Source organism: Phyllobates terribilis, unplaced genomic scaffold (genome assembly GCF_046119375.1).
Source record: "Phyllobates terribilis strain yellow unplaced genomic scaffold, ASM4611937v1 Scaffold_3__8_contigs__length_932513732, whole genome shotgun sequence".
In the NCBI taxonomy this organism is placed as follows: domain Eukaryota; kingdom Metazoa; phylum Chordata; class Amphibia; order Anura; family Dendrobatidae; genus Phyllobates; species Phyllobates terribilis.
Window position 1 is genome coordinate 413,447,298 of NW_027362763.1, and position 288,358 is coordinate 413,735,655.

The following is a 288,358-nucleotide window of genomic DNA, read 5'->3' on the forward strand; positions in this document are numbered from 1 at the left end:
TGAGCGCTGCACTTGGCTTTTTCTGAAAGCCCCCAAAGAGAATGAATGGAGCTGCGGTCAGATATCCCACCTGCCAGAGATAAAAGTTCCCCATTCTTCTGATCGTTTCAGTTCCCAATGGTTGGATCCCATCGATCAATAAGATGTCACCTATTCTGTGGATCGGTGATAACTTGTTTTAACCAAAGAACCCCTTTAACGCAAACTACGGTACTTGTACATCATAGTTATGGTGGCGCACAGTAGATGTGCAGGAGCCGCCTGTGCTGCAAGTCGACGCTCCACTATAATGGCTAGCAGATCTGCATATAGCTGTAGGGTGGGCCCCTAGAGTCAATTCCCCCTGTGGGCCCCAGACACCCCAGTCCGACCCTGAATATTACTATTATACCACAATGCTTTTCTAAGGTATGCATGGATTAAAAATAAATGGAGGCATTCTCACCTTCTAATACCCCATGCATCTATCCCAAGCCTATAGGAGGTCTTCCCCGTCCAGACATCACAGCAACGCTGCATCCTGTAATTGGCTGCAGTGGTCAGATGACTTGAAGAGGATGCTTCTCTGATAATGTGCTCTTCTAGTCACCTTACCGCTGCTGGCAATCAAAGAAGACAGCAGTGCTGGGACTTCTGAATGGGAGAGACGCAGCTTTCAGTGCCTTGGGAGACCTCCATGTGGCGCTACACAGGGCGCGGGAAGATGAGAATGCCTCTGCATGTTATTTTTAATCCATCCATGCCTTAAAAGAAAAAAATACATATTATATATATAATATACATATATATTCAGTGAAGGGCTAAAAATACTATAGGTCATACTTCCCTTTAGATGATCTAGCATGTTGCCACCTAGTGGTCAAAGTAAACGTAGACACTGCACGTGACTGGTGTAATTAGCACGTGGTGTTGTGATGGAGCAAGGGGGGCAGGTACCGGCCCAGCCCAGCCCCCTCCTGCCATTCCTGCTTTACTCCCTTCTCACCTTTCAGAGCAGCACAGCCGCCCGGTGTGGTGACGTCACCAGGATGCTAAAGTCGCGCCCCTCGAATACTGGCAGCTAATTGGCTGAACAGATTCCACCTCTTATTTAGTATCCCACACTCCCGCCCAATGGGATCAGTTATCCACTAGCTCCGCTTCCTGCGCCTAGTTCAGTCATTGCAGGCTTTAAACATGGCGGCTCTGAGGACAGTGATCGGGACTGGAAGCCGGGCGGCCATGTGGATTGCGCGATGGAATCGGCACAAACTGCAGTCGCAGACTAGATCGGTTGCACATTTTACCTTCCAGCCCGACCCAGAGCCCACAGGATATGGTGAGGATTCTTACTATGTGTGACATTGTGTGTAATGATGGGTGTCATCGAACAGCCTGTGTGTGACTGTGATGTCATGTTCCTCACATCATCAGATCTGTATGTAATGGAGCGATCTGGCCTCCCTACAAGATCACATACTGATTAGCAATTCCGATGGGGGTTGTTTGCACTATAGACTAATCGGATCTCTGATGTTCCCACCTCCAGGCTGGGGTCACCCATTGTGTATCTTAACTGAAATCTGCATTGTTTCTGAATGTAAATCTGCACTTTATTCATGCATTGAAATGAATGGGTAAAATATACACAATAGAAATTCACATGTGGATTTATAAAAATAAAAAATGCAAAAAAAAATCTGTTTGGATTCCATGCAAAAAAGGCAGGATGTGGATGATATTGTTAAAATATATTAATTTTACTGGTACTGTAAAATGCTGTGGATTTTACATGTGAAAAATGCATAAAATCCACAACTCACCCTTAGGAAATCGCTGTGATTAAAGCACCACACCAGTGTTTTGTTTTTTTTTTTTTTTACTGCAGGAGTGATGTAAGCTAGTATTATTTCTGCCGTCTTTTTCTATTATCGGCGTCGTTCCGGTCGTCTTCTGCAGGTTGTGATCTGCCGGATCGCTCCATTGTTTGCTGGGTGAGCTGGAAGTCACTACTCAGCCAGAACGAGACTCCCATAGACTGACGGTACATTGAGAGCTTGTGACCATTACCTTTGACTTCCGGCCAGTCAGAAGTTACAGTTACAAGATGGTGGCACGGGACCGGAGGGCGGTGGGTAAGTATATTAGTGATACCACTCCGATGATGGAATAAAAAAAAAAAAACACTGAAGTTTTGCTTTAAGGCTTGGGTTACACATTGTGTTTCTGGTGTGGATTTTACGTGCAGATTTTTTTGCTCCTAAAATCCACAGCACTTTACAGTACCAGGAAAATGGACGGGTTTTCATTTAATCTCATCCATGTGCTGTGTTTTTCGGTTTAAATCCGCAGCATGCCAGTTTCTGTTGTTGACATGCAACTTGCTGGAGCGGATTTTAGCCATTCATTTCATGACTTCAAAAATGCAGAAATACACATTAATCAGTGCAGATTTTATATGCAGAAACTGAGCAGATTTAATTTTACAATGTGTGAACCCAGCCTAAGGGGTTTCCCAAGAATATATTAAAAGGGCTAAAATAAGAGCGCACTAGACTAGTGCAAAGAGAGTGTGGCTGCCTAAGACTATGTTCACATGTCCAGTAATCATCAGAATGGATCCAGCAGCAATCTGCTGGCAAAAAGGTTGTGCTGATAACTTTTAAATCTGTTTTTAAATAACTGATCTCTGCTGGATCCGTTTTTTTTACAACATTGAGGTCTATGGAAAATGTATCTGTTAATTAGCTTACTGGGTCTAGTTAATTTGGATCCAGTAAGCAAATATATGGGTCCATTACTGGATCTAGTAAGCAAAAAACTGATCCATTACAAAATGAAAGAAAAAATGGATGACTGATTAACTGATCCGTTTTCCATAGACTTCAATGTTAAAAAAAAGACGATCGGTTATTTAAAAACAGAATCAAAAGTTCTGTCAGCACAACTTTTTTGACAACGGATTGCTGCTGGATCTGTTCTAACTGATCAATACTGGACATGTGAACTTAGAGCTACAATCTGATTTGCTGCTTTAGGCTAATTGTTTAGTGTCATTTTGATAACAAAGACAGAGGTCTGATTATTATAGCGCCATTTATTCCATTGCGCTTTACATGTGAAAAAGGGGTATACGTACAAAGACACAATATTCTAGAATAAAATGTGACGACTAGTACAGGAGGAGAGAGGACCCTGCCCGCGAGGGCTCACAGTCTATAAGGGATGGGTGAGGATACAGTAGGTGAGGGTAGGGCTGGTCGTGCCGCGGTATGGCGGAGCAGTTGTTACTGCAGGTTGTACACTTGTCAGAAGAGGTGGGTCTTCAGGTTCCTTTTGAAGGTTTCCATGGTAGGAGAGAGTCTGATATGTTGGGGTAGAGAGTTCCAGAGAAGGGGGGATGCACGGGAGAAAACTTGTATACAACTGTGGGAAGAGGAGATAAGAGGGGAGTAGAGAAGGAGATCTTGTGAGGATCAGAGGTTGCGTGCAGGTATGTACCGGGAGACTATGTCACAGATATATGGAGGAGACAGGTTGTGGATGGCTTTGTATGTCGTGTTTAGGGTTTTAAACTGGAGTCTCTGGGCAATGGGGAGCCAGTGAGGGGATTGACAGAGAGAAGAGGCCGGGGAATAGCGGAGGGGTTAGATAAATTAGTCTTGCTGCAGAGTTTAGGATAGATTGAAGGGGTGCAAGAGTGTTAGAAGACAGGCCACAGAGCTGGAGGTTGCAGTAGTTGAGGCGGGAGATGACGAGGACATTCTGCAGATTCGTGGTTGAGGAATGTGCTGATCCAGGAAATATTTTTGAGTCGGCAGGAAGTGGAAAGGGCTTGGATGTGTGGTTTGAAGGAGAGATCAGAGTCAAGGGTTACCCCAAGGCAGCGAGCTTGCGGGACTGGGGTGAGTGAACAGCCATTGACGTTGATAGGTCATATGGAGGGGTTTAGTGAGATGGTGGAAAGATGGTGAGTTCTGTTTTATCCATGTTAAGTTTTTGAAATCTGTCAGAGAAGAAGGATGAGATAGCGGACAGGCAGAGTGGGATTTTGGTTAGTAGGGAGGAGATATTGGGTCCAGAGAGGTAGATCTGTGTGGCATCAGCATAGAGTCTCAGGGATTTCAGTATCACCTCTATGAGCTGTCCCAGCCCAAAGGTGTAGATGGAGAAGAGCAGGGGTCCTAGAACTGAACCTTGGGGGACACCAACAGATAGGTGGTGTGGGAGACACTGAATGTCCTGTCTGTTAGGTATGAGGAGATCCAAGATGGGGCCGAGTCTGTAGTAAGAGGGAATGGTCCACTGTGTTGAAGGCAGATGACAGGTCCAGGAGGAGGAGGACAGAGTAGTGTCGCTTGGATTTGGCGGCTAGTAGGTTGTTGGTGACTTTAGTCAGGGCAGTTTCAGTGGATTGGTGCAGTTGGAAGTGAGATTGGAGGCGGTCAAAGAGGGAACATGAGGAGAGGTGGGAGGACAGTTCAGAGTGGACATGTTGTTCCAGTAGTTTTGAGGCATAGGGGAGAAGTGATATGGGGCGGTAGCTAGTCATAGAGGATGAGTCAAGGGAGGGCTCAAACGAGCGTATATCTCGGAGGAGTGCTGACCAATGTTTTATCGGATAGCACTCGGCCGCGACCAATCAGCGATATTGGCGCAGCTACTTTAAATTAATGTATCCCCCCGGGGCCCCTAATGGATTTCGTAAATACCTCATTGGGGGGTTAATTTAAAGTAGTGGACAACCCCTTTAAACCCCTCTTCGCGGATTGGTCGCGCCCGTCCGGCCGCGACCCATATTCTAGAATGCCCGATGCGTTAGAATCAGGCCAACATCTAGTGTTATATAATGGGGCAGTGCTGATCTGCTTTTATTCCGTCTGTGGAAAAAATAACAGCATGCTGCGATTTGCTCTGCAAATCGAATGCCACTCACCCTTCAAGTCTATAAAACATAGGACTGTGCTCGGATGACATCTGAGTGTTGTCCGACATCTATGGACTCAGAAAAATGGAGAAGTTAAAGGGTTATTCTCATCTCTAAGATCCTATCCCCAATATGTAGTAGGTGTAATAATAATAGTATTAGCAGATCTCTCCAATTAGAAATGTAGTATGGTTTTTCTGCTTCGCTATGTCTCTTACCTCATGTGCAGGCACCTGATTAAAGAGACATAGCAAATCAGAAGAACTATACTACATTTCTAATTAGAGGTATTTGCAAATATTATTACACATACTACATACTGGGATAGGATCTTGGAGATGGGAATACCCCTTTAAGTTCTCAATCTCCTTACCTGTGCTACGATTCTCTCATCCCCGAGAATCTGATCAAACTTGGATCAGTTCTTGATCTGCGTGTCATTTGCTTGATTGGCCCGAAAGTCTCGCATGAGAGAATCAATGCAAGTGTGACCCCGGCCTAAAATCCCCAATTGCTGTATGCACATACAAATTAGTCTCGGACCCTGCACTAGGACCATTATGGCATGCTCAGTTGGATGCCTATTTTTCCTCCGGCAATCACATATTTAGGTTGAGAGCCAGAAACTGGAGTGGATACAAAAAGAATAGAAAATACAATGAAAAGACTAAAGGTGCGGTTACGCTATCTGATTTGTCAGTGTTAAACAACCGCCGATCGGTGGTAGTTGCCATATCTCACAGGCAGACCTCTCTTAACAATGGGCAGTTGCTCAGTGCACATAGGCTGCCATTATTTTAGTTATGGTGAGTCCTGATTACACGGGATGATGTGCTGCCGAGAGCGATTTATTTTTTTTGTGAAACCAAATATCACTTCACCCGATGAATGAGCGTTTTGTTCGTTCATTGGGTGATCGTCAGCCTGATTATCTTGAGCGCGTGTTCGGATGATCACTTGTTTCACGATAATGCTGCAGTCTAAACAGGCGGCTGATAAGCGAGCAAAACTCTTGATCGTCGGGTGAAATGGTCTTTTGACAGTTTGGCAGTGTGTCGCCCTGTGTGAGCAGGACTCGCGCTGCTGAGAACAATGGCGGACTATGTGCTCTACTACAGATCACCTCATGCGGTTTGCCTGTGTAAACAGAGTAATAATCGACCGCCAATCATCTAACGCTGCCAAATTGTGTAATATAATCCCACTTTATGTCTTCCATGGTCCATCTGTGAACTGATTTCCAGACCGGCTGTAGGTCTTCAGACCTTTAGGTTGTTGAGTTCAGGGCAGGAGACTTGCGGTTGGTCCTGGAAATCATGGTGTGTACTTGGACTGTGAAACCGAGACGTCTGAATACTGCATAATATGCTCCTTTCCTTTGTATTCAGGATTACCTCCTAAGGGGCAATACACATTGTGCCACATAAAAGCAGAACCCAGTTTCCCCACTGTAGTACAGGAGAATGGAAGAATCTCATGGTTACCCTTTAGAGGATGCTGGGCGTACAAATGGCCATCTATGATTGGGCTCATTAGCCAATTGCGGAGAAGATGGAGCAATGCGTTTTCTTTGCATTTTAAACCATTCCAGAAGGTTATGGCATACCCACACACTGTAGATTTGTTGAAGTAGTTTCTGCATTGTTTCACCTCATCTGATGTGCTTTGCAACAGTCCATATGCATCTTGTATAAATGGCCCTATACAGAAGTAGGGAATGAGTTTTTGGGTTGCAGCAAATCTGCCATGTGTGAACATTCCCTTACCTACAGCAACCTAAAGCATGTGAGTTACCAGCTGCAAGGCTGACTAGCATCAGACTGTGACCTTGTGGCAGCACAACTTGCCCATGTGATTAGATTTTCAAGGTTAAATACTTAGCATACAACTAATACAATTTCTATGTTGCCGTTAATGCAGAGTTTTAAGAAGAGGTCCTCCAAAATCATGGAGAATACAAATGTGTTTAGCCAGACATGTCAGGTGGGATGTTAAGCCCCCATTAAAAGAACCTATTTGTGGGTGTATCAGCTCAAAGACTAAACTGTTGAGATTATCTGATCAGCCGAGTTTGTCAGATCTTATAATGGGTATGGGGGGGCTTCAGGACTTTCCCCTAATAGCAGCAGATTATAAGGATCTCAACTGCTGGGTTCTTCAGGAGCCACTGCCACCGGAGGTAGCACCTTACTCCACTCATCCTACAGTAAAATAAGTGTTCACTCGCTCGGCCGGTATGCAAGGGTAAGGAGGGATGGCCATTGGCCAAGAGTGTTTGTCGGTCAGCTATATAACCCAGCTTAGATCACTATTGGGTGTTTTTTGCCTTAACTATCAGGACAAAAATTTGGAAACTGAAATGGGCAGGTGTATTAAGGAAAAGCCTTCATTATAGTATTCTTTCACCAATTGTCCAGTAAAAACAGCAGCATTAACTAGTATTAGTTAATAGGTCGTCATTCACGCTCTCTATAGGAGAAATCAAGGCGCTCCACGACCTCCTCCATAGGCAACGCTGCCATTTATTAGCGATTTCTCTTCCCTTCTTTTGGATAAAGGTTATCAAAGGAAGACAGACTTATTACCGTGACTCTATAGTGTTTAACATCATGTAGACCTTGGGTTCAGTATTCTGTTCTGATGACTTTTTTTACAGTTAGAACAGCGATTGGAGCTACATTTTTCTTCTACGGAGCCCTAAACCTTCTTTTTTGTTTCTTTTTAATATACCTCATACAGGGGTCTATAGCATTAATGAAAGCGTTATCCTAATAAATAATAATCTTTATTCTTATATAGCGCCATTAATCCCGCAGCGCTTTACATACATTATCATCGCTGTCCCCATTGGGGCTCACAATCTAGGATCCCTATAAGTATGTCTTTGGAGTGTGGGGGTAAACTGGAGAACCCGGAGGAAGCCCACACAAACACAGGGAGAACATACAAACTCCTTGCAGATGTTGTCCTTGGTGGGATTTGAATCCAGGACCCCAGCGCTGCAAGGTTGCAGTGCTAACCACTGAGCCACCATGCTGATCTTAAGCCCCCGTCTCACATAGCGAGATCGCTGCTGTGTCACGGTTTTGGTGACGCAACAGCGACCTCACCAGCGATGTCGCTATGTGTGACACTTTGCAACGATCAGGCCCCTGCTGTGAGGTCGCTGATTGCTGCAAAGTGTCCTGGACCATTTTTTGGTCGTTGCTCTCCCGCTGGTCAGCACACATCGCTGTGTGACCAGCGGGAGCAGCGATCAGGCTGGTAACCATGATAAACATCGGGTTACTAGGGGCACACGTGCACCTAGTAACCCGTTGTTTATCATGGTTACGAGCCTGCTAAAGTGAGCGGTAACCTCCCGCTCACCGTAGCAGAGTGGTAACCATGATAAACAACGGGTTACTAGGTGGGCGTGTGCCCCCAGTAACCCGATGTTTATCATGGTTACCAGCCAGCTCCTGCTTCAGCAGGCTGGTAACCAGGAGCAGGACATCGTGGAAAGATTCTTTCCACGATGTCGCTGCTCCCCTGATCGTTGGTGAGCCTGCCTGTTTGACAGCTCACCAGCGACCACATAGCGACGCAGCAACGACCCCTGACAGGTCGTATCGTTGTCGGGATCGTTGCAGCGTCGCTAAGTGTGACGGGGCCTTTATTTATATAGCACCAACTTATTCAGCAGCACTTTACAATTACAGACAATAAAGACGATACAAAGTAACACATAGTTTAACAGTTAAAGGAGGAGGTGAGGTCCCTGCTGCCAAGCTTACACTCTATAAGGAAATGGGGAGTGGAGGGGGGGACATAATAGGTAGAAAGTGCTTGTCATGTTTGGGCCAGCAATCATTATAATAGGGCATTCCAAATAACGCTGCATGAGCCGGTCATCAACCAATATGCAAGTACAGTTACCAAGTGCTATAGGATGCAAGGAGGAAGTAGACACAGATGAATAGGAGGGACCAGGTTCTGAGTAAAATTTAGAAAGGAGGAGCAGGTGAGAGTTAGGTTAGTGAATTGAGGTGATAGGCTGTCGAAAGAGAAGTGTTTTTAAAGCACGCCTAAAAACGTGGGGGCTAGATATTAGTTGTATCGTCTGGGAGACAGAATTGGGAGGATGTTCATTTTAGATCAGTTGTGAAGCGGAGAGCACGGGTAGGCTGATTAGAGATGAGGGAAGCAATATAAGGGGGTGCAGAACTGCAGAGAGCATTGTGGGAGAGCGAGAGAAGTTTATAGTGAATGGGCAACCAGTGCAATGACGGCAAGTTCAGAATACGGCTAAACAAATACTTTAGTCTATATTCAGAACTCCCATAGCAAAAAAGGGAGAGAGTCGGCTCATGCACTGCCACCTCCATCCCTTGGTGGTTGGACGCTGGCTTGAATGGGAGATCAGGAGACTTCGTTTTCGAGGTAGATGTAGAATATCCTGTATCGACAACTATTTAAGAATTGAATCCAAGCAATGCTTAGCATAACGCAGATTGTCTGTGTGCCAACAGTTTAACGTTTTTTTTTTTACAATTTAAATGTTATTGACATTTAATGTTTCAATCCTTTTTGCAGGACCAACTCAGAAAATGAACCTTTTCCAGGCTGTACAAAGTGCGTTAGATAATACTCTATCAAAGGATCCCACCGCAGGTATAAAACAGATTAAATGGAAATAAATATGTACGGGAAATGTACTTGTGTTTTCCTTGGAGTGTGTGAGATGTATATAATGTGTGTATGTTGAGCTGCATGAATGATGTACAACTGTCCTGCTACACAGTGTAGCCCTGTTCAACTGATATTTTTGCCATCTAATGTTTTATATTTAAGGCTGAGTTCACATGATGTGTTTTTAATGCGTTTCCGCGGCGTTTTTGCAGCTGCGGAAACGCATTAAAAACGCATGGTAGAAGGACAGCAATGTTCCCCAATTGAAATGCGCATGTGCTGTGCCCATGATGCGGATTTTTCCGCAGCGTAAACGCTGCGCTCAAAAATCCGCAGCATGTCCATTAATCTTGCGGAACCGCTGCGTTTTCGCCGCCATTGACTTGCATTAGAACGCGCCAATTCCGTAAGACTGCATCTGTACTTGCGTAATTGGCGCGTTGTAATGTGCGGATGGTACCCGGGTGTAGAGGAGAGGAGAGTCTCATCCACACCCAGGTACCATTAAAAAAGCTATAAAAAATAAATGTATACTTACCTTCTGTCGGCCCGCGCACCGCTCCTGCTTGGTTCCCGGCACTTTGCAGTGAGTTGAAGGACCTGCGCTGACGTCAGAGTCATGTGACGGGTCACGTGACGCTGACGTCGGCAGGTCTTTCAATTCAAAGTTGCCGGGAGAACGGAGTGAGCAGGACAGTGTGGACCATCGGAGGGTAAAGTATACATTTTATTTTTTATTTTTACCACTCTCTCGGGTCACACTATATACATCTATGCCGGTTGCATGGATTTATATAGTGTGACCTAGTTGTCAAGCACTTTCCAAGTGATGCTAAAATCGCCTGGAAAGCGCTTGTCAATCCACATGCGGAAATGCAGGAAAAACGCATGTACAATCCGCATGCGTTTTTTCTGTCAGGGAGATGCAGACATTTTCTGCATCATGTGCACATACCCTAAAGATAATTTTTTTTTTTTATATAACTTAAAGGGAAATATGTCTTGAAAGGCAAACAAATCTGTTAATAATAATTGCATACTCTAACAAAATGTAGACTTGCCATTTATGTGCCAAGGGATCCAATTCTACTAAATTTTTAGCTCTATCCCTTTTTGGTTAGACTCTTTTAACACATTGGGAAGCAAGAACAACTGATAAACATTTCCTGGCATAAAAGAAATGAAGAAAGTAGTGCAAAATAAATGAACCCATTTAATAAAATCTAGTTGGCCAAAGTGAGCCGATAATGGGGAAGGAGACAGTAGGTTGGGGGCGTTGCGGTAGCTCTGGTGGTGGTTAAATGGCAGGGAATCATTGCGGGCTGTAGCGAGGGGCCAGCGGGGGTCGGCGCGGGCTGTAGCGAGGGGGCAGCGGGGGTCGGCGCTGGCTGTAGGTTTTCTGTCTAGAGATACGTTTTTAAGTTCCGTCTGAAGGTTCCAGAACTGGCGGATAATTGGATGATTTGGGGCACAGAATTCCAGAATACGGGGGATGCTCGAGCGAAGTCTTGGAGGTGGTTGGGTGAGGAACCGGAGATTACGTGTTGGGAGATTAGTTTGGAGATATATGGAGGAGACAGATTGTGCCTATGTGCACAGATTTATTAGTAATTGTTCTGTGCACATTGTAAGCTTGGTCTGTCTTTCTACACAGACAATATAGACAAACATGTAGCCTTTCGGCAGCTATTTTATGCCACAATTTGGGTATATGAGCAATACATTGGATACTGATTGTTAGTTGATTTGATGGTGATTTCCATGTGTAATCCATGCTGAAATCCTAAGATGAATATGGAGTTATTGGCAGTGTTTTGCATTAGTTGCTTAATATGCTATGTGAATTGCTCACATATACATGCAAAGTAGGATTGTTAATCTCTTCTCAACAAATAGCCATCACTTGCCAAAATTTGCTATAACAACTTAAGTATGAAGCATCAGACAATGGAGCCTGCTCATCTTGGCATCTGGACAACGCCTAAAGGCCCTGTCACACTTAGCGACGCTGCAACGATCCCGACAACGATACGACCTGTCGGGGATCGTTGCTGCGTCGCTATGTGGTCGCTGGTGAGCTGTCAAACAGGCAGGCTCACCAACGATCAGGGGAGCAGCGACATCGTGGAAAGAATCTTTCCACGATGTCCTGCTCTTGGTTACCAGCCTGCTGAAGCAGGAGCAGGCTGGTAACCATGATAAACATCGGGTTACTAGGGGCACACGCGCACCTAGTAACCCGTTGTTTATCATGGTTACCACTCTGCTACGGTGAGTGGGAGGTTACCGCTCACTTTAGCAGGCTCGTAACCATGATAAACAACGGGTTACTAGGTGCGCGTGTGCCCCTAGTAACCCGATGTTTATCATGGTTACCAGCCTGATCGCTGCTCCCGCTGGTCACACAGCGATGTGTGCTGACCAGCGGGAGAGCAACGACCAAAAAATGGTCCAGGACACTTTGCAGCGATCAGCGACCTCACAGCAGGGGCCTGATCGTTGCAAAGTGTCACACATAGTGACATCGCTGGTGAGGTCGCTGTTGCGTCACCAAAACCGTGACACAGCAGCGATCTCGCTATGTGAGACGGGGGCTTTAGGCAGCTTCTGATTTTCTGCTTTGTTACTTAAATCTGATTGTAAAAGAGGAGTCCTTAGTTTCCATCATTGATGACCTGCTGGAGGTTCCTTGGAGTAGATGTTAAGCAGTCCAGCAGCTTTTTTGAGCAGTTTTCTTCCCTTGTATGTATGTCAGACACCTGCATTGAGTACTACTGATAGCACGTTTATACAAGTAGTTAATAATGACTGTCGCACATGGCAGCATAGAGGATATAGTACATGGGTGAAATACATAACACTTCTGCAGAGATGTCATGTGGAGACTGGACAGGGCCATGGAAGCATTTCAATTTACATTCACCCTAAGGATTTTGCTCCTTATCAAGACTGAAACCCCCCATATGGAGCCGCCATGGCTGCTTGTTGTTGGCACCTTTTCCATCTTCCCATCTTTGTAATCTGGGAAACAATAGGGCACATTACATAGACAGATAAGCGTTTTAGGCTCTATTCATTTCACAAATGTGCATGTGAACAGGAAACAAACATACTGTGATGTAATTATACAGTGTATAAACCTATGTGTCCAACGTCTTAAAGGGACTGTTTTAGGCAGGGAATTTAAACAGGAACATTCAATTGCTGGTGGTTTGGTGGGCATGGAGGGGACCTGTCAGGTTCCCTTTAAAGAGCTTTTTCACTGATTATTTTATTTATTTATTTTTTTTATTATTATTTAAACTGAGTACTCCCACTAGTTCTTGCTGCTCCACAGCAGTTTTACTTTTTCTTCTGTTCCTCTTTATTCCTAAATTATCCCCCCCCCCCATAATAAAGGTGCACATTTTTCCTTCAACTAACTGAACTTCTCTGTGAGTGGGGCTGCATTTTGATTGGCCGGCATAGGTTGAGAAAAAGCAAACGCCCACAAAGAAGTTTGCATCATTATTGCCAGGAGGCAGAACTTTGGAAGGGAGGGGCAGAGAAGAAAAAGAATAGCTGATCCAGAATCCGAGGAGCAGCACCATTTGGATGGGGTACTCAGTTTAACCCCTTAACGACTGCCGATATATGCCTTTTAACAGCGGCCGTTAAGGAGCCTTATTCCTCAGCGCTGCTTTTTAACGGCACTGAGGAGTAAGTGAAAAGTGCCGCCCCACAAGTGCAATTCCCGCAGGTGACAGCTGTATATGACAGCTGACACCTTGCAGCATCTGCCTCGGCCGGTTTTGAAACAGATCGGGGCCGATTATCCCCATTAAATACCGCCGTCAATCGTTGCTGTGCAGTTCACAAGTACTGAAATGCATTAAACCAGAGATCAGAGTAAAAATTGTGGGACTAAGTGTAAAAGTAAAAAAAAAAGCTAAGTAAAATATGTGATTAAAGTAAATAAAACACCAAAAAAGTGCACAATAATCAGTTGTTTCGCCGTGAAAAACATAGCCTGATTAAAAAAAAAAAAAAAATAAATACACACAATTGGAATTGCCGCATCCAGAACAACCCAATCTATAAAACGGTCACGTTATTTATTCCGTACAGCGCACACCATATATATATATTTTTTTTACATTTTTTTTTCTAAAAAAACATACCAAAAATATTGCTTTTTCATCATACTGGCTCGCACAAAAATGAATAAAATGCGATCAAAAAATCATAGGTAGAAAAAAAAAGTGAAAACGCCAAAATGTCCCGCAATAAACAAAGCCTAATATAGCTCATTCAGCAAAAAACTAAAGTTACAGCTCTCAGAATATGACGATGTAAAAACATTCATTTTTGGAAAATATTGGTTTTAGTCTGTAAAAATGGCAAAAGATAAATATGAATCTGATTAGTGCTGTAATCGTACTGACCCAAAGAATAAATTGGTCTTATCACTTTACCGCACAGTGAACCGCGCAAAAAGTAAAAACAATAACTGAATTTTAATTTATTCTCCGTCTGAAAAATGTGATTTAAAAAGTGATAAAAAAAACGTTATGTGCTCCAAAATGGTATCAAAAAAATCTTCAAATCGTCACACAAAAAAGCCCTCATACAGCTTTGTTCGCCAAAAAATAAAAGTTACAGCTCTTAGAATATGGCAACAAAAACCCTTTTTTTCTATATAAAAAAGCATTTTTACTGTGTGATAGCTGCAAAACAAAAAAAAGATACAACTCTGTTATTGCTGTAATTGCACCGACCCAAAGAATAAATCTGCCTGATTACTTGTACCGCATGGTGAACCGCGCAGAATTGATAAGAACTATTCTTGTTCTGCTATTTGTTCATTCTACCTCCCAAAAAATCGGAACAAGGCTCCGCTCACATTTATCCTGCGCTCTCCGCTGAGCACTTACGTCGGGGTTTCCATGTAAATCCCCAAAACCGCGATTCGGACACCTCACCCCTACCCTGATGGGGACTCCTCACTTATGAGGCGCATAAAGTCCCTTTGGACTAATTCTGGTCTCTATTCCGGTGCTGTCAAATTTTTTTTTTTTTTTAGACCTCTTTTTAGCGCACATGTGTGGACTAACACAGTTTTGTGCACGACATCACAGGAACAGAGGTCACACGTACTCCCAAGTGTCTCCATCTGCGACATCATGGTGGGTGATTCTGTCTGGGACTTTGTCTGAATTTCATTTGTCGCATTTACACGGAAACCCCGACAGTGCTCAGTGCAGGCCACAAGAATGCGATCAAAAATTATGTACCCCAAAATGTTACCAATAAAACCCCTAATTTATCCCACACAAAACCAGCCCCCTCTCAGGTCCGTCATCTGCCACTGGGACTATATGGGGTTCCCACGTTACTGATGGAACAAAGACTCTGGAAAAGCGACATGTCTTCCACCCCCTCAAATAAAATCCAATGACCTCTGCGCTCCCAAATCCAAATGCCCCCCTCCCTCTGAGCCCCACTGTGCCTAAATCGCTGTAAGCGGCCACATGTTTGGCATTATTGTAGAAGGGAGCGAGCACTTAACAATTTACATGGTGTGTGTTACCAGGAGAAATGTATGGGGGTGCAATGTATGGGCACTAAACTGGCAGATTTGCAATTCTAAAAAGCCTGGTGTGGATGTTGCATAATAGTCACTGCAGCCGTAGATGAATTCATTGAGAGGTCCAATTTCTACAATGGGGTCACTTTTGGTGTTTTTCTGCTGTTCTGGCACCTCAGGGGCTCTGCAAATGTCGCCCACAAACTAATCTACCAAAATCTGTTATCTAAAAGCCAAATAGCGCTCCTTCCGTCTCAGCCCTGAAGCGTGGCCTAAAAGTAATCTCTGGCGACATATGGTGCATTATTGCGTTCAGGAGAAATTGTGCAATAAATTGTGGGGTCCAGTTTCACCTATTAACCTTTGTACAACTGACAAAATTTCAGCAAATTAAAAAAAAAAAAAAACTTTTATCACTAAAATGTCATATTTCCACGTCCCAGTGTTATAAAATTGTGAGGCTCCTGTTTAAAAAAAACAAAAAACATTTTCAATATGATGACCTAATGTGATCAACACTGTTTAGTACCTGTGGGTTCAAAATGCTCTCTATGCCCTAGGATAAAATCCTTGAGAGGTGTAGTTTACAAAATGGGTTCTGCTGCTTAGTCACATCAGGGGCCGTGTAAATATGACATGGAGACCGCAATCTATTTCAGCAAAATTTATGTTCCAAAATTCAACTGGTGCTTTTTCCCTTTCGAGCCCTGCCGTGTGTCCAAACAGAAATTTCTGACCACATGTGGGGTATCGGCGCACCCAGAAGAACTGGATAACAAACGTTGCGGTCCATTTTGTCATGCTATCACTTGTAAAAATGGAAAAAATTGGGTCTAAAGCAACATTTTAGAGGTAAAATTTTAATTTATTTATTTTTCATTCCACTTTGCATTAATTCCTGTGTTGCACCTGAAGGGTTAACAAATATCCTGACAACAGCTTTGATGTATTTTAGGTGCGTGGTTATTTTAAAATGGCATCACTTTTGGGGAGTTTTCAACATATAGGCCCCTCAAAGTCGATTGAAATCTGAATAGGTCTCTAAAGAAAAAAGTTTTGTAAGTTTTTGGGGAAAAAAGAAAAAAAAAAAAAAAAAAAATTGCTGCGAAACTTTTAACCCCTGTAACATGCTGACAAAATAAAAAAAGACTATTGAAAATGATGCAGATGTAAAGTAGACAGATGGGGAAAAAATAATTTTGTACAGCATGACTAACTTGTTTAAGGATATAAAGTTTGACTCTGGCTCTGTCACTAAGGGGTTAAACTAAACTAAAAATAAATAATAAAATATAAATCCAGCGACTGTTTCACTTTTACTGTATTAATTCAGAAAGGGATTACAAAAGCAAAGTACAGCAGGAAACCATAAAAGCGACTTCTCTGTAAACTTTTTTTTTTTTGTATTTTACCCAGTAAATTGATAGTACCGGTTTTCACTATCTTGACCAATTAGCTAATTCGAGTTGACAGCGTTTTTTATTCCTTTAATCATGTTGACAGCTCTGTGGTAGCGTAAGCGATCTTAGACGGTATAAAATCATGCTGTCAGAAGTTCTTACGATGTAGGGGTGACACGTATCTGAAATGTCACACTTTGCCCTGGTGACAGTCGGTGCAATTTCCAATAAAAGTGGGAAAATGAAATGTTTGAGTTTTCTGTTGTGTGATTTGGCTCGTGCGGGTTTCACTGACATGATCAACATGACGGCTGCATCCACCAGAGCGGTGGACGTGTGGAGCCTCCGCTGTGCTGTGCGTAATGATGTGACAGCCGTTATATGACTCGGAATGTGATGCACATGTACAAAGTCCACCCTGACGCGCACTTGACGCACGGATTAGTCATACGTGTTATTTCTGAATAAAGTACCCTATGGTTTCCAAGATTGCCCAGATCACAGAATACATTTGTCTTCCATGAGTTTTTGTCATCCATTGTGCAATGGCTGCACTTCCATTATATTACTTTAGACTAGTCTCCAATCTGCTAAGAGGGAAGATGTCTTCAGAAAATGACCTGTTGCTTAAATCTAGTTGTGTTAATTGTATTTTTGACACTGTTCTCCACCCTCCATATCATACTTTTTTTTTATTTAAAATATAAATCTTGTAGTTTTCAAACAGGTCACTGGGGATTTTTTAGACTCTTGTCTTTCTGTTTAAGGAACCACATGGACATGGCCAAAATGGTCAGACCCTGGCCTTGTCGATTGTATGGAAGTGTCTAATGTTTCTGTGCAAAGGTCACTGTAAAGGGAAGAGGATCCGGGTTAGATGTGACATCACCTATTGTGATTGGTGGATCCTTTGTGATCAGCTGTGTAGGTGTTACCGGTCATTGCCATTATGCCTCTGCTGATAAGGAAATTCTGTAAAAACTCTTCCCCTACAAGAGGTAGGAGACTAAGGGCTCGCACTCATCTGCGTAAATAAAGTTGCTCCGATGTTGTTCGTGAAAGGTAGGGCGAGTGTCATGCGATTTTTATCAAGTATCATCTGTATGACATCCGTACGCAATGCGTTTTTTACGTACAGTAATTCTGTCATTTAAGCTAGTTTTCTAAGCAATAAAGCTATCTTATCTACAGAACATCTATCCTATTTATTCTATCAACATCTGTATATATTTAATGTCACAAAACCCTGCGTATAATAAACTAGCACCCTTTAGTGCCTTTCATGTGGCACTAAAGGGTGTTTAGCCTTTTTAAACCTATTAAATAATTTAAAAAAAAATGGAGTGGGATCCCCTTATTTTTAATAACCAGCTGAGGGAATGCAGACAGCTGGGGTTTACATTTATTTATTTATTTTAAATTTATATAGCACCAACATATTCCGCAGCGCTTTACAATTCAGACCATTTACAGACCTAATTGGTACTGTCCCCATTGGGGCTCACAATCTACATTCCCTATCAGTATGTCTTTTGGAGTGTGGGAGGAAACTGGAGAAAACCCACGCAATCACGGGGAGAACATACAAACTCCGTGCAGATGTTGTCTTTGGTGGGATTTGAACCCAGGACCCCAGCGCTGCAAGGCTAACCACTGAGCCACCGTGCTGCCCTATCCATGGATCTTCACAGTTTATTAATAGCAGCTCACAGCTGTCTGCGTAGCCTTTTCTGGATATTAAAAAGGGGTGACCCAAAACAAAATGACGTGGGGTCCCCCCTATTTTTAATAACCAGCAAAGGCTAAGCAGACACCTGCGGGCTGATATTAATAGCCTAGAAAGATCCATGTATATTGGCCCATTCCCAGAATAATAACACCAGCTCACAGCTGTCTGCTTTCCCTCACCTGGTTATTTAAAAATAAGGGGGACCCCTTACCATTTTTCCAACTATTTTTATATTCTATACATGTATGGTCAACTACACACACACTGCACTACTTGTATATCTCACTGACCTATTTCTATTTATCTATTCTATCTATTCTACCCTGACGGTTTGGGCTGTGAATTTACTGTACTTGGCTGATGAAATGTTAGGTTTCCTTTTGAGATGGGTGCGTAAAAATCGAACAGTGCATGTGTATGCCGTGCAACTTTTTTTTCTCCCCCCCACCCGGTGGTCACATAGTGGTTTTGATTACGTTAAATGGCTCCGTCAGGGATTACGCAAAACAGGATTCAGCCGTATGCTCCAACGAGGCAAGTGCTGTGTGAACCCAGCCCAAGTACAGCCAAGTTAGCTCCTTAAGTGTGAGAACCTTGGCCATTAACGTTTGAGAGATGTAAGATATTGGATGTAATTACTAACCAAGCTGAAGTTCGCTGTATTTCTAATCATTGTGAGGCTTGATTCACACGTCCGTATTTTATGGTCTGAATACAGACTGGAATTCTCAGCCTGACCTGGACTGAAGGCCTCATAGGCACATATGAGACTGGCTGTCAGGCCTGGAATTGCGGTCTGTGCTCGAACTGTAAGATACAATCATGAGTCGAGATTAAGGTGAACATGTGGTGTGTGTGTGTGGCTGGATTGATTTTGATGGCTGTATTAGGCAGTATACATTCAACATGGCTGGAGTTACAGGATAGCGCTCAATGTACACAATCATGCTGAAGACTCTAGTATGTCACCTGGCACAAAGTTAGGAAATACACCTGTGCTAGAAGGCTTATACAGTATATAAACTTTTTTTTTATCAAAATTTAATTTTTAATGAAGCATTTCAATTTGTTTCACAGTGATCTTTGGAGAGGATGTCGCTTTTGGAGGCGTCTTCAGATGTACCATTGGACTCCGAGACAAATATGGTAAGGTATAGTGCATGTCTTTTTAGATATAAGGTTTACTTACGCAGACATCAAAGGGGTTGTCTTGCCTTAAGCTGTGTGACTGCAGACCTCTGAATCCTCACAGCGCACGCACTTCACGATGAGAGGATTCTCCGGTGCCGAGAGCAGCAGGTTCGTGACTGCAATTATGTGATTAGCATACATACAGTCACATGCTGACTAGACGTGCATGGTCTCACTCAATATAAGTGTATTTACCGAGACACATCTAGTCGAAATATGACCGGAAGTATACAAATCACATACTTGCGGTCACATGACGACCGCCCGCTTCAGGCACCGAAGAATCCTCCCAGCGTGCAGTGCTGGCATTGTTTTTTGTACTTTGTTCTTATGGCATACATTGCGTGGTAAAAAAATGGCCTGACAGTATGATTCTCCTCATCAGTATGATTGACAACTACACTAAGCACAGGTTTTTTTTTTATTATTTTAGTGGTGAAAGAACATAAAATTTGAGAGAGAAATTTTTTTGGCTTCTGTCGCCAGTTTCCAATTTTACGTTTGTCTCACTTTTTTTCCCCTTCTTCTTGATAAATAGGGGGAGACACAGTTCTAAAGACTTTCATCTTTCCTTCTAATCACAGCTCCCCATCCGTGGTTTTTCTCCCCTGTATTTTTGCAGCTATGCTAACCGTACAACTAACCTAAGTTTTTTGCCTGGTTTTAACAAATTCCTAAAATTTTGCCACCAGTTCGATTAGGGGCAAATTGGTTAGCTGATCTCTACTTCTAAAGCATCACCTTACAAACACTATTTCAGATGCTGACGAGTAGGATTATTCATTTATAGAATTTCATATTCACCAGTCTGAAGCCTGATGTGCATGGGAAAAATCCCATTAATAGTTGGGTCAATAATCTGCAATGTAATATATCTGAAGGAGCAAAATGAGCGGACTTGTAACATTCATCTTAATTTGTAGAGGGTTTCCATTCCTCATGTAAGCAGATTAGGTATTTTCAAGTTGTCTTTGAACACCTAAGTTCAATGCATTCTCCCTACAGTTTCCTTACTTCCTGGTTTCTAGCAGGGAGGGGCTCGCATCCTTTAAGTGACAGCTTTGGTGAATAGTAGAATTATAGCATTAGTAGAACAATAAAGCTCAGCACGAGGTCTGCTGTAACACATTCAGCTGTCATTAGTTTGATAGCAGCGTATACTCCAGAATACTATGTTTACACAGAGATAACAGGGTATTTGAACAAGCACACAGCTCTATACAACAGTGCTGCCAAGAGTAGCACACTTGCTGGAAAAGCTGCTGACTAGAGATTTTTAGCTACCTCTTCAAAAGATGGGCGGGAGTGATGTGAGTAGCTAAATGCTGTATAGAAATTAATGCGCTGGAGAGAGCTGACTAATGTTAAGCGTTAACCCCTCTCCTGCAGTGTATCTACTGTGCACTCCTGGCAAGGGTCTGGAGACCAAGCTCCATGGAAACTAGCTGTGCACTATAAAAGATAAAAGCTAAGGAGAATGGCAGCAGATAAGAAAAGCAAGTCAATTGCATACTTTCGTATTTTCATTCCGTCTTATTAAAGCGATTTAAGAACTCGAGAATACCAATTTAAGAAACATAGGTGGGATGTGTGCGATGCTGCCTTTCCACAATTCCACAGCGTCTGCTTAGACTTGATGTATACATCTATACTGCACATGAATTGCCCATTCGCCGCATAGCGTCGGGGAGCTATTAGCTGATGCATGTGCAGAGGCAAGCGCTGTGAGTGAAGAAGACAAAGACAGTAGTGCAAGCATGACAGTCCTTAGGCTCTGATGTCTGGATCGTCTAATGAAGCACTATTTCTCGACATGCACCTTTCATATAAGACAGCAGTCCTCAACCTGTAGCTCCGGAGCCATATATGGCTCGGGGGTCTATGATGTGTGGCTCAAAACTTTGCATTATGCCAGTATTGGGGGCTCTGACTGTCACTACTGTTGGAGGGTGAGGGAGCAGAAGCTGGATATCACTGCTCGGGAGCCTCTGGCTGTGGCTTGATACCCTCTGGCTCTCAAGCTAAGAAGGTTGGGGTCCCCTGATATAAGGTGTGCCCTAGCTCTTATGTGTATCTATGAACTGTATCTGTATCTAACCTATTTACATATCACAAAGATATATTCCTCAGCATTTTGCAATTCAAAGTATAGTCTGTCGATTTGGACAAACCTCATTGAAATAAAAAATTACGGTACTTTATTCTATTAGATATGTAAATATTATGTAACCAGAAGATGCATGACGTCTTTAAAGAGGTTGTCCCATGACTAAATGCGGAAAATTCTTAACAATTTTTGTTTAAATATTTTTTTAAAAGTATGTCTAGTTGTCGATATTTCTGTGAAATGCTCGTTATTGTGACCCCTGGATTCCTTTTATATTATCTGAACATTCACCTATTGTGTCCAGTTTTGACAAAATTAAACCTCTTTTAGTGAACTGCCTGTTATTGGCTGGTGGGTCCAATAGTAGGAATCACTTCTTTGCCCTCTTACAGTCTAGATGGTGGGACTACCGGCACTGGATACATTGGGTGAATCTCTTAAAGCCTTACTTCCCAAGACCTAATTGTGCAGGTATATTGGATGTGCTCAGGAGCTGAGCCAACTGCTACCTATAGCAGCTGTGTTCAACCACTTAAATGGGACTCATCTGCACTCTTGTGATGTGATTATGGGGTAACAATGAGTTGCCATGGCAGCCAGAGGTTTGCTGTAGGTAACTGTAAACATACTTTCTTGAAGGATCATATTGCCAGGTCATTTTTATTGCACAAGGATCACTGTAAGTCTGTAACAATGAAACACAAAACGATGATTTTTATCACTATTTTACCTCCCTTGGAATTTCTTTCCCCTTCTCCCCTTACACAGTAAGATTAAAATGAATTGTCATTCAAAACTAGAACTCCTCCAGTAAAACAACAAGCCCTCATATGGCTATTATAGAGATTCACCCTCTCAGGTAGGCATTAGAGTTCACACAGCCACCGGATTCTTGTGTCTTTTATTTCCTAAGGTTGTACAGCACTGAAAACAAAACCATGAACACAAAATCCCTAGTCTTTTCCAGGCACTAAATTGTCCAATCAAACAAAATTGATATTGTCCATAGCAACCACTGATACTTGCAGTTTGGTGCACATGGCTTGTGCAGTCTCTTCTCAGAGAAGGATTCTAGCCTGTCTGTCTATCTTCAGCTCCAACCCAATTCAGTCTGCTCCGCTTCCCCCAGCTGACTGACTAAGGTGAACACCTAGCCTGGTTATATGCAGAGCCAGCCAGGTGCACATAATCAGAACCTGTAGTGCTAGGTTTTAACCCTAGCCTACGTGGCTTTGCTACACTATATAGACAGAAATATACAGTTTTGGCTACTGTAAGAGCAAAAATAAAAAATTGGTTTCATTATTAAATGGGTTGTCTCATGTTCTTAAATGTTCAATATTGCCAAGTGCTTATCAAAACAAGCAACTTGGCAATTCACCTCTTATTAACAATCCTCTCCGTTCCCAAGAATTGAGGGATTTTTAGTTCTATAGGTTACAGCACCCTGCCTAGGTTATTTATCACGCTGCAGTCTCAGAATGGCCTCTTGCCAAGGTAAGGAGCATGCATTAGAGCCTGCATGTGCCACTCTGAAGCTTGCCTGATCCAACCAGCCTCAGTCCTCCTGCCCTTCTCTCGTGCTGCAGAGGCAAAGCAACTCTGCAGCCAACCCAAGCTACCGATCTTCAGGAGCGCACTGCCCCCTGCAGCGCCAGTACCCTGAGGGGCGGGAGCGCTGCGCTCCTGAGCGCAAAAGACTAGACTACTCCTTTTTAAAAGAACAGTAGGGGAACACACTTAAATATTATTGTTGTTGTTTAGAAATATATATTTTTAGAATTCTATTGTGTTCTAAAAGTTTTGAAAATATGTCTTTTATAAAAAGCATGCCCATTCTTTTGTTCTGCTTTTTTTTTTTTTTTTCAATGTCTTATCTCGCTGCTTTGGCACAGCTGCAAGGATACTTATTAATGTACATTTATTATTATTTATACCATTATACCATTATTAGACCATTAACGTCCCTTTAAAATGCATAGTAGAATTTGAAGTGGTTGTCCACTACTAATCAATTAAGGTCACCAATTAAATGTAAAAACTGTGTATACTCCCCTCCTGGAACGGTCCTGTTCCAGCAACGTCGATGCCGCTTTTCCCACAGAGTGACATGTTGTCACATGCTGGCTGCAGCCAAAGAGTGTCAGCTCCTTGGCTGCAGTTCATCTATACTCATCAGGGTGGACATCCGCTCTGATGAAATGGTGCAGGCTTTATCTGACCAGCGATGACTTATTGGCTGCAGATGACATGTGACAAGTCACCTCACTCTCCGGGAACATGGGTGCCAACCTCACTGGACCGCCGACTCTGCAGGAGGTGAATATACAATTTTTTTATTTTAATTGGTGTCCTGAATTGGTTAAGGTGAGGTCGTCCAGATGTGTACAACCCCTTTAATCAGAAACTCCATGGATATACTTAGTTTTCAGTGCGTATAATGCTGTTTTGTAGGATTTCTCTATTTTACAGATTTGAGCTCTAATAATGGGGGAGGTCAGTGGTGGGGGAATCGGATTCAGCAGCCGCTGCCTTTTCTACATGATAAGCAGTGTTCTGTTTTCGGTCTCGTAGGACAATAATATGGAAATGCTGCTGCCCTGCTCTGTTATAGGATCACTCATAGCCGGAGCAGATCCGAAAATAGAAGTACATTAGAGAAATTGTGTGTGTGTGTGTGTGTGCAGCCCTGTAGTATACAAGCACAGATTCACCTTTCCTCCCTGGCAGTGACCCTAGGCTTTTATATTTTTGCTTGCAGATGGATAAACCTCAGTATGTAGAACACTTGAACGTTTATGATCTGTGGTTCTAGAAAAATCATTTCCATACAAATGAGATTCGTCGCTGCTATTCTTTCATATGACCACCAGGTGGCGGGCTAACTTTAGTTTCCTTTTAATAAATGACTTCCCTGCGGGCTATAAAAATCAACTTTCCGAATACATACTGTTCTGCGAATTTATCTTCTGCTTCAGATGTTTAAAGATCGTGTTGTAATATTACTCCAGTTGAGGCGATCGCGTGAAAGAAATGAAGTTGCCCCGGTTTATTTGGTTCTCTAGATGTGCAGTGTGCTTTAGCTTTATTGCATATGAAGAATATATCTTCTTAGATTTTTTGCATTAGAAGTTCGCCTGCTTCTAGATTATGCCGTAGATGCAGACTTCGGTTAGTGTAGAAAATTAGCAGTACTGTATCATAATATGAAATGCATTGGTGTGTCTTGAGGCTTCTGCGTCCTAATCAGATCCTGCAAAAAGCTCCCCCATCAAAACTTGCCATATATCACTCTGGACCCCTTTGGACCCCCCAGGTAACCGGGTAGGGATGTAGCTGTTTTGGCTGCTCCCCTTGCATTTTCTGTTATTACTTTGCAAACACTTTTTTTTTTTCTCGAGTTTTCCTTTTTGTTTGTATCTATATTCCATTGTTTTCTGACATGAACTGACTAGAGGCTCCCTAGAGAAGAAGCTGGGGGTGGCAGATGCTGCTTTTACAGAACCTACCCAATGCATTTTATTAAGAATGGTGGCAGGTATTGCATATATAAAGGAAAAGATAAAGATCTGTTCCGCCTTTTTGTTTGACAGAAAAATTCTTGCACACATAAGAGAATTAATTTTCTTATTCCCAATAAGGGGTCTGAAAGAGCCACCAGCCAGCAAAGGCTCTTGTCTTGGCAGATTCATGTTTTTAAATTAATTTCATTGTGATGTAATATTACATAAATGTACAATATCAGCTGATTGCTGGGTTTCTGCCTGACATGCATAACTTGCTGATTGGTAGTATGACAGAGGACCTGTCACTTTGTAAAAAAAAAAAAAAAAAGTTAAATACCTAGTAAAAATCCATGAGCTCTGCGGATTCGGTTGTTTTTTCCGTTTTACACTGTTGCTTCATTCCCGAGATATTCACATTTGTTGCTTTTGGAGCTCAGTATGTGAAATCTCTGCTTGCAACTGGGCATTTCTCTAGTCTTCTATAGGAGCGTATGCTTTCACTTCTCTATCCCAGACACTGCCATTGATTGGTGGCATCTGAAAGGGAGGGGTGAAAGTGCACACCCCCAGAGAAGACTGGAGAAATGCCCAGTTGGACTGCAAGCAGAGATTTCACATACTGCTCTCCAAAAGCTACAAATATGAATATCTCGGCAATGTAGTGAAGCAGCACAAAACAAGAGCCACAATAATGGGGAGCTTGTGGATTTTTAGAAGGTATCTAACTCGCAGATCCTCTTCCCCTTTTTTTTTTTTTTTTTTTTTTAAAGAACGGTACAGCCCTTTTTATTGGGGCCGTATCATTGCAGAATGGGATTGTTTTGAGAAGACAAAACATTTGCTGTAAATGGTCACTCTTGATTTGACCAACAAACTTCTTTTGTCAGCAGTTTCCTAATATACTTCAAAATCTGGGTGAAGTTAACTGAAGTTGAGGGTTTTAAGAGATTTTCCAAAATCTAATTTACACTTGCAAATTTTTTTAGACTTTTATCTAAGGCTGAGGAGTGAAAGAAAGGAAATTTAGAGAATTACTTATAAAAGCTAGCAATGAAGAAATATAAGTTGATGTATGTAAAATTACGCTATTTTTGCTTGGTAAACTCAAATTCTAAAGTAGCCGTTGAGTGAAACAGTGGATTACTAGAGATATCAGATCCATACACAGGAAGTTGAATCTTAATTTTGGTTACCACTAGCTAATTTGAGAAAAATCTTTTGTTTTTGGCTACTAGATAAGATTTGTATGCCAAAATAAACCACTATGTTTCTTTTAAACATCTTTCTGATGAGTGACTATTGCAGAAGGCAGATTTATGTAACAAAGACCAAACATTTTTGGCAACAAGGTAATGTGTTCAGTAGAAATATACATTTCCTATGTATTGGGTTTGGTTTATACACCACAATATTTCCTGGTTGGAAAAGGAGTCTCGCACTCCATCCAAAGAGATCTGTAGGTAAGATTTGGTTCATTCACACAGGACTCCCATTCAGACGAAGGTGCTCACCTATGGGAGTCAAGACTGGTATGGATAATATGTTGGTAGTAGGCCTTCACCAAATGGCTAGGAAAGCTGTTCGGTTCAGTTAGTGGCTAGACGCCTTGGGATTTATTTTAGTACAGTTTGTGATTTACTTTCTATGAAATACAATAAAACTGGTTGAGTCCAGTTTAAAATGCGCTTTGGGGAAACCCTTAGTGTGCCCACATGTCTCAGGAGGCAGTGATCCCCGGAGCAAAGTTCCCCTTAAAATGTTAAAAGTGGCACACGTTGGAGCCTTTCACTGAGCGTGTATATCGATGAATTCCTCTTATATGTATGTCTGATTGAAAATTAAAACCTGATGTGAACAGAACCTTTAAGGGGTTTTCCCACAAACAACGTTAATTTTAAAGTTGACTTTAATCAATAGATCTTGGAATGATGATGATTTCCACAATTGGATGTGTCCCTGCTATATATTGTGTAATGGCCGTGTCTGACTGTGCAGAGATATGGTCTGATCATACCACATCTCCTGGGCATGGGAGGACACAAAATTGTACAGACAGGACAGCAGGGGATCACAGCTGATTCTTTTTGTGAGGTGTAAAACATTCAGTGTCTGATTAAAAAGAAATAAAATTGGTTGATGATATCCGCCCTGTGGTTCTTGTGTAATCTTTACTTTCAGTTTGGAGATAATGATATGCTCGTGCTTCAGGGCAGCCTGTGGGGGGCGCTCTATCTGGTGCTCTGCTTTACATATTCATCTGTATGTTCTTATGACAGCTCACTGTGCCTTCACTGACCTGCCTCCTGTTTTACATAATGCATCTAGTAGTGCGGGGCCAGGTAAAATAAGAGGCAGGTCAGTGAACGATCAGTGAGCTGTCATAAGAGCATACAGATGAAAATGTAAGCAGAGCACCAGATAGAGCGCCCCCCACAGGCTGCCCCGGAGCACGAGCATATCATTATCTCCAAGCTGAACATAAAGATTACACAAGAACCACAGGACGGATTTCATCAACCAAGGTATCATTTTAATCAGTGTAGTGTCGCCCTCCAGACAGTGTATGTAGTTTACTGAGCACAGTCCTGCTGACAGGTGCACTTTGAAGGGGTTGTCCATTTAAAAAGAAAAACTTCCTAGAGCCTGGCACTTAAAAAGAAATAGGAAAGTGATGCCCTCCTACCGGCATCCACCTGGATCCATTGCAGGTTGCTCAGCGCAAGAAGAGGAAATGTTACCATTCCACCACCAGTAGGACCATTGTGGGTAATCGCATGCCGCCATGCGCGTTCTGCTCACTACCTGGTGCTAGTAGGTATCAATTTATTTTTTACAGCTCAAAGTCCCTGGGAAACTTATTTCTCTGCCCGGACAATCCCTTTAAGTTTTGTTTGTCCACATACAGGATTTTTTATTTATTTATTTTTTTAATCCAAACCATCTTGTTTAATTGTGTGGAGAATACAGGTTAATTTCCTGCTGGTATCTTGCAATTTTTGGCAATGGAATGGTTGAAGGTAGTTATATAATTATATACAGTGGGTACAGAAAGTATTCAGACCCCTTTAAATTTTTCACTCTTTGTTTCATTGCAGCCATTTGGTAAATTCTAAAAAGTTCATTTTTTTCTCAATAAAGTACACTCTGCACCCCATCTTGACTGAAAAAAACAGAACTGTAGAAATTTTTGCAAATTTATTAAAAAAGAAAAATTGAAATATCACATGATCATAAGTATTCAGACCTTTTGCTCACACTCATATTTGAGTCACATGCTGTCCATTTCTTTGTGATCCTCCTTGAGATGGTTCTACTTCTTCATTGGAGTCCAGCTGTGTTTAATTAAACTGATAGGACTTGATTTGGAAAGGCACACACCTGTCTATATAAGACCTCACAGCTCACAGTGCATGTCAGACCAAATGAGAATCATGAGCTCAAAGGAACTGCCCAAGGAGCTCAGAGACAGAATTGTGGCAAGGCACAGATCTGGTAAAGGTTACAAAACAATTCCTGCAGTACTCAAGGTTCCTAAGAGCACAGTGGCCTCCATAATCCTTAAATGGAAGAAGTTTGGGACCACCAGATGTCTTCCTAGACCTGGCCATCCAGCCAAACTGAGCAATCGTGGGAGAAGAGCCTTGGTGAGAGAGGTAAAGAAGAACCCCAAGATCACTGTGGCTGAGCTCCAGAGTTGCAGTGGGGAGATGGGAGAAAGTTCCACAAAGTCAACTATCACTGCAGCCCTCCACCAGTTGGGCCTTTATGCCAGAGTGGCCGACGGAAGTCTCTCCTCATTGCAAGACATATGAAAGCCCGCATAAAGTTTACTCAAAAACACATGAAGGACTCCCAGACTATGAGAAATAAGATTCTCTGGTCTGATGAGACGAAGATAGAACTTTTTGGTAATAATTCTAAGTGGTATGTGTGGAGAAAACCAGGCACTGCTCATCACCTGCTCAATACAATCCCAACAGTCAAACATGGTGGTGGCAGCATCATGCTATGGGGGGTGTTTTCCAGCTGCAGGGACAGGACGACTGGTTGCACTTGAAGGAAACATGAATGCGGCCAAGTACAGAGATATCCTGGATGAAAACCTCTCCCAGAGTGCTCTGGACCTCAGACTTGGCCGAAGGTTCACCTTCCAACAAGACAATGACCCTAAGCACACATCTAAAATAACAAAGGAGTGGCTTGAGAACAACTCTGTGACCATTCTTGACTGGCCCAGCCAGAGCCCTGACCTTAACCCACTTGAGCATCTCTGGAGAGACCTGAAAATAGCTGTCCACCAACGTTCACCATCCAACCTGACGGAACTGGAGAGGATCTGCAAGGAAGAATGGCAGAGGATCCCCAAATCCAGGAGTGATAAACTTGTTGCATCATTCCCAAGAAGACTCATGGCTGTACTATCTCAAAACAGTGCTTCTACTCAATACTGCGCAAAGGGTCTGAATACTTATAACCATGCGATATTTCAGTTTTTCTTTTTTAATAAATTTGCAAAAATTTCTACATTTCTGTTTTTTTTCAGTCAAGATGGGGTGCAGAGTGTGCTTTAATGAGAAAAAAATGAACTTTTTAGAATTTACCAAATGACTGCAATGAAACAAAGAGTGAAAAATTTAAAGGGGTCTGAATACTTTCTGTACCCACTGTATTTACTGTATGCAGCCTGTATTGAATGATTTATTTTTCATTTGCTCTAAAAAGAATAATAAAATCATTGAAATACAGAGCTGCCTTCATTTCATGTTTAGACCTATTGTTCAACCGTATCCTACCCTGTAATGTGTCACACCATTCACTAAGTTGTTTTACCAGTATTTAGACTTGGTAATGTATTGCGTGTGCAGTGGTTTCACATAAGATGATTAAAATGGCAACATAATGTAATAAGGGTCATAATGACCTTTCCACAAGTAGGACACTTTTGCTGCGTGAATTCATTACCTATTGTTATTAATAGACTTATTGGAAAATAAATGTTTATATGGAAATGTGATTAAAAAGTTGAGTGAAAGCTGTAGCCGGTTTCCAATTTAATATAATTCACATTTCATACTGATGTTAAGGTTTTAATTAAAAAGAATTCTCTGTAATTCTTTGTTTGAAAACGTGTTTTTTTTTTTTTCCCATCTAATTTTGTAGTTTTATTCCTAGATCTACACTTAATTACGGATTACAAAATGATTTTTAGGGAAAAAGTGACATTTAAAAGGGTTGCCTGGTCTAAAAATGAAAAGTCTGCAATCACTGTATGACTGCAGACTTATCAGTCATCCCGGCGCACGCACTGTTAGGATTCACCACTAAGTTGGTTCTGCCTAGGAGTATGCATATCATATACTTGACCGCCGTTCCTGGGTCAGACAACGGTGAATCCCCGCAGCCCAGCATCCACCGTGTGCTTTCCCTCTCCTCTGCTTTCATTGGGAAAGCACACGGTGGATGCTGGGCTGTGACGTGCGGTGAAACCCTGCCCACAGCCCATCAATCAGGGAGGCGCACGGCATTGGGTCATGCCCGACTGCAGCCGGAACTTGACGTGACATCTAGTGAGTGGTCAGCGATGGCACTGCTCACACGCAAGAATGACCACAGAACAGAACTTGTATACAAAAGCACTTGTTCCCACAGTTTAAATCGATGGGGGCATTGCTTAAACTTAGAGGTTGTCCACTACTATTAACATGTTTCTATCAAGTACGCTTGCTCTTATTTTTCTCTTTCTTTTTGATATTGGAGTTCTTTCTTCTATTGGACACATTTTCAGAGCATCTCTATAGCCGGTAGATTTTATACATTTGCCCTTGAACAGAATTTTACAAAATACCATTGATTGTCGGTCAGTTGTCAGTTCCAGTTGAAACAATGTTACCAAAACTGATGGCTTGGTTTAAATGTGCAGTATTAAAATAACTTGTAGTATGAGTTCAAAATGCCCCTTACTACATCTATACAAATTCTTGCATACTTGTGCACCTCAAAAACCTATCCCGAATCTGTCCTTTTTCTTTGTGGAAAACTCCTCTTTCTGTCCATCTCGTACACTAATGTATCTAACGGCACTGATAAGCAGATAGTTTGAGACTCACCCACAAAGGCTCTCTACAATGCAGTGACTCCCTCTTTACTCATCTCTCTACTTTTTTTGCAAATATTCCAAGATTTTTTTTTTCTTTCTGCTGCACCTTTTCCCTTGAATGCGCTACCATGAGCAAACAAATGTGTCATTAGAAAGTGACCATAGTTTTAAATCAAGTTTTTAACCAACAAATAAAGTTGCACTCTGTAGTGCTATAATATGCAAACATGAAATATGTTACTGCTAGAAAATAGAAATAAATGAAAATTCTTAGTGCATAAATTGACCAATTGACACTATGTAGGTTCCCAGCAACGAGAGTCGCCTTACCGTGGCTGCTGGGTACACATGAATTGGCCATTTTATGCGCTTAGAATTTTCATTTGTTTCTATTTTCTAGAGCAGTAATGCAATTCAAATTTCATATATTTCATGTTTGCACCAGTCGTTTGATATTAGTATTAAATCAAGTTTTTGTTACTTTTTTTTCATATGAAAATTTAGTAATCTTGAAAATTTAACACTACCCACTGAGGTTATTTTAGGCTTTGTTCACATGTATAGTTATCATCCGTTTGGAATGAATTTGGTAATTAAAAAAACTGGATCTCTAAGGCAACGTTTGCATGACTGTATTTTCCGTTCAATTGCTGTCCGCAGAGAGGAAACGGACATCACTGGGACTGTTGTTCAATTGGACTGCTCAGTAAACGGGTGTTTTTTTTTTTTTTTTTTGTTTAGCACAGACCAAATATCTGTGTGCGAAAAAAATTGCAGCATGCACTAGTCTTTTGCGATGAGACTCCTGTGTGGCAAAAAAAAATAAAAAAATACATTGAATACATAAACCTGATGTTAAACAATAAGTCATTTTCCGTGACATTCCCATTTTAAAAAAACAAGTGGTGTTTCCCTAAATCAAAATGTATCAATCCTCTGTGGTTTCAAAAGCACAAACGCAGTACCCTTAATCACCTAATATAATTCTAGTTTTACCATCTGAAGTTACAGAGCTGCTATGAAGGGTACATTTACGTCCGGTGCACACCTAAAATAAGAGCTAGGCATGAAGGTCTGATATATGATGGACCATTATGATAAAATGAAATGTAGAAAAATGGAAATGTACACATCCCAGCTTCTCATGAAAAGAACCTATTCAGATTTGTGTTGCCCTCATGAAAGACTAATTATGTAACTGGAAGTAGTAAGGGTTCGTATGTGTACCGCATCCATTTGACACTAGCAATGGAAGGCTAAAGGTGATTTTTAGGCTGTCTGGAGTAGACGTGTTACAATCACAACCTGGTGTGAATGTCTGTCTGCTCTGCTGAGATTTGTTTCCCATCATTTATAACTGGTAGCAATGTCTTTTCTAGCTGAAATATAGATTTTGAGTGAGACATATGGAGAAAGAAAATCAGGCAATGCTGTATATTTCCCCAAGAAACCATGATGTGTAAAAACCAATCTGTGCTCAAGTAGGAATAAGAAAATGGAGCCTAGAATGAACCTAAGGACCAAAGTTTGCCTGACTTGTTAATTACTAATCTAGACCATTCTAAATTCTTGGTTGGAAATTCTTTCAAAGCCTCTAACACAGGGATGTCAAATTCAAACACACCGTGCGCACGGTCCTCCATGCAGAATAATGGGCCCCGCACGGTCCTCCATACAGAATAATGGGCCCCGCACGGTCCTCCATACAGAATAATGGGCCCCGCACGGTCCTCCATACAGAATAATGGGCCCCGCACGGTCCTCCATACAGAATAATGGGCCCCGCACGGTCCTCCATACAGAATAATGGGCCCCGCACGGTCCTCCATACAGAATAATGGGCCCCGCACGGTCCTCCATACAGAATAATGGGCCCCGCACGGTCCTCCATACAGAATAATGGGCCCCGCACGGTCCTCCATACAGAATAATGGGCCCCGCACGGTCCTCCATACAGAATAATGGACCCCACACGCCCCGCACGGTGCTCCATACAGAATAATGGGCCCCGCACGGTCCTCCATACAGAATAATGGACCCCACATTCCCCGCACAGTGCTCCATACAGAATAATGGACCCCACATTCCCCGCACGGTCCTCCATGCAGAATAATGGGCCCCGCATGGTCCTCCATACAGAATGGGCCCCGCACGGTCCTCCATACAGAATAATGGACCCCGCACGGTCCTCCATACAGAATAATGGACCCCGCACGGTCCTCCATACAGAATAATGGACCCCGCACGGTCCTCCATACAGAATAATGGACCCCGCACGGTCCTCCATACAGAATAATGGACCCCGCACGGTCCTCCATACAGAATAATGGACCCCGCACGGTCCTCCATACAGAATAATGGACCCCGCACGGTCCTCCATACAGAATAATGGACCCCGCACGGTCCTCCATACAGAATAATGGACCCCGCACGGTCCTCCATACAGAATAATGGACCCCGCACGGTCCTCCATACAGAATAATGGACCCCGCACGGTCCTCCATACAGAATAATGGACCCCGCACGGTCCTCCATACAGAATAATGGACCCCGCACGGTCCTCCATACAGAATAATGGACCCCGCACGGTCCTCCATACAGAATAATGGACCCCGCACGGTCCTCCATACAGAATAATGGACCCCGCACGGTCCTCCATACAGAATAATGGACCCCGCACGGTCCTCCATACAGAATAATGGACCCCGCACGGTCCTCCATACAGAATAATGGACCCCGCACGGTCCTCCATACAGAATAATGGACCCCGCACGGTCCTCCATACAGAATAATGGACCCCGCACGGTCCTCCATACAGAATAATGGACCCCGCACGGTCCTCCATACAGAATAATGGACCCCGCACGGTCCTCCATACAGAATAATGGACCCCGCACGGTCCTCCATACAGAATAATGGACCCCGCACGGTCCTCCATACAGAATAATGGACCCCGCACGGTCCTCCATACAGAATAATGGACCCCGCACGGTCCTCCATACAGAATAATGGACCCCGCACGGTCCTCCATACAGAATAATGGACCCCGCACGGTCCTCCATACAGAATAATGGACCCCGCACGGTCCTCCATACAAAATAATGGACCCCGCACGGTGCTCCATACAGAATAATGGACCCCGCACGGTGCTCCATACAGAATAATGGACCCCGCACGGTGCTCCATACAGAATAATGGGCCCCCGCATAGTCCTCCATACAGAATAATGGCCCCCGCATAGTCCTCCATACAGAATAATGGACCCCGCACGGTCCTCCATACAGAATAATGGACCCCGCACGGTGCTCCATACAGAATAATGGGCCCCGCACGGTGCTCCATACAGAATGATGGGCCCCGCACGGTGCTCCATACAGAATGATGGGCCCCGCACGGTGCTCCATACAGAATGATGGGCCCCACATAGTCCTCCATACAGAATAATGGGCCCCGCACGGTGCTCCATACAGAATAATGGGCCCACATAGGGGTGGTGGTTCTTGTGTCACGAGCCAAATAAAACCACCAGAGTTTGACATGTGTGATCTAACAGGTAGTTACATAATTTTCTCCCAGTGTTTCATACCGCCAGAGAAATTTTAGATGAGCTTGACTCAGATGCATGTAGGTTTTTGTCTCTAGTGTTGTCACTGTGTATTTTGGATTGAAGTCAGGATATTTACTAAGCTAAGACAATATTTTTATTCTCCTGAAACGTAGATTCTATTTTTGTATTTTTATATTTTCTTGCTACACATCCAAGTTTGCAACAGTGTAAAGTACTTGTCAGAAAAAAAAAATCTTGCAATTTTCACTTTCAGCAGCAGATGGAAGGAAGGGAGACACAGTCATTACTAGTGGGTAGGCGGAGCCCACATAGGATAGAACACCTCAGATTAAAAAAGAGTGTTGTCCGGCCCCTCCAGCTTGGGCTCCTCCTACTCCAGCTCTCCAGTCTAAAATTTGAGGTCACAGAGGATGGTCGCTGCTGGAAGCAGCTCCTCAGAAAATTTTTTTATTTTTATCGGACAGAGACTTGGACCCCCGTGGTCTTGAGGTCTCAGGGGTCTCAGCGCTGCTGGACCCCCACCCCTCCCTTGGCGGATCTGCATTACCCTTTGAGAGAGGTCCCTGCAGAACCCTGCCGGCCCCGGGGGATGAGGGATGCTTCCCTGGCGGGGACGCAAACCGCGCATCTGGGGTCACTGCGTTCTCCACCCTGGGGGGAAGCTTGGGCACAGCGCCACAAATCCCTGGGGGTCCCTGTGGCGCTCAGCTGGGTGAGTACTCAGCATGTTAATGTGTTTTGAGTGCTTCAGCGGCTGCTGCGGCAGCCGCTGCTACATGTATTCAGGTGGTGACTTGTGTTTTTTTGTCCGCAGGTGGATGCCTGCAGGACATGGAAGCGGGGCAGGAGCGGAGAGCGGAGGAGTCGCGCGTGCTTTTTTGAAGCCGGCGGGGGGCGTGGCTTCGCGCCTTCCCGGTCTTTCGTGGGCAGGAAGTGCTCTGAGCGCGCGTTTTCTCCTGCCCCTCCTCTTCCGGCTTCTCTCTCCTCACAGCGCGGCGGCCATTACTGAACGGCTTCCATCGGGCTCCTCACTCTCCTCTCCTCCCGACAGACCGAAGGAACACTGCACCGCGGCCAGCTGGGTGAGTCGCTTCTGCCTGTCAGGGCAGAAGCTTAACCCCTCACCCCCTCAGCGCAGGGCACCTTTCTGAGGCACAATAAGGTGGCAGACTGTGCTGTCCTGCAGCTATTACCTCATATAGAGGTTCCTTTTTTTGTCTGGGGCTCGCACATCCTTTTCATTTCACAGAGGTTGTGGGGAGTCTGCGACATTAACCCCTTATTAGGCGGTTATCCCTTAATTGGGGGTCAGCTGGGGTAGCTCTCTCTTTAAGAGCTTTAACCCTTCAGCTTTCTTTTAAGAAACCACACTGTCCTACTTACTGACAGGTTTAACCTGCCATATACTGTGTGAGGGCATGTCAGATCAGGGTCCAGGAGGTGCGGACCGTCTCCCAGGTCCGCTACAGGATCAGTCTCGCGTGTCTGACACGCAGGAGTCCTCGACGGCGTCAAGCGCAGCGGTCGGGGGTTTCGGTGATGGGGCAGTGGTCAAAATGGAGGCCCTCACTCGTTCTATTGATGGCCTGTCTGACCTTCTAGGTTATTGGGTGTCAGCTAGATCCTCTCATGGCAGGAAGCGCCACAGGCCGGTACTGCCCTCCCCGCACAGCGACTTGGAGATCTCTGTTATGGAGGGTTCCCCTTCAAGCTCAGATGGGGAGATGTCCGATTCGGATAAGGAGGATCGGCAGGGGCACTCTGCCTCTTTTTTGGGCCGTGCAGAGGCTTTTATTGGAGCCATGAGGGAGGCGTTACAGTTTCCGGAGGAGGTAACTAGACGTCCTGGTAAGTCGGCCCGGATGTTTCAGGAGTCGCATAGGTCGCGCTTGGCATTACCATCTCTGGATGAGCTTAATGGGGCAGTGGAGAAGGAACGCCTGTGTCCAGATAAACGTTTTCAGGGGACACGGCTTTTTTGAGGCACTGTATCCGTATTCCACGGAGTTGATTGATGATTGGATTCCTTCTCCTGAAGTGGATGTCCCTTTATCCCAGCTTAGCAAATCCTCATTACTGCCTGTTAAAGGGAAGGCGAGTCTGTAGGATCTGCTGGACAGAAAAACGGAGATGGCGGCGAAATCCATCTACGAGGCCGCGGGTCATGGATTCAGAGCTGTGCTAGGATCCATGTGTGCTTGTAAAGCTTCCCTAAGCTGGTTGGACCGTCTACGGACGGCGTGGCATAGATGGGCTTTTCAAGTTGTTGGAGGATGCGGCCCGATATGGCAGTGATGCAGGTTTGGATACCGCGTCACTGCTGTCCAGGGCGCAATCCTCGGCGGTCACAGTCAGAAGAGCACTGTGGCTCAGACAGTGGACCGGGGACGCGGTTTCCAAGCAAGGTTTGCTATCTTTAGCTTACAAGGGTGGTCAGTTATTTGGATCTGACCTCACGGAGCTGATTGTCAAGGCAAAGGCAAAAGAAGCGGCCTTACCACAGCGAAGAACTGTGGCTTCTGCGTCGGGCAGGCCTAGTGCCGGTAGTAGTCGGCGGCCCTTTCAGTCCGGGGAGCCCTCTTAGGGATCGGGTCGTCCCTCTTTTTCAGGAAAAAAGGCTTCTCAGAAATCCCGCACTCCCTGGAAACAGAGCTTCCGTCAAGACAAGCGGGAAGCTGACAAAAAGCCCGCTAAGGCGGACTGACGCCAGGTTTTCACTCGAGGGCTCTCGAGTGGGGGGTCGCCTGCTCCAATTCGAACCGACTTGGGCGTCCCGCGTTTCGGACGCCTGGGTGACGCGGCTTTTTTGAAGCAGGCTACTTCATAGAGTTTCTTTCTCGACCCCCGGACAGGTTTTGCCGATCTCGCATTCCGTCAGAGCCCGAGCTAGTTGCCGCTCTACGGCAGGAGGTCGATTCCCTTCTACAGAAGGGTGTGGTGGTACCGGTTCCGCCGGAGGACCGGGGAAGAGGGTTTTATTCAAACCTCTTTGTGGTCCCCAAAAAGGAGGACAAATTTCGCCCCATTCTGGATCTCAAAAGATTGAATCGGCATGTCCGCACCCGGAAATTCCGCATGGAGTCGCTTCGCTCGGTTGTGGCGGCCCTGTCGCAGAACGACTTTTTGGTGTCAATCGACATTCGCGACGCTTATTTGCATGTTCTCGTCGGAAGGGCCCACCAACGCTTCCTTCGTTTTGCCATAGGTCAGGACCTTTTCCAGTTTGTGGCCCTACCATTCGGGTTGGCCTCGGCGCCCAGAGTTTTTACAAAAATTCTGGCACCTCTCATGGCGATCCTTCGAAGACAGGGGGTTACGGTTCTTCCCTACCTGGACGACCTTTTGATTGTGGCGTCCTCAAAGGAGGAGGCGGTGACGGCTCGCAATCTATCCCTTCAGCTCCTGGAGGACTTCGGGTGGCTGGTCAATTGGAAGAAGTCGTCTCTGGAACCGTCGCAGTCAAACCTCTTTTTGGGGATGCATTTCGACACGGTACGAGCAGTGGTGTCCCTGCCTCCAGACAAGCAAGCAAGTCTTCTTCGACATGTACAGGTTATGATGTCTTCGATAGCAATGTCCCTTCGAAGGTGTATGCGCCTTTTGGGTTTGATGGTGGCGTCAATGGAGGCACTTCCGTTTGCCCAATTTCATTCCAGGACTCTCCAAATGCTCATTCTGAACCGTTGGGATCGATCACAGGCTTCGCTGGATCGCAGTATCATCATCTCCCACAGGGTGCGAGAGTCTCTAGAATGGTGGTTACGTCCGGAAGCGTTATCCCTGGGGAAGTCCTTCCTCCTTCCGAGGTGGTCGGTCATAACCACCGATGCCAGCCTGTCAGGCTGGGGGGGTGTCTGGAACGATCTCTGGATTCAGGGAGTATGGTCGTCGGAAGAGTCTGTCCCGCCGATCAACATCCTGGAATTGAGGGCGTTTTTCCTTTGCCTCCAACACTGGATGGTCCCTTTAAACGGTCTGCCAGTCCGAGTGCAGACAGACAACGCGACGGCAGTCGCGTATATCAACCATCAAGGTGGAACAAGGAGCTCCAGGCTCATGATGGAAGTGTCTCGGATCCTGGTATGGGCCGAGGCCAAGGTGCCAGCCATCTCTGCGATTCACATTCCGGGAGTTCAGAATATCACGGCGGACTTCCTCAGTCGCGAGAAGGTGGATCCCGGAGAATGGAGTCTTCACCCAGAAATTTTTGCACAGCTGTGCTCCCGTTGGGGAACTCCTCAAGTGGATTTGATGGCATCAAGGTTCAACACCAAGTTACCGACGTTCATGTCCAGGTACAAGGACCCGAAGGCTGTGGCGGTGGATGCTCTGGTGGCTCCGTGGGACCAATTCGAGCTAATCTATGTGTTCCCGCCGATATCCTTACTTCCTCTGGTGTTGCGTCGGATCAGACTGGAAAGAGTCCCGGCTATGTTAGTAGCCCCAGACTGGCCAAGGAGGACGTGGTTCTCGACGCTGGTGTCGCTTCTGGCTGCGCCTCCACTTCCTCTCCCTCTTCGCCCGGACCTGTTAACCCAAGGGCCCGTTCGTCATCCGGACCTGAAGTCTCTGCGTTTGACGGCGTGGCTCTTGAGACCGAAATCTTGACTCGTCAAGGTTTTTCAGCCGAAGTCATTGCCACTCTGCGAGCTGCCAGGGGTCCTGCCACTACTAGGATCTATCACAAGACTTGGGAGGCCTTCTTTTCATGGTGTTCGGGTTCTTCAAGGAACCCGAGGATTTTTTCCATTCCCAAATTGTTGGCCTTTTTGCAGTATGGCCTGGACAAGGGTTTGGCAGTTAGCACTCTGAGGGGTCAGGTTTCTGCTTTGTCCTTGCTGTTTCGGAAGGCTATCGCCTCGCGTAGGGACATTCGTTCCTTTTTTCGCGGGGTAACCCGTCAGTTTCCGCCGCGGAAGGCGCTTGTGTCCCCTTGGCGGCTCAATCTGGTCTTAGAGGCTCTTCAACATGGGCCTTTTGAGCCTATGGACTCCGTTAGCCTTTCTTTGCTTTCTTGGAAGGTTGCCTTTTTAGTGGCAGTCACCTTGAGAAGGGTTTCTGAACTGGCGGGTCTTTCTTGCTCGCCTCCTTTTTCTGGAGTTTCTCCCGGATCGCGTTTTGCTTCGCACACGGGGCGACTTTCTACCTAAGGTGGTGTCACAATTTCATGTTAACCAGGATATTGTGTTCCCCTCGCTCTGTCCGGAACCGAGGAATGCGAAGGAACGGGCCTTGCACTCATTGGATTTAGTGCGGGCTTTGAAGTTCTATTTGTCTATTACTCAAGGTTTTCGGAAATCGGACTCTCTGTTTGTGATTCCAGCAGGTCGTCGGCGTGGTCAACGAGCTTCCAAGGACACTATAGCTCGATGGATTCGGTCGGCCATTTTAGAGGCTTACCAACTCAAGGGCGAATCTTGTCCAATTAAGATTCGAGCTCACTCCACGAGAGCTGTGGGTTCATCGTGGGCTTTTCATCAAGGGGCCTCGGCAGCTCAACTCTGCCGGGCGGCTACCTGGCGCTCCGTCCACACTTTTGCAAAGTTTTATAAGGTGGACGTCAGTGCTTCCGCTGATGCAGCCTTAGGACGTAGGGTCCTGCAGGCGGCTGTAGTTTAATTATCGTTAACTTGTATTTAGCGCTAGTTGCGCATTTTTCTAGGTTGTTGGGATTCTGCCTCTGTTGGTTTTTTCCCACCCTTAATTTTTGGACTGCTTTGGGACGTCCCACTAGTAATGACTGTGTCTCCCTTCCTTCCATCTGCTGCTGAAAGACGGATTTTGGTAAGACCTTACCTGTAAAATCCTTTTCAGCGAGGGAAGGAAGGGAGACACAGCTCCCTCCCATGGCAGAAGTGTGTTGTTGTGTTTTCAGATGCAGCGTGACCCTTCTCTGATAGCGATTATCTGGGCTGAGGTCGGCGCGCTAAGGCTCTGTTCCAGCATTGCCAGCTCATCGCAGTGGTCAGGTCCAGTGAGTAGTACCTGGGACTGTGTGGTTTTTCTGTTATATGCATAACCTGTCTCTTGTTTTTTCTCTGAAGTTCTTCAGAAGGGGTTATGTTGCTCCGCTGGTGATATTTGCTCTTCCTTAGCTTGTGTACGGACTGGAGAGCTGGAGTAGGAGGAGCCCAAGCTGGAGGGGCCGGACAACACTCTTTTTTAATCTGAGGTGTTCTATCCTATGTGGGCTCCGCCTACCCACTAGTAATGACTGTGTCTCCCTTCCTTCCCTCGCTGAAAAGGATTTTACAGGTAAGGTCTTACCAAAATCCGTCTTTTTTACTCCTTGTGTAGAGCAGTTTTCAAAATATTACAATAGGATTACAATGACTGCTAACGTCTATATGTGAACAACACCTGATCATGCCACAATAGGTGATGGTCACAGCTTTCCTCCTCCTCCCCCTTTGCAAACTGACCTCTAGGTAGGTCGTAGAGCATGTCTAGAAAAATCTACCATAAGTAGGGGAACATCTCCTGTGTGTTGTTTCTGTGATGCCCTGCTGCGCATTGGTGCCACTGATCCTGGAGGGGTGCATGGACGGATTCCTCCACAAGAGGCCCTCATAGCATACACACACCTCCACCTTCCACCTCAGACCAGCAGAGGGAGCCCGGATAGGGATATAAAAAGGGATGGTGGAGCTAGGCCGTTCAGTCTAGTCTGTGAGGAGGTCAGTCTGCTGCAGCCAGAGAAGTTGCCAGTCCAGCCTAGACTCAGGGAGCTCAGGTTAGTGAGCCTAAGGCGTGCCAACGCCATAAGAGCGGTGAAGAGTAGCGAGGCCTACTTGCCAGTGTGAAGCCTAGTGAGGGCCCCGAGCGAGGCCGAAGGCAAGTGGAGTAAGCGAGCTACATAGGGGGTAGAGGAGCTTTACCAGCTCACCCCACACCCATTTACCGGACACCGGGTCCGTGTCTGCAAGGATCTCTAGGACCAGCAGAAACAACCGGAACCCCTGGCGAACTATATGTCCCAGGAACACCAAAAGCTGACTGATATACCAGGGTCAGGAGTCACTGAGGCCCAAGAGACCAGGGAGTGTGATCTCCAACAGAAGGCCCTACCACCAGGTCAGCCGGTGCAAGACGGAGACTAAGTTAGGCCTAGCTCCAGGCAGGTCATAAACTTATCAGGAAAAGGCAAGAAACGGGAGGCCCCACACCCGCTCACTGGGGAGAGTCCCGATATGCACCCTTCACCCTACAGTGCTGTGGATCGTGCCTGAAACACCACCAGTAAAGGTACTGAAGTGAACTGTTGTGAGTGTGCCTATTCTTCTCCTGACCTGGCTGGGTCCCCTCTGTCCAGCATCCCCTCTCCTACGCAGCCCTGAGGCCCCGCTCCACCTGTGGGGAGCCGCACCAACTAAGCTGCCTGACCACCGACCTCAGAGGACTGTAGCAGCGCTGGTGATCCTCACCAGACACCACGGGTGGCGTCACAAACTTTCCCCTTTCCCATACACCTTTTCCCCCATTATTTCTTGCTTTTAAGAGTGACCCCAGGGTACGGCCCCAGGAGCCGGCCACCGCGGCATCCCCCAAAACAAAACAGCAAGGCCCGGGCGCCGAGTCCCAATCCCTTGGGCGCGTCATTTCCCAGGGTCCATGTGACTTCTATTAAAGGGGTGGTCCACAACTTGAACAACTCCTGCCTGGTCCTAGCAGCAGGGCTGTGGAGTCGGTAAGCCAAACCTGCAACTCCGACTCCTCAATTTCCCTTACTCCGACTCCCACATATATTGCTTATATTTAAGTGAAAAATTTATTGTAGTACAATGTGAACATTAGACATTTAATCATTTTTATGATACAATAATCAAGATGTTTAGATAGAATATAATGATGGATAGATGAATGGATGGAGGGAGGGATAGAGTGTGATAGACAGATGACAGCTACAGACAGCAAATAGTACATTGCACATATCGCACATATAGTTCACACACATTGTACAGAGAGCACATAATAATCACCTACAATATTAGCATTAGTTACCTTCCTGTGACAGAGATGAGCAGTAGTACTTTCACTTTCTCCAGTTCGGGGCCCAGGAATCGGATCCTGTGCAGGGCAGGCACCCCTCCTCTCTCTGGTGAAGACGGCAGAAGACAGGACAGAGGAGGCGAGATTGCCCCCTGCAGTCTGGAGCCAGTGCAGGACGGGATCACTGCAGCATACAAGTGAGTTTTGATAGGTGCGTGCCCCTGCTTCTAGGGGGGGGGGGCAGCTGCCCCTCGCTGGCTACGGCCATGATTCACACACAGCATTTTTGCAAATCCGTTTTTTGCAGTAAAATGCATTCTCTGGGCATCCCAGCAAAGTCGATGGGTTTCAAGATATGACATTCAGACACATCGTTTTGTGAGGATCCGATTTTTTGCTCAAAAACGGATCCTCACAAAGAATGAGCATGTCAGTTTGTGCGGCGTTTTTCTAATCTGCTTTTGTTATTGAAAACATTATCTATGAGCTAAAAACCTTTCAGGTGATTCTTTTTTTAAAAAGCTGATCTGCTTTTGCAGCTGAAAAACGTATCCTCAATAAACGCAGCAAAAATGCTGTGTGTGAATGTAGCCTTAGAACAGCCATTTATAGGACATTTCATAACTTTCCCAAATTCCTATGAAAAAATATTCCCCACAAACTGCATTGATCTACTGTACCCAATTTATTATATATTTTAGGAGTCGGTCCATTTTATACCGACTCCGACTCCACAGCCCTGCCTAGCTGACTCAAACCAGCTCTGCCAGGGACTTGTCACTGTAGTGGGCTAGTGGTCTGTTTTCTCCTGCAACAGTAGCTCCTGTGGATAACCCTATTACAATGGGATAAAAATGCACACTTTTTTTTTTTTTTTTTACTGGGTTAACTACGCAACCGTGATAACCTGCGGCATTCAGTTGACTATTTTTTTTTTTTTTGTAGTGTGAAATGTGAACAGAAAAAAAAGAAATTCCAAAAATAGAAAAAATGCAATTTTTGCATCACAAAATATAATTCTATACTTTTATTTTGTATTTATATATAAATTACCACGAAAACAAGATAAAACTATTTATTTCTTCTGCTTAAAGCAAAACCTGGTACAACTACATCAGAAGAAAAAAAAAACCCTGGTTATTGCGTTCCCTCAAGGCCTAGTCATTAAAAAGAAAAACCCCTTAAATACAAGCATATACAAGTGCTTGTCACTAAATTAGAATATCATCAAAAAGTTAATTTATTTCAGTTCTTCAATCCAAAATGTGAAACTCATGTTATATAGAGTCATTACTAACAGAGTGATCTATTTCAAGTGTTTATTTCTGTTAATGTTGATGATTAACACAAGTCCTCTCGGTAAATTAGAATACTTTATAACAGCTTGAAAAATGTTTTTAAAATCCGAAATGTTGGCCTACTGAAATGTGTGTTCAGTAAATGCATTCAATACTTGGTCGGGGCTCCTTTTGCATCAATTACTGCATCAATGTGGCGTGGCATGGAGGAGATCAGCCTGTGGCACTGCTGAGGTGTTATGGAAGCCCAGGTTATTTTGATAGTAATGATTTTGATGATCTAATTTAGTGAGAAGCACGTGTGTGTGTGTGTGTGTGTGTGTGTGTGTGTGTGTGTGTGTGTGTGTATATAATGATGGATAATGTATAAAAATCAGCTGGATTGTGCTCAGTAAACTACATACACTGTCAGGTGGGCGACATTACACTGATTAACATGATACCTTGGTTGATGAAATCCGTCCTGTGGTTCTTGTGTAATCTTTACTTTCAGTTTGGAGATAATGATATGCCTGTGCTTATGACAGCACAGTGAGCTGTCATAAGAGCATACAGATGAATATGTAAGCAGAGCACCAGATAGAGCGCCCCCCACAGGCCGCCCCGAAGCACAGGCATATCATTATCTCCAAACTGAAAGTAAAGATTACACTAGAACCACAGGACGGATTTAATCAACCAAGGTATCATTTTAATCAGTGTAATGTCGCCCACCTAACAGTGTATGTAGGTTACGGAGCACAATCCTCCTGACAGGTGCGCTTGAAAACTTGCATGTCAAATTCAGTTTCCTACATTAGCAATTGTATCCTTATAAATTGGATGTCATATGGTTGATCTGTATAGTGTGGGTTTTTTTGTGTGCATCCACAGACTTGAATAGACAAGGCCCAAATGGTCTGTTAAAGAAAAAGAAAACAAAAACTAATCTGAACAGCCCTATCCAATAACATTTGTTCTATTGCTGTCAGCTTTTTTCATGGACTGTACTTGGACTGAAAATACAGTTGTGTGAACTTGGCCATACAGGCAGCATCAGATCCCATGTCTGTACAGGGAGATAGATTACTCCAGATCTGTATCAGAGGAGAAAAGCAGTTGGAGATGTCACCGATGAAAGAAATTGGCGAAGGAGCAATATCTTAACTCCTCTTGGTTTTTTTTTCCGTAAAATGTTGAGTTGCTATATTACCACGTCCTAAATCTATTCTTTAATTAGTACAAGTTTCACAAAAGCCTCTCCTGACCTGATGGTTTCCTGTTGAACCTGGTAGCGGATGTTTTGCTGGATTGACTGTTAGCATTGGCCCATAGAAGGTATGGACAGACCTGGCAGTAAGGGGTCCTGTTATTTTCTGTAGATAAATATTGTGTAAGCTTAAGTCCAGAACGTTGTATGGTAGATCGCAGTGGTTTAGCCATGCACAGTGCCAGATAAAACAACGTTGTCTCATACACAGTCTTTAATAAAGTATGAAGTTTTCCTGTTACAACAAAGAAAATCCGTTCAGTACACAGATTTCAGTAAAGCAAAAATTAGTATTGGATGGCGCTGCGTCTATTCATACATTGTTACTGTAGATTCCGTGTGAGTTAATTACTTTCACCCTATTTAGTCTAATAGTTCTTCTACTAGTTAAACGCTATAAATACCCCTGAGCTTTGATTTTTTTTTTCCCATTGGTTCTTATTAAATGCAGAATCAAAATCCTATAGTTTACCTGGTATTTTACTGCGCCACCTGTTTTCTAGAGGTGGCCGTGGTGTTTTCTTATGGCTGCTCTTAGCTCAGGGATGATCTGCACTCTGCTTTTCTTCTTCATCCTCAGCTTTAGTCCTCATTCACATGTCTGTGTTTAAAAGGTGTTGGTCCAGTGTGATTGCAGACTTATGAATCCCCCCAGCGCATGCACTGTGTGCTGCAGGGATTCATCGGTTTCAGACCCGATAACGGGGGGTATGTACTGTATGTGTTATACATACCTCGGCCACTGGGCGCCGCTTCGCTGCATACACTTGTATTGAGCGAGGCCACACCCTCTAGTCACACGCCCACTGGCCGTCCACGTCACTAGATGGGGCGTGGCCTCGGTGCTACATATGTCCAAAAATGGTATTGGTGTCATCCTTAGGTCCAATTTTACAATCAGTGTTTTTCCCGGATGTATAAATAAATGTATAAATAATTCTAGTGACTGTTGTGAAAACTAGAATTTTAACTTCATTTGGCAATAAAAATCCATATAAAGAAAAGTTTTCAATGACAACAAATTTTATAGTCATTGTGACGATACAGCTTCTAATCTTAAAGGGAATCTGTCACCCCCTGGGCGATATCAGACCTCTATTATGGCCATACAGGGAAACAAACCGCGCTCCATGGGAGCGGCGCTTTGCGCATGTGCGGGAGGGGAGGCAAAGCAGAGTACGTCACAGAGCCCTGTGACGTGCAGGGGAGGGCGGGAATATGGTAATTTAGCACAGAGGCGGCGATTTAGGGGAATAGTAAGCCGGTAGGAGGGGTTTGCTTAGCTTCCCCCGGACACCAAGCCTCTGGAAAACAGACTTTATAAAACCAGATTTCTCTGCAATCAGACCTCTACTATGGGCCATACAGGTAAGTATAGATTTACTTTTCTATACCCTGTATGGCCATATTAGAGGTCTGATATCACCCAGGGGGGTGACAGATTCCCTTTAATCAGCCAGACAATTAGATTTGTTACTTCATTTGAAACCGATTTATACATTAGAAAATGACTAACAGCATGGCCAGTACAATGGAAAGGAACTTTTAGTGTTACATGTGCACATTTTCATTGTTTAGTTTTGAAATAATGGATAATTTGTGCTTCCTGCTGGCGGTATGGGTGCACTAGCTATTTCTGTTGCTCCATTTGAGGTAATTTGTAAACGTAGGTTAATTGAAATTGACAGCATGACAACGTTTTCTTCCGTCGGTGACGCACATTGTTTTTCTTAACCTGAATACTGCTTTCACCTGCAGTCAGTGGTGGGGCTAGAATACGTGAACCATTGACATTGCCTCTGCCTTTGACGCAAGCATGGAGCTGATATCCTTTAGCTCAATAGATCCCATTAATATTCATTGGCAGAGGAATTTAAACTTGAACAATCACATTTCCTAAATAATGTTTGTGCAAATTCATTTATCCCCCTTCATCTAACACAAATTACTGTCTTACGTTTAATAGTTATATACAAATATAATTTAATCAGTCTGTTTGCTGCTTTACTTTCCAATCAAATTTGGTCCAATATAAAAAGAAAAAAATATAATATATTTTTTTTAATTTTGTAACGGTTTCATTTTTACACTGACATACCTGTGTGCAGCCTTTTTTATGTATCCACAAAATAAATCCTAAATATATGATTTTAAATCACTCTCAAAGAAGACCTGTCGCTTGATCAAAATAATTTTTTTTTCCTTTTAGTTTTGCGCTGCATTGCTCTGTTGCAGAGATATTCACAGGTGTTGTGCTACGGAAAATGTAGCTACTATTTTAGATTTATTGTACAGACATGATCTAATAAATGACAGCAATGCAAAATTCCCCAGGGACCCAGTTTAGTTTTCTTTTTTGTTCACTTAGAATTTTTGAACATTTGGACGATCATATTGTTTTGTGTGAAAAATGATCGCAATGACACTACATCCTGAAGAACAGAGTACTTGGGGATGCTTTGATTTGTGATATACTTCTGAAACGTTCAAATGTTAATTTCCTGTTGGAGACATGCTGCGCTGTTGGATCAAAAAAGCGGAGATATGTTTTAACATGTTGGGTTTGAGTGAAATTAATAATAATAAAATTTTAAGCCTTGTTGAAGATGTTTTTCCAGCTCTGTTTCAGTGCTTTTGAAAAATTTTCAGAATATGCTGTCATGTTTATTTACTTATTACTATTTTATGGTTCCATGTTATGATGTAACAAGTCTACTACTTGTACTTGTAATCCGTCATGACCAAACGTTTTGAGACCGAAACAAATTTTGATTTTCACAAAATTTTCTGCTTTGTTTTTAGTTATTTCTTTTTCAGTCTGAACTTTACCCCAGTCCCCTGCAGTCCAATCCCTGTACTTCCTGCAAAATGTCAGTCTGTTCTTGATATTTTTTCTTGAACAGAAATGGCGTCTTTGGTGCCCTTCTTGAGACCAGACAAGCCACACGAGCGCCTTTGCCTCAGTGTGTGTACATTTTCCTGCTGCCATTCCTCTACAAGCTCTGTACTGGTGCTGAACTTATCCTGCAGCTGAATCCTATTTAGGACATTGTCCTGGCACTTGCTGGGCTTTCTTGAGCACTCTGAAGCCCCCTTCACAGCATTTAAATCTCTCTTTTGAAGTTTTCTATGATTTGATTAATGGTTGATTCAGGGGCAATCTTACAAGCAGAAATGTCCTTGCCTGTAAAGGCTTTTTGATGCAAAGCAATGATGGCTGCACTTGTTTGTAACTTGAAAGTAACCATGGTTAACAGAAGAAAGCAATGATTTCAAGCGCCAGCTCCCATTTAAAGCAACAAGTCTGCTTTTATAATTAAACTAGCTATTGAGCCCGTTCTACACCCGGGTGGCGAGCATTTTTATTGGTATATGGTCTCCCATCCTGGTATTTGTACTCCCCAATCCTGTTCCCCCATCCTGTTATGTGCTGCCCTCATCCCTATCCTGGCATGCATGGCGCGCCTCATCCCTATCCTGGCATGCATGGCGCGCCTCATCCCTATCCTGGCATGCATCCCCCCCCCCAGATCCCTATCCTGGTATGCATGGTAGCCCTCGTCCCCCAATTCTCCAAACTTATGACCACAACTGTATGTGGCAAATACACACATTCTTGGTTAAAATATTTAAATATTTTTGTAGGTTTCATTGATGTATATGTTCTTGCTACAACACTTTATTATCTAGGGAACATCTCCATCCATCCTCAAATATACAAGAAAGTCCCTCTATTTATATAGCTCAGCTTTACATTATAGCATCAGTATTACGGCAGTAGAGGTTTTTTTTTTCTTCAAGTTAAAGGGGTACTCCGGAGAGATAAAAAAATTTTCATTGACATAACTTCAAATGTTATAAAAACTCACAGCAGTGTTTTCCATTGTCACAGTATGTGCTATTTAGAGCTATTCGCTGTGATTTGAGACACAGATCCTGAGTGCTCTCTCTCTCCTGCATTGGTATGTAACATATCAGAGTACGGCCTTCTACTTTTAATACAGGACAGCCCACTGATAACACCTCCTTCCATGTAGTACAGATTAGGTGGGTGTGATTTGTTACTGGCTTGTTATACAAGCCAGCTTTCTGACCAAAACTACATTGTGTTCCAAATTATTATGCAAATAATATTTTCTCAGATTTTCCCAAATTACCTATATGAATTGCAGTCATTGTAATTTTCCAGTCAAATAACTATTAGAGTACAATTGAAAGGTTTTCGTACAAACTGCCTATGATAACAGTATATTTAAAAAAAAATAAAATACTCAAACTGCACTCAAAATGCATGTTCCAAATTATTATGCACAGCAGAGTTTTCAACCTTTTCATTTTAATAAAGAACAAAAAAATTGTCATTTTTGAAATTATAAGCATTAGCAGGTTATTAGAAACTGAAATCAAGCAGTTTTCAACTCAAAACTTTATTCTAGGTGATGTTACATTTGCACATAGGACCCCTTGTTCGATAGGAGCTTCTGAACTCTCTCGTCCATTGAATTTGTCAGGTTTTGGATGGTTTCTGCTTCAATTGTTTTGCATGAGGACAGAATACCCTCCCAGAGCTGTTGCTTAGATGTGAACTGCCTCCCTCCATCATAGACACTCCTTTTGATGATGCTCCAGAGGTTCTCAATGGGGTTGAGGTCAGGGGAGCATGGGGGCCACACCATAAGTTTGTTCCCTTTTATGCCCATAGCAGCCAGAGATGCAGATGTGTTATGTGCAGCATGAGATGGTGCATTATCATGCATGAAAATGATCTTGCTGCAGAATACACGGTTCTTCTTCTTGAACCATGGCAGGAAGTGCTGTTTGAGAAACTCCACATACATTATGGAGTTCATCTTTACCCCTTCAGGGATCCTAAAGGGGCCGACAATCTCTCTCCCCATGATTCCAACCCAAAACATTACTCCACCTCCTCCTTGTTGGCGCCGTAGCCGTGTTTGCATGGGGTGTCCATCAACCAGACATCCTCCACTCCATCCATCTGGACCATCGAGCGTTGCACGGCACTCATCGGTGAACAAAACAGTTTTGAAGTCAGTCTTAATGTATTGTTTGGCCCACTGGAGCCTTTTCTGCTTGTGTGCAGTGGATAGAGGAGGTCGACAGGATGGCTTGCGCACAGCTGCAAACCTCTGAAGGACCCTGCATCTTGTTGTTCGGGGGACGTTGGAGGCACCAGCAGCTTCAAAAACTTGTCTGCTGCTATGACCAGGCTTTTTTGCCGCTGCTCTTTTTTAACCTGACATCATTGCCTGTAGGAAAGAGTCCTCAATTTTCCCTTATCAGCACGCACACGTGTGTACTGTGAATTGGCTACATACTTCTTGATTGTGCGATGATCACGATGAAGTGTCTTGGCAATGTTGATTGTAGTCATACCTCGACCTAAACACTCCACAATTTGTTGCTTCTCGGCAGCCGACACATCGTTTTTCTTTCCTATTTTGCCAGAAAATATAGGCTGCTTAATAATGTGGGACAGCCTTCTTAAGTAGTCTTGCCTTTCATTGGACACACCTGCCAAACTAATTAGCACAGGTGTCTGCAATTGCTTACAGTGATATAAAGAGCCCTGACACACATCACCATCAATGAGTTTAACTGACAAACAAACAAATTCTTACCTTATCACTCCTAAACACTTTTTGCATAATAATTTGGAACACAGTGTAGAATCATAGAATCATAGAATGGTAGAGTTGGAAGGGACCTCCTGGGTCATCTGGTCCAACCCCCTGCTCAAAGCAGGATTCACTAAATCATCTCAGACAGATGTCTGTCCAGCCTCTGTTTGAAGACGTCCATTGAAGGGGAACTCACCACCTCTCGTGGCAGCCTGTTCCACTCATTAATCACCCTAACTGTCAAAAAGTTTTTTCTAATATCTAATCTGTGTCTCCTCCCATTTAGTTTCATCCCATTGCTTCTAGTCTTTCCTTGTGCAAATGAGAATAAAGATGATCCTTCTACAATGTGACAGCCCTTGACATATTTGTAGACAGCTATTAAGTCTCCTCTCAGTCTTCTTTTTTGCAAGCTAAACATTCCCAAATCCTGCAACCGTTCCTCATAGGACATGGTTTGCAGACCAGTCACCATTCTGGTCGCTCTTCTCTGAACTTGCTCCAGTTTGTCTATGTCTTTTTTAAAATGTGGTGCCCAAAACTGTACACAGTATTCCAGATGAGGTCTGACCAAAGAGGAGTAAAGACCGATAATGACTTCACGTGATCTAGACTGTATGCTTCTGTTAATACATCCCAGAATTGTATTTGCCTTTTTTGCTGCTGCATCACACTGTTGACTCATGTTCAGTCTATGATCTATTAGTATACCTAAGTCTTTTTCACATGTACTGTTGCTTAGCTCTATTCCTCCCATTCTGTATATGCTTTTTTCATTTTTATTGCCCAGATGTAGTACTTTGCATTTTTCCCTGTTAAAAACCATTCTGTTGGTTGCTGCCCACTGCTCCAGTTTATTTAGGTCTTTTTGAATCCTCTCTCTCTCTTCTCTAGTATTAGCTATCCCTCCTAGCTTTGTGTCATCAGCAAATTTAATCAGTTTACCCTCAATTCCTTCATCTAAATCATTGATAAAGATGTTGAACAATACAGGTCCCAGGACGGAGCCCTGTGGTACCCCACTTGAGACATTCATCCAGCTGGATGTGAAGCCATTTACAACCACCCTTTGAGTCCGATCACTAAGCCAGTTATGAATCCACCTAACAGTGTAAAGCCATATGTTCCTGTTTGTAATATCATTATGTACTTTGTGCTTTGCCTGACCCTCTGACTCCCTTCTCCATGATTTATGCTTGCTTCTTCACTGCTTATCTGTGACAGGCATGGCTTCCTTCCACACGTCTTGATATTTCACAGATGAGCTATGCAGTTGCAGGCTGTGTCCCTCTTATAGTCTCATCTCCCCTCTCCCACCAGTGCTGCTCTTCCTCCCCCCATACTCCCTTTTACAGTTTCCCCATCTCCTGCATTTTATTGTGCTGCTGTTATCACCCCTGCTTCATAGGTTCCTCCCCAGTCTGAGGAAATCATCAGAATGTCTGCTGCAACATTTATCAGCCTTATAACCCCACCAGTTCCTCTGAGGCATACATGTCAAGTTCTGACCCTTGGGCCAAATCTGGCCCACAGGGTGATTTATATTTGGCGACACTAGAACCACCACGCCTATGTGGGGCCTTTATGCCGTATGGAGGACTATATTGGGCCCATTATGCTGTATGGGGGAACTATGTGGGGCCCATTATACTGTATGGGGGAACTATGTGGGGCCCATTATACTGTATGGGGGAACTATGTGGGGCCCATTATACTGTATGGGGGAACTATGTGGGGCCCATTATACTGTATGGGGGAACTATGTGGGGCCCATTATACTGTATGGGGGAACTATGTGGGGCCCATTGTACTGTATGGGGAAACTATGTGGGGCCCATTGTACTGTATGGGGGAACTATGTGGGGCCCATTGTACTGTATACTGGTTGGCCTGCGACTTTGTCCAAGTTTTTCATTTTAGCCTTCTGCGTGTTTGCGTTTGACATCCCTGCTTTAAGGCTAAGTTCACATGTCCAGTAGTGATCAGTTAGAACAGATCCAGCAGCAATCCATCAGCAAAAAAGTTGTCCAGACACAAATTTAGTCCGTTTTTAAATAACTGATCTCTGCTGGATCCGTTTTTTTATTTTTTTTCAGACGTTAAAGTCTATGGAAAACCAATTTGTTAATTAGCCATCCGTTTTTCTTTGTTTTTTGCTTACTGGATCCATGGATCAGCTTTCCATGGAAGCTGATTGTTTCTTATGCAAGCCAGCCCCCTGATCATACCTGATGTTGAATGAATGTGCAGGTTTATAATGTGTTAGAAGCTTATTCTCGCCTTACAAATGATGTTGGGAGAGCTAAGAATCGGGTTGTTGAGCCTTAAATGCTCTAACCTTTTGTTTTCAGGGGAGATAAGTTTTCACCAGAGATGTCTGGCAGCAGCTTTCACATTTTGTCTATTAAAAAACATGAGTGCTTGGCTGCGTCTGAAGAGATAGGTGTTGTCTAACAAGCTGAAATACACGAGATGACTAGTTCACACTTTGCTTTAAAGGCTTTATTTTGATGCCTTTGTTGCAAATTTGAGGAAAACAGTAGCACTAGGTGAGGTGGTAGGACTGTCTGAACACTACAAACCTACTGATGAAGCCCATTAGTCAGTGGGGTCCGTCAGGTGCCTTGGGTATCTATTTGTACGACAGATTCACCACTGTGCATATACTGTTACTGTCACTTTAAGAGGATTTTATTCATCTGAGTAATGTGCCATATATCCTTTCAGTCTAAGAATTATTTTGTAATCGAACACTGAATGGGACACTTATATACTATGCGTTAATGTTCTTAAAATAAAAAGCCAGTGTCCTTTACAGTGGAGAAAATGAACTCCTTAATTTTAAAATGTTGAAACCACAATTTTCAAATTTAGAAAAATCTCTTATTGACTCGTCTCTTACCCTTTGGCATGTTTTCATTTCTAATTAAACCCATGTGTTGTCTTTGGCAATTTTAAGCTTCTTTACAGAATCAAAGTACAATAGGAAACCAGTATGGTAAGTTGAAATTTCCATTATTATGATGGATAAAAACAGTATTTGCTGTTGGAAGGAAGCACGCATTACAGTATTCAGGACTATAAAAATAAGAAGCACAACAGTCTATTTATTTATTTATTTTTGTTAAATTGTTTCTTTATTCCTTAAAATATCTATAGAAGTGTAGGCCTTCTAACAAATCTATAGAATGGGTGATAAATATATAATCGCTAAGAGTCCCCTTACTCATGCATGACCACTACTCCATTCCAGTGACTGGGCTAAAGCCTGTTCTCCTGAGTGTTTAGAGGTCCCAAAGATCATACAATTACCTCCTATCCTGTGCATAACTTTTACTGTTAGTGATCCAGCCTCTTCCATATGTGGAAACCTTCCTGTGACACTGCTCTTAATCCGCGGCTTCACTTTACCAGTTAGAGTTAAAATGGTTGTCCAATGCTAGAACTGTTTGTTCTGAGGTGTGCAAAAGTAGAATAAAGGAACATATCATTTTACTCTAATTTTTCACTCTTCATGGATGGTGTAATTATTTTTTTGTTTTAAATCGCCATTGGGGTTTTTTTTTTTCTGATCCAATCACAAATGACAAAACCACGTTCTATTTAGCAGTTGTCTGGGAAATAAAATGAGTAAATAAAAACACATCTTAAGTAAATTGCTAAATACTTTTAATTATTTATATGCTCATCTTGTGTAAGGGTCAACTTATGTTTTTTTCTCAAAATGGCTGCCTTCACATTACTAAACCTCAAACCCATCCTGCGGGTTATGTGAGTAGATAAAGCTCTACTTTCTCTGGTCATTATCTATGAGGAGTGAATGCATATGTCAGAACTGAGCTAACCTCTCAGCTGAAGCGCAGACAGCTAGGTCTGAAGTTGTGAAGAGAAAGGAGTGATGGGATAAGACTCGGGCTGTGGGAGATGTCATTTTCTAACATGTTGTAAGTGCTGGTGCTCATATACATTCAGTTAAAAAACATCCTTCCCCCACAACTTTCGTCTTGTCCCGTCCACCCTCCTCACGCCTTACAACTTCCAACCTAGCTGCCTGTGCTAAAGCTGAGATATTCTTTCAGTTTTTATATACACGCATTCCCTCCGGTCTCTCCTAGCTAAAGGCAGGAGAGCGTTCTCTCTTCACAAAACTCTTCCTACCGTGTGTGTCAGGGGTTTTGTCTTCAGTCATGTGACGACAGCCATTTTTAAAAAACCTTTATAATTATCACCAGACGAGTGTAAATAACAAAGTTGAACGCATTTATCAGCTTATTATTTTTTTTTTCTTTAATTCTATTTACTTCCCAGCAAACTCCTTTTAAGTGAACATCTGCATAGATTTTGGTAAAGTAAAAACACCATGAAGTACACTACCGTTCAAAAGTTTGGGGTCATTTAGAAATTTCATTACTTTTGAAAGAAAAGCACTTTTTTTTTTCTATGAATAAATGAATCAGAAATGCACTCTATACATTGTTAATGTTGTAAATGACTATTCTAGCTGCAAACGTCTTGTTTTTATTGCAATATCTACATAGGTGTATAGAGGCCCATTTCCAACAACCACCACTCCAGTGTTTTAATGGTACATTGTGTTTGCAAAATGTGTAAGAAGGTTAATGGATGTTTAGAAAACCCTTGCACAAGTATGTTAGGTCAGCTGAAAACGGTTTGGCGGATTTGAGGAGCTATAAAATTGACCTCCCTTTGAGCTAGTTGAGAATCTGGAGCATTACATTTGTTTGTTCTATGAAACTATCAAAATGGCCAGAAAAAGAGAACTTTCGTGTGAAACTCGACAGTCTATTCTTGTTCTTAGAAATGAAGGCTATTCCATGCGAGAGGTTGCCAAGAAACTGAAGATTTCCTACAATGGTGTGTACTACTCCCTTCAGAGGAGAGCACAAACGGGCTCTAACCAGAGTAGAAAGAGAAGTGGGAGACCCCGCTGCACAACTGAACAACAAGACAAGTACATTGGAGTCTCTAGTTTTGAGAAATCGACGCCTCACAGCTCCTCAACTAGCAGCTTCATTAAATAGTACACGCAAAACGCCAGTGTCATCGTCTTCAGTGAAGAGGTGACTCCAGGATGCTGGCCTTCAGGGCAAAGTGGCAAAGAAAAATCCATATCTGAGACTGGCAATAAAAGTAAAAGATTAATATGGGCAAAAGAACACAGACATTGGACAGAGGAAGATTGGAAAAAAGTTTTATGGACAGACGAATCAAAGTTTGAGGTGTTTGGATCACACAGAAGAACATTTGTGAGACGCAGAACGATTGAAAAGATGCTGGAAGAGTGCCTGACGCCATCTGTCAAGCATGGTGGAGGTAATGTGATGGTCTGGGGTTGCTTTGGTGCTGGTAAAGTGGGAGATTTGTACAAGGTAAATGGGATTTTAAATAAGGAAGGCTATCACTCCATTTTGCAACACCATATCCTGTGGACAGTGCTTGATTGGAGCCAATTTCATCCTGCAACAGGACAATGACCCAAAGCACACCTCCGAATTATGCATGAACTATTTAGGGAAGAAGCAGGCAGCGGGTATTCGATCTGTAATGGAGTGGCCAGCGCAGTCACCAGATCTCAACCCCATTGAGCAGTTGTAGGAGCAGCTTGACCGTATGGTACGCAAAAAGTGCCCATCAAGCCAATCCAACTTGTGGGGGGGAACTTCAGGAAGCATGGGGTGAAATTTCTCAAGATTACCTCAGCAAATTAACAGCTAGAATGCCAAAGGTCTGCAATGCTGTAATTGCTGCAAAGGGAGCATTCTTTGACGAAAGAAAAGTTTGAAGGAGAAAATTTATTCTTTTCAAATAAAAATCATTATTTCTAACCTTGTCAATGTCTGAATTATATTTTCTAATCATTTTTCAAATCATTTGATAAATAAAAGTATGAGTTTTCATGGAAAACACAAAATTGTCTGGGTGACCCCAAACTTTTGAACGGTAGTGTATATGATAAAATGTGGCAGATGTTTAGTACAGATTCTACACTGAAATTCTGTACCAAATATTACCAGTGCAGCGTTAAAAATTAGAGTAATTTCTTTTATTAATGACAATTTCTTATTTTCTTTTTTTAATAGGTTTGGCTAAGCATATTTTAGACCATTTGTTGACTACTCATGAATTTGAGTATCATAGAATCCTAGAATGTTAGAGTTGGAAGGGACCTCCGGGGTCATCGTGTCCAACCCCCCTGCTCAATGCAGGATGCACTAAACCATCATAGACAGATGTCTGTCCAGCCATCCTACAACACTATTCATTAATCTTCTCCTGTAATGCTCTAGATACTCATTGCCCATGTATGTGAGGCTGTGGTGGAGAGGTAGTGTTTATGGGCGACATGGCAGCCTGAAGATTGTTTTATTCTGTAAAAACCTTGACTCCTGCTTGGTACTGTTGCGGTGTTTGCATCATATTTTTGCTAAGGTGGTAGATAATTGAATGTATAAGACTGTGAAAAGGATATTTTACAGAGCTGGTGACTGTTCTTCCAGCCAATAAACTGCGCTCATCAGTTATTAGTTGTAAATTCGCAGTGGCCAGCTTTTACATGAGATGCACAGATGTTCTTTTGCTATAGCATGCCACAAAACATATAAAAATCTTTTATATTCCCGAAACAACACCTTTTACAGTGTATAAAGTTTACATATAAAATTTGCAGAAATGGTTGTAAATGCATCGTATTTTTCAAACTTCTCCTGAATTACAGCCTGCAGTCACCGATGTTAGCACTTGCTGTGTAGACTCTGCAGTCCCTTCCACACATTGCATTGGGTTTTGAGACAGTCCTGCAGGACCCAATATTATACCAGAGAAAAGGTGTATCTGCTGTGGCTCGATGGACATGAGAAGCCGACCACAAAGCCCAACCTCAAGGGTTCGAACCCAGACGCATAACAGGTGCATGCACAGGAATAATTAATGGGAAGATATAAAGTACAATCAAACATATAGTATCACACAGTGATATCTCAATGTGTAAATACTAAGGTACACACATTGTCATTTTTTTCTCAATGTATTGAATGCAATAATATACAATCAAAATAGTCAAATGTCCGTAGTCAATCATAACCTTATATTGTAGATGATCAAAGAGTTGTGAGCTATTTAATGTGTAATTGCAAAGTTAACACAAGAATAGATAGTAACAATGTACTATATATGATTACATATTAAAATGTCACTGTGTGTGTAAGCCTGGTGTCACAAAGTTGCATAATATCTGCTACACCAATTATCATGAGTACCGGCAAATAGAAAAAATGCAAATGTGCATAATTACCACCTGCAGGTTGTGGTGCCAGACCCCAACGTGCTTTTCGGCGTGTAGCCGCCTTCTGGAGGTAACATCACACCTCCAAGATTACCTCCTTTATATTAGTGCACCGCCAATTATATCCCTAGATTTTGTGGATAGGTTGAGAAGAGAGTCAAAAGTAGTTAGGGGTGGAGACACTTGTCCATAAGATGTCCTCCCCATTACATTCATGGCCAATGACTCTGGACCTTACAATACATTGTATTTGGATCATCCCACAGTTTTGATCGGCGCACAACACGCTGACAAAACGGGGGCGGGGTCATCCCCCAAGCGCGTCATCGGTGACTGTCCGGCCACGGGACCCAGATCACCACCCACTTCATCACGTGAGTGTGAGCTGGGTCACATAACCTGAGCGCCAGCCATAGAGACACACCAGAGAAAGCGCCTGCCCATACTGGCAGATGTGCGAGCGTGCAGTTACTGGGATTACTACTATCAAACATTTTATTGCTAATTCAATTAAACTTTCTTTGTACAGTATCAACGGAAATGTGTGTACAATACTTCATTAATTCATGTATTCAAAATATTTAGTATCACTTACGGGATTTAAACGTTGAACTCGCGTACGGTTGATATTACCTGTCTGTGGGATGACCGTGCAAAATGATCACTATTCAACCATTTCATTGACCATTCTCCTCCTACATAAACACTTGTCTGACATCATTTGTTCGTCATGAGTTACAATCGCATCATTTAAACGATTATTTGCTCGTGTAAACGCAACCTTGGTGACCGATTTCCCCTCATGATTGTCGGGTCCCAGCAGGGGAAAATGTTGAGCTGAAAACTCCTTTAAAACATTTCAACAAAAGCTAAAATGTAGTTTGAAAAACACAAAAAATGTTCTAAATAGTAATGAGAAATGATGGCTTGATTATTGGGTCCCAATATTCATTTTCCTGTCCCGTGAGTTTTCAGGTTGTCAAGCAGTTATGCACCCGGCCCTGGATTACTATAATAAAGCGATTGTAATGTATTGTGAGAATATTAAAGAGTCTTCCATTTTAAGTGTGACTGGTTTGGTTAGTAATAATTTTTTATTTTTTTTTGTTATACACAGAATTCTTCACCTAACTAGTATGCTTTATAAATATAAATGGTAGTATACTTTGAAATCTAGATTGAACTGCAAAGGTGTAAAAAAAAAAAAAAAAACTGGATTGAAAAGTAGAAATCAAAATGGCCTAAGTCTTCACACCACTACTCTGCCAATTTGACACTTTGTGATTATTTTCACATTTATCTTATCTTTTAGAGAATAAGCCTTTTATTTGCGGCGTCTTGAGGGACATTTACATTGCAAGATAATGGTTTACAAGCGTTGTTAAAACTACCCGTTTCACGATTATCTTGCCATGAATAAAACAGGTTGCCGATTACCCATCGAAGGAGCAAAATGCTTGTTCATCGGGATTAAATGATCTTTTATGCATTCCAAAAAAAAACCTTGTTCTCTGTGGTGCATGGTCCTTTGTAATCAGGACTCGCACTGCTGAGCTAGTATAGATCGCTCAGTGTGCATTATCTACTTTGGTCTGGCTATGTAAACAGTCATTGAAATAATCACTGATCAGTAAACATTTACAGATTGGCAGTTGTATTGTGCTGAGGGTCTGTCTAATTCAGGGATGTCAAAACACACACGGGGCCAAAATGAAAAACTTGGACAAAGCCGCGTGCCAACAGTATACAGTATAATGGGCCCCACACAGTCCTCCATACAGTGTAATGGCCCCCACATAGTCCTCCATACAGTATAACGGGCTCCACACAGTCCTCCATACAAAATAATGGGTCCCACATAGTCCTCCATACAGTATAATGGGCACCACATAGTCCTCGATACAGTATAATGGGCACGACATGGTCCTCCATACAGAACAATGGCCCCACAAAGGGGTGGTGGTTCTGGTGTCCCCGGCCAAGTGCAATCACCCTGTTTTGGCCCAAAGGCCAGAGTTTGACACGTGTGGTCTAAATGGACCCTTAGTAGCGGCCCTGATACTGTTAGTCAGTGCATCAATACAAAACCAGCCCTGACCAACAGCCGGTTCTGTACTGACGCACTGCTGAGCCAACTGTCAGTCAGTGCCCTGGGAAGTGGTTACAGCCGCCGCTCATTATGTATTGAGCTGCTCTTCTAAGACTGAAAGCCCAACGCTGCCGGGAAGAATAAAGTTACTGCAGGAAATTAACGGGGCTTTCAGTGAGGAGGCCGCACAACGTCAGCACGCTATTAACCTGCAGATTAACCCCATATTTGTTAGTTTTTAGCCTTTTTTTTTCACACGCCATGTTCTCTTTTAAGGTACGTTCAAACAAACTTATGTTTGGCCTGTGTACTGTCAAATGTCAGTCTGTGTTGTGAAAAAATCCCAGCATGCTGTAGTCTGCTCCGTTTTACAGTCCAGACTAGTGCATATAAATAGCAGAGAGTACCTGCTGCACACAGAGCTAGTCAGTTTCTAAATCTGTGGACGTGACTGGCACAGGTTTTACAAGGGTTACATAAATATAGCATAAGGCTGAGTTCACACGATGCGTATTTAATGCGTTTCCGCTGCGTTGTTGCGGAAACGCATGAAAAACGCATGGTAGAAGGGCAGCAATGTTCCCCAATTGAAATCCGCATGTGCTTTGCCCATGATGCGGATTTTTCCGCAGCGTAAACGCTGCACTCAAAAATCCGCAGCATGTCAATTAATTTTGTGTAAACGTGGCGTTTTTGCCGCCATTGACTTGCATTAGAACGCGCCAATTCCGCAAGACTGCATTTGTACTTGCGTAATTGGTGCGTTCTAATGTGCGGATGGTACCCGGGTGTGGAGGAGAGGAGAGTCTCATCAACACCCAGGTACCATTAAAAAAGCTGTAAAACAAGAATAAAATAAAAAATATATATATACTTACCATCTGTCGGCCCGCGCAGCGCTCCTGCTTGGTTCCCGGCACTTGCAGTGAGTTGAAGGACCTGCGCTGACGTCAGTCATGTGACGGGTCACGTGACGCTGACGTCGGCAGGTCTTTCAATTCAAAGTTGCCGGCAGCCGGGAGAATGGAGTGAGCAGGACAGCGCGGGCCATCAGAAGGTAAAGTATACATGTATTTTTTATTTTTACCATTCTCTCGGGTCACACTATATAAATACATGCCGGTTGCATGGATTTATATAGTGTGACCTAGTTGTCACAAGCACTTTACAAGTGATGCTAAAATCTCCTGGAAAGCGCTTGTCAATCCACATGCGGAAACGCATGTGAATCCGCATGTATTCCGCAGGAAAAATGCATGCACAATCTGCATGCGTTTTTTCTGCCAGGGAGATGCAGAAATGTTGTAGATATACTCGCCCTCTGACAATAACTAGAACATCCCCCTGATGACGCTTTAAGAACTAGTCATCTGTTATTGGTCGCAATATGGCTTCTATAATTTCTTTGCACAAATTGTGGCTTGCGACGATCTCTCAGAGCGCAATGTGGCTCTCAAGGTGAAAAAAGAGGTTGGGGACCACTGATATATATATATATATATATATATATATATATATATATATATATATTATATATATATATATATATATATATATATATATATATATATTATATATATTTTTTTTGTTTTGCTAATGCTTAATTAAAACTAGGCAATCATTATAATAATCCATACTGCTGTTTAGAATGTAATTACAAAGACTGCACCACGTATTTTAGTTTCCAGGTTGCATACACTGACGTATACTCTCGCTCATCATGTGCCATGGAATGAATGATCTGATTCCCTTTCCTAGTGGGCTGCTAAGTGCCACATAAGAGAAGTGGCAGTCCTTACCGGCACTGTGCTATTTACTAGCCCCGCCGATAATAGCCGCTGTGTTTGTCACTTGATTTGTGTAGGACTCGTCGGCTTTGGTTTTCCTCCTGCCGGCAGTGATTCATATTAATTTAATTTACAACTTAACAAATCACTTCAATAGGTAACTTGCCAATTGTTGAATTTGTTTTCCAGGTAATGACAGAGTTTTCAACACCCCCTTGTGTGAACAGGGAATTGTTGGATTTGGCATTGGAGTTGCAGTTGCTGGCTCTACTTCTATTGCTGAGATCCAGTTTGCAGACTACATATATCCAGCATTTGATCAGGTTTGTACACCCACTGTATGGATTACATAGGACACATACATTACACAGCTTGGTAGACAAATAAAGATAAGTGCACATCTTTTTGTTTTTAGCTTTTTGTGGCAATTCGACTTATGTTTTATATATGATTTGTTTAAAATGAAGCTGTATGTAGCAATGCATGTTAATGGAGTTGCAAGAAAAATCTACAGGAGTGCACCAATCTGTCGTTTTTTTTCCTGCTTTGACCCGTGCAGTGTAAAATCTACAATAGCATACTGCTCCTGTCCTTAGGCTTCCTGCTTTTGCTCTGGGTGGTGTAGAATCTTCAGGAGTGCACCACTCTCGGCCCCTGGCTTCCGGTTTTGACCTGGGCAGTTCAATGTTATAAATATAATTGCAAATATATTAGCCATCTCATAGTTATCATAGTGAATACTGAAAAACACGGTTAGCAATCTATTAAACTTTACATGACCCTTAGCTGTGGCTGGAACCCCATAGCCCCCATCTCTGCAAACAGGTAATTAAAGAAGATTAGCTAATGGATAGCTCATGTGAGTTCCATTTCCAGCATGCTTAGGAATTTGGAGGGTGACCGCTTTAGGACCCTGGCCTGCATGTGTATCAGAACTGCAAATAGACTGATGTGAGCGTCTTTGTTCCATTCAAATTATTATGCATATTGAGGTCTTTATGAACGGCCTAGATATGATAGATCTGAAATTCATATTTTCAGCGTTGTGGCAAACAGAATGTATTGTCTTGCGTCACTGGACGGTGACAATAACGGGCAGATGGATGATGCTATCCATGCCATGTTTCCTATCTATATAAAGTTAAAATAATGGTAGGAAACATGACAGTGATATTCCCCACCTGACCTTCAGGAGCTAAGATATTGTAGAATCTAGGAGTCACTGGAGGGGAGATACAAATGCGTCTCAAAAAATTAAAATATTATCAAAAAGTTAATTTATTTCAGTTCTTCAATTCAAAAAGTGAAACTCCTATATTATATAGTCATTACAAATAGAGTGATCTATTTCAACTGTTCATTTCTGTTAATGATGATGATTATGGCTTACAGCCAATGAAAACAGAAAAGTCATTATCTCAGTAAGTTAGAATAATTAACAAAAAACACTTGCAAAGGCTTCCGAAGCGTTTAAAAAGGTCCCTTAGTCTGTTTCAGTAGGCTCCACAATCATGGGGAAGACCTCTGACTTGACAATGTCCAGAAGGCAGTCATTGACACACTCCACAAGGAGGGTAAGCCACAAATTGTCATTGATAAAGAAGCTGGCTGTTCAGAGTGCTGTATCCAAGCATATCAATAGTAAGTTGAGTGGAAGGAAAAAGTGTGGTAGTAAAGGGTGCACAAGCAACTGGGATAACCACAGCCTTGAAAGGATTGTTAATAAAAGACCATTCAAAAATTTGGGGTGATTCCCAAAGAGTGGACTGCTGCTGGAGTCATTGCTTCAAGAGCCACCACACACAGACATATCCAGGACATGGGCTACAAGTGTCACATTCCTTGTGTCAAGCAACTCATGACCAATAGACAACACCAGAAGCGTCTTACCTGGGTCAAGGAGAAAAAGACCTGGACTGTTACTCAGTGGTCCAAGGTGTTGTTTTCAGATGAAAATACATTTTGCATTTCATTTGGAAATTAAGGTCCCAGAGTCTGGAGGAAGAGTGGAGAGGCACAAAATCCAAGCTGCTTGAGGTCTAGTGTGAAGTTTCCACAATCAGTGATGGTTTGGGGAGCCATGTCATCTGCTGGTGTAGGTCCACTGTGTTTTATCAAGACCAAAGTCAGTGCAGCCGTCTACCAGGAAATTTTAGAGCACTTCATGCTTCCCTCTGCGGACAAGCTTTTTGGAGATGGAAATGTCATTCTCCAGCAGGACTTGGCACCTGTCCACACTGCCAAAAGTACAAATATCTTGTTTACAAACAACGGTATCACTGTGCTTGATTGGCCAGCAAACTCGCCTGACCTTAACCCCATAGAGAATCTATATGGTATTGTCCAGATGAAGATGAGACACCAGACCCAACAATGCAGATGAGCTGAAAACTGCTATCAAAGCAACCTGGGCTTCCATAACACCTCAGCAGTGCCACAGGCTGATCTCCTCCATGCCACATTGCCGCATTGATGCAGTAATTGATGAAAAGGAGCTCCGACCAAGTGCTGAGTGCATTTACTGAACATACATTTCAGTAGGCCAACATTTCGGATTTTAAAAAACATTTTTCAAGCTGTTATAAAGTATTCTAATTTACTGAGATAATAACTTTTGTGTTTTCATTGGCTGTAAGCCATAATCATCAACATTAACAGAAATAAACACTTGAAATAGATCACTCTGTAATGACTCTATATAATATGAGTTTCACTTTTTGTATTGAAGAACTGAAATAAATTAACTTTTTGATGATATTCTAATTTTGTGAGATGCACCTGTATGTGGGCGTAACTTGTGTCAATAAAGGCACATGCCAAATCATACTCTGTCAGTCCTGGGAGATGCAGCTTACTGTAGGTTCTGTTCATTGCCTCTCCAAAAACGAAGAGTTCCCCTTTATAAAAAACAGAGCCAACCCTGTGACATCAGGTTCAGTACATTTCTTCTGTTTATCCTTTTTATTTTATGTAATTGTTTATACTGTACTGTTTTGTCCATTTTGTAACCTCTTTGTATATTTTTATAAACACTGCCTACTTTTTAGGATTAGATATATAAAATTTAAGAACTCTGTTTTTCCTGCTCTGTAAACCATAACCCTGAAGCAATATACTACCTCAACGGGTGTCCAATCTGCCGGTATAATCTATTGGTGGTGGCACCTAGTTCCTTTTCAAAGAGATAAAATCTGAAAGCGGACCAGCACTGCAATAATATTAAACGTTATGTGCCATACACCAATAAACTAGTCAAAATGGAGAATGAGGAGAATAGGTGTATATACGGCACCAGTAACCCATCAAAGAAAATAAGTCCGTATTGCAAAATTTATGGAATACTGTTTATTCAGTGCTTTTTTGTATGTACCAATAATCTAAAAACATTTAAAAACCAAAAAGTAGGGGGTATACTTTTTGGGAAAATGACACACAACAATCTCCAAGACAAAATAGAAAAGACAGTTACTATCTCCCTGCTGATACAATGCAAAATGAAGCACAGAGAATTACTTTTACTAGGGTTGCTAAAGATAGGCTGCATTTTTCTCTATGTATGTATGTATAGGGTCCAATACTAGTCAGTACTAGAATAAGCAACCATACATAGAGATGACAAAATACAATTAGAAGGTAAACCTGGTAAGGTAATAAAGCAATATGTAAACAATGTGTGAATAAATAGAAAGGAAAAATACCGCACAATAGAAACAGATCTCTCCCTTTCTCTCCCTTTTTTTCTATGTTTCTTGTTCCAGTATACGCAAAAGAAATAAACGTGTGTAACAAAACCTGTAATTCCAATACATTATATATATATATATATATATATATATATATATATATATATATATATATATATATATATATATATATATATATATATATATATATATATATATATATATATACACAGTGCCTACAAGTAGTATTCAACCCCCTGCAGATTTAGCTGGTTGACACATGCGGAATTAACTTGGCATTGTGACATTTGTACTGTAGATCAGCCTGGAAGTGGGAAATGCACTGCAGCAAATTTTTTTTTTTTTTAAAAGTTAATTCAGAGTGTCATTTATTATTCAACCCCTCAAACCACAAGAATTCTGTTTGGTCCCCCTAAAGTATTAAGAAGTAGTTCAGGCACCAAGAATGATGAGCTTCACATGTGTGGATTAAAGATCTCTTTTGCCAGCCTTTTCTGACTATTTAAGACCCTCCCCAAACTTGTGAACAGCACTCAGACATGGTCAACATGGGAAAGACAAAGGAGCATTCCAAGGCCATCAGAGACAAGATCGTGGAGGGTCACAAGGCTGGCAAGGGGTACAAAACCCTTTCCAAGGAGTTGGGCCTACCTGTCTCCACTGTTGGGTGCATCATCCGTAAGTGGAAGGCTTATGGAACTACTGTAAGCCTTCCACGGCCTGGACAGCCTTTGAAAGTGTCCTCCCGTGCCGAGGCCAGGCTTGTCCGAAGAGTCGAGGCTAACCCAAGGACAACAAGGAAGGAGCTCCGGGAAGATCTCATGGCAGTGGGGACATTGGTTTCAGTCAATACCATAAGTAACGTACTCCACCCCAATGGTCTCCGTTCCAGACGAGCCTGTATGGTACCTTTACTTTCAAAGCGTCATGTCAAGGCTCGTCTACAGTTTGCTCATGATCACTTGGAGGACTCTGAGACAGACTGGTTCAAGGTTCTATGGTCTGATGAGACCAAGATCGAGATCTTTGGTGCCAACCACACACGTGACGTTTGGAGACTGGATGGCACTGCATACGACCCCAAGAATACCATCCCTACAGTCAAGCATGGTGGTGGCAGCATCATGCTGTGGGGCTGTTTCTCAGCCAAGGGGCCTGGCCATCTGGTCCGCATCCATGGGAAGATGGATAGCACGGCCTACCTGGAGATTTTGGCCAAGAACCTCCGCTCCTCCATCAAGGATCTTAAGATGGGTCGTAATTTCATCTTCCAACAAGACAACGACCCAAAGCACACAGCCAAGAAAACCAAGGCCTGGTTCAAGAGGGAAAAAGTCAAGGTGTTGGAGTGGCCTAGTCGGTCTCCTGACCTTAACCCAATTGAAAATTGTGGAAGGAGCTCAAGAATAAAGTCCACATGAGACACCCAAAGAACCTAGATAACTTGGAGAAGATCTGCATGGAGGAGTGGGCCAAGATAACTCCACAGACCTGTGTCGGCCTGATCAGGTCTTATAAAAGACGATTATTAGCTGTAATTGCAAACAAGGGTTATTCCACAAAATATTAAACATAGGGGTTGTATAATAATTGACCCACACTTTTATGTTTCAAATTTAATAAAATTCTACTGAGCAACATAACTTTTTGGTTTGTAAGATTTATGCTTCTGTTCATAAAACCTACTCTCGTTTGCAGTTTGAAGGCTCTAACTTATTTGCATCTTATCAAACTAGCTAAATCTGCAGGGGGTTGAATACTACTTGTAGGCACTATGTGTGTGTATATATATATATATATATATATATATATATATATATATATATATATATATATATATATATATATATATATATATATATATATATATATATATATATATATATATATATATATATATATATATAAAAATTTTATTTTTCATATGTTGGAATTGGAGATGTATATACTATACACTCACGGAGTTCCCCAATAACTGGCCTAGTAGTGAAGACTGCTGCGGCCTCGTCCATCACTCGACTCTCAATTGCGTAATTGTCCTGACTGTTGGAGGCAGCGGAGTGTCGTCCCTGACAAGCAACATTTTCAAAAGCGCTCCACTCCCAGCCTTTGGCTTCCTGCTTTGCAAGTGGCAATGCGCTCCTGAAGATATAATAATAATAATAATAATAATAATCTTTATTTTTATATAGCGCTAACATATTCCGCAGCGCTTTACATACATTATCATCGCTGTCCCCATGGGGGCTCACAATCTAGATTCCCTATCAGTATGTCTTTGGAGTGTGGGAGGAAACAGGAGAACCCGGAGGAAACCCACGCAAACACGGGGAGAACATACAAACTCCTTGCAGATGTTGTCCTTGGTGGGATTTGTACCCAGGACCCCAGCGCTGCAAGGCTGCAGTGCTAACCAGTTCAGATATAGTTCAGACCAGCGGTATGATCTTTTTCGGTGGTTTGAACTGTGCTCACTCCCATGTGGCTAGCAGAGACCACTTTGCCTCAGCAGGGTGGGAGAAGCGCAGAGGGACTGCAGCTAGTCGGATCCAGCAATATGGTCAGCTTCAGATTGGCGCGAACAGGCTGTAAAGCGTAAATCCTGCTCGTTCTGCCTTCTCCTTCCTTAGCCAATCAGTCATGCTGGGACTGCACTGTAAGATGCCCAGTAGTCCAAGCCTGTGTATCATAAAATTGAAAAGTTCTTTGTTTTTAAAAATCCTCTATATTATCAATAAGGATATATTTTGAAGTTACCTTTTTTTTTTTTTACCCATTTATGAACTTGCAACAACCCATTTAAGAGACAGAGTTTACAATGAAAATAAGCATGCCTCGGCATTGGTATACAAAGATGACTGTTCTAATATGTTCTTGAAAACTAGGTACGTTTCTGCAAACTAGATGCGATATGAGCAGCAAAACGACAGTGACTTCTTTATACTTTCTATACTCCTATGTTCCTGTCTTGTTAGTTATCATCCACTAGTGGTTTTCTAACTTAAAGGGAACCGGTCACGTGAAAAAAAACGCTATCAACCTGCAGATATGGGGTTAGTCTGCAGGTTAATAGTGTTCTGAACCTGCCCGGCTTCGTCACGTAGAGCCCCGCTGTCGTGAGAAAATTAACTTTATTCCTCCCAGCAGCCTTCAGCTTTCAGTCATATTGGTGGCGCCGGCACTGTTTCAGTCACCGCCCTGTGTATAGAGAGAGGCGTCTATAACAGCTCCCCCCCTGGCACTGACTGACAGCCGGTTCACACCCCATTATCATGTCACGGGTTCATCCATGGGTGCATAGAACGACGCGCCCCCATGCCGGCACGTTTTTTAATGTTGCTGTCAGTTTGACATGCATTTGACCTGCATTTAACAAGTTCACAATCACGGGTCGCGCTTTTTGCCATCCATGATTGTTAGAGGCAGGTCCTGACTGTAACATACAGCCATTACCTGCCAGGTATGGGCGAGCTGCCCTCCTGAACCCGCTCCATACAAACGCTCCCGACTTGCGCCGTACATGTTTGGCACATGTTGTGAAGGGAGTAAAAAAAAAAAAAAAAAAAAAGTTAGCAACTATCCACCGTGTAGGTGATAACTTGCTGATTAGTTGGTGCCCCACCACTGGGACGCCCACTGATTTGAAGATTGTGGATCTTTTAGCCCCATAACAAAATGGCATTTCGGGTCCGTTACTCCATTTTTTTCTTTGGGGCTGCCAGAAAAAAAGCAGAGTGAAGCTCTTGGCCACCCCACAGGGAATCGAGGGAGCGCAGGTTGCACTTGTGTACTGTTGCTCCTCTCCTATAGATGGGTGATAACTTGTTTTAACCGGACAACACTTTTAATGATATGGTCTGATATTTACAATTTGTTAAATTCTGTGTGCTTTATACTTTAATAGATTTTTTTTTGTTGAATTTGGGGATTACTATATGAAATTGGTGAAATTTATTTTTTCTTTAATTTTTTAGAGTAGGTACCATGTAGTCTGTAATGATGGACATGAGGTTTCTTAATTACAGTAGCAAAGTTTTACAGAAAATTGATATCTGATTATAACTTTGTGGTTAGTTGTATAGTTAATATAAAACAGATGCAAAAGTACATTAGAGGATTTATGTTGTATTTTATTACAGTTTTCAGCTGTAATTAACATTTTACTAGCAAATTTGCTACAGTTTTTTGTGTTTGATGCATGTTGATGATTAAAAGGTTTTAGGAATTTGAGCCTGTTTTTGTGTGGGACTTACATGCTCTTTCAGTTGCTTATAAAGGAACTGCACTATAAACTTTTTCATAAATCAATAGTATTGGTGAATATAAGATATCTTGTAATATATCTCATCAGGGAAATCTGCCTCCTTCCCCTCCCCCCCCCCCCCCCCTCAACCTCCTGAACTTGTCATCCACTCTGAAAAAACAGTCCAAACCCATCTTTCTCAAACAAGAGAGACTGCAGATATCATGTGGCACAGACCATTCTGCTCTATGGCAGGCCTGCACAACATGTGGCCCGCCAAAGGATGCTGTGAGGCTTGCAGAGCTGTTCAGGAGACGCCGCTCCCTTCTTCCAATATTCCAACGTATTCGCGTCTTCACGATGCGAATACATTTGAACACTGTGCCGCAGAGGTAGAGGCGCGCTCGTAAGTCCCGACCCCGATGTGCAGCAGCATGATGAGGACAGCATGCTGCTGACATCACACTGCTGCCAGAGCAGCAGAAGCATTGGAGCCATTGGCCCCGGTAAGCGTTCCATGGAGGAGCCGAAGATTAAACGTGTAATCATTTTAGATGTGCGGGTGGGGGGAGGGGAGTGTTGTTCGGTTTACATCCAAGGCACATTATGTGGGGGGGGGGGGATTTTGAAAGTGGGCACAGAATAGTGGGGTGGAAGGACTTGATGCAGAGAGCCAGTGTGGAGGGAATATTGTGGAAAGAGGCAGTTTGGGGGGGATATTATGGAGAGGGGCAATGTGTGGGGGAGGTGGGGTATTGAGAGGCTCTGTTTGGGGGAGAAAGGGAGATATTCTGGAGAGGGACAGTGTGAGAGGGGTATGTTATGGAATAGGGCACTTTGAGGGGAGGGGGATATTATGGAAAGGCGCAGCATGGGTTATTATATTATGGAGAAGGGCAGTGTGGGGGGAATATTATGGAAAAGGGCTGTTGGGAACTTTACAGAGAGGGATTGTGTTGGGGGATATTTTGTGCAGGTAGTACAGTGAGGGGCAATTATTCGGGGGCAGTATTAACTTGCATATATGGGGCAGTATAATGATACTTTAGCTTTCAAAAGTACGATCACTCTTTTTACATGTATGTTCCTTTTAAAACAAATTGGAGATTTTGTACTTATAAAAAGACATAGTCAATATATTAAAGCGCACGTGTTATCAAGATTGTGTGAAGTAACTACATACACTGTCAGGTTGGCGCCGTTACACTGATTAAAATGATACCTTGGTTGATGAAATCCGTCCTGTGGTTCTTTTAGTCATCTTTATTCGCAGTTTGGAGATAATGATATGCCCGTGGTTCAGGGTGGCCTGTGCGGTGGGCTTTGTGGTGCTCTGCTTACTTATTCAGCTATATGCTCTTATGACAGGTCACTGATCGTTCACTGACCTGCCTCCTATTTTACATAATGCATCTAGCAGTGTGGGGTTAGGTAAAAAAAATTTAATCAAGCAAAATGGCGCCTTCGCATGGGCGGTAGCAGCTATCGCTTGCCGATAGATACTACTGTGCATGCGCCACAACTATTTTGTTGGAGCTAAAATAAATGTTTTTTTGCTCCAGCAAAATGGCCGCTGCACGTGCGCAGTAGCATCTATCAGCAAGCGATAGCTGCTACTGCGCATGTGCGGGCACCTTTTTGCTTGATTTTTAAATTTTTTTTCACCTAACCCCACACTACTAGATGCATTATGTAAAATAGGAGGCAGGTCAGTGAAGGCACAGTGAGCTGTCATAAGAGCATATAGCTGAGTATATAAGCAGAGCACCTGATAAAGCCCACCTCACAGGCCGCCTCGGAGCGTGGACATATCATTATCTCCAAACTGAAAATAAAGATGACTAAAGAACTGCAGGACGGATTTCATCAACCAAGGTATCATTTTAATCAGTGCAACAGTGCCAACCTGACAGTGTATGTAGTTTACTTAGCATAATCCTGGTGACAGGTTCGCTTTAAATAAAATAATTTTTTTTTTTTCTGCAGCTATTGAACCTGATCAGCTTAGAGCCCACTTGGCACCTTATATAGAATCATACTTGCCAACTTCTAGGCGCAAGCATTATTCAGATGTCTAAGGGTATGTGCCCATGATCAGGAAATAGCAGCGCTTTGGAAGCTGCCTATGTTCACTGCGTTCTAATCAGTCAGTTAAATAGGCATTTGTGTTCCGTGAACCATGAGGATTTACTGCACCCTATACATTCTATTGTAGAAATTTCTGTTGTGGAGACTGTCTCGACAACAGAAATTGACATGCTGTGGCTCATAAACCCACACCGCCGGTGAGTTTACGCAGCGTCAAATAGAAGCACAGTGTGCATGGGATTTCTATAAATGCCATCCACTGTGCTTCTAATGTAGAACGCAGCGTTTTGGATGCAGTTCACGTGAGCTGCGTCCAAAGTGTTGCTATTCCTGACCGTGGGCACATACCCTAATTCTCAGCATTTTTAGCGTTTCCCACTTTTATTGTTTTCACAATGGGTCTCTGTCTAAAGGCTAAGTATCCCTGCATGATACACAAGAAAACTTTCAAAGAACTTTTTCTAGGGAGGTTTAGGCAACTATGGGAGATTTGCTGTAGAAATTCACTTACTAGTCTTGTCATGCTATCATTGAGTTTATTAATGATTGTATGAGGAATGTACTGCCATGCTGAATAAGCTTGGGCACATCATCAAGATCCGCTGCTGACAGCTCCTTTTGCAATTGCCGATCAATGACGTAGCAGATTTTTACAATGGGAGACAAGTCAGGCTATGATACCATGTTTAGGCCACGCCGACTGCTCAGAGAAGCACGATCAACACGTGGCTTGGCTTTGTTGTATTGAAAAACAGCTCCTGGAACACTTTCACGTTGCCTTGTGAAGGCCTTTTCATGGTGGTGCCCACGTGTTCTCCAGACCAATCTGTCTATCATTGCATCAAAGACAAAACCAGGATTCATTGCTGAAGAGGATAGACCTCCATTCTAGCCTCCGTTTCCATCTTGCTCTGCATCATGATGGCTTTTGAGAGTGGTAGCCTGAGGTTAATGGACACCTGTAGGTGGATGTTTGGTTCGTAGCCCAGTGGATCGTGCAAACACCTTCTAATGGTTTGTGTAGACACTGTTTAATGCCTCAGCCTTGGTATGTCATGTCCAATATCACTTGCAGTACAGAATGGATCAAACATGTAGACAGTGGTACACCACTTTCTCCAGCCTGATCAGCCTGCAGGGGCCTAAATGTGCTACCATGGCCTACAGCGTCGACTTGTCTTCCATTGTATCTGCGACATCATTGGCTGGCAATTACAAAGGGAGCTGCCAGCAGTGGATCTTGATGATTTGTGTACCCAAGTGATACAGCGTGGCACAATATTAGTCATACTATCTTTCATACATGCCTTGACATGCTATTAATGGGGTTAAGTGCGTGTACAGTCATGGCCAAAAGTTTTGAGAATGACACCAAAATTATATTTTCACATGATCTGCTGGCCTCTGGTTTTTAGTAGTGTTTGTCTGATGTTTATATCACATACAGAAATATAATTGCAATCATATTATGAGTACCAATAGGTTATATTGACAGTTAGAATGAGTTAATGCAGCAAGTCAATATTTGCAGTGTTGCCCCTTCTTCTTCAAGACCTCTGTAATTCTCCCTGGCATGCTCTCAATCAACTTTTGGACCAAATCCTGACTGATAGCAGTCCATTCTTGCATAATCAATGCTTGCATTTCGCCAGAATTTGTTGGTTTTTGTTTGTCCACCCGTCTCTTGATGATTGACCACAAGTTCTCAATGGGATTAAGATCTGGGGAGTTTCCAGGCCATGGACCCAAAATCTCTATGTTTTGTTCCATGAGCCATTTAGTTATCACCTTTGCTTTATGGCAAGGTGCTCCATCATGCTGGAAAAGGCATTGTTGGGCACCAAACTGCTCTTGGACGGTTGGGAGAAGTTGCTCTTGAAGGACATTCTGGTACCATTCTTTATTCATGGCTGTGTTTTTAGGCAAGACTGTGAGTGAGCCGATTCCCTTGGCTGAGAAGCAACCCCACACATGAATGGTTTCAGGATGCTTTACAGTTGGCATGAGACAAGACTGTGGTAGCGCTCACCTCTTCTTCTCCGAATAAGCTGTTTTCCAGATGTCCCAAACAATTGAAAAGGGGATTCATCAGAGAAAATGACTTTGCCCCAGTCCTCAGCAGTCCACTCCCTGTACCTTTTGCAGAATATCAGTCGGTCCCTGATGTTTTTTCTGGAGAGAAGTGGCTTCCTTGCTGCCCTCCTTGAAACCAGCCCTTGCTCAAAGAGTCTCCGCCTCACAGTGCGTGCAGAAGCACTCACACCAGCCTGCTGCCATTCCTGAGCAAGCTCGGCACTGCTGGTAGTCCGATCCCGCAGGTGAAACAGTTTTAAGATACGGTCCTGGCGCTTGCTGGTCTTTCTTGGGCGCCCTGGAGCCTTTTTGACAACAATGGAAGCTCTCTCCTTGAAGTTCTTGATGATGCGATAGATTGTTGACTGAGGTGCAATCTTTGTAGTTGCGATACTCCTCCCTGTTAGGCCATTTTTGTGCAGTGCAATGATGGCTGCACGTGTTTCTTTAGAGATAACCATGGTTAACTGATGAGAAACAATGATACCAAGAACCAGCCTCCTTTTATAGTGTCCAGTGATGTCATTCTTACTTAATCATGACTGATTGATCGCCAGCCCTGTCCTCATCAACACCCACACCTGTGTTAATGGATCAATCACTAAAACAATGTTAGCTGCTCCTTTTAAGGCAGGACTGCAATGATGTTGAAATGTGTTTTGGGGGTTAAAGTTCATTTTCTGGGCAAATATTGACTTTGCAAGTTCAGTAATTGCTGCTAAGCTGATCACTCTTTGACATTCAGGAGTATATGCAAATTGCCATTACAAAAAATGAAGCAGTAAACTTTGAAAAATTACTATTTGTCTCATTCTCAATACTTTTGGCCATGACTGTATTTCTGCGAGTGGTGCTCATTATCGTTGCTGAATAAATTTGAGATGTTTTTAAAAATTTTGTTTCCTCGTCATTTACATAACAGTAACATGTCTAAAGATTCTGTAATTTAATTTCAATGTTGAGGAGTGTAGCTTAATGCAACATGTAAGCTGACATTGTACAATTTATTTCAATAGATCTATAGATGATTTTATAAAACATCTAAGGTGCTAATACTTCTGCACGGGACATAATTTGTGTACGTGGGCACACGTGCATGTAACTTCATGGTAAGAGGGGAAACAATCATTCTGTAGTGAGGTAGTTATTGATATCTTTTGGATGATTGATTGTAAGGGATACTAGAAAAAAGTGATGCAACTTATAAATTGACCACAGAAAGACAAAAACACAAAAAATTGGGATAAAATTGTAAGCTTGATCATATTCTGATTACAATTGTTGCTCTTAATAGGAATTAAGTACACAGCTTGACAGTATAAAATTGCTAAATTACTCCCTACATACCTGGACATCTTTCTAGCCATATTGTAATGTATTATGGGATGTCATTGTGTCAAACTTGTGACCACTTATTTTTTGTGGTCGTAATGGTGTGAGATAATCTCTACATTTGTTTAAATGTTTAGGATTAATTATCATTTATTTCAATTCTGCAGATTGTTAATGAAGCAGCAAAATATCGATATCGATCCGGTGACCTTTTCAATTGTGGGAGCCTGACCATTAGAGCACCTTGGGGTTGTGTTGGCCATGGTGCACTTTATCATTCCCAAAGTCCTGAGGCCTATTTTGCTCACACTCCTGGTATAAAGGTACAATCTATATATCTATGTATTGTTACTGTGACATTATGCTGGTAAAAATTCTGTGACCAATAACTATCAATTTAAAAACTGGACTTAACACAGAGTATAGGCGTGTTTTCTATAAGCATGCAACCAGTAATGTGAGGGTCCCTACTCTTACTGAAATAAGAGCAAGTTCAAGCACCAGGCAAACCGCAATGTTAGGCCAGCTTCACACATCGTGTTCACAGACCGGACTTGGATCAGAATAACTGATTGGATTTCTTGACCTGAGCTAACTACTTCATATATGCCAATCTGGCTATTAGCTCAGGAAAGGAAACCAGGCGGTCAATCATGTGCTATTGATTTTAGTTGTTCTGCTCCTATAACTGAGCAGAACATTGGAATTAAACACTGATCTACACAGAGCATTATTTTGCGGTGTTTGTGAAGCCAGTGATAAAGAAGTCAGGGTACCCAGCTCTGACTTTGAATAGAGCATTTGAGCATTATTCTCATCAGACAACTCCAATTTTTCCAACTTTCTAATCTATTAAAAAACTTTAGACTCCCCAATGATTTTAGGCCTTTTTTAAAATATTGCGTAGTATTTTGCATGTACAAATCAATACGTAGCCATTAAAACCATATTTTAATGTATAGTTACATAGATGGTTACATAGTTTATAAGGCCGAAAAAAGACAAGCGTCCATCCAGTTCAGCCTATTTCTTGTGCACTGCAGCTATTCCGCAGCGTTGATCCAGGGGAACGCAAAAAAAAACAAAACAAAACAAAAAAAAACATGCGGTATAGGCCAATTGACATCATTGAGGAAAAAATTCACTTCCCGACACCAATCTGGATTAATTAACTATCACTAAGTATAAGATGTAATTTTATTGTTCTCAAGAAAGGCGTCCAGGCCTCTCTTGAACTTATTAAGTGAGTTGGACATCACCACTTCCTCTCCCAGAGAGTTCCAGAGTCTCACGGCTCTGACCGTAAAGAATCCCCTTCTATGCTGGTGCAGGAACCTCCTTTCCTCCAGACGCATAGTGTGCCCCCTCGTCTTAGTCACCATCCTTGGTATAAACAGGTCATGGGAGAGATCTCTGTACTGCCCCCTGATGTATTTATACATGTTTATGAGGTCTCCCCTAAGCCTTCTCTTTTCCAACGTAAATAGGCCTAATTTTGACAACCTCTCTGGGTATTCTAGTCCCTCCATTCCCTTTATTACCTTAGTCGCCCTCCTTTGTACCCTCTCTAGCTCCAATATGTCTTTCCTGAGCACCGGAGCCCAGAACTGTGCACAATATTCTAAGTGCGGCCTTACCAGCGCTTTATACAGAGGAAGAACAATGTTCTCATCATATGCCCCTATTCCTCTTCTGATGCATGCCATGACTCTATTTGCCTTCGCAGCTGCTGCCTGACACTGGGCACTCCAATTTAATTTGCTATTAACCAAGACGCCCAGGTCCTTCTCCATGTCAGATTTCCCCAACGTTTTCCCATTTAATATGTATGGGTGACTGCTGTTTTTCTTTCCCATGTGCATGACCTTACATTTATTGGCATTGAACCCCATTTGCCATTTTTTGGCCCAACTCCCCAATTTATCTAAATCCTCCTGTAGCTGTGCCCTATCCTCATCTGTATTAACTACTTTACAAAGTTTAGTATCATCTGCAAATATTGCTATTTTACTATGCAACCCTTCCACTAGATCATTAATAAATATATTAAATAATATAGGGCCCAAGACAGACCCTTGAGGCACCCCGCTAGTAACCCTGACACACCCTGAGCTTACTCCATTGATAACCACCCTCTGCTTTCTATCACTCAGCCAGCAATTTACCCACTTGCAGACATTATCCCCCAGACCAAGCATTCTCATTTTATATACCAACCTTTTGTGTGGCACGGTATCAAACGCTTTGGAGAAGTCAAGGTATACAACATCCACTGACTCTCCCCGGTCCAGCTGTGAGCTCACCTCCTCGTAGAAGGCAATCAGGATTGTTTGGCAGGAGCGATCCCTCATGAATCCATGTTGATATGGAGTTAGACAGTTATTATCATTAAGATATTCTACAATAGCATCTCTAAGAAATCCACCTCTAAGAAATCTAAGAAATGTAGGGGATGGGAACGTTGCCCAAGCCCCTTGAGAAGTCTTCATGTAATGTTGTTCAGTGTAGTGTGTACTGTGTGATACTTATTGTTATGTGATGTTAAGTATAATGGCCACAAGATGGCAATAACGTTGTTCTAGTCTGCCTAGCACCAGACAGTGAGTAGGGCAAGTTAATTCCAGAGTTTAGACCAGAGAGGAAGGAGCTATGCAGCAGAATCAGAAAGGACTTCCTGGTAGTCAGAAAGAGCCCAGAGTGTGCAGAGTAAAGACCTGAGGGTCTAGTGTGAGTAGTGCTGCATGCAGTGGGTGTCCCTGTGGCAAGGAAGGAACTACCGGAGCAAATGGTAAGAGCCTGTAAGAGAAGAGAAACGAGTAAGAGTCTGGAATCAGGAGTGAGAGAATAATGGGGTCTGGGGCAGAAGCCTAGCAGGATGGTACAGAATCTTCATCAGAGAGGTAAAGGGAAACAAAAGGAAGACAATACGTATATGATTGTAGCTACTGAGCGTCTACGTAAAGAAAGTAAAGTGTCGCCATATTAAGACTCATCCTCTCCTACAGAGAAATTACAGGACTCTTTGCTACAGGATAGTCTATGACTCTTGTGGACTGGAAACTGAGAGTAGCTGTGAAGGGCCGTAGCTTAATACCGCAACCCGTCCGGTCCCCACAGAGGAAAAGGGGCAGTAGCGTTATATCTCGACTTGTGTGGGCCCCAGAGAGGAAAACGGAAGCTCCCAAGATAGTGTGCTAGGCTATGTAAGCAAAGAAGATAGTGTTTTCAGAGAAGGAGATGTGTGTGTTCATGTCGCTTGTGGTTAAAGAAATGTCCTTGAAGATAAATGCCGACTATCTGCTGTATATATGTTAGGAACTAACTTGGGTTGGAGTAGTGGTATTGCAACTACTAAGGGCAGCACCGGCAGGTAGCGTAGTCACGGATAGCCAGAGGTCAGTACACAAACAGCAGTATAGTTTGAAGGATAAACAGATTGCGTTGTTAGGGATAGCCTTAGGTCAGTACATGGGAGCAGCAGTATAGTCTTGGATGAGGCAGCAGGTGAAAGGAGAGCTGGACTAAAGGCTGGGAGTTCAATAATCTCACAAGGAAGGACATGCCAGGCCAGGTTTATATAGGGTTTTCAATCAGGAACTCACAGGATGAAGCCAATCAGGAACAACACAGGGTGGAGCCACTCAGGAACAACACAGGTACTAGTATCTGAGTTGGCAAGGAACTGTCCAGCGAGCTGAATAGCTCAGAGGAAAGAGCTGCCGCCTCGTGCACAAGAGATGCCGGGTTCAACTCCTGAGTTCATATAGTTCATATCAAGTTATTCTTCAGTAAAAAGAAGTTTAATTTTAAATGGTGGTCTCCTTTCATAAACTGGTTAACATCTGATCCTGGCAAACCAGCGTCATCGGTTACATGCGACCCGCACGGGCATACTGCCCCTATGATACAAGTCCACACACCCAGCCGCGACCCCCACTATCTTATAACGTGCTTGGGCGAAGGAGACGAGTACCTTGCCCACGGCTACCGTCCCGTGCTATGTTACAATGCCACAGCTGTCCAATTGTCTTATTAGATATTTTAATGCATTCCAGTAACTCTATTGTAAAATTACTCTTTTTAATACACCGATATTTCTGACACAGTTTATATATTGTTGCCAACTTCGTATGTATATTATTACATGGATGTTTTTATCTAATTCTGCTTCTACGCTCTGTGTATTTTAGGTAGTCATACCTCGAAGTCCAGTCCAAGCAAAGGGCTTGCTGCTTTCCTGCATTGAAGATAAAAACCCATGTATTTTCTTTGAACCCAAAATACTGTACAGAGCTGCAGGTAATGTGCTGAGGGCTCATATTCATATGGTTAGATTTATGTTTTGGCTGCACGTAAGAACATTTTTGGCTTTGCTTATTTAGAATGAAATGGTACATGGTTGCAGGCAAATGTTTTTAGTTAAGGCAGCAGTTGTATGCTTTGGCCAGTAGAACTCTCCTGGCTTCTCCATATTTTCCTTGGCTATGCCTTTACGGATTTAGTCATCTATACTTTATTTTTAATTAAGATTCTATTTTGTATGCTTTTTAATATTTTTAAGTTTTCTCAAGCATACATATATAGTCTTCTTACATATTCATCAAAGGACAGAAAAAAAATTAACTCCTGGAGTGCAGTTATTCTAAGCCATGAGGTGTTTTTTTTTTTATTGCTGTGTTTCCATAAATTCTTTAGAAAATCCTTATTTTTTTTTCTATCAATATTGCTGTCTGGAGCTTACTTTTTACAGTTTCATGTGAACTTTTCTCTGCGATATTTTATTTAAAAATATGTATAATATAACAAACAGCAATTCAATGTTTTTTTTTATTGTGGGGTGGATGTGGGAGTGATGTGACGTGATCGTGGGGCGCCGATGGGTTGTCATGACAGCCGGGGGTCTGCTGAATTACGATCCTCCTGCAAAGGCCAGCCCATGGCTCATAGGAGATTTGTGATTTTCTTTATACATAGCTATGTTGGTGCACTAAGGGGACTGTTTAAATACAGTACAAAAAGAATAATTTTTAACAATATGAAAAAAATAAAAAAATAAAAAAAAAGTTCAAATCTCCACCCCCCCCCCTTTTTGCCCCATTAAAAATAAAAGAAACAAAAAAATTAAAAATACACATTTGGTATCTGTGTGTTCGTAAAAGTCCAATCTATCAAAATATATAAGATTAATACGTCCTGTTAACGGCGTAATGAGAAAAAAAATCAAAGTGCCAGAATTAAGTTTTTTGCCGGCCACAACATTGCGATAAAATGCAATAAGAGGTGATCAAATCATTGTATCTACCCCAAAATGATATCCGTAAAAAACGTCAACTCAGGGTGCAGAAAATAAGCCATCACACAGCCCCCTATCCAGAAAAATAAAAATGTTACAGGTCTTGGAAAATTAACGTCACAAGGAAAAAAAAAAAGTAAATTCATAAAAAAAATATATATTTTTTTCACCACTTAAATACCAAACATGTATAGCTTTTGTTTTTTATCTGTGTAACTATACTGACCTGGAGGATCATATTACCGTATAGTGAACATGGTAAATAAATTGTGAAATTTCACTTTTTTTTGCAATTTCAACACCCTTGGAATTTTATTCCTGCTTTCCAGTGCATCACATGGTAAAATGAATGGTGTCACTCAAAAGTACAACTCGTCCTGCAAAAAAACAAATTGACAGAAGAATAAAAAAGTTATGGCCCTTGGAAGAAGGGGAGTAAAAAATGAAAACGAAAAAAAAAAAAAAGGAAATGGCCCAGGGGTGAAGGGGTTTAAAAAACGCAAACAAACAAAAAAAACTGCTAGTGTTGATTTGGGGCCAATTTTGATAAATGCTTTGTCCTCGGCAATGTTCTGTGATGGCGCTGAACAGTTATTTTGTGCTGACAGACTCCATATAAGTGTTTTTTATTTGGGAATAATCTAAAAGGGGTTAGAAAAAATATCATCTTTTTCCTTTCCATGATACATGAAAGTCTAAGCTGGAAGCCAATAGCAGTCATCGGGGCTAATTTGGTGAAAATCTAGTGGCTAGTACTAGTACCTCATGTGCTCCATGTTTCGCTCGCTGGCACGCAGACTTGGAGCGGACAGTGTTACTGTGCCTGTAGAAAGGTCTGTCTGACAAGGTCTTGATATGTGGTTGGACAATAGCCCAGAAGGTTTATCTGGATTGCTTTAGCGACATCTATGCTAGAAGGAGCCATGGACATACAATGCCATATAGTTTTAAGGACGGGAGTGTTTTTACTTCAATCTGAAATCTGTTTTGGGTCGATGAAATGTGAGTATTAGAGCCAATGTTTTTACGGTTTCCTCGGACACTGGAATACAACAGCGAAAAAAAAAATGAGAGAAATTTGGTTCAGCTTCAAACGTATCTAAAACTGAATTACCAGTTTTCGGTTTTATTGAGACTTACACCCAGCGCTGAAGGGGCATCATTTATCACAGTGTCTGGGCATATATTTCTGCTCCGTGGGTAGCCATAAATTATAGTTTACACTTTGACCTCACAATTCTGTTGGACTTGCCATCTTCTTGTACTAATACTGTCTATTTGGACCAAAGTGTCCAGAATCTAACTAGCCACATCATGTATCTTTTGCTTATACAGGTTTGTGTCTGACTGTACTAGCTCTAGGAAAAATGTAGTTGTACCATATTTAGCCAGTAGGTAGAAAAATGCTTAGATTTGAGAGTCCTCAGTGGTTGATACCATCTTTTCAGTAAGCCATTAAAGGTAACAAATTGCAAGCTTTCGAGACTACTCAGATCTCTTCATCAGGCATAGTACTATGCCTGATGAAGAGATCTGAGTAGTCTTGAAAGCTTGTAATTTGTTACCATCTTTTCATTTAGCCATTAAAGGTATCAACCACTGAGGACTCTCAAATCTTAATATTTTTCTGTTCTAGCTCTATCACTTGGCGGCCTAAAATATTACTTTTTCCCAAGGGCTAAAACCGACGTGTATTTAAGGCGGTTATCCACTTTGATTTCCACGAAGGTTAAAAAAAAAAAAAAAAAAAAAAAAAAGGCATTCCAATATATTGTCTTGTATATTGTCAGTAGGAGATCAGCGCTGCTTTCTTGATTTGTGGAGTGCTGTGCAGTCTTCTGGACAGACTTCTAATCCTGTCCTAAACATAGTTGCTGTTGGATGGGCAGCCACCATTGGAAAATACTGTATAGTACCATGTGCTAGCTTCCCATATACAGGTTTTATTTTTAATCAGAAATTTTTTTTGATACATTTCAATATGATAATACAAACAGTACCCTTACTTCATTACTCCAAAAACTGCTTTAGGAAAGTTAGCTAGGAAAAAGGAAAGTGGCACATCCATCCAGTCAATAAGAAGAATGGTAAGAAAAACTTTAAACTAGAAGGATCCATCATGAAAAGTAACCCTGACACATTTCTTGCATGTACTACGCCCTTAGTCGAACACGCCAGAAACGAGTCAGGGTTACTTTTCACAATGGATTCTCCTATTTTAAAGTTTCTTACAATTCTTCAATAAAGACTACTTTTATCAACTGGATGGATCTGCCACTTTCCTTTTTCCTTGATCACTTCATTGGCTGTGCTTCACCAGCAGGACTTGGCACCCATTCATCATCATCCCGGTGTAATTGAAAAATAGTGGCTTGTTAAACTTTCTTCCTTTTCCTTACGGCTTTAGGAAAGTTTACAACCAAAAAGATTAGGTATGAGTGACGTACAATCAACCAGACGATATGCAGTGTTTTTTTAATAGAGGCTGCTGATGAACATGTTCAAATTTATATCCCTCCATCATTGGCCACATTTAAAGGGGTTATCTCTGACTATTTTTTCATTACAGCAGGCCTAAGCTCCTGCCGGTGATTCACTTGCTTCCACTGACCTCACATTAACAGAGCGGTGGCTTTTCGGTTCTTCTCTGTTGACAGGGCGTGACTGCTGACGTCATGCTGATGGATAGCCCGCTCCCCACTGCCTAACTGCGGGAAGCCAGCTGTTGGTGTCAATCAGCATGACGTCGGCAGTCACACTCTATCTGCAGAGCTGCCCAGAAGAAGAAGAGCTGCTCTGTTTAAATGGAGCTGCTGAATCGCTAGCAGGAGCGGTCCATAACCACTTTGTGCCAGTGTCGGGTACGAAATGGAAGGTAGTTGCCTCTGTTGGCAACGAACTGCCTGTTAGTTTTTAGGCATATAATAAAAAAATTCCTGGATAACCTCTAAGTCTGCATTGCCATTTCCTTAGTTGAGAAGATTGTATAAAAAAAGGTAGGGGTGTCACTTTCCAAATGTAGACATTGATTCTCATCTGATCATAGCATTCCAAGTGAATACCTATTATAATGTTATTTTCAATAAATTTGGACAAATAATCCTAAAAGAAGTAGTATTCGGGTAGGAAGACATTACCACTTATCCACAGAATAGATGCGAACGTCTAGATCAGTGAGGTCTGACCATTGAGATCCAACCAGAATGTGTTAAAATGGAGCAAAAGTGTGCTCTCCCAACCGCCAGCCTGATCATTCCCTATGGGACTTCTGGAGTCCCATAGAGAATGAATAGAAAGACGGTCACACGTTCACACTTATTGGGGCTAAGAGTTTCGCATTCTGGCGATTGATTATGGTCCTAGCCGTCGCACCCGCAATCTACAAATGATCAATTATTTTATGAAAATAAGGTAATTATATATAGAAACATTTGTAATAAGCGGTTTCTCACAAATTTGACACGACTAAAACTCCGTTGTGCGTAGAACGACCTCTGCTCTCGTGCTAAGTGCTTTATATTGGTTCAGTGGTAGCAGAAGCCATCGATATGACAGATGGAATGAGGTATTACTAGACTTTTTACCGACATAGGATTTCATGGTCAATCAAGCGTGTGTCCTCTCAGCCAGCACATTGACCATTTGAACCAGTAATATATATTGCTATATGAGCTCATAGCAAGGAATGGTTTATATATTACATTTGCTGTGTTTTTATCAATAGAATGTACTGTATGTATTACATTTTGTGTGAATACTTTGTTTTGTATTAATGACTTATGATTTTACAATTGCTCCATGAATTTATTTCGATTTTAGCCCCCATTTGCAGCAAATTGAATGGCTGTTTAAGCCCTATGGCTTTCGGCGTCATTACTTAATAATTAATATGTATGTGATTTTAGATTTGATTTTTTTTCCCAGTAAAAATGACTTTCCTTTTAAACATAACACTTTGTTCATGTGACATCTGTACAGAGGAAAAAAGGAAGGTCACTGCCATCTGCATTGATTTGTGAGAAATGATTGTAAGTGATTCATGGTTGGTTCTCACATCTACACGGCTCTATTAACATCTAAAACCGACTGTGATTGAGAATATGACTGATATTAAATAGAACAATCAGCAGGGTAAGGAATAACTGTTGCTTAAGTATTTTCGCTTTATTTTGATGGGTTAAGATTATAGTAATCAGTGTCATACGGTCTTACTATGTTACATTATTGTTTGAAAATGGAAATTAAATATATTTATAGGTATTTATAATATAACTTGCTAAAATTACCACGGCTTTACAGTGTAGAGATTACTTTTAAAAGCTTTGGACCTAGTTGTCACTGTTAAAATGGAAACTGAAAGTTTGTTTTTAAATCTGTGATCTTCATTTCCTTTTTAGACACCTTGATATACAGTTTCCAAGATTGGTCCTAGTTTCAGACTTTTTTTTTGAGATTTGTGTGTATCCAGGGTGCTGCTGTCTTCACTAATCCACATCATGTGTCGGCACAGCTTTAGTCCTTACCTGATTTCCCCTTTATTTGCTTTTCTCCCTACTTTACCATAAGTTTTCTCTGCCTTCCCTGAGAATATAGATACTTTCTCCACTCTCTACACTCTGATCTGTCATATTCAACTCCTTCCCCCAACCTGCTGCTATCTCAAGTGCTGATTGACAGGAAATTGAGAGCAGAGAGAACTGTAAGGGTATGTGCACTTGTTGAGTACTTGGATGCAGAAATTTCTGCACCATTTCTGTATCTCTCTATCGTTTTTGGACTGCAATGAATTCTATACAAATAGATATAGATAGACAGACATATATAGATATATAATTGCACAACCCCCAACATATAATAAAATTGCACCCTGTGGAGCTTATTGGACAGTTTTCTTTGATTTAAATAAATAAAAAAAAAAAAAAAAACATGTGCACTCCTCCCCTCCATTTTTTGTAACCAGCAAAGGTAAAGCAGACAGATGAGAGCTGATAACAGGCTGGGAAGGACCCTGGTTATTAGGCCCTTCCCAGCCTTAAAAATACCAGTCCTCAGCCGCCCCAAAAGTGGCCATCACTTGAGATGCTCCAATTCTGACGTTTCACCTTGGCTTTTCCCCACTTGCCCTGGTGCTTTGACAATTGGGGTAATGGGGCCAGGGGTTGATATAAGCTGTGAATTGTCCAAAAACACAGCTGATCTCAAACCCTGGTGTTAGTAATGAAGATGTGTCTATCACACAACCCCATTACTAACCCAGTAAATGAAAAGAAAAACACACAAAAAATCAGTATTTAAATAAACTCCCTCACCCTTTCCCTGGTTCACCATTTTTTTTATTTTAATGTTTTTTAAATCTCACTCAGGTCCAACGTCTACTAAATCCGATGTAGTCCACAAATAGAAACCTGAAAAGAACATACACACAAAACCCAGAGAAATAAGACAAAGACACGGTGCAATTTTATATAATCCAATGAGAGAAGCACATATATAAAATGTGCGTGTAATTATAATATTTTTTTTTCTATTTTTTTTTTTTATGTAAAAACAAGAAATGTACTTTTCAACAACCCTAGATTGCGATTTGCCTGAACTACAGTCCAGCTCATCGTTATTGGCACCCATGAAGTTTAAGTACATCATGTGGAATATCTCCTGAAAAAAATTAATCAAGTGAAAATTTTTTTTGTATTGAGCACTTGTATTAAATACAAAATAGCAAATGATAAACAATAATTTGAAGTAAAAAAAAAAAAAATAAAAATGGGAGGGAAAAATAGCAAAATATTAAGCTTGCTGTGACACTGGTATTGCCACTTTTTACATTCATTTAGTATGGAAACACATTTTGACTCACCCGTGGTAAATCATAAAACAGATTCACTTGTGAATAATTGTCGGTGCCCATGTAACATGAATTAGTCAATGAATAATGACTTCAGTGTTTTAAAAAGCCACATGGTATGTCCTTTTCCTTTGTCACAATGGTGAAGACAAAGGTGCTGTCTGAGGACATCAGAACTGTTATTAGCAAACACAAGACTTCCAGGGTATAAGGCCATCTCCAAAGACCTTGGTATCCCATTTTCAACAGTGCACATTGTTATTAAGAAGTTTGCCAAGCATGGAATCGTCAAGAACCTCCGTAGGTGTGGGGGAAAGAGGAAAATGACAAGAGATGCCTTCGGAGGTTGGTGCGAATGGTGGGAAAAAAACACCACGTCAAACATCCAAAGACCTGAAGGCCAACCTAGAACAGTCTGGGGTCATGGTTTTAGCAAGTACCATATGCTGCACACTAAACCAAGCAGTTTTATGTGCGAAGGCCAAGGAAGAAACCATTGCTGAAGAAAAGATATAAAAAGGAACCACTGATCTTTGCCAAAGAGTACCTTGACAAATCACAATCCTTCTAGGAAAATGTTTTGTGGACAGATGAAGCAAAAATAGAACTTTTTGGCAATGCAAAGCAACAGTTTGTTTACAGACAGCGCAATGAAGCTTATAAGGAAAAGATCACCTTGCCTATAGTTAAGCATGGTGGAGGATCCATAATCCTGTGGGGTTGCTTTTCTGCGTCTCGTACTGGAGGCCTTGACCGTATCACAGGAATCATGAAATCAGAGAATTATGAAGAGATTTTAGAGCAAAATGTCCTACCCGTGTAAGATCATGGGTCCTCGAGCTAGACAATGACCCAAAGCACACATCCAAAAGCACACATCGAAAAGTACACAGGAATGGTTGAAAAAGAAAAAATGGACTCTTTTAAAAAGACCAGCGATGAGTCCTGACCTCAATCCAATTGGAAATCTTTGGGATGAGCTGAAATCTGCCATTGGGTAAGAGAATCCTCAAACATTCAAGAGCTTGAACAAACTACAAAGGAAGAGTGGGAGAAAATTCCAGCTTGGAAACATTTGGAGGCTATCTACAATGCCAAAGGGTGTGCAGTCAAGTATTAATAAGGGGTGCCTTTATTGCTACACATGCTGTTTATTCTGTTTCTTCTTTGAAATTGCAACATGGAAGGTGAAAAACAATGTTTTATGGTTGTTTTACTTTGGACCACTAATTAAAAAATCCTGAGGACATAACTTTGGTACATTTCCATTTATTTCCGAAGATATTGTACAGGCTATGAAAAAAAGGAAGGGGTGCCAATAATGGTGAGCAGCACTATATTGTGGTCAGAACTGTTGGATGCCATACAAATATTTGTATGTTCTTTATAAAGAATTAGATTGTGGCATAAAAACTCCTGTGAAAGTACGATCATATTCATGTTCCACATTAACAAAGTCTGCCCCCTCCCACTTCCCTTATCTCAAAATCGTGCTCTTTACTCACCTATCTGGCAGTTCTGACTGAATTTTGCCTCATTCAGTTTGTGTGCATAGAGGGGTGATTCTCACTTGCTTAATTTCAAAGGCTAAAAATAATGTCTCCTGTCCTCAAACAAGGGACATATGGTGTGCAACATGAACGCTCTATTACAGATTGCTGGTTACTAATAAGGCTCAGATCTTGGTGCTGGAAGAATAAACTTGTATCTAAAATTGCCTTCCTGCAGTCCGGAAATGGTGCCGCCTGATGTGAAGCTCATACCCCGGGTGCACTTTTTTAAGGGTATTTGTCATTTCTTGACTTTAGCAAATTAGATAAAGGGGTAACAGACTGCAGAACTTTTTATTATTGTGTTAACCTCCTGCTTGAGTGGAATACAATTTGTGCATATTCTTGAAGTTCGTCTCGGCAGCATAGTCTGACACTTGAACTATACACCCCGTGGTCCCTGATGAATGAACTGCCTGCTAATTAATGCCATATGTTGCAATGATCCATATCATCCAAATCTACAGTTTGCCAGCACCATTTGTAAAGCTGGTACAGAAGTGAAATTCCAAACTTGTAGGAAACTTTGAATCTATAGTACGGTACATTAAGTTTTCATCACTTGGCTGCATTATTCATGCTGTCCTGATACCCTGCAGATAGGTTATGAGCTGGTTTGTATTCTCATTTCTGCCAATAAGGACGTAATGATAAAGAATCAGGAGGAAAGATGAGTCACCTTGACATTCCCTGCTCAGGCGAGTAATGGAGACTCTTCGATGATGTCTTTTGACCTTTTCTGTGTAGTTTATTGTACCACATATGACATGCAGAAAGTGATGGTGGAATGAATAGAACTTGCATCAATAGTTGCTATGGTGAAAAGGAAGCTGCAAGTGTTTGCTAATACGATAACGTGTTCAATTTTCCATAGCTTGTGGAGATATAACTGAAACATAGATTTCGTTAGCTTGTTTCCTTTTTTTTCAATTATATAATTCTAGTTTACTCACTGGATTTTTTTCTGCACGTCATTCTCCGCAAGGAGAAATATTACCCCTAGATACCTCTCTGACGCTTCTCATCCAGCCAAACCAGAACTCACACTTTGCACTGACGAGGGGCAGTACCCCGAAACACAGTGTCTGCAAATTGAGTTTCTGGTTTTGGCTTTTTATCCTAAGTCATGTGATAAGGCTCGTTAAAGGGTCACTATTGACTTTTAGGATTGCTACTTCCTGTAGGTGGCACTAGAGTTCTAGTCCTCTTTCTCTCTGAAGACTGAAGAGACAATTTGGATTTTTTTTGTGATTTTTTTTTTTATTTTTTTTTATCTCTTATACCACTCATTCTACAACAAATAAATATTCAGTGCTAATTTATTACTGGAAAAACTATTGGTTCATTTTTTTCCCCTTTGGAATAGTTCATAGCTAATGATGAACTAGCATGTTCTGTTAGGCATTCATCACGTGTATTAAAGCTGTCAAACAGTCGAAATCATACACACGGAGTAACTCAAACATAACATTCAAGCACGCCGCAAATACTCGGCGAGCATGCTCTGGTGCTCGCCGAGTAGGGTTAACAGAACGCGCTCGCTCATCACTATTCATAACTAGTATTTGAGCAAATGTGCTTGGGTAAGGCGTTATCAGAGCACGCTCGTGTGCTAACCGAGTGTCTTCGGTGTGCTCGAAAGATATGTTCGCGTCGTCGCGGCTGTTGGGCAATCCCTGGATGTGTTCTGGCTGTCTAACAGCCGCGAGACATGGAGCCGCAGCAACACAAACATATTTTTCGAGCATGCTGAAGACTCTCTATTAGCACACAAGCGTGCTCGGATAACACCTTATCCGAGCACGTTCGCTCAACACTATTCATAACATATTGATGAACAAGCATTCTTTTATTATAAAATTGTTATACATTTGCCAAAGCTCAAGCAATGCCTTGGATCTACTTTGAAACATAATGGTATGTTCACACAAAATGATTATTACATGCAGATTTTGGCATGCAAGAACAATTCACTTAAAATCCACCTCTCGTTGACTAAAATGGAAAATCTGTATTAGGCTATGTGCCCACGATGCACAAATGCTGCATATTTTTTCGCTTCTCCCTGGCAGGAAAAACATGCAGGATTTTACATGCGCTTTTCCTGCCAGGTAGAAGCGTCTTGTGACAGGTCACGCGATCGCTGACGTCGGCGGTCGCGTGACCTGTCACGTGACTCAATGACGTCACCGCAGGTCCTTTCACACCACCTGTACCCATACAACAGACCAGACGGAGCAGAGAAAATAACGGGGGCCATCGGAAGGTAAGTATAATCTTTTATTTTTTATTTTTAAATTATTTTTTTTAACAGGTTCTATGGTACCTGAGTCTGGAGGAGAGTCTCCTCTTCTCCAGACTCGGGTACCATCCACACATAGAATCGCATAATATTCGTATGTGCAAATGTGCTGACACGGATAATACATGTTTCAATGCAAGTCAATGGCGGCAATTACGCTGCGTGTCTGCAAAATTAATGGACATGCTGCGTATTTTTCCGCAATGATAATCCGCAGCAGAAATTTCCACTGCACATGCGGATTATCATTGGGGACCATGGGGCACGTATTACCAAGCGTTTTTTAAGCGTTTTCGCTGCGGAAATTCCACGGCCTTAGTGGGCACGCAGCCTTAATGGTCAAACACTTCACACTTTTTTTCTACGCAGCTTTAAAGACCATGTTGCATGGACGTGACAGGTCACTTATTTAATCAGATGTTGTAGTAAAAGATGGTGATTTGTCACATGTAAAATTAGACCAATCTACAATTAGGTCCAGAAATATTTGGACAGTATACAGTAAACATATTCAAAATAAATTTTATATAATCAATATGACCTTAAAGTGCAAACTTTCAGCTTTAATTTTTTCACATCCTACTTTGTGTAAAGGTTTAGGAATTACAGCTCTTTAATGTGTAGCTGCCTCTTTTTCAAGGGACCAAAACTAACTGGGCATCTATCTCAAAAGCTCTTTAACGAACTGCATGGGCTATTCCCTCGTTAATCCATAATCAATTTAGCAGGTAAAAGGTCTTGTGATGAATCCAGGTGTGGCATTTGCATTTGGAAGCTGTTTCTGTGAACCCACAACATGTGGTCAAAAGAACTCTCAATAGAAGAAAAACAGATCATCATTAGGCTATGTGCTCACGATGCAGAAATGCTCTGGATTTTACATGCGTTTTTTATGCCAGGGACAAGCGGATGTGAAGCGTTCTTCACATGCATTTCCGCATGCGGGTTGACAAGCACTTTCCAAGCGATTTTAGCATCACTTTGAAAGTGCTTGACAACTTGGTCACACTATATAAATCCATGCAGCCGGCATGGATTTATATAGTGTGACCGAAAGAATGTTAAAAAATAAAAAATAAATATATACTTACCTTCTGATGGCCCCCGGAGTCTTTATTCGATGCGTCTCGGCTTGCCGGCAGCTCGCGGTACACTGAAAGGACCTGCCGACGTCAGCGGTCGCGTGACCCGTCACATGACTAAATGACGTCATGGCAGGTCCTTGAGTCCACCGCGATCTGCCGGCAAGCCAGGACAAAGACACCGGGGGCCATCAGAAGGCAAGTACAATGTTTATTTATTTATTTTTTTACTGGTTCTATGGTACCCGAGTCTGGAGGAGAGCCTCCTCTTCTCCAGACCCAGGTACCATCTGCACATTGAAACGCATGTAATCCGCATGTACAGATCCAGTGATGCGGATTACATGCGTTCCAATGCAAGTCAATGGCGGCGAAAACGCAGCGCTTCCGCAAAATAATTGGTAGTGCTGCGTTTTTTTAGGCAATGATAATCCGCAGCGGAAATTTCCGCAGCATGTGCACAGCACATGCGGATTATCATTGGGGAACATGGCAGACCTTCTACAAAGCGTATTTTAAACGTTTCTGCAGCGGAATTGCAGCTGCAGAAACGCTTAAAAAACGCATCGTGGGCACACAGCCTTAGGCTGGAAAAAAAAAATGAAATCCCTCAGATGGCAGAAATGTTATTAGTGGCCAAATTAACAGTTTGGTACATTCTACAAAAATAAACAAACGTGCACTGGTAAGCTTGGAAACTCAAAAAGCCCTGGATGTCCACTGAAGAAAACAGTAGTGGATGATTGCAGAATCCTTTCTATCGTAAAGAAATACCCCTTCACAACATCCACCCAAGTGAAGAACACTCTCCAGGAAGTAGGTGTTTCAGTATCCACGTCGACCATAAAGAGAAGACTTCATGAGAGCAAATACGGAAGGTTCACCACATGGTGCAAACCATTAATCGGCCTTAAAAATCAAAAGGCCAGATTAGACTTTGCCAAAAAACATCTAAAGAAGCCAGCCCAGTTCTGGAAAATCATTCTTCGGACAGGTGAAACTAAGATCAACCTGTACCAGTATGATGGGAAGAAAAAAGTATGGAGAAGTCTTGGCAAGGCTCAAGGTCCAAACCACACCACATCCTCTGTAAAACATGGTGGAGGCAGTGTGATGGCACGGGCATGCATGGTTTCCAATAACACTGGGTCACTAGTGTTTATTGATGCTGTGACAGAAGACAGAAGCAGCCTGATGTATTCTGATGTGTAGAGAGCTATACTTTCTACTCAGATTCAACCAAATGAAGCAAGGTTGATTTGGACGGCGCTTCACAGTACAGATGGACAATGACCCAAAATATACTGCAAAAGCAATCCAGGCAAAGAAAGGGACTCTGCCATTGCAGAATATTTCAATCACCATATCTCAACCCCATGGCGCACACATTTCACATGCTCAAGACAAAACGTCGGAAAGACCCACAAACAAGCAACAACTGAAATCAACTGCAGTAAATGCCTGGCAAAACATCACAAAGGAGACAATCCAGCGTATGGTGACGCCCATGGCTTCCAGACTTCAGGCAGTCATTGCTTGCGAAAGATTCTCTACAAAGTATTAAAAATGAACATTTTATTTATGGTAAAGTTAATTTGTCCAATTACTTTTGAGCCCCTGAAATGAGGAGGCTTTGTAAGAAAAATGGTTGTAATTCCTAAATGCTTCACAGGATATTTTTGATCAACCCCTTTAATTTCTCCCTGTGAACTACAATCTAAGGCCCATCACTTGAGGTTTTTTTTTCCCCAAGTTCCTTTTTAGTTTTCTGGGCTTATTGTATTTGACGTTTATTTGAAATAAATTCATTAAAATGGCGCACACTGTTCATGAACAAAAAGTCACAAAAAAGGGTCTTTTGCTTGATGTGCACAAAATCACTCTGGGGTGTTACAGGAATGGAGTTGCACCAAATTTTGTGATTTTAAAAAATCGCAAATAATCAGCTGAAAGCATCTGAAATAATGAATTGGGCGCAAACACAAAACTAGGCAAAAAACAGGCACCAAAGCAATGATGAATCGGGGCCTAACTCTTTTGAAAACCTTCTGCATAAGCATGAATGCACTGCTGAGGCACCAATAAATTCTACGTTAAGCATTGCTTAACAATTTCTGAAATACACAGTACTCATTAGTAGTTTGAGGATGATACAGTAGCATATATTTTACTAATTGTCGTAAAATGTGTAGATGAGATGTCGCATTGTGGTCTAAATTGATTAGAGGTTGTCCACTACTTTACCATTGATGACCTATCCTTAAGATAGGTCATCAATGTCTGGTTGGTTGGGGTCCAACATTCGACACTCCAACCGATCAGCTGTTCGCGGCTGGTCGGAAATACCCAATAGCTGAGCTGCTCCGTCTTCTGATAGTGACCGCGGAAGAATACTGTACATTCGCCTCCTATTGATTTGAATAGGAGGCGGATGTGCTGTACCCAGTCACTCCCACTATCAGAAGACTAAGCAGCTCCGCAATTAAGCATTTCCGGCTGGAGGCCACCTACTTCGAGAACAGCTGATCGACGGGGGTGACGGGTGTCCGACCATCCGATATTGATGACCTATCTTAAAAGGGTTTTTCCACGAATATAAAAATAATTTTAATCAATAGATCTTAGAAGAATAAGAATCATAATGATGATCAGACCATGTTCCTGTACACGGTCAGACGCAGCCATTACACACTACACAGCAGGGGCACATTTATACCATTATCTCAGCACAGGAACATTTTATTTAAACACATTCAATTGTGGAAATTATTATTATTCCAAGATCTATTGATTAAAATTAAGTTTTGTTTGTGGGAAAACCCCTTTTAAGGATAGGTCATCGGTGATTAAAGTAGTGGACAACCTCTTTAAGTTATGCTCTAGTATTTATAAAAAAATGTAATGGGGACCCTCTGGCTTCCACTCTTCCATTGCTGGACTTTTTTATGAGATTCGATTTATAGAGCTGTTTCTGATTAAATGTAAGTGATTTGGAAGGTGAACACTGATGACAATGACACTTATGGAAACTGGGAAAATATTATGTTTCTTGGTTTGCATGGTGTGAAAAGATGGAAGGCATCTGGTCTGAAGGGGAAAAGCAGATTCTGGATGAAGATGTGAAATACCGGATTGCAGTTATCTATCTATCTATCTATCTATCTATCTGAACTTTAATGACTCATAATACTGATCGTTTACATTTGTAAGGATAGTCATGTTTTTCAGTGAGGGAGTGTATATCTGGCCAGATATCTTATGTCAATATATCAGAAAGTAACCAGATCTGAAAATGGCTGTATGGTTTAATTCTTTTTTTCTTTTTCTTAGTTGAACAAGTTCCTGTGGAACCATACAACATCCCTTTGTCGCAGGCTGAGGTGGTTCAGGAAGGAAGCGATGTTACTTTATTATCTTGGGGTACTCAGGTTAGTATACCACACTCGGCAATTTTCAGAACTGCCATTGAAATGAATGGAGAGAGCACACATTCGTGGCCACCTCTCTATTTCTGGCAGCACCTGCAGGGGCACAAGTTCTATTTCAAATTTATAGCATATCCTATCGATTATTTCTTGAATGTCCCAGGTGGGACAACCCCTTTAACATTGTTTTATAGATACTGTAACATATCTGAATAGAGTATGAAGTTACACATTTATTTGTTTTATAGAGCTATAATTATTGGAAGGTGCATTATATCTAGCAGTCAGGACAACAGGATGGCATATACACTACTGACAAAAATGAAAAATGTAGGGATATTTGGCTTTCGGGTGAAATTTCAGGATGAACCTAAAAAGCACTCTAACCTTTTCAAGTGAATTTAATATGACCTTATCTAATCTTTTGACTGCACTTGTCCAACTGTTCAATGTTTCAGTACTATTTGCACAACTTGCTGTTCTTTAACAAGGAGCCTAATGACAAAATTCACAACAGGTGTTTGATCCATGAATCGGCCAATACATTTTGGGGTTCAATTAGAATTGGTATTTAAACAGTTCTCCACATCATGCTGTTCACATTTTGACATCATGAGACTAAGACGACACATCAATTGATGAACAGTACCTCGCCAATGCGAGGTTTCAAGCAGGATGTTCTCAGACGAAAGTGGCCACTGAGCGTAGAGTGTCACAGAGTGTCATCAGCAGGTTGCTACAGAGAGACTGGAAGAGTCAGAGAAAGGCAGAGAAGTGGACGTCCTTTGGCCACATCCCACACTGATGACCCCCTCATTGTGAACAAGGCCCTTTGGAACCGGATGATGAATGCCACACAACTCGTGTCACTTCAGACCATTCAAAACAGTTTACATCAGCATGGTCTGCGTGCTAGACGACCTGCAAGGGTCCCTGACCACACCACCAGGCAAAGGTGTCGTCGTCTTGCATGGGTCAGGGAGCATCTACGTTGGACAAGGAACCAGTGGGCCTCAGTGCTGTTCACTGATGAAAGTTTAGTCACACTGAGCAGAAATGATGGCCGCCAGTGAGGCGTCGAGGAGAGTGCTATGTATCAACCACTGTTGTCACCAGAAGAGCCTGGTGCTATTGTGGGCAGGTGTATCTAGTCAATACAGAACTGTCCTACACTTTGTGAATGGTAAACTGACAAGCCCTTACTACATGAATAACATCATTAATCCAGTCATTGTGCCTCTAATTGAACAACACAGGCCTAATTTCATCTTCATGGACAACAATGCTCCAGCTCATCGAGGTCGCATCATTAGGGAACGGCTGCTGGAGATTGGGGTACTTCAAATGGAGTGGCCTGCACTTTCTAAAGACCTGAATCCCATAGAAAACCTATGGGATCAGCTGAGACACTGTGTAGAGGCTCGTAACTCTGTACCCCAGAACCTCCATGGCCTGAGGGCCGTCCTTCAAGAAATGTGGACTGCTATGCCTCAGCAGACAATAACTCGACTTGTGAACAACATGAAACATCGTTGTCGAGCTGTAATTGATGCTCAAGACCACATGACAAGTTGAGACATTTACATTTTTTGATGGGGTATACCCACCACTGTTCGGATTTTGTTTCAATAAATTGTTTGAGATGAGGAAATCACCATTGCTGCTCTACTTAAATGCCCTACTTTAAATATCACTGTAGTATGAACTTTTTAAGTTTTCCATACATTTTGCCCGAAAGCCAAATATTCCTAACGTTTTGTAAGTAGTATATGTTCTTCTGTGTTTTTGCTATATTTATCAATAAAAAGGTTGTCCAGTATTGTGTATCGATGACCTTGGAATAATTGATTATAACATTGGTGGTGGGTCTGACATCCGACACCCCCCACCTATCAGCTTTTACCACCTCTGGCAGAGGCCGGATGAAAATAATTTATGAAGTCGAACACTACAGCTTTATACACTGTTGATTGACTGCTGCCGGGTACTACAGATTAGCTCCTATTTATAAGAATAAATTGGTTACATCCATCCTCCAGCTGACTTGTACCTTGAATTTTCAACAGTCGTCGCCCCCCCCCCCCCCCCCCCATGTTTCATTATAACTTTTCAGTTGTATCTGAACTAGTGGGTGGAGACTAGTTGCTATGATGTCTCCCATGCACAGTATACAGAGACTTGAGGTAAATCCACCAATTGTAGGGATTTACTCATTTTTAGGCAGCTGGTAGCATTCACACAGGCACGTAATTTCTGGGTCAAACGGGGAGGTTTATTGAAGTGCATAAACTTCCAGCAGAAAGGAAAACAAACAGCCGTTCTCCGGCATAAAGGAACAAAATAAACAGTCCATATACAGGCACATGCGGGCTCACCCGTTCAGATAAATGTCCTTCTGTCTCTCAAGTTTTGTTAGAGAGACAATCATCAAGAGGTCTTCTCACCTCTCCTGCCAGACACAGACCACCGTCATTCACCCGTGCTGCAATCCTGGCTCTTCACCTGGCTCCGTTTAGTCTGCAACCCCCAGCAAAATCTACACACTGCACAAGTGACCTACCTCCTGCTTCTAGTAAAAAGCTATGCAGGTGCCTCTAATCAAACCCTGCAGAGTTGGGATTTAATCCTGTCCTACCTGGCTTTGCTACTATATATATTTATTAGTGCAAAGTAAGATTTCCTAAATTAAGATACTGTAGAAGGTAAAAAGTCTCAACAAAATGGTTAAGCTCATGAGCTAAAATATGATTAAATATTTCACTGGATATGAAAATGTCAAACTATGATACATATGTCTCTGTAATAAGCAAATTGGATGCTTGTTACCTTCCGCTTCTCTGGATTTCATTTACCTCTGCTATGATTTTGGCACTTGTTAACCTTTCATTTTTATGTGATTTACTTGTTTTTGCTGACATGTAGCCGAATGTTCTTTTTTAGGTTCATGTTCTTCGTGAAGTTGCATCTATGGCCCAAGAAAAACTTGGCTTATCCTGTGAAGTGATCGACTTAAGAACTATTTTGCCATGGGATATTGAAACAGTCTGTAAGGTAAGCGATATGACATCATGAGAACATTGGAGTAATCAGTTACTTGAAAATGGGCAGGAAGTATTTAATATGTCTTAAAAGAAAAATGTCATTTAAAAGTATGAAGAGCTAGATTTTTTCACTAATTCAACGAGAAGTCTGTGTATTATTAAGCTCAATTGTACATGAAGCAATGGATTTCTTTTACTCATACTGTTCATTTAAATTGGTGGTTCATGAGATCAATAAACCACTTAAAGGGAATCTGTCACCCCCCTGGGTGATATCAGAACTCTACTATGGCCATACAGGGTATAGAAAAGTTAATCTATACTTACCTGTATGGCCCATAGTAGAGGTCTGATTGCAGAGAAAAGCGCTTTAATCAATTCTTTTTTCCACAGGCTTGGCGTCACTATCAAGCTCCGCAATAACCCAAGAAAAACTAGCTGTCACCACCAATCGTTTTTACAGGCCGATTGCACACCCGTCTTTACACTTTATATATTTAATCCGAAAAGTAGGCAGTGTTTTTAAAAAATATATAAAAGGGGACAAACAATACAGTATATACAATTACATGAAATAAAAAGGGATAACAAAAGAAAAGTGCTAGATCTGATGTCATGGAAATGACGCAGATCTTAGCGGAGGGAAGCTCTCCTTTGAAAACGGTAAAGAGCTACAGCGAACTATATCTTCCGGGACTGACTAGGATTATAATTCAGTATCTGTATTTATTAAATAAGGCACTCCCATATAACTCACCTTGGTGAGCTTATATGGGGGCTGGTCAATGAGATGTAGCTAGGTCCCTAAAAATTACGAGATTCACAATTTTCAGGTTACCTGTTCACCTGGATGTCCCAGGCGGGAAATATTAATGCCATAATTCCCATCATGATTTTAGCTTTCCATAGATGGGAAACATGGCATATATACTGTCATCTATCAGTCTAATATTAATTCAGGACTGACTGCAGGTCTCACTGCAATGTAATTACATGCATTGCATTTGTCCCGGGCTCGTGATGCCAAACTATGTCTCCCATAACTATAGGACCTATCCCTGTCACAAAAATACCCAATATTCATAACTGGACTTTGAAGTGAGAGTGTCTGGTAAAATTCCTTTCTGAGTTTTCTCAGAAGGTTTAAAATTGTCACCTCCCAGCCTCATGGATTCTCTGGATCCAGACGTCATGTCTTTTCTCCAGCAGATAACCTACTTTTAATTACCTATTCTGAGCAGGAGTTAATAACTTAACAGGGGTCCTGTGGAGTGTTAGAGTGCCAGCTCTTTTTTCCTTCAGGTTTTGACTTTCTTCAACCCTCAATTATGAGGGTGTCATGTCACCTCTTAAGAGATGGCTTTATGGATTTTGGTCCCATTTTACCATTACATCTATGACAGAGAAACTGATGGTTATCACTGGCTCATAGCTTTATTTATGGATAGCCACCACAGGCAAGGAGGAGGAAGGAGCAGGGTATCAATCTTGTTCAGCATAATGGTATGCCCTTTTTTAGTGCCTATTGCAGTCTTGGACAGTTGAGCTTGCCACACGTTTTCTGGCAAGCTACAAAGAGTCCTTAAAACAGTTCATAAGTTGCCAAGCTACCTGAATAGTCTCAGCCTCATGGATCCAATGGAAAACATCCATAAAGTGCAGGGCATGGCTTGACTCTCCTTTGAAACATTCATTTTGTTTTCTAGAGTCCTACAGGCACAGTCACACACAAAGGAAGATGGCAGCAGTGTGGTGGAATCTGGGACTTCTTTGCTTCCCTAACAGGGCTTCTTGTACTTGACAAGCAGTGACCTGGGAAGGCCAGGCTTGCGCTGTGTTTTGAAGGCTTTCTTTATGCAGTAGTCTTTCACTTAGCTGTAAGCTGCCTGAAGCTCCACATTCTAATATACATATATAATATATTTTATATAAGGTATATATATTTTATATATGTGTGTCTCTGAGGGCAAGGCAAACTCCAATCCCATGGCAATGAATGCTGCAGGTCTAATGTTGGGGGTTGATCACAGAAACTCTCATAAACGCCCAATGATCTTCATCAACATAGATGGAAATTTAACACAACTAATGTATGGGGAAAGTTGTAGAAGTTGCCCGTGGCAACTAAATAAACACATTTTTTCGTTTTCCAGAGGCTCTTTGAAAGCTGAAAGTAGCAGCCTGGTTGGTAGTTTCTTCAAGTACACCATTTTTCTTTGTACCAGTTTTGATTGACCCTAGATCCAGTTAAATGAATACCATTATCTTCAATCATTCATAGAAACAACATGATAATGCAGGAATCCGTGTCCTGTGACTGTCCAGGATATGTTTTCCCTATGGATGACCGCCCCATTGTGAAGATCTGTATTTTCATAGGCTTATTTTTTATATGTTCTACAATGCCTCACATCAAATTTTTAATAGTTAGAAAACCCCTTCAACAAAATGTTGTGAAAAGCAATAGTTTTGAATATTAAAATGTAACCTTTAGGCTATGTTCACACTAGGCGTTTTTTCAGCAATTTTGTTTCTGCAGCTAAACCTGATGTCTTGGCAGGAAAGAAACTGCGTCAAAAACATAGGTTTTGGTGCGTATTTCAGGATCCCACCACAGAAGCATGAACACAGGTCAGCAATTCAAGACATATGTGAAACCATAGTAACCAGAATTTCAAATGTAACAGTAGGGGGAGGTGAATTGTTCAGGAATAGTTTACCTAAGACATTGGCAGCATGCAAAGCACAAAATACTGATGACACAAAAACCAAGGTGTGTGCATGAGATTTCTGAAATCTCCTAGACTTTGCTGGTACTGCAAAACGCAGCTGAAAATTTGCATTAAAAAAATGCCTAGTGTGAACATAGCTTTAAGGGTATGTGCTCACAATCAGGAAATCGCAGCATTTTGGAAGCAGCGTATATTCACTGCACATAGAACGCTGTGTTCAATCACGCAGTTAAATCCGCATGTGTTCATGTTGCGGCTCGTAAACCCGCGCCGCAAGTGAGTATACGCAGCGTCAAATAGAAGCACAGTGGGCATGGGATTTCTATAAATCCCATCCATTGTGCTTGTGAAGCAGAACGCAACGTCTTGGCTGTAGTGCAGGTGAACTGCTTCCAAAACGCTGCTATTCCTAATCGTGGGCACGTACCCTTATAGGTCATCTAATATAATAAGCCTGGTCATAGACAAAAGAGCAACTGGATTTATTATGTTGGACAATAGCAGGGGGTGTATGCATGTTTTTATTGCATTCATTGGATATTGGTGTGCTTTATTTTTGTCACATGTCTGTTTGTTAGTTTTGTTCTATGGTTAGGCTATGTGCCCACAATGCAGAAATGCTCTGGATTTTTTCCTGAGCATTTCTGCATCTCCCTGGCAGAAAAAAAGCATGCAGATTGTACATGCGGATTGTACATGCGGATTGTACATGCATTTTCCTGCCAGGGACACGCAGAAGTGAAGCGTTCTTCACATGCATTTCTGCATGCGGGTTGTAAAGCGCTTTCCAGGCGATTTTAGCATCACTTGGAAAGTGCTTGACAACTTGGTCACACTAAATAAATCCATGCAAACGGCATGGATTTATATAGTGTGACCAAGTTAATAGTTGAAAAAAAGACTAAATGACGTCATGGCAGGTCCTTTTAGACCATCGCGAGCCGTACAAGAGACCAGGCGCAGCTGAGAAAAGACCGGGAGCCATCAGAAGGTAAGTATAATGTATTTTTTTATTTTAATTCTTTTTTTTTTTTTTACAAGTACTAGAGTACCCAGGTCTGGAGGAGAGTCTCCTCTTGTCCAGACCCAGGTACCATCCGCACATTGAATCGCTTAATATCCGCATGTGTACATGTAGTCATGCGGATATTAAGCGATTCCATGGCGGTGAAAACGCCACAATTACGCAAAATAATTGGTAGTGCTGCGTTTTTTTCCGCAATGATAATCCGCAGCGGAAATTTCCGCAGCATGTGCACAGCACATGCGGATTATCATTGGGGAACATTGCAGGCCTTCTACCATGCGTTTTTTAAGCGTTTCTGCAGCGGAATTGCTTAAAAAACGCATAGTGGGCACACAGCCTTATAGTGTCAGTCTTTTTGTCTATGACCAGGTTTATTATTTTAGAGGACCTATTAAAAGTTATGTGTTAATATTTCCACTTATTGCTTTGCACAACATTATTAGGACCAGTGGGCCATCAATTTATGATATTTATCTGCTATTTATACCCCTTCAACAAAATCCAGCTATTGTCAAAATGATTTAAAAAAAACAAATAAATAAATAAATAAATAAAAATAAATTAAATAAAAAATTGTACCCTCCCCTCCCTGCATGCCAAAACTTGCAGGTTCCATCAGTAGATTACATGTGCCATGAGTTTGGACTCGTTCCTTTCTCATATGTTACTGCTTGCTCCAGTCAATGTGTTTTTCTTTGATTTTTGTTCCTCATTTCTCTCCTTCAGTAACCCATCTGGAAAGCGTCTAAGAAAGCCATAAAACACTGGCTGTTACTTGTTTAGATTGGGTACAATATTTTCTGCCTAGTATATTTTTCCCTGTTCTGCAGAATAGCCAGTGATTTTATTGTGTTTTTCTTTCCTAGCCACTGTCCACATAATTACAAATCTACTTTTTAGGTTTCTTCTTCCTATGAGCCAGTGTTTTCCGTTTCCTTCTTTGTTTCTTTTTGTCGTAGTATTAGCAGACATCCCTTCTTCCTTTGTACTCCTTTATTATGAGATTAATAGCTGACGTTGGCTGGGACCTGCTTTTCTGATTAGTGAAACACTTTACCAGCTAATATATGAGAATTTATTAGGTGCTTTGTGATGATAGTGGGTTGCGTACTACAAGGTTCTTGCCTGTTAATAAGGTTCAGCAGTTAGTTAATATATATAATAATTCTAGCTAGAAAATGGAGCAGGAATCCTCTTTTCTGTGACAAGAAACTATATGCTACATGGGTGGGAAAGGAAAATGAACGATTTTCTGTCCTACCCAATGGAACTACTAACTACAATTCGCATGATGCTTTTTTTTTCTCGCAGATTTCGATTTCAATAAAATTTCGCATGAAAGAATATTTTAGTACCAGTTTAAAGCATATGATGTGCACCGAAAATAAAGCATCCTCTTTTTAATGTGTTACATTAGATAGTTAAGTACCTCGTGTCCCCCATGGAATAAAATTTCATTGTATTTATAATATTTATTATATAATTGTATTATTTTTTTTATAGTGATCCTAATATAGTGAATTCTAAAAAGTAGCATGTGTACTACTATTAAAATGGAGTGACGTGCGAAAAGAAAATTTGGTAATAATATGAGCACATAGAAAAGAAAAACTATCCAACAGGGGGGTGGTCTTTGTTCAGAGACCCCTGTGATCAGCTGTTTATGAATGGAAAAGTGGATATCATTTGTTAATTTTCTTTGTAGCATTGTAATGAAAGAATACGAATTGAAAATTATGATGGGATTATCCATTTTTTTTCATTTTTTATAGTGGTTCTTCATTTAATAGAAGACGTGTGTCTGAGCGGGATGTATCGTCGTTTCTTACAAATCCATATGCTCTAAACATAAAGTCCCAATTCCTTAGATTTTAGCTAAGAGTGCAAATTGTCATAGTTTTGTATATTAGGCTATAATCACTTTGTATTTAGGGCTTCTGTTTGTCATCACAGTTAAAAGAGGAAAATTCAGCTTACCGCTGCACAGTTAATGATATCGCCATACGGTCGGTGCACGGGACCCTCCAGGTTGGCAGTCCTGGTAGTACGTTGCAAAAGGTGGGGAATGGAGATAAGGATATTGGATTCCAGCACCAGAAAAATAATTCATGTGACTATAAAAGTCAAATTTATTGAAATAACTCCACTAAAAATCATAAAAATAAGCCATGCAACAAAGTTGATACATATGAACCTAACGTGTTTTGGACCAGTACTAGTCCTTATTCATAGGTAATACTTAGAACTTAAACTGGCATATAAATAGGAGCCCCCATATAGAAGGGGGCTCCTATAATACCAAATAGAAGGGAATGCCCACATAATGAAAATGGCAAATATATACATATATAATTAGAAAAATCCAATAAACATATATAAATTGTCATAGTGTGTATATTAAGCTATAATCACATTGTATTTAGGGCTTCGGTTTGTGATCACAATTATGGTCGCACTAGCGTATAAAAAAAAAAAAAATCAGTCCCATTGTCATCCAGAAAAGTGGGACGATGTCTTTCTCGCTTGTCATCCATGTGCAGTCTGTATACGATCCGTTTTTTACAGCAGCATCTATCAATCATTTACAGGACCATTTACCATTTCCTATGTTTCAGAATTGCAATGCATCTGTAAAAATCAGATGTTGTATGATGACATCCAATTTTTTTCTTGCCGCCATGGACTTGAATGGGTGAGTCTCATCTGATTTCAGAGTCAAATCGCATCATAGAATTTGGGTCCCCAGTATTAGTGACTGACCGAGGTCCTGGCGGAATGAGCCTTAAAAGGAACCGGTCAGTAGTACCACCCCTCCTAAACCATCTATAATGGCATGTAAGTCATAGGAAGCTGAATCATATGATACCTTTAATATCTGAGATCCGACGTATTATTCCAGAGAAATCCACGTTTTTACAAGGGGGAATATAGTATTTAAGAAGGGGCTGCCCGAGTGCTGGACAACCCCTTTAACGTTCTCCCTGTTAAAAAGCTTTCTAGTCTCTTGTTTAGATCACAATAATCCAATATTTTCCTATTATCACCTGTAGGGAGCAATATATTTTAGCATGCAAGAAAACTTTTTCTAAATTGATGAATTACTAATTAATCCCTGAAACTGACAGAGTGAGGGGGAAAAAGACATTTCTCCCATTGCTGCTCTGGTTTCATTTTTATTCTGCTGCCATTATATCAATTCCAAATCTGTACAGTTTTTTTGGTTATTGTTTTTAAAACAAATCTTTTAAAAAATAATAAAAATGGTTTGTCCTCATTTTTTTGAAAGCCAGAACTTTTTTCTTGAACAGACTGTGTGCTTGTTTTAACATGTTGCATACTGGGTTTTTTTTTTTTTTGGGACTACCATTTCAGTCAAAGCCTCTGCAATTACCTGGATATGGCCTTTTCAGGTCATCTGAATGGTGGAGGAGCTTTAGGCTATGTTCACACCTGGCGTTTTTGCAGAGTTTATTTCTGCAGCCAAAACACTCACCTTGGCAGTAAAAACTCATATAAACACAGCAGATATATGCGTTTTTTGCTATTTTTTTTTTTAGATGAACTACATGTATGATTTGTCCACTGTACATGTTAAAAAAAAAATAAAAAGTTAGTTTTATTCGTCAAAAAAAAGCTGCACAAATGTTATGCACCGTTTCTGCAGTTTAGCAATGGGTGAAGAAAATGCTGAAACATTGACATGCTGCTGATTTTTAAAGACAATTCAGAGATGCATGAGATTTCTGAAATGCCGGTACTGCAGAAAAAACGCTGCAAAAAAATACTGCAAAAACACCACATGCAAACATAGTGTGAGTCTAGTGCAAAGCTATGTGTTCGTACAGAACTTTTTCAGCAGTTTCATTATCATACAATGACAGATAACACCTCTATATACAGAATCCACCATTCAGAATTGGAAGTAGCCAATGTTTCCTCCATAATGACCCTTGTCCAGATCAATCACGTCCATAAAACTGTACAAGACAGTGAGTCAGACGAAGTCTATTGCCGCCTATATCTGCCTGACCATCCTGTACAGAACTAGACGTTTGTGTTTAGTATTGAGCTTAGTGGTTAGTGTGAAATTATCAAGGAATTTTTTTCCTTTCATATAGATCATATTAAAAAAGCACTTTTTTTAAAATTATTATTATGCTTAAAAAAATAGTTTTAACAATAGGTTATATTCTGATGACCCGTTCCCTTTAATCCCTTTAATCCCTCTGTTACAATGTCCTGAGGTCTTGCTATCTTTTTGTTTTTATTTGATGCATTGATACAATTGTTTGTAATTTTGACATTTCACAATAAATATGATTGTGATCTCATGGAGCATCTGCAAATATCAAGTCAAAGGTACATGTTGTATTTTGTTCTATGGGGTTTTAAGAGTCGGCCTACAGAACCTGAAGATGTACATTCCAACGAGCTGCACGTGCCTATAGGGCATGTAGACTAATGTGATATGCAATACAAGAACAGACTGGTCATGCTATATTTATAATGTGATCTTTCAGTTCTTAATAATATATGCAACAAAGCCTAGACATACAATTAGGATTCCTTAGAAGTGCCGAGGATCATTAGGTTTGTCATGTTACTCTACAGTCACTTCTTGAAATGACCTTGGCAAACAAAGCAGCACATAGCGCTATTGTCCCTTTTGTCTCCAAAACACTTTCATAATGCTCCCCTTGTGTGGCACACCGTAATAGTGCCACCAAAAACAATGATTATGCCTCTTTGATGCCCATTCACAGTAATTATGTCCACATAGAGGCCCCACACAGTAGTGGTACACCCTTAGTTACCTACACACACTGTATGGTGTCCCCTAGTTTTCCAAGAACAGTACAACACCACCTTAGTGCCCTCAGAAAGTGCAAAGCCAATTTTGTGCCCCAACAAAGTATGATGCCCCTTCATTGCTCCCACACCGTATGGTGATCCCTTTGTGTCCCCAAAGTACAATGCCACCACACAGTATGTTCCTTCAGTGTGTCTACACAATATGATGTCCCCAAAGTTGTACCACACACAGTAAGATGCCTCATCAGTGCTCCTTTTCTGCCCCCCCCCCATCCCCACGCAGTATAAAGTCCCATTTGTGCCCCTAACAGTATTTTTAACTTTTAGTGCTACACAGTTCTATGCCCACTGGTGAACCTCACATAATATATATGATCCCTTGTGCCCCCTGCACCATATAATGCTCCTCTTAGTGCTCCCCCCATAGTATTATGCACCATTAGTGAACACTCACAGCGTGATGCCCACTTTTTACCTTTGCACAGTAGAAAGCTACCTTAGTGCCCTCCCACATAGTATCCTTTCTTACTAGTGCCACCACATGGTATTGCGTCCATTTGTGAAACCCCCTAAAAAAATTAGTTTCAGTGTAGAGCATTTCTGTTCACAGCAGAGATGTGGATACCAAGTAAAGGTTGAGTTTTATGACTCTGCATGTAAAGAATGTTTTTATTTATTAACAGCAAACCGTGATCTTGACTTTTTTTTTTTTTTTTTTATGCTTCTTCATTACATATATTTAAAGCAAATATGGAGGTGATCACTCAGTGTCCCAATTGGGGCTCACTATCTAATTTCTCCTCCTTATGTGTACATGTACACTAGATCCAGTTTAAGGAAAAGTGAATTAGCTGATAATGCTTTAGAAATGCCAGGGAAACTGGAGTAAACCGATGCAAATGCGAGAGTTTATACAGACCCTACGTAGATGTTGTTTTTTCTAGGATATGACCCCAGTGTGGAAACCCAAAGCATATTAGACCATGCAGAAATTCATTATTCAGTTATTACTGCTCCTCTATGATGATATCGGAGATTTCTGCCGAGCTTTTGGCTTTGATTTTATCTTCTCCTATTCCTGGTGATCTCATTATGGTGTTAAATACTGCTATACTGTCTTCGCTCTACAGTAACCAATGCCAGGTTCATCGCCCGAGTGGGCAGGCACAGGCAGTCTAACAGCTTCAATTGGAAAGTATATATCCATTTTTAGCATTTTCCCCATTCACATTACCAAAATACATAAACCAAAATGCAGAGCCACATCGTTTTATGTGGCCGCTGCAGTCAGTGTAGGCTAAAACAAACTTGTAAAATTACTACTTTAGGCAGAACTTGCTCTATTTATTCCTTCCCATCCGCACTAGAAAAGTACAGCAAACAAAGCCTGACACTTTCATTGTGCAATTAAAAGAAAAGCAAAGTCTGTATTATTTCTGCCGCTCCACTTGTACTTATACTGACTTGTATGGATACCGGTTCAGGTTTGGCGCTCTAAATAATTGTTTTGGACCAGTAAGGTATTGTTCTAATTAACAAGACAGAAACATGTACGTCTTAATAAATCCGTACATAGGAGTCAATATATTGTATAAAAATGAAGTGAATCTATTTGACTGGTAATGGCTCAAATTTTATTTATTTTATTTTTTTAGTTTGCACATAGGTAATTAAACAAAGTCAATATTGGTTTATAGCCCGAGTGTCCTGGCAGTGATCACAGGAAACCTCCAAGCCAGATATTTTTCTTGGTAGCGTTTTTCTCAGGATCTGACATACTTTATTTGGAAATATTAGGGCGCTTAGGTGACATGCGTAAAAAAGAAAAAAAGTACATAACTGTGGGTGGCTGGAGATTATATCTCACTTGTAAGCTCTTATATCACTTAATGGGAATTCTGGAAAGTTATTTGAAAGTATGGTCACCCTTTAAAGGGAGTCTGTCAGTAGGGTCAACTTTCCTATGCTATCTATATGGGCATGCAGGTCATAGGTAGCTTAATAAAATGATACATTGATATCTGCGATCTAATGTATTATTTCCGAGGGAAATCCACACATTTTTATATGTAAATGAGGTGTTAAGATCTATGGGCCGGACACTGATCTGCATGACAATCTGTTTGCAGAGCTTATCTATAATAAAAGTGAATGTTACCGATGTGATGTGTAATGGCCGCTCTCTGCTCTCCTGATCTCACTGCAGTGCTGTGTGTGATTATACCTGACACATCAGCAGGTTCCTTTGTGTTTCAGCTTCCATCTCACAGGCAGACAGGGTTGCAATACAGCAGAGCTGTGACCGCTGCAGCTGCTAATGTGTTTGTCAGAAGACAAAGTTAATTTCTCCAGTTCTGTGTTAGTTACATGTCTCACACTGGTAACTCCACCTTTCATTTAAAATAAGCTCTGGAGGCTGATTCTCAGGGAGATCTGTGTCCGGCCCATAGTTCAGAACAGCTTATTCACATATAAGACCTAATTCAAATGTCCAATTTTTGTGTACGAGTGCTATCCATTATTTTCACGGATAACACTCTTAGCTTTGATTGTCTATGTGGCTGTTTACACTTTCGATTTTCTTCCTCGGAACGGGTGGTCCGCAAAAAATATCAGAGACATGTCCGATTTTGATCCAAGAATCAGATCAAAATCTGCAATGCAAGTCAATGGGTCTGTGAAAAATAAATCAGACTGTACCCTTGCAGCACTGGGGTCTTGGGTTCAAATCTCACAAAGGACAACATCTGTATGGAGTTTGTACATTCTCCCCTTATTTGCTTGGGTTTCCTCAAGGTACTCCAGTTTACTCTGACACTCTAAAGACATACTGATAGGGAATTTTAAAATTTGAGCCTCAATGGGGACAATAATGTCAATGTTTGTAAAGCGCTGTGGGATTCATGGGGCGTTTATTTGGCTTTGTACGATCTTGTGTACAAGAGCTATCCATGGTTTTCATAGACAGTGCTTATACCTGCTATAGTGTATGGGCCTATTCACATGTCCTTGATTTTTCAAGGACTGAGCAGTCTCAGGAAAATCGCATAGACATGTCCAATTTTCATCCAAGGGTCGGATCAAAATCTGCAATGCAAGTCTATGGGTCCAAGAAAAAATCAACTGCATTTTCACGGACTGTCGTATAGGATAATGTGGAGAAAATTTTTTTTTTTCTCCACATAGAAGAAAAACTGACGCTCAGACCGCACTCTGATCAAAAACTGATCAAAGTCTGATCGATACGTGACAAAAACAGATGTGTGCATGATGCGCGTGGATTTAATAGGTTTCAGCAAATATACATTTAAAGACGTCACTTGCCATAAATATGTCTTTTATTTTTTTATGTGATGTAAATGCCGCTGTTCTCCTGAATCTGGCGTTGTTTAATTTTTTTGCTTCTGTCCACTCTGTTCCTGAGGTACAGTCTCCTCTTCCTCGTATATAAATATATAGTATTTTTTATCCAGCTGGGCATGGTCCTCAAGAAAACTCCGATACAGATTAATTTAGGACTATACCTTTTGGTTAAAAAGACTAGATTTACAGTCTGTAACAATGCTACTCACTTGGTAGTGATCTGAGGTATCACAGGAACCGTTTCTATTTAAAGTCTGGCTGCTTTATTTCATAAACCACATCACAGGAAAACTTAAATGCTGCCTTTGTCCGGCACAAAGTGAAATATAAAGTAACAAGTCCATACAATAATGCTGGTTAGTCCGCCTAGCTTAGAGTCCAGCTTTTTACTCCTTTTGCAAAGCCACTCAATCCAGGAGATCTGCACACCTCCATACACACAGTCATGTGTGACAAACAGGACTCATTTTACAAAATGACCACACCCAGGGGTGGAGATAAAGTGAGCAGCCGTTTCTCTTCAGCAGCTCATAATCAAACCTGTCATGGCCGATTTAACCCCTTTTAGTCCCATACGTACTAAAGCATTACTTAGCTTAATCTCCCATCCACTAGATGTCCTACATCCACCTTAAAAGTCAAACAAAATGTGTCCATATCTCGGTAACAGAAGCGCAGGAACAAAAGTAAAACAACTGCAAATTCAGGAGGACTTTGGCATTTACACCAGGTAGAAAAAAATTACACCCTTATGGTAAGTGACAGGTCCTGTTTAATCAAGGGTGCAGAGATATAAGTGATCCCTGATGTCTGATGGGGCCTAGATATGTATCGGTATTATTAATGACATTTGGTAAAGGGGGTGGCGCTGTTACAGACTATGCATTAGGCCTAAGAACATCAAGTTATGGCTCGGCATACAGATAACATTTGCATTGCCAACGCTTGTATAAAATTAATGATCCATGAATCTTGAAGACCTTGTCTGTGGGTGCTCCGTGGCTTCCTTGTTCTACAGTATCGTGTCTTGTTTGTGACTTGTATATTTAGTGTTGTGTCTTTGACCTCCTACTTTCCATTTTTCTTTGTAGCTGAGATTATGGCAGTCACCGATCGTTGACCTCTCTGATCACTCTCATGTGGGTCTCACTTATATTCCAATCAATGCGATGAACTTGGTGCTTCAATATTTTTTTTATTGCTTTACATCTACCACTCTGAATTAACTTTATGGCGTTTCAAAGCTGAGGACTTGGTGGTGTTATTTTGAAAGCAGAAATGTATTTTGTCACGGTAATATCTGTATTTATATTTTTGTCCTTTACGCGCAGTGAAGTTATTGGAAGCCCAAGGCAGAGATTGTAAAACATAAGGCAGGTGCTATTTTGTCGCATCACATACACACACACTTTATCACTTGAGCAAGGTGTGTAAGTTTGTTGTGCATAGACAGATTAAGTGATATTTGTAAAATAATTCACCTGCACAATAGGAAATCCATGCTTTTGCCTGTATCTGTGGAGAAGACCCCGATATCTGCACAATAGAATAGTATGATGGCCCACAAATGTATGAGTGCATTCTATTATGTCATTACACATATACACACATTCAGATAATTAAATGACCTGTGCTAAGTTACGTGATGTGAGGTAGGAGGAGTACTGGTCACATTACTGACTAGAGATGAGCGTTGTTCTACTCGAACTGTTCGCCAATCTCAAATTCGAGCTGTTTTGGGCGGTGTTCGAGCCGGACGGCGAACACGAACAATTTGAGAAAAATTCGGCTGTTCGAGGTTATGTTCGATAACTGTTCGTGCACCAAAATCATAACTGGATTTTTTCTCAGTAATGATGAAAATTAATGTTAATACGCAGTTTGAGTGTACAGCGGGGTGGGGGGAGGGGCAGGGGATGGATCTCTGCAGGAATAATGAAGATCTCCATTTTTTTTTCACTTTCCCGCATTTACAGTGGGGAGGTGCAATCTGTCAGCCTATCAGCAGCGCACACACGGAGCGAAGTGCTTTTTTTCACACAAGCAAGGGCATGTGTCATTGGCAGTGTATGTCACATGTCCTTGCCCTATAAGACCAAGCCATTTTCCCCGTCGCCACCATTTTCTCACTGCTGCAGCTGCGTGTTAGACGGCACCGCTGTTGCTGTGTGCGCTATACCTTGTTAATTTCAAGCCAATTTTCGCACAAATATACAGATAGCTTGGGAGTAGGGAATAGTTGTGATTGCAGTCCTTTTAAGGACTAGGTTACAGCATTTCCTACGACTTTTATCAGGCAGGTCTGTGCTCTTAAATAGATAGGTTGTGGGAGTAAAGACTAATTGTAATTGGAGTCCTTTTCAGGACTAGGTTACATCAGTTCCTATCAGTTTTTGCCAGGCAGGTCTGTGCCAGTGCTGTGCAAGTTTTTTTCACAGCATTTGGCTGAATCTAGCAAAGCTAATCCTTTTTGGCCTATTGCAGAGTGTGTTAGTCAGTGGAGTAGCCTATCTGTGTTGCAAGATATACCACCTGTGTATAGAATACCAATTTTTTTACTGCACCTAGTGAAGTAAAATCTTTTGGGCATAGCATCATTCTATTAGTCCATCTATACTGACCTCCATCAGGTTGCAAACTGAATATAATTTTTTTCTTCATTTAGCTCTGAAAAAATATTTGGGCTTCTAGCAGTGTGTGGGACTTGTTCTATTAGTCCTTCTATACTGACCTCCAGCAGGTTGCAAATTGAATATAATTTTTTTCTGCATCTAGCTCTGAAAAAATAGTTGGGCTTCTAGCGGTGTGTGGGACTTGGTCTATTAGTCCATCTATACTGACCTCCATCAGGTTGCAAATTAAAAATAATTTTTTTCTGCATCTAGCTCTGAAAAAATATTTGGGCTTCTAGCAGTGTGTGGGACTTGGTCTATTAGTCCATCTATACTGACCTCCATCAGGTTGCAAATTAAAAATAATTTTTTTCTGCATCTAGCTCTGAAAAAATATTTGGGCTTCTAGCAGTGTGTGGGACTTGGTCTATTAGTCCATCTATACTGACCTCCATCAGGTTGCAAATTAAAAATAATTTTTTTCTGCATCTAGCTCTGAAAAAATATTTGGGCTTCTAGCAGTGTGTGGGACTATTTGTATTAGTCCATCTATACTGACCTCCATCAGGTTGCAAATTCAAAATTAATTTTTTTCTGCATCTAACCCAGCCAATAGTTTTGGCCTAATACCACAGTTTGGCCACTCAGCTCTGCTCGGTTACCATCCATTGTTTTTTTGTGCAAACAACTCCAGAGTTGTGAATTAGTTAACCACCAAAATGAGTGGAAAAAGGCCTGCTGCTGGTGGAAAGGGGAATAGGCGTGTTGGGAAGGGGAAAAAAGGTTGTGTCCGTGGGGTAGGTGTTAAAGCAACAGTAACATCTGCAGAAGAAAGACCATCTTCCAGCCAAACTAAAATGTCTACTTCTTTTAGCGGACAATGTGATAAGATCCCTTTCTTACGGCCACGCCAATCGCTACAAATTCCAGATGAGGCACAAAAACAGCAGGTGCTTCAACGGATATCAAGTGCTCCTTTAAGTGGGCTCTCCTCCACATCAACTTCAACATCACAAATACTCCAGCCCTCAAAGGTGTCACCCAAATCGCACTTGCTTCCTCACAGCTCCCAAATCTCCAGCTGCCCGTCTGAGTATGAGGTAGAACAGATGGTTGAGTCTGCAGAGCTGTTTACTCATACTATAGCCTGGGAATCAGAGGTCGACTCCAGCGCTTGTGTGAATCCAGACGAGGAAATGATCTGCACTGATGCCCAGAATCTTTATGAGTCGGATCCAGGACCAGACGCAGAAGGTTCTGACCATAATGTAGACCCTCATTCCCAAACTGTAACTCCTGTTGGTGGAGACAATGAGGAAGACGATGATAAGACTCAAATACCTGATTGGAGCGACAACTTTAGTTTTTTGTCAGGGCAGGAACAGGTTGGCTCTGAGGACGACGGGTGTGATAACGCACAGGGTGATGATGATGAGGTCGGAGATCCCACTTACTGTCAACCCACAGTCAGCCAAGAGATGAGGTCAGCAGAGGAGGTGGAGGAAGATGCTAGTGACGACGAGGTCAGGTTGCGCCTTCCTGGACAGAGACGTAGTACTGGAAGCACGTCAACAACTGCATCCTCAAACACAACTCTGCCTCTCACCACAAGTCGTGGTGGCTCTTCAGGTCGCATGGGTGCTAAGCCTTGCATAGCCTGGGCATTTTTTCAGATCGATAAAGATGACCCAACTCGTGTTATCTGTAACATTTGTCAGCAAAAGCTAAGTAGAGGCCAAAAAATACATAGTTTGAGTACTTCATGCATGAACCGGCACATGGACATGAAGCATAAGTTGCAGTGGGAAGCTCAGTGTGCTACAATGCGGCCTAGCCGGCCGGGCCAATCACCGTCTGCCATATCTTGTGCATCCGCGGCCTCTTCATCCTCTGTGACTGGGGGGACAGCAGTCACACCTGTTTTGGGGCGCAGACCTGCCACCTCTTTACCCGCAACAGCCAGCGTGATTGGCAGGTCATCATTTTCTTTGGAGGTGGTAACACCAGCTGGTGTTGAGCGCTGTCCGACATCGATAGCACCACCTTTGGATCAAGGCAACCTAACATGTCCGCCTGCATCTTCCTCACAGACCGGCAGTTTGCCGGGGACACCCTTATCAACCCCGTCTAAGCACAATAGCCAGCCCTCGGTCCCTCAGATGTGGACAAGTAAAAGACCATTTCCTCCTAGCCATGAGAAAGCTAAGAGGTTGAATTTCACCATCTGCAAGCTCTTGGCTACAGAAATGCTGCCTTTCCGCCTGGTGGACACAGAGGATTTTCGAGACCTTATGTCCGTCGCAGTGCCCCAGTACCAGATGCCCAGTCGGCACTACTTCTCAAAGAAAGGTGTGCCTGCGCTCCACCAGCATGTCGCACACAACATCACCGCTTCTTTGAGAAACTCTGTGTGTGACAGGGTGCATTTCACCACAGACACTTGGACGAGTAGGCATGGACAGGGGCGTTACATGTCGCTGACTGGGCACTGGGTAACTATGGTGACAGCAGGACAAGGGGCTGCTGTCCAAGTCTTGCCGTCCCCACGAGTTGTGCGTCAATCCTCTTTATGTCAAAGTTCCTCCACTGCTTCTGCCTCCTCAACCTCCTCTGTCTTCCACCTGCACCCAAAGCCTGTCTGGTCATGCCACAAGCTTTCTAACTGCGCAGAAGGGATCCTGCACACCTCCTTACTATGCTGGCAGTAGGGCTCAACGTCATCAGGCGGTTTTTACATTGAAATGTCTGGGAAATGTGAGTCACACAGCTGAGGAGTTGTGGTCAGCTCTGGAGAACCAATTTCATGAATGGTTGTCTCAACTGGACCTGAAACCAGGGAAGGCCGTGTGCGACAATGCTGCAAACCTGGGTGCGGCCCTTCGCCGGGGCAATGTCACACACGTGCCTTGTATGGCTCACGTGTTGAACCTGGTTGTCCAGCAATTTTTAGCCCACTATCCCAGACTAGATGGCCTTCTGCAGAGGGTACGGTCGCTGTGTGCTCACTTCCGCCGTTCGCATCCCGCAGCTCAGCGACTTACATCTCTACAGAAGTCGTTGGGCCTGCCACTTCACCGGCTAAAATGCGATGTGCCTACCCGGTGGAATTCAACTCTGCACATGTTGCAGCGACTGTGGCAGCACCGACAAGCCCTGGTGCAATACGTTCTGACGTATAGCCTGGGCCAACGAGATTCAGAGGTGGGGCAAATCACGCTGGAGGAGTGGTCTCAGATCAGGGACCTATGCACCCTTCTGCACAGTTTTGAAATGGCGACGAAGATGTTTAGTGCTGACGATGCCATTATCAGCATGACTATTCCAGTGATTTACATGCTGGAGCACATGTTAAACAGAATTCGGAGTCAGGTGGTGGCACAAGAGGAGGTGGAGGAAGTAGAGGAGGAGGAGTTGTATGCGGAAGGGCTAACATCTGCAAGGTCCAGACGGTCGGCAGCACCAAGGCGGCAGGCATGTGAGGGTGGGGGAGATGGTTTTACCAGGGTGCATGGTAGCAGCCAAACTAGTGAGGAAGGTGCAGGAGCCCAGGAAGAAGTGGAGGACGAACTGATGGAAGACTCATCAGATGAGGGAGACCTTGATCACACTTCTGTTGTGCGAGGTTGGGGGGAGAGGACAGAGGAAGGAAGCATGATTGTTACCTCGCCACCAACACAACAGGGACTTGGTGCTCCTGGATGCGCAACACACATGAGTGCCTTCTTGCTGCACTACCTGCAACATGACCCTCGAATTGTGAGAATTAGAAATAATCCTGACTACTGGGTTGCCACACTGTTAGATCCCCGGTACAAAAGTAAATTTGCAGAAATTATTCCTGCCATAGAAAGGGATGCACGCATGCAGGAGTATCAGCAGAGACTGTTGAAGAATCTTACATGTGCTTTTCCACAAAACACCAGTGGTGCACGTAGTGAATCTCACAGTTCCAACTTGCCAACCGTGGGACCGTCAAGTGTTCAGCACTCAAACCGTAACAGAACCACAGTATCTGCTGGTAACATCAATTTTGCGGAATCATTTCACCACTTTTTTAGCCCATCCTTTGCAAGGCCACAGGAGACAAGAAGTCTGACACATAGTCAACGCCTAGAGACGATGGTACAGGAGTATCTCCAAGTAAACATTGAAGCCACGACTGTGTCACTGGACCCTTGCTCTTTTTGGGCTTCCAATCTGGATAAATGGCCGGAGCTAGCCACTTACGCCTTGGAGATCTTGTCATGCCCCGCAGCCAGCGTTCTGTCTGAACGTGTGTTCAGCGCTGCTGGTGGTGTGCTGACAGATAAGCGCACGCGGCTCTCCACTGATAATGTAGACAGACTCACGTTCATAAAGATGAACAAATCATGGATCTGAAACGACTTTTCTACCCCTGTGTCATCCTGGGGAGAGTAAAAGCTTGATGATTGGTTAAAATCACCCTACCAACCGTTTTAAGCTTTCAAATTACTAATCATGTTTATCTGTATCTTGACTGGAAAATTATTTGGGCTTTGTAGCAGTGTGCAGCACTGATCCTATTAGGCCATCTATACTAAAGCTTCACCAGATTTAAAATTAAAAATAATTTTTAGCTGCATCTAGCCCGGAAAATAATTTTGGGGCTCCGAGATGCGCAAGGCACATAAGTGCCTTCTTGCTGCACTACCTGCAGCATGACCCTCATATTGTCAGAATTCGAAGTAATCATGACGACTGGGTTGCCACACTCTTAGATCCCCCAAACTTTTCGATCAACCTTTTCATTTTAATAAAGACCAAAAAAATGGTCATTTTTGAAATTATAATCATTAGCAGGTTGTTAGAAACTGAAATCAAACAGTTTTCAACTCAAAACTTTATTCTAGGTGATGTTACATTTTCACATAGGACCCCTTGTTCGAAAGGAGCTTCTGAACTCTCTCGTCCATTGAATTTGTCAGGTTTTGGATGGTTTCTGCTTCAATTGTTTTGCATGAGGACAGAATACCCTCCCAGAGCTGTTGCTTAGATGTGAACTGCCTCCCGCCATCATAGACACTCCTTTTAATGATGCTCCAAAGGTTCTGAATGGGGTAGAGGTCAGGGGAGCATGGGGGTCACACCATAAGTTTGTCCCTTTTTATGCCCATATCAGCCAGAGATGCAGATATTTTATGTGCAGCATGAGATGGTGCATTATCATGCAGAAAAATGATCTTGCTGTGAAATACACGGTTCTTCTTCTTGAACCATGGCAGGAAGTGCTGTTTGAGAAAATCCACATACATTATGGAGTTCATCTTTAGCGCCTTCAGGGATCCTAAAGGGGCCGACAATCTCTCTCTCCATGATTCCAGCCCAAAACATTACTCCACCTCCTCCTTGTTGGCGCTGTAGCCGTGTTTGCGTGGGGTGTCCATCAACCAGCCATCCTCCACTCCATCCATCTGGACCATCGAGCGCTGCACGGCACTCATCCGTGAACAAAACAGTTTTGAAATCAGTCTTCATGTAATGTTTGGCCCACTGGAGCCGTTTCTGCTTGTGTGAAGTGGATAGAGGAGGTCGACAGGATGGCGTATGCACAGCTGCAAACCTCTGAAGGACCCTGCATCTTGTTGTTCGGGGGACGTTGGAGGCACAAGCAGCTTCAAAAACTTGTCTGCTGCTATGACAAGGCTTTTTTGCCGCTGCTCTTTCAACCTGACGTAATTGCCTGTAGGAAAGAGTCCTCAATTTGCCCTTATCAGCACGCACACGTGTGTACTGTGAATCAGCTACATACTTCTTGATTGCCAAGACACTTCATCCTGATCATCGCACAATGTTGATTGTAGTCATACCTTGACCTAAACACTCCACAATTTGTTGCTTCTCAGCAGCCGACACATCCTTTTTCTTTCCCATTTTGGCAGAAAATGTAGGCTGCTTAATAATGTGAGACAGCCTTCTTAAGTAGTCTTGCCTTTCATTGGACACACCTGCCAAACTAATTAGCACAGGTGTCTGCAATTGCTTACAGTGATATAAAGAGCCCTGACACACATCACCATCAATGAGTTTAACTGACAAACAAACAAATTCTTCCCTTATCACTCCTAAACACTTTTTGCATAATAATTTGGAACACAGTGTACATGTGCTTTTCCACAAAACACCAGTGGTTCACGTAGTGAATCTTACAGTTCTAACTTGCCAACCGTGGTCTGTATGGAGTTGTTCAATAAAGGGCCCAAAATTAAGATAACATAGATGGGAGAGGTCTCTATGAATAGGAATTCCTAAGTATTTGATACCCTGTGAGGGCCAGGCAAAGGGAAAGTTGGACTGGATGGAATCCTATATGGATTTAGGGAGGGAGACATCGAGGGCCTCAGACTTCGCTGCATTGATTTTAAAATTTTACCATGTAACAAAGTGATCTATTTCAGCCATAACAGCAGGGATGGATATATGTGATTGAGTGATATATACTAGGACATCATCAGCAAATAGAGAGCACTTGTACTCGGTGCCTCCCACCTCAATCCACCTAATATTGGGGTTATGGCGAATTGATGAGAGCAGGTGCTCCGTCACTAGGATGTATAAGAGAGGGGACAGAGGACATCCCTGCCTTGTCCCATTGGTGATTGTGAAAGGTGATGAAAATGTTCTGACGCACCCCCTGGGCCTTGGGACACCCGGAGCCGGACCCTTTTTGGTGGATGCTGGTGGTTGTAGTCTTCGTGGCGGCAATCCGGTTCCGTGGCTCAGGGCGGTCAAACCAGTGGCGGAACTATTTATGTGGTTTTGATGTTTAAATGTCCGACTACGCCACCCGTGGATTGCGGTCAGAGTGAACCGCCGCTACAGGGCAGACCGCTAAGGCTGGTGTTGTGGGTGCAGCAGAGCGTAGCATAACTCCCCACGGGAGGAGTATAGCCTCAGGGCAGTGTATGCGGAGGATGGGGGTGATGGTGCAGGGCAGCAGCAGTAACGACACGGAGTCAGTGATGCAGTTCAGGGCCTTTACTCACAGTTCTTATTATCCAGACCACGTCTGCAGGTAACGGCTGCCCACGTCGTACTGTGCTCACCAGGTGAGGGGCTCAGACAACTCCCAGATAACTTTGGAGCGCTTCACAGGACCCCCTTTGTGTGTCCTTTGTCTGGCCTTTCTTACCAACACTTCTGTCCGGCTGCCTCGGGCCTCCTCTTGGTAAACTTGGCGCCAGTTTCCCTGACCCTATGTGGTGCCTTCCTAGCGGGTGGAGCAAGGGGCTGCGCCACATAAAATGTCAGAGCCTCCGGTTTCTAGCTGAGGGTCGTTTCCTGCCTCCACTAGTTCGGGGACCGGTCTCCCCCTTTGGCCTGACCCCTTCACGCAGGTGGATTCGGGCGTGCGGTGGCGACTCGCCCGTACGCACCCCTGGGATCCCTTCATTCCTCGTTCCTGGAGCCTTCTCCGCTCCTCTTCCTTCCTTCTCCCTCTTGCAGGCCTGGGCCTCTGTTACTAGGCCCGCCTCCGGAGCAGAGCTCATGCAGAGCCCCTGCTCCCTGCCACTTCTGCTCAGACTTCTCTGCACTGAACTAAGATGGTGCCCACCTTTTATACTCCCTTCTCAATGCACCCAGGAACTGCTTCCTCCCTGCTCCTGCACTGCAGGGTTCCCCTTCCTCAGTGTTCCCTCCCCCCACTCCAGCCAGGGACAGGGACTGTCGTGCCCATCTCAGGGGCATATTGGTCGCCCTGCCCCACGGCAATGTGGTGTAATGCATGCAGGTGTCGGGTCCTGATCCACACTCCATCCTTATCTGAGAGTGAGATATCACACCTCTGGGTGAGGTGCAATACGTCTGTAGCAACCGAGCCCTCGGTGCTACAGTTCCATTTATCTTCAGCCTAGGTGACGTATTGTGATACAGGGCCGTGATTTTGGCTATAAAAGGGTCCCCTAGACCCCTACCCCAAGCTTTTTAAGAGAATCATATATGGCGTGCCAGGAGACTCTATGGAATGCTTTCTCAGCATCCAACGAGAGTATCTACTTACAAATTTTTAACTGCATCTAGCCCAGGAAATACTTTGTGCCTAGTAGCAGTGTCTGCTAGTCAGCGGATTATCCCGGCTGTTAAGCAAGCTACACCACCTGTAGTTTGGACACTTAATTTTTTCAAAGGAAATGCTTCGGGACCACGGGATACTTAGTGAAGAGCATCAGGAGGCACCCCAAGGCATAGGGGCTGGGACTGGCACTAGGATGCCTTGCGGTGGACAGCCGAGCTCGATCCTTATAAAAGCTTTTTAACTGCAGCAGCTCTAGTGGACGCTACTGGAGCTGGAATTACGCGGCTGCTGGCATGAGACTTGCCCTCCAATAGATCCTTGTAAATGGATTTAAAGTGTATTCATTCAAATTAGAGGGACAATTTAAATTAAAAAGCTTAGAGCTGCCTCCACCACAGGGGGGCTCTCTCGACCCACCAGCGGACAGGCACCAGTATTGGGAGAGGGGGGCTGGCCGTCAGGGTTCACCGCGGCTCTGGCACAAACCCGGCGACACGGAGGTGGCACGGGCAGGAGCGGACTGGCCGTCTCGGCTTCTCACTTTTTGGATTTTAGAAGGGCATGACATGCCTATATCTGTGTCTCCCCCTCCTTTTACTCCTCCACCTCTTTTCTTTTCGCATGACTATATGTACTTGTCACTTTTCCATGTGTTAGTTGTGTCTTCTGAGCAGTTTGTCAGCTTTTGGACACCTTTGAAGGTGTTTTCTATGTGTTTCTATGTGTTTTTGTTTGCCTGCCATTGGTTTTAACGGTGTTCGAAGATGTTCGACGAACAGTTCGACGAACAGTTCGGCGAACACACGGGTGTTCGACGAACCGAACCGAACTCGAACACTACGGGGGTGGCTCAACACTATTACTGACCCCATATTTTGAAATAATCAGTTTGCCCATAGATTGACCGGTAAAACAAATAGTACTGAAGCAATATTTTCCATTTTTTGTATGTTACCACTGTAGGGCTGTGGAGTTGGTAAACTAAGCCTCAGACTCCAACATTTCCCTGACTCCCGGACAGCACAGCACTGTCTCACTACTGAGCATGTACATAAAGTGCAGCACAGATTCATCTCAACTAAAAGCCGAGAACCTTAGATCAGGAATAGAACAGACATTTATAGGACATTTCATAACGTTCCCAAATTTACAGCACATATTGCATTGAACTACTGTACCCAATTTCTTATATATTTTCGGAGTCGGTCCCATTTATACTGACTTCGACTCCACCAAAATGCACACAAACTCCACGACTCCGGCTCCACACCCTGGTTACCAGATCTTATGGTTCTTTTTTTATGGAATGGCGGAGGTGATGATGCACTTGGACTAGGTGCTGGATTAGGCACCTTACAGTGTTAATAACCTACTGCATATAAAAAACATTTTCCTAGTGTATTGTGACTTCTGTCTGACATGATATGTCCCTGAAGAACCGGGCAGAATAGGCTTTTTGAAATCACTTTTTTTTTATCTTACATATAAAATGTTTATCTAAATAAAACAGGCTAATTGTCGCAAATTATTTATTCAGGAGCCTTTTAATGTTATCTGGTAAGAAGGAAGCAGGTGCACTTTCTAAAGCCATGTCTGAGGGAGAAGCTACATATATTGACTTTCATGTTGCCAGCTCCATCCTCCGAGGCACAAGCATATGATTATTTGTTCAGTATCCTTTGGGTAAAATATTGAGTCATATTTAATATAAGAAGTGAAAAGTGTGACTAACTCGTATTAAGCATAATGGTTTAGTAAAAATATGATCTGGACAGACTGGTCACTTTTGCTTAAAGTGGCCCTCCACCCTGGTACTATAAGTAATGATACATTTCTCATGTACTGGTGCCCTCCATTTACCACCCGTTGCCTCCTTCGCTCAGATTTGAGTTCTGTTCTGCTTGCTTCCAAGATGGCTGGCATGGGGAGCATAGTGGCAAGTCCAAACCATGCCTTCCGTGGCTTTCCCGTGGTTTAGAGTTATCACTGTACTTCCCTTGCCACTCTGGTGGCCATCTTGGAAGCAGGAGGAACAGAAGGCCAAGCTGAGACAACTGGAAGCAAACAGAGAGGGCACCAGGTAGGGTGGCTATTCATGAGAAATGTGTAGTTGCTATTCAGCTTTAGGGTGAAGGTTCACTCTAAAGCACCACTCCAGCATTTTTTTTATTTCAGCACTGGAGTGGTGCTACTAATGTAAGTTCCCTGATCTTATACTTACCAGCCACTGTCCTCGGCTTTTTCTGCTGCGCCATGTCGTGACCGTATTTTCTGACTGACTGGAAGTCAGCAGTAATGGTCACAAGCTCTCAATGTAAGTCTAGGAAGGCCTTGTTCTGGCTCTCGTGGACTTACATTGACTTGTGACTTAAGGATCACTCAAAAGGGCCATAAGCTGCTGAAGACCAAAATGAGCATCACCAGAGAACAGATGAAGTTGACTCCTATCAAGTATAAGACTGGGGCCAGGAAACTTAGCTTGGTAGCACCACTCCAGCACTGCAATAAAAAATGTTATAGTTGTGCTTTAAACAATCAAAGAATGTAATTCTTCATTTACATCAGTATGTTACAGCTTTGGTTTGTAGCAGGGTTTCTATAGAGCTAATATCCTAAGTCATGTGATGAGGCTCGTTAAAGGGTCACTATTGACTTTTAGGATTGCTACTTCCTGTAGGTGGCACTAGAGTTCTGGTCCTCTTCCTCTCTGAAAAGACAATTTTCATATTTCCCAAAGGAGCATTGCGGCTTTAAAAGTCTCTTCACCGTGACATGCTTAACATGTCGCTCTCCTCAAGGAGATATGTTACCCCTTGGATACCGGTCTGACGCCTCTCTCCCAGCCAAACCAGAACTCACACTTTGCACTGACGAGGGGCAGTACCCCGAAACAGTGTCTGCAAATTGAGTTTCTGGTCTAGGCTTTTTATCCTAAGTCATGTGATGAGGCTCGTTAAAGGGTCACTATTGACTTTTAGGATTGCCACTTCCTGTAGGTGGCACTAGAGTTCTGGTTCTCTTCCTCTCTGAAGAAACAATTTGTATAGAGGTGCAGAAAGCTTAACTTTAGCATCATGCACAGGCTTAAGAAGGAATATGTCCTGCATTTTATTACTTTTTTTTTATGTGCTTGCTCAGCTAGCCTAGCCTTTTTGGTCACTAAAATGGAAAGGCAGGATATGCTGAGTTGGTAAACTGCACAGCACAGTTTCATAAATGGAATAGTGGCCGCGGCTAGGTACTGCAGATCCAACCCTTATTCAAATGAATAGTGGGCAGATGTGCACTCAATGGCCGCGACCACTATGCAGTTGATGGAGCTGACCTTTGCAGTTCCGCAACTCGGTGCAAAAGATTGCTGGCTGTCGCACCCCGCCAATCAGATATTGATGACCTATTCTGAGAATAGTCCAACAATATAAAAGTCCTAGACAACTCCTGTAGTTTCCTTTTAAATATAATTGTCCTTCTAGACAATCTTTTACCAGGTTCAAAGTGCTCAGGTTTTGTTTTATATTGAATCCACCGTACATTGCAAGGTATATGGGCTTTTTATTTAGGGCTATTTTTATGGTTTTTATCATGTGAACCACACCCCCATAGTAATTTTACAATGCAGCCTAAAGACAAACCCCAGAGAATCCTGTGGGCCATGATGACCCCTTTAAAAGACTAAAAAATTAGAATGTCATACAGAAATCCATATCTCTGGAACCTTATGGAGGATTTCAAAAATATAAAAAAAAAAAAAAACATAAAAAATTTAGCACTTGAAGGAGGAATATCAGGAATAAAATAAGAGTAAAATCTGGCCACTTTTGACGTGGTGGAAAGTAATTCTTGAACATGAAAATAAGTGTATTCGTTGTAGAAGGCAAGTTCATAAGGTTACTTTGTGGCCTAGAGTTAGGACTTGAATCCGCCGGGGTGTTGACAGTAGAGTTTATGATGTGCGGTTGTTATTTTGACTCTACTATGTTGATGTGAAAATAAATAGTGACGTGTGAAAGAAGAGAAAATATTGTGTTGAGTTGTAAATGGGGGTTTTATGTGCTAAGATATATGTTTGTCATTATTTAGAATGCGACTGGATTCAATATGGTTGAAACATGTTTCCAGCTAAGCCTAATGGGCCGGCAAGAGCTTTCTGTGCTCCTTACACGCGAGTGCCAAATGTGTATATAGATATTCAGGGAAAATCTAAATACCCGCGTCTGCAAACCCCGCCAAACTATACACATACACCGATGAGCAGAACCGCTACATACGTAAATGGAGAAACAAAAAAATATCCATGCACAGTACCAATAGTGTCATAAAATGCTTCCAAAAATGACATTAACCCCTTCAGAACTGGGCAATTTTTTGTTTTTGCTCCTTTTTTTTTTTTTCTTTTTCTCCTCTCCCAAGAGCCATACTTTTTTTTTTTTCCAAACAACATAGCTGGGTTGTATGAAATTATGTTTTTGCGGGGCGAGTTATATTGAATGACATTTATTCATTTTACCATGAAATGTACTGAAAAACCGAAAAAGAAAACTCTAAAGGGGAAGAAATGGTGATTTAAAAAAAAAAAAAAAATCACTGGTAGAATTTTTTTTTTTTTTTCACGGTATTCATTCAATGGTAAATATCTGTGAACAAGATTCTCCAGAATAGTATCGAGAATGGAGATACCACACTTTCATGTATTTTTTTATTATATATATTTAAGTGGTGAAAAAAAAAAATGACGTTTGTGTTACAAATCAATTTTATTATTTTTTTTTATCCCTATATTCCGAGACTTTCGGTGGATGGAGCTGTGTGAGGGTATTCATAGCATTTTGAAGTCCATTTGACATCCTTTTTCCTGAATTGTTTTGGGAGGTGGAGTGATTGGTAAAAAAAAAAAAAAAAAACCCACACATATCTGGTATTTTGCCCTTTTTTGTTTTTTTCTGTTTTCAGTGTTTACAAATGAAAGTAACATAGTAACATAGTTTGTAAAGCCGAATAAAGACTTGCGTCCATCAAGTTCGACCTGTTAGTTCTGTAATTGCTAAAGTTGATCCAGAGGAGGGCAAAAACCCCAAATGATTTGGCCAATCTTCACCTGAGGAAAAATTCCCTCCCGACTCTGAAACCAGCAGTCAGAATAAATCCCTGTATCAACCTACTAATTTATTTTATTTTTAAGTATACGCTGAAATCTGCCTGGTATCTAGAAATGCATCCAGTCCCCACTTGAACTGGTGTAGTGAATCTGACATTACCGTCTCCTCACTCAGTGAATTCCATATTCTCACTGCTCTTACCGTAAAGAACCCCTTCCTATGCTGGTGCTGAAACCTTTTCTCTTCCAGTCTTAGTGAGTGCCCTCTTGTTACCGTAATATCCCTCCTTTTGAACAAATCCCGGGCAAGATCTCTATACTGTCCCCTAACATATTTGTACACATTTATTATGTCCCCCCTCAACCTTCTCTTTTCCAGGCTGAATAGTCCTAGTTTTGCCAACCTCTCTGGGTATTGCAGTCCCTCCATTCCCTTTATTAATTTTGTTGCCCTCCTTTGTACCTTTTCAAGCTCATTTATATCCTTTCTATATATTGGGGCCCATAACTGAGCACAGTATTCCAAGTGTGGTCTGACCAGTGCTTTGTACAGTGGAAGAACAATGTTCTCATCCTTTGCAGCTATACCTCTTCTGATACATCCCATTACCCTGTTTGCCCTTACAGCAGCGGCCTGACTTTGGGCACTCCAATTTAGTTTGCTATCAATCAAGATGCCCAAGTCCTTCTCCATCTCTGAATTCCCCAATGATTTCCCATTCAGTGAGTACTGGTGACTTCCATTTTTCCTTCCCATATGTATGACCTTACATTTCTCCTCGTTAAACCTCATTTGCCATTTAATGCTCCACCTACCCAGCTTATCCAAATCCCTCTGTAGGTCTGCACTGTCCTCTTTTGTATTAATTGTTTTACATAACTTTGTGTCATCTGCAAATATTGATATTTTACTATTTATCCCGTTGACTATGTCGTTAATAAAGATATTAAATAACATTGGGCCTAGTACAGACCCCTGTGGTACCCCACTAGTGACGCTTACCCAATCTGAGTATATTCCATCTATAACCACCCTCTGCCTTCTATCCCTTAGCCAGTTTGCTACCCACTTGCAAACATTTTCCCCCAGCCCCATCATTCTCATTTTGTATACCAACCTATTATGTGGCACGCTATCGAACGCTTTTGAGAAGTCGAGATACACGACATCCACTGGTTCCCCCTGATCTACTCGAGAGCTAACCTCCTCGTAGAAGTCAATCAGGTTTGTTTGGCAGGAGCGATTCCTCATGTATCCATGTTGGTTCGGGATTAAAAGATTATTAGCATCAAGATGCTCCATAATTGCCTCTTTAATTAAGCTTTCAAAAATTTTGCCCACAACGGACGTCAGACTCACCGGCCGATAGTTTCCGGCGTCACTTTTTGCTCCCTTTCTGAATATTGGCACTACATTCGCCTGTCGCCAATCAAGTGGTACAGACCCAGTCTCAACAGAGTCCTTAAATATAAGATATAACGGTCTGTCTATCACATTACTTAGTTCCCTTAGTACCCGTGGGTGTATGCCATCAGGTCCTGGTGATTTGTTTATTTTAATGTTACTGAGGCGTTTCTGTACCCCAGCTTGGGTTAGATTTGTCATACTTAGTGGAGGATTAAGCTTGTCACTTCTCATTTCTCCTGTTAGTTCTATTTCCTTTGTGAAAGTTGTCGAAAAAAAATTACTTAATAGATTAGCTTTATCCTCATCTTTCTCTATGATTTTGCCTTCCTCACTTTTTATCGGTCCAATATTATCCGATTTAATCCTTTTACTATTTATATACGTAAAGAACAGTTTAGGTTTTGATCTACTTTCCCTAGCAATTCCTTTCTCTGTTTCCTCCTTCGCTATTTTTATTTGTTTTTTACAGGTTCTCGTTTTTTCCTTGTAACACATTAGTGCCTCCTTACTGTTTTCCTGTTTTAATCTCTTGAATGCCTCTTTTTTGCTATTTAACGCCCCTTTTACGTTCTTGTTCAACCATATTGGTTTCCTCTTATTTCGGGCCCTTTTATTTCCATACGGTATATATCTCTCGCACTGAGTATTCAGAATTCTTTTGAAGGTTTCCCATTTACTATTCGTATTCCTTTGATTAAGAACTTTGTCCCAGTCAATAAGTTGAAGGTTTTCTATCAGCTGATCAAACTTCGCCCTCCTAAAGTTTAATGTTTTAGTTGTTCCCTTATTGATAACCCTACTGAAGGGCATTTTGAAGTCGATAATATTATGATTTCTATTACCTAGGTGCCCCCCTATCTGTACCTCAGTTATTCTATCAGGTCTATTAGTCAATATTAAGTTCAACACGGCCTTCCCTCTCGTTGGTTCCTGCACTAGTTGGGAGAGATAATTATCCTTAATATTTGTCAAGAACCTTTTTCCTTTCTGAGATCTACAGGTTTCTGTTTCCCAGTGAATATCCGGGTAGTTGAAATCCCCCATTACAATCACTTCATTATGTTTTGCTACTTTGTCTATTTGTCCTAATAGCAGATTCTCATTCTCCGCTGTTATATTTGGTGGCTTATAGCAGACCCCCAGTAATATTTTATTATTATTTTTTGCCCCCTCTATCTCTACCCACATGGACTCGACCCCCTCTTCTCCCTCTCCTATATCTTCCCTTAGTCTGGGTTTTAGACATGACTTTACATATAAGCAGACTCCTCCGCCTTTCCCCTGTTTCCGGTCCCTTCTAAATAAACTATAATCTAATAAATTTACCGCCCAGTCGTAGCTATCGTCTAGCCAAGTCTCTGTTATACCTACGATGTCATACCTCTCCTCCGATATAAGCACCCGCAGCTCATCCGCCTTATTGGTCAGGCTTCTTGCGTTGGTCAGCATGCAAGATAAACTTTGGGGTTATTTAGCATCCTATTCTTCTCTAACGATCTAACTGTACTATCCCCACCCCCCTCTCCACCCTCCATTATATTCACTTCTCCCCTTCCCCCTTGCTTGCCTCACATCCCACCTATCTCCTTGGTCTCCCCCCCCCCTCCCCCCCCCCCCCGTCTCTAGTTTAAAAACTCCTCCAACCTATTAGCCATCTTCTTCCCCAGCACTGCTGCACCCTCCCCATTGAGGTGCAGCCCGTCCCTACGGTAGAGCCTGTAGCCGACCGCGAAGTCGGCCCAGTTCTCCATGAACCCAAACCCTTCTGCCTTGCACCAACTCTTTAGCCACTTATTCACCTCCCTAACTTCCCGTTGGCGCTCCTGTGTGGCTCGCGGGATTGGTAGTATTTCTGAGAAAACTACCTTGGAGGTCCTTGCCCTAAGCTTCCTACCTAGGTCCCTGAAATCATTTTTAAGGACCCTCCATCTACCACTCACTTTGTCATTGGTGCCGATGTGGACCATGACCGCTGGGTCTTCGCCAGCCCCACCCAGTAACCTGTCAACCCGATCCGCGATGTGCCGGACTCGAGCGCCAGGGAGGCAGCACACCGTTCGGCGATCCCGGTCTTTGTGACAGATTGCCCTGTCTGTCCCCCTAATAATAGAGTCACCCACTACCAGGACCTGTCTTGCCTGCCCTACACTTCCCCCCTCCCCCTCATTACTGGAGCATACACTCCCCCGGCGGTCAGAGGATCTGTCATGCTCCAATAATGCCGGTTCTGAACCAGCCTTCCTATACTTCTTCCCTCTATCCCTCCTAACTGTTAACCAGCTCCCTGCCTGTTCAGCCTGCACTTCCCCTCTATGCTCCACCCCCAGTATTGACCCATTGAGTGTCTGCTCGGTGAGCAGCAAACTCCGTTCCATGTTGTCGATGCTCCTCAGTATCGCTATCTGAGCACTTAGATCCAGAATTTGGGCTTCCAAGTGCACGATATGCTCACATCTCTCGCAGCAGTATGGATCCTCGAGCGGTTGCTCACGGAATGCATACATTGCGCAAAATGTACACTGCACGGCTCCGGCCAACATGGACGTCATTCTAAATATGGGGATACAGTCAGTATGTGTGTATATGTGTGTATATATATATATATATATATAATATGTGTGTATATAATGTGTGTGTATGTATATATATATATATATATATACACATATATATATATATATAATATGTGTGTGTATATACACATATATATATATATAATATGTGTGTGTATATACACATATATATATATATATATATAATATGTGTGTATATATACACATATATATATATATAATATGTGTGTATATATGTATGTGTGTGTGTATATATATATATATATATATGTCCAAAACACAATTATTTATATATAGGTGTATGGACGGGGATCAATTAGGGATGTGCAAGTGTATCAATTAGATATCGGCGGGGGATCAATTAAGTATCAAGTATGGACGGGGGAATCAGCTAAGTAGGTCAGGTGGATTAATTAAGTATGGACGGTGTGTCAATTAACTATGGACTGGGGAAATAATTGTGGACTGGGGAATCAATCAATTAATTATGGACAAGGGGTTAATTAAATATGGATGGGGTTAAGGCAAATACATAGGGACTGGGGATCTGTAAAAGTGGACAGGGGGAATCTCTATTAAATATGGACAAGGGATCAATTGATTATGGGCTGGGGGGGGGTCGATCAGTTAAATGTGGTCGGGGGGATCAATTTAATATGGACGGGAGTGGTTGGGGGATCAATTAAATGAGGACGGGGGGTCAATTTAAATGTGGTCAGGGGGATCAGTTAAATATGGACGGGGGTGATCAGGGGATCAATTTAAATATGGATGGGGGGTGATCAATTAAATATGGACTGGGGGATCACTAAAGATGGCCGGGGAAGTTGTATTAAATATGGATAGGGGGGAGATCGATCAAGTATGGACAGGGGATTAATTTAAATAAGGCCGGTGGGGGAGCACTTAAATATAATACAATTACAATACAAATACAATACAGTACAGTACACACTCGGGTTCAGTAGGGCCGCTTATCGCGGCCTCCTGCCCCTCACTCACCTCCTCTAGGGACGCTGCACGCTATCACAGCGCGCTCGCCCCTCCGGTCGCCTCTTACCGGTCCTCCTGGTCACCTCCTGGTCACCACCACCTGGCGCTCTCCGCCTGCCGGTGCTGCACGCTATCACAGCGCTCTCTTGCGCTCGTCCCTCCGGTCGCCTCCTACCAGTCCACCCGGTCCACTCGGTCACCTCCGCCTGGCTCCCTCGCCGGAGGGCCGCGAGCCGAGTCGGACCTCGCCGCACGCCGCTCACCACAGCCCATGTGCTCACACCCCACGTGCGCTCTCACTTCCGGTCACGTGCTCTCTCTGTAGCTGGGAAGGGGTCAGATGAAAAAGTCCTGGAGATGTTTTTCCCTCCTTCCCAGCTCCTACAGCAGCACAAACTCCCAGCACCAACAGGCTCCTCCTTTTCCTGTCTGGAGCTCACAGGCATTAGCATGCAGTACCTCCTGTCTCAGGCGAGTAATACTATATTTTGACAGATAGGACTTTTATGGACCTAATGATGCCAGATTTATTTATTTTTTCATTTTGTGTGTGGTACAATAAAGGAGGTGATTTAGAAATTTTATATTGCATAGAATATTTATTTATTTTTATGGGACTTCAGTTGGCCATTGTCCAATCACATATTCTATACTGTATTGCACTAGTGAAAATCTCAGTCTCCTGTCGATCTCGGCATGTGACTGAGCTTCATAGTAGTACCAAGATGGCAGCGGCGGAGGCCGTCTGCTGCCGTGGTAACCTATCAGCGCTCCACAATCCCGTCATGGGGGAAGCAGATGGGAGCTGATGAACGTGAGCACTGAGCTACTAGCAGAGATTGACCGGGCATCTAAATGGTTAACAGCTCCAACCACAGATGTGACACAGATGCTGTATCAACACAGTGCCCACTACACACAATCACCCCAGCGCAGTATGTCGTTTTGCCCATGTGTGTGAATTAAAGGGGTTGTCTAGGACATTACTAAATTAAAAGCCTGCCTTTTTAACCTGTATGAAAAAAAACAAAATTTTTCTAATATACTTATCACGTGATGTCCAAGCGCTGCGATTTTTCTAATATACTTATCACGTGATGTCCAAGCGCTGCGATTTTCCTTTCTTTTTTGCCGTTCTTTTCCGGTCTGCGATGAGTATGGGACTTCAAATACGATGTTCAGTCCTTTCAGGAGAAATTCTGCTTCCTCTGGGCTCGTGCTGGAGACTTGGTTGTAGGTAAATCTATAGTAGGCCAGAACCGGTCATAGCCATAGATGCCACATGTTGGCATGGAGAGGGCGGAATTTCACAGCAAACGTATGCGAAACACATTAGGCAAGAATTGGGGAATCCTCTAAAAACTGCAAAATGTTTTTGTATTCTATTATAACTTTAGTGCTGAGAAACCTTCAGATTGATCAGTTTTTGCTTTGTATGATTTTGTGCTGCCCCCTCCACCTCACCCAAAAATTAGAACTAAGGGGTAAATGTGTTTTTTATTTTTTTGTTTTTTATAACCTATTTATGAGAAGACTTTCGGCAACAGATGTGTTGTCTCCAACCATTTGTATTATTTAAAGATGAGCGCTAGCACTGTGCTATCTGCAGTACTGTTACCATAAATGTCATTTCTAATGGATTCTCCTACTAATTGGAGATGTCTGCCGGCTATACAGAGCCTTGGAGAATACAGCCGCCATACAGAAATGCACAACCGGGCTCAGGTGCTCCCGAGCTTTTAATGTTGACTTTTGCTGTATGGTGCATGTGTTCTCTGCGATTCCCAGCTGTGTTTTATGGAAAATGTTTGTGTTCAGATAGCTCATGATGTTAGAGTGGATTTATAGCTGTTGACATGAGAAATGTGTGCTCGATCCAAACTTTTTCAGATTCTTTTTTTTTTTTTTTTTTTTTTATAACAAATGCTCCAGTATTTTGTCTTTTTTTTGTATGTTCCCAAGTGTAATCAGATGGTATTTTCATGCATTTATAGATGAGTATGTAGAGCCATTAGGTTATGTACAAGATAAACTGTACATCTATTTTGCTATTAAGAGACTAAAAAGTGGCGTACAATAAGGTACTGTTCACATAATAAAATCCTCCATTTGATGTGTATGCGGGAAGCTCTTCTAGTGTGTATGGCATGCATGGGCCGCTGGTGCCAACAGATGCCATCCATCACCCGTAAGGTGATTTATTAAAAAAAAATGTATACCATGTTTTTTGTTTGTTGTTTTTTGCTTTTTTTCTGCAATCCATTTGTGTAAGAACACTTTTAGCAATGATATTTTGCAAACAGTCATTAAAAACCCTTCACGACATATGACTTACATGTACAATGACTTACATGTTATGTCCCTGCCTTTGACGTGGGCTCCAACGCTGAGCCCGCATCTTTCCCCGCACATGACAGCTGATCGCAGCTTCAAGTCTCTTACGGGGACTATTGAGACAGTAAAAAAAAAAATATTTTTTTTTTAAAAAATATGAAAAAAACCACAAGTTCAAATCACCCTCCTTTTTGCCCCATTGAAAATAAAACGATAAAACAACCCCACATATTTAGTATCGCTGCATTCAGAAATGTCACATCTGTCAAAATATAAAATAAATTTAATCCAATTGATTAAACAGGGCAGCCAGAAAAAATTGAAATTGAAGAATTAAGTTTTTTTGGCCTGCAACATTGCAATAAGAGGCGATCAAAACACGGTATCTACCCCAAAATGGTATCAATAAAATTGTCTGCTCAGGGTGCAAAAATAAGGTATCACTCAGCCCCAGATCCCGAAAAATGGAAGCACTACAGGTCTTGGGAAATGGCAGCAAACGCAAAAAAATTTTTTCATACAAATCTGAATTTTTTTTTTCACCAAAATAAACTATACATGTTTGGTATCTGCGTACTTGTACTGATCTGGGGAATCATATTTCCACCTCCGTTTTAACATACAGTGAACATGGTAAATAATAACCCCAAAAAAAACAATTGTGGAATTGCACTTTTTTTTGCAATTTCACCGCATTTGGATTTTTTTTCCCCTGTTTTCCAGTGCACTATATGGTAAAATCAATGGTGTCGTTCAAAAGTGCAAATCACAAAACAACAAGCCCTCTTACAGCCATATTGAAGGAAAAATGACAAAGTTAAGAGTATTGGAAGAAGGGGAGGAAAAAACGGGGTTAATGTGGCTTATGTTTGCAGTGGATAAAAGAATATACGATACCCAGATTTTCCATCCAAAATATTTGCAGAGATTATAAGTTGTGTCAATTCTCTCACACTCAGGATAGGTTCACACGAATGTATACAAAACCATCAGCGTTTCATCCGTAAAAGTGGGACAATTTTTTTCCTCACTCTTATATGTAGATATTTATAATCCAATCCGTTTTTGGAAGGGTTTTTAGTACCAGCTATTAATCATTTACAGGACCATTTGTACTTTCCTATGTTACAGAATTGTAATGCATGTGTAAAAATCGGATGTTATGCTGTGGCATCCGATTTTTAATTTTTTTTTTTTCTGCAGCCATGGACTTGAATGGTTGCGTTGAATCTGATTAGTGGAGGAAACTCGTGCATGCTGTTATTTTTTTCACACATCGATTCAGTCAGTGAAAAAATTTGGTCGTCTCCACTGCCTCATTGAAAAACATTGCTCCGAATGCTGTCCGTTTTTTTTTTTTCACCAAACCGAAAATACTATATTATTCATTTATTTTTAAGTCCTATTTGGAGAGAAGATCAGACATTTGTTGGTCGAGGTTCAGCTTGGAGAGTGACTTGTACGTTTCATTGGCGCGTGCAGCTTTGGTAGCTGATGCTGAGGTTTGGTAAGGTGCGAGCCTTGTTTCTTCTTCCCTTTTTACCCCCCATAAAGTCCTACCTGAAGAAAGTAAACGTTTATCAGATTTCACTCCCTTACTTGCCATAAATGTGAATTTCTCCAGTTTTTCTTTAGAGAATTTGCGGCCTTACAGGAAATAGTCATTTGACAAGTTACACATGTTAAGAATGACAAATACTATTTTAACTTCCACACCGGTGCAATACTTTTTCGAATTACACACTTATTGGAATATTTTTTCCCAGCGTTGACATAAATACCTATTAATTTAGAAGGGGGGAACCTTATCCCTTCAGAATTAGTACCACATACATCAGAACGGCTGAAGATTGATGGTCTCCTGATCGTAGAAAGGAAAACTGTAATCTGTAGGGATCTATGGAACACATTTCACATATCTTAACGTATAGTCTTCCTTTGACTTTCATTTGAACTTCACGTTTGTAGGTCTTAGGTCATGTTCCAAGCTGGGTGCCTAGCCACATCTGGACATAATATTTGGAAAGGGTAACCTATACTTTTTTCAAAACGGAAGGTATTGGACATCTTGTGGTCATGTACAATATAATCAGTCGTCTTGGGGATTTAACTAGATATTTTTAGAATAAATCATGTATTCACCCCTCTGTACTTGTGTAACTTTATATCCTTTGCCTTGTTTTGCTTCAGCAGAGAGACTATCATTAACAGCTGATTTATCTCGGCTGTTGTCACCACTTCTGTTACAGCACTCCTTTGTTATTATGACACCTCATAAAAATATACGTCTACAAATTGCCACCCTCTTGTCTTGTCATTTTGAAGAACTTATGGAACTGGAACGCTAGTGTAGCACCCTGAGGATTCGGCTGCTACAGGGGTATTGCACCTCAACCCAGAGGTGTGATATTCCACTCCCGGGTAAGGATGGAGTGTGGATCTGAGCTCGGTAGGCTGCATGCACTACATACATCCCATTTCCGAGGAACAGGCCGACGGTACTCCCACTTAGAAATGTGCAGGTACGACCGAGTCTGTTCCTGGCTGGAGTGGGAGGGGGGTGGTACATCCCAAGTAGTGTAGGGGCAGATAGGGGGAGCAGCCTGGGTAAAGATAGGAGCTCATTGGGTGCTGGTCACCTGAGCTCACACATAGAGGGTGTATATAAGGTGGGCACCAATTAAGAACAGGGTCAGTTGCAGAGAGAAAGTCAGCGAGCGGAGGAGAAGAGAGACCCAGAGTGAGAGAGGAGAGAGAGAGACCCAGAGGGGGAACCAGAAGAAAGGGACTCCAAGAACCCAACTTAAATCCCCGGGTGAAGAGTCGGCACAGGGTACCGGAACCCAAGCTGGTGGGGGTAAAAACACTCCCCAGCCAGAGACCGGAGACCGTGGGCAGCGTTTGCCACGGTCACCCACCACATCCACCACGAAGGCATACCACGAGGAGGGTCAGGGAACCCAAGGCCAAGGGTCTCCCAACAGAAGGCCCGAGGGAGCTGGACCTGGGTGGATCAATAGTGGGGACGGCCAGAGAAAGGACTGAAGGAGAGCTCAGGGTCACGCTCCGGACTTATTTGGGAGTTGGCTGGATCCAGAACCTGGTGGACGCAGCACGGCTCGGGAGGTCACTCGAAGCTGGAGTGACCAGAACATCAGCAGTGAGTAAACATCCTAAACTGCATAACCCGACTCTGTCTCTGATTGCCGTCTACACTGCATCACCACAACTCCCATCCTCTGCACCTGATCCCCCTGAGGCTATACCCCACCCGTTGGGGGTTATACCACCAAAAGCTGCACCTACACCATCAGCCTCAGCGGACCCTGCTGCAGCGGCGGCCATAGTGACCGCAACACAACGGGTGGCGTAGTCGACAATTAAGAACTTATAACATCTGTAGGACTGCCACATACAACTGAGTTTGACACCCTGGGCACGGACCGGGTCACAGCCACTCGGAAGACTACAACCCCCATCTGATCCGGCTCCGGATATTCCCACTAACGAATATGGCCCAGGGGGCGCGTCACTAGTAATTTATCTTATCATATGCATCACTCCATAGATCTTGACTCTACACCAAATGCCACAAAATGATGTAGGGTAATCTCAAATGCTATTTATGATTTGTAACTTTTGCTTTTCATAAGAATGTGAACCAATCCTAGAAAAACTTTTGTGCCTTTTTTTTTTTTTTTTTTTTTTTAAAGGTGGTTATCACGTTTATTCTACTGCTTATGACCGGGACTTTCAGTGTTCCCTCAAAGCTGAGTGATCTAGAAAGGAAAGAGTGCCTAATTATGAGGTCAACGAGGGGTTCTCAAAACCCCAAATACAATAAGTGATGGCACCTTGACTTCAAGTACTTTATAAGACTTTCCCAACAAGTGAATATGCTGTATTGGGAATATTATTCACCTAGTGTTACAGTCCAGTCGGTCAGATCACCACCAATTAGTAAACGGTGGCATATGTGATGGCTAATGTGATCAGGTGCTGAGACACACCATTCATTAGCCAGGAGGACCTAAAGGTCTCCCAGGGCTATCCTTACAGATGTTTGCTTTTAGGGGTTACTAAAGGTTCCTACACACATTAGAGCTGCCAATTTTGACGAGATTGAACAAACACCGAATGTTTTTGGGGGCCTCCAGACTCTTCTCTGGGAGGATTTTGTTTGAATTCCAACCCCTCATTCCTTACCTCCCCAATCGAATGATACTTTTGTTCAATGGGGACATAAGCCACTACTAGAAGATTCTGGCAGCAGGTTTCTCATGGAGAACACAGGAATGCTCATTTTAGCCAAGCGTTCCCGTAAATGGGAGAGTGCTGAGAGATGGTTGTTGGCCAAAAGATAGTTGGGCCGCCAGCTATCCACTGCTGTTGGCCATCTTAAGTATTGACCTACAAACAGGCAATGTCATATGACACAGAGCATATATATTGCCATACAGATTGATTACAATTTATTTTACTTTTTTTTTTTTTCTATTGTCACTTGCCCATATTCTTAATGCTTTAGATTACTTAGATGCCACAGTCAATAGTAGCTCGACTCCTATGGATATTTCCAGGAGAGCTAAGGTGTTAAACAGTAGGGATTAGAGGTTTCTCTCATCCTGGCAACTACATAGGGAATCTGGCTATCGATCATAACCGGGCAGTAAGTGATTGTACTGGCACAGTTTCTGTGTCCACATGATGTTAAGGACATACGAGTACAGGGACAGACATATCATTGGTGCAACCAGTGCAGCCGCACAGGGGCCCAGGAGGTAAAGGGGCCCACTTCTACCTCCAAAGCAGTTTGTTTAAAATTTGAGCTTTACTCGCTCTCCCCAGGTCCAGAACAGAGTCTCTGCCTCTACTCCTGCTGGTGTCTGTTGCGGTCTGCAGTGCTGACATCACGTCAACGGCACTGCAGCCAATCAGTGAGCTCAGTGGCTCTGCCCAAGTAGACCGCTCAAGCTGCTCAGAGACACTGAGCTCACTGATTGGCTACAGCACTGTTCCCAATATCGGCAGTTCTGACGTTTTGTTAACAGTGGTGGAGATTTAGCACTGGACCTGGGGGGAACAAGTCAAGAACAGTTAGTTAGTTTGTTGTTTATAAACAAAATGCTCCCGGGGACAGAAATTTTCTGAAGCTGGAAAACCTTTGTAAGGCCACGTTGAGTATTTGGTCATTTTTTTCATCAGTATTTGTAAGCCAAAACCAGGAGTGGGTGATAAATGCAGAATTGGTGACTTGTTTCTATTATACTTTTCCTCTGATTGTTCCACTCCTAGTTTTGGCTTACAAATACTGATGTAAATACTGACCAAATACAATATGTGAATGTGGCCTAATTGACAGCAAGCAAAGATTTAAAACCTGAAAACACCTTTTTAAAGTTTTTAATGGATAATGCATAATGTGCTTTGTGCATGAAGTCGAAGGGGCCCATCCAGAGTAGCAATAATTGCTTCCACATGGAGAATTATTCTTATTTTTACAAATGAATCATGTAATTTAAATGATTGAATAGGGTGTTCATTGTCCCTTGAATGAGCTGCTGGGTTTATAGAAACACTTGTCAACCTCATGCAAAAGCGTAAAATAATATATTGTTTCATAGATTTTATTTAGCTGCTTAATATTCTGGTATTATTTTATTTATTTATTTATTTTTTCTGGCTGAAAAATCCACATCCAAAAAAACGCTTCTAGAAGGCGCATGGTTTTTGGGGTGTTTTTGAAATAACACCAATTTTTTGGCGCTGTCTTGTTAAAAATCGCATCGGGGAAAAAAAAGTGAAGCGCTATATAAGGTGCTTTTTCTCATTCAAATGAATGAGGCTTGTTGCAAGCAAAATGAAAGCATTTGTTTTATGTGTATTTGGAACTCAATCTGTGCCAAAAACCAAGTTGGAAAAAACAAACAAATATAATGTATACATAAATATTTATTTTTAAAGAAGTTGTCCACTACTCCCATGCTTGGCCTCGATTAAAATAAAAAAAAAAAAAAAAAAGCTTACACACCCCTCTCGTGCTGCACCTTTCCTATAGTGTCGGCGCTCGCTCTCCCCGGGGCTCCCGTGCTGCTGTTGTGACACGTGAACCCAGCACCCATTCAGCGCTGGCGTCACTGTCCCCGCTTCCTGTCGAACTGAGCAGAGGAAGTCAGAGAGCAGCTGCAGCCCGGACTTCCTCTTCATGTTCAATTCGACAGAAGGCGGGGACTGTGACACCAGCGCTGATTGAACGACAGGGTCACGTGTCACACCAACTTCATGGGGTCTTCAGGACCACGAGTGCCGACACTGCTGGAACGGCGCCGGCAAGGCAGGTGAGTATAGGCTTTTTTATTGTATTGGACAACCCCGTCTTGATCTAAATGTTTGGCCCCAAGTGCTGGACAACCCCTTTAAGTGAAAATTTAAAGTCTCCATAGATGATATGTTGTGTCAGTAATCTCTGGGCACAATTATCAATAATTTTCAGGAATTTGTCCCATCACTAAGAAATATATTGGTCAGAACTTGTCTTCCGTGTCCATGACCGTGTTTCATAGCTGATGATAAATGTGTAGAATGCACCTTGCAACATATTAAAGGGGTTGTTCATTATAGCTTTATTTTAACAGATGTGTTGGGGACATGATTTGGTGGCATTTAATGACATGTAAGTAATTATCGACTCTCCAGCATTTAGTGGTACAACATTCTTCTCCGTCTGTGCAGCACGCCTCCTGATGTACTTTTTGAGAGTGATGCTTCATAGCTGGCATTCCACATTTTGCATGTGGTTTTCGGTATAGCTTTCAGGTTGTGCCCTTTAAGTGAACTGCAAATTGGGCTATATAAATTATCCTGCAATCATTGTGATTGCTAGGCAGATTAGCTCCTAATTGCCCACTTTACCAGTCTTACTTCTGATCTTTGACACTGCTCCTCAGATATATGATGCGTGTGTATCACTACAACACAACAAACGCCAGCAAGCTACAAGGGATGTTAATACAAAGCTAGGCTAATATGTGGAAATGAGTTTATGTAGCCTACGATCCTACAATCTGCGATAAATCTTGTTCTCAATGCTCCGGGTCCTGTCAGCTGTCTGGATAAATAGATAGAGTAGGCCAAATAGTGAGAGGGAGAAATTATCTCCTTGGGATGTAATCTCACAGAACTCCACTTTATTTATTTTTTTTTACTTCATTTTTCATGTTTGTTACTTGAATTTGTTATACCATGATCCCTTTATGGTCTAGAGTAGGGACACACAACCTTTTTTTTTTCCAATGGCCACGTTTTCGGATTGAACCATGGACTTCAAAAAAAGCATTGTAAACTTCACAACATAAATATCTAAGGCCACGTGCACACTTTGAGTATTGGGTGAGTTTTTTACTTTAGTATTTGTGAACCAAAACCAGGAGTGGGTAAAAATGCAGAAGCAGTGCATGTGCTTCTATTATACTTTTCACTCTTGGTTTTGGATTACAAATACTGAAGTAAAAAACTCACCAAATACTCAACGTGTGCACAAGCCTAATGGGTGCTCATTCCATTTTTACAAGTCAACTTACCAGGAGGCTAGAGGTCCTTTTTCTCTTTGGCTCACAATCCAGAAAGGAAGAGACCATGGACTCTGCTTTTTCCATTGTTGTTTATGCAAGACAGTCGAGTGTTTCCCCTTTTCCCAAAAACTACAAAAATATGGTGACACTCTTCATAGAATGATAGTTGGAAGGGACCTTCAGGGTCCTCTTGTCCAACCCCCTGTTCAATACAGGATTCACTAAACCATCTCAGACAGATGTCTGTCCAGTCTCTGAAGACTTCCATTGAAGGGGAACTCACCACCTCTCGTGGCAGCCTGTTCCACTCATTGATCACCCTCACTGTCAAAAAGTGTTTTCTAATATCTAATCTGTCTCCTCCCATTCAGTTTTATCCCATTGCTTCTCATGCTTCCATGTGCAAATGAGAATAAGGCTGATCCCTCTACACTGTGACAGCCCTTCAGATATTTGTAGGCAGCTATTAAGTCTCCTCTTTGCCTTCTTTTTTGCAGACTAAACATTCCCAGATCCTTTAACCGTTCCTCATAGGACATAGCTTGCAGTCCGCTCACCATCCTGGTAGCTCTTCTCCTGGTCACTTCTTTACGTCATCTACTTATTACCTTGATGATCTCCTACGATTATTGCTGCCCTAACTTCAGGCAGCATAAGTAAGATATTGGCTACTTTATTGCACCCATGTATTTTTTTTATTTTACTGTAAAATGCTTTGGGCGTTTCAGAGAAAACATAGTTTGAAAAATCAGCCAAGGACTATGCTTCTCGGATGATTGATCTGAGGCTGATTCCCTGTGGCTTCTCCCCACCTTATACACATGAACATAGTGAGAGACTAAAGGAGCGGAGCTGGGTAATACTGCTGGGGTCCAGCCTCCCTACAGAGACGCACCGTCCCCGGCTGGCTTTTTATACTATAACTTTTCTGAAATGCAGACGCATTTCAGAGTAAAAAGTACATGACTGCAATAATGTAACTATTGTCTTATTCCTGCTGCCCCTGGTTTAGGCAGCATGAATCTCTTGTCAGCTCCCATGTAAATTCACACCTTTTGTATCTGCCCTATGTGAATATATTCTTTTATAATACTATTAACGTTCCTGACATGTCTGTTTTAGTAAATACTTATTCCCCATGAAATAGCAATTTTGGTTCATATTTTTTTTAGCACTCCGCACTATTCAGTTTCTCTGGAAACGAATGAATAAATTGACAACTGAGTGTTTTGCGTGCCAAAAGGGCGTGTCCCTTTAAAGTGGGGCCCTGACTGGACGATGCCAGACACAGAGTTAATTTATTCCAAAGTTTCCAAACGGAGTAACGGAAGAATAGAACAACACAGTTCTAAGGAACGATGCTTGAGAATTATTATGTGCAGAACACACACGTTTTCTGAAACAGACCTGTTATCAGTAATAGGGCTTTTGAAACCATTTATGGGCCTTAGATTATTACCCTTTGGCTACGGCCCCACTATCAGTATTTGGTCAGTATTTTTTCTCAGGAGTGGGAGACAAAACCAGGAGTGGGTGATAAATGCAGAATTGCTGCACTTGTTTCTATTATAGCTTTTCTATGATTGTTCCTCACCTGGTTTTGGGTCTCACTCCTGAGAAAAAATACTGACCGAATACTGACCAAATACTGATAGTGGGGCCATAGCCAAACGGTAATAATCTTTTTCTTGTTCACCTTTCAAAAGCTGTAGTTTTATTATTATGTCAGTGTCAGCATGGCCATATGAGGTCTTGAATTTTGCAGGATGAGTTGTACATCATATGTTAAAATGAATGAGGTGATTCAAAACTGGAAAAAACAATTCCGGTTGTGTGGAAATGGGGGAAAAGAAAAAACAACAATTCATTGTTTTTTGGGGATCTTGCTTTTATGTCGATCATTTCCGCTAAAATTAATGTTTTAAGGGTATGTGCACACGTTAAGTATTTGGTGCAGAAATTTCTGCATCATTTCTGTATCTCTTGGCAGGAAAAAAAAAAACACGTTTTTGATGTGTTTGTCGCTTTTTAAGTTTTTGGTGCAGATTTTTCCCCATTTATTAGTTGGAGTGAAATCTGCAGCAAAAACGTTGATAGATTTGACATTCTGCGGGTTTAGATTGACACCAAATCTGCAAGTCACAAATAAGCAACGTGTGCATAACACTTCAGGATACTCATTCGCTGGTACTAGGAAAACCTTCAGGTTTTGTGACAAATCTGCAACGTGTGCACAGGCCCTAACTGATTTCAATAGGTCAGTATAGTGATACTTAATGTATATATTGTTTTTTTTTTTTGCTGGACAGTTAGTTTTTATTGGTGTCATTTTGAAATACATACAACTAGATAGATGGATGGATGGATATATTTATAGTTAGATGTATGTAATATGAGAGATCTGTATAAATATATACAAACACATGTCTATATAGATATATCCTATTTCTTTCAGGGATTGCTGTGCCATTTACTATAGGCAATTAAACAAAAAGTCTACTGCTTATTTTTCGTAAAAATTAGTTTGTTTACCAAAGTCATAATGTTACATGTTTGTTAAAAGCAAAGCTTCAGTTTAATGGTCCCATAAAAGCGCTGGAAGTGTTTTTGTTTTCTTTCGCATCTAAATGACTTATTAACAACTGTACATTATATTCTATTTCTATTCTCTTTACTACCCAAGGATTATAAATGGGGCACTAAGTGTTTTTGCTTGTGGCAGTTTTCTATGTACTTAGAGTTTTTCATACAATAAATATAAAAATATCTGCCCTATAACAAAATCCCGTTTAGAAATGAAATTCTATTTTCTTTGCATGCCTTAGTGATTTTTCTTCATATTTTTTTTGTAGTCTGTGGCAAAGACTGGCCGATTACTCATCAGTCACGAGGCTCCACTAACAGGAGGCTTTGCGTCTGAGATTAGTTCTACAGTACAAGTAAGTTGCTTTTATTTATTATGTTTTAACCCAATATTTGTGTTCTTACACGGGTATGCTTTATACCACAGAATTAATTCACCTTAATTACAGAAGCCTTACATTTAACTTATAATTACGCGTTGCCTGTCACTTTTCGCAATTTCTGTATTGTAAAGTTTAAAGTCCTAAATGGCGCGTTGATTGCTGCTGCAATTTGGCAATCACAGAAAGTTTGAGTTCCTTGAGAGAAAGGAAAGTTTTACAGTTTTGATTGGGTTAATAGCTGCAGAATTTCTATCTGGGGCTGCCTCTTGCCTAATGAAAGGGCACATGGTGGCCATTGCCATCTCATGAAGGTCTCTCTCGTTCTATGAACTCCGCTTGTGACCACTGTATGGCTGGCTGTGACTTCTGCTTCTTACTGATGGTTCCCGACGCGTGTACAATCCATGTAAGAAAGAAAACTGAACAATAATTTGTCTATTTTCATTTTATTTGTAGGCTCCTCTAAATTGATATTAGTGTGTATTGTTACTTGTGTGTGGTATTGTTGCTGTGCACCATTCACTTCAATAGAGCCAACCTGTTGACGAGGCTGTCATGTATTTTTTTTTCTTCTCTTGGACAACCTATTTAAAAATGACAATTATTTCATAAATATTAATGTTTTTTTGACTTTTTTTTTTTTTCTGACAGTACAGTAACCTATAGGTTAGTGCAAGGTTTGCCTTGCAAAATTGGGTGTTACTTGTAATCTTCTAAGGATTATGGAGTCTGTATGCATTTATCTGGGCCTCCACCAGGTACTTTTTTCCCCTCTACACTTAAAAGGGGGTTGCAGACTTCAGAATCCTTACAACGCACGCTCAACAATCTGTCAAGATTCTCCAGTGTTGATGTTGAGAGCAGGCTGTCTCATGAACACAGTTACGCGATTTGCGTGCTTTCAACCACATTCCGACTAGACTTGCTTGGCCTTGCTCAATTCACTTGTATTGAATGAGTACGTCTAGTCGGCATGTGACCGTATGTATGCAAATCTCATCCTTGCAGTCACTTGACTACCCGCTCTCAGCAGCAATACCAGAGAATCCCGACAGCATGCAGAGCACGTGCTGTAAGGATTCAGAAGTCTGCAGTCACGTAGAGTAAATGCAGACTTTTAGCAGAAGAGCAGACAACTCCTACCCACTACCTACTGATAGTCCAATTTCGTAAGAAGCTGTTTAATCTATTATATGTATGAGCGATAAGAATGACAATCTGTGTTCTGCGCTGTGGAATATGTCAGGGCTATTAAAGCAATCAAAAATAAATAATAAATTAATAGAAAGACTGACTCTTGTTTTTAACCAGGTAGGTGTACTTATCTCACTTAAGAATTGCACCAAAACGATTCCCTCTGATAGGAACTATAAAGGGGCTGTCCGATGCAGTAATTTTTTGGGAGGCATGAATATTTTTAAAATAACATCTCTTTCTGACACCCTGTGGATTCAACTGAGGCCACACCAGGTCACCGTACCACTGCAGCCAATAATAGACCTTAGCAGTTGGGTTGACATCCAGACGGCACATATTTCTCCTCCAGTACTGGCAAAAATCATGAGTGGCCTGCACTGGATCCACGGGGTTGATGGAAGATGATTATGCCTCAATTTAGTATTCTAAAAACATCCAAAGCGTAAAATAAATGAGTAGGCCTGTTGCGATGTCAAGCATGTGTCACGCTAGTAATGAGGAGGAGGTTCGCAAGGCCTCCCGGCCAGCAGCCATGGACTACTGCCGTGACCGCTGGACCATGGTCCTGCAAATTGATTAGCTCATCTCTATTAATTATTAGGGAAGAGCAGGCTGTAAGATCTCATGACGATACAGGATGTGCCTTGGTGTGTAGTATCGTAATGCAATTTACATTTCTACAATTACATTTACAGATGCACATTTTCTAAGGCTTAAACTAATCCTTCCTTTGAGTAATTGTTATTGAAAATGCATTAGCTTAAACAAACACTGTGCGCACTATTTAGGGGCTGCAAACCGTAATCTCTGAAACAATGTAAATATTTTATTAAGGAATTGCTTTCGTTTGCAGATCTTCATATAGGGCGAGATGTTAGATGTCTACTGCAAATGTGCCGTAAGAGGAAAAATAAGTCAAATTCTTTTCTTGTTGGATTAAGTGGATAATTGTGGAGCCAAAACTGTTAGAGATCGTGGTAGATATTTTTTTTCCTGCATGTGGAACTAATAAGGTTTCAATAAAGAGTCTAGTTGGAGTGCACGGTTACTTTCCAGATTTAGTTCCATCCATACAGTGTGATCCTTTTGCCCAAAATAGGTATAAAGCATTGACCTTTAATGGCTCAGCTATTACTAATCACCTAGAACCTCAATTATAAAATGATATTCTTCGGCAATTGCTTTAACTTTAAAATAAAGTGTCTGATAGGTTATATGTAGGAATAAAATGTCCAGTACGTATTTTTCTACGCTTATTTGTGATAAATACTTGCTGTAGCTATCATTTTGATGCCCAGGCAGTAAAGGGTGTTATAGTACAGTATCAATGTGTCCATTGCTGAGTGAAATTATCATTTTAACTCCTTAAAGGGCTGCGCCTGGGACAACAAGTCAATGACAAAATGACTACTGTGCCCATCGCTGACCTTAGCGAGGTAGAGGTAGACTGCACAAATACTTCTTTAAAAAACTTTGTTTTAGATCTTCAAAATTCTGCGCTGATCTTCTTTTTTCTTTTTTTTTTTGTAAATAAAATCGAACTTTATAGCAGTCAGACCAGATTTCAATTCTAAAATAATTGATAAGGCTCCATTCACATTGCATTCTTGCCCAAGTTCTGTGGACCCGTCGGGGCTAGTTTCCGAACTCCCCCCAGACCCCCCCTCCCCGCAAAATGGAATTCAGGCATATGCGCTGACGGAGCCATTCGCTATAACGGTACTGACCGTCAATGTGTGCTCTGTCGTGCATCACTTTCGGGTGTATATGCCTACTGGGGGCGGACTCTCAGACGCAGTACACTTCATGTGGGTGTCCGCCTATAGTAGGCGTATACGCCCGAAAACGATGCACGACAGAGCGCACGTTGATTCTATTGGCACTATTATAGTTAATGGCCCTGTTGGTGCTTGCACTCGAATCCCATTTTGCAGGTAGTTCGGACATGCGCCCCGATGGGACCACAGAACGTGGGCAAGAACTCTGTCCCTAAACTGCAGCTGTCATTAGAGGCTAAGTGATTTACTGCATTTTGTTAAAGCAGGATTTCACTGCTATGATTTTGTTGACCTCTGTACAGGAAAGGTTATCAATATGTGATCTTTGTGGGTCTAGCACTTGCCGGCGCCACTGATCAGCTTTTCTCGGCTCCAGTGGCAGTGAATGTAAACAGTTGCAGAGCTGCACAGATCCTTCATCAATAATTGCAGAGCTGCACATATTTACTGTTGGGGCAGGACATGAGTTACAGCCACAGGCATCTCCACCATTATGATACTGATGATCTAAAAGGGCATTTAACTACTATGATATTGAGATAACTCACGTTCCCATGACGAGGTTTTTTTTATTCTGCTTATTGTCACGGTGCAAAAGAACTGTGTCTTTCAATTCCAGCAAAGTGGATGGGAATTATATCAATCTCGTGCCTACTGTACTGGTATTTTTTTTTTCCTTTTTCCTATGCAGCATAAAGTGAACTGCTGTGCGTTTCTTAAATCTGTAATGCATCAGTTTTCAATCTGACAGGAAAGCATGCAGGAGCCAGAGGGAGGACGAAAGTCGCCCCCACTGCAGTCGACGCCCTGTGCGACCGCATGGGTCGCACATAGCTAGGGTTGGCCATGGGCTGGGAAATCACTCAAAAAGATAGGTTGTCTTCTTGGCCTTCCCATTAACTTTTATTGTAAAGTATAGAGCGTCTTCAGAGTGGAAACCGATCACTTCTTTAACAGCTTTAGGCTTCAAAAGACGCCAAAGGGAATCTGTCACCATATTTGACCTATCTAAGCTATTACAATGGGCATACACACAGGTTATTGAATGCTGAAAAAAATCATTCCTGTATGCCTCATATCAGATGCCTTTTTGAGAAATCATCTTTTATCACTTTATGTAAACGACCTCTTCCAGGCTATGGGGAGGACGTTGCCCAGAATATAACTCCGCACTTCTTCTCCATATTCTCACCTCCCATCAGCGCAACTCTGTCCCTGTGATGTCGGCCGCTTGAGAGGAAATCTTGTGCGTGCGCATTACTGTTCTCTTCTTTCCTCTGCAGTCTTCCGCTCTTCTATGGGGACAAGCATCTAGGGGCAAATGCCTCCCTGTCCCCTGGCCCAGCCCGCCCCTGGGTGCAGACTTGCTGTAGAATGATCGTTGCTCATTTGCTTTCAATTGCTTAGGTTTTATTATTGTTAATGGCCGCACAGTTTTGCTGAAATGGTATAGCAACTCCACCTTGGATGGTGCTACACGATCACTGAATACTGCAAGCTTTGCTAAGGGTTAAATGCTTGTGTAGGGCTCAACAGCTGTGTCCCAGTCATATAATGGCTTTAGGCAGATATTCCTATGGGGCAAATGGTTATCGTTCTCCATGAACAGGTTGCTCCAGAAAACATTCGAATTGATGGTAAGCAGGTTCACTGGTTACCCAGGGAGCAACCTGAAACGTACCAGCTAAGGGGGTTATGTACACCTTTTCAATTTTTCTTTTTATAAATATGCATCTACTCCACAAAAAAAAATCTACTTCTGAATTGTAATAATTTAAAAGAAATTGCTGTTAGGTCTACAGCCCCTGGATATGCCTATGATAACAAACAAGCCCTGCGTAGTGTGATCCTGCAGTCTTCCATCATCCATCTAACCCCTACTTGCTTACATGCCAAATTTATGTTCGTAAGAACAATGATAAAAATGAAAGGGAATATTGCTGCAGGACTAGATATAGGGGTTGTGAAAAGCACACAATCCTATATAGGAGCAACAGGGCACCAAGACCATTTTATTCTCTTATTTATTTTATTTTGAGGTTTTAGAACAATAAAACAAACTTGGTTGCCAAAGTGAACATGGCCTTTCACATGGCTCTCTTGACATTTTTTTTAGTAAATTCTTTAATTTTCCAGGAAATAAAGCACATTTTCTTGTAACTCTTTGTTGTATTTTCCACCTGCTATTTACCCTAGAAATGTAGGAATAGTTTGACAACTGGGTGTTACTTATCCTGTCCCATCAGCACAAGCAATTTTTAGATTATATGGGGACACAACTTTTAAAAGGGTTTTCCACTCATTAACATCCACTTCTTTCTTAAGTGTTAAAGTGCACCACATAAAATGAAAAAGTAACTCGTATACTCCCCTCCTGGATATGCGCTGCTCCTCTAATGTCCGCTATCTCTCATGTGACACACTAATGCCATTTAACTGTTGCAGCCAATTGGTGGCCACTGATCGGCAGCAGCCCTTCAGCATCCACTCTTGACAGAATTGTGAAGAATGCCCCCAAACAGCAGTCACATGTATATCAGAGAACCTTTGATCAACCCTAGAAAGTATTTTTTTTATATATGGGGCAAATCAAATTTCCACTTGTTGAGAAAATAATTACTTAATTACAAAAAATATATTTTTCGGTTGTTGCCCTTACTTAAAAAATAGCTTTTTTTTTTTTTTTTTTTTTTTTTTAAATGTCCTTTCCTTTGATTTTGCCTTCAAAAACTACACAATTTTGTCTTTTATTTTTGGATCTTTATCTACAATCACTTTTTGTTCCTTAAAGCGCACCTGTCAGCAGGATTGTGCTCGGTATACCACATGCACTGTCAGGTGGGCGACATTACACTGATTAAAATGATACCTTGGTTGATGAAATCTGTCCTGTGGTTCTTGTGTAATCTTTACTTTCAGTTTGGAGATAATGATATTCTCATGCTCCGGGGTGGCCTGTGGGGGGCGCTCTATCTGGTGCTCTGCTTACATAATCATCTGTATGCTCTTATGACAGCTCACTGTGCCTTCACTGACCTGCCCCCTATTTTACATAATGCATCTAGTAGTGCGGGGCTAGGTAAAATAAGAGGCAGGTCCGGGAAGGCACAATGAGCTGGCATAAGAGCATACAGAAAGTAAAGATTACACAAGAACCAAAGGACAGATTTAATCAACCACGGTATCATTTTAATTAGTGTAGTGTCGCCCACCTGATAGTGTATGTGGTTTACTGAGCACAATCCTGCTGACAGGTGCGCTTTAAAGGGAATCTGTTACCACATTTGCCCTATCTAAACTATTAATATGGGAATACAGGTTATAGACTTCTGAAAAAAGTCCTACCTGTATGCGTCATATCAGATTCCTTTTTTGAGAAATCCTCTTTTATCACTTTATGTAAATGATCTCTTCCAGGCAATGGGGAGGACATTGCCCAGGAGATAACTCTGCGTCCGGACTTCGTTATCCTATGTATCACCTCCCACAGTGTCACAATGTCATTCTGTCCCTGTGACGTTGGGTATTTGTCCAGAAATCTTGCGCCTGCACATTCCATCTCCCAGCATTCCTCTTCAGTGTCACGCCCACTGACACTTCTGCACCCAGTGTTCTTCGGTGCCCAGAAAACTTGCCTACACAAGTACAAGGAAGGCGGAATACTGAAGAGGGACCCTGGGAGATGGAATGGACATTTCAAGGAAAATTTCTGAAACAGGAAAAAAACACTCTGGGTTTGTGTTACATCCATGTCTGGAGTTGCTCCCAGTGCTTCTCCTGTCTCCAGGTGACACTGCAACTTTGTTACGAGTGATACAGGGCCACAATGCAGCAGATATACTTAAAGGGGTGGTCTGAAACACAAATTAATTTTCATTCCTAATGTAATTAAAAATTCTCTATCCTTCCCTAACTGCTTTCATTTTTTTTTCTTAATACTTCCTTTTTCATGATGTTTCATTTGAGGATCCCATTGCATGCTGGGATATTCAAACAAGTCGTCATCAGGGGACACGGGCTGCCGTCACTGCTCCCACCCCTTCCCCCTCCCTGTAACGAAGCGCCTGTGTAGTTTGTCAATTCTGACATAGGCTCAGGAGATTCTTGTCACTGCGATGTGCACAATGACAGTGCTCTCTCTCTCGCTGGATTAGATCAGAAATAACGAGCTGGGAATAGAGCGCACTCTCAGTGCACATTGTAAGAGGATTACCTGGCGTGCAGAGACAAGTGATGTCACTTGCAGGGGCGACGCTGGTCTCTGCACGCTGGTTAATCCTCTTAGTGTAGGGTAGAGAGGAAACAATCAAGACTTTTTAATTAAATAATGTTCAATTAAATTATGGCATTTAAATGCACAGGCATTTAGAATGAAAGTTAATTTCTGTTTCGGACCACCCCTTTAATATTCTGGAACTTGTGGTGCCGCTCAGGCCGCGAACTTGGAAGTTAATTCCTGAGCATGGGTTTCTAATTACTCCCTTCTGTGAGTATTAGGCAGGGCTGTACACTATGTAAAGCCCTAGCTCTCTGCCTCCAGTGCCAGTTATAAGTTCACCTTACTCTGGTTCACAGTCATTTTCTCTGCTCCTGTTTTTTAGTTTGAATCCCGGTTTTGACTATTTTGCTGCCTGACCATTCTAATCCAGATCTCCTGGTATTTACTTTTCTCCCTGGCCGTCCAATGCCAGCCCCCTCCACCCCCCCAGTAGCCACTTTGTGGACCCAAACCAGGGGCTCCTGTGTAAGTCCAGATCGTTGTAACGGAGTGAAAGGGTGAAGGCCAAGGCACTGTCTGGGATCTCCTAAACAGTGTGGCCAGTGCAAAGCCAGTCCATAGAAGTCATATCAAGAGCTGCCAAGCTACCGCGCACAGAGCTAGCTGACCATTTGCTGCCCATTGCTGAACAATGATGGCTCCATTGATAGGTTTGTATGTGTGTGTGGGGGGTGTCCTTCCTGTAGACATTTTTCGCTTATCCGTCAGAGGCAGATTTTTATATTTTTTAAGCTAAGCGAGAAAGAACGGAAGTATAGATCTTATGAGACTGATAGAAGAGCATTCTTATTATTTCTCAGTTTTGATTGCAACTCAAAATGTGATCAAATGTTCCATGTTTAATGCTCATGTAATATGAGTTTATTCTAGTTTATTCGGTCTTCTGTTCTGGATCATCAGGCGTTTTAATGGCATATTCAGTATTCAAGATCTATGTTAAGTAGACTTAATTGTTCTTTTGCATCCAGAACTTATGTACTGCGTCCCCAGATACTTCTTTCAGCCTGGAACATTTATAATGAACTCATTCATGTAGCACACTTATTATATAAAAGGCTACTATTTCAATTTATATTCAAATAAGCTATGATGATTGATTCTTCCATCGCCAATCATGAATTGTTTCATATCTTTTCAGATAATGGTATTTTAAATGCTATATTTAGAAGTCTTCTGGTCTCTTGTTTCCGTCTCTCCACATTGGAATGGTACCTCCGAGACCCTAAACAGTAGTTTAGAGCTGTTCTGCAAACTAAAAGCAGCTGTTCTTTTAATAGACATTCTTATGTTACTGGTACTTAATCTTTACGGTCTGTGTATATTTTCCTATAGCATATTCTTGTATGTTGGCAGAGAAATTTGGCTTTTCATATCTTTGCGTTTTTCCCTGTTTTCGAGGGGTACGTCAAATTGGGTGATGCTAAGGCTATGTTCACACATGTTGGGTTTTTCAGCTTTTTTTTTGCTGCAGATTTTTATGCAAATTTTTAGCTGCATTTTGCAGTACCAGCAAAGTCTGAGAAATCAGAATTCTCTGTTCCCACATCTTGTTTTTTTCTTTTTGTTGCGTATTTTGTGCCTTGGTTGTGTTCTTGGAAAATAGAGCATGTCACTTCTTTCACCCATAAGAAGTAATGGGTGGTGAAAAAAAACGCATCAAAAACGCAACAAAATTTGCATTAGCGTTTTTGATGCCAAAATAGAATGGGGTTCTTTTTTTTCACAGCACTTTATGTACATGCATAAATGGAGACAGAAGGACAGTGAAAAAAAACGCATAAAAAAAAGCACAAAAACAAAAATACGCAACAAAATGTCCCTGAAGCTAAAGTTTTGCTGTAGATTTGTGACGTAAAAAAACACAACATGTGTGAACATAGCCTAAAAGTCACATCTCAAAATCAAAACTTTTTCAAAGCCTGGCTCCTTTTTCCACTTACTTGGTGTTGCCTATATTTGTGCCTATTAATATTAATTATCCTAACAGATTTTCAAATGCGTAAGTACACGTGTTAAAAAGATAACCTAGCATTCAGGATGTGTTGTAAAAAGCACGATTTTACACATACAGGCTTCGTAAAGTCCACACCGAGAATGAATGCACTGTAGGGAATAGAATATGTTAAGTGTAATTACCCCTTTCCTGTATCTAAAGCACTTTACAGAGAAGCAATTCTTTATATACAGAGTTTCTTATGGCTATTTATGTTAAATGTGGTTTTTACATCACATCTTTGAGCATTAGTTTTATCCTTTTTTTTGCATATTTGCACAATAATGATTTAATCTTGATCAGCAATCTCCATAGATATTCCATGAAGGTGTAATGAATCCAATCTTTTATAGGACATCTGCCACACTCCATGTTTCTATATCATAGGCACCTTATAATACATTATCTGTAAAGGGAATCTGTCAGCAGGATTTCACCCCAAACTATTTATATGCACATGTAGCTCTTTCACAGACCAGCCCAGCAATATCTATACATGGCTAGTCCATTCCTCCATCACAGGGAAATCTTGATATGCAAATTAAACTGAAGAACTATTTTTTAGATCTGAAGCCTCTGTCGCTCCAGCTCTATTCCCGACTAGCACCACCTCCTCCTGCTTGACTGATGACTCCTTTGCCTGAAGTCTTACATCAGAGGCTGTCAGTCAAGCAGGAGGAGATGGTGCAGCGAGTAGAACTGGAGTGACGGAGACTTCAAATCTACAGTAGCTCTTTGGCCTTATTTGCATATTATTTGCTAATTTCCCAGTAATGGAGGAATGGACTGGCCATTTAAGTGTTGCTGCATTTGTCTTTATATGCGTATATAGCTCTTTCAAATAGTTTGGGGGTGAAATCCTACTGCCAGATTCCCTTTAAAGAGGTTTCCTGGGTAAATGATGTTGATGTTCTACAATTCTGAGAAGTCATCAGTATCGCATCAGTGGGGGGTCTGACACCAACCCCCGATCAGCTCTTATTTTTTACTTCTGGCATTGGCCAGGTGGAATAAATTGAGCAGATCTGCTCTGCACAGCAGATGTATTTGGGGGATGCTGACTGGTACTGCAGATCAGCTCCTAGTCAACATACCCTACCGATCCAATATTGATGACCTATAAATCCGAAGCGTCTTATGAATTATTTGCAAAATCTATGAATTGCATACAGATTTGTTGCTGATTTTACTGCTGATTTCCCATGGATTTCACTCATTGCACAAATTTAACTATTCTGTCCACGGAGGAAAGTAAAACTATAGGATTAGAAACCGCAACCAGGAATTGGATTTTCCAAATCTTATCAGAAAGTGTCTACTGTGAGCAAAGAAATTATTCTATCATTAGTAGAAACTTTCACAATAGAAGACCTGAATTAATGTTCAAAAAAAGCAAACACTAGTAATGGCCAGGCCACCAACCACGTGATATTGCTTACAATATACCTGAAATCCATGGAAATAAAAAATGCACAAAAACATGTGTCAAAATGGTTTAGTTGATCAAAATTACAAAAGACACTGCCATATGAAATAAATTTAAGTACCGTAAATTCAGCAGAGGGAGGCTGATGTTCAGAGAATGATGGTTACAAAAATGATCACATCATCTTAGTAACGTCATCATTCTCTGGGGATTTTAATTGATTTTATTTAGTAGTGTCTTCTGTCATCCGTCATTGATCTAGCCATCCCATTGAGCCTGAAAATGTGCGCTTCCTCACTATATCCATGCCTAGGATTTGTAAAATATTATTGCCGGGGATTGTGTACAGATTCAGGAATGCAAATACAATTATATATGCCGTACATTTTTTTTTATAAGTCTCAACAGCTGAATGATTTATGAATGAATACGTATAAAAGGGCAATTTATGCTGCAAGATTATTGTGAATGAGCGTTTTTAGGCCTACTCCTTTACTGATAACCCTGAAGTCTAAACAGGTTGAGGTTCACCTGATGAATGAGCAAAATGTTTTCTTGTCAGCTACCAGGATCATTTGTGCTACAAAAAAGATCATTTTTCTCTGCAGCGCATCATCCGGTGTAACCCTCGCCCGGTGTAAGAATGGCAGTCTATAAATACTGAATGAACTATTGCTGATCGTTCAGTGTGCATCATTAAGAGCAGTGTGCCAGAGTAAACCAACACCGATCAGCTAACAAGTAGCTAATCGATGTTTTCGAGTGCAATCCGACAAAGCATCAGATCGCACCCCAACAAATATTATTCTATGGGTCTGTGTAAGTCTGATTTTTTTTTTCCTAGGACAGAGTCTATCTCAGGAAATAATGCCCAAGTTTGATCCGATTTTCAGCCACCCCCCCCCCTCCCAGCCATACAAGTCAATGAGTCTGTGGAAAACATTGAACAGTGCTCGGATGACATCTGAGTGCAGACCGATTTCCAAGGACCGACACAATGGAGAAGATGGAGAATTTTTTTTTCTCCATCTTCTCCTCATCCGAGAGAATCCAAGCACACTATCATCACGCTCTGCTCAAACTCTGATCAGCGTGTACTTGGCATAATCAACCAAATTCTCTCGAATAAGCCAAAATACACTTGTGTGTCCCTAGCCCATGGATGATGAATACAAATTGGTTGAAGATTACTTTTCAATGCGACTTGTATTGTTCCACACTGACATTTAATGCACGGCACAAACACACACATCTTTTCAAAGGCTGCTGGTTTTTAGGCCTTATGACTTTTTGATCATGCAGAAATGATGCAGCCAAAAATGTATCTCAAAAAGTCATAGCAAAATGTGAATTATTTGGATAATCATTTTTTAGGGCATTCGAACAAATAAACATGTTTGTTTTCATCGTGTGCAAAAAATGTCCTGTCTTGGCAAAATATAACCTTATTTAAACTGTACAAAAGGAAAAAAAAAAAAAATGAAAAGCCAGATTTTCCATATTTTCGGTTGCCACACTTGGCAAAAACAAAAATGCAACAAAAACGTTATATTTTCCCCCCGAAATGATATAAAGAAAATATTCAACTTGTGAAAAACAAGGATAAAAAAACAAGCCCTCACACAGCTCTATCGACAGTAAATTAAATGTTACGGGTCACAGAAAATGGCAACACAAACAAATTTTTTTTTTTTTTTTTTACAAATTTAAAGGGAATCTGTCACCCCCTGAGACATTTTTACCTATTAATATGGGCATACAGGTAATAGAATGGTTAAACTAGTCTTACCTGTATGCCCATAGCTGTGGTCTTGATGTGCTGAAATCGTCTGTTATGCTAATTATTCCTTCCAGGCTCCGGGATGTGAGGTGCTTAGAAGAAATCTCCGCCTCCTGTCTTCATTCGAATAGCATCCCCCTCCCATCAGTGTCACATTGGCCTGTGATGTGCATTTCTGGCCCCGGAATCCTGCGCCCTGCAATCCTGCGATTATACTTACCTATTCCTCCCTTCTATGGGCAGTGGCTTCATCGTTCTTCTGCGCAGGCGCTGGCCAGTCACTGCTACTGAAAAATGGCTTTGTAGACAGAAAAATAAAATGGTCATGGCTTTTGGAACAATAGGGGGGAAAAAAACCCCAAACATTTTCTGGTCAACAAACAATTAAGCATAGTGGAAGTGATTTTCATGAAAACGCATGCCTGCTGTGTGTTTAAAAAGTGAACTGTGCATTTTTTTCTATAGGCCACTTTGGGGAGACTAACAACATGGATTGAAGAAATCTGTGACTGTGATGGTGAGAGACATGTCAAACACCTGGAACGATGCTGAGACAAGCCATCCGGGGACTGCAACCATCTAGTCTCATTTTTGGATATGGTCCCCAGCTTAATTTTCTGACTATATTTTTTTCGGAAATACCAGAGCAGTTCAGACAAAAAAAAATTGCTGTAATTATGCTGCCAGGCATGCATTTTCTTTTTTAGATTTTTTTTTTTCACAACTTATACACATATAATATATATATATATACAGTACAGACCAAACGTTTGGCCACACCTTCTAATTTAAAGATTTTTCTGTATTTTCATGACTTTGAAAATTGTGCATTCACACTGAAGGCATCAAAACTATGAATTAACACATGTGGAATTATAAACTTATTCAAAATTGAAGGCATACTGAACCAGCATGGCTGCAGCGGCATGCTATTCCATCCGGTTTGCATTTAGTTGGACCATCATTTATTTTTCAACAGGACAATGACCCCAAACACACCTCCAGGTTGTGTAAGAGCTATTTGACCAAGAAGGAGAGTGTTGCAAGTGCTAAGCATCTCTGGGAATTCCTTCAAGATTGTTGGAAGACCATTTCCGGTGACTACCTCTTGAAGCTCATCAAGAGAATGCCAAGAGTGTGCAAAGCAGTCATCAAAGCAAAAGGTGGCTACTTTGAAGAACCTAGAATATAAGACATATTTTCAGTTGTTTCACACTTTTTTGTTAATTCATAGTTTTGATGACTTCAGTGTGAATGTACAATTTTCAAAATCATGAAAATACAGAAAAATCTTTAAATGAGGTGTGTCCAAACTTTTGGTCTGTACTGTATATATATATATATTTTTATATTATTTTTTATGTGTGTGTATATATATAATATTATAGCATCTGCAAAACCATACCGACCTGGAGAATCCTATTGCCAAGACCGTTTTACCGTATAGTTAACAGGGTAAATCAGCCCCCCCCCCCCCAAAAAAAAAAAAAATTACTCAACGTACTTGGAAATTTTTCCCCTCTTTCCAGTACATCACATGATAAAATGAATAATGTCATTCAAAAGTACAACTTGTCCTGCAAATAACAATCCCTCATAGGGCTACGTGGTCGGAAAAATATAAAAGTTATGGCTCTTGGAAGAAGGAGAGGAAAAAAATGAAAATTAGAAAAGTGGGAAATCGCCAGAGGATGAAGGGGTTAAAAAGACTGGTTCAGGTATAGCGGTCATATCCAAAGTATCCACTGTTGAAAAAAGGTTTCAAGTATCCTGTTCTTGTATTGATTCCTGGGCAAATAACATCTTCGAGACAGTTATCAACCCTTGTGTGTGTCCCTTGGCTGCTCTTCTGGATCAGGACCATCAGGGGAACAATCTAGTAACTCACATTCTGGTTTTGGTTAAATGAAAGACGTTATGCATCATCTAACTTGTAAAAATGCTATCCATTATTTTCTCTTTTATTCATGGCAGCTGTGGAATAATCCTACACTTCTTGCATGTGTATTGTGTTTTGTTTTTGGTGCTTAACTATAGAGTAATTTCCATGTGATAGAACAACCTTGACATGTTGGAAAGGTTTTCTTCCAGCTAATTTTGATTGAACATGTAGCAGAAACATTATCAGATTTCCTTAATATTAAACTTAGCTTTGTGTATTGCAGTGATTGGAGTCTTGTTACTAGATGGAATTCATTTCACTTATATTTATAATGAAGTCATGCTTTGAATTATTTATTAATGAAAAACGAACATTGCCTAAATGAAATTTAGTCTTGAATACGTAGCGCCCATTCTGTGTGATACACAAATACACGGAAAAGGTGATTCTATCAGGCAAGATATGTCAATTCAGCAGAAACTTACCTGTGAAATATCGAATATTGATGAAACCGGCTTCGTATGATCCATCTTTATTCTATCATTTTCCAATCTATCATCATACATATATTGTTTTAAAACTCCTCCCTCACTATATGAACTAACCATAAAACTCTTCTACCTCTCTTGGGTTTGCCAGGGTTTGACAAAAACTGCTTGTCTTATCGCAGTTAGTGCAAAGATTATACATTTTAGACAATTCATGTCCATGTTAAATAGAATTACAGGGATCATCAAATTATAACTTTTGATCTTGTGGATATTGTGGGATTTATTTATTTTTTATTAAGAAAAGTGGGTTATCCACGTTGTTAATTTACTGCTGTCCATACACATAGTTTTCCATTCATTTTTTAAACCTATCTTCAAAAATGATCTATTGGGTAAATCCATTATTTTGTTATGTACATTTAAAGAAAACATTTTTTTTTTCATATTCGAAAAATAAAATTGGCAATCTTGCAATTTTCACACTGGCCTGAAGGACTTTTTCTTAGACTAAGACTTCCTGTTCTTTCAGGAAGAATTTTCAGCAATGGTTCTTATCAGGGACAGGATTACAATGACGGTAAAGCCCCTGTCACACTAAGCGAGATCGCTAGCGAGATCCCTGCTGAGTCACAAGTTTTGTGACGCAACAGCGACCTCAGTAGCGATCTCGCTTAGTGTGACTCTTAGCAGCGACCAGGCCCCTGCTGTGAGATCGCTGGTCGTGTCGGAATGGTCTGGACCTTTTTTTGATCGTTGAGGCCCCGCTGGGTAGCATGCATCGATGTGTTTGACACCTTACCAACGACCTTGTTGACGACTCAGACACAGAAACACATAGGCGTGCATCGTTATACAGATCGTTACGGGTCGCCGCATCGTTGCTGCGTCGTTGGGAAGATCTGACTGTTTGACATCTCACCAGCGACCACATAGCGACGCAGCAACGATCCCTGACAGGTCACATCGTTGTCGGGATCGCTGTAGCGTCACTTAGTGTGACGGGGCCTTAATGCATCTGTACTCAGCTGATAACAGAATCCGATCCACCCATCACAAAAGCCTGATTTGAAACAATAGGTCATTTTCTGATGATAGCTTCACTTTAAGGCCACTTTCACACGTTCAGTATTTGATCAGTATTTCACATCAGTATTTGTAAGCCAAAACCAGGAGTGGGTGATAAATACAGAAGTGGTGACGTGTTTCTATTATACTTTTCCTCTGATTGTTCCAATCCTGGTGTTGGCTTATAAATACTGATGTGAAATACTGACCAAATACTTAGCGTGTGAATGTAACCTTAGTCATCTGATCTGCTGTACAACCTACATTGGGGGAAATTTTAATATTCGTGTTTGGTTAAAAGAAAAATTACACTTTTTAACCCTTTTTGGTATCAACTGTGTGGTTAACAAAATTTGTCCATTGCCAAACTGCTTGGGTTGAAGACTTTTGTGTATGAACAATTAACCTTCATAAATTCTCTCTATGTGCTTCCCTTTATGTTAAAGGGGTTGTCCAGTCTAAAATGATGATTCTATCCCCCCCCCCCCCACACACACACAGCGTATCCTCTGTGCGCTACAAGGATTTTGCTGGTTTCTGAGCAGGGACCGGATATGTTATGCATACTTCCGGCCAGAGCCCATCTAGTGGGCCGGCCTTGCTCCATACAAGCGTATAAAGCAAGGCCGCACCTCGTCGAGTGGGCGCAGTCGTCTATTTAGCATAGCCTTGTCGATACAAGTGGCCGCGTCCACTTGTCGGGTTCTGGCCTGGCATAACACACACGTACCCGCCGGTCCCGGCTCAGAAACCGGCGAATCTTTACAGTGCCTGCGCTGGGGGGATTCATAAGTCTGCAGTCCTTCAGAGTGACTACCGACTTATCATTTTAGACTGCACAATGCTTTAACTACAATTCTATAGTACACATTACTACCACTAAGGCCACGTTCACACATGGAGTATGTGGTGAGTTTTTTACCTCCGTGTTTATAAGCGTGGGACAGTCGAAGTATAATAGAAACACGTCACCACTTCTGTATTTATTACCCACTCCTGGTTTTGGCTTACGAATACTGAGATGAAAAAATTAACCAAACACTGAACGTATCACCGTGGCCTTAAAGACTCTGCTAGGTATTGTGTTTTATGTGCCAGAATTACATCAGTATATTTTTTTTACCAGTAAACCATGTTCTGGGGATTGGTATAAGATAATGAAAGACATGGCATTCCTTCTGATAGAAATCCTATATCATTTCATTGAACACCTATATTAGACAATTATCGATTGCTATAACCCCATCCCTTATACATGGGTGAATTTATAGTGATATATTTTTAAGGTCCTTGTTATGGCGTATATACATGTAGCTGAGCTGCATTGGTTCTTGCTTAGTGGTTTTATTTTGAGCGCTCTAGTATCTCGTTGTGAGATGGCCAATGGGATATACCTTATATCATTTTAGAATTACATTTATAAGCATATTTATATGAAAGTGCAAGAACTGCAATGTTAAAGCCCATGTTTAATGAAAATTAGTAAAATTAAATGTCATAGCTGCTCAACCAGCCCTTGATGCGGATTGCAAATTTGGGCCGGTCATTAAGGGGTTCTATAATTGATAACTTAATTTCAGGATTTGCCGGCTTTATTAAATTATAAATGGACCTCAAGTTTCCTCCTTTCTCTGCCGCTGTAGAAAGGTTATCTCATATTACGTGTTAGCAATTGAAAAAGGATGAATTGTTTAGCATTTAACCTAGCTGTGGCTAACTTGCTTCAGTGAGGAAAATGTGTAATATCCTGACAATCCACGTAAACCCAATCTTCCCCTTCTGGCGTTTGCCAGGAATTAATTATTAAGCACAAATGTCAGAGATTTAAGTGCAGCGGATATCACCTTCACCTGCTAGGTACGGTGTGTGTGGGCGGACAGGATATTTTATGTTTCAAAGCTGGAAGAACTGTACGCCTTTCTGCAAAATCAACTCCGGTTCTTAAAAAAAAGAAATTTTGCTTTTGACATATCAGAATTTTGAATTCTTTATAAGTCTTCTTACATTTGCAGCATTCACTCATAAATATTGCAATTATTTTTAGATTTTTTTTTGCCATGAAAATTTATATATATAAAGATTATTTGATTCATTCTGCATTTACTGAAATCCTTCCAGTTTGGCATTTTAATATAGCTGATGTTTTACCGTTCATATATAGTGAGATCCATTTGTTCCAAGGGATGTTTAGCCACATTAAAAAAAGAGCATGTTACACATTTACACTGTACTGTGTGCAGGAGAAAACAATTGCAAAAGGTAAAATTGCCAACTAAAAAACAAAACCCGAGATAAAAACATAAGCAAATACCCTGCAGTAAATAAATAATTAGCAACAGTGCATGAAAATAATATAGGGTGCTTGGTTAACAGAATTTTGATTAAAAAAAAAAAATGTAAAAGCCATCGCACCACGTCATTGTGACCCTATTCGGGATGGTCCTAACATTTAGTATTAAAACCTTCCCAGTTGTCAAGTGATGTACATGTGGATAAGGGCTGAGGAGGACTGAGACCCAGCTAATAGATACCCAGTAATGGGTAACTATATGAATGTAATGTCCAGCTCAAAGAAAAGGCAGACCACATCCTTATCTGCACAGAGCGCAAGAAACCTGAAACAAAGACCTAAAGAGATGAACTGGAATATAAGTTGGTGTGTATGCAGCATGTAGGTGCATATTCACAATGGCTACTAAACAGACAAACTCAAGATAAAAACTTAATAAGCAAATACCCTGCCATCTCACCACGTCATGGCTTTTACATTTTTTGATCAAAATTATGTAAACTAAGCACCCTATATTATCTTCATGCACTATTGCTATTTATTTACTGCATGGTATTTGCTTATTATGTTTTTATCTTGAGTTTTATCTGATTTAGTTGCCAGTGTGAACATGCACCTACACGCTGCATGCACACAAACTTATATTCTAGTTCATCTCTTTAGGTTTTTGTTTCAGTTTTTTTGCCTCCCTTTTCTTTGAGCCTTACATTACATTCATGTAGTTCCCCATGGCTGGTTGTACATTAGCCGGGTCACAGTCCTGCTCAGCGCTTATCCACATGTATGTCACTACACAAATGGTAAGGTTTTAATACTAGAGGTTAGGACTGTCCCGAACAGGGTCACCGTGATGTGGTGAGATGGCTTTTACATTTAAAAAAAAAAAAAAAAGTAAACTAAGCACCCTATATTATTTTCATGCACTATTGCTATTTATTTACTGTACGGTATTTGCTTATTATGTTTTTATCTTGTTTTTTTTCTGTTTAGTGGCCAGTGTGAACATGCACTTACATGCTGCATGCACACCAAGTTATATTCCAGTTATTCTTTGTTTTTTGTCAGATTTCCACCTAGTAACACAATTTTGTTTTAAGGTTCAAAATTCTATTTTCAGTTTTCATAGCAGTCAATGTGGCACTTAGCCACACAAATCTTCAAATTCCCAGCATAAAATTTTGAGTGCCTGTTTCTGCCACTGTGGGGAGCCATCTGTATACTATTACATAAACAGCGTACATCAAGCTCCTTAACTCCCCTAGTGGTGGCTGTTGGTAGCCTTGTTCTTTTATTATTGCTAGTTATATTCAGAGAACTAGAAAGAGAATAAAAACTTTTTTATTCTATTTAACCTTTCAAAATATGTGATAAAATATACCACATTAAAAAATATGCAGTCCCTTTTAAATTTCGCATTTATGTCACAAGTTTCACATTTTTAGTCTGTTTCGGGTGAGATGTGTTACATTTTATGGTTTTTTTTGTTTTCTTTTTGCTTGTGTTTTTTTTTTTTTTTTATGGACAATTTTCCTTTTACACTAAAATTAATACTTTTGTTCCAAACATTATGAAGGTCTTGATTTTGAACCAAATGTAAAGCATCATTTTGATTAATGGAATTCGCCATTTAATGATAACTGTTGTTTATATCCTTAAGAAATGAAACGGATGAAAAGTATAAAAAGAATGATGTATGCTCCTTTCCGAAAGCTGCACAAATCATTATTATTATTATAGCGCCATTTATTCCGTGGCGCATTGCATGTGAAATAATTCAGAATATCTATACTACTTATATGGGGTGTGTAGTGAGCCAGAGAAAACCTAAAAGGGTAATGTCTCCTCTACTATAATGGCAGCATAATCGTCTACTGTTCTTGTGCCTTTTCTATCATTCATTTGGATCGTTTCACGAGATGTAAAAATATAGAATTCACCCTGCGTAATCAGGGAAAAAATGTCCATTATGGCTTGAAACATTATTTTCTATTTTATATCCTGAAGCATTGCTTTTGGCTTAGTTTCTGAGAGTTGTATCAAAAGCAAACGCCCTAGATAAAGTCCTTTTGATTGATTGTTGCCTATATTTCATACATTGCTATAGAGAAACTTTTTCTGTGTCCTATAACCAGAGCATTATCTGGGTTCTCTATTATTTTTTGTTTGTGAAAGATTGTAAGTCTTAGCTACCATTTATTCTATTAAAGAATAGCAAAATTTTCCATTTTGGATAAAATTATTGAAAAACAGAATGAAAATTATGACATTTTGCAAATCACTTTATGATGGATTTTGCCTTCATTCCTATAAAGATAAATGAAATTGCATGTAAGTGACTTCCAAGCCCCTGCTGTTCCCCATTCTATCTGCCTGCCTTCAGCTGCACTGATATCAGAACACACTCCTTTGGAGTACAGATGATGGCAGTGAAAAGGATCATCAGCACCTGTGTCTCACTGACTCTGGATATAAGCTGTCAAAGGAGTTTGTTCTGATAAGCAGAACACTCAGAGCAGAAGAGAAGTGACGCTCCTTTCACTGCCATCATCTGTACTCCAAATAAGTACGTTCTGATATCAATACAGCTAAAGACTGGGAACGTGCAGATGTTTTGAAGCCACTTACATGCAGGAATGAAGACAGATCCCCTAATAAAGTGACCTTGCAAAGTTTCAGAAATTTCCATGCAGGATAAACTTGTTAAAAATGTTTAGCAATTCTTCAATATAAATCTATTTAAGTACTGTTAGTAATTAGTAGTCTAGAAAATCAGCAATACATGCTATGCAACTAATGTGACATAAAATTCATTGAAACACAAGTTTGCATCCTAATATAGAAATGTAATACCCAAAACTAATTAGTTTGCCTGTAGTAAAGTAATGACATATGCTCATTTTCCCATAGTAGGTTGCAGGGAGCTTTCCTAGCAAATTGATCAAAGATTCCAGTAACAAAATGAAAAGTGTTGGAAAGCAAATAGAGGGCTGAACTGAGCTCCGCCGTGCTGACCAGAAACACTAGAACAAATAACCTCCAGTTTCTGTGGAATTGGCCAGTGATGTAATGATTATGGGGGCAGCTTGCAGACTTGGTGGGGCGAGGGGAGAGAAAATGCTGCCCGAGGTATTTGGTGATTTTACCCCTAACCCTATTGAAATACACAGGGATACCGTTCTGTATGTTGGCGAACAAGTGTGCAACTGACCGCTTCCTTATGTGTATATGCAGCCTATATTTACTGGAGGAAGGGAAGGTAAGTAGGGCGTTTGGGAGCTAAATGTATTCTTTAGGACACAGATTTCGTCCCGATGAATGCAAATACAGTAATTTACTAATCGTTTCACAACATACTGTATAATGATTGGCTCCACTGTAGAAAGTCACTAAACTGAACGGCTATTCTGGTGTAGATGGCATGAGCCCCTGAATCGGTGATTCGCTGCAGCGGTGATGTGTGCTGTAGTTGCAATGTCTCCATTGCAGTAAGTCACTGACCTTTTAACAGATCTGTCGATGTAGACGGCACAAGCCCCTGAACCCAGTGATTTGCTGCAGCGGTGATGTGTGCAGTAATATGTTGTCAGCTCTGCAGTCTGTACTTAAAGAGCAGAGCGGTGGTGGAAAGACGTTGCTGGATCAACGGAGGGAAAGTAAGGTTATGTTCACACGTTAAGGATTTGATGCAGAAATATCTGCACCTCTTGGCAGGAAAAATGCTGTGTAAAATAGGTGCATTTTTTGCATTTTTGACGTGCGGTAGATTTAAATCTGCAAGTGAAAAATAAGTAATGTGTGCATGGGATCTCATTCACTTTGCTGACATCAGTAAACCTTTCAGGTTTTGTGACATCTGCACAGAAAAAAACTGCAACAAATCTGCAAAGTGTGCACAGACCCGAACACCTCTATTTAGTATTTTAACCTAACACAAGCTGAGAAGACTACTTTTATGGGGTTTCTCGCTGCCTTCTTATGGGGTAATGGAACAAATATGCCTACAGACCATACTGATTTGTGAGTGCTGCAGCAATGATGAAAGCATCCGTGGCATGTGAGGGTGCAGCTAATATTTGACAGCACTACAAGCAGAAGCCAGCAAGGGATCACAGGATTGAGCGTGCTGGAGCAGTGGGACGCTGCCAGAAAAAGTTGTAAATCCCCTTTAACTTCTTGTCCCTTGTAGTTATTTTTTTAACCACCGTTTTTTGGAAATAGTGATGTACCCAGTTCCTGGAGTTTTCTAAATCACACTTATAATTATCAATGATTAGATGGTGTGTGTAAAAGAAAAAAAAATGTTCCAGGGCATACTTCTTTACATTCTCAATAGGTCGATCTGAAATATGAGCTTTTAAATCGTAGCTTCTTAAAGCAGAGAGCTAAATATCAGAGTATGGCAACCTTGGCTGAATCCAAGAGGAATACGAGAAACCGCTTTTGTGTGCAACAGTCTAGAGGCAGCCTTGCTGGTGTTCTGAGCATTGGACATTATAATGAGAAAACTTCATGCTTTTGTTGGAAAGCTGGAGTGATTGATTCTGGAAGTATTTGAAGATTGGCTGCTGCTAAAATCCAGCCAAACATTCATTGCTCAGTATTGACACAGAATAATACTAGCTATCTGCAAGCCTAAGTTAATTAAATCTTGGAAGGTCCTTTGGGTGGCTAGCACTGCCTGGTGGAATGTTTAGGAGAGAACAGTGTCACATGAAAATGAAATCCACACATTCATATCTAGCTTGCAAGGGATTTTCCATAGTATAGTTATCAGTTTTGATACACTTTGTAGCTGGGCTGCAGCATTGATAATTATCTCCTCTAATTTTGGACTGGACACTGCCTAGACTTCCTGTGACATGGCTTTCTGAACTACTGAATGGAAGTACGAAGTGTGCAAATTTAGCGTATACACCCCTATCTCCATATATACTGTACATTATCTATACTGTGTATGTATATATGTGTGTGTGTGTGTATATATTATGCTGTGTGTATAGATGTGTACTCTATATATGGAGATTGGTGTATATGTACAGTACAGATCAAAAGTTTGGACACACCTTCTCATTTAAAGATTTTTCTGTATTTTCATGACTTTGAAAATTGTACATTCACACTGAAGGCATCAAAACTATGAATTAACACATGTGGAATTATATACTTAACCAAAAAGTGTGAAACAACTGAAAATGTCTTATATTCTAGGCTCTTGAAAGTAGCCACCTTTTGCTTTGATGACTGCTTTGCACACTCTTGGCATTCTCTTGATGAGCTTCAAGAGGTAGTCACCGGAAATGGTTTTCACTTCACAGGTGTGCCCTGTCAGGTTTAATAAGTGGGATTTCTTGCCTTATAAATGGGGTTGGGACCATCAGTTGTGTTGTGCAGAAGTCAGGTAGATACACAGCTGATAGTCCTACTGAATAGACTGTTAGAATTTGTATTATGGCAAGAAAAAAGCGGCTAAGTAAAGAAAAACGAGTGGCCATCTTTACTTTAAGAAATGAAGGTCAGTCAGTTAGAAAAATTGGGAAAACTTTGAAAGTGTCCCCAAGTGCAGCTGCAAAAACCATCAAGCGCTACAAAGAAACTGGCTCACATGAGGACCACCCCAGGAAAGGAAGACCAAGAGTCACCTCTGCTTCTGAGGATAAGTTTATCTGAGTCACCAGCCTCAGAAATCGCAGGTTAACAGCAGCTCAGATTCGAGACCCGGTCAATGCCACAAAGAGTTCTAGCAGCAGACACATCTCTTCAACAACTGTTAAGAGGAGACTTTGTGCAGCAGGCCTTCATGGTAAAATAGCTGCTAGGAAACCACTGCTAAGGACAGGCAACAAGCAGAAGAGACTTGTTTGGGCTAAAGAACACAAGGAATGGACATTAGACCAGTGGAAATCTGTGCTTTGGTCTGATGAGTCCAAATTTGAGATCTTTGATTCCAACCACCGTGTCTTTGTGCGAAGCAGAAAAGGTGAACAGATGGACTTTACATGCCTGGTTCCCACCGTGAAGCATGGAGGAGGAGTGATGGTGTGGGGGTGCTTTGCTGGTGACACTGTTGAGGATTTATTCAAAATTGAAGGCATACTGAACCAGCATGGCTGCCACAGCATCTTGCAGCGGCATGCTATTCCATCCGGCTTGCATTTAGTTGGACCATCATTTATTTTTCAACAGGACAATGACCCCAAACACACCTCCAGGCTGTGTAAGGGCTATTTGACCAAGAAGGAGAGTGATGGGGTGCTACGCCAGATGACCTGGCCTCCACAGTCACCAGACTTGAACCCAATCGAGATGGTTTGGGGTGAGCTGGACCCCAGAGTGAAGGCAAAAGGGCCAGCAAGTGCTAAGCATCTCTGGGAACTACTTCAAGATTGTTGGAAGACCATTTTTGGTGACTACCTCTTGAAACTCATCAAGAGAATGCCAAGAATGTGCAAAGCAGTCATCAAAGCAAAAGGTGGCTACGTTGAAGAACCTAGAATATAAGACATATTTTCAGTTGTTTCACACTTTTTTGTTAAGTATGTAATTCCACATGTGTTAATTCATAGTTTTGATGCCTTCAGTGTGAATGTACAATTTTCATAGTCATGAAAATACAGAAAAATCTTTAAATGAGAAGGTGTCCAAACTTTTGGTCTGTACTGTGTGTGTGTATATGTATATATATATGTATATGTATGTATGTATATATATATAATATATAATGACTTGAAAATGCAGTGCAAAAAGTTGATTTTAATCGATAGATCTTGGAATAATAATAATTTTCACAATTAGCTGTGTCTAAATAAAATGTTCCTGTGCTGAGATAATCTTATAAATGTGCCCCTGCTGTGTACTGTGTAATGGCCGTGTCTGACCATACAGGAAAGTGGTCTGATCATACCACATCTCCTGGGCAGGGGAGGAAGAAAGAGTATACAGACATTACAGGAGGGGGATCACAGCTGATTCTTTTTGTGAGGTAAAACATTTCCCTCCCTGTTTTTAAATGTTTTACTTCAAAGAAAGAATCAGCTGTGATCCTGTACTGTCCTGTCTGTATACTCTGATGCTTCCTCCCCCGCCCAGGAGCTGTGGTATGATCAGACCATGTTCCTGCACAGTCAGACACAGCCATTACACAGTACACAGCAGGGGCACATTTATAAGATTATCTCAGCACAGGAACATTATATTTTATCCCATCCAATTGTGAAAATTATTATTATTCCAAGATCTATTGATAAAAATCAACTTTTGTTCGTGGGAAAACCCTTTTTAAGTCTGACACTAACAATGCTTTATTTTTTTACGTATACTTAGATTTATGGTAATTCTTTCTATGACTTCCCCTGGAAGGATCACAGCACAACTAAAAATGACTAAGATTTAAATAAAGAATTTGTTGTGCCTCATAGCAACCATGTCAATTTTTTTATACATTCCTTTTCTCGTGTATTTTATAGCTAATTTATAGGGAATTTAATTTATTAGGTCTAATGAGGAACTTTATTTTTATTTTTAGTTTATTCTGTTACCAGGTCAAGTGGCCGCTTTATTCTCTTATGTTATTTGGACTGCTCCCGAGTATTGCCTTTTTTTTAATCTTTTTCTTTTTATTTATTTTAATCTGTCATTTAATTCCAGAGATATGGGCCTTTTTATCATATCTTTAGAGTGCTGTGAATTACTCCCCTGTGAGCATAAAAATGAAGTCCAAATAGATAAGCCCATATATCTGGAACGGTTTGGCGGATTTAAAAAAAAAAAAAAAAAAAAAAAAAAAGTAAATAATATTAGGGGGAGCAGCGCTAATAAAATAAGAACAAAAGAGCCACTTTTGACCTGGATGTGAGTTCTCTATAAATCCCTTCCCACGTATGTGGGTCAGTTTGTTTTTAGTTACAGTTTTATGAATCCGATTCATTAAATGCCCCTTAAAATTAGACTTCTAATGTGTCATCTGTGTTGCGGAATATTAATACCAGATGGTAAACTGACAGAAGAATATTGTTTCCTGCAAAATCTAATTTTAAAATGCCTAAGTAATCATATGAAACCGGTTGGTAATGATAGATTTTAGAGATGAGAGATTAATGTAAAAGAAATTGGAACTGATTCATGTAATTTTTTTTTTCTAATGTAGGATACTGGAAAATTCACTCACCTATTAGATATATTAACAAGAGTAAAGAGTGCAAGACAAATGATTATTAAAAGCAAGAAAAGGTGTCAGGCTGTCCTCACATGTGAACCATAATATTCTGTAAATGTATTTTAATCTGATTTTAAAATTTACAGTGATTTTTGCAAAATTATTCATGTTAGTCTAACTTTCTTAGCTCTACACGTACAATCCCATAACTGAACAATGGCTATGTTCATGTAGCTATTATATTAATAACGTGAAAGGTGTGTGTGTGTGTGTGTGTGTGTGTGTGTTGTATGTATGTATGTATGTATGTGACGCGCCCCCTGGGCCATGTTGTGCTGCGTTGCGCATGCGGGGGATACCCGGAGCCGGATCCAACGGGGGTTGTAGTCTCCGAGTGGCGGGGACCCGGTCCGTGCCCAGGGTGGTCAAACCGACGGCAATCTATTTGTAATGTTGTTTATAGAGTTCGACTACGCCACCCGTTGATTTGCGGTCACAAGGCCGCCGCTGCAAAACAGTCCGCTGAGGCCGGTGGTATATATGTGCAGCTATGGTGGTATAACCCCCAACGGGAGAGGTATAGCCTCAGGGCAGCTGGGGCGGGAGAAGGGAGTGATACTGAGAGTGTCCCGGTACCTATGGTGCTGGTGGTGCGATGGAACACAGAGACTGATTGCGGTTTTCAATGCTTTACTCACAGTTGTTATTAACGTCAGTCCTGCAGGTGATGACGACCCGAGTCGTGCTGCATCCACCAGGTGCGGGACTCGGCCAACTCCCAGGCAGTTCCAGAGCGTGGTCCTGAGCTCCCCTCTCCTCCTTCCTACTGGCCGTCCCCACCAGGGATCCACCTTTGTCCGGCTCCCTCGGGCCTTCTGGTGGTGAAACCTTTCCCGGCTTCCCTGACCCTATACGTGGTTTGCCTTCCTGGTGGATATGGCGAGGGGTCGCGCCAAAACTTGTCCACGACCTCCGGTTCCTGGCTGAGGATATTTGGCCTCCACCAGTTTGGGATCCGGTACCCTGTTCTGCCAACCCTTCACCCGTTAGCTCGTGGGATCTCAGGGTTCCCTCTTCTCTTGCGTCTCTGGGCCTCTCCTGGCGTTTCTGTTCTTTCTCCTTCCTCTGTCTCTCTGCTTCAGGCCTCCACTCCAGGCCTGACTCTGGAGCTGGGCCCGGACTGAGCCACAGCTCCCTGTCAGCCCTCTCTGGCTGAGCTCCTCTCTTAACAGACCCGGACTGGACTCCCTGACTTAAGATGGTGCCCACCTTATATACTCCCTCTGACACCTGAGCCCTGGTGACAATGCAACCAATGGGCTCCTACCTATGCCCAGAGTCCCTCCCCTGTCTGCTCCTACACCACTGGGATGTTCCCCCCCCCCCCCCCCACTCCAGCCAGGGACTGACGCTGTCGTACCTGCACAACTATCTGGTGGGAGTACCGTTGGTCTGTCCCCCGGAAATGGGGTGAGTGTAGTGCATGCAGCTAACTGAGCTCAGTTCCACACTCCATCCTTACCCGGGAGTGGAATACCACACCTCTGGTTCGAGGTGCAATACCCCTGTAGCAGCCGGGTCCTCGGGGTGCTACATATGTATGTACGAGTATATACAGTACAGACCAAAAGTTTGGACACACCTTCTCATTCAAAGATTTTTCGGTATTTTCCTGACTATGAAAATTGTACATTCACACTGAAGGCATCAAAACTATGAATTAACATATGTGGAATTATATACTTAACAAAAAAGTGTGAAACAACTGAAAATATGTCTTATATTCTAGGTTCTTCAAAGTAGCCACCTTTTGCTACATCAGTTGTTTCACACTTTTTTGTTAAGTATATAATTCCACATGTGTTAATCCATAGTTTTGATGCCTTCAGTGTGAATGTTCAATTTTCATAGTCATGAAAATACAGAAAAATCTTTGAATGAGGTGTGTCCAAACTTTTCGTCTGTACTGTATAATATATATATATGAGTATGTATATAATATATATTCGTGTTCAGGAATAATAGAAGATTGACTTTTAAAGCAACACCAAACCTAGAAATGAATGTTTTAAATTAAGCAAGAAATCTAATTGACCTCACTTTTAGTCTTCGGCATTGTGTGCATGATCCTGAAATTGTTTTGTATAAATCCTGCAGAGATCTCAGGAGTTAATCTCTAGCAGATCAGTTTCATCTTTGATTGGTGGTCTTCTTAAAGGAGTTTTACCAAGTTTTTAAGTGATCTCCTATTGATAATGGAGCAGATGACAGACATGTGCGCCCTATTTTATTCATTTTCAGTAGGCCTGGGATAGCCTAGCACAGCACCCAGCTAACTCTGGTAGTCCCTTGGAGGATTAATAGAGCGAAGGTGCACTTGTTAGAAATCCGTTCCATTCAATGTTGCTGGTCTTCTGAGCATTTAGACACCCAGTGAGTCAGTAAGTTATCCTTATTTTATTGATACAGTGGTGGCCAAAAGTATTGGCACCCCTGCAATTCTGTCAGATAATACTCCGTTTCTTCCTGAAAATGATTGCAATCACAAATTCTTTGGTATTATTATCTTCATTTAATTTGTCTTCAATGAAAAAACACAAAAATAATTGTCCTAAAGCCAAATTGGATATAATTCCACACCAAACCTAAAAAAGGGGGTGGACAAAAATATTGGCACTGTTTGAAAAATCATGTGATGCTTCTCTAATTCGTGTAATTAACAGCACCTGTAACTTACCTGTGGCACCTAACAGGTGTTGGCAATAACTAAATCACACTTGCAGCCAGTTAACATGGATTAAAGTTGACTCAACCTCTGTCCTGTGTCCTTGTGTGTACCACATTGAGCATGGAGAAAAGAAAGAAGACCAAAGAACTGTCTGAGGACTTGAGAAACCAAATTGTGAGGAAGCATGAGCAATCTCAAGGCTACAAGTCCAGCTCCAAAGACCTGAATGTTCCTGTGTCTTCCGTGCGCAGTGTCATCAAGAAGTTTAAAGCCCATGGCACTGTGGCTAACCTCCCTAGATGTGGACGGAAAAGAAAAATTGATGAGAGATTTCAACGCAAGATTGTGCGGATGGTGGATAAAGAACCTCGACTAACATCCAAACAAGTTCAAGCTGCCCTCCAGTCCGAGGGTACAACAGTGTCAACCCGTACTATCCGTCGACGTCTGAATGAAAAGAGACTGTATGGTAGAATACCCAGGAAGACCCCACTTCTTACCCTGAGACATTAAAAAATCCAGGCTGGAGTTTGCCAAAACTTACCTGAGAAAGCCTAAAACGTTTTGGAAGAATGTTCTCTGGTCAGATGAGACAAAAGTAGAGCTTTTTGGGAAAAAGCATCAACATAGAGTGTACAGGAAAAAAAAAGAGGCATTCAAAGAAAAGAACATGGTCCCTACAGTCAAACATGGCGGAGGTTCCCTGATGTTTTGGGGTTGCTTTGCTGCCTCTGGCACTGGACTGCTTGACCGTGTGCATGGCATTATGAAGTCTGAAGACTACTAACAAATTTTGCAGCATAATGTAGGGCCCAGTGTGAGAAAGCTGGGTCTCCCTCAGAGGTCATGGGTCTTCCAACAGGACAATGACCCAAAACACACTTCCAAAAGCACTATAAAATGGTTTGAGAGTAAGCACTGGAGACTTCTAAGGTGGCCAGCAATGAGTCCAGACCTGAATCCCATAGAGCACCTGTGGAGAGATCTCAAAATGGCAGTTTGGAGAAGGCACCCTTCAAATATCAGGGACCAGGAGCAGTTTGCCAAAGAAGAATGGTCTACAATTCCAGCAGAGCATTGTAAGAAACTCATTGATGGTTACCGGAAGCGGTTGTTCGCAGTTATTTTGGCTAAAGGTTGTGCAACCAAGTATTAGGCTGAGGGTGCCAATACTTTTGTCTGGCCCATTTTTGGAGTTTTGTGTGAAATGATCAATGATTTGATTTTTGCTTCATTCTCTTTTTGTGTTTTTTTCCTTACAAGGAAATTAAATGAAGATAATAAGACCAAAGAATTTGTGATTGCGATCATTTTCAGGAAGAAACGGAGTATTATCTGACAGAATTGCAGGGGTGCCAATACTTTTGGCCACCACTGTACAACTTAAAACTTAATGTGTTAAAACCCCTGTAAACTCAGTCATCTTTAGGGCACAGTTTTCTTTTATTTTGCTGTGGTCCGGGCACAGCAGGTAGGCTTAAAGACACGCACAAGACAGTGAGGTGCTGGTGGCTGAGCTTTTGGAACAGAGAGAAGATTCCTTGTATATTTCTCCATTTTTATCTGAAATATTGGGCAAAATAGGATCTAAAAGAGGATATGATATATATATTTTTTTTATACTTTTGAATTTTCAGTGTTTATTGATCCTATTCATGGAGTTTTCCGAATAATTAAATGTATAATCCCCCACTGCTGTGACCCCCAGAGATCTGGAGAACAGAGGTCCTGAATTCACCTTGAATGGAGTGATAATTGGCATGTGTGACCACTGCTCTTTTAAGTTATATTGGACTGAGGAAGAGAGCCATTATGCTAGTCCTGTTTACATAATTGGAGGGAACTATAGAATCTCTTGTTTTTTGGGATTGGTGGGGGTCCCAGTGATCTGTGAATAAATGTATTTAGTGGAGAAAGTCCCTTTTATCCGAAAATAATCTTTTTGTTATATATCTGTGTGCACGTAATAGGTCATTTTAGGTTATGTATGTACTTCATATTATAATGAGGTGTCTAAATGGCACATCCACTGGGGACAACAAGTATTTGACACGCTACCAATTTTGCTAATTTCCCACCTACAAAGAATGGAGAGGTCTGTAATTTTTATCGTAGGAACACTTCAACTGTGAGAGACAGAATCTTAAAAAAAAAAAAAAAAAAATCACATTGTATGATTTTTACATAGTTAATTTGCATTTTATTGCATGAAATAAGTATTTGATACAAGAAAAACAGAACTTAATATTTGGCACAGAAACCTTTACTTGCAATTACACAGGTCAGACGTTTCCTGTAGTTCTTGGCTAAGTTTGCACACACTGTAGCAGGGATTTTGTTCCACTCCTCCATACAGATTTTCTCCAGATCTTTCAGGTTTTGGTGCTGGGCAACATGGAGTTTCAACTCTCTTAGAAAATATTTTATTGGGCTCAGGTATGGAGACTGGCTAGGCCACTCCAGAACCTTGAAATGCTTCTTATAGAATCACTCCTTAATTGCCCTGGCTGTGTGTTTCGGGTCATTGTCATGCTGCAGGACCTAGCCATGACCCATCTTCAATTCTCTTACCGAGGGAAGGAGGCTGTTGGGCAAAATCTCGCGATACTTCACCCCATCCATCCTCCCTTCAATACGGTGCTGCCGTCCTCTCCCTTTTGCAGAAACCCCCGAAAGTATGATGTTTCCCCCACCATGCTTCATGGTTGAGATGGTCGTCTTGGGGTTGTACTCCTCCTCCTTCTTCTTCCTCCAAACACGGCGAGTGGAGTTGATACCAAAAATTTCTATTTTGGTTTCATATGGCCACATAACCTTCTCCCATGCCTCCTCTGGATCATCCAGATGGTCACTGGCAAGCATCAAACGGGCCTGGACATGTGCTGGCGTGAACAGGGGGACTTTGCGTGTCCTGCTGGATTTTAATCCATGACAGCATAGTGTGTTACTAACGGTAATGTTTGAGACTGTGGTCTTAGCTCTCTTCAGGTCATTGATCAGGTCCTCCCATGTAGTTCTGAGCTGATTCCTGACCTTTATCAGAATCATCCTTGCCCCATGAGGCGAGATCTTGCATGGAGCCCCAGACCAAGGAAGATTGATAGTCATCTTGTGTTTTTTCCATTTTCTAATAATTCTGCCAACAGTTGTTGCCTTTTCACCAAGCTGCTTGCTTATTTTCCTTTAGTTCATCCCAGCCTTGAGCAGGTCTAAAATTTTGACCCTGGTGTCCTTGAACAGCTCCTTGGTCTTGGCCATGGTGGAGAGGTTGGAGTGTGATTGATTGTGAGCAGGTGTCTTTTACTCAGGTAACGAGTTCAAACGGGTGCAGTTAATACAGGTAATGAGTGCAGAGTAGTGTGATATTTTGTTTTTACATTTATGGTTATTAAATGTTTTGGGGTTTTTTTGCATCTGATTTTGTGTACTCTTTTAATACATCACTGATTCCTTTTAGAGCCCAGAAATTAAGATAATTAGATATTATAGGCGGTTTTCAAACCTGTGCCTGTCAGTCACACTGCTTGAACTCTGTAGTGCCAGAGATGCGCCTGACCCAGGGTTAAAGAAAAAACTAACAGGTCTGTGAGAGACAGAATTCTTGCTGGTTGGTAGGTGATCAAATACTTATTTCATGCAATAAAATGCAATTTAATTATTTAAAAATCCTACAGATTTTCTGGTTTTTATTTTTAGATTTTGTCTCTCACAGTTGAAGTGTACCTACGATAAAATTTACAGACCTCTCCATTCTTTATAGGTGGCAAAATCAGCATTTTATCAAATACTTATTTTCCCACTGTATGTCTTTTTTTTTTTTATATCTTTAGTATTTCTTATTTGTAATACGACATCCCCACAAACTCTTTAGTGATAAATTTCCTAGTTGATGGCTTTGATTCTTGCTACAGTATTTTTTATCCATTTTTATGTTGTTCATTGCACCTATTCACCAACATCTTGGCTTCAGTAGAATCCATTTGCATATGATCTGACCGGTTTTGATTATCTGAAAGATTGATGGGATATAACTGAACACTTCTGGATGACATTCATGGAGAAAGTGTTGTATTCAGCTTGAGACATTTTTTTTTCTCTGAAGCGCAGTCAAATGTTACATAATCCAATAATTTCAAGTTTGCTCATTAATCAAGAAATTGCACTTGGGATTTGCTTTGTACTGAACATCAGATTTCTTTTTAAACAATAGTTTGAGCATTACAATATATTCCAAATTAAATTTTTAAACAGATTTTAGTGATAAAATGCAGTATATTGAGGGCCTTAAATAGCCCCTATATCTAGGTAAAAACTACCAAAGCATGCTATGTAATAACCTATAAAATTTAATTCTTTAGTTCTCAAAGGTAAATGCTATAAAATATTGGGGAGATAAGTGTCCAGCAGATAATAGTTGCTTCTTTGACTGCTACTCCATTTTTTGTGTTTGTAAAAACATAGTCCATTTATTGCATACCTTTAAAACAAAAATTCTATCTCCAGCGACTGATGTGGGGTGTTACTTGAAGTGTAATTTCCATTGTCAACATGGAGAACCTGTCACCAGGTCAAAAGTGGCCAATTTTGCCATTTCTGCTGCTCCTCTAGGGATGACGTGTTTTGTTTCTTAACATTCACCATATTATTCCAGAGAGATGGACCTTTTTATTTAGTCCTAGGGATACCGTTCTGTATGTTGGTGAACAAGTGTGCAACTGACCGCTTCCTTATGTGTATATGCAGCCTATATTTACTGGAGGAAGGGAAGGTAAGTAGGGCGTTTGGGAGCTAAATGTATTCTTTAGGACACAGATTTCGTCCCGATGAATGCAAATACAGTAATTTACTAATCGTTTCACAACATACTGTATAATGATTGGCTCCACTGTAGAAAGTCACTAAACTGAACGGCTATTCTGGTGTAGATGGCATGAGCCCCTGAATCGGTGATTCGCTGCAGCGGTGATGTGTGCTGTAGTTGCAATGTCTCCATTGCAGTAAGTCACTGACCTTTTAACAGATCTGTCGATGTAGACGGCACAAGCCCCTGAACCCAGTGATTTGCTGCAGCGGTGATGTGTGCAGTAATATGTTGTCAGCTCTGCAGTCTGTACTTAAAGAGCAGAGCGGTGGTGGAAAGACGTTGCTGGATCAACGGAGGGAAAGTAAGGTTATGTTCACACGTTAAGGATTTGATGCAGAAATATCTGCACCTCTTGGCAGGAAAAATGCTGTGTAAAATAGGTGCATTTTTTGCATTTTTGACGTGCGGTAGATTTAAATCTGCAAGTGAAAAATAAGTAATGTGTGCATGGGATCTCATTCACTTTGCTGACATCAGTAAACCTTTCAGGTTTTGTGACATCTGCACAGAAAAAAACTGCAACAAATCTGCAAAGTGTGCACAGACCCGAACACCTCTATTTAGTATTTTAACCTAACACAAGCTGAGAAGACTACTTTTATGGGGTTTCTCGCTGCCTTCTTATGGGGTAATGGAACAAATATGCCTACAGACCATACTGATTTGTGAGTGCTGCAGCAATGATGAAAGCATCCGTGGCATGTGAGGGTGCAGCTAATATTTGACAGCACTACAAGCAGAAGCCAGCAAGGGATCACAGGATTGAGCGTGCTGGAGCAGTGGGACGCTGCCAGAAAAAGTTGTAAATCCCCTTTAACTTCTTGTCCCTTGTAGTTATTTTTTTAACCACCGTTTTTTGGAAATAGTGATGTACCCAGTTCCTGGAGTTTTCTAAATCACACTTATAATTATCAATGATTAGATGGTGTGTGTAAAAGAAAAAAAAATGTTCCAGGGCATACTTCTTTACATTCTCAATAGGTCGATCTGAAATATGAGCTTTTAAATCGTAGCTTCTTAAAGCAGAGAGCTAAATATCAGAGTATGGCAACCTTGGCTGAATCCAAGAGGAATACGAGAAACCGCTTTTGTGTGCAACAGTCTAGAGGCAGCCTTGCTGGTGTTCTGAGCATTGGACATTATAATGAGAAAACTTCATGCTTTTGTTGGAAAGCTGGAGTGATTGATTCTGGAAGTATTTGAAGATTGGCTGCTGCTAAAATCCAGCCAAACATTCATTGCTCAGTATTGACACAGAATAATACTAGCTATCTGCAAGCCTAAGTTAATTAAATCTTGGAAGGTCCTTTGGGTGGCTAGCACTGCCTGGTGGAATGTTTAGGAGAGAACAGTGTCACATGAAAATGAAATCCACACATTCATATCTAGCTTGCAAGGGATTTTCCATAGTATAGTTATCAGTTTTGATACACTTTGTAGCTGGGCTGCAGCATTGATAATTATCTCCTCTAATTTTGGACTGGACACTGCCTAGACTTCCTGTGACATGGCTTTCTGAACTACTGAATGGAAGTACGAAGTGTGCAAATTTAGCGTATACACCCCTATCTCCATATATACTGTACATTATCTATACTGTGTATGTATATATGTGTGTGTGTGTGTATATATTATGCTGTGTGTATAGATGTGTACTCTATATATGGAGATTGGTGTATATGTACAGTACAGATCAAAAGTTTGGACACACCTTCTCATTTAAAGATTTTTCTGTATTTTCATGACTTTGAAAATTGTACATTCACACTGAAGGCATCAAAACTATGAATTAACACATGTGGAATTATATACTTAACCAAAAAGTGTGAAACAACTGAAAATGTCTTATATTCTAGGCTCTTGAAAGTAGCCACCTTTTGCTTTGATGACTGCTTTGCACACTCTTGGCATTCTCTTGATGAGCTTCAAGAGGTAGTCACCGGAAATGGTTTTCACTTCACAGGTGTGCCCTGTCAGGTTTAATAAGTGGGATTTCTTGCCTTATAAATGGGGTTGGGACCATCAGTTGTGTTGTGCAGAAGTCAGGTAGATACACAGCTGATAGTCCTACTGAATAGACTGTTAGAATTTGTATTATGGCAAGAAAAAAGCGGCTAAGTAAAGAAAAACGAGTGGCCATCTTTACTTTAAGAAATGAAGGTCAGTCAGTTAGAAAAATTGGGAAAACTTTGAAAGTGTCCCCAAGTGCAGCTGCAAAAACCATCAAGCGCTACAAAGAAACTGGCTCACATGAGGACCACCCCAGGAAAGGAAGACCAAGAGTCACCTCTGCTTCTGAGGATAAGTTTATCTGAGTCACCAGCCTCAGAAATCGCAGGTTAACAGCAGCTCAGATTCGAGACCCGGTCAATGCCACAAAGAGTTCTAGCAGCAGACACATCTCTTCAACAACTGTTAAGAGGAGACTTTGTGCAGCAGGCCTTCATGGTAAAATAGCTGCTAGGAAACCACTGCTAAGGACAGGCAACAAGCAGAAGAGACTTGTTTGGGCTAAAGAACACAAGGAATGGACATTAGACCAGTGGAAATCTGTGCTTTGGTCTGATGAGTCCAAATTTGAGATCTTTGATTCCAACCACCGTGTCTTTGTGCGAAGCAGAAAAGGTGAACAGATGGACTTTACATGCCTGGTTCCCACCGTGAAGCATGGAGGAGGAGTGATGGTGTGGGGGTGCTTTGCTGGTGACACTGTTGAGGATTTATTCAAAATTGAAGGCATACTGAACCAGCATGGCTGCCACAGCATCTTGCAGCGGCATGCTATTCCATCCGGCTTGCATTTAGTTGGACCATCATTTATTTTTCAACAGGACAATGACCCCAAACACACCTCCAGGCTGTGTAAGGGCTATTTGACCAAGAAGGAGAGTGATGGGGTGCTACGCCAGATGACCTGGCCTCCACAGTCACCAGACTTGAACCCAATCGAGATGGTTTGGGGTGAGCTGGACCCCAGAGTGAAGGCAAAAGGGCCAGCAAGTGCTAAGCATCTCTGGGAACTACTTCAAGATTGTTGGAAGACCATTTTTGGTGACTACCTCTTGAAACTCATCAAGAGAATGCCAAGAATGTGCAAAGCAGTCATCAAAGCAAAAGGTGGCTACGTTGAAGAACCTAGAATATAAGACATATTTTCAGTTGTTTCACACTTTTTTGTTAAGTATGTAATTCCACATGTGTTAATTCATAGTTTTGATGCCTTCAGTGTGAATGTACAATTTTCATAGTCATGAAAATACAGAAAAATCTTTAAATGAGAAGGTGTCCAAACTTTTGGTCTGTACTGTGTGTGTGTATATGTATATATATATGTATATGTATGTATGTATATATATATAATATATAATGACTTGAAAATGCAGTGCAAAAAGTTGATTTTAATCGATAGATCTTGGAATAATAATAATTTTCACAATTAGCTGTGTCTAAATAAAATGTTCCTGTGCTGAGATAATCTTATAAATGTGCCCCTGCTGTGTACTGTGTAATGGCCGTGTCTGACCATACAGGAAAGTGGTCTGATCATACCACATCTCCTGGGCAGGGGAGGAAGAAAGAGTATACAGACATTACAGGAGGGGGATCACAGCTGATTCTTTTTGTGAGGTAAAACATTTCCCTCCCTGTTTTTAAATGTTTTACTTCAAAGAAAGAATCAGCTGTGATCCTGTACTGTCCTGTCTGTATACTCTGATGCTTCCTCCCCCGCCCAGGAGCTGTGGTATGATCAGACCATGTTCCTGCACAGTCAGACACAGCCATTACACAGTACACAGCAGGGGCACATTTATAAGATTATCTCAGCACAGGAACATTATATTTTATCCCATCCAATTGTGAAAATTATTATTATTCCAAGATCTATTGATAAAAATCAACTTTTGTTCGTGGGAAAACCCTTTTTAAGTCTGACACTAACAATGCTTTATTTTTTTACGTATACTTAGATTTATGGTAATTCTTTCTATGACTTCCCCTGGAAGGATCACAGCACAACTAAAAATGACTAAGATTTAAATAAAGAATTTGTTGTGCCTCATAGCAACCATGTCAATTTTTTTATACATTCCTTTTCTCGTGTATTTTATAGCTAATTTATAGGGAATTTAATTTATTAGGTCTAATGAGGAACTTTATTTTTATTTTTAGTTTATTCTGTTACCAGGTCAAGTGGCCGCTTTATTCTCTTATGTTATTTGGACTGCTCCCGAGTATTGCCTTTTTTTTAATCTTTTTCTTTTTATTTATTTTAATCTGTCATTTAATTCCAGAGATATGGGCCTTTTTATCATATCTTTAGAGTGCTGTGAATTACTCCCCTGTGAGCATAAAAATGAAGTCCAAATAGATAAGCCCATATATCTGGAACGGTTTGGCGGATTTAAAAAAAAAAAAAAAAAAAAAAAAAAAGTAAATAATATTAGGGGGAGCAGCGCTAATAAAATAAGAACAAAAGAGCCACTTTTGACCTGGATGTGAGTTCTCTATAAATCCCTTCCCACGTATGTGGGTCAGTTTGTTTTTAGTTACAGTTTTATGAATCCGATTCATTAAATGCCCCTTAAAATTAGACTTCTAATGTGTCATCTGTGTTGCGGAATATTAATACCAGATGGTAAACTGACAGAAGAATATTGTTTCCTGCAAAATCTAATTTTAAAATGCCTAAGTAATCATATGAAACCGGTTGGTAATGATAGATTTTAGAGATGAGAGATTAATGTAAAAGAAATTGGAACTGATTCATGTAATTTTTTTTTTCTAATGTAGGATACTGGAAAATTCACTCACCTATTAGATATATTAACAAGAGTAAAGAGTGCAAGACAAATGATTATTAAAAGCAAGAAAAGGTGTCAGGCTGTCCTCACATGTGAACCATAATATTCTGTAAATGTATTTTAATCTGATTTTAAAATTTACAGTGATTTTTGCAAAATTATTCATGTTAGTCTAACTTTCTTAGCTCTACACGTACAATCCCATAACTGAACAATGGCTATGTTCATGTAGCTATTATATTAATAACGTGAAAGGTGTGTGTGTGTGTGTGTGTGTGTGTGTGTGTTGTATGTATGTATGTATGTATGTGACGCGCCCCCTGGGCCATGTTGTGCTGCGTTGCGCATGCGGGGGATACCCGGAGCCGGATCCAACGGGGGTTGTAGTCTCCGAGTGGCGGGGACCCGGTCCGTGCCCAGGGTGGTCAAACCGACGGCAATCTATTTGTAATGTTGTTTATAGAGTTCGACTACGCCACCCGTTGATTTGCGGTCACAAGGCCGCCGCTGCAAAACAGTCCGCTGAGGCCGGTGGTATATATGTGCAGCTATGGTGGTATAACCCCCAACGGGAGAGGTATAGCCTCAGGGCAGCTGGGGCGGGAGAAGGGAGTGATACTGAGAGTGTCCCGGTACCTATGGTGCTGGTGGTGCGATGGAACACAGAGACTGATTGCGGTTTTCAATGCTTTACTCACAGTTGTTATTAACGTCAGTCCTGCAGGTGATGACGACCCGAGTCGTGCTGCATCCACCAGGTGCGGGACTCGGCCAACTCCCAGGCAGTTCCAGAGCGTGGTCCTGAGCTCCCCTCTCCTCCTTCCTACTGGCCGTCCCCACCAGGGATCCACCTTTGTCCGGCTCCCTCGGGCCTTCTGGTGGTGAAACCTTTCCCGGCTTCCCTGACCCTATACGTGGTTTGCCTTCCTGGTGGATATGGCGAGGGGTCGCGCCAAAACTTGTCCACGACCTCCGGTTCCTGGCTGAGGATATTTGGCCTCCACCAGTTTGGGATCCGGTACCCTGTTCTGCCAACCCTTCACCCGTTAGCTCGTGGGATCTCAGGGTTCCCTCTTCTCTTGCGTCTCTGGGCCTCTCCTGGCGTTTCTGTTCTTTCTCCTTCCTCTGTCTCTCTGCTTCAGGCCTCCACTCCAGGCCTGACTCTGGAGCTGGGCCCGGACTGAGCCACAGCTCCCTGTCAGCCCTCTCTGGCTGAGCTCCTCTCTTAACAGACCCGGACTGGACTCCCTGACTTAAGATGGTGCCCACCTTATATACTCCCTCTGACACCTGAGCCCTGGTGACAATGCAACCAATGGGCTCCTACCTATGCCCAGAGTCCCTCCCCTGTCTGCTCCTACACCACTGGGATGTTCCCCCCCCCCCCCCCCCACTCCAGCCAGGGACTGACGCTGTCGTACCTGCACAACTATCTGGTGGGAGTACCGTTGGTCTGTCCCCCGGAAATGGGGTGAGTGTAGTGCATGCAGCTAACTGAGCTCAGTTCCACACTCCATCCTTACCCGGGAGTGGAATACCACACCTCTGGTTCGAGGTGCAATACCCCTGTAGCAGCCGGGTCCTCGGGGTGCTACATATGTATGTACGAGTATATACAGTACAGACCAAAAGTTTGGACACACCTTCTCATTCAAAGATTTTTCGGTATTTTCCTGACTATGAAAATTGTACATTCACACTGAAGGCATCAAAACTATGAATTAACATATGTGGAATTATATACTTAACAAAAAAGTGTGAAACAACTGAAAATATGTCTTATATTCTAGGTTCTTCAAAGTAGCCACCTTTTGCTACATCAGTTGTTTCACACTTTTTTGTTAAGTATATAATTCCACATGTGTTAATCCATAGTTTTGATGCCTTCAGTGTGAATGTTCAATTTTCATAGTCATGAAAATACAGAAAAATCTTTGAATGAGGTGTGTCCAAACTTTTCGTCTGTACTGTATAATATATATATATGAGTATGTATATAATATATATTCGTGTTCAGGAATAATAGAAGATTGACTTTTAAAGCAACACCAAACCTAGAAATGAATGTTTTAAATTAAGCAAGAAATCTAATTGACCTCACTTTTAGTCTTCGGCATTGTGTGCATGATCCTGAAATTGTTTTGTATAAATCCTGCAGAGATCTCAGGAGTTAATCTCTAGCAGATCAGTTTCATCTTTGATTGGTGGTCTTCTTAAAGGAGTTTTACCAAGTTTTTAAGTGATCTCCTATTGATAATGGAGCAGATGACAGACATGTGCGCCCTATTTTATTCATTTTCAGTAGGCCTGGGATAGCCTAGCACAGCACCCAGCTAACTCTGGTAGTCCCTTGGAGGATTAATAGAGCGAAGGTGCACTTGTTAGAAATCCGTTCCATTCAATGTTGCTGGTCTTCTGAGCATTTAGACACCCAGTGAGTCAGTAAGTTATCCTTATTTTATTGATACAGTGGTGGCCAAAAGTATTGGCACCCCTGCAATTCTGTCAGATAATACTCCGTTTCTTCCTGAAAATGATTGCAATCACAAATTCTTTGGTATTATTATCTTCATTTAATTTGTCTTCAATGAAAAAACACAAAAATAATTGTCCTAAAGCCAAATTGGATATAATTCCACACCAAACCTAAAAAAGGGGGTGGACAAAAATATTGGCACTGTTTGAAAAATCATGTGATGCTTCTCTAATTCGTGTAATTAACAGCACCTGTAACTTACCTGTGGCACCTAACAGGTGTTGGCAATAACTAAATCACACTTGCAGCCAGTTAACATGGATTAAAGTTGACTCAACCTCTGTCCTGTGTCCTTGTGTGTACCACATTGAGCATGGAGAAAAGAAAGAAGACCAAAGAACTGTCTGAGGACTTGAGAAACCAAATTGTGAGGAAGCATGAGCAATCTCAAGGCTACAAGTCCAGCTCCAAAGACCTGAATGTTCCTGTGTCTTCCGTGCGCAGTGTCATCAAGAAGTTTAAAGCCCATGGCACTGTGGCTAACCTCCCTAGATGTGGACGGAAAAGAAAAATTGATGAGAGATTTCAACGCAAGATTGTGCGGATGGTGGATAAAGAACCTCGACTAACATCCAAACAAGTTCAAGCTGCCCTCCAGTCCGAGGGTACAACAGTGTCAACCCGTACTATCCGTCGACGTCTGAATGAAAAGAGACTGTATGGTAGAATACCCAGGAAGACCCCACTTCTTACCCTGAGACATTAAAAAATCCAGGCTGGAGTTTGCCAAAACTTACCTGAGAAAGCCTAAAACGTTTTGGAAGAATGTTCTCTGGTCAGATGAGACAAAAGTAGAGCTTTTTGGGAAAAAGCATCAACATAGAGTGTACAGGAAAAAAAAAGAGGCATTCAAAGAAAAGAACATGGTCCCTACAGTCAAACATGGCGGAGGTTCCCTGATGTTTTGGGGTTGCTTTGCTGCCTCTGGCACTGGACTGCTTGACCGTGTGCATGGCATTATGAAGTCTGAAGACTACTAACAAATTTTGCAGCATAATGTAGGGCCCAGTGTGAGAAAGCTGGGTCTCCCTCAGAGGTCATGGGTCTTCCAACAGGACAATGACCCAAAACACACTTCCAAAAGCACTATAAAATGGTTTGAGAGTAAGCACTGGAGACTTCTAAGGTGGCCAGCAATGAGTCCAGACCTGAATCCCATAGAGCACCTGTGGAGAGATCTCAAAATGGCAGTTTGGAGAAGGCACCCTTCAAATATCAGGGACCAGGAGCAGTTTGCCAAAGAAGAATGGTCTACAATTCCAGCAGAGCATTGTAAGAAACTCATTGATGGTTACCGGAAGCGGTTGTTCGCAGTTATTTTGGCTAAAGGTTGTGCAACCAAGTATTAGGCTGAGGGTGCCAATACTTTTGTCTGGCCCATTTTTGGAGTTTTGTGTGAAATGATCAATGATTTGATTTTTGCTTCATTCTCTTTTTGTGTTTTTTTCCTTACAAGGAAATTAAATGAAGATAATAAGACCAAAGAATTTGTGATTGCGATCATTTTCAGGAAGAAACGGAGTATTATCTGACAGAATTGCAGGGGTGCCAATACTTTTGGCCACCACTGTACAACTTAAAACTTAATGTGTTAAAACCCCTGTAAACTCAGTCATCTTTAGGGCACAGTTTTCTTTTATTTTGCTGTGGTCCGGGCACAGCAGGTAGGCTTAAAGACACGCACAAGACAGTGAGGTGCTGGTGGCTGAGCTTTTGGAACAGAGAGAAGATTCCTTGTATATTTCTCCATTTTTATCTGAAATATTGGGCAAAATAGGATCTAAAAGAGGATATGATATATATATTTTTTTTATACTTTTGAATTTTCAGTGTTTATTGATCCTATTCATGGAGTTTTCCGAATAATTAAATGTATAATCCCCCACTGCTGTGACCCCCAGAGATCTGGAGAACAGAGGTCCTGAATTCACCTTGAATGGAGTGATAATTGGCATGTGTGACCACTGCTCTTTTAAGTTATATTGGACTGAGGAAGAGAGCCATTATGCTAGTCCTGTTTACATAATTGGAGGGAACTATAGAATCTCTTGTTTTTTGGGATTGGTGGGGGTCCCAGTGATCTGTGAATAAATGTATTTAGTGGAGAAAGTCCCTTTTATCCGAAAATAATCTTTTTGTTATATATCTGTGTGCACGTAATAGGTCATTTTAGGTTATGTATGTACTTCATATTATAATGAGGTGTCTAAATGGCACATCCACTGGGGACAACAAGTATTTGACACGCTACCAATTTTGCTAATTTCCCACCTACAAAGAATGGAGAGGTCTGTAATTTTTATCGTAGGAACACTTCAACTGTGAGAGACAGAATCTTAAAAAAAAAAAAAAAAAAATCACATTGTATGATTTTTACATAGTTAATTTGCATTTTATTGCATGAAATAAGTATTTGATACAAGAAAAACAGAACTTAATATTTGGCACAGAAACCTTTACTTGCAATTACACAGGTCAGACGTTTCCTGTAGTTCTTGGCTAAGTTTGCACACACTGTAGCAGGGATTTTGTTCCACTCCTCCATACAGATTTTCTCCAGATCTTTCAGGTTTTGGTGCTGGGCAACATGGAGTTTCAACTCTCTTAGAAAATATTTTATTGGGCTCAGGTATGGAGACTGGCTAGGCCACTCCAGAACCTTGAAATGCTTCTTATAGAATCACTCCTTAATTGCCCTGGCTGTGTGTTTCGGGTCATTGTCATGCTGCAGGACCTAGCCATGACCCATCTTCAATTCTCTTACCGAGGGAAGGAGGCTGTTGGGCAAAATCTCGCGATACTTCACCCCATCCATCCTCCCTTCAATACGGTGCTGCCGTCCTCTCCCTTTTGCAGAAACCCCCGAAAGTATGATGTTTCCCCCACCATGCTTCATGGTTGAGATGGTCGTCTTGGGGTTGTACTCCTCCTCCTTCTTCTTCCTCCAAACACGGCGAGTGGAGTTGATACCAAAAATTTCTATTTTGGTTTCATATGGCCACATAACCTTCTCCCATGCCTCCTCTGGATCATCCAGATGGTCACTGGCAAGCATCAAACGGGCCTGGACATGTGCTGGCGTGAACAGGGGGACTTTGCGTGTCCTGCTGGATTTTAATCCATGACAGCATAGTGTGTTACTAACGGTAATGTTTGAGACTGTGGTCTTAGCTCTCTTCAGGTCATTGATCAGGTCCTCCCATGTAGTTCTGAGCTGATTCCTGACCTTTATCAGAATCATCCTTGCCCCATGAGGCGAGATCTTGCATGGAGCCCCAGACCAAGGAAGATTGATAGTCATCTTGTGTTTTTTCCATTTTCTAATAATTCTGCCAACAGTTGTTGCCTTTTCACCAAGCTGCTTGCTTATTTTCCTTTAGTTCATCCCAGCCTTGAGCAGGTCTAAAATTTTGACCCTGGTGTCCTTGAACAGCTCCTTGGTCTTGGCCATGGTGGAGAGGTTGGAGTGTGATTGATTGTGAGCAGGTGTCTTTTACTCAGGTAACGAGTTCAAACGGGTGCAGTTAATACAGGTAATGAGTGCAGAGTAGTGTGATATTTTGTTTTTACATTTATGGTTATTAAATGTTTTGGGGTTTTTTTGCATCTGATTTTGTGTACTCTTTTAATACATCACTGATTCCTTTTAGAGCCCAGAAATTAAGATAATTAGATATTATAGGCGGTTTTCAAACCTGTGCCTGTCAGTCACACTGCTTGAACTCTGTAGTGCCAGAGATGCGCCTGACCCAGGGTTAAAGAAAAAACTAACAGGTCTGTGAGAGACAGAATTCTTGCTGGTTGGTAGGTGATCAAATACTTATTTCATGCAATAAAATGCAATTTAATTATTTAAAAATCCTACAGATTTTCTGGTTTTTATTTTTAGATTTTGTCTCTCACAGTTGAAGTGTACCTACGATAAAATTTACAGACCTCTCCATTCTTTATAGGTGGCAAAATCAGCATTTTATCAAATACTTATTTTCCCACTGTATGTCTTTTTTTTTTTTATATCTTTAGTATTTCTTATTTGTAATACGACATCCCCACAAACTCTTTAGTGATAAATTTCCTAGTTGATGGCTTTGATTCTTGCTACAGTATTTTTTATCCATTTTTATGTTGTTCATTGCACCTATTCACCAACATCTTGGCTTCAGTAGAATCCATTTGCATATGATCTGACCGGTTTTGATTATCTGAAAGATTGATGGGATATAACTGAACACTTCTGGATGACATTCATGGAGAAAGTGTTGTATTCAGCTTGAGACATTTTTTTTTCTCTGAAGCGCAGTCAAATGTTACATAATCCAATAATTTCAAGTTTGCTCATTAATCAAGAAATTGCACTTGGGATTTGCTTTGTACTGAACATCAGATTTCTTTTTAAACAATAGTTTGAGCATTACAATATATTCCAAATTAAATTTTTAAACAGATTTTAGTGATAAAATGCAGTATATTGAGGGCCTTAAATAGCCCCTATATCTAGGTAAAAACTACCAAAGCATGCTATGTAATAACCTATAAAATTTAATTCTTTAGTTCTCAAAGGTAAATGCTATAAAATATTGGGGAGATAAGTGTCCAGCAGATAATAGTTGCTTCTTTGACTGCTACTCCATTTTTTGTGTTTGTAAAAACATAGTCCATTTATTGCATACCTTTAAAACAAAAATTCTATCTCCAGCGACTGATGTGGGGTGTTACTTGAAGTGTAATTTCCATTGTCAACATGGAGAACCTGTCACCAGGTCAAAAGTGGCCAATTTTGCCATTTCTGCTGCTCCTCTAGGGATGACGTGTTTTGTTTCTTAACATTCACCATATTATTCCAGAGAGATGGACCTTTTTATTTAGTCCTAATTTTTATGCGCCTTATTTGGGGTGTTGAGTTCACAGTGCCCTCTTGGGGCTTGTTTTCAGTGTGCTCTGAATTATTTCCCTGTACGCAACACCCCCTTGGTAAAGACCATAAAAATTGGTACTAAATAAAAAGGTTTATGCTTCAGGAACCATACGGCGGAGTTTAAAAAAAATCTATATCAAAATATGGGAGCAGTAGGAATAAAATAAAAACAAAGTTACCACTTTTAACCTGGTGAAAGGTCCTCGTCCTCCTAAAATAAACTCTTCTCATTCTATTTGCTAAAAAAACATATGTTAAATACATAAAGAATTTTTCTATATCCCATGTTGGTATTTTATTACTCATGGAAATCGACTATCTCCCCTTCCTTGTAACACGCCTTTGTCTAGCTGGAACAAAATTACCTGACTATCTGCAGAAGTCCCAATATTTTGTCTTGCAATAGAAGGAACACTTGGCTCCACACCCTCAACCATTTGTCTGCTAAAAAAAAAAAAAATAATAAAAAAAAGGATCAAAAGAAATTGACAAGCTGCTTGCTCATTGGTTCTTTGGACGAAAAGTAATTGTGTTAAATAACAAATGGGGTTCAAAGGAAGGTTCCAAAGTTTGTTTTGCATTTTCCATTTATGGCCTACTCTGTAAGATGGCCCTAAATATGTAAGATGCCATAAATACTCAAATTAAATGGTGGAGGGCAACGGTAAAAAAAACAACAACAATGTTTCTTTTATAGGACATGGAAGGCGTAGATGTTCCAAATAAGATAACCTTTTGGGTAGTTCTGAATAAGATTTTGTTTATTAAAGCCTTGCCTAGAAATGCGCTTTTTATTGTAATCTGTAGTAATTCTAACACAAAGTTTAATCTCTGCCAAGAGAAATTTAAATCAAAGTGTTCTTTTATTAAATAGTTTGGCAGAACAAGTAGAATAATTATTATAGCATTTTTTTGTCAATGAAAAATTGTGGGACAAGCCATAAACATTAAAGTACAGGAACGTTAAGTGTCTATAAAAAGTCTATGCACCCCTGTTAAAATTCCAGGTTGTCATGTTAAAAAACATATAAAAAATTATCTCCGAACTTTTTCCACCTATAATCTGTACAATTCAATTGGAAAACAAACAATTTTTGTTTTTCCACCCGAAAACATTTCAATAAACTAAAATAATGTGGTTGCATAAACATGCACACCCTTAATCGAATACTTTGACGTACCCTTTCAGTGTATGACAGCAGTCAGTTGTTTTGGGTAGGAGTCTTATCAGCATGGCACATTTAGAATTGGCAATATTTGCGCACTCATCCTTGTAGCTCCAAATATGTCATATTGCGAGGGCATTTGCTGTGTTCTGCGCCCTCTTCACGTCAACACACAGATTTTCTATTGGATTTAGGTTTGGGTTGTGGCTGGGCCATTCCAAAACTCTGATCATTTTCTGGTGAAGCTATTCTGTTGTTGATTTGGGGGTGCACTTAGGGTTCTTGTCGTGCTGTAAGGTGAAATTCATCTTCTGCTTTTTAACAGAGGTCTAAATGTTTTGATTCAAAATTGTCTCATGTTTGGAACTGCTCAAAGTTCCCTCCAGCTTGACTAAAGCCCCAGTTCCAGCTGCCTGAAAATGCCGCCTTCACCATTCTTCACTGTAGGTATGATGTTCTTTTGGTGATGTGCATTATTAGCTTTGCACCAAACATACCTTTTTGAATTCTTGCCAAAAAGTTCATAAATGATCTCATCAGAGCACAACACGTTTTCCCACATGCTTTTTGCAGACTTGATTATAAGTTTTGCCAAAATTATAGCCCAACTTTTGATGTGTTTCTTTGTAAGAAAATGCTTCTATCTTGCCACTCTATCCACAGGCTATCTCCAGGGGAGATATAAATTAGCTCCTCATAAGCCTCCTATTAGACTGACAGCAAAATGTGCTCTATACTTACAAAGGGTTAGGTGGTACACTATCTGCTTTGTAACTGACTTAAGGTGTACTAAAGCTTGTTCTGATCATGTTGTCAGTCTAATAGGAGGCTTATGAGGAGCTAATTGATATCTCCCCTGGTGGTTATAGAGCACATTTGCACTTTATATTTCTATTTAAGGTTTAAATTGATTTTGTAATACATTTATTCACCAACCTGTGGAATGTAAATATCATGATGAGAATTTATAACTTTTATGGGATGTAGCGTGAATTCCCCCATGTGTAATAACTTGATTTGACCAGTGAATTAATTTTTTCTGCTAGATTTTTTCCCCCCTTTTAAGCGATTTTAATTAATTTTGTTAATAAAGATTAATTTGTCCATGCTATGATAGCTTTTTGACTTCCATCTGTTTGTAGGTTGTTATATATGGAAGTGCCTTATAATCTACTTGGCTTCATTTAGGTTGAATCTAACTCTGCACACAACCACATCTCCAATTATAAGAGGGTCTGCTCAATTATGTAACCGCATTATTTTAGTTTTATTTGTATTCTCCCCCTCAAAATGCATGATTGTTTCCCAATCAATTTGTACAGATTATGGGTGGTATTAATGACCGAAAAAGTTCTAAAATTATACCTTCATGGTATTTTTTTTTTTAAAACAAAAAACCTGCTATTTTAACAGGAATCTGAAGGCTTTTTATATCCAAAGTATGTATGAATCTAACAAAAATGAAGTGTGTGAGGAATCCTCTTATTAGATGTCCTAACTTTTAGCTGATAAAGAAATAAAGATATGCTTCAAGAAAGCTCTATATGATATGAGAACAGTGGTTGGAAATTATTCACCATGGGACTTAATTATCAGAATATAAAAAATACATTTTTCTACTTGCCTCCAGTAACTTAAAGCCTATTTAGCACATGGTCATTTAGTTCTTTTGCAATTCATTCTTTTGTCCATGTAAATATAAAAAATTATTAGACATAAGTAGAACAGAGTGAATGTTCAAAGTACTTTATACTTTGTTGTTCTTTCTTAAAAAACAGTTCGTAAACTATGCACCTGTGTCGTGAATCGTATTTTTAAAAAGGTAATACATCTCCGCTCCTTTTATAGAGAAGGATGTGTTTATGGGGAAGATGCAAAAAAATTGTTCTTCAGATGAGCATTAGGTGGACTGATGTCTAATGTATATAGCTGTTGTAACTGTATATTGCATATGAAAATTCAATATCTAAATTAAGATAAAGTATTTTTACAGGCTGGTATTTTTTTTTTTACTTTCAAATGATTGGGCATTTGTAATTTTCGCCACAGGAATGCATCCAATTTTGCCAGGAATAGCCACATTAATTATAACCATATATAATAACTTTATTGCTATGACACATTAACAATGTTTGATACTGTATTGGTCTGCATTCCATCAGTACCATCATATCCACTGAAAAGTGGATGTGTCAGTAGAGCAGGCCCCAGTGTGTGTGTGTGTGTGTGTGTGTGTGTGTATATTATATGTGTGTGTATATTATATTATATGTGTGTGTGTATATGTATGTACAGTTGTGCTCAAAAGTTTACATACCCCGGCAAAATTTTTCCTTTCTTGGCCTTGTTTCAGAGAATATGAATGCTAACAAAAAAAACTTTTTCCTTACTCATGGTTATTGGTTGGGTGAAGCCATTTATTGTCAAACTACTGTGTTTTTTCCTTTTAAATCTTAAAGGAGTATTCCCATCTCCAAGATCCTATCCCAATATGTAGTAGGTGTAATAATAATGATATTGGCAAATACCTCCTATTAGAAATGTAGTACAGTATTTTTGATTCGCTATGTCTTTTTCCTCATGTGCAGGCGTTGCAGGACCTTAGGTATCCACGGTTACGTCCACTGATAAAGTGACAGTTGCTTAGCTAGCTGCTAGTGGTCATAACCATGGATACCTAAGGTCCTGCAATGCCTGCACATGAGGAAAGAGACATAGCGAATCAGAAATACTGTACTACATTTCTAATTGGAGGTATTTGCTAATATCATTATTATTACACCTACTACATATTGGAATAGGATCTTGGAGATGGGAATACCCCTTTAATGACAACCAAAAACATCCAAATGACCCTGATCAAAAGTTCACATACCCTGGTGATTTTGGCCTGATAACATGCACAGAATTTGACACAAATGTGTTTGAATGGCTACTAAAGGTAACATCCTCACCTGTGACCTGTTTGCTTGTAATGAGTGTGTGTGCATAAAAGCTGAGTGAGTTTCTTGGATCCAGACAGGCTCTTGCATCTTTCATCCAGCCACTGACGTTTCTGGATTGTGAGTCATGGGGAAAGCAAAAGAATTGTTAACGGATCTACGGGAAAAGGTAGTTGAACTGTATAACACAGGAAAGGGATACAAAAAGATATCCAAGGAATTGATAATGCCTGTCAGCAGCATTCAAACTGTGATTAACAAGTGGAAAATCAGGGGCTCTCTAAAAACCAAACCACGGTCAGGTTGACCAACAAATTTCGGCCACAAATGCCAGGAAAATTGTTTGGGTTGCAAAGAAAAACCCACAAATAACATCAGCTGAAATTCAGGACTCTGAAAACAAGCAGTGGGGCTGTTTCAAGATGCACAATAAGGAGGCACTTGAAGAAAAGTGGGCTGCATGGTCGAGTCGCTAGAAGAAAGCCCTTACTGCGAAAATGCCACAAAGTATCTCCTCTACAATCCTCCAAACAGCACAGAGACAAGCCTCAAAACTTCTGAAACAAAGTAATTTGGAGTGATGAGACCAAAATTGAACTTTTTGGCCACAACCATAAACGTTACATGTGGAGAGAGGTCAACAAGGCCTATGATGAAAGGAACACCATTCCTACAGTAAAGCACGGAGATGGATCGCTGATGTTTTGGGGATGTGTGAGCTACAAAGGCACAGGAAACTTGGTAAAAGTTGAAGGAAAGATGAATGCAGCACGTTATCAGCAAATGCTGGAGGCAAATTTGCACTCATCAGCCTGGAAGCTGCGCATGGGACGCACTTAGATGTCCCAACATGACACTGATCCAAAACACAAGGCCAGGTCGACCTGTCATTGGCTACAGCAGAACAAAGTGAAAGTTCTGGAGTGGCCATCTCAGTCTCCTGACCTCAATATCATTGAGCCACTCTGGGGAGATCTCAAGCACGCATATACAGTACAGACCAAAGTTTGGACACACCTTCGCATTTAAAGATTTTTTTGTATTTTCAGGACTATGAAAATTCTACATTCACACTGAAGGCATCAAAACTATGAATTAACACATGTGGAATTATATACTTAACAAAAAAGTGTGAAACAACTGAAAATATGTCTTATATTCTAGGTTCTTCAAAGTAGCCACCTTTTGCTTTGATGACTGCTTTGCACACTCTTGGCATTCTCTTGATGAGCTTCAAGAGGTAGTCACCGGAAATGGTTTTCACTTCACAGGTGTGCCCTGTCAGGTTTAATAAGTGGGATTTCTTGCCTTATAAATGGGGTTGGGACCATCAGTTGTGTTGTGCAGAAGTCTGGTGGATACTCAGCTGATAGTCCTACTGAATAGACTGTTAGCTGCTTTTTTCTTGCCAGAATACAAATTCTAAGTAAAGAAAAACGAGTGGCCATCATTACTTTAAGAAATGAAGGTCAGTCAGTGCGAAAAATTGGGAAAACTTTGAAAGTGTCCCCAAGTGAAGTTGCAAAAACCATCAAGCGCTACAAAGAAACTGGCTCACATGAGGACCGCCCCAGGAAAGGAAGACCAAGAGTCACACCTGCTTCTGAGGATAAGTTTATCCGAGTCAGCCTCCTCAGAAATTGCCGGTTAACAGCAGCTCAGATTAGAGACCAGGTCAATGCCACAAAGAGTTCTAGCAGCAGACACATCTCTTAACAGTTGTTGAAGAGGAGACTTTGTGCAGCAGGCCTTCATGGTAAAATAGCTGCTAGGAAATCACTGCTAAGGACAGGCAACAAGCAGAAGATACTTGTTTGGGCTAAAGAACACAAGGAATGGACATTAGACCAGTGGAAATCTGTGCTTTGGTCTGATGAGCACAAATTTGAGATCTTTGGTTCCAACCACCGTGTCTTTGTGCGACGCAGAAAAGGTGAACGGATGGACTCTATATGCCTGGCTCCCACCGTGAAGCATGGAGGAGGAGGTGTGATGGTGTGGGGGTGCTTTGCTGGTGACACTGTTGGAGATTTATTCAAAATTGAAGGCATACTGAACCAGCCTGGCTACCACAGCATCTTGCAGCGGCATGCTATTCCATCTGGTTTGCATTTAGTTGGACCATCATTTATTTTTCAAAAGGACAATGACCCCAAACACACACCTCCAGGCTGTGTAAGGGCTATTTGACCAAGAAGGAGAGTGATCGGGTGCTACGCCAGATGACCTGGCCTCCGCAGTCACCAGACCTGAACCCAATTGAGCTGGTTTGGGGTGAGCTGGACCGCAGAGTGAAGGCAAAAGGGCCAGCAAGTGCTAAGCATCTCTGAGAACTCCTTCAAGATTGTTGGAAGACCATTTCCGGTGACTACCTCTTGAAGCTCATCAAGAGAATGCCAAGAGTGTGCAAAGCAGTCATCAAAGCAAAAGGTGGCTACTTTGAAGAACCTAGAATATAAGACATATTTTCAGTTGTTTCACACTTTTTTGTTAAGTATATAATTCCACATGTGTTAATTCATAGTTTTGATGCCTTTAGTGTGAATGTACAATTTACATAGTCGTGAAAATACAGAAAAATCTTTAAATGAGGGGTGTCCAAACTTTTGGTCTGTACTGTAAATTTGTATAATCCTTTTGCCTTCAAGCTGAATTCCCACTATGTAATACTGCTACTATTGTAACTGCTACTGTTGTTGAAATAAAGAGTGGTCTTACCTTATGTATGCACAACTCTGTACAGTTTTATGGAGATCCACTTGGTAAGGTTTACTTCACCCTTTAAAGCAAATTTCTACTGTCTATTATTTGCTTGTAAGGGCCTTGGCTATTGAATTTAAAGGGAATCTGTCAGCAGGTTTTTCGCTATGCCATCTGAGGACAGTGTAATGTAGAGGCTGAGACACAGATTTCGGCGATGAGCCATTAGGCTGTGTGCTGTTGTTTGCATACAATGAAGGTTTATCACTAGGAGACTATCATTGCCCTAACTAGCTGCCTCATGGAAAGTCATCCGAACACGCCCCCTCCTCTGATAAGCAGCTCACTGTCAATAGACTATGTACAAAAAAGCCTGGTGTGGGCGGGAGCACATCTCTGAGCTCTACTACATCTAAAAACTGTCACAACTGCCGCACCCATTAAACGAAGTGATACATCATTGGAATTGGGGTCTCTTTTCCTACATTATGCTGCTATCAGATGAGGTTGCATAAACCTGCGGACAGATTCCCTTTAAGTGCTCACATTTACTTTTGGGCGTTTTGAGAGGTGTAAGAGGAGGCTCTATGTTGAGCTGTTCGAGATTATAGAGCATATAGTTTTTTTTTGTTTTTTTTTTGCTGTGTCTGCACTAAAATACTGTAGAGAACTGTGAATATATAAATTTGAAGCTCTTTGTTAGTAATTCACAGCAAATTTATTCTTTGCACTATTCTACCGTACTACACCTCATCTACTAGGGTTCAATAGTCGATTCTTCTGTAAAATCATTATGGAGCAGGCAGTCTGTATGTACTTTTAGCAGTAAGTCCGGCTTCATATGTCTATATTCCAGGGTCATTGTACAGATCCAAACTAATGGGCTCGTAGATATATATGAAGTTAGTTTAGGCTTAAGAGACCCATATTACGTCTGGAATTGTTTTCGTATACGGACTGTGAATTTTAGACTTTGGCCACAGTCTAATACATTACTAAGCTCTAGAAACAATTATTGAATCTTCATTTTGGTCTTTATTCAGATAGAAACTAATTATGAGAGATCTTATTACATTTTTTGCATTTAGATATTTGTATAATGCTACATTTCAAGCTGTGTTTTTAAGTGAACATTTGCTAAATAAACTATTTTGTGCTCCATATGTGAACCTCAAATGCTATATTCCTGGATAAAAGTCCCCTTATACCCACTACGTATGAAACGATCATGCGATATTTTTGTTCAATGTTTTCTTCATCTTGAAACCGTTAAGAAGATGACACATACAGGCTGTTGTGCGGCTAATTGTGTGCCAAATGTGTTCAGAATCATTTGGGATGATGAAACCTTAGGAGCATTAAATGACATAAGGCTTGAATTCTGAATCGGAGATGGAGCTGCGTTATAACCAGCCAAGTGTCAGCAGTCTACCAAGAAGAGAACATTAACATTGAGTGCACTAAAATTAACTGATGATTAAAAGCCCCTGGTTCCTGACAGCAAAAACTAGCAGAATTTCCGATCATGACAATGTCTAAATATTATTCTTCAAGTGCCAGAAAAGCAAATTTAAAGGGTTATTTCTATCATAGATATTTTTGGCATATCCAGAGAGATGGGATCTGCACCTATGTTTGGAAGTGGTTGACTGTGTCAGTGACTCCCCGAAATATTGAGAGCCTCACTAATATACATCCCCCTCTGTCTATTCCTGCCAGGATTTGTTGGCAACAGGGTTTTATAGCAATTTTTATGATTGGAATACCACTTTTAGGATCTCTGTTTAAATTTCCATTTGTGAATTAAACTTTTATTTTTTCAGATTGGTCAACCATGTGCAGCATTGTATCTTTCATTGCTCATAATTTGACCAATTATTTCCTACAAATCTCATTCCTAATCCCTGTTTATGGAGACTTTTTTTGAGGAATGTAATGTTCTAGCTTCAGAGGCACTTGGAAAAAGGTTTGAGTCTAGATATAGTTCAACTGCATTTTAGTGCACTCTGGTAAAACTATATATTATATAGCCATGTGTCAGATTAGTTTACAATGTACCCAGTTAAGTTTATACAATGTTCTAGTTTCCAGAATTCAATAAATTTTCCAATTCAGAGTTTTTATTTTACAAAATAAACGCATCATTTTAAAGAGGATAGTAATAAATATATAAACCATAGTAAGCTGTAGAAAAAAGACCATATGCATAAAATGGAAAAGAAGTAAAAAGGCGAGAGGAATAATTCTGTATTTTAATAACTAATGCGCATCATAAGCCCATGGTCAAACATGAAAGCTTCCGTTTTTGCACTTTGATCATGACCTTCTTTGTCAGGAGGCCTTCAAAATTTGTTGAATGACATTTTTTAAAGCAATTCCAGAAAACTGGGCAGACATTGTTTCTGAATATGAGGCAACAGTTGGTTGTTTAATGTGATTTAGTACTGTAGTTCAGAAGCTCATAGTTGATGTACAGGACAGCAGGTAACCATTTTCTTACAACCTCCGCTAGGATAAGAGCCTTAGTCTGTTGTCAGCCAGTGGTCCAGTAGAATAAAATGGACAGGAGACATAAATGACCAGTTGCATTTTTATTAATGTCTACGTACAGTAAATTGCTGAGCAGTGCAATAATGCATTCCATACATTGGCCCCGATTCATCAAAGCTTTTACACTAGAAAACTGGTGTAAAAAATTTTGAAAAGTCACAAAATTTGTTGCGCCGCTCCGTTTCACGCCAGTTTAACCCAGCGCCACCAAAAAAATTGGCAGGACAAGGTGTGATGCAGGTTGTGTAATTCATGACCAGCTGTGGTGCTCTGTACACCAGGAGTCTTCCTCCAATCTCTGACTAGAGTAAGATTTGTGGCACTGCACACGGAGGCTCACGCCAGTTGTCAAATGCTCCTAATTCATTGAAACGTGTGTACCTCTTAATGAATCGTGAGCATCTGACACAATCACAACCCCTCAAAGACTGGCTTGATCATCGCCCGTCTTGATGAATCCGAGCCAGTGTTTCCTTGCACTTCACATAGACAATAATGAACAGCCGCAGAGGTGCCCATAAATATTGGAATATTGGGTAACCCTCAGACTCTCGTGTATGAGACTGTGCCAACACACTCACGATGGTTTAGAGCAGTGATCCCCATCCTTTCTTACCATGAGAGCCACATTTAGCTCTGAGAGATGGTCGCACTCCCTCCCCTCACAGTAGTAATACCCAATACCTGGTAAAAGACAGCCAAACCTTCCCCGGCATCCAGATCTGCTCTTCTGAGCGAAGCAACTCCAGAAAAGTCACCATCTGAAGACCTGCTCTTCATAGCTGTTTACTAGACCTGAACCTGGCAGACAGCTGAGAGTCGCACATCATTGGCTCGCGATCCTCATGGCCTGAGTCACAGGTTGGGGAACCCTGGTTTAGAGACACCACACTCATGATATTAGGGAAAGAAGTTTTGGGCATGTTGGAATATAACATGCCAAATCACTTGTTACTAAAAGTGGCAGTGACTTATTCAGTTCTCTCCATTAACAACATACAACATCTAATAAAGGTGTAATAACTCATTTTCAAGTCCCCACCTACCATGTCCCATTCATATAATGATAACCATAGCTCTTGGTGTCGATCTTCCCTATACATCTTGTCAAGTACAACACCATGGACTTATTGTACGTGGCCCATGAAATGCTATGGTATTGAAAGTGGACTTCATGAAGACAAGGTTTGCTCATTTTTATGTTTCTTAATCCATGAAATAGAACTGAGAAGAATAGTGAAATGTAACAGTTGTAATAGCTCGGAGGAGAACAGTGTTTAATTGGCTTGCTGCTGTTTTTTGTCTTGTATAAATGGTCAGTTTATGAAACTGCTAATTTAATGTTCTGCAAATGCCTTTCCAGCTGTGCATAGTTGTGAAGATGAATATTGTCATCAGCCGTATTCATGTAATTCCAAACCTCAGCATTTCCTCTTCATAGCGTGAACCCAGCTAATAAGATATTTGTCAATATTCATGCTGTGTCTTGTTGTGATCCATTTGCAGGAGGAGTGCTTCTTGAATCTCGAAGCTCCAATAGCCAGAGTATGTGGCTACGACACGCCGTTTCCTCACGTCTTTGAACCTTTCTATATCCCCGATAAATGGAAATGCTTTGATGCGCTGCGAAAAATGATTAACTACTGAGTAAAGTAATACACTTTTTTTTGTAAGTATTCCGCTGTTGTGTTCTGGCAGAAGGAAATGTTTTCATCAGTACAAATATTGTTGTTTTTTTTTTCGGCAGAAGAGATTCTCATATGTTTTTACCCAGACGTCTTCCTCTGGCTCAAGTCATGATTTAGGAATTATAAACAGAGAAATATTAAGAGCGAAGTTCAGAAATAACTTTTTTTCCCTACACAAAATAATAGTAGAAATATTAACTTCCATATATCCTTATCCACTTTCTGTAAGTTTGTGTAGCTTCTATACAAAGAACAGAGCAGTGATGTTTTATAATAGAAATAATATTTAGGCACATTGGGAAATTAATAAAACGAGTAAGATATACACTATTGGCAATGAAATATTATAAACCCGTATTAAAATAATGTACTTAGAATAATAATGTCCATTTACAAGTGGAAGAGTTGGAATGTCCCTCCCAGAAAGAATTGATCTGTCCAGAGCATTTAAAAACCTGTCACCAGTTCAAAAGTGGCTCTTATTTTATTCCCCTTCTCCCCAGAATAAACAGTATTTTTTTCTTTTAAATCTGCCATGTAGATTCTAGAAATATGGGTCATTTTATTTAGTGCAAAATTGTATGGCCTTCACCAAGAGGACGTTGCTCATGGGATCCTCTTGGTGCTTGTCTTTAGGCTGCTTTGCATTATTACCTTCTAAAGACCATGCATATTGGCATTAATTTAAAAAAAAAAACCTGTTCATATGGCAGTTTGTTTTTTTTTTAAAAAGAAACCTGATTAGTCTGGGGGCAGCTAAGAGGAATAAAATAAGAATTGCAGTCTATAGTAGTCCAGTATTTCAGCAGCAGAATGGAAGGAAGGGAGACACAGACATTACTAGTGGGTAGGCAGAGCCCACACAGGATAGAACACCTCAGATTACAAAAAAGTGTTGTCCGGCCCCTCCAGCTTGGGCTCCTCCTACTCCAGCTCTCCAGTCTAAAATTTGAGGTCGCAGAGGATAGTCGCTGCTGGAGCAGCTCCTCAGAAATTTTTTTTATTTTTATCGGACAGAGACTTGGACCCCCCCGTGGTCTAGAGGTCTCAGGGGTCTCAGCGCTGCTGGACCCCCACCCCTCCCCTGGCGGATCTGCATACCCTTTATGGTGGTCCCTGCAGAACCCTGCCGGCCCCGGGGGATGAGGGACGCTTCCCGGAGGAGACGCAAACCGCGCCATTGGGGTCCCTGCGCGTTCCGTCCTGGGGGGAAGCTAAGGGCCACAGCGCCACAAATCCCTGGGGGTCCCTGTGGCGCTCAGCTGGGTGAGTACTCAGCATTTGTAAATGTGTTTGAGTGCTTCAGCGGCTGCTGCGGCAGCCGCTGTTACATGTACCGTTGGTGACTGTGTGTTTTTCGTCTGCAGGTGGATCCCTGCAGGACATGTGAAGCAGGGCAGGAGCGGAGGAGTCGCGCGCCTTTTTGAATGCCGGCGGGGGGCGTGGCTTTGCGCCTTCCCGGTCTTTTCGCGGGCAGGTAGCGCTCTGAGCGCGCGCTTTCTCCTGTCCCTCCCCTTCCGGCTTCTCTCTTCACTGCGCGGCGGCCATTTCTGACGGCCTCCTCCGGCTCCTCACTCTCCTCTCCTCCCGTCAGAACCGAAGGAACGCTGCACCGCGGCCAGCTGGGTGAGTCGCTTCTGCCTGTCAGGGCAGAAGCTTAACCTCCTCACCCCCACAGCGCAGGGCACCTTTCTGCGGCACAATTAGGTGGCAGACTGCGCTGCCCTGCAGCTGCTACCTCATATAGAGGTTTTTTTGTCTGGGACTCGCACACCTCTTTCATTTAGCAGAGGTTGTGGGGAGTCTGCTGCATTAACCCCCTGGTAGACGGTTAACCCTTAATTGGGGGACAGCTGGGGTAGCTCTCCCTGTAAGAGCCTTAACCCTTCAGCGTTCGTTTCTTTCCTTTTAGAAGCCACACTGTCCTAGTTACTGACAGGCTTAAGCCTGCTATATACTGTGTGAGGGCATGTCAGATCAGGGTCCAGGAGGCGCGGTCCGTCTCCCAGGTCCGCTACAGGATCAGTCTCGCGTATCTGACTTGCAGGAGTCCTCGACGGCGTCAAGTGCAGCGCAGGTCGGGGGACTCAGTGATGTTAAAATGGAGGCTCTCACTCATTCTATTGATAGCCTGTCTGACCTTCTAGGTCATTGGGTGTCAGCTAGATCCCAACTGTCTTCTCATGGCAGGAAGCGCCACAGGCCGGTACTGTCCTCCCCGCGCAGCGACTCGGAGATCTCTGATATGGAGGGTTCCCCTTCAAGCTCTGCTGGGGAGATGTCCGATTTGGATAAAGAGGATCGGCAGGGGCGCTCTGCCTCTCTTTTGGGCCGTGTGGATGCTTTTATTGGAGCTATGAGGGAGGCGTTACAGTTACCGGAGGAGGTAGCTAGACGCCCTGGTAAGTCGGCCCGGCTTTTTCAGGAGTCGCATAGGTCGCGGTCAACGTTACCATCTCTGGATGAACTTGATGGGGCGGTGGAGAAGGAACGCCTGTGTCCAGATAAGCGTTTTCAGGGGACACGGTTTTTTGAGGCACTGTATCTGTGTTCTACGGAGTCGATTGCTAATTGGATTCCTTCTCCTGAAGTGGATGTCCCTTTATCCCAGCTTAGCAAATCTTCATTAGTTCCTGTTAAAGGGAAGGCGAGTCTGCAGGATCCGCTGGACAGAAAAACGGAGATGGCGGCTAAATCCATCTACGAGGCCGCGGGTCATGGATTCAGAGCGGCTTTAGGAGCCATGTGTGCTGGTGAAGCTTCCCTGAGGTGGTTGGACCGCCTACGGACGGCGTGGCAAGATGGATCCCCGCTATCCGAGGTAGAAGGGCTTTTCAAGTTGTTGGAAGAGGTAGCGCGATATGGCAGAGATGCAGTTCTGGATACTACGTCACTGCTGTCCAGGGCGCAATCCTCGGCTGTCACAGTCAGAAGAGCACTTAAGCAGTGGACCGGAGACGCGGTTTCCAAGCAAGGTTTGCTGTGTTTATCTTACAAGGGTGGTCAGCTGTTTGGGTCTGACCTCACGGAACTGATTGCGAAGGCCAAGGCAAAAGAAACTGCTTTACCGCAGCGTAGAGCTGTGGCTTCTGCGTCTGGCAAGTCTAGTGCCGGTAGTAGTCGGCAGCCCTTTCGGCCCAGGGGACGGTTCGGTCAGCCCTCTTGGGGATCGGGTCGTCCCTCGTTTTCGGGAAAAAAGATCTCTCAGAAATCTCGCACTCCCTGGAAACAGAACTTCCGTCAAGACAAACGGGAAGCTGACAAAAAGCCCGCTAAGGCGGACTGACGCCAGGGTTTCACTCGAGGGTCCTCGAGTGGGGGGTCGCCTGCTCCAGTTCGAGTCGACTTGGGCGTCCCACGTTTCAGACGCCTGGGTGACGCGGGTTGTGTCGGCAGGCTATTTCATAGAGTTTCTTTCTCGACCCCCGGACAGATTTTGCCAATCTCGCATTCCGTCAGAGCCCGAGCTAGCTACCGCTCTACGGCGGGAGGTCGATTCCCTTCTGCAGAATGGTGTGGTGGTGCCGGTTCCGCCGGAGGATTGGGGAAGGGGGTTTTACTCCAACCTCTTTGTGGTCCCCAAAAAGGAGGACAAATTTCGCCCCATTCTGGATCTCAAAAAATTGAATCTGCATGTCCGGACCCGGAAATTCCGCATGGAGTCGCTTCGCTCAGTTGTGGCGGCTCTGTCGCAGAACAATTTTTTAGTGTCAATCGACATTCGCGACTCTTATTTGCATATTCCCATCGGAAGGGCTCACCAGCGCTTCCTACGTTTTGCAATAGGTCAGGACCATTACCAGTTTGTGGCCCTGCCATTCGGGTTGGCATCAGCGCCCAGAGTTTTTACAAAAATTCTGGCGCCTCTCATGGCGATCCTTCGAAGGCAGGGGGTGACAATTCTTCCCTATCTAGACGACCTTTTGATTGTGGCGTCCACAGAGGAGGAGGCGGTGAGGGCTCGCAATCTATCCCTTCAGCTCCTGGAGGACTTCGGATGGCTAGTCAATTAGAAGAAGTCATCTCTGGAACCGTCGCAGTCAATCCTGTTTTTGGGGATGCACTTCGACACGGTACGGGCAGTGGTGTCCTTGCCTCCGGACAAGCAAGCAAGTCTTCGTCAACATGTACAGGTTATGAAGTCTTCGACAGCAATGTCCCTTCGAAGGTGTATGCGCCTTCTGGGTTTGATGGTGGCGTCAATGGAAGCGGTCCCGTTTGCTCAATTTCATTCCAGGGCGTCTCCAAATGCTCATTCTGACCCGTTGGGATCGATCGCAGGCTTCGCTGGATCGCAGTGTCATCATCTCCCACAGGGTGCGAGAGTCTCTAGGATGGTGGTTACATCCAGAAGCGTTATCCCAGGGGAAGTCCTTCCTCCTTCCGCGGTGGTCGGTCATAACCACCGATGCCAGTCTGACGGGCTGGGGGGGGGGGTCTGGAACGATCTCTGGGTTCAGGGAGTATGGTCGTCAGAAGAGTCTGTCCTGCCGATCAACCTCCTGGAGTTGAGGGCGATTTTCCTTTGCCTCCAACACTGGACGGTCCCTTTAAGCGGTCTGCCAGTCCGAGTGCAGACAGACAACGCGACGGCGGCCGCGTATATCATCCATCAAGGTGGGACGAGGAGCTCCAGGCTCATGATGGAGGTCTCTCGGATCATGGTGTGGGCCGAAGCCAGGGTTCCAGCCATCTCCGCGATTCACATCCCAGGAGTCCAGAATATCACGGCGGACTTCCTCAGTCGCGAGAAGGTGGATCCCGGAGAATGGAGTCTTCATCCGGAAGTTTTTGCACTACTGTGCTCCCGTTGGGGAACTCCCCAAGTGGATTTGATGGCATCCAGGTTCAACGCCAGGTTACCGACGTTCATGTCCAGGTACAAGGACCCGGAGGCTGTGGCGGTGGATGCTCTAGTGGCTCCGTGGGACCAATTCGAGCTGATCTATGTGTTTCCGCCGATATCCTTACTTCCTCTGGTGTTACGTCGGATCAAACTGGAGAGAGTCTCGGCTATGTTGGTGGCCCCAGATTGGCCAAGGAGGACGTGGTTCTCAACGCTGGTGTCGCTTCTGGCAGTGCCTCCGCTTCCACTTCCACTTCGCCCGGACCTGTTAACCCAGGGGCCCATTCGTCATCCGGACCTGAAGTCTCTTTTTTTGACGGCATGGCTCTTGAGACTGAAATCTTGACCCTTCAAGGATTTTCAGCCGAAGTCATTGCCACTCTGCGAGCGGCCAGAGGTCCTGCTACCACTAGGATTTATCACAAGACTTGGGAAGCCTTCTTCTCGTGGTGTTCCGGTTCTTCAAGGAACCCGAGGATTTTTTCCATTCCCAATTTGTTGGCCTTTTTGCAGTATGGGCTGGACAAGGGTTTGGCAGTTAGCACCCTGAAGGGTCAGGTTTCCGCTCTATCCTTGCTGTTTCGGAAGGCTATCGCCTCGCGTAGGGACGTACGTTCCTTTTTTCGCGGGGTAATCCGTCAATTTCCGCCGCGGAAGGCACTTGTGACTCCTTGGCGGCTCAATCTTGTCTTCGAGGCTCTTCAACATGGGCCTTTTGAGCCTATGAACTCTGTTAGCCTTTCATTGCTTTCCTGGAAGGTTGCCTTCCTGGTGGCGGTCACCTCTTTGAGAAGGGTTTCTGAGTTGGCGGCTCTTTCTTGCTCGCCTCCTTTTCTGGAGTTTCACCCGGATCGTGTAGTGCTTCGCACACGGGGTGACTTTCTACCTAAGGTGGTGTCACAATTTCATGTTAACCAGGATATTGTGTTGCCCTCGCTCTGTCCAGAGCCGAGGAATGCGAAGGAACGGGCCTTGCACACTTTGGATTTGGTGCGGGCGTTAAAGTTCTATTTGTCTATTACTCAAGGTTTTCGGAAGTCGGACTCACTTTTTGTGATTCCAGCAGGTCGTCGTCGTGGTCAACTAGCTTCCAAGGACACTATAGCTCGATGGATTCGGTCGGCCATTTTAGAAGCTTACCGATTTAAGGGCGAGCCTTGCCCAATTAAGATTCGAGCTCACTCCACGAGAGCTGTGGGTTCATCGTGGGCTTTTCATCAAGGGGCCTCGGCAGCTCAACTCTGCCGGGCGGCTACCTGGCGCTCCGTCCACACTTTTACAAAGTTTTATAAGGTGGACGTCAGTGCTTCCGCGGATGCGGCCTTAGGACGTAGGGTCCTGCAGGCGGCTGTAGTTTAGGTTATCTCCTTAACTTGTGTTTAGCGCTGGTTGCGCACTTATCTAAGTTGTTGGGAATCTGCCTTTGTTGTTTTTTCCCACCCTTAATTTCTGGACTGCTTTGGGACGTCCCACTAGTAATGTCTGTGTCTCCCTTCCTTCCATTCTGCTGCTGAAAGACGGATTTTGGTAAGAACTTACCTGTAAAATCCTTTTCAGCGAAGGAAGGAAGGGAGACACAGCTCCCTCCCATGGCAGAAGTGTGTTGTTGTGTTTTCAGATGCGGCGTGACCCTTCTCTGATGGCGGTTATCTGGGCTGGGGTCGGCGCGCTAAGGCTCTGTTCCAGCATTGCCAGCTCATCGCAGTGGTCAGGTCCAGTGAGTAGTACCTGGGACTGTGTGTTTTTTTCTGTTATATGCATAACCTGTCTTCTTGCTTTTTTCTAAGTTTTTCAGAAGGGGTTGTGTTGCTCCGCTGGTGTTAATTGCTCTTCCTTAGCTTGTGTACGGACTGGAGAGCTGGAGTAGGAGGAGCCCAAGCTGGAGGGGCCGGTCAACACTTTTTTGTAATCTGAGGTGTTCTATCCTGTGTGGGCTCCGCCTACCCACTAGTAATGTCTGTGTCTCCCTTCCTTCCTTTGCTGAAAAGGATTTTACAGGTAAGTTCTTACCAAAATCCGTCTTTCTTCATCCTTTGCTCTGACGCCCTGATCACTAGCTCTGACGCCCTGATCACTAGCTCTGACGCCCTGATCACTAGCTCTGACGCCCTGATCACTAGCTCTGACGCCCTGATCACTAGCTCTGACGCCCTGATCACTAGCTCTGACGCCCTGATCACTAGCTCTGACGCCCTGATCACTAGCTCTGACGCCCTGATCACTAGCTCTGACATGCAGCCGAACAGACTGAAGGACACACCATGTGGTGGTTGATTTGACTATGAGCAGACTATAAGATACGCAACCTCTCTTCCAAGATTTTTTTTCTTGTTCACATGAACATCTACAAGTCGAAAAATACATTTTTAAAATGAGTGTAGTCTATTGTGGTCTTTATGTACGCAGCCTGTCCATAAAATTAACGTTTTTTGCTTTAAAACTGAAAAGAAATACTATTAGGACTAATGGGCAACATAGAGAGGCCCCACTGTTGAGTCCCTTTCACGATTCAGTTTGCCCATGTATTACGTGGACTACCACTAATTTGAATGATGACTGTATAATTCTAAATTTCTCTAGCAATGGCCACTATTTGACTAGCTGAAACTGCTGGACCAAGAATGGCTAAGTTTTATGACAAGTCAATGGAATCTGATCATCAGGGTTTAGGTGATGTGATCCATCCACTCGTTCCAATAAAGGAAAGAATGGGCAAAAGGAAGGTCTTGAAATGAACAGTAGTTATATTCTCTCGCTTATAACAAAAAACACACTGGTTTACAATTTCTGTAGCGTTTCTCATTTTTTTGTTAATGTTTTTCATTTAAAAGTGTAAAATGACTTTCTACTACTTGTTGAGAAATGTATTGGAGTTGATATTTTTCTTTTACTATCATAATTGAACATATGATACTGTAATATAGCATAAATGTATTTATCTACTAAGAAAAATCAAATTAAAGATGTAATAAAGATGCTGCTTTATTGTGAATGAAAAATAGAATATTACCAGCCATATTATAAATTCAGGCCACCATAAAATGTTTAATAGGAATCTTCATAATTGTACTGCAGTGTTTCATTGAATTTAAGACCGGTTTGAGAATATACAAAAGTTTAATAAAAATCTGTAATAATCACCGCTAAGTAACACTAAATAAATCTTTTTCTTTTTCAATGTCTTCTTTATTTCTAGAAAATTGATAAAGGATGAGTTTGGGAATTTTCTTGCAAATCACTTATGAATTCTTTAATTGGGTGATTTTCTGGAGTCCACCGTACCGCAGCCATGAATACAGCGAATTTCCAGTGCCTGAAAAAGACTAGACTTTACAATTCAGCATAAAATGTATTATTCACTACTTGAACATTTGTGTTTTGTATCCTACTTCAGTCACTCCGCAAGTGATATTTAGAAGAATAAAAATACATTGGCTGTTTAATATTTGTCAGAACGTGTCAATTTATTTCATGGCATGAAATTATTTTAGAAATCACTTTGAGGACCTTTTACCAGTTTGAGCATGTTAAAGTGGCCACATCACGGAATAGTGACTACAAACGAGAGGAGAAATAAAAAAATAAATCCTACGTTTTATTTGCAGAGATTATTAGGTTGTAAAGTTTAGGTTATAATTTATATTAAAGGGAAGCTGTCATGTAATAAAAAAAATAAAATAAAAAAAACAACAAAAAAAAAATCGCTATTAACCTGGGTTAATTTGCAGGTTAATAGCATTTTGTAGCTGCCTGGTGCCCGCACTGAAAGCCCCGTGCCAGCCGCGCCTCTATGACTGAAAGCCTGAGGCTGCCAGGAGAAATGAAGTTAATTTCCTCCATGCAGCGGGGCTCTCCGTGCAGGAAATGGCCAGGTTCAGAATGCCAGCACCAACCAGCTTCAGAATTATATCTGCAGTTTAACCAAGTTTTTTATATGACAGGTTCCTATTAAGTGCAAAAGGGTGTTACTAGAGACGTCTCTGGGGGCGTGTACTTCTTCCTTTGTATGAGGTTTGCCAATCATAAGAAGGCAGCAACATACTGGAGAAAAAGAACATGTCTCTACTAAACCTTAATAAAGGTTTCTCTCAATCAGAGCTGTGTGTGATTACAAAATGTTGGGAGCGGAGCAAAGATGAGTGTGATCACACTTTTCATCTCATGGCAGCCGGTATGTGGGAAGTGGCAGTACACCAGAGCTGACTGCACTGTGAAACAGAGCTGCAGTGGTGTTTGTATAAGACAAGGGTCAGATCTGCTGTACTGCTCCCCCCCCCCCCCACACTCACTTGCATGATATGAAAGGTGTGTGTAATCACACCTAACTCTGTTCTGCTCCCAGAACTTTTTAATAACACAGCTCTGCAGTGAGAGAAACCTGCTCTAAGCTTTTGTAGGGGCTTGATTTTTACCCCCCAGTATTTTGCTGCCTGCTTATGATTGGTCAACCTCATGCAGGGGAAGAAGTACATACCCCCACTGAAAAATCACTTAACGCCCCCTTGGCCATCACAGAAATTATAACCTAAACTTTACAAGCTAATATCTCGACAACTTAGAAGGTAAATTAAAAAATAAAAACTACATTTCATTCCGCTCTGGAGCCACTATTCCATGATGTGGCTAGTTTAACCTGCTCACAATGGTGGAAGGTCCTTTTTAAAACTCTGTTCACTTCCATGTTTTATAATCAGGTATGATTTTCATATTGCCCACACCTGTTACTTGCCACAAGTGAGTTAGAACAAGCAACAAACAAACAAGAAACAAAGCTGTTTACCCACAATTTCGGAAACATTTCAACATTCTTGTCCTACCCATTTCGGGGGTTTTGTGTGAAATTATGTCCAATTTGCTTTTTTTCCCTCTTTTTTTCCTGTTGTTCCAATACACACGAAGGAAATAAACGTGTATAACAAAACATGTGTAATTACAATAATTTTCTGTGCGAAATGCTTCATTTTCTGGACCAATTTCAAGGGTGCCAACACTTGCGTTCATGACTGTATATTGGAAATGAAAACTGGAATGGAAGTAACACATTGCCTATAATGGGCCTGTCTGGTTTCTGTTATAATATCCATGATATTACTGGGAAAAATGCATCATCCTATGAATCTATAATACAGTTTCCCTGATCCTAGAATGGAATAATGAACCTGAATTCCAAAACTGTGAACAGAGCCAAGTGAAAGCTCCCCTTTTGAACTTTGCCTCAGTGTGAAAATCTACATACAGTGTTAAGTACCTTTTGTAATCCTTTAGCTTTCTCCAGCTTCCAGCTATTTCTTGCTGTAATCACACCAAAATGGAAAATACAAATTATTCTTCGAATCTGTAAACAGTTTATCGGAACTCTTCCAACAGTCCTGTGATGTAACAGCTTATTTCTAACACAGTACATGTCAACTAAATGCCCACAATGCACTGCTCTGTAGCAGAAAATCAATATTTTTCCAAAATTTATGGTAGATTCACACATGGCAGATGAACTATAGATTTTTTCAAATGTTAGGATGGAAAATGCCCAGCATATACATCGTAGCGGTAAACTAAGTGAGATTTTGCCAAATCTCTTCTGCAGGAGAAAGTTGATCTGTTGTGTGGTTTTCAATTTCATAGCATGCCTATTTATGCTGTGGATTTTCACCATGGTTATCAATTTTTGCAATGCTGCCATAACAAATTGACATGTAACTGTATGGGGCATGGATGGCTTTAGCAAAGCTTTTGTCACCTACAGTAATGTTCAAAATAATAGCAGTCCAATATGACTAACCAGATTAATCACTGTTTTTGGTATAAATTATATTACCACATGTCAAACAATTTACGAGTTGGTGCAGTAGATTTTAAGAAAACCAACAGACTGTGAGTCTGTGTATTTGAATAATTAATTGTAAGGGTGTGTGTTCAAAATAATAGCAGTGTGGAGTTCAGTTAGTGAGGTCAATCATTCTGTGAAGAAACAGGTGTGAATCAGTTGGCCCTTATTTAAGGGTGAAGCTAGCACACTTTGTACATGCATTTCTCCTTGAAAAGCCTAAGAAATATGGGTTGTTTGAGAGATTGTTCAGAAGAACAGCGTACTTTCATTAAAAAGTTGATTGGAGAAGGTAAAACTTATAAAAAAGTGGAGACAATGATAGGCTGTTCAGCTAAAATGATCTCCAATACTTTAAAATGGGACGCAAAACTAAAGAAAACGGAAGACTACCATTTGAATGGATTGAAAAATAGCCAGAATGACAAAGGCTCAGCCAATGATCAGCTCCAGGATGATCAAAGACAGTCTCAAGTTAACTGTGAGTACTGTACAGTTAGACGCCTGTCTGAAGCTAATCTCTTAGCAAGAAGTCCCCACAAAGTCCCACTGTTAAAAAAAAAACTTAAAATAAAATAAAAATAAAAAAAAAACTGACAGAGAAATGGAGAAATATTTTGTGGATAGATGAAAGTAAAATTGTTCTTTTTGGATCCAAGGGCCACAGACAGCTCGTCAGACGACCCCCAAACTCTGCATTCAAGCCACAGAACACTCCGAAGACCGTGAAGCCTGGTGGTGCAAGCATCATGATATGGGCATGTTTCTCTTACTTTGCTGCCGGAACTTTTTACCACATACCAGGGATCATGGATCAGTTTGCATATATTTAAAATACTTGAAGAGGTCATGTTGCCTTATGTTGAAGAGGATATGCCTTGAAATGGGTGTTTCAACAAGACAATGACTCTAAACACACCAGTAAATGAGAAAATCTTTGGTTCCAGTCCAACAAAATTGAGGTTATCAAAAATGCCGTTTCTGAGGCAAAGCAAACACATGCCATAAAATTGTGGGATGTAGTCAAAGCATCCAGGGCTGGAATATCAGTTGACAGGTGGCAGAAGTTGGTTGACTCTATGCAACATAGATATCAAGCAGTTATAAAAACCTGTGGTTTTACAACTAAATATTAGGTTAGTGATTCACAGAAACGCTAAATCCTCAAAAAAGGTACATATTGTGAGTTTTTAAGGACAAATGCAGACATTGCTAATGTTCATTTTTTGTTTTCTATAAAGTAGGTAAAAATTATGTGCATTTCTGTTGGCTTGGTTGACTGCTCTGTTTAGCCCCAGGTTCCCCATCATGACTCAAGGTATTTGTACATAGCCGACATTTGTTCTATCACTTAGTATACTGTGTCATTACCACTAGATGATTATATGGTATGCTGGTCGCAACTATACATGTATTGTAATAGTCCAAACATCTCCTGCATTTAGCTGGTATATGCTGGACTATGTTCAACTGTCTTGTGATACTTATTCATCTTTAAGTCCACCTATAGCTGCTATGTGACATTCTTTCATCTATATTTCTATATATATTTGGACTTGTTGTGCATTCACTACATCAGCTGTGTTTAATCTGCTTGTACTATAGTCTATGGGGCACTTATAGCATCCTGGGATCATCAGTGCGGTCCTTATTGTCACTTGTTGGGATTTTGAATTTTGTATCCCGCTAGGGTTTTAGCTGTTCCTCTCCCAATACTACTTATGTGACGTCTTTACTTATATATTTTTTTGTATTTAATAAAATTAGTGTATTTTTCATATCTCCTATATGTCTGGGGTGTTTTCTTATATGCTGACTATTCATATAATTATTTTCATGATACCCATTAGTCTTTTAAGTTAGTTTTTTTTTCGTTATTTGGAGATCGCATTTCACAATTAGTGATCTGCCTTATAGGTTATTATGTACATTTCTCTTCATGTTTTAAATTAGAAAACAGTGTGCAATGTTCCCAATGCGTGGAAATAAAAACTAGTATAAATATTTTGTGCTTAACTCAAGTTTTTAATCACACTATTATTTTGAACACTACTGTACATACAGTACAGACCAAAAGTTTGGACACACCTCATGTAAAGATTTTTCTGTATTTTCAGGACTTTGAAAATTGTACATTCACACTGAAGGCATCAAAACTATGAATTAACACGTGGAATTATATACTTAACAAAAAAGTGTGAAACAACTGAAAATATGTCTTATATTCTAGGTTCTTCAAAGTAGCCACCTTTTGCTTTGATGACTGCTTTGCACACTCTTGGCATTCTCTTGATGAGCTTCAAGAGGTAGTCACCAGAAATGGTTTTCACTTCACAGGTGTGCCCTGTCAGGTTTAATAAGTGGGATTTCTTGCCTTATAAATGGGGTTGGGATCATCAGTTGTGTTGTGCAGAAGTCAGGTGGATACACAGCTGATAGTCCTACTGAATAGACTGTTAGCTGCTTTTTTTTTCTTGCCATAATACAAATTCTAAGTAAAGAAAAACGAGTGGCCATCATTACTTTAAGAAATGAAGGTCAGGCAGTCCGAAAAATTGGGCAAACTTTGAATGTGTCCCCAAGTGCAGTTGTAAAAACCATCAAGCGCTACAGAGAAACTGGCTCACATGAGGACCGCCCCAGGAAAGGAAGACCAAGAGTCACCTCTCCTTCTGAGGATAAGTTTATCCGAGTCACCAGCCTCAGAAATCACAGGTTAACAGCAGCTCAGATTAGCGACCAGGTCAATGCCAAACAGAGTTCTAGCAGCAGACACATCTCTACAAAAACTGTTAAGAGGAGACTTTGTGCAGCAGGCCTTCATGGTAAAATAGCTGCTAGGAAACCACTGCTAAGGACAGGCAACAAGCAGAAGAGACTTGTTTGGGCTAAAGAACACAAGGAATGGACATTAGACCAGTGGAAATCTGTGCTTTGGTCTGATGAGTCCAAATTTGAGATCTTTGGTTCCAACCACCGTGTCTTTGTGCGACACAGAAAAGGTGAACGGATGGACTCTACATGCCTGGTTCCCACCGTGAAGCATGGAGGAGGAGGTGCGATGGTGTGGGGGTGCTTTGCTGGTGACACTGTTGGGTATTTATTCAAAATTGAAGGCATACTGAACCAGCATGGCTACCACAGCATCTTGCAGCGGCATGCCATTCCATCCAGTTTGCGTTTAGTTGGACCATCATTTATTTTTCAACAGGACAATGACCCCAAACACACCTCCAGGCTGTGTAAGGGCTATTTGACCAAGAAGGAGAGTGATGGGGTGCTATGCCAGATGACCTGGCATCCACAGTCACCAGACCTGAACCCAATATAGATGGTTTGGGGTGAGCTGGACCCCAGAGTGAAGGCAAAAGGGCCAACAAGTGCTAAGCATCTCTGGGAACTCTTTCAAGATTGTTGGAAGACCATTTCCGGTGACTACCTCTTGAAGCTCATCAAGAGAATGCCAAGAGTGTGCAAAGCAGTCATCAAAGCAAAAGGTGGCTACTTTGAAGAACCTAGAATATAAGACATATTTTCAGTTGTTTCACACTTTTTTGTTAAGTATATAATTCTACATGTGTTAATTCATAGTTTTGATGCCTTCAGTGTGAATGTACAATTTTCATAGTCATGAAAATACAGAAAAATCTTTAAATGAGGTGTGTCCAAACGTTTGGTCTGTACTGTACATATATAAATACACAGCGCGTGACATACAGTTATGCTCAAAAGTTTACATACCCCAGCAGAATTTTTCCTTTCTTGGCCTTGTTTCAGAGAATATGAATGATAACAAAAAAGCTTTTTCTCCACTCATAGTTATTGGTTGTGTGAAGCCATTTATTGTCAAACTATTGTGTTTTCTCTTTTTAAATCTTAACCACAAACATCTAAATGACCCTGATCAAAAGTTCTTAACACCGTGTTTTGCCCCCTCTAAGATCAATGACAGCTTGAAGTCTTTTGTGGTAGTTGTGGATGAGATTCTTTATTTTCTCAGATGGTAAAGCTGCCCATTCTTCTTGGCAAAAAGCCTCCAGTTCCTGTAAATTCCTGGGCTGTCTAGCAAGAACTGCGCGCTTGAGATCTCCCCAGAGTGGCTCAATGATATTAAGGTCAGGAGACTGAGATGGCCACTCCAGAACCTTCACTTTGTTCTGCTGTAGCCAATGACAGGTCGACTTGGCCTTGTGTTTTGGATCGTTGTCATGTTGGAACGTCCAAGTATGTCCCTTGTGCAGCCTCCAGGCTGATGAGTGCAAATTTGCCTCCAGTATTTGCTGATAACGTGCTACGTTCATCTTTCCTTCAACTTTTAACAAGTTTCCTGTGCCCTTATAGCTCACACATCCCAAAACATCAGCGATCCACCTCCATGCTTTACTGTTGGTATGGTGTTCCTTTCATCATAGGCCTTGTTGACTTCTCTCCAAATGTAACATTTATGGTTGTAGCCAGAAAGTTCAATTTTTGTCTCATCACTCCAAATTACCTTGTTCCAGAAGTTTTGAGGCTTGTCTCTGTGCTGTTTGGCGGATTGTAGGCGAGATACTTTGTGGTATTTGCACAGTAATTGCTTTCTTCTGGCGACTCGACCATGCAGCCAATTTTGTTTCAAGTGCCTCCTTATTGTGCATCTTGAAACAGCCACACCGCTAGTTGTCAGAGTCCTGAATTTCAGCTGATGTTATTTGTGGGTTTTTCTTTGCATCCCAAACAATTTTCCTGGCAGTTGTGGCTGAAATTTTTGTTGGTCTACCTGACCATAGTTTGGTTTTTCCAGAGCCCCTGATTTTCCATTTGTTAATGACAGTTTGAACTCAGCTGACTGGCATTATCAATTGCTTTGATATCTTTTTGTATCCCTTTCCTGTGTTACACAGTTCAACTACCTTTTCCCGTAGGTCCGTTAACAATTCTTTTGCTTTCCCCATGATTCACAATCCAGAAACGTCAGTGGCTGGATGAAAGATGCAAGAGTCTGTCTGGATCCCAGAAACTCACTCAGCTTTTATGCACACACACTGATTACAAGCAAACAGGTCACAGGTGAGGATGTTACCTTTAGTAGCCATTCAAACCCATTTGTGTCAAATTCTATGCATGTTATCAGGCCAAAATCACCAGGGTATGTGAACTTTTGATCAAGGTCATTTGGATGTTTTTGGTTGTCATTAAGATTTAAAAAGAGAAAACACAGTAGTTTGACAATAAATGGCTTCAGCCAACCAATAACCATGAGTGGAGAAAAAGATTTTTGGTTATCATTCATATTCTCTGAAACAAGGCCAAGAAAGCAAAAATTCACCAATTTCTCACCAGATGTTGGAAACAACCCATCCAATTCACACAAGCAAAGAAATCAGCCCATAGATGTCCATAAATTAAAGGGGTTTTTCCCATGAACAAAAGGCATTCCTCACATGTATTAAAGCTGTCAAACAGTCGCAAATCATGCACACGGAAGTGATTCAAACTCATCAACGAGTACATTGACGATACTCGGCACTCGCCCGAGCAAACTCGCCGAAAGGGTTAACCGAACACACTCGCTCATCACTAATTTTTACCCATTTCCCAGTGTAAAAATGTGAAATCTGGGGCCAAAACAACATTTTGGTGGTAAAAATTGTATTTTTTCTTCACTGCCCAATCGTATAAAATTCTGTGATACACCTGTGGTGTCAATATGATCACTGCACCCGTAGATGAATTCATTGAGAGGTTTAGTTTGTAAAATGGGGTCACTTACGGAGGGGTTCAGCAGATCTGGCACCTCAGGGGCTCTACCAATGTGACATGGCACCCTCAAACCAGTCCAGCAAAATCTGAACTCCAATACGGCGCTTCTTCCCTTCTGAGCTTTGCACTATGCCTCAAAAGTAGTTTTCGACCACATATGGGGTATCTGCGTACTCTAGAGAAATTGTACAATAAATTTTGGGGTTCATTTTCTCCTTTTACCCTTGTGAAAATGCAAAATTTTGTGTTAAACATTCTTTTGGGAAAATTTTTTTTTTTCTTTTCATTGTTCAATGTTGTAAACTTCTGTGAAGCATCGGGGGTTCAAGGTGCTCCCTACACATCTAGATAAGTTCCCTGAGGGGTCTAGTTTCCAAAATGGTGTCACTTGTGGGGGGTTTCCACTGTTTAGGCACATCTCAGCGGCCCTCCAGACGCGACATGGTATCCGTTAATTATGCCAGCAAATTTTACATTCAAAAAGTCAAATTGCGCTCATTACCTTCCAAGCCCTGCTGTGCGCCCAAACAGTGGTTTTCCCACATATTGGGTATCGGTGTGCTCAGGAGAAGTTGCACAACAAATGTTGGGGTCAATTTTCTCCTGTTACTCTTGTAAAAGTAAAAAAAAATCGATTTAAAATAAAAGTTTTGTGAAAAAAGTTAAATGTTTATTTTTTCCTTCCACATTCCATTAATTCCTGTGAAGCACCTGAAGGGGTTAATAAACTTCTTGAATGTGGTTTTGAGCACCTTGAGGGGGGTGCAGTTTTTAGAATTGTGTCACTTTTGGGTATTTTCTGTCAGACCCCTCAAAGTCACTTCAAATGTGATGTGGTGCCTAAAAAAAAATGGTTTTGTAAATTTTGTTGGAAAAATGAGATCGCTGGTCAACTTTTAACCCTTCCTACCAAAAAAAAAAAATTGGTTCTAAAATTGCGTTGATGTAGACATGTGGGAAATGTTATTTATTAACTTTTTTTGTGACATGAATCTCTGATTTAACGGCTTAAAGATTGATTTTAAAAAATGCAAAATTTTCTCAATTTTCGCCAAATTTCTGATTTTTTTCACAAATAAACACAAGTCATATCAAATAAATTTTACCACTATCAAAAATCACCGGGATCCATTGAATCGTTTCAGAGTTATTACCTCATAAATGGACACTGGTCAGAATTTAAAAAATTGGCCTGGTCAGGAAGGTGAAAACAGGCTTCGGGTTAAAGGGATTAAGGAAAGTGGAAGCCAAACATCCTTATATACCTAAAATAACACAGCAGGTACATGCACTCCCTGGGTCCAGTGCTGGCTCACCTCCGTACCACTCCTCGGGTCTCAGTGTTTTTGATGCAGTGGTGATATTATGTTGACCATGCACATCACTGTTGCAGCCAATCACTGTGCTGAATGGCTACTTTAATTCAGTTGATTTGCTACAGCGATGATGTGCAGTCAACATGACTAGAGATGAGCGAACCTTTCCAGGTACGGTTCTGTTCTGATCGGTGAGCTTCCTGAAGTTTGCCAAACAGTTCATCGAACATATCCAAACCCCATTGAATTCAATGGGAGGCAAAACCAAATGCGTAGACAACACCTTCAAGGGGGCCCAAAAGTTGCCAAAACAGCTCAAATTAGGGGCAGACACCAGGAAAAGTGATATTAACTTACCCACAGTCGAAATTTTTTATGATGGCACAGCAGCAGTTAGCCATGGGCCATGCATGAGGTATCAGGGTCTGGGCCAGCATTTACAGGTTTGAATTTAAGTTCAAATAATGACTAGGTGGCTGAGAGACCAGTGTAGGCCTACTGTGCTGGGAGCCCTGATACCTCATGCCGCAGCTCAAGCTGCTTTTCTGCTCAGCCACACTCAGGTGGCACAAATATCAGTTTTGTAGACTACTATTGCTAGAAAAATTTAAGTATAGTAACCCAGGTAGTTAACTGAAAGTAAGTGCAGGCCTGATGGTCTAGGAGCCCTAATGCTACAGGCAACACACATGAAGGAGACCCAAGTTGGTGTTCAAACATTTCCAAAAATTAGGGGCAGACACCACTAAAGTGGCATGAAATTCACCAGAGTAGAAATAGTATAATGGAACAATGATACCCCTTCCACTACAGGCAACACATCAGATGGCTATCCAACTAGGATTCTTCACATTTCAAAAAATTATTACCACACACAACTAAAGTGGCATCTATTGCACAGGAGTAGAAATAGTATAATGGGGCACTGAGACCCCTTCCACTACAGGCAACACACCAGATGGAGACCCAACTAGGAGTCTCCACATTTCAAAAAATTATTGCCACACACCACTAAAATGGCATCAATTTCACCAAAGTAGTAATAGTATAATGGGGTACTGACACCTCTTCCACTACATGCAACACACCAGATGGATACCCAACTAGGGGTCTCCACATTTCAAAAAATTGATAACATCAGCAGCAGTAGCAACAGCAGGCACAGAAGCCACGACAAAGATGCCACAGACTGCAATGACGTGAGATCAATGCAGCACTCTAAAAATGACACCATCACCTAGTCTGCCCAGTCTGCGATTGGGGTGCAAAAGTCCTTGGAGATCCATGACTTGTTCATCTTGATGAAAGTTGCGTGGTCTACACTTTCAGGGGACTGCCGATCAGTCAGGACACCACAAGCAGTGCTGAAGATACGTTCTGAGAGAACTCTGGCTGCCGGGCATGACAAGCAAACTCAGGCCACTCTTCCATTTTTAAAGACCAAAATTCAAAAGGGTCCAAACCCTCCCTGATGGCATTGATATTGAGCTCGAGATACTCCTGCACCATCCTCTCCAGTCGTTCACTACGTGTCAGACTTGGATTCTGTTCTGCTGGTGCACAGGCTGGTCTAAAAAAATGTGTGAAACCACTAACAGAAATTTCTTCTGCCACTTAATCTGCTGCTAATGTGCTAATGTTTTTACATTGACTATTCGACGTTCCCCGGGGTTTGAAGCCTATAACTGTGATGTACATTGTGTGCCTCACTGCTGTCTTGGGGAAAACCACTCTTAAGGTTGTCTACAAGTTTGTTTCGATACTCCAGTATGTGCGCGTTCCTTTCCAGGGCGGGAAACATGGCAAAATTTACTCTTGTACCGTGGATCTAACAGAGTCGCAACCCAGTACTTAGCACTATTTTGAATCCTAACAATACTGACATCATGTTGCTGATGGTTTAGCAAGAAGGCGCTCATGTGTCAGGCACTTCCATGAGGTCCAAGTCCATGGTGTGTTGGTGGCGGGGTAACACTGAAGCTTGCTTCCTCCGTCCCCTCCCGCCAACCATGGACAACAGAGAAGGGATCATTATCCTCTTCATCTCCTGACTGTTGCGCGCCTTTCACCTCTTCCTCCTCGTCCGCCTCCATTTGTTCCTCGGCTCCTGCACCTTCACTAACAGTTTGTCTGGTACCATGAGCTCTCTCGATCACTGTAATTCACTTTCCTTTGGCACCTGCCTGTGCGATGATAGTCTGGAACTTAGAGACATTGTTATCCCTTCCGCATCCTCCTCTTCCTCTGGGACCACCACCTCCTTCCGCAGACTATTCAAAGTGTGCTCCAGCATGTAGATGACCAGAATAGTGATGCTGATGATACCATCGTCAGCACTAACCATCTTAGTAGCCAATGCAGAAAGAAACAATGCAGAAGGATGCAGAGATTTGCACCACGTATGCACTGTGTTGGCCCAGGCTATGCAAAATGAGATACTGCGCCAGGGTTCATCGCTGCTGCTATAGTCGCTGCAACATGGGCAGAGTGGAATTCCACTGTGTTGGTACATCGCATATCATCTGATTAACCAATAGGGCCAAAGACCTCTGTAGCGATGCAAGCCGATGATCTGCATAGCTCGAATAGTGGAAGTGAGCACACAGCGGCCGTGCTTTCTGCAGCAGCACATCCAGGCCAGAATAGTGGCAGAGAAATTGCTGAACCACCAGGTTGAAGACGTGAGCTATGCAAGGCACGTGCATGAGGTTGCCCCGACGTAGGGTTGCCACCAGGTTCACACCGTTATCGCACATGCCCTTCCCTGGCTCCAGGTTCAGTGGAGATAGCCATTGCTCAAACTTGGCCTGGATAGCTGTCCACAACTCTTGAGCTGTGTGACTGCGATCTCCAAGGCATATTAATTTTAACACGGCCTAATTGTGGTGAGCCCTGGCTGTGCAGGGAGGTGGGGGGGATTCTCTCTGCACTGTTGGGATGCGTGTCTCATTAAGGCAGAGGTTGAGGGCGCAGGTGGAGGCCATAGAGGAGGTGGAGGAAATGTTCGACATTTGTCCCGCAAGCCTTGTGGATTCCAAGACTTGTGGAGTAGCCCCTTCCCCGCCTGTCCCCACAGCCACCAGAGTCGCCCAGTGCCCAGTCAGCGAGATGTAATGCCCCTGGCCATGCTTGCTCATCCAGGTGTCAGTGGTGAAATGCACCCTGGCAGACATAGATTTTTTTCAAGAAGCAGGTGATGTTGTCTGCAACATGCTGGTGTAGCGCAGGCACAGCTTTCTTAGAGAAGTAATGGTGAGTGGGCAACTGGTACTGGGGGACTGCGGTGGCCATCAGCTTTCGGAAACCGTCTGTATCCACCAGGCGGAAAGGCAGCATTTCCGTGGCCAACAGATTGGAGTTGGTGGAGTTCAAACTCTTAGCTTTTTCATGTGTAGGATGAAACAATCTTTTACGTGACCACAACTGCGGGACTGACTGCTGGCTGCTGTGCTGAGAGAGGGTGAAGTAGGGTGAACACGACAAACTGCTGGACTGTGAGTGAGGTGCAGGCGGAGATGTTATGGTGGATTGAGACATCTGGTGTGCTCAGTAAAACAAAAACAGCAGGCATGTCCACTTCCATAACAGCTGACAGGCTCTCACACCAACTGTAGTGGGTAAACAAGTGGAGGCTCTGCAGCCGGAGACCTCTGTGAGAACACTTGTGACGGATGAGGAAGAAGCAGCAGATGTGGCTGATGCGGCGGCCTGTGGTTGGAGAGGCCCGCTAGGCCATTTTAGCGCAGGTAGATTCCCAGACTAACGCATGTTGATCACACATGTGCCGGTTCATGCATTTAGGAGTCAAATAGCAATTTTTGCCTCTACTGAGTCGTTTTTTACAAAGTTGCCAGATAACGTGAGTTGGGTCATCCTTTGCTATGTCAAAAATGCCCAGGCTAGGTAAACTTTGTTGCCCCTGCGAACTGCAGACCGGTGACCATTGCTGGCCACAGCCACAGTTGTGCCTTGTCATGGTTGCATCACCGTGTCTACATGGGAGGCCACAATGTAACCTCCTCATCTTCCCCCTGCTCCACCTCCTCTGCTGAGCTACTCAGCTGCATGCCTCTAGGTTCACACCAAGTGGGATCTACAACCTCATTGTCATCCTCTCTGTTCTCCCACTCCTAGCCCTGAGAGTCACCCCCCTCCTCTCTTGTCTTGACAGCACAGTACAGTCCGCATGTGCCTCAGGTATCGGAGTCTCATCAGGATCTCCTCCACCCCCTGGGTTTAACGTCTGGTGACGAGGGTCTGGATTCTGCTCGGACCCTACTTCGTCCAGCCCTGGATCCAAAACAAAAACATTTTGGGCATCGGTGCAGATGCTTCCTCTTGAGTCTGTGAATCTTTGGAGCAGACCTCTGATGCCCATGGAATAGAATGTGTAAACAGCTTTGCAGACTCCCCCATCTGTGGTTTCCCACAGTCAGTTGGGCGGTTGGAGAGTTGTGACCCAGGGGGGAACCAGGGTAATTCGGGTGCCACCTCTGAGGACTGTACTATGTGGGATGTTGAGGTGGAGGAAGAGGAGGAGAGGCCACTTGATGCAGCGCTTGTTATCCACTGGAGCACATGCTCTTTCTGGCCCTCACCTACAAGGCATACTGCTTTATGGCTGCCAAACAAAGGGAGTAGAGTAGCCCGTCCAGTAACAGAAGTTGTCAGTTATCTTTGGATAGGACGAGACGGTGTTTGTTCAGTAGAGTTTTCACTAACATTACCACCTACCTCATGTACACATGGAACACCAAGCTTATTCCCCCTTCCACAACGGCCTCGCTTTTTCCCACTGTTGGATGTACCCTTCCCCTCTTTTACCCAGCTGTTTCACAACCCTAGGCCCAGACCTGTCAGTCACCTGTCACAAAATTACCAATCATAGAATCATAGAATGGTAGAGTTGGAAGGGACCTCCTAGGTCATCTGGTCCAACCCCCTGCTCAAAGCAGGATTCACTAAATCATCTCAGACAGATGTCTGTCCAGCCTCTGTTTGAAGACGTCCATTGAAGGGGAACTCACCACCTCTCGTGGCAGCCTGTTCCACTCATTAATCACCCTAACTGTCAAAAAGTTTTTTCTAATATCTAATCTGTGTATCCTCCCATTTAGTTTCATCCCATTGCTTCTAGTCTTTCCTTGTGCAAATGAGAATAAAGATGATCCTTCTACAATGTGACAGCCCTTGACATATTTGTAGACCGCTATTAAGTCTCCTCTCAGTCTTCTTTTTTGCAAGCTAAACATTCCCAAATCCTGCAACCGTTCCTCATAGGACATGGTTTGCAGACCAGTCACCATTCTGGTCGCTCTTCTCTGAACTTGCTCCAGTTTGTCTATGTCTTTTTTAAAATGTGGTGCCCAAAACTGTACACAGTACAATCAGTATTTATTTGCTGAGAGAGTGTGTCTGTAGCACGCTAGTAGCACAAAGAATTTAGATTTTGAAATGTGTACTCCTGGCTGAAGCAAAACTAGTAGCACAAAATATTTATATTCAGGAATGTGGCCTGCTTTCTGTAGCACTCTAGTAGCTACAGATTTAGATTTTCAAATGTGGACTCCTTCCTGGCCAGAAATATTACCAGCACAAAATATTTCTATGCATATATGTGGCCTTGTTTCAGGACCACCCTAGTAGCACAAAGAATTTAGTTTCAAATGTGGACTGGTGCCTGGAGCACAATATTAGCAGCACAAAAGAGTTATATGCTGAACTGTGGCCTAGTGTCTCTGGACCACACAATTAGCAAAAAGGATTGATCTGTTGGAAGGTCAATTTCACAGCCACACAGGATCCTATCTACAGTTGTGCTCAAGAGTTTACATACCCCGGCAGAATTTTTGCTTTCTTGGCCTTGTTTCAGAGAATATGAATGATGACAAAAAAAACTTTTTCTCCACTCATGGTTATTGGTTGGGTGAAGCCATTTATTGTCAAACTACTGTTTTTTCTCTTTTTAAATCTTAATGACAACCAAAAACATCCAAATGACCCTGATCAAAAGTTCACATACCCCAGTTCTTAATACCATGTATTGCCCCCAATAACATCAATGACAACTTGAAGTCTTTTGTGGTAGTTGTGGATGAGGTTCTTTATTTTCTCAGATGGTAAAGCTGCCCATTGTTCTTGGCAAAAAGCCTCCAGTTCCTGCAAATTCCTGGGCTCTCTAGCATGAACTGCGCGCTGGAGATATCCCGAGAGTGCATCAATGATATTAAGGTCAGGAGACTGAGATGGCCACTCCAGAACCTTCACTTTGCTCTGGTGTAGCCAATGACAGGTCAATTTCGCCTTGTGTTTTGGTTCGTTGTCATGTTGGAACGTCCAAGTACGTCCCTTGTGCAGCTTCCAGGCTGATGAGTGAAAATTTGCCAGTGGCTGGATGAAAGATGCAAGAGTCTGTCTGGATCCCAGACACTGACTGAGCTTTTATGCACACACACTGATTACAAGCAAAAAGGTCACAGGTGAGGATGTTACCTTTAGTAGCCATTCAAATCCATTTGTGTCAAATTCGGTGCATGTTATCAGGCCAAATCACCAGAGTATGTGAACTTTTGATCAGGGTCATTTGGATGTTTTTGGTTGTCATTAAGATTTAAAAAGAGAAAACACAGTAGTTTGATAATAAATGGCTTCACCCAACCAATAACCATGAGTGGAGAAAAAGTTTTTTGGTTATCATTCATATTCTCTGAAACAAGGCCAAGAAAGCAAAAATTCTGCCGGGGTATGTAAACTTTTGAGCACAACTGTATTTTTGATCCATGGACGGTCCATTGTATATGGACAAACTGTTACCTATATGTTAGTCTATGTGGCCGATTTTACACACTGACCTCAGATCCGCGAGGAAATATATTGCAAGCAAGACTTGCAACTGTCCATTATGTGGATGAGAACATGGAGACCAAAGTTCAGCACTTATGTGAACTTAGCCTTAGGGTTCGGTCACACTAGGGTATAAATAATCGATCCTATTCTCATCCAGGAGAGTGGGATGATTTTTTCTCACTTGTCATCTGTATACAATCTGTGTCTTTTACTCAGCAGCTATTAATCTTTTACAGGGCCATTTACAGTTTCATATGCTACAGAATTGCAATGCATTCATAAATATCAGATGCAATTCTGATGGTTCGTATGGCATGCGATTTTTTCTCACACTGTACCGATTTCGGAGTGAAATCTCAGCATGCCGAATACAGCTGAGAAAAAATATGCAGATCTGCACTGACTCATTGAATAACATTGGTCCAAGTGCAATTCAGTTTTTTATCGAATTGCACTCATCTAATTTATACGCTTGTGTGAGTGAACCCTTATGCTGAGACTAAAATTTGCACAATGACTAAAGGCAGCATGTAGGAAGCTTCTAACTCGGATTCCTGCCCAGCAAAGAACAAGAAGAGCACCATGGGGACTGAACATGCACATTTCCAGCAGGGAAATTACATGACACTAAACAGAAAGTCCCATATATTGGGCTAGGACTAGATATGATCGGATCAGGCAAATTTTCAAATTCACCAGTTTTTGTTTGTTTTCTCAGCAGACCAGATCATAAAAAACGTAAGATGTAAAATAAAAAATCCTTATACTCACCGTTCACCTCTTCGGCTCCTGCGCTCTTCACCATCATCCATCTGGTCCTCGTCACATCTTCTCTCCGCAATGAGCGCTGAATCCTCAGCCCTCTTCATGCTAGGCAGGAACTTCCGGTTGTGATGAGGCCCAGGACAGTTCTGCGCAAATGCATGTAAGGTCACGATGTCATGACGTGCGTTGTGACCTTGAGTACGCATGCGATGAGCACTGGACGAGTGATGGGGAGGAGCAAAGAGGCAAGAGAGGTGAGTGGTAAGGTGAGTATAAGTATTTTTTAACCTATTCACATCTCTTTATGCAAAATGGCAGTCAGCCTCTGACTAGATGTGCTTGGCCTCTCTTAATACTGTACAATTGAGAGAGGCCGAGCACGTCTAGTCATAATGTGACCGGAAATATGTAAATCGCATAATTGCAGTCACATTACTGCTCGCTCTCGTCAGCAATACTGGAGAATCCTGACAGCCTGCGCACTGCACACTGTAAGGATTCAGAAGTCTGCGGTCATATAGAGTGCTTACAGACTTTTATCAGAAGACTAGACATGCCCTTTAAGTAGAAGGCAAGGATATCCCTTATCCCTGCAGCTTAGCAATATCAATTCAGGTAATTGAAAAATAATTGAAATGGTTAGGAAAGAAATGAGTATAGCCCTCTTTGCAGACAGTTTATGAGAAAGGAATGGGTAGAGAAATGAATGCAATCAAGGGGAAAGGGGAAAGAGGGAGAGTCAGCTCACCGGAGACGTGAAGACTTGAAGCAGGTAATAATTCTGCACAGGTTGGCTGGGATAAGACTGAGCATCACATGGTGAAAAAAGTAGAGGATCCAGCCGAAAAAAACATGATTAAAATCCTTGTTTATTGAAAAAAATTTGAAAAATACAATGGCACTACATAACCAGTGGGCACAGTGACGGATAGTGACCATGGTCGGTCACTGTGCCCACTGGTTATGTAGTGCCATTGTATTTTTTAATTTTTTCTATAAACAAGGATTTTAACCGCATTTTTTCTGCTGGATCCTCTACTTTTTTTCACCGGGTAGAGAAATTGTTACAATGCAATGAGTTTGCCCAGATATAAGATTATAAAAAAAGCTACTAAATTAGAAAGTGTTATTTTCCCCAAAAAAGTCAGGCAAAGATTGAAACAAAACCGTTAGGCATAGAAATAGTCCAAGAGGGAATTAAATATTTAGGCGTCCACTTACATATTAATGTAATCTGTATAAGTAATATAAATTATAACTCTCAAATACAAAAGATAATAGGATAAAAGATTTGGAGAGATGGAAAGATCTGCCTATATTAATGTTTAGCCGGGTGCATCTGATTAAAATGATTTGCTTGCTATGTATTTTGTATCCAAAAAATACAGATGTTGTTTTTTTTGTTAAAACACCAAGATATTAATCAGGTCCATACATTTTTAGAAAGTTCATATGGGCAGGAAGAAAGAAACAAGAATAGCATTTTGCAGACTTTTTTGTGACTACAGAAGAGGACAGGATAACTCTTTTCTGACTTAAGGCTGTACAACCTGGGATGTTTAAGTAAATGGTCATGCTTACTAGCTTGGAGGGAAGAATCCATTTTCTAAGACCATATTCACATGTTAGGAATTCTGTCAGGATTTAAGTGTTTCTAAATCTGAACCTAGATCCTGAAAGTTGCTGACATTAGGGCACTAATGCAAGGGAATGGGGTAGTTTTTCGACTATTCACATGCTCCAAAAAAGATCAGCGTGGAATAATGAAAGTGTTGTTGATCTTAAAATTCATTATCTGTGGCACAGATTCCACATAGAAAAGAGTTTATTAATTTCTTTTGGTTGACCTCAATGGTCTAAAGTTGTAAAGCTAATTATAAAGACGCTTAGAGGGTTTGCACCGAGACCATCACAGGATAGGGGAAACGTATTAGATATATTTCTTATGCCCATGCTATTTTACTGAAGTCACAATAAAGTGTTTTTGCTTTTAATTCTCTAGACAAAAGTAACTCCAATTGAGCACCTACTCTATTCTCCCTCTAATTTATCAGTGCAGCATACCGATTATATTAGCAGTACCAGTGGCATACATAATGCTTACTCCCATATACCACAGATCTTGCATTATATTGCAATGTGATGCGCTATATGTATGTATATCATATTGAAATTGTCATTGTATGCTATTATGCATTATGTTGTCCTGACGAAGGGGTCACTCTGACTTTGAAATACGTCAATGTTTGCATCATAAATAAAAACTATGAAATTGTATTTTTGAATGGATACATTCTTCAGATGAACAGCTCAGCCACTACAATATATTTGGAGCTTTCCTATGACATGCTTACACTAACTATGAATCGATCTGTCATGCCCACTTAGGACAAGCAGCAGAAATCTGGATTTAAACTAATATGCATGGAAAGGTGGTGTGTCCAGATTAAAAAAACACCTGGTGAGTGAAACAATACCTAAAGGGAGGTACAGCACATGATCCACCCAACAATTTAGCATAGCTGTGTTGTCCTATGAGTGCTTTTTCCCTTTCTTCTTTTTCCTAAGTGATAGAATACAGGTCTCATTTGTGTCTAGCAGAGCATATCTCAAAATTCAAGAGAAGTTAAAGGCTATGGACACCTTTTTCGTATAATATATGTTTTTACATATTTACTGGTTACCATTAGTTAATAAAATTGCACTAGGTTTCAGTCAACAAACATAATTTTTTATTCATTTTCAGACCCCCTGAAAAGCATTATGCAGTCTGATCCAAGTTTCCGATTTATCTTTATTGGAAGTGTCTTCCCAGTAATATATGTGGAATGTGATGTATGTGTGTTCCTAGAGTGCTGCTGTCTTTATTAGCTAATATAGCAGCACAGCTTCTATCCTGCACTTATTTGCACTTCATGAGCTTTCCTAATTTTATACAGTCCATTTTCTCTGCCAACTCTGAAACTGTAGCTACTTTCTCCTCTCTGGAGCTCTGTTGCAGCACCCTCACTGATGCTGTCTTTAAGGCTGGGTTCACATGACCATATAAAAAATCGTCAGTTTCATCTAGAATACTTGGGCGATTTTCTTTTTCACTTGTCATCCATGTGCAGTCCGTATGCAATCCGTTTTTTTTCTACAGCAGCTATTAATTATTTACTAGACCATTTACAATTTTCTATGTTAAAGAATTGCAAAGTATCTGTAAAAAACTGAGGCTAGATTGTGGATTGGTATGGCATCCGATTTTTTGCATACTCATAGACTTGAATGGGCAAGTCCTTTCCGACACATGGAAGAAACACACAGTCTGATCCCAAAATGCAGATTTGATCCATGAAAAAGATTGCTCATTTGCACTGCCCTATTGAATAACATTAGTTCTAGTGCCTAGAGCTGCTGATTGTGGGGAACACAACCAGGATCAAGATTTAAAAAATAAATATTTTTTTAAATCTCTTCTCCAGACTTTATAAGAAAACTGGCATTTTTTTTTGAGGAGGAGGTGTTTGAAAGGGGACAGTGCTCTTGCATTCATTTGTATTTGTGTCTTTAAGATGTGAATACAAATGAACCTTTGTGTGTGCCATGGCACTTCTGGGTCAGAAGAGCTCCAATCAACTCCCTGACCTGACGTGTGATGGCATGCTTATGCTTCTGACGTCACGGAAGCACTATGAGTTTGCCTCATCAAGCTGCAGACGTCACTGTGGAGCGCCATAGTGACCATTGGGTGGACCCAGTATGGAGTGGATGGTGTTGGCGGAGTATGAAAAAGGGGTGGCATGGTGTCAGCTCAGTATGGAAAAGGAGGCCGTATGAGGTGGACTCAGTATGGAGAAGGGGGCGACTTAGGGAGGTGTCATGGCTCGGTTTTGGCATTCTATCTGACCTCTTGCTCCATTGTCAGTTCTTCTGCCTTTTGGGCTATTGCCATCTTCTTCCCTGTCCTAATGCTGTTGGTTCCTAATGCCTTTATTTTTCCTTTCTGGGTTTGTTCCTCTTCAAGTGTTTCTCATTGTTCTGTTTGGTTGCCCTTTAAGGTCTGAGTTGGGCTATATATATTCTCCCTTCGATGGAACCTCAATGCTGGCTATACTTCTAAGTGGATTAGTCCTAAGAGTTACAGCTCATCAGCAAAGGGATTTTCCCTGCTTGGCAAACACAGTTTGTATTTCTGCTGTGCGTTTGTTTGTCTTCCTTCTCAGCACCTTTCCTTTCTCCTCAGTTAGATTGGTGGGAGATTATTCTTGTTTCAATATTCTCCTTATTTCCCCTTTGTGCACTTGCTTTAAGCTTCCTCACTCTGGATCCTTGTATCCCTCTGTGCTCTCCTGCTGTGCTGTGTGGAGTGGCCTCCCCTCTGGTTCCTCAGGAGGTTTGAGAAACCCCTTGATGGCCTTTTAGAGAGCCAGGTCTGAGGTGATGTTGCTAGTTGTGTGTTTAGGGATTATCTAGTCTGTACAGGGACCAGTAGGGTGTGTGTGGCTTCTTTGTGTTGTAAGCTTTATTATTCCCATTATTGGGCTTAGTATGGAAATGGGGGTGCCGTGGGGTGGGCTCAGTATGGAAAAGGGGACGGTGTCGGGTGGGTAGATTATGGAAAAGCAGGGGGTGTGCTCATTATTGAAAAGGGGACAGCATGAGAGGGCACAGAATAGAAATGGGGGATGGCTCAGTATGGAAAAAGGGGCAGCGTGGGATGAGCTCAGTATGGAAAAGGAGGCGACGTGGGATGGGCTCAGTATTGAGGAATAGCATTGGGGGCTCAGTATGAAGTGAGGGAGACAGTGTGAAGAGGGGGCAACATGGAGTGGGTACAGTGTGGGGATCGTTTTTCATAAATGAGGATGGTAAGGTGGGTAGAATTCATAAGGGTGGACAGTCGCAATTTTAGTTTATATAGTTCACAAGGGCATGCATTGTGGTGGTCATAGTATATGAGGGGGAATGGTGTGATGAGAAAATTTTAAAGGAAAGGACAGTGTGATGGCCATGTACCATAAGAAGGACAGATTGAGGTCATGTTTTGTGCAGGGAGCACAGTGAGACATAGCCCCTATAAAAATACCAGGCATTTAAAGTTTAAGAGAAATATAGTCCAGCTCACCGTGTTTTGCATCCTGGAGATGTTTGGAACACGGAGACGCCATGTCAAGGCATAGGAGAATGCAAGAAATCTGAGAAATCCAGCTCCATGAAGGTGAATATTTTATTCACAAAAATACTTCAGGGACATACAAAGTCAATGGTACAGATTACAAAGTGCGCATCAACGCATTTCAGGTGTCTGTGCACCCTTAATCATGATAAAACATTCACTGTTTGTGGAGCTGGATTTCTCCTATTTCTTGCATTTAAAGTTTAACTTAATATTGAAAAATCTACTTTTATTTGTTATATGCAAATGAGGGCACATTGGTGCACCTTTGGCGTAGCCTATGCCTTGGTGCACCATTACCCCCTTCTATTTGTATATTAAAGTTTGTCCTGTGTCTTGACAGCGCTCCTTTGGTAAGAGCAAGCGCTGTCTAAAATCAGTGTGCTCCAAGTGTCAGTGTGGCCATGCACTGCCTGTCTTTGGCCACCACTCGAATGGCTTCAATAAGGAGGAGAGGAGTTTAAGTTAACAGCATGCACATGTCAGATGGCCTTCTCCTTCCTGAAATCACTCGCTACATTTCTAGGTGCGTCAAGCGGCGACCGCAGACAGGCATGATCACGCATCAGAATGCGCGCACACGGACTGACACTGGAGTACTCACTGTTTCCAGCAGACTTCTGTCAATGAAGATAAGGGACTAGCTTCTTTAATATGCAAATATTAGAGCATAATAGTTCACCAAGGCATAGACCAAGTCACGAGTGCAATGAAGCATTCTCATTTGCATATTAAAAAAAAGCATACATTTTCAGCAAATATTAAGTTAAACTGTATATGCCTGGTATGAATTTTACAGGGGCTATAGAGTCTAGGTTATGCAGTTTAACCTCTTCACGACATATGACATATAGTTACGTCATATCTCATGTCCCTGAATTTGATGCGGACTATCACGCTGAGCCTGCATCTTTCAGGGCAGATGATGACTGATTAAATAAGCCATCATATGTGCCTTTAACAGATCGCCCCACTAGCGGCTGATAACCTGTTAAATCCAACTGTTAATCTCTGACAGAAACATTTAATACGCGCCAACAAAACGGTGCGTCATTCCGTGACATGATCACGGGGCATCCATGGGTTGCCATGACAGCTGGGGGTCTGCTGAAGACCTCTGTTTGTTATGACAATCCTCCTGTAAAAGCCAGTATTGTAAAAGCTGGCATTCATAGGAGATTGTGATTTTCTCTATACATACCAGTGCTGATGCATTGCTATATATAACACAAACGGTCAGATGATCTCAGTTTCCAGTACCCTAAGGGTGTTATTAAATACAGTAAAAAGCAAAAAAAAAAAAAAAAAAAGTTTTTAAAAATCTGAAAAAAATGAAAAAAACACAAGTTCAAATCATTCCTCTTTTTCCTCCTTAAAAATAACGCAATACAAAAATACTCATATTTGGTTTCTCTACATTCATAATAGTCTGATCTATCAAAATATTAAGTAAATTAGTCCAATTGGTAAATGGTGTAATGGGAAAAACACATCAGAAGTAAGGTTTTTTGGTCGCTGCAACATTGCAATAAAATGTAATAAAAGATGATCAAAACAAAGTATCTACTCCAAAATAGTATCAGTAAAAATGTCAGCTCAGAGTGCAAAAAATAAACCGTCAATAGTGATGAGCGAGCACTAAAATGCTCGGGTGCTCGTTGCTCGGGTCGAGCAAATAGTAATGCTAGGGTGCTCCACTCGAGTAACGAGCCCAATGTAAGTCAATGGGAAACTCGAGCATTTTTCCGGTGGCCCCCCAGGAGGTCTAGTCAAATCTATGGAAACAGTGCTCAAATGACATGGGAACAGCATGGGGAAGAGCCCTGGAAGCATCTGACTCCCAGATCATTGCTGTGAACAATGTTGTCAGAGTATTATGCCACTTTTACGGACTGACAATAAAACATACAAAAACGAAGCAAACAAGGATTTTCCTGGAAAAAAATGTTAAGAAACACTCTTTCCAGGGTAATGACTTATATATTAGGCAAAATAAATAACCAAAAACAAAAATGCTCCTTCACACCTTGGCTATGTTCACACGTAGTGTTTTTGATGCGGTTTTGTACTTTTGAATTTCTTTCAACGGTGAAAAATGCATTAACCAGTAAATGTAATTTTAATATTTTACTACCTCATCTGGCCATGTGGTGTGTGAGACATGATCAGACACATCCAGAATGAACACTCATTTCCAGCTTATAATACAATCTAGCACCTGTCCGTATTTTAAAAGCAGCTAACAGCGTTATCAATAGGGAATAAAAAAAAAATTTTCAGCACGGAATATAATACATTAATCCCAACTGGTAGGTCACCCGTACACGAATCTCAGATAAGAGAGGTAATATAGTACAATAGAAAATAGAATTTAACTGGCTCCGAAGAGGTTTTTTTTGGTATATTGCACCACCAAACTGTGAAGGAACGCAAGCAACCCTTTCTGCTTTCATCATTTTCTAATTACAGATCACCCTTATAAATTATAAATCGGTCAGCGAGTGCATGGAAGATATCAAGTAATGCACTGTGGAAGAGATTTATTTGACGACAATGAACAACACTCAACTCCAGCTGAAGATACCTTGCACCTGTCCCTATTGTAAATGTAGCTAACAGCGGTATCAATAGGGAATAGAATAGATTTTTTTAGCAGCAGCAGCAGTACGCAGTATAAGGCAATAATACCTAGCTGGATTGGTGTAATACGCTATCCATACTGCGATAGCTCACCCATATGCAAATTTCAGATAAGAGAGGTAATATTGTAGAATATAGAATCAATTTGAATTGGCCTTCCCATTATTAAGGAGTGGCTCTCCTATACTGTTGTATATTTTATAATATCCCTGGTGGCACTAAAAACTATCTCTGACAAAACACTTGCGGCCAGGACCTCCGAGGCATAGAGAGACAGTTCATGCCACGTGTCCCGCTTGGATACCCAATAGTTTTAAGGCACATAGGAATCATGGAAGATGCTGGTATGGTCGCCAAGGTAGTCCTTCAGCATCTTCCAAAACTTTTCCCTCCTTGTCAGAATAACCCGTGCATCAGGGCTTGAGTGCTGGGAGGGTCTGAGAAAACTGTCCCAGAACTTTTACAGTGTTCCACTGCCTCTGCTGCATCTGCTTTGCTTCTCCCTCACCTGTACTCCTTAGTTATCCAAGACACTGTGACCTCTGCCACCAGTGTTGTCAGATGGGATTTTTTTAAATAATTCTTCAACAAGGGTTATCTGGTACTGCAGCATACAACATAGGAGTGGGTCTCCTATACTGTTATTGCGAATGCAGCAAGTTCAAAGGTCAATTAGGACGCACTCCAATACCCCTTTGAAGAGACGTAGAGGAGGGCCTCATTAAAAAAAATGTTCCAATTATTAAGGAGTGGGTCTCCTATACTGGTAATGCCCATGCACTTTGTGCATGAGCTGAAAAACATTTACCCCTGGGGGATATACATGAATATACTGTATAACATGCAGAATGTTAGAGGTAGGCCTCGAATAATTGTTCCTACTAGCATCATAAACATCCTTAAAAAAAATTATGTGCGTGTTGCATGATGATCACCCTGTTGATATGGTGGTGGAGGATGAGGAGAAGGAGGAGGGTGACATAAAATAGGCAAAATCATGAAGCGTATACCCATGTCTGAGTGTGAAGAGGTACATGGGAATAGACCCTCCAAAAATAACCACTGGATTTGACTTTATGTTCCGCCGCTATCATTCGGTGGTGTCGAAAAGTCTGTCCCAATCCAGCCCTTGTTCATTCTGATAACTGATAATTCTGACAGACTGACTTTTGACAGGCGGATGCGCCTATCAGTTATAATACCCCCAGTGGCACTAAAAACCCTCTCTGACAAAACGCTAGTGGCAGGCTAGGACTTCCAAGGCGTAGAGAGACAGTTCATGCCATGTGTCCAGCTTGGATACCCAATAGTTATAAGGCACAGAGGAATCACGGAGGACGCTGGTACGGTTAGCAAAGTACTCCTTCAGCATCTTCCAAAACTTTTCCCTCCTTGTCAGAGTACCCCACGCATCATGGCCTAGGCGCTGGGAGGGGTTGAGAAAATTGTACCAGACCTTTGACAGTGTTCCCCTGCCTCTGCTGCATCTGTTATCTGTCTCCCTTTCCTGTACTCCTTGGTTGTTCAAGTAACCGTGACCTCTGCCGCCAGCGTTGTCAGCTGTGATTTTTTTTAATAATTCTTCAACAAGGGCCTTCTGGTACTGCAACATTTTATTAGACCTCTCTGCCACGGGAAGGAGAGATAGAAAGTTTTCCTTGTAGCATGGGTCTAGAAGTGTGACCAACCAGTAGTTACTGTCACCCAAAATGCGTACAAAGCGGGGTTCACGGGAAACGCTGCGGAACATAAAGTCAGCCATGTGTGCCAGACTGCCAACAGCCAATGCTCTCCTGTCCCCACCAAGAGGACAACTGTCCATGTTCTCCTCATCATCCTCCTCCTGGTCATCTTCTTTGTTCTCTCTCTCCTCAGGCCATCCATGCTGAACAGACGGTGTGAATGTTGTGTGGGTAGTACCGTCTGTAGCACAGGAAACCGGCTCCTGCTCCTCCTCTTCCTCTTCCCCCTCATTATCACTCAATCTGCATTGAGATGAGATGAGGCTGGGCTGCGTAGCATCACCCTGTATAGTTCATTGCTCCGCCTGCAATGTCTCCTCTTTAATTGTGAGCAGCGAGCGTTTCAGTCACATATCATCGTCACAGAATCCCATATCCCAAAAATTGAAAACGTTACAAGTCTCAGATAATGGTGAGACAGTAAAAAATGTTTTATATGTTTTACAAGTTTACAATTTTTTTTCATCACTTAAGTAAAAAAAACAAGCTATACATGTTTGTTATCAGTGTAATCGTACTGATCTGGAGAATCCTACTGCTAGGTCAGTTTTAACGTGTAGTGAACATGGTAAATAAAACCCCCCAAAACAATTGTGGAATTGCACTTTTTTTTTGCAACGTCAACACACTTGGAGTTTTTTTTTCCGCTTTCCAGTGCATCAATGATGTCATTCAAAAGAAGAACTCGTCCTGCAAAATATAAGCTCTCAAACAGCTATGTGGACAGAAAAATAAACAAGTTATGGCTCTTGGAAGAAGGGTAGGAAAAAACAAAACAAAAAAAATGGAAAATCGCCTGGTCATCAAGTCATCAAGAGGTTAAGTGAAATTTTGTAGGTGATAGACTCCCTTTAAATCCGCTTAAAAGTTTCATCCCATGAACGAATGTTTTTCTCCTGCATCATGCTATTGACAGCCTGTTTAGGTAGACCGATAATCGTATGCAATGTAAATACAGCTTAACCCCTTTACTACCTTGGACGTGTGAGTTCGTCCAAGCTAGTATCGCCGCACTCAATGCGGCTTCTGGCACTGAGCCCGCATATTACCGGGCACATGACAGCTGATCTGTACAGTTGACGTGTGCCCCTAAAAGCTGCGGGTGGAATCGCGATGCACCTGTGGCTGTTAACATGTTAAATGCCGCTGTCAATCTTTGACAGCGGCATTTAACATGGCCAACGCGGAAGGATGTCACTAGTCCCACCCATCGGCGGCCGTGTCACATGACCGTGGGTCACTGATGGGTTGGCATGACAGCCCGGGGTCTGCAGGAGACCCTGTGGTTGTCATTGCCAGAATGCTATGAGCCCTGCCCAGCGGTCGACACTCATAGTATATCAGCATTTTAGCCCTGCTGTGTGTAGCACAGGCGATCAGACAATCGCAGCTTCTTCTCTCCCATGGAGAGTATTGAAGCAGGTAAAAAGTAAAAAAAAATGTTTTTAAAACTATTAAAAAAATAAAAGATAAAAAAAAGTTCAAATCAACCCCCTTTCACCCCATTAAAAATAAATCAATGAAAAAAAGCAAAAATGCATATATCTGGTATTGCCAAATTCAGAATCTCTCAATCTAGCAATATATAAAAAGAATTAATCAGATTGGTAAACAGTATAGCGAGAAAAAAAATCAAAACTCCAGAATTACTTTTTTTTGGTCGCCGCAACATTGCAATAAAATGCAATAACAGGTGATCAAATGATACCCCAAAACAGTATCAGAAAAAACATCAGCTCGGTGAGCAAAAAAATAAGCCCCCACCCAGCCCCAGATCCCAAAAAATGGAGATGCTACGGGTCTCGGAAAATGGCGCTTTTTTTTGTTGTTGCAAATTTTGGATATTTTTTTCACCACTTAAATAAAAAAGAACCTCTAGATGTTTGGTATCTACGAGCTCGTAATGACCTGGGTAATCATATTGACAAGTCAGTTTTATAATTTAGTGATAATGGTAAAAAAAACAAACAATTGTGGAATTGCACTTTTTTTTGCAATTTCACCGCACTTTGATTTTTCCCCCATTTTCCAGTGCACGATATGGTAAAACCAATGGTCTCGTTCAAAAGTACACCTCATCCCACAAAAAACAAGCCCTCACTTGGCCATATTGACAGAAAAATAAAAAAGTTATGGCTCTGAGAAGACAGGGAATTAAAAACAAAAAAACCCAAGGTCGTGAAGGGGTTAAAGAGTAACTAAACTTTTGAGAGATTATTTTATATGTTTTAGGTTCATTAATTCTGAGCAGATCAGTGGAACCCACTTAAAATACCTCCTACCTCCTAAAAAAGCACATGTAGAAAAAGCAGATGGAAAGCGCTCTTTGAGCAGATCAACAAATATTTCTGAGTAGAGGTAAATGGCTTCAAGTTCAACTTACCTGGATCGGTTGTGTAGCATCAGGCACAACCCTGGTAATTGCAAATTGATCCTCCATGGCTGCAGCTATGCCCTCTGAACCTCCATGAGAGGTCTAGAATCAAATTTCAGATGAGGGGGACAAAAATTGTGCTTCCAAGAGCACTGCCAAGGATGCGACAGAGAAATTTTAATGTTTAAAATTTTTACATTTATTGAGTTACGAGTTATGGAGCCAGTCCAGCTCCTTCATCAGGCTCATACAGACTGAATAATACATGCCATTATTTATACCATGCCTATTGACCTCACAATCTTAGTGATTGGTCGGCCTCAGAAATCTAATTGATTAATTCACCTGTGTTTAAACATTTACATACAATGATAATTACCCATACCATAGCCCTGCAAACATATACAAATGGCTGATGTCTGATCAGTACCGCAGTACCTTGGTTTCTGTATAGTTCTCAGTCTGATGATGGCTGGTAACAACAATAGCCCCCATCATCTCATTACCTTTTTTAAGGACATACTGTGAGCTGCAGTTTCATGCAATATACGTGTACTAACCTTGGCACTATATTCATATACTGATAGTGGTTCTGGTGCTGTATTAATGTACTGATGATTGTTCTGGTGCTGTATTAATGTACTGATGATTGTTCTGGTGATGTATTCCTTGACTGAAGGTCATTCTGGTGATATTAGTCGGTGCAAATAGTGGTTCTGTTGATGAAGTCATATACTGACATAGGTTATGTGATTTGGTCATGTACTGACTGTGGTTCTAGTGATGTGGTCATGTACTGATGGTGGTTCTGGTGCTTTATTAATGTATATGTTGCTGGACTGAAAATACTGCCGTCTGAATTACGCTAGTGATTGACTAATGCCCCCATACATAATAGAAAGCTGTCTGAACATTTAGCCGACTGCTATCTCACCCATCTCTCTCACATACAGGACTGCTCACTTTGCAGAGCACTCCTGTGTTCTTTATAAGAGAGCCACAAAATATGTCCACATTACCGCGGCTGCATGTCACGAGGCTGTTAGCCAGCCTCACCTCATGTAGGTGTTGCATGTTTGGTAGACAATCCCTGCATGTGTTGCGGCTGTCTAACAGCTGCGAGACATGCAGCTGTGGCAACGCAAACATATTTTTCAAACATGCCGAAGATACTCGAGCGTGCATGGATAACACCTCATCCGAGCACGTTCACGCATCACTACTAAGGAATGGTTAGGTCCCTTCATTTAACCACTATGTGTCTTTGGAAGCCTGAAGCAGCTAAAAGAAGCTCAAAAGACTAAACATATGATCAGCAAGTCTTTTTTACACTGTAGTGCATATATTCTGCAATTTTAGAGTTTATTTACCGCTTTTTCAGGTGACTTACGTAGCAGATCTACCTGAAAAAGATGTTGTGTGCACATATTCTTAGTCTGAAGTACCAGTAAAGGGTGTGACAAGTTAAAGTGCCTAGGGCAGCATGAACACCAAATACGGTTCAGGGTGGAGGAAAAGGATTCAGAATTGACCACAGCCTCAAAGCGTCATCAAACAGGAAGTAGTTAAAAAAGAATAAAGCAGTTAGATAGTGTAGTCAGGGAATGATAGGGAATTTTGAATCAAAGTATATTAGAAAATAGATTGGATAATTACATTAAATAGATATACATTTAGGATTAAATGTTAGGTTAGTTTCGGACAACCCCTTTAAGGGTATACCAAGCCTTTTGTAGAGACCTAAGTTGTTTTAAAGTTTGCTATTTAACTATTTTTTTTCCTTAGCCATTAAAAGGTTATTACTTTGTTTCTCTTAGAATACATTACCACTTAGCACCTCTACTGCAGACATTTTCAAATCCAAAAAGTAGAAGAAACAAGCATCAATGAATATAAACATAGATTTTAATTCTCTTATTATTAAAAGAATAACATGGACCATACATGAAATTGCAGGAAACAGAGTATCACTCTGTTACGCATTTCAGGTTGTTCCACCTCTATGTCATAGCAGAGATGCAGCACTGCTATCCTTAATGGCATTTACCTCTGCTGGGGAGCCACACATTTCACCCTTTGCATCAGACTTATTTCCATCAGTGTATATCAATTTTTACCGTCAGTGTTTGATTAGTTTTTCTCGTAAGCAAATTTTTTTTTTTTAGTTTTTTAAGCTTCTACCAACAAACATTAATGGAAACATGGACACACGGATCCAATTAGGGTGCCAAGAGAGTGCAATTCAAGTTTTTCACAAGCCCATAGACTTGCAATGGTGATTTTGATTCATGACAAATAAAAATGGGCATGTTAACAGCTTCATAGACTATAATTCAGGGGTCCTTAACCTGTGGTTTGAGAGCCACATGTGGCTCGTGGGCTCATGATGTGTGGCTCTCAGCTGACTGCCAGCTTAGCGCATTAGCACCAGGTCTAGCAACCAGTTATGAAGAGAAGGTCTCCAGATGGTGGCTTTTTTGAGTAGTTCCGTACAGAAGAGCATATCAAGATGTGCATATACTGGCCTATGGGATGGAGAGATAAATACGGTAAACTGGCAAAAGGGTGTTACTGATAGTCAAACCAGATACTTGAAGTTGGATGCAATAATGAGGTGAGTATGCATGATACAGGAATACTAAATGGACTTTAAGTATATAGAGTACAAAATGTCTGTTTTCTGAAGGGAAACTTTGACTATCATTACACGGGCCATGGTGGGTTCTAACTGTCACTACTGTGGGGGTGAAGGGGTGCTGGATGTGGCTCGCCACCATGTCTTAGAGTTGAATGAGGCTCTCAAGTTAAAAAGGTTGGGACCATTGCTATAATTCGTACATGTTCTGTTCTTGAAAACTATGGCTAGATCATGTACGTCCGAAAAACAGACGTCTGAATGAGACCTTACTGAGAGCAATGACACTGGCATGTGTTTCTTCATGTTAGAGAGGTTGTATGGGATACACATTTAGAGATGAGTAGATTAGGCAAAATTAAAATTTTCCTGTTCTCATGGATTATCCCAGGAAATTTGATGGTATGGTGTGGTATATGGGGTACAAAGATAGTGGGGCCATTCTTCATCAATGGAAACCTCAATGCCACTGGATATCTGAAATTGCTACATGATGATGTGTTGCCCTCTTTATGCACTGAAGATAGCACGTTCCCTGAGTTTTTCCAACAAAATGGTGTACCACGACATTATGGGTGTCAGGTCCGAGCATTCCTACATGAACAGTTTCCTGGAAAGTGGATTGGTCATCGTGGGCCAGTTGAATGGCCACCAAGGTCTCCCGATCTGACCCCCTTAGACTTTTTGGGGTCATCTGAAGGCAATTGTCTATGCTGTGAAGATACGAGATGTGCAGCATCTGAAACAACGGATACTGGAAGCCTGTGCTAGCATTTCTTCTGCGGTGTTGCTATCAGTGTGTCAAGAGTGGGAGAAGAGGGTTGCATTGACAATCCAACACAATAGGCAGCACTTTGAACACATTTTATAAGTGGTCATAAACTTGTAAAAAACTCATGAAAGAATAAAGTTACGTTAAAACCAAGCACACCATTGTTTTTCTCACATGACCCTCTTCCCATTGAAAAAAATATAAAAAAATAAAGTTGGATCCAAAATGGCCGACTTCAAAATGGCCGCCATGGTCACCACCCATCTGGAAAAGTTTTTCCCCTCCCATATACTAATGTGCCGCAATCAGGAAGTTGATATCACCAACCATTCCAATTTAATTTAGGTGTATCCATATAAATGACCCACTCTCTATAATGAGGCAGTAGAGTTACTCTGGACTCCGTCTGGCCTCTGTTCAGCATCGTCCTTCTTTTCAGAAGTGCACAAAACTGTATAAGCAAATAAAGGATCCCGGCACTCGCGTGTAGATTACATTTCTTTAATGGAAGTCCACATACAAAACATTTCAGCCTTCCCAGGCTTTTGTCAATTGTGGACAAAACTGTGACCGACGGCACTTTGATGCACGCCTTAATAAAAAGGCTGACATCGCTGGATCATAGGTCTGACGGCATCCACAGTGGCATCTGCCACATTATAGGGAATTTTCCTCTGGGATTTCCGTTTGAATCACGTATTTCAGAGATTTATAGCGAAACCACGGTGTAAGCGCTCAGCGCAGAGTGCAGGATAAATGTGAGCTGAGCCTTACTGCATTCTTTGGGAGGCAGAATGAATAAATCAACAGAAGGTGAATAATTGGTTTTATTTATTTTTTACGTCGTTCCTTGTGCAGTATAAGTGATTAGGCGACATTCTTCGAGTCGGTGCGATTACAGAGATACCAGATTTATATCGGGTCTTTATGATTGACAGCTGTCACACACTAAAAGATGCTTTTTATTGTGAAAACAAGTTTTTGCATCCCCATATTTTGATATTTATAATTTTTCCTTATTTCTGCTGACAGAATTAAGTGATGGCTTGTTCTTCGCGGAACGAGTTGACGTTTTGATTGGTGCCATTTTCAGGCAAATGACATTTTTTGATCGCTTTCTATTCCAGTTTTTGGGAGGCAGAATGAACAAAAAACAGCAATTCAGGAATTGTTTTTTGGGGATTTTTTTTATGCCGTTCCACGTGTAGTAAAATTGATAAGGCAGCTTCATTCTTCGGGTCAGTACGATTACAGCGATACCACAATTATATAGTTTTTTTATGTTTTTGTGCTTTTACGCAATCAAAACTATTTTATAGAAAACATTATTTTTGCATTGCTTTATTCTGAGAGCTGTAAATTTTTTATTTTTCTGCTGACGAAGCTGTATGGTGGTTGGTTTTTGCAGGACAAGATGACGTTTTCAGCGGTACCATTTTTATTTAAATTCGTCTTTTTCATCGCGTTTTATTCCACTTTTTGTTTGCCAGTATGATAAAGCATTGTTTTTTTGCCTTGTTTTTCATTTATTTATTTTATGGTGTTCATTGAAGGGGTTAACTAGTGGGACAGCTTTATAGGTTGGGTTGCTCCGGTTGCGGTGATACCAAATATGTGTACTTTTTTTTTATTTTTATTTTTTTACACAGATAAATATATTTATTGGATTAATATATATTTATATTTTTTTGTTCCTTTTTTTGTGATTTTTTTGTAATATTTTTATAATTTTTATTAACTTTTTTTTACATTATTATATTGTCGCTTTGTGCTGATGGAAGGAGACAGGGAGCTCACTCCCTGTGCAATGCCCTGCGATGTCTCTGTCACTATTGACAGTGGCATCACAGGGGTTAAAGGCCTGTGATTGGTGCTAGCACAGATCGTGGGTGTTGCTGCGGGGTGTGAGCTCTCATATAGAGCTGACACCCACACTCGATCGTGGCGGTACTCAGCGTGAGCTTGTGTGATCGTGGCGCCGTATTGCTTTGCAGGAACGCAGCTCCCACAGCCCCACCGTATATACAGCTCTGGCAAAAATTAAGAGACCACTGAAAAATTTTAATTTTCTATGATTTTTCTCTTTATAGGTATATTTTTGAGTAAAATATACATTGTTGTTTTATTCCATAAACTACAGACAACATGTCTCCAAAATTCAAAGCTAAAAATTTTGTATTTATTTGCAGCAAATAATAAAGCGTCAAAATACTAAAAAAGAAACAGTGCTTTCACACCTCAAATTACTGTTTTAACTCGGGAAGAGTTCAGAAATCCATATTTGGTGGACTAACCATGATTTTTAATCACAGCTTTCATGCGTCTTGGCATGCTTTCCACCAGTCTTTCCAATAGAAAACTGTTCAGTGGTCTCTTAATTTTTGCCAGAGCTGTTTATGGCGCATGTCGCAATGGTGTTAATGAACCTTATTATACTGTGAGCTCTTTGCAGACCCCAGAGCATAATAAATGTAAAATGTGAAAATTGAAAAAAATCCTAATACTTACCTTATTATTCACCTTTCCAGCCCCTTCACTCCTTACCATCACCTGTCCAGTCCTCGATGCATTTTGTGATCACCGCCGCTTGTACTAAAATCCCCTGGGAGGGTTCTGTGTAAGCGTGGCGAGCATCTCAAAGGTGATGGTGAGGGATAGAGGTGCCAGAGAGGTGAGTATAAGATTTTTTTTTTAATATTTTGACTGCCCTTTACAGTTCAGAAAAATTCCGGCTACCATATCACTGAATCCGCGTGCAAGTGAATTACAAAAAAATCCACATTTTAGTGAATGTGGATTTTTGTAAAATTCAAGTAGAATTTAATTTTACTCAAATATATGTGCTCATCTCTACTTGTAGGTGTATAAAATAATAAACTGAGCTATTTTGAATATTTTATACAGCGACAAGGCTTTGGTTAACTGAAAGAATACCCAGAACAACCCTATTAGGATGTTGTAAAACATATTTTGCATATATACTTGAGAAACTGATTATTTTGGAAAAGTTTAATTAAATTAAATCTGGACAACAATCTGATCAAAGTTGTTATTAATTAGTGGGTTAACTCATTCTTTATCTTTTTCCTGAGTAACCATACTATGTTGTTGTAGAAAAAAATGTAGCTTGAATTTAGTATATTATTTTGGTTATATAATAGTGTAATTGCAGCTACATCAATTACATATAAAAAAAAGTTCTTAAAGTTTGGAACATTCACTAAAAGAAAATAGATTCCATGTTTTGGAGATCAATAAAACCATTTGATTCCAAAAATATGGTTTGCATGTCAACACCATAGAAAGTGAACTTTCTATCAGATAAAGTGAAATCAAAATTAATTCTAATGCTTTACTGGGATAAGGTTTCTAACATTGTACTGACACAGCTGTTATTTTCTCAGTGGTCTGAATTTAATTTATTATAAGTCTGTGAATAATTCATATGTTGGACTCCTATAAATTGTGAAAATGGAAAGAAAAGGCCAGCACCAACTGCGTACGGAAAAAATCATGCTACAATATTTTCAAGCAGCATGTGCTGCACATAAGCCTTTTGGGATGCTAAAATTCCACTTTCCCTTTTAAGCTCTAAACATTCACTAGCCAGACTGATCAGAAATAAATCATTTTAACTAAATGTAGCAATTCCATGCATTTTTTAGTTTTCCCTTGTAAGCAACAACTTGATAAAGGGAACTTTGCATATGCCATTTTTAGACTAAGCCAATAAAATTAGGTTAATTCTCAACACATGTAGGTAACTGCTTGGCGTAACTTAATGTACAGTTACATCACATGGGCAGGGAGTGTATGGCACAGGTTCAGGAGCAGAGCCCGCTCCATACACACCAGATGCCAACTGAATTGTACATTTGACAGTCATCTGTAGCAGCCATGACAAGAGATATCTCTTATGGTGGCAGTATAACCCAGTAGATGCCACATTCATTAGCTATCTCTGTATGTTAGCAGTTAGAAGCTGTCTGTCAACCCATCAACCCTCTTGAGGCACAATTATCAGGTACTGATGGGTTGTCATGGCCTCTGGGACTGCTATCTTTGCTATCCCATTTGTTAAATAAACCTAAAAATTAATCATATGTAATATACCACATACTTACCTGGCTGAGCTGTCAGATGTTGCTCTAACTCTGTGAGCACCATTGACAGCAGTAAAAAAAAGTGCTGATAATTATCTGAGTATGGACTCTGGTGCTTTTCTCCAGCTGTTTATGTGGCGCTCTGCTGCGCATTGGTGCCACAGATCCCAGAGGGGTGCATGGACGGACTTCTCCACAAGAGGCCCTTATAGCATTCACACACCTCCACCTTCCACCTCAGACCAGCAGAGGGAGCCCGTTAGGGATATATAAAGGGAAGAAGGAGCCAGGCAGCTCAGTGAAGTGAAGTCTGAGTCTTAGTTTCAGTGAGTCTGTTGAGAGGAGCTCCTGCAGAAGCTAGCCTGCAGTGGAGCTCAGTCAGTTCAGTCCAGATTCAGAGAGCTCGAGTTAGTGAGCCTAGGGCGTGCCGACGCCAAAAGAGCGGTGAAGAGTAACGAGGCCTACTGCCCGTGTGAAGCCTAGAGAGGGCCCCGAGCGTGGCCAATGGCGAGTGGAGTAAGCAAGCATCATAGGGGGCAGAGGAGCTTAACCAGCCCCCCCCAAACCATTTGACGGACACCAGGTCCGTCCTTACATCCAGCAGAAACAACCGGAACCCCTGGTGAACTCATGTCCCAGGAGCACCAAAAGCTGATTACGTACCAGGGTCAGGAGTCACGGAGGCCCAAGAGACCAGGGAGTGTGATCTCCAACAGAAGGCCCTACTACCAGGTCAGCAGGTGCAAGACAGAGACCAAGTTAGGCCTAGCTCCAGGCATTTCAGAAACTTATCAAGAGGCAAGGAACAGGAGGCCCCACACCCACTCACTGGGGAGAGTCCTGATATGCACCCTTCACCCTGAAGTACCCTGGACCGTGCCAGAAACACCACCAGTAAAGGTACTGAAGTGAACTGTCATGTGTGTGCCTATTCTTCTTCTGACCCGGCTGGGTCCCCTCTGTCCTGCATCCATACACTTTCGCTGCCCTGAGGCCCCGCTTCACCTGTGGAGAGCCGCACCAACTAAGCTGCCTGAACACCGGCCTCAGAGGACTGTCGCAGCGCTGGTGATCCTCACCAGACAGCACAGGTGGCGTCACGAACATTTCCCTATCCCATATAACTTCCCCCTTCTTTTAAGAGTGACCCCAGGGTACGGGCCCGGGAGCCGGCCACCGCGACATCCCCTCCCAAGATCAGGCAACAACAAGGCCCGGGCGCTGAGTCGTCCCCATCCCCTGGGCGCGTCATCTCTCCCTGAAACTCAACCCTACTTACTTTATTACAATTAGCACATGTCCAAACATCAAAATGCATACCACTTCAGACTAAATATAACAACACAACCCAAGATATGGGTGATCCAAGGGTTAACGAAAAGATATATGCTGAAAATGTCTTAAAATTATTAGTTTTATTCAAACAATATATTAATAACAATTATTAAACATAAAATAGCAGGGAGAGTCCGTATCAACAATCCACATGTGAACCAGTCCAAAAATATTTTAGCTAAAGGCTATGGCCAATATCAAAAATTGGCAATAGGTTTTCCCGAATGGGTAAAGATTTGTATAACTCCGATGTACATACAAAATAAATGTTAGGTGGAGTGTGGGATAATGGGGTAGAAAGGTTTTATACACAGTACAATATAGGCTAAATAAGGTGCAATGCAGCAGAAGTATATTTCAAATCAAATATGGAATCTTGATATTTAATCTTGATATTAAATAACAAAGTGCCAATATAAACTAAATAAAATGTATAATGCTTTTATATACATTTGTTCCAATTGTTGAATAAAGTATATACACCTTGATCCACCCTCACAAGCCAATATATAGTTAGTAACCAGGTAAGTATAAATAGATCCGATGAAAGCAGCCTAATGTAAAGTGCTTAGTGTGCTTTTGCTAAGGCATTTACATGTATACCTCCTTGTCTACAGCATAGCCCAAGGTCTGGTGAACTTACTATTTAATGCTGGGTAGAGTCCACAGCATTAGATACTTTATACCTGAACTTGACCTTGGACTGCATTAACAATTCTCTACGCTGCTAATTTGGACATTTGTTCTGCTCTACTGGTATTGACTCTGCCTATCACTTCATCCCTGCCTTCTGATTTTGTTACCATCCCTACTGTATTAACCTTTCTAGTCAACTAATAACTTCCAACTAGTTCCACTGGCCAGCAGCTTCTCATTGGAAGGCACCAAGGGTTGTTCATAGCAAAGGACAGTTCCCTGTAGAAGGGTTAAAGAGTAAAGTAGTCCAATAATACAAAAGATGTTATCTTTATTGGGCATGGTGTGTTGACATTCCATTGGTGGCAGTGAGAAGTTAAAACAAATTTAAATAAGATAACACAAGTAAACAAAATATGCAGTTTTTAAATAAAAGTCTTTATTATTAAGTGAAAAAGAAATCCAAACCTACAAGGCCCTGTGTGAAAAAGTGATTGTACATCTGTACATCCCGTTGTACCACTGTACATCCGAATCCCGTTTTGTGGGGGGTTTGGATTTAAGCCCCTACGGGGCTACTGAACGGGTGCCTAAGCGCAGTGTGAAAGCATCACACAATACGTGTGAAAAAGAAATGCAACAAGGATTGTAAAAACTGACACATGGACCAAAAATGAGTCCAGCACACTGAAAAGTACATGGACCATTTTTAACATGTGAGAGAAAAAAAGATGTGTGAAAGCGTGTAATAGTCTTAATTTCATGTTATTAATCTTCATCTTTACTGCATGGCAGCCCCTGCAATTTACCCTTCAGCTCTTTTCATATTCACAAGACTTTTCTATCTGGCTTTTCTTCTTTTTTTCAATGCACCCTCTGTCATTTTTCCTCAAGTTTTCCAGACTAATTGATGAAAATCCAAAGTTCATCTGTTTCTGTGGCATTTGAAACCTTTCTAGAGCTTTTTTAAATGGGCAATTCTGCTCTTCTCAGTTCTGCATTGAGAGGTGAGTGGGACAAGTGACATCATGTCTACTTATACCTGCGTGATCATTCTGCACCATTCTGTAAACCACTAACTTTTTAAAGATGCTTGGTGTGTTCTTAAATTTTGTAAGTTTGATGTTTGGATTTTTTTTAATTTGAATTGAGCTTGTGCATTAGAAAATCTTGATTTATTGCATAAATATATCCTGGCAATGACTATTTTTGTTACCACTGAGCTATCATATTACTTTCTCTTCTGAGTGTTTATTGAGTGATTGCTGACCATAGGCCAATAATCCTGCTAGCATTCACCTCAATGAAAAAAATCATTGTTCTTGGCATTGTCCTATATAAACAGGATGTGTGCTGCTGATAACATATTGCTCTACGCACACAGAGCGATCATATTATTGCATTGAAATCATCGGACTGCACTCAGATGATATCTGAGTGCGGTCCCATTTCCGTGCACTGACACAATGAGGAAGACGGATAAATTATTTTCTCCATCTTTTCCGCACAGTGTGCTTCGATTCTCTCATCCGAGAACACACTTAGAGTAGGCACTCTAATTTGCCTACTGTAAGGTATTTCGGATAGGAGGGTATCAAAAGACTGGATTTGCAACAAATAATTTAAAACTGTTGGCATGTTATATTTTCAGTTTACAATAAGTGAAAAATTGTTCAGATTTATAGCCAGTAAACAGAACCAGATTTATAACTGGGTAAAGCAGAACATATTGATTGATTCATAATTAGATTTTTTTTGTAAGTCACTTCTCCTTCTTTGCCTGGTGGTTTTCACTATAGTTTATTGGGCCAAATTCATCTAAATTGCACAGATTGTTCATGAATTTTGGGCAAAGTCAAAAATGGTCTATTTTCTTCCTTCAACCATTTTTGCGATCTTTAAATGCAAAAAGTCGCTCATTTCACAAAATGTCACAAAAATTGGGTAAAATATCCTGACAAAGATGGAATCAGACTGCAGTACATTTATAACAAATTTTACAACTTTGAAAAGAAGATGAATCAGGCATAAGCATCTGAAGACGCAAATGGCAAACTAAAAAACAAACAGGCTGGCGCACATAAAATAGAGTTTAAAAAAGGTGCAATTGGAAACGTGAATTTGCTGCAAACAAAAGAAGGCATAAAACACAAAAGAAACCAACAAAACAAGCATAAAAGCAATAATGAATCAGACTCAAAGAGTTTTAGAAATTATTGCATTAGCACATATGTGTCAAACTCCGGTCCGTAGGTCAAATCTGGCCCGCAGGGTGGTTATATTTGGCCCTTAACACCAGAAGCGCCACCCCTATGTGCGGCCATTATTCTGTATGTAGAAATATGAGGCCCATTACACTGTATGGAGGACTATGTGGGGCCCATTATACTGTATGGAGGACTATGTGGGGCCCATTATACTGTATGGGGGACTATGTGGGGCCCATTATACTGTATGGGGGACTATGTGGGGCCCATTATACTGTATGGGGGACTATGTGGGGCCCATTATACTGTATGGGGGACTATGTGGGGCCATTATACTGTATGAAGGACTATGTGGGGCCCATTATACTGTATGGAGGACTATGTGGGGCCCATTATACTGTATGGGGGACTATGTGGGGCCATTATACTGTATGAAGGACTATGTGGGGCCCATTATTCTGTATGGAGGACTATGTGGGGCCCATTATACTGTATGGGGGACTATGTGGGGCCCATTATACTGTATGGGGGACTATGTGGGGCCCATTATACTGTATGGGGGACTATGTGGGGCCCATTATACAGTATGGAGGACTATGTGGGGCCCATTATACTGTATGGGGGACTATGTGGGGCCCATTATTCTGTATGGAGGACTATGTTGGGCCCATTATTCTGTATGGAGGACTATGAGGGGCCCATTATTCTGTATGGAGGACTATGTGGGGCTATTATACTGTATGGAGGACTATGGGGGGCTCATTATTCTGTATGGAGGATTATGGGGGCTCATTATTCTGTATGGAGGACTTTATGGGGCCCATTATTCTGTATGGAGGACTATGAGGGGCTCATTATTCTGTATGGAGGATAATGTGGGGCCCATTATTCTGTATGGAGGACTATGGAGGGCCCATTATTCTGTATGGAGGATTATGGGGGCTAATTATTCATTATGGAGGACTTTATGGGGCCCATTATTCTGTATGGAGGACTATGTGGGGCCCATTATCTTGTATACTGGTTGGCCCGCGACTTTGTCCAATTTTTTCATTTTGGCCCTCTGTGTGTTTAAGTTTGACATCCTTGCATTAGCAGTATAGATCCAGAAGTTACAATCATTTCTCATCTTTCAAAACAAAGCAATTTCTTATTGACATAGTATTTTTTTGTCTGCTCATCATTCTTCTCTTACCTCATTCCTAAGATCATTCCATTCCTTTCTAATTTTATCCTTCCACCAAGGCATTCTATTCAAATAAACTTGAACTGTTCCTACCACCGAGGTTATATTTCAATCATGCCTTTACACGAAGTTTATGGACAGGTGAAACTACTTGAAATACAAAGCCATTACTTATTGGAGAAACACCCTCAAGGCTTGACTGTTGAGGAATACTATATATAATGTAAGAATAGTTTTAAGCAGTGTAAGAAACATGGTCATTTCACCCAGTCTGCGAGCTTGTGCACACGACCGATTCTTGGAAGAGTGCTATCTGTGGTTTTTTCGGATAGCACTCGTACCTATGATATTCTATGGGATTGTGCACATGTCCGATTTTTTCCTTGGACTGAGTGGTCTGTGGAAAAAAGAGTCGGATCAAAATCGGCAATGCAAGTCTATGGGTCAGTGAAAAAAATCAGATTGCACTCGGATTTCATTCGAGTGCGGTCCAATTTTCACAGACTGACAGAATGGAAAAGGTAGAACTCTGATCAATGTCTGATCAGAATAATCGGACCATTTTCCTCAGATGTGGAAAAAGAGGTTGCGTGACCCTTCCCCATCCTGAAATATTTGTTTAAGAAGGAAGTATTGTAAGGCACATATTTAAATAAAACCAAAAAGGTTTTGCAAAATTCTATATAATTTGGCATAATTAAATGTAGCTATTTTATCCGGCTACAATTTACTGTTTTACTTTCTATGCCTACAATTTAAATGCTTACCATGGCTTCAGCTGGTTTATTTAAGTGAAGACTAACCCACGCATGCTGAGCATAGATTAACAATTATCCCTGTCTGAGAGAGAAGAAAAAAAGAAATAGGATTTCGGAAGACAGTTTGAAAATTTCTCACAAATCTACACCAAGTATGGCATAAAACCAGTGCACAAACAACAAAATGTCCTGAGTCCGTGAACAACCTTTATTTTCAACAGTAATGTAAAGTTTTAGATCCTAAATTCTCCCGGTATCGAACATGACAATTTGTAGAATAATTCTATATGGCTTTATCTGGGGCAGATGCAATTGTAGTCTTAGGGCTCATTCAGACATCAATTTTTCTTATGCAAGTAGTATCTGTGTTTTTCACAGATAGAACTCATACATATTATAGGTTATGGGGCCGTACACACGTCTGTATTTTTGCAGTCTGAGCGATTTGCACAAAATCATGGAGACACGTCCGATTCTGATCCAAATCTTGGATCAAATTCACTAAAATAAGTCTATGGGTCCATGAAAAATGGACGAATGCTATCCGTCTGTCATCTGAGTGCTCTCATTTTTTAAAGATTGTTTCATATGTGAAGCTTGAGAAATATTCATCTATTTTTTTTATTTTTCATGGGAGAAAAATGGATGAAACTCTGGTGATTGAAACTGACTCTGACGAAAATTCGATTAATACATGGATGAAACTCGGACTATTTTTATGTACAAGAAAAATCGCTCACAAGTGAATGAGGCCCTGGGTTCAGCCTTGTTGCCTGCTTAAGTTTTTTTTTTTTTCAATTTATTGCATCGTTTTGCTACGAACGCAAAAAAAATAAAATGTATTGAAAACTGACAAAGTTAATTGTTGGTTGCAAACACCATGTTTATCTTTACAATAAGGGCCCAGGCTATGTTCCTATTGTGTTTTATCCTCATGTTGGTGTCTCTGTTGGGGCTTATGTTTGAAACCCTGGAAAATGGGATTCGGACATATACACTGACGGGGCCAATGACTGTATTGATGCAGATGGAGTCAAAGTTTACTTTGTCGAACATCGTTTTGCCTATATAAGGCAGGTTCAAAGGTAGGGCTCAGTGTCAGGGCTGTTTTTGGTGTTCTTGCAGCACTAGGCACTTTAAGTAGTCACGCCCCTTACGGATAAGTCAGACTAAAAGTGCCAATACCCTTTAGATAGTAATTAAAATTTCCCATATACACCAGAATAATGTCAGCCAAACTCGCCGGTATCACCTGGTTCGGTTTACAGTCTAAGGGCTCCTGCAGACAAGCGTATGAAAAATCACCTGAGTTTCATCTAGAAAATTCAGATGATTTTTTTCTAATTTTCATCAGATTTTAATCCATGTGCCATCCATGTGTCCGTTTTGTAAGTCTGTGTGTGATCCGTTTTTGTACAATTACTTTAAACGTGTACATGATGATATACACTTTCCTTGGTTTATAATAGAAATCTATCCGTAACAATTCAATGCCACTTGGATATTCTGTGTGGCGTAAAAAAAAATTCTTGTACCCATAGACGTGAATCCGAGACTTGGTAGAAAGAAGTGCCTGCTGTGATTTTTTTCTCATGAACAGTTGAATCGAGAAAAATATTGTTCATCAGAACAGCACTATTGAAAAACATTGATCACTGTGCTATCTGTGTGCGATCTGATCAAAAATCAGACAGCACACCGGACAATTTAAATGCTCATCTGCATAAGCCCTAAGGTTACATTTACACATCCGTGTGGGTGTTAAAATACAAGACCAGGGATCAGGGGCGCCTACCCTGACCCTAACACTAGGGGACGCCCTAGCTTGCCCTATTCCCCAGGATACCTCTGGAGATGAGGATGTTGAGGCCTCCGCCCTCGCCCTAACTCCTGAGTTAGCCCTCCGCTTTTTCTCCTCCCCCACCCGGGGAAGAGGGGCGCTACTGTGCACCAACGTACACCCACCCGACAAACAAGGCAACACGGACAGGGATAAACAGAAAACTCCAGGCACACAAAATATTCTCTCACATATAACAGAGGGAAGCACCAGGGTGTGTAGGTAGGGGGAATAAACTAAAATGGAGAAGATAAGGAATAACCACGCATACAAGCCAGGCAAAAGTCACAAGTTATTCCTCCCAAACTCCTTCTCATAAAACTCCTCACTCTCCTTAGCCATGCAGCAAATGCTCTGACAAGCACTTAGTATCAGAGCCCAGGCTATAAAGGGAAAGGGAGTGGCTAACCGAGCTCAGCTGTGAGCACAGAGAAATCCAACATGGCCGCTTCACCCCTGTTCTCCTGGAAGAAATAAATACATTTAAAATGACGGAGAAGTGCTTCTTCTCGGAGTTGGAGCAGGAGCCCTCCAGCACTGAGGTCTCCTGGCTCCAACCTGTCGCGGTAACACTGTGACAGTACCCCCTCTTCTACGAGGGACCTCTGGAACCTCAGGACCAGGCCTATCAGAGTGAGCCACATGAAAAGCCCAGACCATTCTGGCCGCATGAACCTCAGATGCTGGTACCTACATCCTCTCCTCAGGACCATACCCTCTCCAATGTTCCAGATACTAAAGCAATCGACGAGCAAAATCAGAATCCAAGATCTTAGCAATCTGAAACTCCAAATTCACGTTGACAATGACAAGTGATGGAGGTAGCGGTGATGGCACAGAAGATACAACATATTTTTTGAGGAGAGAACGATGAAAAACATTATGAATCCTAAAGGTAGATGGTAGAGCAGTAATAGGATCCATAATGGATCAGAAGTAACGGTTGCAGCAGGAGCCCTTTGGCCCCCTGGCTTCAACCTGTAGCAGTAATCCCGTGACACAGACCAATTCTTTCTCCGATGTCATCCTAGTTGTACCTAACTGCTTTTGTGTTTATAGAGGTGTCCTTGCTTCCAAGCCAATAAAAAAATCTTTGGAAGATCACGTTTTTACTCAAGTTTATCAGTCTGATCCATTGATAGGATCCACATGGGGTCAGTATCTCAGGTACGAGTGGTGACAGTTTCCACACGTACTGGAGACACTGACACACGCAGACTCATTCAAATGAATGGGTCTGTGCACATCTCAGTGTGTTTTCATGGACTGTGTGTCTGTGTGCTCCACACGGAGACGAGTCCATTTTTTTGCGGATATACGGTCCGCAAAATTGCCTCACGCTGAACACACATGGATGAAGATGGAGGCCTGGAGACAGCGGAGGCCTACGACCTACAAGTGAGTGTGATGGTCCCTTAAGCCTGACAGCACACTGGGACTGGGGCACTGTTTTCCTGTAAAGTGCCAGAGTGTAACTGGACAGCAGCTCGTGGCCCCTTTACAAATACATCCATTCTAGTCTATGGGACAAAGTGCTGCTTGAGGAAAAAATAAAAATTGGACAGCACTCAGACGGGAATTAGCCTAAGGGCGCAGTCAGAAGGCCGTGTAACACCGACAACGATTGCATTGCAGTGCACGGACTGGCCGGCGGCTCGCCTGACCTGAGCATGAGACCTATATAGAAATACATGCTGTCACGCTCAGGTCAGGAGAGCCGCTGGCCAGGTCATTGGATATAACCTGAATGGCTCCAGTCGTCTCTCATTAATCAATTTAACTACTTTCTTTGTTTCTTGCACCAACTACTTGCACTCCAGATTATTTTTCTCTGCAACACTTAACACTGAATCCCTCTTCCCTTATCTCTGCCTCTGTGGCATGTCCTTTTACCTCTCATCCCCTCTTTCTGGTTGTCTCTTCTTCCTCTTCCTCCCAATGGCTCAATCAATTTATTTACCACTTCCTAATTTTCCTAACCCTTGAATCCCCATCCAACACTTCTCCAATCCACTCCTCTCTTTTTTCCTATTTTCAGCTCATTTCTCTGCTGATTTTATTTGCTTCTTTCTATCGTCCTCTTTAGTGATGAGCGAACGTGCTCGCCACTGCTCGGTACTCGCCCGAGCATCACTGTGCTCGACAAGCTCGGCGAGTATTTCCGGGTTGCTCGGGTGGGAACTCGGGTCCCCTCCCTACATGTTTGGCACTCTTTGGAGATCCAATGAACATGCAGGGATTGCCTGCCACGCACTGTAATGCCGTAGCCATGTTGGCTGTGGGCATTACAGTGATTGGCTGGCCGCACAGCATCATCAGGTCTATATAAGACCTGGCGCCGCTATGCTTGTCACAGTGTACCCCAGAATCAGACAGAGTAGGGAGAGGTGCTGCTGCGTTAGGGAGAGATTTGCTTGTTTACAGTTAGTATAGGTATTCCTCAACATATATATATATATATCCAACTGAACTAACAGTCCTTCTGAGGACTCATCCAGCTGCATATAATCAGTGCTAGGCAGGCAGTGTATGTGGCAGACTGCAGTGTATGATACAGCACAAGAGGGTCTATTGAATTCCTGTTAGTATAAGTATTCCACAACATATACAGTACAGACCAAAAGTTTGGAAACACCTTCTCATTTAAAGATTTTTCTGTATTTTCATGACTATGAAAATTGTACATTCACACTGAAGGCATCAAAACTATGAATTAACACATGTGGAATTATATACTTAACAAAAAAGTGTAAAACAACTGAAAATATGTCTTATATTCTAGGTTCTTCAAAGTAGCCACCTTTTGCTTTGATGACTGCTTTGCACACTCTTGGCATTCTCTTGATGAGCTTCAATAGGTAGTCACCGGAAATGGTCTTCCAACAATCTTGAAGGAGTTCCCAGATATGCTCAGCACTTGTTGGCCCTTTTGCCGTCACTCTGCGGTCCAGCTCACCCCAAACCATCTCGATTGGGTTCAGGTCTGGTGACTGTGGCGGCCAGGTCATCTGGCGTAGCGCCCCATCACTCTCCTTCTTGGTCAAATAGCCCTTACACAGCCTGGAGGTGTGTTTGGGGTCATTGTACTGTTGAAAAAGAAATGATGGTCCAACTAAACGCAAACCGGATGGAATAGCATGCCGCTGCAAGATGCTGTGGTAGCAATGCTGGTTCAGTATGCCTTCAATTTTGAACAAATCCCCAACAGTGTCACCAGCAAAGCATCCCCACACCATCACACCTCCTCCTCCATGCTTCACGTTGGGAACCAGGCATGTAGAGTCCATCCGTTCACCTTTTCTGCGTCGCACAAAGACACGGTGGTTGGAACCAAAGATCTCAAATTTGGACTCATCAGACCAAAGCACAGATTTCCACTGGTCTAATGTCCATTCTTTGTGTTCTTTAGCCCAAACTAGTCTCTTCTGCTTGTTGCCTGTCCTTAGCAGTGTTTTCCTAGCAGCTATTTTACCATGAAGGCCTGCTGCACAAAGTCTCCTCTTAACAGTTGTTGAAGAGATGTGTCTGTTGCTAGAACTCTGTGTGGCATTGACCTGGTTTCTAATCTGAGCTGCTGTTAACCTGCGATTTCTGAGGCTGGTGACTCGGATAAACTTATCCTCAGAAGCAGAGGTGACTCTTGGTCTTCCTTTCCTGGGGTGGTCCTCATGTGAGCCAGTTTCTTTGTAGCGCTTGATGGTTTTTGCAACTGCACTTGGGGACACTTTCAAAGTTTTACCAATTTTTCAGACTGACTGATCTTCATTTCTTAAAGTAATGATGGCCACTCGTTTTTCTTTACTTAGCTGCTTTTTTCTTGCCATAATACAAATTCTAACAGTCTATTCAGTAGGACTGTGTAGTCTGTGTATCCACCAGACTTCTGCACAACACAACTGATGGTCCCAACCCCATTTATATGGCAATAAATCCCACTTATTAAACCTGACAGGGCACACCTGTGAAGTGAAAACCATTTCCGGTGACTACCTCTTGAAGCTCATCAAGAGAATACCAAGAGTGTGCAAAGCAGTCATCAAAGCAAAAGGTGGCTACTTTGAAGAACCTAGAATATAAGACATATTTTCAGTTGGTTCACACTTTTTTGTTAAGTATATAATTCCACATGTGTTAGTTCATAGTTTTGATGCCTTCAGTGTGAATGTACAATTTTCATAGTCATGAAAATACAGAAAAATCTTTAAATGAGAAGGTGTGTCCAAACTTTTGGTCTGTACTATATATATATATATATATATATATATATATATATATATATATATATATATATCCATTTGAACTAACAGTCCTTCTGAGGACTAAGCCGGCTGCATATAATCAGTGCTAGGTAGGCAAGCACTGTATGTGGCAGACTGCAGTGTATGATAAAGCAGAAGAGGGTCCATTGAACGTCCTGTCTGCTGCTGTAATAATTACAGATATTTGTAGACATAGCCCCAGATATCAGGATCTTAATCCTGGTTATTTGCTGAAAAAGCAATCCAGAGTACACAATTTTTCTGCTCCATTTGCTTGTTCTCACTGCAGAATAAAGCCAGATCTGTTCCATATTTCAGCGATAAAAATCCAGAAATTTGAACTGAATGTGGAAAATATTGGCCTCCTTTTCCATTCTGTTGCAGTGTGTCGGTCAAGCTATTCACACTAGGTGTCTGTGAAGAATAGTATTAGTAAATTACAGGCCTGCTATTTAAAACCGTGGTTCTCTGTCAGACATATCACCTATAAGACTGTTCCAAAATCAGACATTTCTTCCATTTTCATTTTGTTACAGTGTGTCGGTCAAGCTATTCACATTAGGTGTCTGTGAAGAATAGTATTAGTAAATTACAAGCCTGCTATTTAAAACTGTGGTACTCTGTCAGACATATCACCTATAAGACTGTTCCAAAATCAGACATTTCTTCCATTTTCATTCCGTTGCAGTGTGGTGTCAGTCAAGCTATTCACACTAGGTGTCTGTGAAGAATAGTATTAGTAAATTACAGGTCTGCCATTTAAAACCGTGGCTCTCTGTCAGACGTATCACATATGAAAGTAATGCGAGTATGCCAGTGATCTTAAGCGCTAGGGTGATGGATGGGGATAAAAAACCGCTGAATAAGACAGGGGTAAATGGTCAATTGAGACCTTTTATTAAAAAACCTTGTATAATCCACAACGCGTTTTGACAGCACGCAGGCCGTCTTCATCAGGTGATACAAGGGGGCAGGCTTGAAAAGTTTAAAAAGGGTCCAAGAGATGCTGATTGGACCATCAATTGATGACATAACAACAGGACAATTAACCCCTTATATTAAAATTAGAAACAGATAAAAATTACAACATTAAAACAACATAATCAAATAACCCTAAAACATAACCACAAATTTCTAACCACAAATTTATAATTAAACAAACAATAAACCCCATTTCTTCCATTTTCATTCCGTTGCAGTGTGTCAGTCAAGCTATTCACACTAGGTGTCTGTGAAGAATAGTATTAGTAAATTCCAGGCATGGTATTTAAAACCGTGGTTCTCTGTCAGACATATCACCTATAAGACTGTTCCAAAATCAGATATTTCTTCCATTTCCATTCTGTTGCAGTGTGTTGGTAAAGTTATTCACACTAGGTGTCTGTGAAGAATAGTATTAGTAAATTACAGGCCTGCTATTTAAAACCGTGGTTCTCTGTCAGACATATCACCTATAAGAGTGTTCCAAAATCAGCCATTTCTTCCATTTTCATTTTGTTGCAGTGTATCGGTCAAGCTATTCACACTAGGTCTCTGTGTAGAATAATATTAATAAATTGCATGCCTGCTATTTAAAATCGTGGTTCTCTGTCAGATGTATCACATATAACTGCGTTCCAAAATCAGGCATTTCTCGTGAACGTGGAAAATATTGTCCTCCATTTAAAATGGGCAGGGTGCGTGGCAAGGGACAAAGAAGTGGACGTGATGGTGATGGTGCGTGCAGAGGCCGAGGCCGAGGACGTGGCCGTGGGCAAGTTGAACTTGTGTCACAACAAACACCCACATCTTGTTGCTCGACCTTCCAATTACTAGGGGACCGCAGAACACCACTATTGAACACAGAGCAGTGTCAAAAGGTTGTTGGTTGGATAGCAGATTATGCTTCCAGTCACCACCACCACCGTCTTCCACATGGTCAAGTCTCAGTAGCCATGAGTCTGGACCGCATATTGCTCCTTGTAAGTACCTGTTCACACCTATTTCTTGTATTGGAAGTGCCGTCAGTTTTTTCTGTTTCTATATTTAAGCTTTGACTGAGCACTCCACCCTGATGCCGCAGGTGGTTTTAATTGCAGTAGGATCTTACTTTCCCACACATAAGCAGATGGATGTCCCTTAGAGAGGTATTCACATTGGTAGGGTCCTGACAACGAGAAACGCCTTATCGCGGCTGTCAGGTACACATGAATTGGCCAATTTATGCGCTAAGATTTCTAATTTATTTCTATATTCCACAGCAGCAATGCTATTCATATTTCATACTTCATATTTACATGCGCTAAAATTTCTCATTCATCTCTATTTTCCACAGCAGCAATGCTATTCATATTTCATACTTCATAACTATATACTAAGCGTTACAGAAAGCTACTTTGTTTGTTAATTGTATATAGAGGTAGCTCCTCCTAGTAAGCACCTGTTCACACCTATTTCTTGTATTGGAAGTGCTGTCAGTTTTTTTCTGTTTCTATATTATTGCTCACCCTGATCCTCCTTCCTCCCACCATGCTGAGTGCCCGGAGACAATTGATCCCACACTTGGACACACAGAAGAGCTGTTCACTTTTCCATTTGTAGATTTTTGGCCTCTAGCCCGGCCAGCTTCAAGCGAGTCAAGAGGAGAACGCATGTAGCGATGCCCAAATATTGGGGCAGCCATAGTCACAGGAAGGCGACGGTGCAATTACTGTCGCAAGAGGTGGATGATGATGATGAGACACAATTGGCAGAAAGTCAGAAGGAGCACCAGGGTATGGAAGTGGAAGATGAGGTGGTGGATGATATAGTAACTGACCCAACCTGGCAAGGTGACATGCATAGCAAGGACAGCAGCGTTATGGGGACGGAGGTATAGCACCACAATAGGCAGGAAGAAGCAGTGCGGTGGCCGCAGACACAAGGGGGGAAAGCGTTCCTTGTAACGCCAACACGACAGAAGTTGCCAGTACAACTGTTAGGTCTTCCTGAGTCTGGTTATTTTTTAAAGACTCTGCTGATAACCCCAAAAAGGCCATTTGTACCACCTACCAGCCCAACATCAGCAGGGGTAGCAAAACTAGCAGCCTGACCACCACCAGAAAGATCAGGCACATGGCAGCAAAGCACCTGACTAAGTGAGCTGAACCCCAGGGTCCAGCAACAGTGTCTGCTGGTGACACCACTGCTTGTTCCGCTATTGTGCGTGCATGCCAATCCCCTGTCCATGGCGCATGCCAATTTGCCTCCCGCCCTGCACCTGTTGTTGAACACTCTCAACTAGCACCATCAGCAAGCACATCAACGTCCTTGTCCCAGCGCAGCGTTCAGTTGTCCCTACCCCAGTCTTTGTTGTGATTAATCCAGTGACTGTGGGCAGTAGAATTTTTTAAAACGTCCAGTTTATTTTGTACACATTAAAATAGAGTGCAGCATGTTGCAGCCACAAGGCTAAACTTTAAGAACAACAATCCTACGCGTTTCAGCTATAGGAAGCCTTAGTCCTTGGAACGCAAGCGCAAATACGCAGCCAACGCCCCACAGGCCACACTACTAAATTCACACATTTCACGAATGCTGGCACTCGAAATGTTATCTTTTAGGCTTGTGGAGATGGAAGCTTTCCGCAACCTGATGGTCACGGCGATCCTTTGGTACTCGGTCCCCAGCCGCCACTATTTCTCCCGGTGTACCGTCCCTGCATTACACAAGCACGTGTCCCACAACATTAGACGTGCCCTCAACAATGCAGTTACTGGGAAAGTCCACCTAACCACGGACACGTGGACAAGTGCTTGTGGACAGGGACGGTACATCTCGCTGACTGCACACTGGGTTAATATAGTGGAAGCCGGGACCCAGTCGGACCTTGGGACGGAACACGTCCTCCCGAAGCTGAGGATTGCGGGTCGTGGGTCAATCAGGGTTGCCCCCACATTCTACAGCTCCTGCACCTCCTCCTCCTCTTCAGCCTCCATTTCCAAAATGACCACATCGGTCGCAAGGTGGAAGCACTGCAGCACTGCCTCGGCCAAGCGATAACAGGCTGTGCTGAAGCTAATATGCTTAGGTGACAAGCCACACAATGCTGAAGAGTTGTGGACAGCTCTAAAAGATCTATAGCAGACACCGCTGACCCTACAGTCAGGCATGGCCATGTGTGACAATTGCTGGAACCTGGTGACGGCTCTGAGGCGAAGCGAGCTCACACATGTACCATGCCTGGCCCATGTTTATAACCTCGTGGTTCAGCGGTTTGTCAAAACCTACCCGGATCTGCAGATCTGCTTGTCAAAGTACGCCGCCTGTGTGACCATTTTAGTCAGCTACAGCTTCCGCCGCCCTTGCCGTGCTTCAGCAGTGTTTGCAGCTTCCAGCTCAGTGACTGATCTGCGATGTCCCCACATGTTGGAACTCTATGTTGCAGATGTTGGGAAGGATTTGTGAGCAGAAGAGGGCAGTTGTTGACTACCAGCATCAACAAGGCAGTCGGTATTCAGGTCAGACTCCACACATAAAACCTCAGGAGTGGACATGGATGCCAGACATGTGTACCATCCTCCAAAACTTTGAGGACTCCACCAAGATGGTGAGCGGCGATGATGCCATAATTAGCATCACCATCCCGCTTCTTTGTCTTCTGTAATGCTCTCTACTCACAATTAAAGAGGATTCATTGCAGGCGGAGCACAATGAGATGGAGCAAGGAACCATACAGGGTGATTCCACAAAGCCCAGCCTCATCCCATCCCAACGTGGATTGGGTGACCATGAGGAACAGGAGGAGTATGAAGAAGGAGGAGGAGCTAGTTTCCTGCTCTATAGACGGTACTACCTGCACAGCTGTCATACCATCTATTCAGCCTGGATGGCCTGAGGAGGAGGAAGAGGAGGAGGAGATCATGGCCAGTTGTCCTCTTGGTGACGACACGGAAGTATCGCCTCTTTGCAGTCTGGCACACATGGCTGAGTTTAAGTTACGCTGCTTTTCCCGTGACCCTCGCGTTGTCCAAATTTTGGGTGACAGTCATTATTGGTTGGTGACACTTCTAGACCCACGCTACAAAGAGAACTTTCTATCTCTTATTCCAGCGCAGGACAGGCCTAATAAAATGGGGCAGTTCAAGAAGGCCCTTGTTGCGGAATTATTAAAAAAATTTCCATCTGAAAATGCTGGCGGCAGAGGTCACAGTTCGTTGGACAACCAAGGAGTACAGGCAAAAGAGACACAAATGCAATCCAGCAGAGGCAGAGGAACACTGTCAAAGTTCTGGGACTGTTTTCTCAGACCCTCCCATCGCACAAGCCCTGATGCGCGGAGTACTCTCCCAAGGAGGGAAAAGTTGCGGAAGATGCTGAGGGAGTACCTTGCTGACTGTACCAATGTCCTCCGTGATTCCTCTGTGCCTTATAATTATTGGGTATCCAAGCTGGACACGTGGAATGAACTGGCTCTCTATGCCTTGGAGGTCCGGGCCTGCCCTGCCGCTAGCGTTTTGTCAGAGCGGGTTTTTAGTGCCGCTGGTGGAATTATAACCGATAGGCGCATCCGCCTGTCAACTGAAAATTCTGACAGGCTGACTCTAATAAAAATGAACAAGGGCTGGATTGGGCCAGGCTTCTTAACAGCACTGAATGATAGCAGCGTAACATACACTCAAATACAGTGTCTTTTTTTTGGGAGGTCTAACTGTATTCCCATGCACCTCTGTCTTCACACCCAGACATGAATATACATATATATAATAATCCTGATTTTGTCTATTTGCTCTTGTCCTTCTCCTTCTCCGCATCCTCATCCTCCACCACCTTATCACCACCATATGTAGCATTTTTCTACATATCTACGTCTCTTGCAAGGGACGTTGGAGTTCCTCCAAATTTTTGGCAGCCGTTGCTTCACTGCATAGGCAAACAGTATGGGAGACCCACTTCCTAATAATGGGAACATTGTTTTCAGGAGGCCCTCCGACCTCTACGTCTCTTGCAACGGGCACTGGAGTCCCTCCAAATTATTGGCAGCCGTTTCTTCACTGCATAGGCAAACAGTATGGAAGACCCACTTCCTAATAATGGGAACATTGTTTTTAGGAGGCCCACCGACCTCTACGTCTCTTGCAAGGGACATTGGAGTTCCTCCAAATTTTTGGCAGCCGTTGCTTCACTGCATAGGCAAACTGTATGGGAGACCCACTTCCTAATAATGGGAACATTGTTTTCAGGACCCCCTCTGACCTCTATGTCTCTTGCAAGGGGCATTGGAGTTCCTCCAAATTTTTGGCAGCCGTTGCTTCACTGCATAGGCAAACAGTATGGGAGACCCACTTACTAATAATGGGAACATTGTTTTCAGGAGGCCCTCTGACCTTTACGTCTCTTGCAAGGGGCATTGGAGTGTCTCCAAATTTTTGACAGCCATTGCAGTCACTGCATAGGCAAAGAGTATGGGAGACCCTCTTCTTTCTAATGGGAATATGTCATTACTAAGGCCCTCCCCTACCTGTCTTTAAATTGTTAGTAGGGTTTTTCCTAAATTTTTGCAGCCATTGCACTCTCTGCATACCCTATAACTGAATAGCAGACCCTCTCCTTTCTAATGTGAACATGTCATTACTGTGGCTCAGCTCTATGTGTCTTTAAATTGTTAGCGGGGTTTCCCTAGATTTTGGCAGCCGTTGGACTCACTGCACACCCTATAACTGAATAGCAGACCCTCTCCTTTCTAATGGGAACATGTCATTACCGTGGCCCAGCTCTGTGTCTTTAAATTGTTACTAGGGTTTTTCCTAAATTTTGGCAGCCGTTGCACTCACGGCATACCCTTTAACTGAATAGCAGACTCTCTCCTTTCTAATGGGAACATGTTGTACTCGTTACTGTGGCCCAGCTTTATGTGTCTTTAAATTGTTAGTGGGGTGTTCCCAAATTTTGGCAGCCCTTGCAGTCACAGCATGGGCATTACCACTATAGGAGACCGGCTCCTTTATAATGGGAGCATTTTTTTTTACTGAGAACCTCCTCTATGTCTCTTCAAAGGGCTATTGGGTTGCGTCCAAATTTTTGGCAGCCCTTGCAGTCACTGCATATGCAATAACAGTATAGGAGACCCATTCGATAATAATGGGAACAACAAAGCATAGCCGGCTGATGGCTCTCTAATATTAGCGAGGGCCAACTGCTGGCCCTTTAAGAATAGTAAGGGCCGCCTGATGGCGCTATAAAAATAGGATTTGTGACTTTCAGAGTCCCTCCATCATAAATGAAACAGGATGTGTCTGATGATGTGTCACACACCACATGGCCAGATAAGGTTGTAAAATGTTAAAATGACATTTCCTGGTGAATGCATTTGTCTTTGTTGAAAGCAATGCAAAAGTGGAAGAACACATCAAAAACGCTACGCGTGAACAAAGCCTAAGGTGTGGAGGAGCATTTTTGTTTTTGTATATTTATTTTGCCTTATATACAAGTCATTACCCTGGAAAGGATGTTCCTTAACATATTTTCCAGGAAAATCCATTTTGGTTTCGCTTTTGTATGTTTTATTGTCCGTAAAAGTGGCGTAATACCTCTGACAATATTGTTGACAGCATTGACTTGGGAGTCAGAAATGCTTCCAGGGGTCTTCTCTATGCTGTTCCCATGTCATTTGAGCACTGTTCCCATCGATTTGGGCAATTTTTAGGCCCTCTGCAGACCGCCCGGGAAAGCCGCCGGATAAATGCTCGAGTTTCCTATAGACTTAAATTGGGCTCGTTACTCGGACCGAGCACTTGAGCATTCCAATTTGCTCAACTCGAACGAGTACCCGAGCATTTTAGTGCTTGCTCATCACTAGTCCTCTTCTTTTTCTTTTTTCCTCATCATTTCCTTTTCAATCCTTTTATTAGTCTACTTCTCAATGTCCTCTCATTACCCTCCGTCTACTCCTCCCTCTTTTTCATATTTTCTTGTGGCCGTTTTCTTCAGGTACAGTTACATCTCCAGTCTTTTTAAACCCCATGCCCTTGAATTCTTACGATGCAATTGTTTTTTTCACTTGAAAAAGATGCTAGTTCAGCGTTGAAATGCATTGTGTAAATAAAAACCATTCAACTCATCTTGGTCTTAAGGATTCTTCATTACAGCAGCACAGCCTGATATCGTGTTATCGTCCAAATTGATCAACTATCCTGGAAGAGATCATCCCCCCAGCCACAAGGCAGCAGCAGCTTATATTTTCAGGACTTTCATAGGAGTTGTGCCTGCACACAATCTGCTCAGATGAGCACCTTCTTTTTACTTTCCTTTGCACCCAAAAGCGTATCACCCAATGGTCTTGTGCGCTTTTGTTCTCTACAGTTTTTCTATCTAAAAATAATAATTGTCATTATAATGCCACCTGAATAAAAATAGGTGCACATGCTGTGTGCCCTAAATAAATAATTGCTCCTCACTGTCCTCTCTGCCCAAAAAAAGTGACACCCATACTGTCCCTCTTATGATACATGACCTACTCTCCTATAAAATATTGCCTCCACACCATCCCACCTTATATATTATAATGCTACCCCACCCCTCCCCCATGAACTATGGCCGCCACACTGTCCTTCCTTTTGAACAATAACTGTAAAACCATGCTCCCTTAACAACTATGGCCTTTACACTGTCCGCCCTCCACATAGTACCTTCGTTATTAACTATAGCCTCCAAACTGTCCCCATCTTCAGTGCCCCTCTCTCTAAATGCCATCTCTCTATACTGTGCTCCCTCTTTACACTGTACTCCCTCCATACTGTGCCCTCAATAAATACCACTCCCTGTCCTCACAGCGCTCTTTGTTCAAAATGGTAACATGCTGAATTTTACAACACAAGCTTTAAAAACTTTGAAACAACCATATAAGGAGAGTGAAATGTGGCATACAATCATAGGTCCTGAAACATTATTTACCTGCAGATATAAGGTTAATCTGCAGGTAAATGACGATTAAATCCTGTGTAGCTGGCTATCTGAAGCAGTAGCTATAGGGAGAAAATTAAGTTATATTCTCCCTGTAACTTCTTTCTTTCTTTCAGTTATTAGGGGCGGTGCTGGGAGCATGCAGTAACTGCTCACTATACTGTGACTGCAGCAGTAATCACTCATTGGCACATTGATTGACAGCCTGCTCCACAAAGAGGCCATAATTTCCTTCTTTCAATTTACATCCTGAATTTTGTTAAAGCTAGAGGCTAACTGTAGGTGGATTCATGTGTTTCTATAAGGCAAGAACATACATTAAAGGGATTGTCGGGGATTTTTATATTGATGATCTATCCTTAGGATAGGTCATCAATATCCAGTATCCGCACCAATCAGCTGTATTCAGTGCTGGTGGCCGGAAGAGCTGAGTTGCAGAGATGTATCGCACAGTTCTGTTAATTACATAGTGGTCACGGCCGGGTACTTCCCATTCACCCTCTTTTTTCAATCAAGCAGTCATCATCATGAACAGCTGATCAGCAGATGTACTGGGTGTCACACCCTCACCTAAGGATTGGCAATCAATGTAAAAGTTGCAGACAACCCTTTAAATCTTATCCCTACGTTGTGGTGTGCTATCATAGGTAATGTAAAGAGAATAACATAGCCTGATATTTTCCAAAAAATATTCACACCAATGTTGTGTCACGCCATGTGTGAGTGCAACACAGAGAGTCACGCCAGGTGTGAGTGCAACACAGAGGGGAAAGGGGGAAGAGGTGACAGTAGGGAAAGGGGGAAGAGGTGACCTCCTAATCTGGACTAGCGTCACCCTGTCTTCCCCTAGAGTCCCTATACAGCCTCCGCAGCTGTCGCCGATCACGTGCCTCGCCCTACTATCTCTGGCATAAGACTATAGCTGGGGGTGGAAGGAGATGAGCACTAGTCAACCTTTGCTAGCACTCTAAAGACAAAAGGGGAAGACAACACAGGGGAATAACAGCTTAGCTTTAGAAGATACTCCAACAGGGCACACGGCCTCAAGACTCCAAAGAGGACGTGATGCTGCTACAGCCAAGTTCCAAGTAGAAATTAGTATAACCGGCGACGCCCACCTGGACACACCAGGTATATATACACCCAAACTAAAGGGAGGCAGTCGCTGGGTCCTAAATACAGCCTCCTATCTATGCAGCTGTCTGCATTGCCAAACATGGAGATCTCCTGCAAACCACTACAGAGTGACTGTCTGTCACCTCTGACACACCCGTGACAGGTTGGTGATGTAATTTACCAACATTTCCATCTTGCGAGATCTGTGTGAATATCGCAGGGCACCTCCCTCTGTAACGCAGCAGGTATTTATACATCCAGGCCAGGGTGTTAATTAGTCAGAGGAAGTTAGCCGCTGGGTCCTAGAGACAGCCTCTAAGATGGTGTCTGTAATGCCAAACGTAGAGATCTCCTGCAGCAAACTGCAGGGCGACTGTATGTCACTTCTGACACACCCATATCAGTACCCCCCCTCTACGAGTGGCCCCCGGACACTCAGGACCAGGTTTCTCAGGATAAAAGGTGTGGAAAGAATGAACCAACCTGGGAGCGTTCACCTCTGATGTAAGAACAAAGCGGGAACTGCAGGTTGGCAACAAATGCCCCCCTTGTTTATCCAACTCCAGACTACCAAGAGTTAATCAAGTCTCATTTTGTGTAGGAAATAAAGGACAGGTCCCAACAAAATGTCCCTTCTTCCCACAAAAAAAATATACGCCTTTTTTCCTGCTAATATCCGAGAAGATGTATGATGCAGAGACACCCCCTGACTGCATGGGTTCCTCCACCTCCCCCAGTACTGGTTCACCCCCAGACACCTCCCCTGGCAGAAGTACACAACCCCGACAAGAAGGCCCCAGAGAAGGTGGTCTCACCCGTCTATCCCAAAGGAGTCTATCAAGACGTATGGTCAACGACATGGCAGCCTCAAAGGACTGAGGGGTTTCATATACTGCCAAGGCATCGTTAAACCTTTCAGTAAGCCCCTCACAAAATTGACTTCTAAGGGATGAGGCATTCCATTTGGAATCCGTTGCCCATCCACGGAATTCCGAACTTTACGTCTCCACTGACCCATTCCCCTGCTGAAGGCGACGTAGCCTAGTCTCAGCCAAGGCGACTCGGTCAGGGTCATCATAGATGAGGGCCAGAGCCCCAAAAAAACCCTCCACAGATAGGGGCGAGAAAAGTTACATGAATTCTTTGGAATCCTTAGGGAACCGTTACTCAGGGTGACTATAGACCATGTGCTGCAGCTTCTCTCAGGCACACAGGGGTATTGACCCTCAGGCACACACACGTACTGTAGGTTGTTTCACTTGCTGACCAGACACACTTGACAAGAGTCCTCATAAATGGTAGAACAGTAGCATTTAATAAGAAGCCGCATAGCCAGTGCAAGTTAAGTCTTATGAGCAACAGGCTCCAGTGACAAATAGTACAGTTTCCTTAGCAGCACAGCAGTTCACAGTCTTCCCAGTAGTACAGGACAGCACAGTTCTAATGCAAAGGCACATTAATGAACACAGTATTCTTTACAGCACAATGAGATGGAGGGGGGGGTTGCTGAGGGAGATAATCCCTGTGACACCATTTCTTCCAGTCCTTATCTTTCTGCTTGACAATACTGTGCACTGCTAGTTCAGGAACTCTACCTGACCCATGCTTAGCTTCATTCCTGACTTGAATCCTTTTCACTTGCAGGGGCACTTCTGTCAGATGCAGAACACACACACCACCTTTCTCTTCGTCTCCAGCCAGACAATAAACAACTTCCCCACAATCCCCCTGGGGCTCTGCTAAAACACTCCCCTTCTCCTGTGACTTTGTTAACCCCTCTAGTTGCTGGATACTTCTGGAGCACAACACTTCCTGTCTCCTGTGCTTGTGTTCGTTCTAATAGTTGCTGAATGATTTTAAAGCAACATCACTAATTCTGCATGTCACACTGAGGATTTCCCTGCAGTAGCAAGATCACAATTCCAACCCGTTGCTCCTCATTTCCAGATGAGTAAGGACAAAGTTTAAAATACAGTTTGCAGGCCTCCCTGAATAAAAAACCTTGTCCTTACCTCCTGAAAACCTGTTCGGGAGAGCAACCTTGGGTTCAGTCTGGACAGGCCTACCTGCGACCTGTAGCCGCTAATACTGCTGCTGAACCTCATAGCGGAGGCCATACACCTCCAGAGACAGCCTGTGCAGCTGCTCTGTGAGCTCTGCAACTGAACCCATACCAAGGGATAAAGGAAAAAAAGGTCCATGCCCAAAAACACACAGAGAAAAAAACAAAACAAAGTGTCACTTTTCAAAATGTGCTCGGTCGGTGATAATGTCACGCAAGATGTTGGAAAGACTTAGTGCAACACAAAGGGAAGAGGAAAAGGAAGCACAGAATCTAGGGAAAGGGGGGAGTGGAGACCTCCTTGTTGATAGAATATCACCCTGTCTCCCCTAATGTCCCTATATTGTCTCTTCACCAATCGCCGCACGCGTTCCTCACCCTGTCTTTCCCTGGCATTTGGCTATGGCTAGGGAAAGGAGGAGATGAGCACTAGTCAATCCCCACTGACACTAAAGACAACAAGGGGGGACAAACAAAGGGGAATTGCTTATCTTTAGACGACTCGAGACAACTGCGCATACTTCCTCAACACCAGAGAGGAAGAAGTACTACTCTTGTTCAAGCCTTCAGAAGGAGTAATGAATATCTCTGGCACCTCCCTCTGGAACAGAGCAGGTATTTATACACCCAGGCCAAGGTGTTAATTAGCCAGAGGAAGGTAGCCACTGGGTCCTAGAAACAGCCTCTAAGAAGGTGTCTGTAATGACAAACGTAGAAATCTCCTACAACCAACTGCGGGGTCTGTCACTTCTGACACACGCGTGACACTAACACTGACCTACATCCATAACCTTTCTCCTCTGTATACCTCTGAACTAATCTCTCCCGATATATTCCCTTATGTAATCTCCGGTCTAACATGCTGGAGAAACTTGCACCTACTGTCACGAATGTATTTGGGCAGCCACTTAGTCTACCAAATAAAATTCCTTAGAAGGAAATTGTGGATGGCTTTGATATTGGTACTGGGGGCACTGCTAATACCATAGCGTCGTGCCATATTTCACTGGAAATATTCCAGGCTGGTTGGAGCCAAGCTAATTCCCACAGAAACGTACCAGCAGCAAGCTAAGGAGATGGTGGCCTCTATCATCATAACGACCTGCAAAGTTTTCACTATGAGCTCTCCTGAAGGAGAAGCTAAGGCCATCTGGAGGAGTCTCTGGTTCTCTGGTGAGCCCGTCCAACCCTGCCGAGAAGCAGCCCTGGCTAAGAAAAGTCTGTGGGAAGGTTCCCGGACACTCTATGGCTGCTTTTTTTACTGTGGGCTGGCTCCAGCAATCTATAAGCTTGCAATCTATAAGATCCCTTCACTGGCTCCCCATTGCCCAGAGACTCCAGTCAGATGGGAATTTTTTTTGTCATAATTCTTCAACAAGAGCCTGAACTTAATATCTCCATAAATGAACTCCTTCGGTTTCCTCCCTCTACTAACCTACCTATACCTGACTTTTACTAACCTACTTATATCTGACTGTCGAGAATCTACCTTTCCTTTACCTGACTTTACTAACCTACCTATATCTGACTTTTTATTAACCTACCTATACCTGACTTTGCAATTTACTTTAGGTGCTGCCACTATAACTCCCACTTGGCACGGCTGCTGTCTTGGAGTCATATTTGACACGCAACTTCTTTTATTCAACGTGGAAAATCATTCACTCGCTCATGTCACCTGCACCTTAAAACATCTCCAGAATTTGACCTTTTCTCATCATTGATACTGCAAAAACTCTTACTGTCACTCTTATTCACTACTGCAACTCTCTTCAAATCGGTCCCCCTCTAAACAAACTGTCTCTTCTCCAATCCCTTCTGAATGCAGCAACCAGGGTCGTATTTCTATCAAGCCACTTCACCGACGCCTTTACCTTGTGCCAGTCATTGCACTGGTTAGGTTAAACAATCACTACAGAATACAATACAAACTCATCTCTCTCACCCACCAAGCTGTCCACAGTTCTGCACCACCCTATATCTCGTCCCTCATTTTTGTATATCACCCCTCCCATGCCCTCCGTTCTGCAACTGTTCTAAGACTGACATCCTCTTTAATCAGAACCTCTCACCTCCATCTCCAAGAATTCTCTCGTGCCGTGCCAGTTTTCTGCAATGCCCAAACCGCGTACAGCGCGATGGTCACAGTTAAGGCAGTGGAACATAAAGTCAGCCATGTGTGCCAGACTGCCAACAGCCAAGAATTCCCTGTTCTCACCAAGAGGATGACTGCCCATGTACTCTTCCTCCTCCTCATTATCACGCAATCTGCGTTGAGATGAGATGAGGCTGGGCTGAGTAGCATCACCCTTATAGTTCCTTGCTCCGCTCTCAATGCCTCCTCTTAAATTGTGAGCAGCGAGCGTTTCAGTAGACAGAGAAGCAGAATGGTGATGATAATTATGGTGTCATCGCCGCTCACCATCTTGGTGGAGTCCTCAAAGTTTTGGAGGACGGCACAGATGTCAGACATTCATGCCCACTCATCAGCTCTTATGTGCGGAGGCTGACCTGAAAGCCGACGGGTGTGTTGAGGCTGGTACTCAACAACTGTTCTCTGTTGCTCAAAATCATTCCAAACATCTGGTTGATTTCCAATGCGTGGTCACATCACTCACCAGTCGGTTAGCTGAAAGCTGGAAATTCTGTTGAAGCCCTGCCAGGGTGCCAGCTGATTTTCTGAAATGGGCACATACGCGGCATACTTTCACAAGCCGCTCTGGCAGATCCGGGTAGGTTTTGAGAAACCGCTGAACCACTAAGTTGAGCACATGGGCCAGGCATGGTACATGTGTGAGCTTGCCTAACTTCAGAGCCGCCACCAGGTTCTCTGATACAGCTTTCAACAACTCTGCAACGGAGTGCAGTTTGCCGCCTAAGCATACAGTCCTGCTTATTGTTATTGGCACCCAGGAAGTTTAAGTACATAATCTGGAATATCTCCTGAAAAAAATGAATCAAGTGATGGAGATGGAGGCTAAAGAGGAGGATGGGTGCCGGAGCTGTAGAATGTGGGGGCAATCATGATTGACCCAGGACCCACAATCCTCTGTGTCGGAAGGACATATTCCATCCCAGGATTCCACTGGCTCCCTGCTTCCACAATATTAACCCAGTGAAATGTGTCAGTGAGATGTACCGTCCCTGGCCACATTCACTTGTCCACATGTTTGTGGTTAGGCTGTTCTTCCCACTAAGTGCGATGGGGAGGGCACGGGTAATGTTCTGTGATCCATGCTTGTGGAAGGCGGGTACGACACCGGGAGAAATAGTGGTGGCTGGGGACCGAGTATGGAGACCCGGCTGCCGCCATGAAGTTGTGGAAAGTTTCCGCCTCCATGAGCCTAAAAGGCAACATTTCAAGTGCAAGCAGTAGTTCAGAAATGTGTCAGTTTAGTATTGCGGCCTGTGCGTGGGTGGCTCGCTTGCATTCCAAGGACTGGGGTAGGGACAACTGAATGCTTCAAAGGGACCAGACGTGGATGGTGATGGTTGCAAGTCTGCAACGAGAGGTGCAGGGCAGGAGGCATCTTTGCATGTGTAGCACCCTGAGGATTCGGCTGCTACAGGGGTATTGCACCTCAACCCAGAGGTGTGATATTCCACTCCCGGGTAAGGATGGAGTGTGAAACTGAGCCCAGAAAGCTGCATGCACTACACACATCCCATTTCCGAGGAGCAGACCAACGGTACTCCCACTTAGAAATGTGCAGGTACGACCGAGTCTGTTCCTGGCTGGAGTGGGAGGGGGGTGGTACATCCCAAGTAGTGTAGGGGCAGATAGGGGGAGCAGCCTGGGTAAAGATAGGAGCTCATTGGGTGCTGGTCACCTGAGCTCACACATAGAGGGAGTATATAAGGTGGGCACCATCTAAGATCAGGGTCAGTCAGCCACAGTCAGTCAGTCTGTGAGAAGTCAGAGGAAGAGGAGCAGAGCAGCCCCAGAGAGAGAGAGAGGAGAAAGGAAGAAAGGCCCAGAGGGGGTGAAAGAAAAGGACTCTGAGAACCCAAAGTCCATCACCGGGTGAAGAGTTGGCAACTGGGTACCGGATCCCAAACTGGTGGGGGCTAAAGCACACCTCAGCCAGAGACCGGAGGCCGTGGGCAGGATCTGCCACGGCCACCCACTAAATCCACCCTGAAGGCAGACCACGTGTAGGGTCAGGGAACCCAAGGCCAAGGGTCTCCCAACAGAAGGCCCGAGGGAGCTGGACCTAGGTGGATCCCTGGTGGGGACAGCCAGAAGAAAGGACAAGAAGGAGGGCTCAGGGACACGCTCCGGACTTACTTGGGGGTTGGCTGAATCCAGGACCTGGTGGACGCAGCACGGCTCGGGTGGTCACTTGAAGCTGGAGTGACCGGAACATCAGCAGTAAGTAAATACCCTAAACTGCACAACCCGACTCTGTCTTTAATTACCATCTATGCTGCACCACCACAACCCCCATCCTCTGCACCTGACCCCCTGAGGCTATACCCCACCCGTTGGGGGTTATACTATCAAAAGCTGCACCAACACCATCAGCCTCAGCGGACCCTGCTGCAGCGGCGGCCGTAGTGACCGCAATACAACGGGTGGCGTAGTCGACATAAAGAACTTTATAACATCTGTAGGACTGCCACATACTCTGAGCTTGACACCCTGGGCACGGACCGGGTCACAGCCACTCGGAGACTACAACCCCCATCTGATGCGGCTCCGGGTATTCCCCTAAAGAATATGGCCCAGGGGGTGCGTCAACTTTGGCGTAGTCGGCAGGATTACGTGCCCACAACAACCGGGTACTGCGTGCCTGAAGAAAAGAACGAGTTTACCTCAAAAAGAAGTCTCCTGCCGGTTCCGGAGGGTCCCCGCCATCGGACTCCATCACAGGTCGATTCCCGCCGGTTGTCCGCCATTGACAGCTTTTTCCCGCCGTCTGCAGAGTTTCCCGCCACTGGGAGACGATTCCCGCCATTTCCAAAGGTTTCCCGCCTTGGAAGAGCGGACGCCATTATGGGCGTGCCAGAGGGTGGCAAGAGGCCACCTCCCATCGTGGGCCAGGACCGAAAATGGCGCCAAAAGTGGAAACCGCCCCCACCAACAGAGACTGTGATGCTAGAGGTGTCTGTCAGCGTGAAAGAACTGCCCCTGGAGCTGACAATCACCAAGTGGCCCCGGGACCGCCCTCGAAGTGGGAGGACTGAGAAGAAGAGAGAAAAGATGGGTGTCGCCTGGAGCAGTCTGGAGAGAGCGCACCCGGAGACAAGAAGCCTAGAGCTGAGTCCAGAAGAAGCTTACCCGGAGATGGGAGAAGAGCAGAGCAGCACCGGCCCGCTGGCCAGGAGCCTGCCGGGAACAGCAGAAGGAGAGCAGAGCAGCACCGACCCGTTGGTCAGGAGCCTGCTAGAAGCAACGACCCCACTAGGCCTAGTGGAGGTCCTAGCACAGCTCCCCCGAGACCGGGAGTGTGCGCAGACCGCTCTGGAGGGCCTCGCAAGGAGGATGGCCCGGGTGCAACGAGAGACATTGGCGCAGTGGAGCCGAGAGATGGCCCAGCGGACCGAGACTCATCAGCGGAGCACGCCACCCGAGACGAGGAGACAGACCGCCTCTGAGGATGGCGCAGGAGGACTCAAGGCCGGAGACGGCGCCGAGAAGGGAGCCGAACGAAAGGAGGCAGGTAAAGGGGACGTCTCTACCCCAAACCGGGAAACCGCGTACCTGCCCCAGCTCCCCGTCGCAGAGCCCGAAGTACCCCCTGCCGTGCCCGTAACCGCAACGTCACCGCCACAGACTAGGCCTCAACCGGAAGCCGCAGCCGCGACCCCTGTGACGTCACACGCCTCGACCCCGAGCGTGACCAAGCAGGAAGTACCACCAGCCTGGTCGCAAGGCCTAGTACCCCCGGGCGCCGCAATACCAACAGCGCCCCCTACCTCCGCGGAGCCACCGGCCTGGTCGCAGGGCCAAGTAGCCCAGGGCGCCGCCGTCCTTACGGTGCCCTTCACTTTCCAGGTGCCCCAGGCCTGGCCGCAAGGCCTGGGCAACCCGGGTGCCACCACCACCGCGCCCATAAAACCAAGAGTGCCGCATCTGGGAGAAGATCTGTTTGCCCAGCATACGTGCCCGGACGGGTCTGAAGCTAAAGGTAACCACAAAGAAAGAGCAGGAGGACGTCGTCGTTGAGTACGGCAGAGTAGAAGCTGTATATAGTTACCCGTAGGGGTACCAAAGAAACTGTTGCTAATATAGTCCCCGTTGGGACCAGCAAGTGTGAACTGTTTACCCGTTTATCCCTTAAATCCCACTGACCGAGGACTGAGAGCGGTCATTCCTCCCTAATACCTGGCCGAGGACTGAGAGCGGCCATATCCCTTGTAAATAGTTGCGCGTCCTAAAGCGCCCCCTACTGGTTTTATAGGAAAGCCACGAGTTCCAAAGACTGTTGCACTTTTCCCGGGCACACGTTGCACAGTGTCCGGAGGAGGAGCCAGAGGCGACGAGAATGTTTTATATGAAAAGTTTTATGATGCTGCTAATATATGTTGTTTTATATGTTTTTATTATGTTGTTTATATGAAAAAAAAATGTATGTTTGTGGATGTTTATCTCTTACAGCCCGAGGACGTGCTGTGATTTACCAGGGGGGAATGTAGCACCCTGAGGATTCGGCTGCTACAGGGGTATTGCACCTCAACCCAGAGGTGTGATATTCCACTCCCGGGTAAGGATGGAGTGTGAAACTGAGCCCAGAAAGCTGCATGCACTACACACATCCCATTTCCGAGGAGCAGACCAACGGTACTCCCACTTAGAAATGTGCAGGTACGACCGAGTCTGTTCCTGGCTGGAGTGGGAGGGGGGTGGTACATCCCAAGTAGTGTAGGGGCAGATAGGGGGAGCAGCCTGGGTAAAGATAGGAGCTCATTGGGTGCTGGTCACCTGAGCTCACACATAGAGGGAGTATATAAGGTGGGCACCATCTAAGATCAGGGTCAGTCAGCCACAGTCAGTCAGTCTGTGAGAAGTCAGAGGAAGAGGAGCAGAGCAGCCCCAGAGAGAGAGAGAGGAGAAAGGAAGAAAGGCCCAGAGGGGGTGAAATAAAAGGACTCTGAGAACCCAAAGTCCATCACCGGGTGAAGAGTTGGCAACTGGGTACCGGATCCCAAACTGGTGGGGGCTAAAGCACACCTCAGCCAGAGACCGGAGGCCGTGGGCAGGATCTGCCACGGCCACCCACTAAATCCACCCTGAAGGCAGACCACGTGTAGGGTCAGGGAACCCAAGGCCAAGGGTCTCCCAACAGAAGGCCCGAGGGAGCTGGACCTAGGTGGATCCCTGGTGGGGACGGCCAGAAGAAAGGACAAGAAGGAGGGCTCAGGGACACGCTCCGGACTTACTTGGGGGTTGGCTGAATCCAGGACCTGGTGGACGCAGCACGGCTCGGGTGGTCACTTGAAGCTGGAGTGACCGGAACATCAGCAGTAAGTAAATACCCTAAACTGCACAACCCGACTCTGTCTTTAATTACCATCTATGCTGCACCACCACAACCCCCATCCTCTGCACCTGACCCCCTGAGGCTATACCCCACCCGTTGGGGGTTATACTATCAAAAGCTGCACCAACACCATCAGCCTCAGCGGACCCTGCTGCAGCGGCGGCCGTAGTGACCGCAATACAACGGGTGGCGTAGTCGACATAAAGAACTTTATAACATCTGTAGGACTGCCACATACTCTGAGCTTGACACCCTGGGCACGGACCGGGTCACAGCCACTCGGAGACTACAACCCCCATCTGATCCGGCTCCGGGTATTCCCCTAAAGAATATGGCCCAGGGGGTGCGTCACATGCACCTTGGACAGGGGAAGAGGCTGTGGTTTCACCCACAGACACTGTATCTGGACCTTGCCGTTCAGCCCTGCTTGTCAGGTGAACCATACTTGGGAAGACTTAACAGTTGTACTGGCAACTTCCGTTGTGTTGGTGTTCCGGGGAGCAGTTGCCCGCCTTGTGTCTGTGGCCACCACACTGCTTGTTGTTGCTTTTTTTGGTGCTACGCCTCCCTTCCCTTGTGTGCTGATGTCTTCGCTCTGCATGTCCCCTTGCCAGGTTGGGTCAGTGACTTCATCGTCCACCGCTTCGTTTTCCACTTCCGCATCCTGGTCCTCCTCGGGACTTTCTGTCCATTGTGTGTCATCATCATTCACCTTTTTCGACAGTAATTGCACTTTCCCACCATCATCTTGAGGTGACCATGGATGCACTAATCACTACATGCAATCTTCTGTTGCCCTGCTTGAAGCTGGCCAGCCGAGAGGCCCGAATCTATCAATGGAAAAGTGAACAGTTCTTGGGGCAACACTGGACTCTAATCTCTCTTTCAATCCACATATCGAAGCTTTTTCCATTTCCGAGCACACCGAACGTGATGCTAGAATCTATAAATGAAAAGATGAACAAAACAGCTCTTCAGAGTGTCCAAGTGTGGGATCAGTTGTCCCAGGGTGAGGAAGATGCTGACTCCAAGTAAAAAAAATCTCCCGGATCCGCACATTCCTCAACCACGAATCTACAAAAACACTACTGCACGCCCTCATCATCCCCCATCTCGACGACTGCAACCTCCTGCTCTGTGGCCTCCCTTCTAACACTCTCGCATTCCTCCAATCTATCCTAAACTCTGCTGCCAGACTAATCCACCTGTCTCCTCACTATTCCCTGGCCTCTCCTCTCTGTCAATCCCTTCACTGGCTCCCCATTGCCCAGAATGTCCATTTCAAAACCCTAACCTTGTCATGCAAAGCCATCCACAATCTATCTTCTCCATATCTCTGTGACCTAGTCTCCCAATACATACCTGCACACAACCTCTGATCCTCACAAGATCTCCTTCTCTACTCCCGTCTTATCTCCTCTTCCCACAATTGCATACAAGATTTCTCCCTTACATCCCTTCTACTCTTGAACTATGTACCCCAACATATCAGATTCTCGCCTACTGTTGAAACCTTTAAAAGGAAGCTGAAGACCCACCTCTTCCGACAAGCCTACAACCTGCAGAAACCCTCGCTCCACCATACCGCTGCATGACCAGCTGTACCCTCACCTACTGTATCCTCACCCATCCCTTATAGACTGTTTGTGCGCCCTCACGGGCAGGGTCCTCTCTCCTCTTGTACCAGTTGGTGACCTCTTTTCACATGTAAAGCGCCATGGAATAAATGTTCGCTTGTCTCTAATCAGAAACACCCTTAAAAAAATTATGTGGGCATGGCATGATGGTCATCCTGGTGATATGGTGGTGGAGGATGAGGAGAAGGAGGAGGGCGACATAAAATAGAACAATTCCTGAAGCGTCTCCCACTACTTACCTGCACGCAACCTCCGATCCTCACAAGATCTCCTTCTCTACTCCCGTCTTATCTCCTCTTCCCACAATCACATACAAGATTTCTCCCCTTTCCCCTGGAACTCTCTACCCCAACATTTCTGACTCTCGCCTACTGTTGTAACCTTCAAAAGGCACCTGAAGACCCACATCTTCCGACAAGTGTATAACCTGCAGTAACCCTCGCTCCATCATGCCGCTGCACGACCAGCTCTATCCTCACCTACTGTATCCTCACCCATCCCTTGCAGAATATGAGCCCTCGTGGGCAGGGTCCTCTACTCTTGTGTACCAGTCACTGTCACATTTTTTTTTCAAGATTATTGTAATTGTTTTTGCGATGTATACCCCTTTTTCACATGTAAAGCGCCCTGGAATAAATGGCGATAAAGTAATAATAATAATGTGATCCAGACTCACGGCTACTGAGACTGGACCATGTGGAAAACAGCGTCGTGGTGGTGGCAAACTGACTGGAAGCATTATCTGCTATACAACCAACAACCTTTTCATACTGCTCTGGCTTCAATAGTGGTGTTCCGCGGCCCCCTCGAAATTGGGACAGGAAGGTAGTTCGACATGATGTGGGTATTTGTTGTGCTCCCTCCGCAGACACAGTTTCATCTTTTCCATGGCCTCGGCCTCTGCATGCACTATCATCATCACCATAACATCCCCTTCCCTGTCCCTTGCCACACACCTTGCCCATTTTAAATGGAGTTTAATATTTGTCATGTTGCCAAAAATGTCTGTATTATTACCACAGTAATATAGGATCACGTCTGATGACCACAGTTTTAGGCAGTGACATGGGAGTCAGAAATGCTTCCAGGGGTCTTCCCCATGCTGTTTCCATGACTTTTCAGCACTGTATGAATGTGTCTGATCATGTCTTGCACACCACATGGGAAGTTAAGTAAGTAAAATGTTAAAATGACATTTACTGGGAAATGTATTTTTCACGGTTAAAAGCAATGCAAAAGTGCAAAAGCGCATTAAAAACACTGCACGTGAACACACTCCAAGGTGTGGAGGAACATTTTTGTTTTTGTTTATTTATTTTGCCTTATATACAAGTCATTACCCTGGAAAAGATATTCCTTAACATTTTTCCAAGGAAAATTAATTTTGGTTTAGTTTTTGTATGTTTTATTGTGAGTCCGTAAAAGTGGCGTAATACCTCTGACAACGTTGTTGACAGAAGTGACCTGGGAGTCAGAGATGCTTCCAGGGGTCTTCCCCATGCTGTTTCCATGACTTTTCAGCACTGTATGAATGTGTCTGATCATGTCTTGCACACCACATGGGAAGTTAAGTAAGTAAAATGTTAAAATGACATTTACTGGGAAATGTATTTTTCACGGTTAAAAGCAATGCAAAAGTGCAAAAGCGCATTAAAAACACTACACGTGAACACACTCCAAGGTGTGGAGGAACATTTTTGTTTTTGTTTATTTATTTTGCCTTATATACAAGTCATTACCCTGGAAAAGATATTCCTTAACATTTTTCCAAGGAAAATTAATTTTGGTTTAGTTTTTGTATGTTTTATTGTGAGTCCGTAAAAGTGGCGTAATACCTCTGACAACGTTGTTGACAGAAGTGACCTGGGAGTCAGAGATGCTTCCAGGGGTCTTCCCCATGCTGTTCCCATGTCATTTGAGCACTGTTACCATCGATTTCGGGAATTTTTAGGCCCTCTGCAGACCTCCGGGGGGGGGGGGGGGATTGGCATTCGAATTTGCTCTGATCGAACAACAAGTACCCAAGCATTTTAGTGCTCGCTCATCACTGCTTTTAATTTATCCAAACATTTGTTGGGTAATTTCCAACTAAACTCCAAATCAAACCTAGGTGATTAAAAACTGCACTACGTCTGTTTTGGAGTTTAGTTGGGAATTACCCAATAAATGCTTGGATACATTAATGTTGCCACTTGGCTTTGTTCCTTTGCAAGCTCAGCCGTGGAGGCAAGACAGAGGCTGGATTGTGTTCTAACTATTAGTGGAGTGGTGCTCCCCTGGCACATCCTCTCAAGGTGAGCACTCTTAATTTATGTGGATCTCCTTTGTTACCAGTACTTACTCACCTTTTGTGCGCTCCTTTATTATTTTTTAGTTTTTATTTTTATGTCTATTGATGTCTTTTACTTTGACCCCTAAATTTTTATTTATGTGATTTTGTCTTTTTTTTTAAAATTTTTATGCCAATGTAGGTTATAAGGGCTGGTTTGATGCAGAGCAAGTTGAATGATGCTATTCACTTTATCAATGTAATAAAAAAGGAAACAAATCCAAGAAGGGTGAAATGGTGAAAATAAATGCAATTCTGCCATTGTATTTTGGATTTCTGTTTATGTTGTTAATTTTGTAAGAGGGTGGGTACTCACTCAGCCACTTTTGAGGTAGTCACACGAGTCAGATTCTTTAAAAATGTCCAAGGTGGGTTTATTCGGACTTCATAAACTGCACTCTCCAGGTAAATGAAACATAGCTTTATCCGGCACAAAGATATGGACCAACTCCTGGGCTATACACTTGGAGGAGGAGTTTTGCAGTGGCACGGCCTTCGGATTCTGCGTAGCATAGTCCAGTACGACCAGGATGTACTGATGTCCTCTGGCGGACTTGACCAGGGGTCCCACTATATCCATGGCAATGCGCTCGAATGGGATCTCATTGACATGAAGAGGCACTAAAAGGCTACGGAAGTGAGCCACTGGGGAGGTCAGCTGACAGGTGGGACACGACCTACAATAACTCATGATCTCTCTGTGACACCCGGGCCAATAGAACTTCTGGAGGATCCTTTCCTGTTTTTTTTTCCCCAGATGACCACCCAAGACATGTGTATGGGCCATATCTAACACCCTGCATCTGTACGACCCTGGCACTAGTAACTGCTCAATTACCTCCCCTCTGAACTTGGTCACCCGATATAGTAACTCCCCATTTACAGAAAAGTGCGGATATCGAGTGTCAGCCCCTGGCTCTTGAGCAACACGATTAAGAACAATTACATTATTAAACGGCCCTTTTAGAGTTAAGTCCCTGAGCTGGGCAGTTCCAAAGTTTCCCCCAGACACCTACAGTTCAGGGATGTGGGCCTCCGGGGATGCTACCTCATCCTCATCCGCCTGGTTGAGGGACAGCACTGCAGGCAGTATATGCAAAGTATGAGCGCTGCAGTCCATTGGCTCAGTTGTCATGGGGCACCGGGCAGCTATGTGACCTGGGGTGTGACATCTCCAACATACTATGTTAGGGGCGGGACCTTTGGCAGCAACTCACACCCCTCCTGGGCTCTAGCGTGCCCCCTAGATGTCGCTCTAGTTCCCCTCTTTTGGGTGTCCGCCCCCTTTTGGAAACCCCAGTATGGAGACGCTATGACCCCGGGCTTTCCCAAGGAACTTTCCACTGCCTGGTACCTTTCCACCAACCCCACCAGGTCATCGGCATTACGGGGATCTCCCTGTGCAATCCAGGCTTGTACCGACCTCGGAAGGGAGTGGATAAACCTGTCCCTGATGACCATTTCCACCATCTGTGCTGGGGAGGAAGATTCAGGTTGCAAACACTTTTGAACCAGGTGTAGGAGGTCGAACATTTGGGATCGGGGAGGTTTGTCACTGCAATAGGCCACTCGCCAAAATTTCTGTTTTTAATTTGGTGTACTCCTTTGCGTCCTGCAGGGCCAAGTCATAATAGGCTTTCTGCAGCTCGCCCGTTAAATATGGCGCCAGCACCTCTGCCCACTGCTCCAGATGCAATCTCTCCCGCTCCGCCACCCTCTCAAAGACCGTCAGGAACACCTAGACGTCATCGCCAGGAATCATCTTTTGCAATGCTCTTCTTACCGTCTTCCTGATGTGCGAATCATCACATGGAGTTGGGGGAGGGGAGGCCTCTCTGCTGCGAACCTCCCCTGCTGGAAGTTCCATCTGCCGTTGTTGCTGTTGAATCTGCTGCAACAGGAGTTTATTAGTCTCTTGCTGCATCTGTTGCTGCTCCCGGTGCTGCTGTTGCAAGCTCTGCAAGTGCTGCTAGTGCTGCTGATGTTGGCTTTGCAGCACGTGTTTGAGTAGCTCCTCCATGGTGCCGGACATCTCTGGCTGGCTGGCGGCCTTTACCCAGGACATCCACTGATCTCTGTGGCAGGTACACGTTTTCCTGGAATCTTGCCCGCACTTCTAGCACCAATTGTAAGGGGATTGGTACTCACTCAACTGCTTTTGAGGTAGTCACAGGAGTCAGTTTCTTTAAAAATTTCCAAGGTGGATTTATTCTGACTTCATAAACCGAACTCTCCAGGAAACTGGCTTTGTCCGGCACAAAGTAACAAAACACAGCCTTGTCTGGCACAAAGTAACAAAACAAGAAAACAGTCCATACAGCGCTGCGGGTTTGCCCGCTCACAGTCAGTGTCCTGTAGCACAGACACTCTGGAGGTCTCCACACCTCCAGCCACAGACACTGAATGAGACACTCGGTCTCCATTTTATACACGGGCCTTGGGGTGGAGATATGTGCGCAGCCAATCCCGCCCAACTCTTATGACTGCTCGTAAAAAACGGCCGTGACACGCCCTATTAGCCCTCTCAGCACTAAACGTGCAGGAGCACGCTTTACCGGTTTTACATCACCGAAGCTACCAATCTGGGTGATACATATCTCCCGTCAAGTACCTGTTCGGCAGCCATCTTACAATTTATTAGTGTTCCTTCAGCAGGTCCCTGACTGCCACAATAACCTGTCGACACCTAGCCAGCTTAATAGTAGTAGTAATCTGCGATTATTTGAGCACTTGTACTAATTACTTCACTACTTCAGAATTGCAGTCTACAGGAAACTCAACAATCCCATATGAAGCCTAGGAATAGGCTGAGCTTCATTGGATTTAAGAGAGCAGTGATGTGGGCCTTAGTAGGCCCCAGCTGCCATGGAAACCCATCAGCACCCTACCCTAAAGTAGTGGTGGTGGAAGTTGTAAAATGTCCTATTTTTCAAAGCAGGTTTTTATGTTAAATATATTTTCAAAAAAAATTCCATTTTTTTGTCATACAAAAAAAACAAAATTAGTAATCTTGTAGTTTCCACACTTGCCACTTTTTTTTTATATTCTTATACAGTGACATAGTGCCTGTGGCAAGTATTTTGCTCCCGCTAACCAGTGAACCGTCAGCATTCCAAGGGTTCCTTTTAGTTTAGGGTTGAATGCCTTATTCCCCAAATACATGTATTGTAATTTGAGGAAAATACTGATGTAATTTTAATTCATGCTTTAGGGTATGTGCACACGATGCAGAAATGCTCAGGATTTTTTCCTGAGCGTTTCTGCATCTCTCTGGCAGGAAAAAACGCATGCGGATTGTACATGCGGTTTCCTGCCAGGGACATGCGGAAATGAAGTGGTCTTCACTTGCATTTCCGCATGCGGGTTGACAAGCGCTTCCCAAGCGATTTTAGCATCACTTGGAAAGTGCTTGTCAACTTCACACTATATAAATCCATGCAACCGGCATGGATTTATATAGTGTGTGAATGTCAAAAAATAAATATATACTTTACCCTCTGATGTCCCCCGGTGTCCGGCTTCGCTCGGTCCCGGCTACCGGCAGTGAAGACTTTAGGACCTTCCGACGTCAGCGTCACGTGACCCGTCACATGACTCTGACGTCAGCGAAGGTCCTTCTTCATTCAACCGCGAAGTGCGGGGAATCAAGCAGGAGCGGTGCGCGGGCCGTCAGAAGGTGAGAATATATATATTTTTTATTTTATTCTTTTTTTTTTAATGGTACCTGGGTCTGGATGAGAGTCGTCTCATCCACACCCGGGTACCATCCGCACATTAGACCGCATGAAAAGCGCATCAACATATACAGTGATGCGGATTCCATGCGGTCTAATGCAAGTCAATGGCGGCAAAAGAGCAGCGTTTCCGCAAAATTAATTGACATGCTGCGGATTTTTGACCGCAGCGTTTACGCTGCGGAAAAATCCGCATCATGGGCACAGCACATGCGGATTTCAATTGGGGAACATTGCTGCCCTTCTACCATGCGTTTTTCATGCGTTTCCGCGGCGTTTACGCAACTGCAAAAACGCCACGGAAACGCATGAAAAACGCATCGTGTGAACTCAGCCGTACCGTAGTTTTTTTTTTTTGCTTTTTCCTAAAATTTTAAAAATTAAACAGTTCTACGTGTTTTTTGTTTTTTTGTTTTTACTTAATTACAGTTTATAATTATTTTATTACTTTGATCCTTTTCTAATGCAAATATCTAACCCTAAGTCTAGCCTAGCTCTAAGCTTAATTCTAGGCTTCAGTTTAACCCTAACTATAATGTTAGCTTCGAAATTTAGCTGTGGCACTGTGGCAACCGCCTCACTGGCCACACTCACACTATGCCACTTGGTACATTATACGGGATGAGAAGTAATACGATGGATTGATATATGAAGTTATAATTTAAGTAAAATTTAAAATTGTGAGTAAAGGTGAACATATACTTTATTAAAAAATTGGGGTGTTTGGACTGTACAAAGGTCACTCAGAATTTTGTGTGGAATTAACCTTCAAGTTGTAAGTATTGTGCAAATAAAAGTAATCATAATACATGTGAAACACATTAAAATAAATAGGACACAGCATGCAATCTGAAGAATGTGGTATTTTTTCTTCTTTAAAATGAGGGCTGGGAGGATTAGATTAATAGATTTGCAACGACATTTAGTGGTTTGAGCTAAAACTTATTTTGGAAAGCATTCTAAGTGTCTCTCGAATCATCTAATGCTGGTCTAAGCACAAAATATTTAGGTGAAAGAGCCAGTATCTTTGAAGCTGGATACAGCATGTGCGGTCGGTTTTGCTCTAATGCTTTCTGGGAGAATCTAAATATATTGTTAATGCAGAATAAGAAAAAAAATGGCCACTTACTTATTTTGCTGGTATGTGGGAATCGTGGGATTTATATTATGCTTCATGATTCTTAGTTCTGTTTTCATTGGGTCTATTGTTAAATTTCTCTCAAGTTACACTGTGTTCCAAATTATTATGCAAACAATATTTTCTCAGATTTTCCCAAATTACCTATATGAATATATGAATTGCAGTCATTGTAATTGTCCAGTCAAATAACTATTAGAGTACAATTGAAAGGTTTTTGTACAAACTGCCTATGATAACAGTATATTTTTAAAAAAATAAAAAACTCAAACTGCACTCAAAATGCATGTTCCAAATTATTATGCACAGCAGAGTTTTCAACCTTTTCATTTTAATAAAGAACAAAAAAATGGTCATTTTTGAAATTATAAGCATTAGCAGGTTATTACAAACTGAAATCAAACAGTTTTCAACTCAAAACTTTATTCTAGGTGATGTTACATTTGCACATAGGACCCCTTGTTCGAAAGGAGCTTCTGAACTCTCTCGTCCATTGAATTTGTCAGGTTTTGAATGGTTTCTGCTTTAATTGTTTTGCATGTGGACAGAATACCCTCCCAGAGCTGTTGCTTAGATGTGAACTGCCTCCCGCCATCATAGACACTCCTTTTGATGATGCTCCAGAGGTTCTCAATGGGGTTGAGGTCAGGGGAGCATGGGTGCCACACCATAAGTTTGTCCCCTTTTATGCCCATAGCAGCCAGAGATGCAGATGTGTTATGTGCCGCGTGAGACGGGGCATTATCATGCATGAAATGATCTCGATGGTCCAGATGGATGGAGTGGAGGATGGCTGGTTGATGGACACCCCATGCAAACACGGCTACGGCGCTAACAAGGAGGAGGTGGAGTAATGTTTTGGGCTGGAATCATGGGGAGAGAGATTGTCCTCCCTTTTAGGATCCCTGAAGGGGTAAAGATGAACTCCTTAATGTATGTTGAGTTTCTCAAACAGCACTTCCTTCCATGGTTCAAGAAGAAGAACCGTGCATTCCGCAGCAAGATCATTTTCATGCATGATAATGCCCTGTCTCATGCTGCACATAACACATCTGCATCTCTGGCTGCTATGGGCATAAAAGGGGACAAACTTATGGTGTGGCACCCATGCTCCCCTGACCTCAACCCCATTGAGAACCTCTGGAGCATCATCAAAAGGAGTGTCTATGATGGCGGGAGGCAGTTCACATCTAAGCAACAGCTCTGGGAGGGTATTCTGTCCTCATGCAAAATAATTGAAGCAGAAACCATCCAAAACCTGACAAATTCAATGGATGAGAGAGTTCAGAAGCTCCTTTCGAACAAGCAGTCCTATGTGCAAATGTAACATCACCTAGAATAAAATTTTGAGTTGAAAACTGTTTGATTTCAGTTTGTAATAACCTGCTAATGCTTATAATTTCAAAAATGACCATTATTTTGTTCTTTATTAAAATGAAAAGGTTGAAAACTCTGCTGTGCATAATAATTTGGAACATGCATTTTGAGTGCAGTTTGAGTTTTTATTTCTTTAAAAATATACTGTTATCATAGGCAGTTTGTACAAAAACCTTTCAGTTGTACTCTAATAGTTATTTGACTGGAAAATTACAAGGACTGCAATTCATATAGGTAATTTGGGAAAATCTGAGAAAATATTATTTGCATAATAATTTGGAACACAGTGTAAAGGGAATATGTCAGCAGGTTTTTGCTATGTAATCTGAGGACAGCATGAGGTAGGGGTTAAAACATTGAATTCAAAGATGAGTCACATATCAGGCTGTGTGCTGTTGTTTACTTAAAATGAAGGTTTTATCACCTGGTGATTATCATTATCCACACTACAGCAGCTACAGTAGCATGTACATGGTAGCGCCACTCCGCCCCCTCCTGTGATAAGCAGCTCATTGTCTTTAGACAATGTAAATACAGAGCATGGTGTAGGTGGGGGAAGATTTTCAGCTCTGCTGCATTGCTAAATCTAAGAATTCTGATTGTGTCAGAACGGCTGCACCCAGTAAACTAAATGATACATCATTGGATTCAGGGTCTCTTTGCCTACATTATGCTGCTCTCAGATGAGGTAGCAAAAACCTGCAGAAAGATTCCCTTTAACACCTTTACAGCCTGGGGTGTAATAGTACGCACCAGG

General features: G+C 42.3%; 1 protein-coding gene across 2 annotated transcripts; it reads left to right on the forward strand.

Moving 5' to 3' along the window:
- Positions 1–952: 952 nt before the first annotated feature.
- On the forward strand, positions 953–200,799 carry BCKDHB (branched chain keto acid dehydrogenase E1 subunit beta). 2 transcript variants are annotated; one of them, XM_073675617.1, is made up of 10 exons: positions 953–1,318; positions 9,482–9,559; positions 19,350–19,418; positions 62,285–62,418; positions 75,703–75,858; positions 79,726–79,834; positions 94,938–95,035; positions 97,973–98,083; positions 143,481–143,567; positions 156,513–156,814. In XM_073675617.1, the coding sequence occupies exons 1-10, from the start codon at positions 1,177–1,179 to the stop codon at positions 156,597–156,599; spliced, it is 1,071 nt and encodes a 356-aa protein (XP_073531718.1). In that variant the 5' UTR covers positions 953–1,176; the 3' UTR covers positions 156,600–156,814. The 2 variants fall into 2 exon arrangements, with proteins under 2 accessions (XP_073531718.1, XP_073531717.1); XM_073675616.1 differs by lacking the exon at positions 156,513–156,814 and adding an exon at positions 200,637–200,799 and having other exon boundaries at positions 961–1,318.
- The last annotated feature ends 87,559 nt before the right edge of the window (positions 200,800–288,358 follow it).

Bases quoted from the DNA above. Each gene is read 5' to 3' on its own strand.
- BCKDHB (XM_073675616.1), top strand. From the start codon at position 1,177: ATGGCGGCTCTGAGGACAGTGATCGGGACTGGAAGCCGGGCGGCCATG. The intron at 9,560-19,349 runs GTATAAAACAGA...TTTGTTTCACAG, and splicing joins ATCAAAGGATCCCACCGCAG to TGATCTTTGGAGAGGATGTC. The intron at 143,568-200,636 runs GTAAGTTGCTTT...ATCCATTTGCAG, and splicing joins AGATTAGTTCTACAGTACAA to GAGGAGTGCTTCTTGAATCT.